The 220,632-nt window shown below is 37.1% G+C and overlaps 5 protein-coding genes and 1 long non-coding RNA gene across 26 annotated transcripts; 3 read left to right on the top strand and 3 right to left on the bottom strand.

The window, feature by feature from the left end:
• Window positions 1-7,228: 7,228 nt before the first annotated feature.
• On the bottom strand, window positions 7,229-15,779 carry LOC113965337. Its single transcript, XR_003533521.1, has 3 exons — window positions 15,067-15,779; window positions 14,012-14,119; window positions 7,229-11,106 (listed from the first exon to the last, which is right to left on the bottom strand). It is a non-coding gene; the product is annotated as an uncharacterized LOC113965337 (long non-coding RNA).
• A 12,372-nt stretch (window positions 15,780-28,151) lies between these two features.
• Window positions 28,152-113,850, bottom strand: METTL8 (methyltransferase like 8). 4 transcript variants are annotated; one of them, XM_027678584.1, is made up of 11 exons: window positions 112,956-113,842; window positions 105,831-105,900; window positions 47,131-47,286; window positions 42,645-42,736; window positions 37,654-38,045; window positions 37,037-37,086; window positions 34,503-34,566; window positions 34,031-34,170; window positions 32,134-32,240; window positions 31,971-32,036; window positions 28,152-30,745 (listed from the first exon to the last, which is right to left on the bottom strand). In XM_027678584.1, the coding sequence occupies exons 3-11, from the start codon at window positions 47,271-47,273 to the stop codon at window positions 30,558-30,560; spliced, it is 1,242 nt and encodes a 413-aa protein (XP_027534385.1). In that variant the 5' UTR covers window positions 47,274-47,286; window positions 105,831-105,900; window positions 112,956-113,842; the 3' UTR covers window positions 28,152-30,557. The 4 variants fall into 4 exon arrangements, with proteins under 4 accessions (XP_027534385.1, XP_027534388.1, XP_027534386.1 ...); XM_027678587.1 differs by lacking the exons at window positions 105,831-105,900; window positions 112,956-113,842 and adding an exon at window positions 52,640-52,759; XM_027678585.1 differs by lacking the exons at window positions 105,831-105,900; window positions 112,956-113,842 and adding an exon at window positions 46,545-46,721 and having other exon boundaries at window positions 42,645-42,738; window positions 47,131-47,213.
• On the top strand, window positions 52,944-91,632 carry DCAF17 (DDB1 and CUL4 associated factor 17). 5 transcript variants are annotated; one of them, XM_027678578.1, is made up of 14 exons: window positions 52,944-53,123; window positions 54,376-54,479; window positions 55,836-55,926; window positions 56,863-57,005; window positions 57,764-57,842; window positions 57,989-58,078; window positions 60,175-60,282; window positions 60,802-60,907; window positions 64,320-64,462; window positions 65,853-65,962; window positions 66,372-66,457; window positions 87,817-88,025; window positions 90,308-90,462; window positions 90,659-91,632. In XM_027678578.1, exons 1-14 carry the CDS (start codon window positions 52,959-52,961, stop codon window positions 90,957-90,959), a joined length of 1,890 nt encoding a protein of 629 aa, XP_027534379.1. In that variant the 5' UTR covers window positions 52,944-52,958; the 3' UTR covers window positions 90,960-91,632. The 5 variants fall into 5 exon arrangements, with proteins under 5 accessions (XP_027534379.1, XP_027534382.1, XP_027534380.1 ...); XM_027678581.1 differs by lacking the exons at window positions 87,817-88,025; window positions 90,308-90,462; window positions 90,659-91,632 and adding exons at window positions 67,999-68,082; window positions 69,493-69,648; window positions 70,724-73,755 and having other exon boundaries at window positions 66,372-66,459; XM_027678579.1 differs by lacking the exons at window positions 87,817-88,025; window positions 90,308-90,462; window positions 90,659-91,632 and adding exons at window positions 67,999-68,094; window positions 69,493-69,648; window positions 70,724-73,755 and having other exon boundaries at window positions 66,372-66,459.
• DYNC1I2 (dynein cytoplasmic 1 intermediate chain 2) lies at window positions 113,602-142,962 on the top strand. 10 transcript variants are annotated; one of them, XM_027678576.1, is made up of 18 exons: window positions 113,602-113,622; window positions 115,851-115,968; window positions 117,409-117,523; window positions 118,343-118,414; window positions 120,727-120,817; window positions 124,830-124,889; window positions 126,127-126,242; window positions 135,018-135,107; window positions 135,329-135,491; window positions 135,584-135,683; window positions 136,185-136,310; window positions 137,251-137,397; window positions 137,701-137,814; window positions 138,166-138,299; window positions 139,288-139,432; window positions 140,256-140,396; window positions 141,364-141,489; window positions 142,170-142,962. In XM_027678576.1, the coding sequence occupies exons 2-18, from the start codon at window positions 115,861-115,863 to the stop codon at window positions 142,281-142,283; spliced, it is 1,962 nt and encodes a 653-aa protein (XP_027534377.1). In that variant the 5' UTR covers window positions 113,602-113,622; window positions 115,851-115,860; the 3' UTR covers window positions 142,284-142,962. The 10 variants fall into 10 exon arrangements, with proteins under 10 accessions (XP_027534377.1, XP_027534378.1, XP_027534368.1 ...); XM_027678567.1 differs by lacking the exon at window positions 113,602-113,622 and adding an exon at window positions 113,975-114,156; XM_027678570.1 differs by lacking the exon at window positions 113,602-113,622 and adding an exon at window positions 114,220-114,300.
• Window positions 142,963-145,696: 2,734 nt separating this feature from the next.
• SLC25A12 (solute carrier family 25 member 12) lies at window positions 145,697-194,472 on the bottom strand. Of its 3 annotated transcripts, none has more exons than XM_027678564.1 (18): window positions 194,397-194,472; window positions 193,823-193,876; window positions 189,480-189,622; window positions 184,435-184,550; window positions 175,586-175,725; window positions 172,706-172,852; window positions 171,463-171,601; window positions 170,079-170,172; window positions 169,416-169,500; window positions 163,655-163,739; window positions 163,042-163,200; window positions 159,807-159,859; window positions 159,533-159,613; window positions 151,001-151,141; window positions 149,523-149,661; window positions 147,116-147,274; window positions 146,832-146,922; window positions 145,697-146,302 (listed from the first exon to the last, which is right to left on the bottom strand). In XM_027678564.1, the coding sequence occupies exons 1-18, from the start codon at window positions 194,406-194,408 to the stop codon at window positions 146,113-146,115; spliced, it is 2,028 nt and encodes a 675-aa protein (XP_027534365.1). In that variant the 5' UTR covers window positions 194,409-194,472; the 3' UTR covers window positions 145,697-146,112. The 3 variants fall into 3 exon arrangements, with proteins under 3 accessions (XP_027534365.1, XP_027534366.1, XP_027534367.1); XM_027678565.1 differs by lacking the exon at window positions 194,397-194,472 and adding an exon at window positions 194,249-194,266; XM_027678566.1 differs by lacking the exons at window positions 184,435-184,550; window positions 193,823-193,876; window positions 194,397-194,472 and having other exon boundaries at window positions 189,480-189,593.
• A 1,896-nt stretch (window positions 194,473-196,368) lies between these two features.
• Window positions 196,369-217,223, top strand: HAT1 (histone acetyltransferase 1). Of its 3 annotated transcripts, none has more exons than XM_027678556.1 (11): window positions 196,369-196,464; window positions 197,380-197,451; window positions 200,085-200,160; window positions 201,943-202,063; window positions 207,480-207,659; window positions 207,895-208,016; window positions 208,517-208,621; window positions 208,956-209,062; window positions 211,660-211,811; window positions 213,037-213,153; window positions 216,829-217,223. In XM_027678556.1, exons 1-11 carry the CDS (start codon window positions 196,458-196,460, stop codon window positions 216,994-216,996), a joined length of 1,227 nt encoding a protein of 408 aa, XP_027534357.1. In that variant the 5' UTR covers window positions 196,369-196,457; the 3' UTR covers window positions 216,997-217,223. The 3 variants fall into 3 exon arrangements, with proteins under 3 accessions (XP_027534357.1, XP_027534359.1, XP_027534358.1); XM_027678558.1 differs by lacking the exon at window positions 196,369-196,464 and adding an exon at window positions 196,486-196,505; XM_027678557.1 differs by lacking the exon at window positions 196,369-196,464 and adding an exon at window positions 196,538-196,736.
• The last annotated feature ends 3,409 nt before the right edge of the window (window positions 217,224-220,632 follow it).

Here is a 220,632-nt window from a genome sequence, read left to right as displayed (position 1 = left end):
GGGGCCGGGGCCGCGCCGCCCGGCACCACCCCGGCGTGCTGCCGTGCGAGGCCAGCCCAGCCCGCGGCCGCGGGGAGTGCGGGCGGCAGCCGAGGCGCTGGGCCGGCGCCTCACGGCGCGGTCCAGGTGAACGGTGTTTCGGCAGCATCTCCTCCGCGCGCTGTCAGGCGCCTGCCGCATCGCAGTGCTTTTCTTTTCCCGGACAGGATGGTGTGGCGGCGGAGAGTCGGGGGGACCTGGGAGAAGCTGATGTCCCGAGGGAGAGGGCTTTGCTCGCCAGCCTTCTAGAGCAGGAGCTCCCATCAGATGAACTGGAAGTCGGGCAGGAGCCATGTGCCAGGCCCACCACCACTCACTCGCCTCACCCACCCAGCTGGGCACCAACCCAGACCTGGGCATCTTTGGAAACGTTCCTCTCTGCCTTGAGTTTAGAGTCTAAAGTGAAAACTTAGCTGACTGTAAACACATTTTTCAGTTTTTCCTTCCTTAAAACTAACATAGTCATCACTGAGAATGTGAGATATATGGAAAGTCAGTTTTGGAACAAAACCTATTAATTTACCAGTGCAACTTAGGTATAACAATAACTTTTGATTATTTAAAAAAAATAACGGGTTGCAGATATATTGCATTTTGCATAGATGAAGAATATATTCATCAGTCAGGCCTTGGCACTCATTTTGTGGTTGCTGTGTGGAGACATCCTGGCCATCTACTAACCTACTTTCCCCTCTATTTGAGAATGACAGGAATAGATTACTAATGCTGGATTGCAGCTCTGTGCACAACACACATATTACTAATTCTGTCTCTTCTTTTTAAAGTGACATCTGTCAAATTATCTAAGATCTTCACCTCCCACAAGTATACAGCATAGCTGCAAGTTTCTTTGCAATTTGGTATTAAGTAAAAATTATTTTGTTTTCTTGCTAAACAAGTCTGTTCCAGGACATATATTTAGTAACAGCTATACATTTTTTTTGGCAGAGAGAAGTGATTTGATATTTCGACCAAGACTTGTTTTTAAAGACTTGATCTGAAAGAAAACTTCTCAGATTTTACCTAAGCAAATTGTACCAGGAAATTGCCAGTACATGGGCATAAAGTAAAACAGTGCTACTTCACTTTGACTGCAATATTAATGTTTAGCAGCTGGCATAGAATATTCTTGCAAGGTTAAAATCAAATTGACATACTCATAATCCCACAATCCATACAATAGCATAAGTGAGCATGCACCTCGTTTCCTCATGAGTATGTCTTGCTGCAGCATGCTGCTTTTAAAATCTGCCAAGTAAGAAGCAATAAGTTAAAGAAATATAGTCTCTTTGTTTATAACCATTTGCATCCACTTAATACAAACCCCTGCTATCCTTACAAAAACATACATAAGCAAGCATTCTTTCTGCCAGTTTTGCTTACAAACTGTTGCCTACAAGTCATTCCACCAATAGGGTTGAGACTTCCTGTTTAAATAAAGCATCAGTTGCTTTGATTAGGGGAACCAGGACATAAAGAAGATCCGATTCATTACTTCTTCTATCAGATGTGCAGTTTAAAAATGCTGAGGGGTCATATATTAACACTATAAATATTAATCAGATCTTTGCAATGTTGTAATGTGTTAGAAGACACCTCACCAAGGGACCAAGAGGAAGTAGCATGTACTGCAGGACTCCCCACAAGAGCACAGTACTTGCTGCAAAATACATGTTGGGACTACTTTTTGTAACATAGCAGAGCTGTATGTCTTGGTTTTGTGAGCTGTTGATGTAGATTGAAAGCAGAGTGTGAATTATACAGATCGTCTCCAGATGACACAACTGATATAACTTCAAAAATACATGGAGCTGGGTATATTTCCTCTCTGTAGTTCATAGAAAACCTACTTTCTTAGTGAGTTAGAACTGACACTGATTTATTTGGAAAGCCACATTGCTTCAGTGTTACCAATTTACTAGTATCACGGCAGAAGAGAACATCTTCAGTAAAAGCTTTCAGAAATTTCAAAAGACTTCCCTTATTAAATAGCATTATAAATGTACGTAATGCTTTTCTTTGAACGCCCTGTCTTTATTTTGCAATAAAACTTTATGGTCCAGTGGCCAAATAGATAGATGACCTTTCTCTCACAGTGGTGGGCAGTCAGTCAGTGTCACCTGCCCAAAGTGTTAAAAACTAAATCAAACTCAAATAGTACTTAGTAAGTATTACTCTTTAAAACATATATAATAAATATTAAATCTTTCTCTTTGCCTTCTAATTTTTAGGAACAGAATAGTCTGCTATCAAGGTTTCCTATGTAAACACTGCATACCATTGACATTAGGCATGACTTGAAGTAGTAGATATATAGATAATAAGGAAGTCCCCTTTCAGTGGGATTGCACTGGATAATAATGATGAAGGTGTCACACACCTACCTACATGGGAAAACTTCATTCCAGCTGAAGCCCCAGAAAGCTCATTTAGTTTTGCTAACTCCTAAGGAAGATGACCTCAAAATTCAGATCAGAATAGAGAGGAGTGAAATGCCTGTGTGCTCTTGTTCTCATAAGAAGGTGTCAACTGAAAGTTAGCAAGGTTTATTGCAGTAGTAACTCTCTAATTGAGGACAGTTGAGGAACAGAAAAGCACAATGAGTTTTCCTTATTCCAAAAATAAAAAAGCTAAGCAACAAAATTCCCCAAAATTAAAATTCCTAGAGCTTTCAACTTCGCCACTGGAATTATTTGTGCAAGAAACTTTTATCACAGTAAGTTCATAATCTCTAGGAAGTTAAGGGAAGTTAACTGGTGGATAGTGAAGGAAAGCATTTAAAGGAAGGAGTTGATGAATAGTGACAATAAGGAAGATTACAGCGGGAGTGAGTTTTTGGAGACATCTCCATGGTGTCTATAAAGATAACTGTGTGCTCAGGTGAGATGTCAGTTAGAAAACTTTTACATATATAATTTACAGAACAAAAACATAATTTCAAACATTACATGTAAAATCCAGAGTTTATCCCAGATGTTCTTGAGGAAGAATATGCTATGATTGTGGGACCAGAGACATTACAGTTTCTTCCCTATTCTGAGATCCTCACCTTCATTGCTTATAGGCACCAAATACATTTTGGTGTCCTTATGAAAGATATGTATCTAATAACATCAAATAATACATGTCCTTAATAACTGGGTATGTCTTACCTCTCTTTTTCCCACTAAAATCAATTTGCTATTAGCCGGCTTAGGTTTCATGTAAGCAGCAGATGCTGCAATACCGGGGCTCAGTGACTGACCGCATAAGGTAACTGATTATATGAATAACATATATTTACATTTGGGTTCTAAATAAGACCATTTTTTAATTATGTCAATAATTAGAAGGAAGGCCTCAAATTCACAAGATGATTGGAGGAATTAGAGGTAGAAGAGGAACTTGATTTAGCAGGCTTGTACTTTTAGGAATGAAAGTCAAGAGTTTCCAGAGTTATGATAAAGGACAATATCCTTGGAAAAGTACTAAACTATATGCTTCCAAACTTAAATCAGTCTCTATCAGCTAGAACCCAGGGAAATGTCAGGAATCAGAGATCGCTAGGGCTTTTGCTTCAGATGCTTTTGGCACCTCTTTTCTTCATTGACTACTTTTGATTAAGAGTTCTAAAATACGCCCAACAAGGGTATTACGTCTCCTCTTTTCACCTTTTCTTGGCCTTGGCACAAGACAGTTGAGCAACCCAGACTTGTTAGTATCCTTTTATTTAGCCTATCAATTATTTTTAATGCCAGTGTAACTGAGGGTTGGTTTGTTAAGAAGGCTTCAAATTCTTTGTTAGTTCCCTGTCATCCTAGCACTGGATAATAGACCTATAGCAGTATTTTCTTAAAGCATAAGCCCTTACAGTATGCCTCATTGTATATTTGCCAGTATATTTGCCAATATTTATGAATTTTATACATAAAAATATGTGTACACATACACTCAACTATCCCATATATAGAAAGACATACACATCCCCTATAACTATGCCAACACCAGCAGCCAATCTGATTTAACTAGCAGAGTAGAAAAATATTCTTATAACTAAATAGGCACACTGGTACAGCAGTTTGTATAGAAAATGCCTACATTATTTCATAATCAAAATGATGTATTGATGACATTTCTAGGTTAGATGGAATGCAGTATGCTGGGAAAACATAACTTGGGAGAAGAAAATACTGTTTTCTGTCTTGATGAATGCTGGAAGTTTGTGGCTCAAATTCCTCTGTCCTTCCTTCTCCTGACACAGGTGAGTACATGTATCAGACCAATGTGCTCCTGGCCACTCTGGGCTAAGATAATGACTAGAATCTTCCAGTCTGTGTTCTGTAGCTCAAGAAGATTCAAAATGCAGTTTTGACAGAACTACAAGGTAAAATGCCCAGTGACTGTGACAGGAAGTTCATTGCTGTGATAGAACACCATCTCAGATTGTAACAGCTTCTGCACCTAATTCTCACAATTATTTGTGAGCAAATAGGAATGTTGCAATTGTACAAACATTAATTTTCAAGTTTAGTTAAAGTTTTCTAAAACTGATTTAGCGCAGTAACATTTTTATAGGAAGAATTTATTTTGATCTTTATTAAATCAATTTTGACGCTCACTGAATTAGAGCTGTTTCCTTGAGCTATATACTGCACTACATGCTTTATAATTTTTTTAATATAGCACTTGCTATCAACTCTGAGTTGCAAGGTAACAAAAACATACATAAAATAATATAGTAGCAAAAATATCTTCCCTAAAATACCAGTATATCAAAATGCAGAGAAGGTAAAATGAAAACAATGGTATCACATTAAGCCTACATTTAAGAAATAGACACAAACACCATGTAAGCACAATCTAGTTTTATCATACATGTAATTGTCATAATCTAGTTTTATCATACATGTAATTGTCATAAACTGCATTTATTATGCCTTTGATACCATCACCATCCGTCAGATCCAGTGATCCACCTCTGCTATAATGATTTTTGCTCCAAATCTCCGAGAGGCCTGCAAACAGCTTCCCTTCAAACCAAACACAAAAATCAAATGGAATTTGTTTTTTGGGGTTTTTGCCATAGAAATATTCCTCTTGACTCCAGCTCTAGCTACTATGATTATTAGCTACATTCCAGTCAGAATCAAGGACAGTTTTACAATCCCTTCTCGTGTATGTCATTTTAATAAAAAATATTTGATTTTAAATATTCCCCGGTGAAAAAATTTTAAAAAAAACATCCTGATGGATGCTACATTCACTTTCTTTTTCCTCACCTGTTTTCATTTTATTATATTTCTTTTCTTCCCATGCTCCTTACAATCTTCTTGTCTTCTCTTCCCTGCAATTTTTTCCTACACACAGACTATTCTTTTTACAATGCTGCTCTCAGGTAAATAGGCCTCTCTTATCTGCCAGGCTTCCTCTCCATGTTTTTTTAAGCTCCTGCTTTTCCACACATCTTTCATACTTCTGTCTCACTCTTTACACCTTATATCTCCTTTCCTGAAGTATCTGTCTTGCCTGGAGCTTATTTTGTTGCCTTTGATTTTAAGCCATTAGAGACAGTCAGTGTTTGCAGAGAGCCATGTCTGTATGTGGTTTCTAATAGCAATGGGGCATGTCTTGATGCTTTTTTTTCAGGCAAAAGTCATACCAATTTAGCATTGTTGGTTTGCTTTTTTGGTAGTTGTTGAATAAGGCCTTCAAATTTTGGCCACAAAACATCAACAATAAGCCTGATAGATGATGAAATATTAGATATTAAAATAACAGTATTCTAATTTACAAATTCTCTGCCTCTGTTCCCTTCCAGCAGCTGGTCTGCTGCCCCATTCTGTGCTGGGAATAGGGGAGCTGCTTTGCTCCATCTGATCTGATAGCCACCCAGTTCAGACACACCTCCAAGAAAAAGGTAACAGCCCTGTAGTCAGCAGATTTGAAACAACCTTTCTTTCAGGGTACAGAGATTTTGGACAGTTGAGGAGATAGGAGATGAAAGGCTGTTTTGCATATTTAGCTCATCAGTTAATACTTCCTGATAAGACAAAGGTGGAAGATATAAATATAAAACTGATCACAAAACAATAAAATTAATGATGCCAAAGAAAGCATGGACTGACAGAAAGAGCATGGGCTTCCAAAAGCGGATTTTTGTTGGCTTAGGGAATGAATGGGTAGGTAGATATTTTGGAAGAAATTCATAAGGAAATGGGAGCATAGGAGAGCTGACAGTTACTGAAAGAAGTGTATTAAAGGCACAGCAGCAGACTACCATGACACAAAGTAAGCACTGCAAGAGAGCAGCAAAGCTTCATCAGGAGCTATTTGGTTAAGTGAAAATCAAGGACTGATGCAAAAAAGTGAACACAAGAACCAATGACTAAAAATGAGTTTAAAAGAATAGTATACTCACAGGGGGGAAAAATCATGAAGGCTAAGAGGCAAAATGAGTTAATCTAGGAAAGGACCTAAAAGCCAATAAAAGGTTACACACACACACACATACACAAAGTAATGCAGACAAAGGAAGGTTCAAAACCAGTATCTGACTGAAAGACAGGAAATAATGTGACACAGAGAAGACTGAAATATTCAATGCTCTTTTTTGCCTAACATAGCTACAAAATATCTTAGCATCTGACATGCAAAGCAATTTACTGAAGTCCAAGACGCACAGACCAGAAAAGGGAAGGAATGGGTTAAGCAATATTAAGAAATGCCAGTTTCCAATCCTGCTGACTTAAACATGTAGTTCAGAAAGCAGTGGATAAAGCTTGCCTCCCTGTAGCCTTATGTCTCCTGTTTGCATTAGCCCAGAGCAAAAAGTCTGACTGAAATTTATGGCTGGAATATTCATAACACTCTTCTGTGAGTTTTCCAGTGCCTGATATCAGGGTTTCATTTACACTGAGTTCCTTGTTGCCATGGAAGACTGTCTATTTACCTGATTATTTTCACAAGATCTATAGAAATGTAGAACCTTTGAGACCACCCCTACCCAGTCCAGTTCAGTTGGAGAGTGAACAGCAAGTTCAAAAGGCATGGTGTGGTGTGACTGGTCATATGTGTGATCATATAAAATGTGTTCCCATAGGAAAATCTGCTAAAAATTACCCCAGAGCACTTAAAATATAAAATAATCTCTGCATGACGATGCGGGGGGAAGGGAGGTTGTGGTGGGTTTTTTTGTTTTGGTTTGGGGTTTTTGAGAATTCATGAAGTGCAAGGGAGGTCCTAGAAGACTAGAAAGGATGAAAATGCTGCCTGTCCTAGGAAATAAAGTTCAATTGACCTAACTTTCATAAATAACTTCATCCATCTCTGAGGGATACTATCCAGGTTATTAGGCAGTTAGTGTATAGGCATGAAGACAACAGTATGATAGAAAACAGTTAAGTAGTAAGATTTTAAAATGTAATCTTAGAATCATTATTGTGTCAAATCTCTCCAATTTCCTTCCTAGAAAGGGCAGCAGGCCTATTGAATAAGAAGGAAGCAGTAAATGTGATATCTGTACTTTAACAAAGCTTTTAGTCGGGTCCTCATTAATTTTGCCTGCAACAAAAAAAATCGTGTAGACAAATTCAAGTAACAGTTGACACACAAGTCGTTAAGTATTTCTCTCAAACAGTATTTATCAACAGTTTCCTGACAGAGTAGGATGGCACTGCAGTAACATCCTTCAGGGATTTCTCATCCATCCTATTCTATTCAATTTTTCATTGAACAGCTTGGATAATAAAACAGGGACTAAACTTGTAAAATTTGCAAAAAAATCTGGAAGAGGGTTGCAAATACACAGGAAAGCAGATCAGAATCCAAAATATTTAGCTAATGTGAGAAACAGTATAACTGCAACAAGCTCATACTAGACAGAGAGAAATTAGGTACTACCCATGACAAAAATAAAACAGAGTATATTAATATAACCTGATGATGATAGAATGATAGGAAGGTTCAAGTGGATTTCAAACTAAATATTAGTCGACAACGTGATGACATTGCAGAAAGGCATTTTGCATTCCAGGATGTACTAGGAGTGTGCAGTATGTGAGATGCAGGACCTAATTATTTTGCAGTCTTCAGTGCTGCTGAGGCCTCAGCTGGAGCATTCTGTGCAATTTTGGGCAATGCACTCTAAGAACAATTTCAACAATTTGGATGGAGTTGAAATGAAATCAACAAGAATGGTAAATTATTTTGAAAATATGACTTACAAAGAAAGATTGAAGGAATGGGGCTTGGCTTCCTCAGAAAAAGAAGACCGGAGGGAAAATGTGTATTTTAAAAGGTAGCATACAGAAAGTCATGGTCAACAGATCTTTGTACCCACCTGAATTATAACAATTATGCAGCAGAGTACATATAAAAAATGAAACAACAACAAAAAAATCCTTTCAACTTAAAGTCTAGATTAGATGGAATAGGTTTAAGAGGTTGTGGAATCCCCTTCATTTGTGGTTTTTAACAGCAGCCTATACAAACATCTGTCAGGGATGACCTAGTTACCCATTTCCTGCCACAACAGGGATGGTGGACTGGACCTCCTTTTTCTTTTTTCCCGTAATGATTTCAGTACTGGAGAACCTGTTTCATTTAACGTGATTGCTATAGATTAGGCAGTACAACTGTTGTGGTGAACCAAGGTCTTAGTAAAATAAAACAAACCTCCACGTAAAATAAAAAATAACTATGAAAATGAAAAAATAAAGAAAACTAACTTCAGCAATTTTTAAACATAAATGTGTCAAAAATATTCTTTATTTATTGCTTTATTTCTTAAAATACAGTTCTATTGTCCAAAACATACATTTTACAACCATTAAGAAGTCAAATTGGGATTTTGAATTCTTTTAAAATAACGAGGTTAGTAAAAGGTATTTTGACATTCATTCTTAATTTTAATCTGGCTTTATTAAAGAGAAGAAATATCAATAATTTTCACCAAGAAAGAGAAGTGATACATGAAATACAGAAAAACAACTCACCGAAAAACTGTGAATGAAGCTCTGTCAGCACCTCAGGGATATGATGGTATCATAAATGTAAACTGCACAAGAGCTTTTCTCCTGTACTTAAGATGCTGTCATCAGAAACCTGTGTTTATCCAGGGCAGCCTTAGGTATCACTGTTACCAGTACTTAGATAATATCAAGCTGTGCACATGCACAGAAGCACAAAGTGTCAAGCTATAGTTACAGTTGATCTGGTGACACTTCCATTCTGAGAGCTAATGCAATCCCTTTTAGAGAAACCAAAATGTCATTTATGATGAAATCTTCATGACTGTTAAACTTTTAGATGATGTCTAAGAGTTATTTTTAAAAAATACATATTTCTTTCTTCATAACTACCAAGAAGGCCTCTTCCAATTTTAAAAAACTGGAAAAAATTCTGTTCCAGAATAATATTTTGAACTATTTATTTAAAATTACTTTCCTAGAACTCTAAAATGGCTGTTTTCAGTCCAAGCTTGTAGTTTACAAAACATACACAGCATAAGAGGGTTTTCATGTGTTCTAACCCACCAATCAAGAAAAGAATCCAACTCCTACTACTGGCTACTGGCCATCAGTAGGATGAAAGGAAACAAGTTGGTGGAAATCTGATTCAAAATATGGGATGTGTGGCCAAAGGCCACAGCATGTTCTATATTACCAAGATCCCCACCAAACTTTACCAAATAGTGTGAATTATTAGAACTACACTAAATGATAATTTATCCAAGATCAACATAATTCTTGTGTTTGACTCTCCCATTTCCATAGACAGGCATGTTTAATTCTGTGTGTGTTTCCCAGACACTGCTAGGTGTAAAGGACCTGAGAAGAAGTTCACTGAAGTAGCAAGACAAGAAAGCAAAACACCATTACTTCAATTGGTGTATGACATGCATAAGGCAACTGAGGAGATTAGCTTTAATTTCCAGTCCTAACCAACAATTGCATGCTGGATTTTTACAATGCAAAAATGTGAGTGGGAGGATATTGCAGGAACACTGACACATACCAATGACTTTTTCAGTTTCTGGATTGGATTTTTGATTGTCCTGCATGCCAAAATGTAGGGTTTTCTTCCCCTTCCCAACCTTGTTTAAAGCACGAAGAAGAGATATGAACTAGATAATGTAGGAATTAGCATAACTGTTTGGGAAATACTGAGAAGAAAGTACAATTGTTGTGCCTGTAAAAGTAAGTTCTTATGCATGCAAAAAACCAGATGTACACAACCAGCTGTGCAGTTTCTACCTACAAAGTGAAAGCCTGTGCCTATAAATATATGCTTTTGTGGCTGCAATGTATGTAGAATTGCTTCTTTTTAAACCAGCTCAAATTGAAATTGAATTTTAGGCCTTCCCATTTTTCCACCCTCTGGTATAATACTGCATATAGAATGAATGGCATCATAAGGGAATTTGTTTGTACCTCATCTCTTTTTTTTCACCGAATTGTATTCCCAGACTGTTTCCAGCAGCTGTTCATCTAATTCCTCAGCAAGAACCATATTCGACAAGATTATACTGCTTTCATTAGTCCCATTTGGAGAAACAGAGGAAGACTAGAAAAGTAGGAGAGCTAAGAATGCAGTAAGTGAGCATATAGGAAAACACAAAATTCCCAGTCCTGCAACTCAGTTAAGCCTTAGTTATAGGCAAAACACCACAAACTGCCCTTTGATGCATTAATTGAAATTTAGCTTTCCACACGGTACTATTTTCTTCTCAACACAAGGGACACTAGCTGCTCTCAAGAAAGAAAAAAATTAAATGCTTGTCGTATAGTTTTTCCTTGCTTACTTCAAGAACAAAGGGTTAAGACAGGCATTGAAAAAGCGTCCAGGAGATTAGATAAAGAAATAAAAATGCTTATGTGTGTGTATACGTGTGCATGATGATAAGACAATTCCTATACATCTTTCCTTCTCCCTTTGCTGCAACACAGACAAAAGACAGCGTCAGGCATGTTAGGCCTCCTCCCTTTCTCTTCTGCTACAGCTTTCAGTAGGCACAATGCTTATTAGTACCACAACAAGCAGAGATTTTGTAGTTCAAATGAATCACATCTTCTGGGGTGTAATCAATGGCTAAATCAAAGAAAAAGAAAAGGTCATAAGTTAAGGACTCAAACTGCAAACCAACCCAGAAAGGAACAGCAGATGTTAAACATGCCACAATATGTAGAGATGACATTGACTCTTATCTGCATCTAATCAAAGAAGCTCAGAGATCAAACCAGACACATTCATCTCTTGCTTGTAATTTGCTCTATGGCAGTCCAGCAGTGTTTCACACAAGTATTAAAAATCACAAAAAATACAGATGGAAAAGAATTCTGCATGTTCTTCAGATAATGTAGGATTTTTCATTTTGTATTTTTCTCTTTTTGGTTCAGTATCAGGCACTGGAAATTTTTAGTGGTGGATCTGCAGCCCAGTAGCTCTCAATATGCTGGAGTATTCTTCATTATGGTCTGACAGTGTTAGCTTTGCTGATTTTTCTAGAAGGCAGAAAAGGGTTTTTCGCTGCACCTCATTAGCCTTCTAATTCTCCAATAAATACTAAGAGGGTTGGATTCATCATTCTTGCCAATTTTAGTAGGAAGCAGTTTCTCTCCACTAATAATAAATATTTATATTCGCAGAGTTGTTTTCTCTGTTATGTTACATCTTGACCCATAGCTGTTCTTTTCAGAAACAATCCATATCTGTTGCATATTTGTAAAAGTCAGTATCAGCATGCAGATACTGTAGCATATTTTGAGGATGTCCTGTTGCTGTCTGCATAGATGTGCAATTTATGTCCTCCATTATGACCTTATTTTGAGATATCTTATATTTCCCATCTATGTTATATTTCAATCCCCCTTTTTTAGATTGTCTCCTATTTGTTGGCCCTATGCTGGTCATGAAGTGTCTCTAACTGAATGCCTTCAGTTTGCTCTGACAGATGTATGCCAGGATGAATCTAGTGTCATAGTTCATATATTAGAGGAAAAAAATCAAAACCGCATTCTCTGCAGCATTGATTAAGGGACAGCTTGAATCCCTAAGGCATTTCAAGGCATCCTGCTAAAGATATTCCCTGTCAAAATAGGAAAATTTAATCTATTGCACATAGTATAAAAAGCCAAGTACTGGAAATATTCAGCACATAGCCTGAAACACACTAGCATGAAATGAGGCAATGAAGTGGTCTCACTGTGCCAAGCTGAATATCTCAGGATGTTGACATCTAATACCACAATGCAGAACTTTGCCCAGTCTTGAGTACTATCAGATTGTAAGAGGACTTTGTCACCTCACCCTACTATTCTATTTCCTTCTGATTTGATATACATAATTTTTTTTCACTTTATTTTTGGAAAGTATTCAATTAAATCCTCTTCTTCCCTTCTCAAGTTCTCTTTACCATGTACTACCCAGTAGGAAACTTCAAGAGTTTTCCTATTTGCAATCAAGAAATTTCAAGTTTCTCAGGGAGGATCATTGCAAAAAAATTCCAGGGCTATCTTTAATATCTTTAGTCTTGTTTTGCCTTTTATAGTGACAGAAAAATTCCCTAACACAGACAACAGCCACTGCTGAGCTTAAAGCTACAAGGCACCACTTGATCTGAGAGTCAGCTGATTTTAAGTGTGCAATCAAATATAGGCAGGGAAAAACTGACTGGTCTCAGAGCCTCCTTAATTTGGAAGAGGGTATTACACAGTGCACTGAAGCACCCATTATGGCTCTATTCCTGCATATATCTATAAGCTCAGCAGAAGGTGATCTCCATTGCTCTGGCAGGAGGCACCCAGACACTATTCAGAGAAAGAACAAGTGCTTCCATGTCATTAATTGAGCTGAGAGAAGCAATCAGAAGTACAAAGTGAAGATCTCAATTCTTAGGGAGAGGCTGAATTAAATTTCCGAATACTCTAATAAGTATCTGGGGAGCTGCAGGAAACTATTATGCAATATAATTTTATCTACAGGATTCATTCTCATGCAAACACATCAAAGAGTTATTTTCTTAGCTGACATCAAAACAGCCCTATCAAAAAGAGTATGTTAGCTCTGCCTGAAAGATATGAAGGAACAGTCTTCAATCCATGACTTGTAGGCAATGTACTGGCCAAAGACTCTCTGCAATGTTGCTGATAGCCAAGCACACTATCTAATACCCACTGAGCAGTGGGTCAGTGAAGACTGGGATCCCAATCAATAGTCATTTTCCTTCTTTCATGATGTGCACAATACCTCCCAGAAACGTGTGCATGAGAATATCTGCTTTACAAAAGGCAAGACCCGATGATAGGAAGCTAATACAGAACTAGATAGAACCAAAAAAAGAGAGCTGAAAAATTAAACAGTGCCTTGGAGGGCCTCAAAACTTAGTTATAAATGGTGTGCTTTATTAATAAAAATCTAAGAAGCTTTACCACATCTGACATTCTTTAAAGAGTTTTAAAAAAAATACTAACTACAGTTCCATAAAGAACTCAAATTCATCTTGAGTCTACTTCATTCAGATTTGAAGAAAATAATCTCATACAAACCCAAAAAGCTGGTGACTAACATTAATACACTGATCATCAGGATGCTCACAGCAGCTATTATTGGCTATGGATGTAATTCAGTGTTATCCTCTTCCCTTCCTATTGCATTGATGGTGTGCTGGCAGAAACTGTATTTTATACTTTAGCTTTCCTAGAAAAGCACAACTGCACCTTAGGAGTAAAACTGTGGTCATCCTGAAGTCAGTAGCAAAGCTCTTATTAGAATCATAGACTTTTTAAGATCATCAATTCCAACTATTAACCTAGCATTAAAAATAGGGCTAGAATTTCACAGTAGGAGTTATTGTATGGAGAGATATCCTAATCCTTTATTTCTTATCTTTCTCTCTAGGGAAAACTTATACAAAAAAATCTTATATAAAACTCAATACCAACACATAAAAAAGGATGTCTATCAGACTTGACCACTAAAAGACAATGCACCTCACCTTCTGCCTTCCAAAGACACATTCACCATTCACATTCAGCTGTCATAGAAACAACAGTGAAAGCAATGCCTGTCTCAGATGAAGGGATTCAGTCAAGGTTCAAGGATCCTAGGGAAGCAAAGAGAACATAGTATGCTATCAAATTACTTGTAATTCATGTATTTAATAAAGCTCACAGACCTCAGGAACAGCCAAAATATTTGTTTCATTGCCAACAAAACTTAACCTTAAACCATTAATATCAGTCATAAGACTCCTACAGATAACTTTGTCCACAATTTGCATTTTTTTCCACAGAAAGACCTACCCAATATTCCTATCAGACAATTCCATTTCAGGTAGTAAGGGTTAGTGCCTAATAACACACAGGGCTCTTTTAGCTGCTTGCATGCTAACAACCAGTATAATTGTGCCTAGCTTTTTATTTTAAATGGAGACTACCTGCTTCCCATAATAATGGTCCTTCGTTAGAGGACCTATTCCATCATGACTTATATATCTATGCAAGTTCCCAATGGGAGTTGTACTTTGAATAATAAATGTAACTTCTTTGTTCCATACAGATTTTGTGCCAGTTCTATCTCCTTTTCACTTATTCTAGTCACTATTTTGATCTTCTTTTTGATGATAGTACCACAGTACACTCATAAATTCATATGCCAAGTTATTAAAAAGTAAAAAAAAAAAATCCAAAGAAGTTGTGAAATACCCTGTCAAACTTGTTCCAAATTAAGTTTTTAGACCCTCATGGGTAAAGGATAATCCATGATCAACTGCACATACTCATTTATTTACACTATATAGAGAGACAAACAGAACAGCAGCAAGACATTTCTGCACGTTAGTTTATTTTTTCCATTCTATTTTTTTATGTATTTCTATATTGTTTCCTGACCATGCTTCAGGTATGCATAAAGCCTGCCTAAAGAACAATTGTTGTCTCTGCAGTTCTACGATTCTGTCTATGTGGAGCTGGGAAGGAGCAAGTCAACTTGCTTTGTTTTGGAATTTTTATTTTGTTTTACACACACATGCACACAAACATGGGTACTTACGTTCCTTATCTGTAGTTTCTGAGACAGAGCTGAACTGTTTCCAAAGAAAATTCTGTTCTCACATGGGCAAGCTTTGCTATTACTTTGGAAAGATCCATTGTTCTAGATGGCCTATGTTTCATTTCTGAGCTTTAGTAGATTCCTTAAATACTCCAAATCTCACTCTTGGAGTGCCTAGAGAAAATAGAGCAGATTACTGATATCAATTTATTATTCTTTGAATAGGTAGAGCAAAGAACAGAAGTCAGATGGGCTGTATCCTCCACCTCTGAGAATACACAGCATCATTTTGTGGTAGCTGCAAGTCTTAGGTACCAAAGTTACTGCTTTGTGTGTTATTATATCACCCTTGCTCTAACCCAACCATGAACTAACAATGAATGAGATGAGATGGTTATTCACCAGGATGGGACAATTTCTTACACAACTTTATAACCAATTACAGTTAAGCAGCTGTACTGAAGTCGAGGATTGTAGCCATGCCTTTTTTGCTGATGTGACAGGTACAAAATATCGAGGTTGTTTGGGAAGGCTTTGTTTATATACGGCTTTAGTGGACCTTTATTATGGTGGTTATCTTATCCATGGCTCTTGTTATTTGGTCCTGATGCTTAGTTATGGCAAACTGTTTACTGGATAGCTTCTTGGCATGGGATTCAACAATATGAAAGCAAAGACTACATAGAGATTTTCTGGGCAAAAGTTATGATTCCTCTTTTACAGAAGCTTTCCATTTCCAGTACTGTCATTCCAAACTCTAGCCCTTCTACCTTCATGTGGGAAAGGATAAGGAAAGCTGTAGAGCAGTGGAAGAAAAAAATCCACCTGGGGACCAGAGGAATAATTGAGGCTAGCACACATTCAGAATAACTCAGGAGATCCCAGACTCTGACTCAAAAGAGCAATTGCACGGTTATTGCAAAGTTCCCCTAAAGAGAGTGCAGAGTTCACAAAGACATTAGCTTTTTCCTGCTTTTCAAGATCAGAACCAAACTATCACCCTCCCTTAATACAAAAAAGTAGTTATTGCTATGAACAAACTCAAAAATGCTACTTACAATCTGATGTGTCTAGTTCTGGGTATATTAATGTAGAATATTAAATCCCCAATCTCTGTTAGTGATTTGGGTATTTTTCCACAAAGCACTTCTCAGTGTAATTCACAAACTAGATTAATGAATGATTTCATTATGATTTTGCTTTTGCATAAAAATCACAAACAAATCCCAAAACATTATAGGTCTCAAGCACCTTTTAAATACTACCTTGCCCATAAAGACTCTGTACAAGATACTTGAGAGATCTCACAAAAAAGCTGAAACAGAAAGGGACTGAAATAGGTGTATTATATAGAGGTCCCATATACACAGCAGGATTTCTCATACGCTTCTAATACAGTTTTTTGTGTAACCCCCAAGGCAAAACTTCTCATGACCACTGTCTGCAGGAAGAATTTACTGTCAACATATACTGTACACTAAAGGAACAAAATGAGCTCAGTCCACATTCATACCAACCCCACAGCTCCTTAAGACACTAATTTTCAAAGTGGTTTTTTTTCAGTAAAATGAGCATTGTTTTGTTTCTTTATGGCAGGTCAGTAGAATCAAAATGAAGGCATGCTTGCTTACCATTCAAAGCACTTGCCTTCTTTTTAACTTCTCTTGGGAATGAAATGTAAGTTCAGCTTTTCTTCCTTCAGCTCCACACTCTGCCCTTGTGGAAACATGCATTTGAGAAGGCTGTTTCAAGCAGAAGCATGTTCCTATGCATTGGAATGATGTTAATTCCTGTCTCTCTGAACATCCAAGTGAGATTGTTGTTAAAGCTGCTTCTAAAGGACCAAGGGAATGTGTGCCATTCAGTTCAATGACTTGCATCACCTCTATTAGACTAAACATAAATGTAATATAGCCAAGCCAGGTTCCAAAGGTGAGTCTTTCATTCAGGCAAAATACTGGAGATGCAAAAGCTGTGTAGCATTTACAGGAATCTAACATGGATTCAATAAACCAATTGAACACAAAAGGAACATCCTTTCTAAATGCAAATTATTCAGGTGCAATTTGAGTTTCTTAAAGGTTACTCTTCAGTTCCCTCTCCCTGTCTAATAAATGAAAATACAGAACAGCTTAGTTTCCTTTTCAAACTTCTTCATATTAAGGCATTCTGCTGATTCTATTACAGGCCTTTTCTGTATGAAGCAGATACAGACTCTGGACTGCTTCTGTCCTGTGACTGCTCAACACCAACATTAATATTTTACTAAAGCACTTCTGAGAAGAACTTAAAAACTAATTTAAAAACCAAGTCTAACAACACAGCAATGTACAGGTATACTCAAGCTGCAACATTTTTTCTTTCCTTTTCATTTTGCCTAAAGATTCTATGTTTTCCTATATAGAAGAGTAAAATCACAAATATCAAGAAGGTCCCAGAAAATGCAGGCCAACAACTCTTGATACTACACTCATCCAAGGGTCAACAGATCTACCCGAACAGCTATGCAGAGTAGCTCTAGATCTGACTGTGAAATTTCTTTATGATGAGATCTTGTCTTTCGTGAAGCCTTGGCCAATTTTTTCTTGGTTCCTATGGGTCAGAACAATATTTGTTATACCAATTTTGAGGCAAGGTCTTAGGAATCACATGAAAGAAAACACGTTATATTATATTATATTAGTCATATTAGAGATATATAGAGACATATATGGACAAGAAAGACTATACTTGTGCACAAATTAAATGCTCCATAATAATAGCCACTGACTAGGAAGCTGCTGTGGGCCCTTTATGGCATTGCACATTCATTAGAGAAATCTGCAAGTATATGTTATACACAACATTTGCCTCTTCGATAGAAATTTAATTTCACCACAACTCATATAGCAGTATTGTCAGAATTAAAAGGGATGAGTGACACTTCAGGGCCTTCATATGAAAAAAAAAAAAGACTGATTGAAAATGGCATTGATTTCCACAAGAAAACAAAACCTGAATGATACTACTGGGAACTACTGCTACCTTACTGGGTTTAGCTCACTGTTGAAGACAGAGGGGAGTCACTTCCACTGGAGAAAGAACTAGCAGTTTTGTGGATACAGAAAATGTTTTGTATTTTCCATGTTTCTTTTCACATAAGATTCAAATGAGACACAGCAACTGGTCACACAATGTTAAGAGTTTAAGCTGAAATTGTGGCTATATTTTACACAGTCAATAATTCAGTTCATATTTCTGTGTCAGCTGTATTCTGTATTTTTTTAACTGTACCAAGGTCTCATCCATTATATATTAATGGTAGCATGCATGACATAACTAGTGGTTTTAATGTTGTAGGTAGAAAATAGACAAATAACAGTAAGAAATTCAATTAAGAAGAAGAGACACATTCTGGTTTTGATTCTGTGCAAAGATAGCACCCAAAATAAAGAGAATTATAATAAAGACAGGTAATAAAGTTCCAAATGAATACCTTCAGCACACCATGCATAACTGAAAGAAGGATTCAGTCCTCTCCAGAGAACATGCTAGAAAGTCCTGATAAAATGGACTTTCATTTACTGATAATAAACATTTACTGATTTTTCTCCTAGTGGAATAAACCGTGACTTTCTTGCCTTTTTTATAGCTATCGCAGGCAGCAGAAATACAATTGGAGGTCACGTATTAAGCTTTTGTCTTCTGGAGCCCAGAGACCTTGACTCCACCTACATGCTGCTGAGAAACTCCATGAGAGCAACAGAGAAGATGTCTGTGGCCAAGGTCAGACTTTTAAGACAAGTGTCAGAACAGTCCTCCACCCTAGTTTAATCAGAAAAAGATTCTTCTCATCATGCTGTTGTATTACTGTCAAGAAACTCCATTTTATTGTAAAATCATCTGTCTTAGTCTTACATCAGTTGGAAGGAAAAGGACAAAATTAATTTTGAGCTAGAAGCAAATAAAAACCAGTCTTTTCAAAATTTAACATCAGTTGCTAACTTGTGGTTTTATAACTCACGCATGGCTGACTAACTTTTAAAACCTCAAACTTTGCATGTTTAAAGTTTTCATAGAAAATGAGGGCAGAGTCTCATTTTGAAGCTCACATCTTACAGTAAGGTAATGACTTTTTTTTTTTGACTGATGAATCAGCTGCACATGAACTGCCACTGTACAAAAGCACTGCAGGTTGGATGCGATGGCTAGAGCTTCATTGCTTAACACAGTTACACGTTTTTTGCACCCTATTAAGACTTCTGTTTCCAGCTATTTCAGCTACAAAACTAGCTCCTAAAACATACTGTACATACTCAGGATGAAAATTTGACACAAAATTTCAAGAAAAAAACCTATTTTTCCTCAAAACAGTCTTTCCTCTGCTGCCATCCACTTACTAGATATTGTTTCCTTAATTCAGTCACCAAGAGTTTTGCCTGCTTGCACTGTAAGCAATCTAAATAATGAAGCACTTTATTCACTCAAAGCAGAGCAAGGCACTGGCGCCTGTGGGCCACACCTGGCCTGCCAGAACAATACCTCTTGGACCTCACAGCTTACTGAAGGACTCACTGTCCTGGAAGACACTGATAGCTGGGTGGGGAGATGGCACCTGTGCTGCACATGCTCTGCAGCAGCAGATCCATACAGAGAGAACCAGGGGTGAGTCATGGCACCTCGGTGGCACCAGCAGGTGCAACGGCTGGGCCTGCCCTGGCAGAGCCATGACACCACTGTTGGCAATGCACGTGTTTAGCCAAACTGACATAACTGTTGACCAGGCAGGATTTCTCCCTCCCTGCCCCACATTTTCAGGTGGCAAAGCACTCAGCAAGCATTTCTTCAGCTAGGATCTATGCAGAAGGCACAGAAACGCTGTCAAAATAAAACACTGAATCACCCATTTAAAACCTTGCTTTTTTAAGAAGGAACTCCTACTATGCAACACTGGATTATAAAAATTCAACTACAGTGAAAGTGCATTTTTAAATTCTGATTCTCTGTCAAAGCACTTTGAATATCAAAGGTCCTATTGTAGCAAAGTTCCCAAACAAACAAACAAAAAAACCAACCAAGTGTGCAGAAGTTCATCAGATATTAAAAAACCGCCCCACCAACCACTGAATGTTGGTATATTATACCAACTGCAAAGGTAATGTTAGTATAAATATCTGATAATATTTATTCAGCAAACTGACAATTTCCAGTCAGACTCCCACAAACTCACATTCCTTACCCACTGAACACAATAGCTAAAATCCAATTGAAGAGTCAAAATTCACCACTTCTAACTTTAACCTCAGCTTCCTTCCTTCATTTAGGTTGCTCTTATGCTCTCTCCCCCTAAGTCTACTTGTTCTACCTCTTCTGCATAGAGCAAAGATACACAAGCTATCCTGACAGAGTTCTGATGTTTAGCAAAAACTGAAACTTATCACTCTTCTATTTTTCTTTTAAAAATGTTTAAATTTTAATTATTGGTTTTTGTCATAGGAGCTACAGTTTGTCAGCAATACATGAAATACAAGCACAACTTTGGTTTTGATACAAGCCTATTACGAATGAAACCATTCACGTCACCAAAGCTGCACACGAATGTCCACTGTTCCCAGATTAGGGCTTTAAATGTTCACCTCTATATTTAGAATCCATAAACCAAATGGCCAGCTTTCCTGATGACTCAGCATCCATCCTGACTGCAGAAGAATGTGGATCCCCAGCAGGCCCCTTGCATAAAAGTGCTTAGAAAGTCTGAACGCAAAAGTCTGGCTTACACAGTTTTCCAGACTAAGAACAGAAAGACCCTTATTAACTTTTCTTTTACTTCTTGTCCCATACAACCATTTGTTTTAGGAAAAAGTTCGAAGCAAACAGCTGTTCTCTTTTACCTTATGTTAAATGCCTATTTAAAGAATTTCTTTTTTCTCATGCCTGGACCTTTCTTTAATTGGATGCCAGCCAATTTCCATTTCTCTACCTCCCAGGCTGTTGATATTCTCTATGCTCTCATTTTATTTTTATACATACACACACATATACACATGTATATATGTATGTATGTATATAATCTAAGCCCTTCAGGCTTAGATTTGGCAATAACTGTTTCATTGTGGTTTAGATTTATTTTGTTTTTAAATCAGAGAATACCGAAACACTTGGCAGCACGGTCAGAGATAAAAAGGTCGCTCTAGGCTACCCCGGGGAAAGTTTGCACGTTCATTGCTGATCTCACCAAGCAAGCTGGGCATGAAAATCAAGAAGCCTGAAGCTGTCACTGTTCACATGGTTACACATGGTCACACGTGCATATTTATGCTAAAATTTGTATTTATTCACTTTACGAATATAACCAGTAATACTCAGATAATGTAAGTAATATGTAAGCAATACTTACTTACTTACGCTCCTTACTTGAGAATCTCCAAAAGCTTTATTAACGTAAATCAGGAAGTAGGGTAGCTGGAAACAAGAATGTGAAAATGATATGAAGTATCCAAACCACACGTATGGTATACCTCTACTAAAAAATTTGCTGGTAACATATCAGATATAACTGCCCTATTCTTGATCTCACATAGGGAAGGAAATCCACTGGAAAAAACAGTTAATATTTGCCTGCATTATCTTCAACAATTTTTTGCTTTCAAAGAGTGCCATTATGTTTGCTTTCCTTTTCAATCTGATGGACTGGTTTAGGAAAAGGAGAATGAACAATTGGAAAAAAGTGGAAGCTCAAAGCATAACATAAGTTTAGATTATATTGCTTTACTGGTATTTCCTTAGAATCACATACCATTATGCAAAGTCTTTTGGTAATGAAATAACACAATTTCTAGGAAAGCTGAAAACATAGGAAAACATAAATATGCATTTTCACTTTCTGACAATGCATTAAAAAAGCCATTTTTTCCCCCTCTTATTTTTTTTTTTCAATCTTCATTTTGTTATTTTGGACTTCAAAGGTCTTTTAAGAATAGGCATGCTTTCTCACAGGAACTTTTGCAAGTACTTGAGAGAGAAACATTACAAATACAAACATCCCTTAAGGACTTTATTGTAAATCACTTACTTTAATCTATCATACTTATCTGGTTGGTTATTAAGATTCATAATACTTATTACCCATTACAGAATGTTGTAGGATAAAAAATTCTGAATATCCTACACAAAAATATAAACACAGGTATGTGAGCATCTTAAACCCAAACCAAATTTCAGCCCTTAAACAAAGTAAGAGTAGTGAACAAAGTATTTTTGTACTTCTATGTTTGCATTTTTATCTTTACAATTAATATTAAGCACTGTCCTGGTTCAACCTCAGTCAGCAACTAAGCACCACAGAGACACTTGCTCACTTCCCCCCGATGGGATGGGAGAGAGGATCATGAGGGTAAAAGTGAGAGAACTCGTGGGTTGAGGTGAAGACAGTTCAATAAGTAAGGCAAAAACTGCGCACACAAGCAAAGCCAAACAAGGCATTCATCCACCACTTCCTAAGGGCAGGCAAGTGTTTAGCCTTCTCCAGGACAACAGGGTGACTTGGGAAGACAAATGCCATCCCTCAAAATGTCCTCTTTTCTCCTTCTTCCCCCAGTTTTATATGCTGAGCATGACACCATATGGTTATGCATCCCTTTAGTTAGTTGGAGTCAGCTGTCCTGGCTGTGTCCTCTCCCAGTTTCTTGTGCACCCCCAGTCTCCTCACTGGTGGGGCAGCACAGAAGCAGAACAGGCCTCAACAGGATGCAAGCACTGCTCACATCATCTCTGTATTATCAAACCGTTTTCAGCACAAATCTAAAACATACCACCATACCAGCCACTGTGAAGAAAATTAACTCTACCCCAGCCCAAACCAGAACAGGTGCCAGTTAATTTGGATTCCACTTGTGAGCAACTAGTCTATGTCTTGAGGACACTCTACAGACTTCAAGAGTCTTCTGGACTTACAGTGACATAAATTATGTTGGAAATTTGGGTCAAAGATTCAAAGATTTTTTTTCTTTCAGAATAACCCCAAGGCCTTTTGCTAACATTGTTTCAAAGTAAAATAAATATTTACTGTTTCTGATACTCTGCCTCAAGCCAATTGATGCAAGAAGAGAAGAGTGTGGTTTAGAAGCTTGTTACATATCTTAAGTGATATAATAATACTTGTATGCTTTGTAGACTGTGTACCATGCGTTTCCTTTTCCATCTGCTTTTATATGTATTAAAATACGTACATGCAAAAGAAAAAGAAACTAAACTCAAGGTTGTTTTTGGTTATAGTGATTCCTCATAAACTTCAGTAAAATAAAATGTAGACTTACTGCTAGGATAATTTTGTTCTTCTTTTTTTGTATAAGCTTGCTTGGACTGTTTCCAATTTAAAAACCAGACCTTATTTCAGAGTTTCGTAACTATCACTGCGGGTTCATTCAATTCACTAATATTCACTCTTGAATAAAAACATGAAATGTTTATCTAAAATAAGATCATGAGTGTGTTTGTCATAATTTGTATCTTAAAGAAAGTCACGGTCAGTGACAACTACAGCTTTGTCACACCATCTTTTCTTAACACAAATATCTCTGGTTGTTAGATCACAAAAATTTCAAAAGGATTAAATGACTGATTTTGAACAGCATTGTGTGCCATCTTTGGGTTTAGCTCAGCCCATGTGTAAACAGGCTTAGCATTGTCATTGAGAATTACACCCATTTATGCCAGGGTCTCTCCCTCTGAAATCACAGCTCCATTCTAAAGATGCAGCTTCTTGCTACTGTTATTTTCAAGTAAATGCACAATTAACTACAGGCTGCACTGGTAGTTTGCGGGGATGAAGATTAAACCTGAAGTGAGCACAGAAGATTGAACTCTGCTTCACTTCAGAGTAACTGTTAAACAGTAAACTGTTTCTCTGAGGGATTGTCACCCACGTGCAAATGCTGGAGTGCAAACCTCCTCCTTGAAATGCCTCACACTGCCTTTTCACTTCTCCACCCACCACTTGTTCTCATACTCTCACTGTTGAGTGTAATCAATGTCATTGGAAGCTAAGCTGCCCAATTCCTCAGAACAACATCTGACTACCGCGCTTAATAGCGAATGTAGCAAACAGAGCCATTACAAATGGCAAAGCTTTTCCTAGTGTAGAATAAAAGACTAGTGGTAAGTTCAGATTCTCTAACCCCATCTGCTAAATCCTACACTACACAACAATCCTTTTATTTAAGTTCAAAGATGCAGCTTCTCCATTTAAAGAGCACTTGTTATCTCAGAGGAAATGGAGGCTAGAGTGTGCCTGACGCTAAAGAAAGAAAAAATTAATGTTGTCTCTGCAATGAAACCATCCAAAACAGCCAGTCTCACCCAAGCATAATTAATCAACTGTGTGCTCTTTCAGCAAACCAATTACTTTTATTCTTTGGCTTTTGGCTTGTCCATGTGCCAGGTTACAGTTGTAAGTGATGGGGAAGTGTGGTAGGACTGACGTCTCCCTTTCTCAGGCACTGAGCTGAATTCGTCATTCTATATAAAATACTAACTGCTGTATGATCGCTACAGGACTACATGTCATACTAATTAGTACATTCTCTTTTTTCCTACCTTTTTCCCCCTCTATCTTTTCTTAATTTGATAACTGTGTCTATTAGACCCATTCTGTATTCAGGCTTGTTCTCCAGCGCTACTGCTGAGCAATGTTAGGACCTCACGAAAAGTAACGAGAAAGGTTTTAGGATTGTTGTTTGGTTTTGATGTGTTTGTTTTGTTTGGTTTTTTTACTGGAGGTATTTTAAAATCTTTAACAGTAAATATGCAAATTTTCCCTTTCACACATATAAAAATAAAAATGGAAAAATCTAATACAACTCATTTTTGGTAACTCACCAATCTTTTAGCCTCATGAACATTGTGATTCCTTGTGTTTTTAAGGGCACGTTGCATACATTTATCAATGTAGGTTTGTTGCCTGCCAACTTGACTAATTTACCTTGCTTTTTGTACAATGTAAAGGTATAAACTAGACCTTCTAAATACTAAAATGTAACATTATATGCCATTCACACATTGTCTATCATTCATTTCCCTAACCTGTCTTCATATGAAAATTCCTAGACACATGGAAAAATTCCACTATCTATTTTTACTGCACTTTTTTTTCCTAGAGGAACGGGACACACTACAGAGAAGACTATACACTGGATTTATGCAGTAGCTATAGAGCTTTCTATTTTTACATCATACTTACAAATTTTAACATTTTGGTTGTTTTTATAACTGGCAGCATACACTAAGTCTGGTTTTTTAATGAACTTAAAATTTCATTTAGTATCAATACACTAGGAAATAATAGTCTAGGAATGCCTAGATTATTCTTAATTTAATTATTTATTAAATTGTATATGTCATCTATGGGTTTTAGCCATTATTAAGCTAATTTACTTGCTTTCTTAATCTTTCATGTTCCCTTCAAAATTGTAGTAACCCGATCAATAAAACATCATCTGAAAATGAGACTATCTCATTGCTAAATTCTTTTCATAATTGACAAGATCTCTTTGGCTAACATTACATATACAAAGCTTTAGAACATGGCTATTAGCTTTAGTATTCTTGACCTACATTATACCTCAAATAAGCTAAATTTTCTGCCCCTTGGGTAAGTGCTCTTCTGCAACTGTATTTTAAAATAATAAAACGTATTCCATCTCTGAATTGTTGTAATCCTAGATAAAGCCTATCCTGCTATTTTCCTTTAAGTTTTATTTCTAGTTTATACAAATTTGTTTTAAGTTCTGTTTAACAGATGCAAGTATAACAGAAACTGATATGGGGAGGCACTTCAATGTGATAATCTGCAGATATGATCTTGATTTAAATGGGACAACATCAGAACATATGGAGTAAATTTAATTGTTCTACCTTGATTGAAAACAATCAGGATGGAGACACTTCTGTTATTCTTTTGTATTTGCTTCCCAGGAGGTTAGGAATGTAGCTTCTGTCACTATGGGGTTCTACTTGAAAGAAGGTAAAAAGATTTTTCCCTAAGGAAAAAGCAAAAGCAGGTGTATCATATACTTGCCTGCACTGTTGCAAACACGTGCATAGCACAAACTACTACAAATGAAACATTCCATCATTTTAATGAATTGAAGTAGATTGTGCACATATGGATGAAAGAGAAAACCTGTAATATTCCACCAAGATGTGAAAATACAGTACCACTTGGAAGAATAAAAACTTTGAAGATACATCTTTCTACCTCCAATCCTTACACCCAGTTTCTTTGTTTACCCAGATTTCACCCTATTTCTGTGACAGATAGGCCCTTTTTCTTCTTGCCTCCACCATTTCATCCCACTCATTTCTAGGCCCAATGTCCTTACCCTTCCACACTGCCTCCTGTTACACATCTTCTCCATATATGATGCCCATGGATTTCTGTTCCTCAGTTCCCTGTTCCATTCTGCATCTTGTTCTTTCTGGTGAGTCTATCCAAGCTTCCTCTTATCCTAGTTCCCAGAGGAAACACTTACTCCTTCTCTTGTCTGCCTTTGAGCTGCATCTTCATTTTTCTCCCTTCCTGCATGTATGGCTCTTGCTTTCAAATCAGACAATTCTCCTTTTTTAGTTGCTTGGTAGTAGCAAAAGGTGAAGGATGGTCACCCCAAAGTCCAATCCTTGCTCCAAACATGGAAAGAAGTCTACACATACTGAAAGGCAAAGTGACCTGTATTCTTAACAATAGCAATGTTTAATATTTTTATAATATGTATAAAGGGTTTATTTCCAAAGTTGTTCAACCACCCATTATGAAGACACTCTATGGAGAAGAAACAGTTTATATATGAACTGTCTGTTATCACAGACAGCATATGCATGTTCAAGGCTGGGTTTCATGGGGCTTTGAGCAACCTGGTTTAGTGGAAGGTGTCCGTGCCTGCAGCAGGATGGTTGGAACTACAGGATTTTCAAGGTTCCTTACAACCCAAACTGTTCTATGATCCTATGATATTTGACCTAAAATAACTAAAAAAATGAACCCAACACTACTGTATATAATTTGGCATCTTTATAATTCATTGCATTCACACAAAAACAAAAAGCAGAAGGAAATAAAACTCTCTTGCTTCAATCCTAGCAATAACTCAGCCAGCAAACTTTACTGCAAATGTTTGTGTATATAGCTCCTGTGAAAACTGCTTAGATGTCCACTATGCACAGGAAAAAGGAAATAAGCCATATGTCAACAGATCAAAGAGTACACTGGAACAGTGAATAAAGTTCACACTACAAATGAAAATGAAGTAGCAAAATTTATGTTAAGTGATTTCCACTGGTGTTTAATACAAATTTTGAGGTTGTTAGTTATAAATTTTTAGTCATTATTAAACAGCAGAATCAGGAGATTAGCTGAGCAGTTTCCAAGACAACAAACTTTTCCCTAGTGTTGCTAGAGTTTCTGCTGTCTCCTCATCAGACCCGCATTTTGGTTGTCCTTCAGAGTCTGTGGATTTGTAGATATGGCACAAGCACTTGCCTTGGTTTTGCTGGGAAAAAAACCCAACCTTCTTTTATATGAGCTAATTGTTATTGACTGGATACTTCAAAACTAGTGTGCAAAAAGGTTGGGAGCTTTCTTTATAGCTGTCTTACACTTGCTCCAAAACTAAGAAAGGTCTAGACCAATAAGTACCCTTCTCAAGTGGCCATGTACATAAATGTAATACAATACCAGTGGAGATGGGCAAAAAGTACACGCTATTGAGAAAGCAAGCCGAAGCCAATGAAGCCAAAGGTCAATTCTAAAAAGATTACCTTTCTCTAATTGCCATTAGGAAGTCATGCTGAACAAAAAAAAAATTAAAGAAAATTTGCAATTATAAATTAAAATGTTTTTATAGAATGTGTACTTCTATAAGTTAATTTTAGGTACATATCTGAGTAAAGAAATAACTTTGGATGTCAAAAGTGAAACTTAAAGCCTTTTCCTAGACTGGGCACATTTTGCTTGCAATAAACTAATTTCTTTTTTCCTCCAGAAATTAATTAACAATAAGACATTTTAAACTGCACTTCCTATATAGTTTTCTGCATCTCTTTTCTTTCTTTAGACAATATTGTAATAGTAGTTTTCCCAACTAATACAGATAATTTGAAAGTATTTTAAAAATACATCCTTGATTAAGCTTTTTGAAATCCGAAATGTCATGAAACCAAAATACTGAAAGTCTTACTCAGATTCAGAAGTTCTTATTGGGAATGATGTCTTTTTCCATTTCCACTCCCCTTTTATGAATCTTACAACTGTTCAGACAGCGGATATTCTACATTTATAAATAGTAGCTGATCTTATTACTTCTAAGGCAGGCACCATTATTCTCAAAGAGACAGCCAATACTTATTTTGCAAATTGTAGAAGAGAAACAATTTCGCTTAAGGCCATTCAAAATTCAGGTTTTGGTTTCTTCTGATGTCATATTTTTGTTAAACTAACAACATAGCATATTAAAGCCTTGCCAGAATCAACATATCCTTGTGAGTGCCAAAGCAAACATTATATTAGCCTTTACACATGGAAAATCTACGTCATATACATGAGTAAGACTGCATGATGCTCAGGAGCTTATCATCATCAGCCACCCCAGAAAATTCTACAAGTGAAAATTATTTGTATTATACTAACAGCTCTGTATATTTAGAAGTCACAATTATTAAACAGGGTAGCAACATAATTAAAATATAAGCAGATATTTATTTGTATTTCCCATGAAGACTAATACAGTCTTTTAAGACTTAGGGCTTAAGCTGTGTTTTAACCTTTGATTTACACCACAAAGTTTTATTGCTGGTTACAACAATGCCATTGCTAACCAAAGCTTCCTGAGTCTCTTAATTCATAAAACAGTGTCTTATGGCAGTATAGAATATACCAAAGATGCAGGATCAGATCCTACCTTCCAACTCCCTTTATTGTACCTTATTATTGAAACAGATCTGGGTTTATGGAAATTAGGCAGGTCTCTCATCTTATTAAAGACGATGAAGCTACTTGATATCCACGTTTAGATAATTGGTTTTTTTTCTACAAGACAATCAGTTCTACTTAGCTTAGCAGCTAACAACTTGCATAAAAAAAACCTAACAGTTGTCAGCTCTGACATGTTTACCCTTCAGACTAAAACAAAAGCAAGAAGAAACTTTGAGAGTGTCACTGTATTAATGGCATTCAAAGCTGCATGTTATAGGTTACATGCACTCCATACCCTTTTTGAAATAAGAGATTTATTTTATTCATTCACCTGTTTCTTGTCCTCTTCTTGTGGCTAAGTGATTTAAAATTACATTTAAGTAGCAGAAGCAGCATCTTTAACTACTAGCTCAACAGCCTCAGTATCATGTTCTGCATTTGAAAACAGTGTTTGCACTTTGGTTTTCTTCTTAAAAGCATTTGAAGTACTACCGTAGTCCTGTCCTTTACTGTATCTCCACTTGGTCAATACAAAACATTGTGTTTTCTTTCTCATATTCAATCCCTAAGAAACTTCTATCTGTAAACAACAAAAATATCTCAACTGCCAGGTAGATTACCATTTTAGTGTGATTACATTACCCCATAACAATAACAATAAAATGTACTCTGGACTACTGTTTTTGCTCCTCACTCAGGCATATCTAACATATCATAAAAATAATGTTTGTATTTATCCAGAAAAATATTAACGATTCTTTTCAGCACTATTTTGGCATTCTGGTAGTTCTTTTCTACATGAAACATGTTCAGTTTACAACCTACGCACTTTGAATATAAGTGTCACTAAGGTGTTACAGAAAGTTGAATTTGGCATGCTCCTCATGAGCATGTAGATGAAAAGTGGACATTTCAATGGCGCAGGTCAGTCATAGTGGAGGACACCAATCACTGACTAGTATGATACGGGTGTGTGTCACATGCAGTTAGTGTGGAATAATTACTTACATGCAAATCAGAAAGAGATTCTGTCTTCATTATCTGTGCACCAAAAAATTTCCCCCGAAAGAGGAAACACAGTTGCAAGACGCACAATGGTTAAAAAAGACATGACTCAGAAATTAACACAGTGCAGCTTGTAGTAACAGTGAGAAGAGATATTCTGTTTCTCTAAATCTCTGAAAAAAATCATGCTTCGGTCTAAAACTTTTTACATATTGTGAATTTCAACAGGAATGAGATATATACTTATTGACTATTCCTATTCCAGGAAGTAGAATAGTGCCTGGTCACAATTATGAAAAGATTAATGCATATCCCTTTATTGTATATAAAGCAGAAGTGAGAAATGCCCTTCCCCACCACCACCCCAGATCTTTCTCACACGTATTTATTTACAAAGAAAAGAAAGTTAGGGAAAAGGTTTTAATTTTCAGTTCAATATATTTATCCTTTTCAGTGACTAACACAACATTTACTGAAAATATACGTACTCCCAATTTGCTTCCGTTTCTGGAGTTCATTGCTGTACTACATTTCTGGAGTACAATTATTTATAAGGGTGCCTTTTGGTTGTTTCTTCAGGATTATGGAGAGACAGCAACGGTTTCTGGAACTTGCTTTGTATCCAAACTCGCTGCATTTTCACTTTTTTCTTCCTGTTTACCTGTAATCGCCGATCAACTAAATTCTGTACTTCAGTCAATCCAGCCAAGTTGAACATGTTCCATACCTCATCTATTTTTTCATAAGAAGAATTATTGTAATTGAAAAAAAAAAAAAGGTCATTTGTGGAATGTAGCAATTAACAACCTTCAGTTCAACCAAATGGAACTAAATCTGTTTTGCAATATGAAAGATCAAGGACACTGCCTCTAAGAAGTCTTTTATTAGAAATTCATTCTCACAGCTCTTGATTTATATTGCAGTAAAAATTCTTATGTTGAGGCCCAAATCACATTGGTTATTACTCATGGCACCCTTAGATACCCTTTCTTCAGAGGGTTCAATATGCCAGAGTTGAGTAAACAAATGCATGCCATTTGGTCACCGTTCACCTATTACACCCAGATAAAGCTACTGCACCTGCCAAATGACAATCCAGACTTTTATGCCTTGTATATATATGTGTGTGTGTGTGTAAATATATATAGACACATGTATATATATATGTGTATATATATATGTGCATACACACACACATATACATTTATATTAAATATATGTAATGAGCTCCTTCTTGTCAGTCATCAATGGAAAACCTTAAGCTTCTCTGTCTTGAGGAAGCATGAAATGTACTTAAAAACTGAGAAGGCTCTTTAAATTCAAGTGATTTCCTATATATGTCTCAGATCCTTCTCACTTCTAAAATTACTAAGGCTGGGATAAATCCTGATCCATCTCTATTGCTTACAGTCGAGGTTGCAGAGGGTAAAAAGAAAAAAAAAGTATTGTGATGCTCACTTTCACAATTTCACAATATACCAGTCTAAGCTGTCTGCCAGCTGAACCAAGTGAGTGGACAGGCAATGAGGAATAGTATACATAAGCAGGAACTGAAGTTTAGCTCCTGTATAAAGAGCAGCCTCACAGTTCGGATTCACCAACACGGCATAACAAAACATCAGAGCACTGCTACAAACTCTCCTTCCAAGCATGTTTACCTCAATTTTAAGAGAGAAATCATGTACATACTTAAATAACAAAATTTGAGCATACCATTAGACACAGGACGCTTAGATAAAGAGAAATTTCCAGTGATGTCTTTAAGCCATCTTGCAAGACCCCAAATGCAACAAGTGTACACATAAAGGAAATTATTTTCTTAGCTTTGGTCTTTTTAAAAGCAGAGAATATAAAAAAGCCAATAAAACCTTCTTTAAATTTTTGTTTAAAGATAAGCTTTTATAATTCAATCTTGAGAGAAATTTAACCCTTTCTATAAAACTATAACTTTCCATACCTTTGGTAAAGAAATATACTCTGGTTCCATCTCCTCGTACATAAAAATTTTCTGACAAGCAATGACCTAGGAAATTGGGACAGTAATGCAAAAGGACATGTCACTTTCTTTTTTTGCAAAAAGTTAAAATGAACAATGAACTACAAAGCCATTCAGGAATTACCTTTTTTAAAACGAAGTTGAGCTGTATCATATCTTCCATAGTCTCGAAATAACAACATTCCTCCAGGTTTCAGTAGCTTAGCCAACCTATTTACAACCCCTTGCATCCTTAGAAAATAGATGGGATACTGGTGATATTTGCAAACATAAGCAACCAAGTGTGCTGCCACAGACAGAAAAGGCAGCACCACCTAAGAATAAGAGACACTTCAAGACGAGTAGTTGTGCCCAGAATTACAGACTTTGCCTATATAAACTTAAGTTTTGTGCACAAAGAAAAAAATGTACATGCATAAAAAGTGAAAGTGCTTTGAGAAATCTCATTCAGCAGAACTAGAAGACATTAATTACATAGCTTGAAGAAAGTTTAATACCTTCCAAATCTGCAACCAAATCTCAGAAGTGCCTTCTAGCAGAACTGAAGTGTGTTAAAAATTTACTACAAGAGTAGCAATTATCAAAAACTAAGCACCACAGCCTGAAGAGAAATCACTAAGTAACAATTTTCTGAATATAAATGTGTCCCTCTCACATATATTTTCTATCTTTCCCAAGTATGTAAGTTCTGCATCACAGTTCCCTTGGTTTTCTTTTTCATTTCTCACTTTCAAAGTTTCCAGAAAAAATGTATACTGAGCAAGATGAATCTGGATCACATATTCCTTTATGCAGTCACTTTAATTCTACAAGATGGTAGTAATGACTAACACAGCTTTGGAAAGTGGGTCTCACAACACAGATAATTACACGGAAATTTTTATGTGTGTATACACGCATATGCACACAAAAGCATCCATGTCAGCCCTGGGAGAAAAAACACAACCAACAAACCACAAAAAACCTCAAACACATTCTTAAAAGACTAAGAGGAAAAGACACACAGAAATACGCAGAATACTGCTTCTATAGGCAAAGTGATTGATTGAATGAATGAAACACTATTTTTCAGTATCTTCCTGCAGCATCATGGCAGCCACAGAGATCTGAAGTCTACTGCTTGAATTGTTTCTGGAATCTGGACCCTGGCTTTGTACAACTTGTGCTCATCTCTGAACAAACAGGAAGGAGCAGTATCATATATGGGAAAGAGTTTCTGTAAAGCTAATCATTAGTAACTTAAGCAGAGAAACAGTTCTCAGACTTAGGCAAATACTGTTCTGTTTGCCAAGCCCATTTTAATGACATTCTTAGCGTAGTAAATGTATTATCACACATATAGCATGTATTTCCCTTCATATAATCCAGTTAAAGGAAGAGTCAAGCGGTTTAACTTATGCCCTCCTATACATTTTTCCCGTCAAAAAAATGGGATTTTCACAATCAGCCAGCCGTAGCAGTCATAACATTTGGTTCATTGGACATAGAGAGGTATTAGCAAAGGCTAACAGTACCCATCATAACACTATATATGAAAATTAGATCAAATTTTCTTAATCCAAACAAGTTAAAAAATTCTGGATGCATTTGGGTTTAAAAGGCCTGCATGTAAGCATTTGTATGTGGCTAAATTAGCAACCTAAGTCTATATCAACATATTGTAAGCTGTTAAGTCATGAATGTTTAGTTTTGATCACTAAAAATAACTTCCTTCTAGAAGACTAGTCTGGTTTTTAATTTGCAGGTTTTTTTGAATCCCTCACTTCTAATAGAGTTGTGTTTAGTTACAATATACTCCTTGTATTTTGATGGAGACTGGAGACTCACTAATGAATTAGCCTGACAAGCTTTTCTCTTGAAGCCTGAAAATGGAAAACAGCATTTAAAATACCTTGTTTTATACATATTGTAGCTTACTAAGTAATAAATTAAAGATTCATCATCTTCTTTTGCAATTCTTGAAAACCCCCAGTGAAAAGAGAGATTTAACCCATTTGCTTTGCCCTTTAGTCTTCATTTACCTGTCAGGATGAATAGTAGAGAGCACAAAGACAAGGAGAATGACATCCAGGATCTCATCTGGAAAAGGATAGGGTAAAGCGTCATCACACACATCATGAACAAAGGCAGAACACCAGGCTGAATTGTAGGACGAATGTGACTGTCAGAAAAAAGATGAAAAGGGGCACAGAGAGAACAGTAGTAGTTAATACGTTTACTGTGACTCAAGAAACTTTTTTTCTTCAATTATTCTGCATTGTAAAACATCTCATATAAAAGCCTATTCTGTCCGGTATCTTACTCAAGCTGAGAAGCAAGCTCAGTGATGGTATTCATTCCTCTCTGCATACAGTAAGACTTTGTTCTTTGGAATATTGAAAACTTCAGTTAAAAGTTGTCAAAGCCATCACATTCTTTTTCATGAAGATGGCTTCCTGGCAGCCTCCTGAATTATAGGCTTATAAGGTACTCTGAAGCGAGCGTATGAATTACCTTTACCAGCTCCACTGCTCCTGAAGCAAAATCACAACAGTACAGAAAGGTTCCAGGTGTATTGCTAGGAAAACAAAACCAACATCAGTTAAAAAATTATTATTGTAAAAGATGAAAGTCTACATCAGTGTTCATGGAACTACAGAGGGCCCTTTGGGGTTCTCCACAGGTTTGATCAAGCATGCCTTATTGATGTCTAGCACATGGAAAGCCACATAGGTTGTAATGAACCAACAGGGCAGACAAATTTGTAAGAATACCAACAGGCAGTTAGCATAAAAAGAATTAGAGCCTTGTCAGGGAGGAAGCAAAAAGGAAAAGAAAGAAGGTCACAGAGGGCTGTCAGGACTGATGACAACGTCCTGGTGTTGTAATGCGTAAATGCACATTAATAGGTCACGTTTTCTTACAGAAGCACTGCGTTACGTCTCTATCATGCAGTTTAATTAGCTGTATGATTTGGGTAGGAGTAGGATGTTGCAAAAATCATCCAGTTCTGAAAATGTTTGGGTTTCCATGTGTCACCTTGCTGTGCTTTTGATTAGATTAAGTAGTATTGGTTGTTTCCCTCCATTATCCCTTTTGTTTTGTAAGCCAGGATGAATAAGAATTTCCTGTAGCACTGTTTTCTCTTCCCTTCCCATCCAAGACTAAGCCAGTTGTAAATTTCCTTGTACCATTCATCAGATAATAGTAATTCTAGGAAGAGGTTTTTTTCACTTCTGAAAACTTCATTTAATATAAACTGAGCAAGCCACTCAAAACCCACTGAGGGATGACCTCATGATCAACTCATGATCAATTAATTTCTTTTAAAAACATATTTGAGATTTTGGACAGATGGTTTCTTTAGAAGGGAATCAATCAACTCTGTCAGTGCCTATAAGACCTCACAGTATATACAGCTGAGTTAGTGACTTCTCTGAGGGCTCAATAGGAGAACAATTCTGGAACAAAATATACTCTGTGCTCACTGCCGAGCAAAACTTTTATCAGCTCTGTGCCCATCATGAGAATTGATGAATTTAGACATTTATTACAGACAATGAGAAGCAGCCAGGCTTTGGACCCAGCTAGTCCCTTGGGAAAGGTTACGCTGATTTCCTAGTTGACTTGTTAGAATGTTATTTCTTTTTTTTTTTAGAGCAGAGTAGGAGCTATGTAGAAAGTCAAGCTAAAACAAAGACACAGCTTGATCTGGATGGTGTTCTCATGATGCATTGTATTAAAAAGCAGCAACTTAAATTTTAAGGGAGGCAGGGGGAAGCAGTTTTAAAAGCTACATTACGAACCTAAGTGAAAAATTTTTTTGTAGCCAGGGTACACTCATGCTTGACACTGGCTTCTTTTTATATGCATACAAAAGGCAATTTCTGTATTATTAAATCCAGAGTAAAAGCAAGTGTTCTATAAAGCCAGGTCTACTAAAAGGTAAGAGATGTTTCCACTCAGTCATATACAAGACAAATGAGGTAGTTTTTCAGTGTATCAACCAATGTGATCGACTGAAGGATTTGCATAAGAATAGAGATCACCAGGAAAAATATCCAAAGAGTAGATTCTTAATTATCAGAAATGCCAATCTATGACTAATGCCTCCTGTGAGGAAAACATAAAAGTTTGTCTCATCTTTTCTAATACAACTACAGGATATCTTTTCCTATACAGTGCTACTTTTCAAAGTTTTCATATGAAACAGGGCTCCCCTTTCATTACATGCTGTCTAAAGTAAAGCATTTCCTGTGGGATGAAGATGCATTGCTATCACAGGTTTCACGGATGACCCTGGTGCATCACTTGATTCCTCCTGCTGTGTTTCCATATCTGCAAAATGGAGTATTTTTGTACAGTGGTGATACTAGCAATAAAAATTCAGTTACAGAACAATGAACTGTTCTGAACTCAAGCTCTTGAAGGCATGACTAAAAAGAAATCTATTTCAACCCCTGATACATACATAGTCTTTCCAATAAAACCTTCCTGCCTACATGGATGGGAGGACAAGCTGTCATAACAGCTTTTTCTAAAACTGGAAGCTAAGTGGATTAAGATGTTTCAATGAATTAAGTAATGCAATACAGGACTTGTGCCTTCCCTGACACTAAAACCTGAGGCAATGTGACAAAGTACACCAGCCAATTCAGAGACAATGCAACTTCCAGTAAATCACATGACATTATCTACTGTCTCTGATTTTGGCCTTTTTAAGACGTACCTGGTAGCTTTACAGTGACATGTAAGACAAGAGAATGTTTTGCCTGCCTGAGATTAACTACAAGAATTGAGCCTGAATGAACCTGAAGACAAAACTCTGTCAGCAAATATGGTCTCCCCAAGACCAAGATTAAGCAATATGAGGAGTATCCTGTATATGGTGCTACCAACATTATCTGTGGTCTGGACACAGTAAGAATTTCAGGGCTGTAAAATGATCCACTCAACACTTTCTGCAGCACTGGTCTAGCACCAAAATTTGGAGAAAATGAAGAAGATGAGAATACAACTCTCATATTTGAAAATCCAACACTACATACCATAGAACTTCCAAAATAGGAAAGACGCTGTTTCCAGCTCCACAACCAACCTTAAACCAGAAGAGAAACAAAGTTAAAATAAATAAGTAAATAAAACCTTTTTTGTTATTTTTGTCTTAAATTAGTTGGCACGTAGGACCTATTAAAGTTGAAGGTATGTTGGACAGAAAAGGTATAAACAGCTCATACCACAATTCTCAAATAATTTATATGATCATGTTTCTCCTCAATGCCTTTCTAAGGCTGAGAGAATCCATCTCTCAAACTGCATAAGAAAATGCAATATTCTTGTCCAATTTCACCATTTGGCAAGAATACGACAACTACTTGCACTTTTAGACAAAGCACTTAAAAATATAAGTTTCCTTAGGAAATCAGAAACCCAACTTCCAATGACAATGGAATCTGATTATCTAGCCCTATTCTGATTTGGGAGAAACTTTAAAGGAAAAACAAAGTCCATATGCTAGGTTTCTGTGAACGTTTCTGCCATAAACGAATATAGTATGTTAAATTCTAAATGCTCACTTTTTTGATATTTACTAAGCATGTTTATCAGATTTTTGGGCAATTAAGTGGAGGTCTATATGATGAGTAGAACTTTTGCAGTGCATTACCTCTAATATTCTATAAGTGGCATCACTTCCAGGGAAAGATTCTAGCCTGTCAAGTTCTTCTCCACAATTTTTACCCTGAGGACTTTCACTAAGTGTTTCTGCTTGGTTTTTATTATACACACATCCTTGTACAGCAGTAGAACCACCTCGATAATTTTTCTTCCAGTATTTTTCTCCTTCACCAAACATTTCATTTTTGTGTGAAAAACTATTGGTACTATTTATTTTTCTGTGTTCTGAAGATCTTTCTTCTCTTTTCAATTCTTGTCTCTTTTCTTCCGGAAGAATTTCTGGAAATTCCAGAAATAGCCAATTACGATCCTTGAAAAAGTTATTTTTATGGGTCTTGTAAAATTCATTCCAATATTTACTGGCTTCTCTCTCATATTTATCTGAAATTAAAAGAGAACAAAACCTTGGTGAATATGAGCTTAGCTACAAAATACTCTAAAGCAACATGGAATTTAGATCTCAAATACACAGTTTAAAACCCCATGGTTCCTCAGATTGCACTTTTAAATTAAAACATATAGATTTTGGATTTACCTTAATCTGTGCTCAAAATTATTCCTATGAAGGTTTAATTAGATTTTATGTCACTCAGGAAGGGGCAGACTTTCTGCATTACTTTTTTTAATATAGTGACATAATAGAACAGCATCACCAAAACATGCAATCTGATGATTCTTAGACAAACTTTCATTTGTCTCACATTATAAAAGCAATGCATCTTTTCAATTATTTAAGAAATACTAAATTGAAATTAATTTTATGTTTTATGAAATTCTGTGATCAATTGCAAATTAGTTGGTAGCTCATCATCTCTTTAAAAATCCCAGCAACTAGAAATCCAGTTCTGTGAACATGAGTGATAGATGCTACTGCATAGCATATAGACAGTAATTCATGCTTAACCATTCAACAGTAGTCAGAAGGAACATACTGGTTTTCTTACTTTTGAAACACTTCAGGGTTTTACAATAGATCTTTTAATTCACAAAAGATTGTAACTGAACATTAGAATGTAAAGGAATAGGACTAGAAGGGATTTCACTCAGTCAGGGAATTCATACCTCTTCTCCACAAAGATCTCTCCAACTTATTCTTAAAATACCACCTTTCATATAGGTTTAACAACTTTCTTCAGTAATATATTACAGCCCTTAACTTTCAGTACAGTTAGAAATCTTTTCCACTACCTAGCTATAAGTTCTGTATTGCAATTAGGTCCAGCAATTCTTGTCCCATTAACCAAGTAGATAAAGCAGAGATTACTCACTTTCCTCTTTGCAACACCTATTTACATATTTGAAGTGCTTTACTATGTCTCCCATTAAATGTCTTTTCTAGAAACCTAACTCTCTTTTTTCAATATAATTCCTGATTTTTAGATTTTTGATAATTTTAATTCTTCTTCTCTAGATTCTTTCCAATTGATTTACTACTTTTCAGAGCTGTATTCTGGTAAAGGCATTATCAATGCAGAGCAAAAGGAGTATTTTACAAGGCTCACAGGCTGTAATCCTGTTTATAACTCCCAGCTTGCCATTTTGCAACAGCACGACTGCTGATTCAGCTAGTGATTCACCACAACCCTCAGATCTTCTTCTGCAAAATGACTACCTAGCCAATTGTTCCAGAGCCTAGTATTTTTTTCAAGGAATTATTCCGAAGCACAGTATTCTGCATTTATTTTTAGCAAACTTACATATTTCAAATTCTTTTTTCCCCCCATTTGTCCAGATCTTTCTGAATCTTAATCCTGTCCTTCACCATACTTGAAACATCTCTTCACTTAATATCATCTTCAAGTCTCCGATTTCCTGAGGTCACTAATGAAAATACCAAGCAGAACTGGACACAGAATAAAACACTCCTCACCCAGCACAGCCTTCTGTTCTGAAAGAATCTCTCTAGGCATTCACTCACCCAAAAGCAGTTTCATTAGCTCTCGCTTGCCTAACTTGCTTATGAAAATGTCAAATAAAGCAAGTCAGAAGCCTGACTAAGGATAAACTTCAGGACGTCTGCTGTTTTTCCCTTATCCCCAGGGCTTGTAACCTTCTCCAAGAAGGAAATTAGCTTGATTTTACATGATTTATTCTTGAAAAAATATTTGTTGGCCAGTATTCATCTCCTTTGTTCTTTCAAACCCAGTGTCTGCAAGCTCTGGATGTACTCTTCCAGTATTTTTCCAGGAACTGAAACTAATTATCTGACTCTTCTTTTTTTCCCCACCTCCCTTTTTTAAAAAAGTAAATATTCTCTTTTCTGCTTTTCCAGTCATCCATGTACGCTATGGATGTACTTTGTAACCTGTTCTTTCTCAGTTCCAGAACAATCTTTCCTCCTTCTCACCAGCACTAATTGTGCTAGCCACTGGACTGCAGCTAACCCTTTCAAAGGCAGGCTGATAAAAAGATAAGAATTACAGTTTTTTCAATGTCTCTTTTGTTGATAGTTTTCCCTTCCTTATTCCACCAAAGTACCAAACTAAATCTTTTTTCCCCCTCATTCCCAAAGCATTTACAAAAGTATCTTGTTAGCCCTGACATCTCTTGCTAAGTGTAGATCATATAATGTGTTGCCTTTTTAATTTTGTCCCCACTCACACTGACCCATTAATTTTTTCAATAAAAAATGCACAGAGTAAATATATGGTGCATTTCTCCTACTACTCTCATTTAAATCTTAACATATTATTTCCTGAGAATTATCATTAGAGGCACAGACAGGCAGTGGGAAGTGGGAAGGAGGTGGCAGTATGCCTTGTCCTAGAAATCTGCATAATGTTTTAAAATTAACATTTAATACATCCAATTGTATTATTAAAGGGCCAGACCTGGCCATGCAGAGTAATTGCACAGACTTGTTTTATAATGTAAGTTCAGAGTTGATTGAGGTCGTATATATCAGATTTCAGGAGCATAAGTTGCACATTCATAGATTGCTCAGCTTCAGTATAAAAACAAAAACCCCTTCTAGTCAAAAGGTTTCTAAATTATTATCACCCCTTGTTACAGTCATTACTTTTCTACAAGTCTGCTCAGAACCTTTTTACTTAAATTCACATCAAGTTTTCCAGATTTCAGAAATGAAGGAAAGAGATACCAAAAGTCAGCCTTTCAAACTATATTGGTATGGAATTACATAGGTTCAAGTGAAAGAACACTTCATTTTGCATTGTTTCACTGGTCACTCCTGCACCACTGTGTAATAGCTACACATGCAGTATTATTATCAAATTTTTGTTTCATTTTGTATATTTAAGTAACCTACCTACCTACTAAATTTTCCAAAGCACGTAAAAATAACAAAACTAAAAAACATATAAACTTCCAAGTAAAAAATCCCTTACTTTGTCAATTGATGTTTCTCCTTAACAGAATCTTCCAACACTAGCAAGCATGCCTGAGAAGAAACTAGACATGCTAATAAGTAAATCAAATTCCTAAAAGTAGTATCATGAGTTCATTCAATTTAACATCTCTTGCCTTAAAAAGGCCCACCAGAACTATTCTATTTTAGTGATATAATAGTACTGTTGAAATCTGTCTTGTCTTTTTCCCCTTACTGTAGTCTTCAAGGCCCCAAAATAACCTGCTCGTTAGCTTCAGTCTAGTTCATTGTTTACACAAATAGGCCAAAATGTACTTCCACTTGCAGAATGAAGCTGAAGCTTTCTGAAGGAACACTATCAGCTGTGCTTACCTATTCAAGTTCTAAACAGAGGGGCATTCATAGGAAACGTCCTTGGATTCTTGTATTTCTTGGCAATAGACAAATGCCTGATTATTCCATTTCTCACCAGCACAAACGAAGTTCTAACTGATTGTAGATGAAGAATTAAAGGTTCCACGAGCTACATGGTCACACAGCTTACTTTTCAATTATAAGCTCTTTTTCAGCTTTTTATACAAACCAAAGGAAAATATTAGATGTAATTTTTGAAAAACAAACATTGTACTTAGATAAAGAATGTGAGGGGTAACAGAAAAAGGCAGGCTGACAATCCCAGAGCATTCAAAGTGATGAAGGACACAAATGCAAGGCACATTCTCAGGTAATTGAAATTAAGGCACATGTTGGAGTTTGTTATATCAGTGAAACTCAGCACAGGATCATAATGACACTATCTAATTTGACAGACTCAAGACATGCTAAGTAAACTGAGGCCCAAGATATCCAAGTTATTTTTTTCAGAATATCTTTCTAACACTATAACAAATTAAGAATCCAGTCTTCTATGACACTATCAAGTTGATACTGCAGCTTTAGCATACATAACTACCCTAGAGTTTAGTCTATGGTTTAGTTTGCCAGTTTGAACCTAGAGCTATCATTCTTCAGAAACTCAGAATACATTAAATTTCCCTTCTGAAGACAGGCAGAAAATTCGTTAATCATTTACACTGCAAACTCTGCATTGTATTGGAACACCTTCCACACAAAGTGAACACACTGCTTCCTGAAGCACTCCCAGCTCAGCCTGGCAAAGACAGCAAGGTGGGACCAGCTGGGACCAGTGCAAATTTCATGGCACTCAACTGAAACACAGTGCAATGCACAAACACAAGCTCTCTAAATAGTCTACTAATCATTAAAAAGCATTTGAATATTGTACATGGGAACTTTCATCCCCAGAACCATAGCTGGATGCAAACTCATTCCTCTCATTCTGTAAAAGTCCCGTGTAGTAGTTTACTCTGAAGAACTGCAAAAGGACAACCGTACCATACTGATGTACTTGTTTTACACAGAGCCTATTGCTCCCCCAATTGCAAAATTGTTCAAATAAGTAACTGAATTGCTAGAAAAACACACTTTGAGATCTTTTGAGGTAATAAATGGAAAAAACCCCCAAACAAACAAAAAAATTCAGACAAGAGAATGTAGAAATAAAAAGGGTGTTCCTGGATTCTAAAGCCATTTTAAATGATTTCATAAACAGCATTAAAATAAGAATTTTTATGCCATTAGGAATTGTTTACCTTGGTCTTCCCATTGAACTTTCACAAGTGAGTTCTCTGCTGCTTTTTTCTTGGCACTCTCCTCTTCTTCTTGTGACCATTGCATGTGGTCCCTGAAAAAGGCAGTTGAAGAACAAGCTTTTTCATAGGATTTTCCAGGATTTTCATATTTTTTTTCCAGAAAAAACAGTATCAAATTAGCTATACTGTCTCAAATCCTTTTTTTTTTTTTTGAGTGCAATCAAACGACCACAAGGAGACTGACAGGTAAAACCCAAGTTTCAGTGTATGATAGATAAAAATTAATCACCAGTTAGGTAAAACTCAAGCGATTCAGAAACATCTCCCAACTGCAAAGAGACTGAAGTAGTATGCAAGTAAGTAAGAGACTGAAGTGGTATGAAATAAGTAGTTTCCTTAATAACAGGATTAATATATATCTTGTAGATTGAGTGTGTTTATAGGAACGTATTTTGAGTGTCCCATTAGAACCGTGTTTAGCTGAATATAACAGACCTACCAACAAACACCTAATGCAACAAACTCACATTACTAGTGTTTATGATGAAGAACTGAGGTCATTTAGCAAAGAAATCAGCTGTTCCTGAAACAGGGAGCATAATCCACCTATGCAACTGGAACCAGTGAATTGATGAACAGGATTTTACTTATTTGGGGAATAGAGACAAGTAACATTTAAAAAAAAGAATGAGACATTCATAAGAAAAGACAAGCAGTGCTACAATGGTTCCAAAGTTTATGTCCTCTCTATTTGCATTAAGTGGTTAACTAAATGTTATGTTAGTCAATTAAACGGTCACAGAACGAAGCCCAGATCTGACACTGATGACTAAACTGCATTCCCTGCAGATTCTGTGTTTGGATCAGGCTGCAATGGGAAGTGCCAAAAATGTGCTGCTGGCCGTTTTTAAAAGCCAATCAGTTGTCCCTCCAAATCATCCAGTCTGAACAGATTAAATTAAATAATATAATTCAAGTAATCTATTAGATCCTAATCCTACTGAAATCAACTAACTGAAAGCCCAAGACTAAAATTCCATTGGTTACTATGGGAAAAGAGACAAGGTGCCAACTTGGGAAGAGCTGATTGTCTCTAAAAGCTAATGAGCATCTTCCTGTTCTGTACCTGGTGATATATAGGTAATTTAATTCTTAGACCTTCGCTGTTCCTCTTTTGTTAATTGTGGGAGACTAATTGGTATGTATTCGTCTGCTTGCCTCAGACTTGATTTCCGCATCTCTACTGAAATATTTCTCATTATTGTCCCCAGCAGGTTGCCTCTCCCCTTCCTGTATTTGTTCATATACCAAATGTTCCTGTGCAGTGTCACGGCTCTAACAGACATGCTGCAGTAGAATAAACTGAATGACCAAAAGCATTACTAGGCAGTCATCCTCTTGGAAAGACTTGCTTCCCAAGTCCTTTACCAAGGACCATTTCGATGGCAAGAATACACAGTCAGCCCTTCTGACAGATGACTTGCTGTGGTATAATCTTCAGCTGATCAATTTTAATTTATCATTGTGTGTCTGTCAGAGCCCTTAAGGATGCCTGAAGCCCTCCATCTTAAACAACCTTTTTTTCCCTTTTTCCTTCCTTGGAAATTCATAAAGCTGAAGAGGGATCTTTTGGCTCTTTCCTAGAAATTTCTGTGTGGTAGATCCCAAACAACATGACTGCAGCAGCATTTCCTGATCAAAATCTACAAAGGAGGAGACATAGCATAGTTCTTATGCAAACTATTTACACAGTTTGGATGCTTCAAATGAGGCAATACAAGCTGGCAGAAATACAGGACACAGGAGAATCCTAAGCACAGAAGTGTTTAAATACAGAAGTGTTTTAAGGTGAACACTGACAGCAGCAAAGCAAGCTATCCATTTTAACCACACCAGGAGCTGTTAACATGAGTAGGCCTGATACAAGATCAAACAATGCTGCTTTCAGTTCAGCTTATTCCACTTAGTCCTTTTCCACTAACTTGTTTGCTAACATAGGGTTTAATTATCTCTGTGATAGCGTGAAAACTATGACAATTACTAACCTGAATAGAAGCAGACATTTTTTTGCTCCAATGTTTAACCTTACTCATTAGTTCTCTCTTGAAATGACAGAAAAGCACCACAGCAAACATCTAAAGCATTAGTTCTCAAATTTAATTTGCTTAGTATGTCTAGCAGCAATGGTAGCAGCTCTTGGCTCTCTGCCAATTCACACACAGACAAAAAGAATGACAAAGCATGAAGTACCAAAGATGATGAGTGGAAAACAAAAGGATATCCTACATCAATGCTAGAGAAGATGAATATCTTATGCTCACCCTGCATAATCTATTCAGCACTACCACCCCTCATCCTAATCCCCCTTATCTCCCTAGAGAGAACTGTGCCAATTCAGTGAGCTTCAGATCCAAGGACCTACACCTCTTCATAGCCAGGTTCTTGATTTATCAAGACCATCACAATTCCATGCACCTCTGCTTCAACTCAGTTTCACCTGCTTTCCCTTCTGAGCTACACGGATTCATCTGCAGATCCATTTTTTGAACAACATTGTTTCTTTCACTCTCATTTTCACAATCCATCCCAACCACCTGCATCATAGTTTGATAACTCTATTAGACTGTCACCAAAGGCTAGCAGGAAAAACTGAAGCTACACACGATCAGTTTTTTGGAGAGAAATTAAAAAAAAAACACAAACAAAACAAACCCAAACAACCAGAAAAACAACCCCAAAACTGAATTTCATTGAGACACAATGTTACAGAAAAAGGATGTCCTTTTACTAAAAGATCTTTTAAAAAAGATTTTAAAATCTTTTCCTACCTTGATTATATAGTCTACATTTAAATCAGCATTTACACAAATAAAGGATTTTAACACCTAGCAGAAAGCACTCAGCCTGGAATATGTTAAAGAACTACACTGCTTATAGATTTATGAAACACAGATTAAGTTTACACTCTTAACACAATAATCAGCCAGCTTTCAGCTTTCTTGACCAAGGAATGTATGGAAGTACAGTTAACTCCAAATTTGGCCTTAAGGTGGTAAGTGTTGGGGACCATGGCTTGGGGACACCTAGTTTAGAAAACACTAACAGGTGGCAGATCTAGTTAACTAATCAGTTAAGTCCAAATTTAGAGACTAAAAAGAGTAACAAAGATCCTAGTTTATTAACCAGAGGATGATTTCCTGTGTCATATTCTTGATTTCCTGTGTCATATTCTTAAGACCTTTTTATTAATCAGAATTTGATTAGAGAATCTTTTGAAATAATTTAGATTAAAAAGCAAAGTGGAGCAATTAACAAATAAAATGGACTACTAAAAAGAATAGTAATTAAAAAAACCAAACAAACAGCAAGTTGAAACTTCATTTCAGAACACAACCTTGTCAAGTAACTTTTCTGACAGCTGCCAGCAGAGGACAACTCTGAGGAAACTATAAGAACTGTAGATTAGTTCTATGAAGTAAGCTTAAGGCCTGAAACTTGTCTTCTGTTACTTCTATGTTATGTTACCCATTGGTTATTATTAGCCACTTCCAGTCTCTTTTTCGAATTTTGCTAAATCCTTGCTATCAAAAATAGTGACACAATTCAAAAATACATTTAAAAATTATGTAGAAAGTAATTTCTTCTATAGCTTCTAAATTCACTACTTTTCATCAAATATTCCTTGGTTTTAAAGTTACAAACTATAGGAAGAAAAATTCCTGGTTTCCCCAATATGTTAGGTAGATATTCTTCTACTTTCTAAACAGATTTAGATATTCTTCTATCCTCCTAACACTTCCTGTATCACTTGCTGTTTTGTATTCATCTCCATTCCACAGTAAAAAATCTTAGCCTTCTCAGTCTAATTTTTCCCACTGTGTTGACCAGCATTCTCCCTCTTTTAGAGATGGGGATGCACTGTTGCAAATCAGGACAATTCTTCTTGTTAACATCTACACATTGATGTCTTCTCTGCTGTTATATCACCTATTTATGTTAAGATTCAATTTACTTTTTTTGATAATTGCACACTGTATGGAAATCTCTGCTGAATGATCTGTAACGTCTTCAGTATACCTTTAGAAGAATACAAGTAATTCACGTGTTCCTTTCAAAGTGGTGTCAGTTTTAGACTAGGTCGCTAATCCAGGATGCAACATCATCGTACCTAACAAGTAACCTTCTGCCATTATAAATAATATGGACTATCTTATTGCTACACTTTCTGTCTCTTAATTAATTACTGATCTACAACAATTTTTTGCATTTCATTCCTTGACTACCTACTTACTCAGCAGCTTTTTACGGAAGTCACTAAGAACTCGTAACGGTCAGATTACTTGTGACAATATCAAGTTTTCTCTAGTGCTCCCTTTACATCTTTACTGGCACTACCTTGTTTTATACACACACACACACATCATTATTCATCATAGTAAACAGTATACAAAATTATAAGAAAATCAGCCTTGAAGAAACATCTCACCACATGTTATGCTCAAAGACCTTAGAAGGATCAGTTAAAATCCGTGATCCAAGTGGAACAGCTGGTCGTCTATTACTTTGGTGCCTGTGTTGCATCTTGCTTTTCCTCAGACATAAAGCAGAAAGCCTTGTAATGAAATTCATTTTGTTCAGAGACCTGAAAACACATTTAACTCAAATTACAATTTTGCTGTAACTTAATTGTTTATGTCGCTTACATGAGAAACGGGTCAAATAATCAAGCACCAGTATCGGCTTTAGTAATAACAATCTACTACAGTTCAATTTAAATGCTTTTCAGAATAGCAACATCCCTTCAGTGTGCTGAAAACCCAAATAATCACAATGTAGGCTGGAATGAAACCAATTGAAGGACAAATTATTTGGTACCATTTCAAAGTCCTATCAGGTAGGGGAAAGAAAAACAATATACGGTAAAACAATAACCCAAGTCTGATATTGCACCTTGACAAAGACAAGCAAGAAATGATCAGTAAAGAAACCATTTGTTCTAGTGGGTACATTCTGTCACCAAGATTGACTTTTTCACCCACTCATCATCTTCAAAAGATTTCATTCTAGATCTGTGAATCTGGTTTATGCTTTTAAATAGGAAACGAAAGATTTTTATTTTTAGAGTGTAAACATTATGCACCAGAAAGCCTTCCAAAATTTCGGATCCCTATGTAATGCCCTCTTTGAAATGAATGGTCCTAAATGTTAAATTTCTACCAATGCAAATTATAAAGTGATTGAGATTTTTGTATTACATGTATAATTCTGTCTTATACATCTATGTCATACAATATGAAGAAATTCCAAGTAATGAAAGATAACAAATGTGTGTGTAGCTCATACCAGCATTTTTTCTTGGGTTTTTATTTTCTTTGTTTGCTTTTTTTTTCATATTCTCATTAACGCAGGCTTTCTATGAGATGAGTAAAATGAAATACACCTCCTAATACTACTTTTACCCTGATGTGTCTCTGTTCTTTTTTCCTTCAAATGCTCTGTATGACTTTAAAAATTATTGTTAGTCCTACTTTTTTCTGCCTCTTTTTTTTTTTTTGGAGTGCTGTTTCTGTAAAAACCACACATACAAATTTAATGCACTGGAAAAAAAAATGTAGTTACAAAAGAACAGGTACAAGACACTACGAAAAAACATTCTGTGCAAATTGGTTACAAAAAGAAGATTTTTATCTTGAGGAAAATAGTACTATTTGATCACAAGTCTTGTACTGTGAATCAAAAATTATTAATTTGTACATGTCACTACAAAAACTGGCAAAGGAATCAGTAATTAAATGAACAATTCCTCATTTAAGGTGTACTTTTGAATGAGTCATGCTTTAGAAAGGGCATTGTTTATTCACTTAAGCCTACAGAAAAAAAAAGGAAAAAAGATTAAAATTTCTTTTTCTTTGTGAAAGATTAAATAAAATGAAGTTTACCTTATGGTTGTCAATGCCAAATAAAATCATTGTTAATTTTGGCCAATAAGACTGCAATGTTACCAGGATATGGGGGCACTGCTATACAGTGAAAATATATCATGTTGTCTTATTAAAAAAATCAGAACTTCTAATGTTAGCAAGTTGATTATGGCTTTTTTTTCTTAAATGTGGCTCAGCAACTAAAACAATTCCAGTTTATACTTCAATTACTACAAATTGTTTATGCTTTGTATTTGAAAATATGTATGCATTTTTCATAACATAATGCATAACTTAACATATATGGGATATAATAATTATTATGAGACATGAAAATTAAGACATTATGACAATTTCTTCAAAATGTGTAATTTACATAAAGGGAATGGTCTTGAAAACAAAAACAAATAGAAAATCCTCCAAAACCCCAAACCACAATCTCATCTAAAATTATTATTATTAAATTACAGAAATGCCTGGATAAAGATTCCATTATTACATCGCAAACTGTTTACAAATCCTCTTCCTCCTTCAATCATTCGAAAAGACCTGAGTTAGTATCTTGCATTTCCTGTGCCAGCATTGATATTCACCATAAAATATGATTCAGCTGCTAGGCTAGTCACATAATTTTTCTTGGCTTTCTAAATATCTCAATAAGAACATGAAAAGATGCACAGATGGCAATTATAGTCAGATGACTAAGATGATCTTGCATCAGTAAAACCCAGATATGAAACTCTTTCTATGAAAATGTAATCCTTTGAGTGGTAAATGAACAATTTTAGCTGATAAATTCTGAAAACGCAAAGAGAGTGAGGTAGGTGTGGAAGTTAAATTTACTGTTGCATCCAGTGTTAAATGTGAATGAGACATGCATGTATATCCCTGAGAATTAAAAGTGATCCACAGATCAGGAGATAAGTGGACAACCTGGCTACTAAAAGTTCAAAAAGCATCTAAATTACTTGGAAACCTAAATAACATTTTCAGAAGCAAGTCCTTGCTCAGTTATTTCTCTAAGTGATTTTTGTTAATGAAACACGCAAACACCCTTTTTCTTTGTCAGGTAACATGATCATACCCTGAAGTCATGACAGCAAGAAATGTCTGAAAGAATTAGGAGTTATTTCCTTGTTCAGAGGCACAGTCAGGAATACTGTAAGTTTGATTATTAATCAAAGCAATTCAACCTTCATCTTTAAAGAAATTAACACTAAACTGAATTACATTAAAAATGGCTAAATTTTGTGGCAGTATAGCTATTTTTCAGAAAAAGAAAAACTTTAAAGAAGCAATGCAATTGATAACCATGCTGAAAAGCAATATGGAAGACTTTTTTTCCCTGTGGAGCACTGCCTTTTATCCTTTATAATTTTGTCATTGTTACAAGTATAGATCAATTTAGTTGAGAAATTTTAAGAAACAGCCTTAAAACTCCTCCTCTCTTCAAACAAGCTAACACAGCACTTTCAGCAATACTTTCTGAAAGTGGACATGCAGAAGAATGAAAACACATCAAATGCAAGCTAGACCTGAAATAACACATTTCTAATTGATGTTGCCATTAAAACCTTGAGCAGTCACACCCACAGAGACAAAAATAAAGATACAGGAGAAAGGAACTGTTTTAATGTTTTTTAATGGTGGATTACACCCCAAAACATATGTAAACCACTTAACCGATGAGTAAAATCCTTTAAAAGTATCAGTTCTGAGGGAGATGTCAGTGGAAAAAAACACATCAAAAAGAACGGAAATAACCTTTTATTTCTGTCCAAGAAGCTAATTTAATGAACTTACTAGATGAAAATATTTTGACATTTAACTGATCTTCAATTACAAATATAACAACTTCTTCCATCTCCAATCACTAAGCCAACTTGTAGAGTCTCCATTATAAAGAAAAAAATAGCCTATATTAGGAACAGTATGTGCAGCTTATGTTACATTCCTGGATAGAAAAGTATTCTGGAAACAATTACCTTCATACAGTCACTTTTGCTTGGCACCTAGAAGCTTATCTAGACATTTGACCATTAATCCCCAACACTCTGCTATGAAGCACAGCTGATCTATTTTATCACCATCAAACACTACCAAAACTCAAAACACCTTACACAAAACAGATACAAGTGACAATCATGGACACAAAGGAAAAAAATTTTCAAGATAATGGTAACACAGAAGGTATAACTATGAATTACCAGTGGTTATTTTTAAAATACATACATATTAATATTTCTTAATATTTCAAATCCAGGGGGATGGGGGCGACTACTGTCAACCAGACTCATTCATCAACTGAATGCTTAATGCTTTTCTATTCTATCAAGTGACTAATCATGCCCTCTTGAGGTTTCATGATTAGTTTTTCAATTATATACTTCCAAAAAATTATGCACATTTGAAACAATAGGATATTTCACAACTTTTCAAACTCAGTAGATCTAAAATTTTCAACTGTTTTTCTTCCTCATGCATAATAACCAAGAATGATGCAGACCTCCCTGTGGGCATACAGCAACTTCAGTAAAACTGCTGCAGAGCACTGACTCCCAAGGGGAAGAGAAAAACAAAAGAAAAAATATTTTGATTTATTCTGAGTTCTATACAGACAACACAGTCAACACTGGTTAAAAAACAAAGCAGATAAAAACAAACAAATCAACCCCACCACATATGATTTTAATCACATGTACACAAATGAGAAGTGCCTGTTCTTACACCAGCTGCCAGGTAGCCCGTCAAATATAGTCGAGGAAAGAGAAAATAGTTTCTACAATGGTAGAGGGAGAGAGAGAACAGGAGATAAACCCTGCTGATGTTCTGAAAACATTTACTTGAATCACAGAAGAGTTACCGTTACCCTGCACACCCTCTGCTGGCTGCTGCTTACACAGAAAGGAGGAAAAAGAAGAGGAAAAAAAAAAGGAGCTGTGGTGACTTTGTGTCACCACATATACGTGCACAGTGAAGAGGCATCTAAACCTCCATATGCAATCACTTAAACTGTTTCTAATCCTATTTTCTATGAAATATCGAACATTTAACTGTATTGTCTAACAAAAGATGATTTGTCTCAGCACAAACGATGTTTTCCTTCTATTAAAGATGATGAGAATTGGGATAGAGCAACATGAATTTTACTACTGTCTACAATTTATATTGAAGAACTTCCTTCACTTAGATTCCTGCAAGACTCTGGGTGTCCATATGGACTTTGCTTAGCTGCAACCTGCCCTGTCAGCTCTGAAGTCACTGGCAGTGTTGCAGATCCACTGAGCATGTTGCACTTACTGTCCTACCTAGGTCTTTGAAGGAGCAACTGCAACCACTGTGTTTGTGTGTTTAACTCACTTCATCAAATAACTGTAAAGCACTAGAAAATTAAAGGCCTCTCTCTTTGCTTACAGTATCAGTGAAGATTAAAGGTTTCACTCAGAGACCCTGAAGAACAGATACGGACAAAACACACAAAATATCAGCAACTTCCGCATTACCCCATGTGGGCGCCTGGCCTCTGACAAGCAAGGGAAAGAAGTTTTTCCGCAGACTTCAGCTGCTCTGCCGGCAAGTAGTGACCGATAATTGTGACAACTTTTGGGATGTAGCTCTAAAAATACACAATTGAAGCGTCATCCATCTTAAGGAGTTGCTGTTGACCTTGGAGTCTTAAACAGGGTTAAACAAATCCCTTACATTTCCGACCTTCCCCCCAAGTCCCGGTACGCTCCATCCCACCCCGCCGTACCCAAAAGGGTTAGTGGCCGGTGCCACCGGCCCGCAGGTACCAGCCCGGCCGGGTCAGAGCTCCCGGGGCAGCTCGGCGGGTACTGGCGGGCGGCCGCCGCCGGCGGCTCTCCCCGACCCTCGCGCAGCGCCTCCCTCCTGCCCGGTCCTCTGAGCGCTGCCTGGCCGACGCCGCAGCGCTGTCGACCCGGGAGCGGCCCCGCTCCGCCACCCACGCGCGGGGACCAGCCACCCCCGGCAGCTGCTGCGGGGCCCGGGGAGCCGCGGCGGGAGGTGAAGTCCGGGCGCGCCGCGCGATTCCCCCCCTGAAAACTACAGTACCCGGCGGGCCACGGGGAGGCGACGGCGGCGCAGGGCTGTTCGTGCCTGCTTTGCGGGAACTCGGCGCTGTGGCGGTGGGGGAAGCGCGGGGAGCGGAGCCCCGTAGGGAGGCTTCGGTGTGCGTCTCTCGGGAGTCAAGGAGCAAGAGGCCGCTCGGGCCCTTCCCCGCTTCGCTTCACCTCTCGCGGGGGTTTGAGAGAAAGCCGGCGCGGGCCCGGGCCCAGCAAGGCTGCGCGACCCTCCAACAGCCAGGCTGGAGCGAGGAAGGAAGGCGAGCCGGGAGCGGGGCAGGAAGGCGGTCCCCCCCCGCCGGCCGGGAATGTGCCCGCAGGCGGCCCCCGGCCGAGTCAGGGCCGCCCCCCGCGCGCCCGGCCCTCACAACGTTTGCCGCGTCCTCGCCCGCAGGGCCCACGGCTTCTATGCCAGGGATGCTGGTGTCGCCCACAGGAAAAACCTGGGACTCCTCAGGAAGATCATGTGTCAGGTAATAGCGGGGCGTTTCGGCGCTGGCTGAATCCCTGCGGGTACTGGCTTTCAGTCGGGGGGGCTGAGTGTCGGTCCTTAGCCCAGGTGTTTGAGAAGTCCCTGGTCACGCTGGCAAACAAGTTTGGGGAAAAAAAATCTGCAGTTTTACTGAAGAGAGTTAGAAATGGTTAAATTTATTTCTCGAATTTTAGACCTAGAAACGTAGAGACGATTATACTGTGCAAAAACTGCAGAAGCACCTGTAACACAATCTAATAATTGTGTTATAAATAAACTTTTGTGAGATTTTATATCACTTATTTCCCTAAAATGGCTTCATATTTAATACCAATATTAAATTCATAGTGCTTAAGAGAGCATCGATATTAAATTTGAAAGGAGTTCTCACAACTAAATAAGCTAATCAGCAGAGTTCTTCAGGTAAACATAACCCTAACCAATCAGTGAATTGATGGTATAGAAAAAATAGGAATTAAACCAATTAGAAACTGAACTCTTTTTTTAATCAGAATGATTACTGCTCCCATGCAGTAGTTGATAGGAATACATTGGAAGTGGAAGGGAATTGGCAGTTACGTTATATTGAAAATACACTTATTGGAAGTCAGCTGAAGTGTGTTCTAATGTAATTAGATCAATGGGCATGCAAAGTTTATTGAAATAAAAATAAGTACATTTGACCTACACTCTTTTTTTGCAAGACTAGAACCTTTGTTAGTGGTATAAAGCTACTGCTACCTATAATGCATGCAAGAAACTTTTATGGAAGCAGTTTATTCCATTAACATTTCAGGTGCTTTTTGCAAATAACCGCAAACACATTTTTCTACCTTTCACACCAAACACAGCCAGCAAAATGGAATTAGATGTTCAATAAATACAATTAATTACATATAAAAGAATTCTGTGCATATTAAAACTCTGGGGAGTTTAGTTCTTGATTTCAAAAGTCACCATGAAAGTTTAGTTGCCAGCTTCAATGCAGGTAAGATAATGACAGAATATTCCTCACCCATGCTGTCCATTATAGGTAATAAAAAATCTTTTAATTTGGTTAAAAAAAAAAAGACAATTTTTCCTTAAGAAAGGTCTTTTAATTTGGTTTAAAAAAAAAAATAAGATTCTCTTTTATATTTTCAACTATAAAGTTTCAATTCATGTAAGTTGTTAAGCTGCAGGAGCCAAATAAAATATTTCCAGAAGCAAAGTTTGTTACAAAAGCCATCATTATTACAACTACTGTGTTTCAGGAAAGTACTAAATTCAAGAACGTTTGGACAACTCATTCTGCATCTCCTATTGCGTATGAAAGAGGAAGAATATACATGGACAATTACCAGTGCTGTATTAGCAGGTAATAAATTTACAACTACAAAGCACCCTGACAGTTTTGAGACTGTGATTCTGTGTTAGACATGTTGCTAACTTTACTCATTCAAATAGCTGGTGTGAATTGAGTGGAATTTACCTAGGAACAAGAAATAACCAGGTGCATAAATCTCTGTTGAATTACATGTAGATGCCCTTGTATTTTAATGTGACACTTGCTTTGATAAAAGAAAGTCTGATCTTACTGGTGCTGTATTAACTTCAGCTTTCAGAGTACTTTAATAGGAGTGGAAGATTATCACCGTTTTATAATCTGGCACTGAAAAGCCAAATGAGCAGTAGTTCTCTGTAATCTGGTAACTAGCAGTGTACTAAAGAGTGTGTCACAAACTCAGGCAATGTACCAAGCCTCATGTCTATGAATTCTGTATAAAATAGGTAAATTATTTTTCATGTGAAAGTACAGCATGCAGAGTATGTGCTGGTTTTTGCTAATGTATTTTGCAGATCAATTCTCTGATCTAATGTACTCTCTTATTCCATCATCAGTTGCAGAGGCACAGGTTAGGAGGCAGCATATGGCAGGGTAGAGGATGGAAAATCTGTGTACACCAGCCCTTGCCCTTGCCCATCCCTCCTGTGAGGGAAGTAGCATGGTCTTGGAGAACTGCATTGCTGAGTAAGTTGTGGTCAGAGCAGTTTTGAGACAGTGTCATATGATACATAAAAGACAAATTACTCTGTCAGTGTAAACCACTGAGAGTTAATTAAATTAATCTATCACTTACAGCTGAGATCTAAATCTACTTCTATTCCTACATTGTCTGAATGCTTTCAGTACTGGGTTAACCTGTCTAACATCTTTCAGGTTTATCTTTGTCTCATCCTCTTCCAGAGGGGAAAACTATGCACAGTACAAAGCTTTCATTTTAGTTAGTAGGGTTTGTTTAAAAATATCTGAACCTTTATGTTATGAAAGGCAACATTGGAAGAACTCAAGGGGAAGGTTCCAGGATGATCGTTAGTTTCTGAAATGTGCTTTCTTTTTAATGTATATCACTAAAGTAAGAATGTTACTATTAAGTTTGTTGCTAAAAGAAAACAAAACCAAACCCAAAACAAACAAAACCCCTACCCAAACCATAACACCAAATCACAAGATATAGAGAAGGTTAGCTTTTAAATATTACATTATATTAACTATTGTTTATTAGGCCTTATTTTGAGAGAAATGTCAGTTATATTTAAAGAGTAAAAATAAGATGTTTAGATTTCTGATCTGCCTAAGGAGAAGGCAGGATTTATAAGACTGTAGGAAATGACTTGTTGATAGAATGTGGTCTACAAAATAGACTAATGATTATCCATCATTTTCCTCTAGCATTGCACAAGCCCCAAGAATACTTTATCAAAAGTCAAAGTGTGCTAAGTCAGAAAAAATAGAAGATGCTTTATTATTGGAATGCCCACTGGTAAGATTATTTTTTACTAGAGCATTGTTGTGCAAAATAGTAAACAAATATATTTCAGTGAAATATGTTTAGAATAGAGCACTCTTTCCCTGCAAACTACTTTCTCAATGTTTTATGGAGTTAGGTCATTAAAGGTTTGCAACATGTGCTGATTTATATTAACTGAACATTTAGGGGTATACTTCTCTGCATTTCTCAATAGTGCATTCAAATGCTTTTTTGGTAAGTGTTCATGGAAGATTTTATGCCTTTATGTTTATGCAACAAACTCTTAATTCCTTACAAAATAGACTCTATTTATATTTTTCTTTATTTTTTAAATAGCAAGGACAGTAGCTGGGAGTTTTAGTTTTCACCGGATCTGTTCACATTTAAAAACCGAAAAAGCAGATACACTGAAGGCCCATTGAAGCAACTCTGCCCAAAATCTGTTCTGCTGTTTCTAACTAATATATTATATAATTTCTCTCCCTCACAAGGAGTTTTTCTCCCATCCAGCATCCAGAGATCTTAGAAATATTAGGCCGATCCTTGAGGTGCATAAAAATAAAGCAGTGTAAATACTTTTCTTAGCAGTTACTGTTGAGTTACCATTGAATGTCTTATTTTGCAATACTTCAACAATTTTCTCTTCACGACTGGTATCAAATAGATCAATAAGCAGTTACACTTAATTTTTTGCAAGGCAAGGAAGTTTTAAAAGATGTCTTTTCTAGAAAAGGTAACTGTCTTGCAAAAAGTGCGACAACAGATTATTTATGTGATAGATGATCATTTGGCATGGACATGATCTTAGAGATACTGATGCCATTAGCAGACTGCTTTCCTCGTTTAGCTTTTGAGTAATGTGTATTACATTTTGTGTTCTTCTGACTGTGTCCAAATGTTATGTATCCTCCTGGTACAAATATTCTTCTAATAACTTTTTTTATGTAGGGGGAAATGTTACCAAGTCCCTCAGATTATAAAGCTTCCCTGATAGTCTTGACAGTGCAGAACTGGCTTCTACGTCTCTCTGCTGATAGTGGAGAAGTACTGGAAAAAATATACCTTGCTGGTTCCTGTTGCAAGTCCTTCAGGTATTAAACAACTAGGCTTTATATAATTAACAGTCATTAGTATTATAGTGGAGAAGGAAGTCATGTTTATTTTAGTACCATCCTGTGGCTGACTACAGGTTTGTTAGTCTAGAACATTACCTGGAGTATTGCTCCTGCATGCTCTTACCTGTAGAAGAATTTTATCAGCTTAAGTATTACAGTCTTAAATTTGGTATCAAGTTCCACAAAACTTATGCTACTATTTGCTTTTCTCTGACAGCTTTACAGCCTTTAATATTGCAATGGCAACATACCAGGAAAGGACCTTTAAGAGCCATAGAACAAACCTCAACAAACATATAAAAAATACGTTTAAAGTTTGAGCTGTTTTGAACTTGCTAACATTCTTCTCCATTTTGCTCTTTTAAAGCAGAGCGGTTACTGCTTCTGGTAAACTGCTGCTTTTTTTTTCAGTTCTCAGAAGAAATTATTTCCTTTAGGCTGAAGGATAAGAAGGCAGTGATTATGAAAGGAAGGAGAAAAACTAAGATGGGAAGTGTTCATGCTTTCCAGATTTTTGTCACAATCCTGTATGAATAAAGCCATCCCTACTTCCGTGGGTTCTGCACTATTGCAAACAGCAAACATCTTGAGCACCTCTTCTGAATCAAATACTGAAGTTTGCCTGGGCATAGGCATCTGCATAGTTATAGTAGATTACATTTTATGCGAAATAATATATTTACTAATGAATGGGTTTTTAAGTGATTAAGATAGGCCTTTCTTGTCACAAATAGGTATCTGAGCTGGGATACTCCTCAAGAGGTAATGGTTGTAAAGACAATTCAGAATAAGCTCCCTGCAGCAGCACGGCAGGTATGTTTGTTGAAAAACTGTCACTTTTACAATATTGATCAAAAAAATGTACAAGTACAAAGATGGAGACATTATAATTTGTTATTATGGCAGAAGATCAAGGTGTCCTACCATTAATAACTATATTCAATATTGTTCCTTTCCAGGCAGGAATACAACAGTCTGTATTGTTTTATCTTGCTGTATTCCAAGTTTTACCTCTTTCTTTCATTGGAATGCTAGAAATAAACAAAAAGGTAAGTTAATTTCTCTATTAAAGTTGATCCATACTGTAGTTCTATGACAGTTCTAGTTTAGGCACTTGTTTCAGAATTTCAGAAGTCATACTTACAGCTTGTAAAAGCAGCTGAAACATTAATTAGCAACAGTGTTCTTGTGTCTGATAGGGGTGCTGGGGGCAAGATTCTTAATTCTAATGACCAGAAGAGAAAATGCAAATGCATTCTGTTATTGGGTTACTCTTTGACACGTAGAAGGACTTTAGCCTTTACTTAGGCAATCGTAAGAATTAGGAAATCCTAAAGTAGACTTCTTTTCACCTCCTTAATGAAAGACAGATGTGCCTCTGACCCAGTCCTAGTAATAGTCTATGAATTCTATACACAGTTAGAAATTTTTCAAACTTCTATTATCACTGTTAATGGATGACAAATGTAAATATGTCTTGATTTATCAGTCAAGAGCAAACAACCTTTCTGAGTTCAGTTTGCGACCTGTAAGTAAGAGGGAAGCCTCGAGGTAGATTGCAAGTTTTACTCTTCTATTTTAAGCCAAGAAAACCCTGGATACAACTTACAAATGGAACAGTAAAAACATGCAAATTCTCTCTTCAAGGTTCTGTGAGGTACAGTCTCGTTTAGGGTCCAGAGCTATGAGTGAGTTTTAGTTGGTGCTAGGTTGGGTTGAGGCTGTAATTGGGATTGCGCTAGCAAGAGAAGGTGTGGGGTTAAACTTTTTCATTTGGGCCCATGAAAGTTTGGGGGCACTATGTATTGTTCTGTTAGTATTTAGGACTGGAAAAAATATTACCAGTATCAAAGGTATACTCAATCTGGTTAGGAATGGCATGCCAGATTCATCACGGTCATAGTGATAGGCAAAACGTCTGAAAGAGTAATGCTTTGGCTGTGTCTGTACCAAGTACTCACGAGAGAAATTGTTACAACTGGGAATAATGGCAAGGCAGAATTTGGGATGTGAGAATACACCCAGCAGTAGAAGCAACCAGTGAATGCAATGCCAAGCGTGATATAACGATTAGATTAGATTAGATTAGGGTTACTGTTTAACACTGCAGAATGCACTACTGCAGAATGCACCTCATGCATCAGCTTTACTGAAATGTTACACAATAAATTCTGAGTTCAGAGTGGCTAAGGTCTCAAAGATACAAAGAAGACTTCAGAGTTGGAAGACCGTTAAGGTTTGTGTCTGGAAGACACTGGGACCTAAGCTAACAAATGTATTGAAAGAGCCGTAAGTCTAAATAAAAGGCAAAGTCTCAGGATTGAATATATCTTTCAGAACCAAACAGACCACAAGATCTCTGATAGTGTTAAGATGTAGGAGTCTTGCAGCTTTTGGGTTTCTTTATATTTTTTAATTGTTTTTAAGCCTGTTTTAACTGGTTTAATTGCTTTTTTCACATAGTGAGTCAGATTAAAGAAATGAAAACTACATTTCCAAGCATACCTATTGGAAAAATTACAAACATCACATGTTGTTATTCATTAAAATGAAGAATTAGTTTGTGGGGGTTTCTGACAACACACAGTGATGTGTTAAACAGTGGCAGAAATGAATACTGCATAATTATTAAAAGCTTCTCATGTTGTGTCTAATTTGGATTCAGAGAGGATCCTGTACTCTGTGACAGCTGGTTAATGTAGTTTTGGTACAGCTGTACACAGAGCTGTGATTAGACTAGTATTTTACCCTGGTGATAAGGAAAGAAGATCTGAAATCAGGACTTTTCGATTTAGTTGCTAGTTCTGCTAACATTCTTGTGACATGCTGGATAATATAATCTATTCATGTATGATAATATCAGGGTAACAGGGTGTGAAGATATACTGAGAATTCATTAGGGAATGAATCTGCTTGCAGATTATGACTAATCTAACCTTAGGTGTTACAGCAGTGCAAAGTATTACAGAAACTCAGCAGGACAGATAAATTACAGAAAACTTCATGAACTTAAAACACTGATCATACAGTTTGATCAGAATAAAAAATGAAAGTGATTGCAAAATTAAGGACATAATGTCACTATTTTGCATTGTCTCAATTATTTCTTCTCTAATAGAATGTATTTTGCTTCCTTTAATTCCAGATATTTGGTAATAGTGTGACAGATGTTGCTGTTTCTAATGGAATCCTGATTGTAATGTATAGCGTGGGTCTGGTCAGACTCTATAACTTCAAGGCCATTTTGGAACAGGTAATGAAATACAAAAGTTTTCATACAGTCCGTGCTATTTTGGGGCAACAAGTCATAAATATTCACATAATGCTGCATAGGTACATGGGGATTGTGTCAAAGGATAGAGTTCCTGCCTAAATTTATTTATAGTCAGAAGATGTAAATGGATACACTATCAGAAAATTCTGCCTGCACTAGTTACAGGTGGCAAAACATGAGACACAGGGTCAGACAGGCACTTCAGAGGAGTTATGTAAACGTTAGACCAGATGTGCTCCTCTTTACACACCTAACCTGTAGCTTTAGATGATTGTTAAGGCCAAAAACTGGTGGGTTTGGAAGATTGATCTCAAACAGAACTGCAGGGAGCCTTTTGAGTTTATATCCTTCCAATCAAAAATCAAATGTTGATTCAAAAATAAGAGTATCTTATGAGCAGTATCTAACAGGATAAAGAATGCAGTAGCAATGGAGCAGTAAAACTAAACAATAAGTAAATATGCATCAATAAAGCTAAATTGTTCTGTGTTATTTTAGTTTATGGAACAGCCATTTGATTTGGGACAAGAATTCAACTGGAATGGTCAGGTGGGAGTTGTAGGAAAGTATCCATTTGGTCTTCCATGTAACATTAAAATAACAGGTAATTATGATCTTTGTATTATCTTGGCTGGTGGCTTTTATGATTTAATTATTACTTATTTCACACCAAGAAAATTAAAATTACTGTGCTTATATTGTGCCATAGCTATATTTCTGGATTTACATTATAGTAAAAACGTGTTTTGCTTTAGTTCTAATTACAATTATAATTATATAAGACTACCTAGAAAACTATTACAGCAACTAAGCTATCTGAAAGACCTTGTAAGCAATGCATGAAATGGAAACCTCTTCCTCATTTCTGAGACGCAACTGCTCTTGGGAAAGAGGAAGGGCTAGGATAGCTGCTACTAGCACCCAAAAACAGTACATGGCATGTAAGCAAACATGTGAGAACATTTAATCTGATTTGCAGAGGAAATTTAAGAAAACTGAATACAATTTGTCTGATTTGCATTTGGGTAATTCTAGGTTGTCAGAAATGTGCCAGTTTCAGTAAAATTAACTCCTGAGAAGAGAACAAATTATTAAAAACAATTCTTATGCCTTAAATCATTAACTTAAAAATGTTCTGCTTTATGTAATGACTATAATTTCTTTGAAATCAGACAGTGATTTCTGTTGGTGCATTTAAGATTAGAATTTGGTGCTAAGATTCTTAATGAGTGACCAAAGACTCAGACTTTCTTTGAAACAAAAATACATTCTCACAAGTTCACACTCAAGACACTTGCAAAAAAAAAAAAAAAAAAGTAAAGAAAGAAAAAAAAAGTTGGTTTCACAAATATCAAAGAATGCATTCTTTTAGTTCTTTAATTTTGAATGTTTTTCTATTAAATGTTTTTACAGGTGATTGTCCACATAAAAAATGCTTTTGATCTTTATATTCTCCAACTGTCAGATAATAAGAAACAAACATAAATACATAAAATACAGACTTACATAGTAAAGGCTTTCAGTTATAATGCAATGTTTTATCAACACAAAGTAATAGGTTGCTGTAATTGATGTCTCAGTTTCTGCAAAGGGAAATTTTTCCTCATTTTTCTCTCTCTCAGTCTGCGAAACCACCATTTAATATTATGGGCCCTGTGGAAAACATGCTTATAGATCACTGTAGTTTTTAGTTTTGAGATTTAAAACCAGTGTACTGGAAAAAACATTTTTGATCTTGAATCCTATGCAAGAGTTTGTGGAAGTTTTGAACTCATGACACACATTTGCCATGGCTGCTCTTTGCAGATACTTGTATTTCTGTGGGTTTTGAGTTGTTTTCTTCTAAGAACAAGATGGCCAAATGCTTCAGTGAGCAAGATCTTAAGATCTTATTTCAGAGTTTAGGCTTGTATTTACTATAACTTAATTGTGTGTCATTTTCCTTCTTATTTAGTCCTAGCCTCCCTACAGAAATTGCCTGAAGGGATGGCCATTATTACAGTACTGGTTTTATGGTGTGAGATACCCAAAAGGAAGTGTATAGAGATCAAAACTATGTACTTACCACTTCATTTACAACTGTTAACTGGTGAGGAATTTGATTTTGGTCACAGTGGAAGGAATGGAAAAGTACCTATAAATCTTCATTATGTAACTTCTAAAGGTCCAGAACTTAAAACTAGTTTGATTTATTGTTAGTGGATACAGTAATTTCGTAAGAAAACAAGGAGGAAGATAATTTGTAGATTTTTTTTTTTTAGAGCAAATACTTATTAGTGCTGCCATGAACTACTTTATGACTTTATTTTAGATGAGTCTGGAAAGTTTTAAGGAACTGAACAAAGAAGCTTAACTGGAGATTGAAAACTGGCAAGACTTGGGAAAGTACTTGCAAACAATAAAATAGGTGTTAAGCAACGAGAGCGAGTGACACACAGCAGGAAAGAGAGAGTTGAGGCAGCAGAGTGACTATCACAGTGGTTTAAATGGCTATGATCTTGCAAATCTTTGCCAAATGAACATAAAAAGGAGGGCATATTTTATCCACGGTCTATACTGCTCAGGATTGATATACTACTTAATTGTACCATACATATACATATTTAATTGTATCATTTAGTCCATCTACCAGAATTTTTGAGGAACCTTGCTATATGTTTTATTTAAAAAGTTGATAGGACTGAATGTTAACAAATTTTCTTAACTCATTTTTCATTTTCTGACTGATTTTAATATCAGTAGGTCCTCTGCTTATGCTTCCATCTTCAATATTCTCTACATTTTCAGCAGATGCCTGAGTTTTTTATAACTTTGTTATATCTTGCACAGAATCTCCCATTTCCTATGTGTTAGTCCAAAAGACAGCTTGACAACTAGCCACTTTCCAGCTCAGGAAAGACTTCATTTCCATTGGTAGTGAACTAATTCCATTCAATCTATATGCTGGAAACGTGAACAAAGGAAGAAGAGAGAAGCGAGAAGCACGCTGTAAACATAGTATCTCATATCATGTGACATCTCAGCACCATTGGCTAGGACCTGGATAATTATCTAGACTAAGCAGGATAAGAACAAGTCTAAATTTGGATAAAACCTTTGACACACAGGAGTCCAGATAAGAACGTTGCTCTCCTCACAGTAATTCAGTTTGTGTTTTTATACTCTGCCAGTTTAAATGCCTCTTGTAACTGCAGATTTTCTCCACATTTTGTCAGGTTTTTTCCCCAGCTTTTCTTTGTATTGTTAGAAAGAGCTGATCTTCAATCTAAAATTGATTCAGTTATGGCAGCTGTAGAAAAGGCTTTAATTTAGCTCGTTGTCAGAAGTTGTAAAGTTCTCTGCGGTCCATTTCGTTCAAAGATGCTTCTCTCATTTACTAAACAGAAGACTTGTAAGAATGGCATATTACATCTCTATAATTTATCCCAACTGAACTGAAAAGGAAAACTAAAAAAACATTAATTACAAAAATTTCCATATTTTTATTGATTATAGATTGCATTCATTGTGGTCCACACTACTTTGTTGTAGTACACAAAAGGCGAAAGAATATTCAGATTCTGCATCTAATGCTGTTATTTGAGACTGCTGCTTGCTGTTTCCAGCTATTTATGGCTATTTTTCCCAAGAGAATATTGACCCTTTTGATATGGTCTTTTGATCTGTTCATGTGTACATCCTTTCTCAATCAGATGAACTGGATTAATTTTAATTATTTGCTATGTCTTTGCTCATCCAGCTCATTTGGAGTGAAATAAGTCAAAGGTATTAGAAGAGCAGTTCAGCATCAACGTCTGAGAAGGCAGTAACCCTCCACAGGGAGCTGCAGATTTGTGCTTGGATGTTAGCTGAGGTAGCATAGTTGGTGCTGGAAAAAAGTTCACAGCCAATGCACTTCCACCAGTCTTCAAAAGTTCTGAGCAATTAGTAGCTTTATTGGAATTTAGATTTGTAAGGATCAATGGAATTATGATTGTTCTGCTACTAATGGTGTTAACATTACCGAATATTTGCAGATACCCCACCTTTGCTATTTGAAGCATCTTCTCTGGAGAATGCATTTCAAATTGGAGGTTACCCTTGGCATTATATCATCACACCTAACAAGAAAAAACATAAAGGAGTCTTCCATATTTGTTCTCTGAAAGACAATGCTTTGGTAATATATTCAGATAGCAGCTTCTCTGAAATAAATGTGTATCATGTTTGTCTTCATCTCTTATTCTGAGTAGCATCTGAGGTAATAATACCCTTGTTTTCCAATGTGGTGCTTTTGCAGGGATCACCCCAGAGTATCAAATCAGCTATCCCATGGAGTCATGTGTAAAATGTTTCCTTCTGAATTAGTACTGCTTCTCATATTTCCTTCATTCCAATATAATAGTGGCACTGTCAGGTCTACACAGCAAACTGTATTCGTGACTTAAAAGTTAAGTCTCATTACCTGATTCCTTGCATGGTAACATCTTAATGCACTTCTGTGTAGTCAGCCTACCAAATGCTGACTAAAGAATTATTTTAAATTTTAAGAAATTGCAGAATAAATTTCCTTAATGTTTGTAGTTTTTTTGATTTTTGCCTTCTCAATCTCCCTAGAAAGACTTCATTGCACAGTTTAATCCCTCTCTGTCCCTAGAAAGGTTTTATTACTCAGTCTAATCTATTCCTAATTATTTTTATGTACTGTTCATCAGATATTCTTTTGTGTGAGCTCTCTATCTTGGCTTTTATTTTTAACCTGGAGTTGACCTGAAGATCATTCTGTAATACAAGCAGCTTCTAGGCCTGTTCAGAGTTCTTGACTAAATAAGTCTTATCTGTAGATGTCCTTATCTCTTTTGCTAGCCTGATCAAATCAATGATTTCCCCTCCCATGTCTTATTTTCAAAACTGTTGTTTCACAACTGTAGCTGAAGATCAATTTTGATTAAAATGGACATGTACAATCCTTTGTTATCTGTTTTTTTCTATGTGGGTTCATATATTTGAAAATTTGAATGATCAATGTCAGCTAAATTTAACAACAAAAAGCTACTGCCAGAGTCCCAAGGTTTTAACCAGGTTGCATCTGATTGCTGAAATCATGAGCTATCCCAGGCTTACATGCTCCACAAATAATTTGCACAAAAGAGGCTAAGCCTGAGGTTTGAAGCTCAAGTCAAACTTTGTGCTAATATTTGTCTCATGTCTTGACACATCCCATGTCTTGGATATTCAGATTGCTGAAATTGTTGATGTGTTTGCAGAGTGTAGGCTAAATCTTCGTTTTGCTTAGTTTCAGGAGAGAAAGGACTATATATAGCTAAGATACAAGGTCATTGCTTATTGCATATTAAAAATGTTGAAACTGTTCCATGGAACGTCTTGAGAATTGGAACTGAGTCTTTTTATTATTGTTGTTATTATTATTGTTCCACTGCCATCCTTTCTGGTCATGATTAGGAGCAATACTTAAAAACCTTCAGAGGTATGTAGTGAGGAGCTCAGTATTTTCTCTTTAATTAGATCTGTGAGACTTTCAAAATACTAATATTCCTTTTCTTCTTCAGGCAAAAAATGGCATACAGGATATGAAATGCTGTTCACTTGAACCTGACTGGATATATTTCCATCCAGATATGTCAGGTAGAATAATCCACGTGGGACCAAATTTGATAAAGTATGAGCCTCTTTTTTTTTTTTTCAAATCCTATTTTCATCAGAGCAGAGGTTGCATAACTGCACAAATTCAGTAGTTTGGCAGTTTGCAGGCCCAAGCACTCATTAAACTATAGAAACTGTAAAATGTCTTAAATTTGTCAGAATCAGAAGTTCTGGTAGAAACATCTGCAGATTTCTCTGTGATGAATGTGGGCACTGGAGGCCAGAGTCTAGATTTTTATATGAAAAATGTTCAAGGACCACTGTGTTAAAATGTCATTGATAAACATAAATTACAAAAATAATTGATTTCCATTACACTTATTTCTGATGTTTTTATGTACACGATTTAAAAAGATTATATAGAAGTGTTGCAGTAGGCAGATTAGAATACGTGACTGACTTTGTAATTTCTGTTTCTTTTGTAGAGTCTTGAAGCTTAAGGAGGTTAAAAATCGTACAGATCAAATGGAGATTGCAGAAGATTTTACGATTGTAGCCAACAGAGAAAACTGTGTGAGTTTAGTGTCTGAGATCACAATGTATGATTTTGAGCAATACACGAGGGTTTTGCATATATGAGTAATCACTGTGTTTTATAGGCTCTGTTCAAGGTTTATTGAAAGACATTCTGTGTCTTCATCAGTTTAAAAAAATTTTTGAAAACAGTAACATTTTCAGGATAGATTTCTGAAACCTCCAGTCTTTTCTTTAGTTTTCAGCATTCTTTATGGTGTGCAGTATCACATGTATCACGGATATAAAACATACTTAATAGATGATAACAGATTTCCTTCAAATGAAGGTGCCACTAAGTGATAATTGTGTGCCTCTCTGGTGCTCAGGTAAGTTGATCATACAAATGCTAGAAACGTTTCAAGTCCTTCATAACTTAGGGGTAAGTCTTCATAAGACAAAGACAATACGTTGCTTCCAAAAGTCTGTTTCTTTTCCTGGCCGTGCACACCTGTCACTCTCTTGTGACAGGTTTGGTATTCATCTAACTCTTGGTGAGCCAAATCAGTGCACTAAAATAATAGAAAAGGTGAGTGCTTGTCTGCTTGCTTGGTGAGCTGAACTGGAGCAGAACAGAACTGAATCATCAGTGGATCAGAAGAGTGCAGAAAGGCAGAATCAAGTGGTGAGGAGATGATCTAAACCTACTGGTAGGATTGAGCTTTTAAATCACCTCAGTTGTTTTGTGAAGTCTTTTGTGATGTAAAATCACAAAGACAATCTAACATCAAAAAGCTTAAAGAGCACACTCATGAAGAAAATTTTTTTATAATGGCTGGAACTGTCATTTTGCTTCAGCAGACAAGGTTATGTCTTACCTACTAGCAGGTTTTTAGTTTGAGTACTGTAAGATGCCTGGAAATCGGTCATACTAAAATTTTGAAGCTTTTGCAGAAGAAAGGTTTGTGTATTAAAAATCTACACAAACTCAGGAGTAAATCTTCCATTGAATTCAGAAACTGAAAACTAGGTCATCTAATGACTTGCCATACTGGTTTTTTAGGGTTTGTTTGGGTAACTTCTGTTACAGTAAGAACAAAGAAATATGAGTTTTAATCCTGTCTGTACTGTGCCTATTCCTTTTGACTTCCATTGATAACCCAGTTTTGAATGTTTCTTGTGGTAAAGAAGCCCAGTGGAAGCAGCTGTGGTGGTTTAAGATGCTACTTTTCCCATCTTCTGCAACTAAGAGTTTAAGAAACAAGCTGATGGTGACTTTGCTGTGTCAATTCTCATTCCAGCATCTTAGTTTCAGACACTTCTGTTCTAAAAATTATGGTAGCTGAGAACCTTTGCCACCTTTACAGGACTGAGAACCTCTGAATATGAGTAAATATCAATAATACCTCAATTAAAGTCACTGAGTTCATGAACCCTCATAAAGAAGCCATAGCAGCACTAGGGCAATGCACAGCTAACGAGTGAAACAAGGTCTGAGAGATTAAAACAAGCTCAGAAAGCAAAATATAGGAAATTGTCAAAAAGGTGGAAACTAAAATGCTCTGAAGTCTAGAGACACTTCTCTATGTTTCTCCAAAGGTGAACAACACTGTTACTGTAACAGCTTCTGGTCGAGTGGTGAAAAAGCGTTTTAACTTGCTGGATGATGACCCAGAACAAGAGGTAACTGATGCAGTGAGTAAGACCACTTCATGGATTATTTCAGATGCTTAGCTATCCAGAAGTCATTCTTGTTTCAGATGCAGTGGGTATAACCATTAGCTATGTATGACTTTGAGTTCTTTATTCCTCTTCTGTGTCTGTCTTCTCAACTTCTAATTGCTTCAAATGCTCTGTCATCTTTTCCCCTTAGTTGACATTTGAGCTGTGGATTTTCTCTTTCTTGCAAGAACTGCTCTTATGCCCCATGATACCATCATAACTGCCTGTGACTTCAGTGGCAAACAAAGGAGATATTAATGTGACAAACCATTACTCTTTTCTCCATTCAAATATCTCCTTTATATGTTTTTTACAAAGCATTTTATGAAATGAAAGAAACTTCTTTTTTTTTCTCTGCTTTAGGTTCCTTTTGTCTTTGATGTAGTATCTCTTAACTGCATTTTCCTCTCCCAGTTACTTTGATTAGATTGCCGGAAAAGGTATTTAACACTTTTCCTTTAAGTAACTGCTTCTTGAGAATGAAAACACCACATGCCTTGGTGTTGAGTCTTCGAGAGGTTGTGAAAAATATTTTTTAGCTCTCTATCTAGAGCTGGAGCTGTAATTGTCGTAAGCACAACAGTTAAAATGCATCAGTTCCTGGCAGTCACTTCTTTTTTTCTGAGAAAATAGATTTTACTATGGTAAAACTACAGCACAGTCCAATATAACCCTTAAGGGTCTGCAGTTCATTTCTATCCAATTTTTCTTTTAACCATAATAAAAATAGTCTACACACTCTTTTTTCCCCTGCTGTTACACTTTACTTGGGACTCCAGTAGATGTTTTTACATTATGGAAGAAAAAGACTGGCGTGAATTTAAAGAGTATGTCACAGTGAAATAAAGGCAATTAAGTTAGCTCGCAGTCTTTACATTTTGGTCTCAGTTCTTCACTGACACACTCTGTGGAGCAAGAGAGAGCTCTGAACAGAACATAGAAATATTCATGTGAATGGAATTACCCTAATATCCTCTCAAAACCAGTAAGGGTTTTAAGCTACACTGTCTCTACCATGTCTGCATCAAGAGTTTAAATATATTTCTTCTGCCACTTTAGAAGTACCTCTTTTCTATATCCTGTATGTTATATATAAAAATACATCTACTTGCACATTAGGATTTTTCAGAATATCACTTCATTTGCTCCTGCTTAAGGAATTTCACTGAAATACACTGGACAACTCATGTTGGGAAAGATGCCTGTTGGGTATCAGTGTCCCAAAGTTTTCTTTGTCAGACCAGAAGACTTAAGAACTAGAATTTTTCCAATTCTGCTTTCACCAGAAAGAAAAAAGAGCTATTCAATTTAGGTGGAGGGGAATGTGAATTTACGTTTGATTTCTAAACTTGAGGTTTTGTTTTTCCTAAGACATTCAAAATTGTGGATTATGAAGATGAATTGGATTTATTATCCACTGTGGCAGTTACTCAGATAGGAGCTGATGGAAGAGCTCATCTTGATTTTCATTGTAATGAACATGGAATTCTACTTAAGAGTATTCCATTCCGGGAGTCCTGGGATGTGGTGAGGAAAATTCCTGTCTTTTGTTCACACTGTCTCTTCCCTATGCTTGTTTACCTGCCATTTTTGTTCAGATTTGAAGCAAATATATAAATAGTGTTGCCAAGGGATGAGATTCGTATAAAATAATAATTACAAACTCTAAAATTGTAACTATTCCATCAGACAGTAGCTCATTTATCTGAAAATCTCCATTATTTGAAATTATTATTCTTTTTGTTTGTTGATTTGTTTGGGTTTTTTGATTGGGGAAAGGGCTGTCCTTATGTATTTCTGAAGTATTTATCAACTTAAATACTCACCCTATGGCTAGTTTCATCAGATTAACTTTACAACTTGTAAATAATTTCACTAGCTTAGCTTGAACTACTCATGCATAGAATTAAGCATGGACCTCCCTGTGTGTGTATTTGGAGAGATGGAATGGGCTGTTCATACAGTCCAAGTTTAGGTGGACATCCAACTTAGATGGTCTGAAATTTTCAGCACCTTTGCACCTCTTTTATCATTGACTGCGTAGGCAACGTGGTATCTTAAATCAGATGCATCTAATTGCAGTTAGATGCCTAAAATAATAAAATATAATAATAATAATAATGGCCAGTCTTCGCGAACGAAGATTTTTGGGAAAGGTCTTTTACCTTTCAAGCCTGCGCAATGGATTTTTTAGGTGAGACACAGCATGCGCTGAACTGAGCCCACCCTTTAATCCTAAGGTTCATCTGCCGGGGCCAAGCAAGCTTGGACAATGGCAGTGAGGTCCTCAGGACGTAGGTTTGTTTAGAGTGACCTTCTCATAGATGGATGGCCACACAGGGCTAACGGGCTCCATCTGCCCGGGGGACCAGGAATCGAACCTGGGTCGCAGCGGTGAGAGTGCCGCTTGCTAACCACTAGGCCACCACCTCTCAAAGTTTTAAAATGCTGTCCTTTATCTGGAAGGGCAATCTCTGTGTATCCCCACAAAAATCCTGCCTGATCATGGAGGTCACCAATGTTAAATATTTTTTGTTCCTCATGGATATTAATGAGTTGTGGAAATAGAGACTACAATCCAAATTTTTTTTTCTCATTTCAGACTTATAGTCATGAAGTTTACTTCGACAAAGACCTTGTATTACATATAGAACAGAAGCCTAACAGGAGATTCAGTTGTTACGTTTACCAAATGGTCTGTGATACTGCAAAAGATGATTAATGTTCAAGCCATGAAAAAACAGAAAGTGTTTTGTAAAAAAGGAGGGAGAACTTTTGAATATATTTAAACCATAACAACTACAGAGACTTCAGTTTGGATGTTATTTAAGGACTCCATACATAGGAAGTAGTCAGCTACTGTTTTTCTGGCAGGATTTAATCTTAACATTTTGTACTGCTACAAGAGGTTTGGGGTTTTTTTTCTTTGTAACACTGTACACTTGCCTGTAGTCCATAATGGCTTTTCATGTATCCACCAGTTCATTAATGCTAGGTGCAGCATTTATTGCTTCTCTTCAGCAATAGGATTGAAATACTGGACACCAAGGAGAAAGATGTGGACTTACTGATTATCTGCCATCTGCTGTGATCTGTCTTACATAGTTTTACCTATGCAACTCTAATATAGACTGTCAGTTAAACAAAGTATGTAAAACTGTCTAGGATAAATTTTATATGTAGCATGAAAATTGCAGTGTTACCATTAAACCACTTAGACAAAAACCTTCTCTTGCTTTTGTGTGAGAAATAAAATCACGCAAGTTTTCTGGTTGTGTATGTGTTGGTTTAAAGAGAAATATTAATCAATTATGTATTTTACTGTCTTTTTAATATATATTTTTACAGATACATATAGCAGTTCTCTGGTTCTCCCTGTGCCAAGGGTCAGGAGTTGTCAGGAGTCTGAGCCAAAGCTCCCAGCTGCTCACCCTGATCACTGTGTGCATCCTGCCTGATGCATGGGAGTGCTATGTGGTATATTCAGAATCTGCAGAATGCAGGCTTTCATTTTAAATTAAAAAGCACCCACAACAAAACCCAGGCTGTAGACTTCATGGTGATAAAGAGTGTTTCCAAATGCAAGTCAAAGATGGGCTCAGGAGAATAGCTCTTGGAGGGCATAACCAACATCTAATTTCTCACTACCACCACCACCATCATCATGACCGTGGTAATTCTAAATGCAAATATTCTTTTTACTCCAAGCTTTACTAATTAAGCATGGAGCATTCTAGAAGATGCAATAGGGAAGAGCTCTAGAAGAATGATAAAAATTTTCTATTTTGAGTTTTTAGAAAAAGTGTAATGCAAGAGAAAAAGTGAACTACAATTGTGGAAATTAAAAAACAACACAAAATGGACATTTATGAAGATAATGAAACAGCAGTAGTAATAAAGGGCAGCAGCAACACCTAATTTCCACCCTGGCTTCCATAAATTTTCACTTAGTGTCCAGGAAAGAACACCTGTCCATTACCTGCTATTTTATAAGTAACTACATAACTAATATATGAAGGTAATGAGTCTATAAGGCAGAAGACCCAAATCTCAAGCAGTTACTTAAGATACATTTTATGCTCATTTCTGTTTGGGTTATTGAAGCAGTTCCTCCTAGAAAAAGACATTTAAACTTCATTTATTAAATACTGCAAGTGCTGTTCATGTAGATCAGCTCTAGCTTTCAAGAGTTTGCTATACTTCCCAGTGGCTTATTCTTAAATTATTACAGACTTCTGAATTGATATTCTGGTAAATCTATAAATGTACATCAGTATCCAAAAATGCAGCAATTTGTAATGACCAAAAGGCAGCCCAGACTTTGATGAAAATTATGGGATCTCAGGTAAGAAATTCTATCACTCTAAACACGCACCGTGTTGCTGCACTGCAGATAATGGCAGATGTTCCATCCTGGAACATCACACATAGACATTTTCATTCAGAAACAGGAGTATTTTGCTGTAAAACACCTTGAAAGCTATCTAAGAGTAAAGAATCCCCAGTAATTAGGCCTGAGCACTTCTGTCTTCACACCCTACTTACTAATGGGCTGGAACACACCAAAGAAACAGAATCAAGCTGTGAGTTGCCTTCTGTACCTAAATTCTAAAAATAAACTTCTATTTAAATGGGAGGAAAATCCTGACCACAAACCAGTAGTTTTTTACACTGTTAAAAAAATAACTGTATCTGAACCAAATAAAAATACCCGCATGCTTGGCGGCAGCTCACTTGAATCAACTGCTTTTACTTCAAGTTACATTTTTAAACTCATCCACCAGAAAAAACCTACTTTGCCAGGAGACTTCATATGTAGGTATTTTTTGGTCACTGTTGCTGGCAGGGGTGTACTATTGCGCAGTGTCAAATTGATAATTTGAATTAATGCATTAGATCTGACTTGTAGACCTATATTTTGATGTCCATTTATGATGATTTTAGAGCACTTAGGTTTCTCTTTTTCATAATGTAAATTATGTGCTTGGAAATCTCTTACACAACCTGAATAATTCAGTATGCTAAAGAGTAACAGTGTTTGTAAAGTGGAAAAGTTCTGAGGAAACCCATGTGGTTTCCATTACAGAGGAAAAAATATTCTTGTGCACATGCCCAGCATAATTATCTGCAAGCACCAAATGTGACATTAGTACAAGAAAAGAGGAAAAAAAAAAGCTTTGAAAAAACAGAAGTAACTTTTTCAAATGTAGTTTTATTTCTCATTTCTAAATTCAGAAATTAAGACTAATAAAATAGAGAAGACAAAAATTTTCTTCTCATAGGCAGTAGCTTAATGATCAAGAAACCCATTTACTGATAGTTTTTTGTTTTACAAAAATCAGACTAAGGAACTATTGGCATGAAATTGTGAGTTCCCTTACTTCCTGTGTATTTCAGGGGGTGCTTACCACTCGTGCCATGGCTTCCAGAGTCTGCAGATAAAGCCTCAATTAATTATTTCAAATGCAATCTCAAGTGTATATTTAATAAAAGATCAAAGCTGAAAAATTCATGCTTCTATTATTTTCACTAGCAGTAGATGCGCAAGGAGAAGATTATATATACGTAGAGAGAGAGAGGTAAATATATATGTGAAATGTTAATGTGTATGAAGACTCAAATGTGTATTTCAAACATAGAGTTGAAGGGATCTTACTCACTTTTGCCAGTTAGGTGATTTCACCCAAACTTTCTGCATTTTCAGTGTGGAGAAATGTTTCTCTATTTTTTTCTGTTTGTTTCTGGATATGTCCAGTTATTTTAGCAGCACAGATTCTTGCTCATTTTATTCCCATTTTGTATTTTATTTTCCTTTTGTTATTGAGAAAAATACCATTTATATTACTTAACGTTAACTGAAGACTGCCAAAAACTCACCAGGAAGAGATTTGTTTTCCTTATGGAACTGTAACAGCTATCCCACATGATGGAACAACTAATAAATTAATTTGCTTCCCAGTTATGATAAAGATTGTTAATAGGAATACCTGCTAGAAAGGACATCTGCACAGGGTGGCACATAGGCTGTTTCCTGAAAGAACAGTTGGGAGGAACTGCTGTCAGCTGTTCAAAGCAAGATCTCTGGGCACTCTGCCTGCAAATGGCAAAATATTGGTCTAGGAAGTAAAAAGATCACAAACTAGTGAATTCACGTTGGATTTCACCTAGCGTTGTATATACAAGCTTTTTGCTGTTGCCAGAATGAACAAAACCTAAATGATAAGAGCAAAAAAGGGAAAAAGGTAGTAAAAATGTGTTTTTCTAAGGCTGAACCACAAAAGAACATGGAACAGCAACTGAGTTCTTTCCTGACTGCCAAGTATTGCTACAACCACAATACAAAACTTTTTAAAGAGCTTTTTTTTTTTCCTGGAAGATGTGTGAATTGATCTGATATGTATGTAGCAATGGCTCACCAATAATAATTGCATTGAATCGACATGATTTCAGGTATCTCTGATACACAGACTGATATGAGTACTAAAAGAAGGAAACAAGAATTCCAGTATTTAAATCAACGTTAGAGATATTTAAGGGAATGTATTTTTTTGCAGCTATTTCACAATCTTAGATTTTCAGAGAGGATCACTTGAAGCTCTCTGGTTGGTAGACTTGGCATTTATGCAATTATGACTTTAGTATTTATTTCTGCTTTACTGAAGTTACAAACTGATGACCCAAATAACCTTCAGGAGCTCCAAAACAATTTTCTGTCAATGCATTCTAATGTTTATAGATTGAACAAATTTAAAGTAGTTAAAGTGTTTTCCTCGGCTAACAAAACATTACATTAACTGCAAAAATAGGCTGGGTTTCTTTTTTTTTAATTAAAAGAACTAGGTATCCTAGCTGAGTGAAGAATTAAGATGCAATTGTTAAGAACTGCTTGGTATAGCTTAATAACTCATTTAGTAAACTGGGAGTACAAATGCCTTGTTCCTGCCTGTGTGGAGAAGGAAATTGAGTTCTTGGGAATGTATTTTTAGGGAAGAGTAAGTGCACATTCTTCTCGGGAAGAGAAAAAGGAAGCATGGAATGCGAATCTAAAATTCACTGGTATTACTCCACCGAGTGGTTAAAGAGCTCTGGCTTACTTGAGATGCTGCAGGAGAAGCAATGCATTCCACGTCATAGGACTGCAGGCTCTCCAGACAGCCCCCAGTGAGAGTTGTTTGCCAGCAGACAGACAGGAAAATTATTTTGTGAACATGTTTACTTGGATGCTCCACATTTAGACTCATACACGGGCAGTTTTCCTGATTATATCTGAAGTTAGTTTCAACCTTGGGTATGTAATGTGTGTGTTGGCTGCCTCTAACATGCACCTTGTAGCATGGTCACAGCACATTTCCATGCTCTGGGGCATTGGAGATCTAGTAAACTTCTGAATGTTGACACCACGCTCTTCCTAGTTTAGCCCTTTATAATGCCACTGCCCTTCTTTGTACTACCTGGAAGCTGGCTTGATTTTATGACTGTCTTAAAACATTTTGTTTTGTGGACTAAAGCAGCCTACTTCCAACATTTCTACTTCAACAAAATCAGTTGAAGTCAGTAACAATAAGGTTGAGAGCCTGTGGATCAGAATCAGGGGAAAGGCCAACAAGGCTGACATCCTGGTGGGAGTCTGTTACAGACCACTCAACCAGGATGATGAGGGTGATGAATTATTCTACAAGCAGCTGGCAGATGTCTCAAAATCGCCAGCCCTTGTTCTCGTGGGTGACTTTAACCTGCCGGATGTCTGCTGGGAACTCCACACAGCGGAGAAGAGGCAGTCTAGGAGATTCCTAGAGCGTATAGAGGATAATTTCCTGCTCCAGCTGGTAAATGAGCCTACCAGGGATGGGGCCCCACTAGACCTTCTGTTCTCAAACAGAGACGGACTGGTGGGAGATGTGGTGGTCAGAGGCCGTCTGGGGCACAGTGGCCATGAAATAATAGAGTTTTCAATACTCAGGGATGCAAGGAGGGCCATCAATAAAACCTCTACGCTGGACTTCCGGAGGGCAGATTTCGGCCTATTCAGAAGACTAGTTCAGAGTGTACCCTGGGAAACAACCCTTGAAAACAAAGGGGTCCAGGAGGGATGGACATGCTGCAAGAAGGAAGTCTTGAAAGAACAGGAGCAGGGTGTCCCAGTTCTGTTTAATATCTTTATCAATGATTTAGATGAGGGGACTGAGTCCACCATCAGCAAATTTGCAGATGACACTAAGATGGGGGGGAGTGTCGATCAGCTGGAAGGCAGGAGGGCTCTGCAGAGGGACCTGGACAGGCTGGAGAACTGGGCTGATTCCAACAGGATGAGGTTCAACAAGGCCAAGTGCCGGGTCCTGCACTTTGGCCACAACAACCCCCTGCAGCGCTACAGGCTGGGGACAGAGTGGCTGGAGAGCAGCCAGGCAGAAAGGAATCTGGGAGTTTGGATTGACAGGAAGCTGAACATGAGCCAGCAGTGTGCCCAGGTGGCCAGGAAGGCCAATGGCATCCTGGCCTGGATCAGGGACAGTGTGGCCAGCAGGTCCAGGGAAGTGATTCTTCCCCTGTACCCAGCGCTGGTGAGGCCACACCTGGAGTGCTGTGTCCAGCTCTGGGCCCCTCAGTTCAGGAAGGACAGTGAGGTGCTGGAGCAGGTCCAGAGAAGAGCAACAAGGCTGATGAAGGGACTCGAGCACAAGTCCTATGAGGAGAGGCTGAGGGAGCTGGGGTTGTTTATCCTGGAGAGGTGGAGGCTCAGGGGAGACCTCATCACTCTCTACAACTCCCTGAAAGGAGGTTGTAGCCAGGTGGGGGTTGGTCTCTTCTCCCAGGCAACTATCAGCAAGACAAGAGGGCATGGTCTTAAGCTCTGCCAGGGGAGGTTTAGGTTAGATATTAGGAAGAAATTCTTTACAGAACGGGTAATCAGGCATTGGAATGGGCTGCCCAGGGAAGTAATGGATTCTTCGTCCCTGGAGGTTTTTAAGATGAGACTGGATGTGGCACTTAGTGCCATGGTCTAGTAACCATGGCAGTAGTGGATCAAGGGTTGGACTTGATGATCTCAGAGGTCCCATCCAACCCAGCTAATTCTATGATTCTATTTGTATTTGATAAGCACAGGTGTGCAGAGGCCAAGGTGGAATTTCCCAGTCAGTGCCTAGGAAATTAAAAGATAGGAAGGATTGGCTTTTCTTGATAAGATCTGCTTTGAGCATTAAAAGAGTGCCCATCCTGCCTTTCTCTCCAAAGAGATTATCAAATGCATCATTCAGCCCTCAGCAGTAGCTGTATCATGTTGAGTTCCCACTCCCATGTAAACATGCAATCCACACGGACATTGTAGCTGTGCTAAGGATTGCTTCTGATTCAAGACCAATCTGACATTTGCATCAGGTGGGCAAGAAGAAGTGGAAGAACAGGAAACAAGGAGAAATACAAGCCGGAGTTACTAATCCTCTTTGCATTACAGATGTTCCATTAAGAACATTTCACTTTTTCTAAGAATTTATTTTGCACTTTGTTCTGGTTTGGTTTATGTAGCAATCTGTAAGCTTTCACATTTCTTCAATTCTGTTTTTAAAAAAATTCATCCATGGTTAGATGGCAAAACTGAGCCTCATTTTTCAGTTCAATAAAATTTTGTGTTTGCTCTTGTTATTTGCTGCTTAACACGGTAAACTGGTTTGAACTTTAGGAACTCGTGAAAGTCTTCTGAGAAATATAGTTTTAGGCATAAGTAAAATCCACTTGGGTAGAAGGTTTCTGTATGGGATTGTTGGGGTACTGAATGTAATGAAAGCTTGTTGAAATCAGTGGAAAGTTGAAGTATTTTGCAGTTGGGAGATTTAGGTTCATAGAAGGTAAATCAAAATAAATACTTGCATCAGTTTTTAGGCTTTACAGAGACAAGAGTAATTTTATTAGACCATCCCATATAACTGGAAAAGAATGGACACATTTTGGAGCCTGTGAATCCTTTTTTTGGAATTTTATGTAATATTTTTGCTATTCCTTGCATGGGACTGACAAGCATCATAAAAACAATGCTTTGCTATCTGTAACATTCCAACATCAATCTGAAGGTTTTACAATACTCTTTAAGTAAATGCTATTTTTAAAAAAATATAGCAAAGATTGATTGTTCAAAAGATGGTGAGTAAAGAATTCCAAATAATTATAGAAAAATACCCCAAAACTGATAGCGTATAAGTACCATTTTGTTTAACCCACATGATATTTTTTGTGCACAAGTAGGCAGATCTATGGTTTTACTATATGCTGGTTTGCACATAAAGAATAAAAAGATTCACTTCATTTAACAATCCATAAAAAACTTCGTAAAATTTTTATGACCATAATATTGAGACGACCTTTGTGCCTCATAAACTAATCACAATCTGGCGTCCTTGGAAGTGCATTAATCAGAAGATTCAGGGCTTAGATCTTTGCTTCTCAGAGGTGCTGTGACTTGTGAAACTTAATGGTATCAGTGTTATCAGTTCTAGTTCCCATTGTGACTAGAATGAGCAACCACTTAAATCCTGAGGGCATGTCACACCAAATCCATGCAAATTAAAGCTAAACATCTCTAAACAATTGATGTCCAAGTGAAGCTTTTCTTTAAAATGTCAGAGCCCAGCATCTATTTTAAGAGATTAGAGAAAATAATGAAGAAATATATTTGCATCCCCTTCCAATCTGGCCCAGTCTTCATGTCTCTGTGTAGATGTTTCCAGCACTTTCATAAGTATGGTGTTTGAATTGGCAGTATTCAACTGAAACTATTTTAAGTTCCATAAAACTGTTTCCTTTCATTTTTTTAGGCCTCAGTTTGAGTGTGAGATACCAGACAGCTCAAAGACTAGCCAGAGTAAAAAAAAAAATATAATCAGTTAATGAATTTCTAAGTCATATCATATGTATTTCGATACTATATGTATATTTTAAAAGTAAGCTAATCAAATACCAGAAAAGTAGTGCTGAATATATGTTTGGGCATAGCCTCCTACTGATAGGAGAAACAGAAGCATTGTTCACAGCACTCTGGAATGCCCAAATAAGGAACAATATAATCTTAGAGAAATCCTAGAGAATTAGATGAGGGATGTACTCAAACAAATAGGATGTAAACTAAGCTCTGCATACTCAAATAAGAGTTACAGTTACAGTTTTTGGTGGTGAAATACAATGACGCTGTGCCTGCTCAAGAACTGAGGTCAAGTCAATGAAGAAGACTCAGCAGGACCAAACAAGGACTTCCAATGATGGCAGTGACTATGCAAAGCAAACTAATGACAATGTATTAAGTGAGAATATCTAGTGAATATGTAATATGCAATAAAAAGTCCTGTCTGTCTGTCATTTGGCACATTCGATTCGAGGAGCTGTCCTCCGAACATCCAGCATGCTGCTTTTTAATACCTACAAATAGGAGTTAACAAGTTTGTTTGTCACTTTTCAGTAGCACTACTGCATTTGACAGGCTTCAGAGCCAGCTGAATGTTCTTAAGCAAAGCAAAAAGTGACTGAATACATGATTTGAAAAAACTGGTCCAATCTATCATGTTATATTTTTGGCAGGTGCTGCCTGTTGTCTCTTTTGCAATTCTGTTTTATCTCCTTCTCTTTTCCTCTCTAACTTCCCTGCAAGGGGTCCTTCCATACCTCTTGGAATTGTCTTAAGTTTCATGCACTCCCTTTCTTAGCTGGTGGACATTTGACATATTTATGCTATTCAACAGAACAATGTCCACATCCTCCTGCATACTTAGGCCAGACTCCATATATGAAACCGGTTAGTATCTGTTCTACATTTGCAGCACTCGAATCCAGTTGGAAGGGGACGATCATGATGGCAAGCCGTGCTCCAAGTACAGGCAAATCCATCAGTATCTTTAAGTGCGCTCCTCCAACTCTATATTTTCTGCATGCTCTGTCTGCCTCTTCGTCACAGCAGTGCTCCTGCTTTATCTGTAAGTCCTTATGGCTGCAGTGGCTTATCTTTATGGCAGGTCTCTAAATTCCTCAACATCCACTACAGGCTCCCCCACAAAACCCCCGACTATCAGCTCCCTTACTCCGCTGCCAGGGGGAGCGCAGTGGGGCCGCCACCCTGGAAAGTGACAGGCTGACACTGAAAATTCTTTTCTAAGGCGTGGTTCTGAATCAGAGGGGATACTCGGATCTTGTGAAAACTTTAAAAAAAAACAAATGGCAAGACGTTCCTCGTGAAAAAGCAGCGCTGAGACGGCCGCGGGACGGCGGGCGGCCGGCGCGCAGGGCGGAGGGGCGCAGCGGGGCGCGGCGTGTCGCCTGCTCTCCTGCTCCCGACCCTGCGGCTCCGCGTCCCGTCTCGTCCCGCTCCATCCGCGCCGGGCCCGACCTCGACCCCGCCCGGCCGCCGGCCCGCCCCTACTTCGCGGCGCTCGCTGCCGCACTCGGGGCGCGGAAGATGGAGGACTACGGGCCATTCTTGGTGCTGCTGGCCTCCGCGCTGCTGGTCGGCTTCGTGTCCGTCATCCTCTCCCTCGTCTGGGTCTTCCAGTACCGCGAGGGGCTGAGCTGGGACGGCGGCGCGGGGGAGTTCAACTGGCACCCCGTCCTCATCATCACGGGCTTCGTCTTCATCCAGGGCATTGGTGCGTCGGGGGCCCGGGTCCGGGTCTGACGTGGAGAGGGCCGGGGCGGGTGGGCGCGGGGCTGCGGAGGGGCCGGCGCTGGCCGGGAGCGGGGCGGGGGGCGGCGGGCGGAGCCCCGGGGCGGCCCGCGGGCGATCGCGGGTGACAGCGGGAGCGCTGCGGCCGGTCCTTGGTGCACGGACGGAGCGGTTCAGGGAAGCTAGCACTCCCCGAGAAGGGACAAAGAGTCCCTTGTAGTAAGCCAAAACTGCTACGTATCGGTTTGGGCTTTTTTTTTTCTGCAGGACCTTGTTTACCCTGGCATAGGATTGCTGTGCACTTTGAGTAATATCTGAGAGGTGTGTTTTCCTAGGCAGCCTGAATTTATTCAGGTTGAGAATCTAAATGCCAGAAATACTGCCATAGGAAAGTTTCTGTTTTGGCTCTCTCCCATGTCCCGAGAGGAGAAAGGAAAGTTCAATACCACAGAAGCTTGATCCAGGAATGGGGTTTGTGCCAGAGAAAATGTAGCACCATTAGCACCATTAAAATGCAGTTCTTCAGCCCAGACTTAGCATAAGTTATTTTGTAAAATATATATTTTAAATTAATTCTTAATTTTGTTGCCTGAATAACATGCAATTATTATGATGCGGTGTTGCTTTTTTGTTTTCTTTTGTTGTTTATAGAGTGTATGAACATTTGACTTCATAGAGTTCAGCCTTGTACTGACATTTAACTGTTTCCCATTACACTTAGAAAATTAACAGTATCATTTTTTCCATTCCGCACAATTAGTGTGTTGGGTCTTCTGTGCAAGGGTTGTTCCTTGAGGCCAGCAGGAATACTGGAGTTGGAACTGTGTTTTGCTGTTGGCATAGTTGGGTAATTCCAACTAAATTAGACACACTAGTTAATACACTGTCAATTTAGGAAAGAAATATACAACGCTTTCTGTAAAGTTTGAAAAGCAGATAATGAGAGAGCACCACAGAAGTGCTTATCTACCCTGTGAATATATTCTAACCAGAGCTAAATATTGCAAAAAATAACATTACTACACTGTACCTTTAAAATCCTGAAATTTGGGAGTGTAAATTTATGCTAATGGCATTAAAAAGTAATGGGAAAATCTGTCAGAGAGAACAGCATCCAACAGTAATTTTTTTATAAACTCAGTGACACAAATCTTGCTAGTTTCAGTATGAGGAGAACTAAGTGAAACATTAGTAATGGCTCTACGAAGGGCAAATAAATACTGCATAGAACAGTGGAAATGCTCCCACAATGTTACCACTGAGTTTTGGGGGGAGAGGATAGGGAAGAGTTCATTGTTTTTAAGGAAGGAAGAACCTCTGGCGACTTACAGTATAATTGTAAGCAGGAATATTTCTTCTTTGTAATAGAATATAAACTCAAATTTTATCTAGACAAACTTGGAATTTAATTTGTAATAACCTTATTTACATTTGCTTCATTACTGAATGATATATTGCATTCATCCAGCCAGAAAACTTGTTCAGCATTCATTTCAGTGGAACGTGTTGTTTGCATCACGTGTGTGCTTGCTTGCTCTCCAGCAGGAGTCCAACCAGTCAAGAGGTTGGAAGATGCCAAAGGCTGTCTAGTTCCGGAGATGAAGGGAATGTTGTAATTTGAACATACACCGTAAATTTTTTTTTTCACTGGGAGTAGTGGTGTTCTCAGTTTTGTGGCTTCAAGTTACAAAGTAGTATTGAGCAATAAACAGTACTTTGAGCTTGTTCTACATAATATTGCTCAATAAGAAGTGTAATTTCAGGCTATAAATAAGCAATGAAATTCATCTGTTGACTTCGCTAAAATCTATACTGTGCTTCAGCTACTGGTTTTTTTATATAAGCATAGCATTTTTTAAGAAAATAGGGGGAGGTTTTCTGCAGCTTTTTCCTATGTATTTTCTATTTTTTTTTCCTCTGAAACTCAGTTTTTTCCCTGTGTCACAGAGAAAGGGTGTTTTCTCAAACCTTCTTTAGGTAAGGATATATGTAAAGGAAATGGAAGTTTACCATAGTTAAAAACCCCCACATATACAAGGAATTCACTTAGATCATTATTTGGGGAAGAAATCCTGTTATATAACATGAAAAGCAAAGTTAGAGACTGAAGGAGTATTGTAGTAAATACTAACAGATAAGATATCACTGTGAATCTGATTCAAATTTGATTGACAAAAGTCTGCCACTGAATTCAAAGTAATTTGAATGAGACTGGGAAATCAGATACCTCTTTGGAAACACACAAGAAACACAAGTCTTTACGTAGTTAAAAGTAGGAGTATCTAAAAAAATCTTGCTTAAATTTTTGTGGAGGATTTTACATAATAACAAAACCAATGGTTTCTTGAGTTTATTAGTCTATACAAAGGATAGAAATGTTGTATTGTCTGTAGGAGGTAGAAGAGATGACTATAATATAATGTGCATTCTGGGAAGTAGATTAGTCCTCTTGTAAGAATAATTAAGAAACCTATAATGTGGTATAAATGGTTTTTGAGCATTTCCCATTACTCACCTTATAAAAGAATATCTTTTTTTTCTACAAAGATGTGACAATCTCTGTTGCAGACTGAGGAGCAGCGTGATGGCTTTTGGGGTTGTGGAAGCTTGAATAAAGAGTGAGTCAGAACAAGGAAGGTGGGGTAGTCTTGTCTCCCATCCTTAGATCAGTCTTCTACTGCTTATAAGTCACTTGTATGCTCTATACAATAAAGTTGTAGGTTGACACTGTAAATCTAGGAAGGTGCTTGGAAAATTAATATTCCTCATCATATATGATTTATAAATATCATATAACTTGTATTTTAAATGGTCTTAATACATGAGGGTGTAGCTTAACATTATCAGTAGCTTAACATCAGCAGTATATTAATAAAGGAATACAACAAGAATGTTACTTAAGAGTGCTTACACAGAAAAGAGAAGGAAAAATCCAAGTCTGCCATATCACCATGTGGTTTTATAGAGTCAAACTTCACGTGTGTGGATGAAATTACTTATGTGGGTGAGACAGTCCAACAGCTCACTATGGCTGAAATATTTCTACTTTTTTCCTCTACTTCTCCCTTTCAGCTTTCTCCTTGGCTCAGACTTCATCTTCATACGCATTTGTTTGTGCCAGCTCTGGCCATTGTCAGACAGCTGGCCCTTGCCACATGCATAAACTGAATTAACTCAACTAGCAGAAAACTAATACACACACCCCCACACCTCAAGTACATTTTTTGCTCAAATAAAAAGCTGAATTGCCTGCATGAAGGGTCTCTGAACTGTTGCAGATGGGAGAAGAGAGATGGTGGACAATGTGCAAGAGCAAGAAGGAGTGTAAATCTATTTTAAAGCAAGCATAGTCTTTCATCTTGAAATCACAGCTAAGGATAATGCTTGCTCTGAGCTATCTGACACACATGATTACTTTTGCTTCAAACATAACATTTGTTCAAAGGAAAGATAGTTAAATGTGGAGCTCCTAACATCCAATGGGCTGCAGAATTCTCAAGAACTGGAAGGGCAACTGACTGGTGACCTGTGAGGGTCTCATCAGAGGCAACTTGTGAAGAGGCTGCTCTCTTGATGAGCATAGTTTAAGTCTCTTTGAAATCATAAATGGGTACTTCTTGGTTCTAGTGTTAAAGTGGTTTCCAAAGAATCTAGTGGGCATTCAGAACTTTCCAAAGGTAAGCAACAGGATCAGCCAAGAAGGAGCAGAAGAGGAAACAGGCAGAGTGAAGAGGACCATTCCTTTCTGACAGCTTTGAGGTGCTGTGCAATGCAGCCCCAGTGCACTCAGAGCCATTCTGTGTGCCTGCTAAGGTGGAAGGCATCTCATGAGTAATCTGTGACACTTCCTACAGCACGTGAAGCACATGCCAGAAATACTAGAAAGCCAACTCTAGAATTCTGCTGTGTATGTTTATCAAAGAAAGGTGTCCCATGCCACATAAAGATGTTGCAAGATCACTCTGGCCCGTGTGATGTGTTTTAAAATCATAGCTCAAAACAGGAGTGAGATCTGAGTGAAAAAGTTCAGTCTAGGATGCCTAGACTATCAAATCACTTAACAGTACTAGAGATGCTGTACCTAGAGAAAGTTATTCACAGGGCTGCTTTACTATGTACCCACTAAAAATTCTGTAACTGTGTATGTGCTTTTAACCAAAGCTTTAATTTTGAGATGAAATTACACATCACATCTGAGTAAGTTTTAAGAGCTTGTACTACTGAAAGACAAATCTTCCTTTTCTCCCCTTTGTTCCCCAGATTGTCTTGTTTCCTCTGGCAAGTCAAAAAAGCACTAGTTATGAGAAAGGCAGGGAAAAGCACACAGAAGAGGTAATGGGGAAATAGGACTGTGTCTTTTCACACTGATAAACAGTCAGATCTGCTGAAGTTGCAATGTGTAGCTTCACATATAGCTCTCACAGAAAGAGGATTAAACCAAATCGTACTACCTTGCTTATGTCCTGGGCTGTGGCATGTAACATACTAATGCATGCTGTTGTTAACAAGTGTCCAGACCATTAGTCTGTATTCCGTGGTTTTCTATCATATCATTTATGGGAAACAGCCCAGAAAATTCAAGGCTCGGATGGAGATCTGAGACTATGTGGACAAGGGACTGGTGAATTTGATAGTGATTTTTGAAGTTGAATCAACTAGATGAAACCAGAAAAATATTATACAAAAATTTTAGCCCAGACTTGACTGCCTGAGATCAAAGACTGAAAACTAAGACTGAAAACCTATGCTCATGAAGTTTTCTATAAGACATACAGAGTCCAGTACTCTGCTGCACTTTTTATAAATGATTGACAATACTGTGGGCCATATGGTAAGGAGGATTTACTGGGAATATCCTCATGGGATGTTGAGGCTTGTTTGGGGCCCTTTGACATACCTGCTTTACAAAATTAGAAATCATTATCATCAGCACTAAGTTGATTTAATAATAGTCTAATGCAGGATATTATTGGCAGCTGGCTGAACTGAGCCAGCAGTGTGCCCAGGTGGCCAAGGTGGTCAACAGAATCCTGGCCTATATCAGAAATAGTGCGACCAGCAGGACCAGGGCAGTGATTTTCCCCCTTTGCTGGGCACTGGTGAGACTGCACCTTGAGTGCTGTGTTCAGTTCTGGGCCCCTCAATTCAAGACAGACATCAAAGTGCTGGAACTAGTCCAGAGACGGGCAGCAGAGCTTGGTAAAGGGTCTGGAGTACAAATCTGATGAGCAGCTGAATGAGCTGGGGTCATTTAGCCTGGAGAAAAGGAGGCTCAGGGAGGACCTTATCATTCTCTACAGCTACCTGAAAGGAGATTGTAGCTAGTGGGGATTGATCTTATCTCCCACTAACAAGAGAAAATGGCCAGTTGCACCAGTGCCATTCAGACTGGATACTTGGAAGAATTTCTTCACTGGAGGGTGGTCAGGTATTGGAAGAGTGCCCAGCGAAGTGGTGGAATCACTGTCCCTGGAAGTGTTCAAAAAACGTCTACATGTGGTGCTCAGGAATATGGTTTAGTGTGAATATGGCAGTGATAGGTTAATGGTTGAACTCAATGGTCTGAGAGGTCTTTTCCAACTTTTATGATTCTATGATTCTAACATTACCATTTAACTTTTGGGAAACTGTTGGAAGTGATTGTAAGCTTGGTGTGCTGAGTCATACTTACATAAGACAGTAAAACCTTCCTTAAAACAAGGGATAAGGTCTCTCTCTTCCTGATTTTGTAGGATTTACTACTGTTGCTTTTTAAAGTAGAAAGCTGAGAACTGCCTAAGTGCTGAATATATTTAAATATTTTAAGGGACACTTTCATTCCACTATTATGTTATCATAAAAAAGCATACATTGATTTAAAATCTGATCATAGTCTGCAAATTTGACTCATTAATAGTGTTTTCTTTGAGAATTATTTAGTGCAGTACTGTATTTACTGGCATGCATCCAAGTAAAAAAAAAAGTGTAAACAGAACTTTGAAATGAATTAATCATTTATTATTATTATTACATTATGGATGTGGACATTAGCTTTTATTGGTCAGGTTATCACATGTCCTCATACATATTTGACTCCTCTTATCTAAATATTCTTATGTGGTGTCACACATCCAGAATTACTACCTAGTTTGTAATCAGATGTACCTGGGGCTTCACTGATCTAATCTGGCCTGTTTGCCATCCGCTGTAGAAAGCACCTGGGTCATATTACAGGCAGGGGACATTTGTGGCAGGGAAGGGGCAGGGGGGATCTTGAAGAAAACTTGTCAAGAAGCAGCTCTAGGCTAAGTTATTCTTATGGACCATCTGGTGTTGGATCACTGGATCCCACACTGGATTGTTGTGTTGTTCAGACTGGACTAAACACTGTCTGCTACAGTTATTAATGCAAGTATAGGCAACCCCCCCCTACATTCATCTACCAGTAGTGGAAGAGTTGTATTTGCCAAATGCTTTTGTCTCTTACAAGTAAGGTTATGATTCCCTTATGCTGAGGAGCACTTTTCCATTTAAAGCAGATCTGTTATATCAATGCAATAGACAGTCATATAAATATTTACATAATTAGAGAATAGCATTATCCAAAGTTGGCAAAGAGAATAAATATTAGAAAATAATCTGACACACATTCTCAACAAGTGAGATATTCTAAATAGAAGAATCAGGCTCTATTCCTCCAATCTGACTAGTAGGAGAAAAATCAAAATCCTATGCAGAATCACTGTTAGATCAATTTAACGACTAAGGAAAAGATGACACCAAGTTGTTTACTGGTTTGTTTTTTTTTGTTTGTTTGTTTGTTTGTTTTAAACATGCTTAAATTTGGGTTTTTTTAATTAGGAAAAAGCCTCCCTAAAAGCTATATTTAAGCCTCAGTTGTATATTCGGAATATGCTATGCTATGTGTATGAGAAAAAGCCTTTTAATAGACTTCTATAGAGGACTAAAGGTTGGATTTTGCTGTAATTTACAATGGAACTATGTGAATTATGCATAATTTTTAACATCTGAGAGAAGTTATAAGGCATAAAATCTTGTTTCTGTTCTTTCTTCAGCTATTATTGTGTACAGATTGCCCTGGACCTGGAAGTGCAGCAAACTTCTAATGAAGTTCATACACGCTGGATTAAATACCATAGCTATGATTCTTGCAATTGTTGCTATGGTAGCCGCGTTTGAATACCACAATGCCCAGAACATTGCTAACATGTACAGTCTGCACAGCTGGATCGGGCTGACTGCTGTTATATTTTATTCTCTCCAGGTCAGAATCTAACTGTATTTATAAATGGGTTGTAACTTTGAGGAATGTTTCAAGTAATTTAGGCACAATAGGCCCTCACTAGTACACCGTAACTACTGGGATAGCCATTTTACACTGTGATTTGGCAAATTAGCATGTAAATGTGCAAATACTGGATCCTTGATTTTGAAGAAAAATGCATCTTAAAGCATATTTTGTTTATTTGCTGGGATAGTGGCCATTTATTTACTAAACAGTTACACAGTAGCGTGTTTCTAAGCTCTGTTAACTCCTGAAGTTAAAACAAGTTATTTGGTTTGTTGGAAGCACATTTAAATACAGTGAGAGCTTTTATTAAGGAAGTCTCAAATGAAGTAACTGCTTTTCTTTTTTTTCAGCTGTCATAATTTTAAGTAGTCACTTTCTGGCCTCATGACTTCTGTTTATCAGCAGAACAAGTGCTGCAGGGAGCAGTAGAGATCTAAAGGATCTAACATCTGAATGAGCTACTACTGGCTAAGCAGTTTTCCTGAATCAGCAAAACTTTGATAGATGTTTGTGATAGATGCTTTTAACTGCTCCTACTGGCAGAGAATTAGTGTCATCATAATGTAAAATGAGCTAACTTAATATGTTTTGCATTTGGCATAGAAGAGGACCAGGCATGCCCTGACATTTACAGTACACATACAGATGTGATGTTTCTGCATATACATTCTGAACTCCCTATATTGTGTTATTACACTATGGAAATTTATTTTGTTCTTTCAAATATTTTTTTTTGCCAAAACACCAAGAAGAAAAAAGACTTCATTATCTGTGATCAAGCACAGAAAATCCTCAGCTGAGGGGTTTGGGTTCTGGACTTTTATCCTTCACTGCTCAGGCTAGGAGCTACAGGAAATAGTGTTGAAATAGTGTTTTTAACACTTAGAAAGCATATTGCAGCATTGTTGAGTATATTCTCTATAGGTGAAAAAGTTAATGGAATGAGTATGAATAAGAAGGAACAATGTTATAAAAATCTTTGTCCTAATAATGCAGCTATTTCAGGGAAATGGCATGTCAGTCTTATGCTCACATACTCTGCCTCCAGGAACAATAGTGTAAATGTATTTATGTCAAATGTATGTTAATACAGTATAGCACACAGACATAAATTTAAGAATAGGGCAGAAATTTAAAATGGAGACTGTGTCTTGGAAAACAATGTCTCTGGAACAAAGTACTCAAAAATTACATGAATCTCAAAATGACTTCTCACAAAGCTGTGACAATAAGAAAAATATGGCATTAGCAAAACTAATATGAAATACTATGGAATAATTTTTTTTTAAATATAAAAAGAATGACCAGGAAAAAAAAGGTAATTTGAGAGTTGGAAAAACTTTATCTTCCAGTGCAAGATTTAAAAAGCTCTAACTGTTTAGCAAATCTAAGGAAGGTTAAGAGATGACTTGATTACAGTGTATTAAAAAGATTCCCAGGGAGAAAGTATCGGGCTCCTTAATCTGTCATGAAAAGACAAAACAAGGATTAAGACAGGAAGTTAAAGCAAGATGAAATACAAATTCATGCACTATTTCTAATTTAGCAGCAGGGCTGAGTAATGGTAGAACAAACTAAAGAAGGGATGCAACCTCAGTATGTCTGGGCAAGCCTGTGACTGCAACCATGTGACGCGATGGATTATTTTCCATCACGAAAATAGTGCTAATGGGAGAACTAATCTCCTCTCAATAACTTGACACCACCCATACACATCTTCTCTGTAAATGCCATCTGATTGATACATTGAGAGACCATTCCCCTTCTGAAGATATGTAGTTTAATTTAACTAAAACTCTAAAAAAGTAAAATTATTTAATCCACTCAAGTCAGAAGGTTAGACTGCCTTCTGAACTTCATTTATGTGTAAATCTGTAACAGGAGCAGAGAACAGGACTTGAAGAGACTGTAAACAAGTAGCTACTCACACCTTTAAGATATTACTGTATTAGTGACACTGAAAACTTGTGTTTTCAGTACTTAGTTTGGTTGCAGTTTTAGCATTACCTGTTAGTTTGGACACTGGTATTAAGTAGGATTATTTTTAAAATATTTGATGTCTGCTTCCTAAGTGCTAATCCAGAATTTTGCTTTGGTTTTGAAGGGAAACACATTCAAAAATAGAAATGCCAATTCTTTTCAAATTTTTACCTGAAGACATCTGAGAATGGAATTTTTACGATTATTTTTATTTTGCTTGAGAAGTGCATCTTGTTTTCTATATAACTTTAACTATAAATCTGTTTTGTGTTTAGCTCTTCTTGGGTTTTGCTGTCTTTCTGCTCCCTTTTGCTCCAGTTTATCTCCGAGCAGTTCTCATGCCAATACACGTTTATGCGGGTCTTACCATCTTTGCAACAGTGATTGCAACCGCTCTCATGGGAATCACAGAAAAGCTTATATTTTCATTGTAAGTATTTTTTCCACTTGTTTTTGAAGTTATTAATTGGAAACTATACTTCTGTTTGCACAGAATAATAATCATCTAGTATTGTGACATTGTTTTGTTTTAAAAAGACTACCCTGCAGGAGACTACTGGTTTTAGACCAGGATTGTCTTTAAAACAATCTTTTCTGACTTTTTCTTTCTCTTTCCCCTTTCAAAGGAGAGATCCTGGATACAGTGGATCCCCACCAGAAGCAACTTTTGTCAACTGTCTTGGTCTTTTGCTTGTCGTATTTGGTTTACTTATTTTGTGGATGGCAACCAGGCCCCATTGGAAGCGCCCCGTAGAAGAGAACACTAAAGTCCTGCGGCCCATTGGAGGGACTCCTGAAGGCACAGAGGTGGAATCCACAATGACAAGTAGTAGTAATGCAGATAAATCTGATCTGAGGATCAATAGTGAAGCAGCCAGAAAACAAAACCTCAAATTTGATGAAGCAGGCCAAAGATCAACCATGTAAAGAAAATACACAGAATAAAAGTACTATTATACTGCCAAATTCTGCCCCTCCCCCTGGTGGGGTTCCTTCTAATAGTTATTTTGATATAAAAATATGTTGGGGGGTTATTTTCATTATAGCTTGCTCAAAGAGACTCAAGTTTTCTGCATATGAGTTTAAATTCCAGTAAGTCCCAAACATATTATACTGGTTCCTGCTCAGTTCTCATTTAAAAAACGAGAGCATGAATGACATCACAATGGGAAAAGCACATAATTGAAAAATGTTTTCCACATAATTTCTTAATTTTATGCTTATATCACTTATAGCCATGAAAAATTAACAAGATTGAGACTAAATTTTGCTCTGAGTGATTTTGCAGGTTATGACTCAGTCATGCAGTATACTAGACAGAAGAATTTAGTTGTTCACACATAAACTTTCTGGTAACGTTCAGTTTTTTAGAGCTGTGATTTCTCTGGCTGATTAACCCCTTCACCAGCTGCTGAGATCTATAGGATTTGAGGTCATTCAGCACCTTGAAGAGTTGCTCCATAAAAATGACTCCAATTTTAGTCTAAAATTTTTAATTCAAAACAAGAAATTAAAAGTTTGCTTGATAACTTCATAAAATGTTATGTTTCCTTTACAAACTTGTAGGTTATTTTTTTTCTAAATCAGAATGTATCTGTTGGATTATGTGCAATCATTACTGAAATCTAAGGAAACGCAAAATCCGAATGCAGAATTTGTCTTATTTGAAAAGCTATAGAAACACACTTATAAAAAGATATATCACTTAAACCAAGTCCTGCTTTTATCCCAGAAGGCAGCATTTTACTATCAAGTTCTGTTGATTTATGGCACTAGACTAGGAATTAGGTTAGAAACCAGAAAAGACTACTATCAGTCTGTCAGAAAAAAAGGAGCCTGAAGTAAGAAATGCTTTCTCAAAGAAACAGCTGAGCTTTGTTGATTTGATTGAAGTGTTACCTATTAACCGAAAGCCAATTTGGGTATCTCCACACTGATACAATCGTTATTGTCACAGGCATGAAGACATACTTTATAAGCAAACTATCTAAACTCTATGACTTTTTAATTTGGAGTGTTAAATAATGCAGTTTGAGTCTCTACTGGCACTTTACTCTTATAGCTCTTTCTAATAATTGAAATATTAATGTATTATGCTCATTCATTAATTTCACAGATATAAACAATATTTATATTTTTACTACTATAGAAGAATAAGTATAGTAGATTATTTTGATTGCACGTCAAAAATGATGAGCCTTTCTATTATAATCTCTTGTAAAAGCTGCAGAGCCCACTACAAGTCCAAATTTGTTCATGTTGGAATAAAGACAGTTTCAGACAGCATATAATTTCCTAATTTTTTAAATACTACATAAATTTTTATCTACTTCAGCTTTTAAAAATGTTTAAACACAATAAACCTCAACAAATATGCCATTTTTGTAGTTCAGTGTTGTATTAGGAGAACCTCCCCGTTGGGGAATCGAACCCCGGTCTCCCACGTGACAGGCAGGATTATTCACCACTATACTAACAAGGACAAACGCCACCATATGCTGGCCTCCAGCCTGCGCCGCACCCGCGCGGCTGCCGGGGTGGATTGTGCCCTTGTGGGAAAGGAGAGGAAGAACTACAGAGCGCACAGAGGTTTGCCTGTCCAATTTAGGGGAGGGGAAGGGTGTCGGGCGGGCCCTGGGGATCCTCAGACCGGCGGGAGGGCGGGTGGGGCAGCCCTGTATGGAGTGTCGCAGGAGAGCAGTGTGAGGGAAGATCTGTGGTAACATGGTGGGGGAGGATAAGGCCAGGGTGGATAGTGGGTTCTTCTGGAGGTTGGGGGGTTTTGGCCAGGCTGGGGCCATGGGAGATACTCAAGCCCCGGGTGGGTGCGGGAGCCAGAACGATTTGTTTTTGGTTCACCTGCAGCTACTGCCCAGGTTCAGTTTGTTTTGAATTTATTTATTGTGTCCCGAAAGGGTGGTCAGGACAAAAGGATGTTCCTGGGTATTTCCCTGCGTTTGAGTATAGATGGGTGGCAGAAAAGTAGGGAGTGAAAGGCTTGCCCTAACCGTTTTGAGTGGGAAAGAAGCCTGTGTACTCCTATGCAGTGGCGAGCTATGCTGGCGATGGTACATGCCTTCAGCAGGGTCTCCCATGCCAGATAGGTCCAAAACGAAGGGTCAGATAAAATATGTCCATGGGCAGGATGAGCTCATTAGCCTTCTGCCAGTCATCCTAGGAGAAGGACAACTCTAATTCCAAACCCAGGCAGATGGAGCTTGCTTAGCCCTGTAAGGCCATCCAGCTAAGAGAAGGACACTCTAATCAAACCTAGGTCCTGAGGACCTTGCTGCCACCGTCCAAGCTCACTCGGCCCTGGCAGATGAACCTTAGGATTAAAGGGTGGGTCCAGTTCTGCGCATACTGCATCTCACCTAAAAAATCCATTGCGCAGGCTAGAGGGTGATATCCACATTTGTAAAGCCCTGTAGCGATGGGCGAGGGTCGAAACGGCAGGTGATAAGGGGCACTGGAAGCTGCAGACCCAACCCTGCATGCAGGCGGTTCAGGACATTGGTCGCTAGAGACTGACCCCGGAGATGACAGTCTCTTTCGGCAGCATCCTGAATGACCAAGCAGCCTTTTTCAAGGAGAGCGCTGCTTGCTTCACTCGGAGAGGGGCTTAGAAAAGGTGGCCTAACCAAAGCTCATCTCCCCCTTCACCTGGTTGGTTAACCGCGGCCAACGGGCATCTTCTTCTAATGCGGTCACACAAAGATCAAGAGACAAAGGCATATACCTGCCTCCAAAGGTGTACCCAAACTGACTCTGGCATGCTGGAACATCACAACCATGCTTGATTCTGCGAATAGTGGAGGCCCTGAGCGTTGGTCTGCCCTAATTGCCCACGAACCATCATGTCTCAACATCGACATCGCTGCTCTCAGTGAAGTTCGTCTCCACGAGGAAGGTGGCCTTAGAGAACATGGTGCTGGTTACACACTCTTTTGGTCAGGTAAACCCAGAACCAAAAGGCATCTTTCAGGAGTTGGCTTCATGATTAAAAACTCTATTGTTCCTAAACTCGAAAATCTGCTGACAGGTCACTCTGACCGCATTATCTCCCTACGCCTTCCACTACACAACAAGCAACGTCGTCCTCTTTAGTATATATACTCCAACTCTCCAAGCTGACCCTACCGAAAAAGATAAATTTTACACTGACCTGCGCTGCCTTACCCAAAAGGTTCCTGCAGATGATAAGATCATTATCCTTGGTGATTTCAACGCCAGAGTAGGAAAGAACTTTGAACCCTGGAAAGGAGTATTAGGCAAGCATGGTGTTGGAAACTGCAACGATAATGGTTGCCTTCTGCTAGAATTCTGTGCGGAGCAACAGCTTACCATCACTAATACTATCTTTCAGCAGAAAAATAGTCTGAAGACAACCTGGATGCATCCTAGATCTAAGCATTGGCACCTCATCGATTATATCTTGGTGCGACGGAGAGATGTCCACGATGTCCACCATACCCGCGTGATGCCCAGTGCAGAATGCCAAACAGACCATCGGCTTGTGCGCTGTAAACTTGACTTCAATCTTAAGTTCAAACCTAAAAGGGGCAGTATCCCAAGGAGGAGACTCCAAGTTAACAATCTCCAATCAGCCACAGTGAGAGACAGATTCCAGGCAAATCTTCAAACTAGGCTCGAAAATCATATGCCTTTGCTAACCTGTTGTCTATCTCTCCGTCAATCTTACCATCCGAGGAGATGAGGCTGCCTAGGTAATTAAACCGCTGGACTGATTTGAGCTCTGATTCACCAGTGGTGATATGGGGATGATGGAAGACTTCCTGAGGTGCTTCTTCTTCTTTAAGCTGACTTCCAGCCCAAAGAGCTCAGCAGCGTCTGCAAAGCAGGATGTTAAACGCTGCAGAGCTGCTTCTGTGTGGGCGACAAGGGCAGTGTCATCAGCGTAAAGCAGCTCCCAGACTGCAGCTATGTGCAGTCAGTCAAACAGTGAAGTATGACAGGGGAAGTGAATAAATGAACTCGCCTGTTGTAGTAATTTACTATGCAGCATTGTATACTGCACTCACCCAGGCAACAGCATTGTAACTTGTGTATCAGCCTGTTACTGTGTCTCATCCACCTGTGAAAATGAGCTCATTCAATCCTTGCACAGTACTAGGTCATCTAATACAAGCGTATGTTTGTATGGAAGGTAGTCAGTTCCCTAAGGATTGCTCTGGAAGAAATTACCTGTACAGTATACTGGGAAAAGCCCCACAAAATCTGTGACTTCTTTTGTTACAGCACTGACTTGGATGTATTGAAACAAACAGCTTTTAGGTGATTGGTTCTATCTGTTAAATTTAAGCTATAGTAACCAGTATGCCTTCTGTTTTACCTTTTATTCTAAAGGGAAGGATACCTGAAAAAAGAATGGTGGCATTTCTTTACTTCTCTATTCTGATGGTATAAAACTAATTGAAAATCGAGGATTAGGAACTGTTTGAGGGTAGCTTGCCAGAACATATTTTTGTTTTTTCAACGTAGAGGTTAAACACAATAGCAGAAACTCAGTGGAAGCTGAAAGATTCCATTTGGGGAAATTATGATAATCAGTCATATCTCATGTGCATGAACTGTGGGCTTCTGGCTACTGTCTGTGGGACGTCCCCATGAGATGCAGTAGCTGTGAGCTCCTAAACCTTGATCAACCTTGGTGCATGCAGTTTAAGACTGACCAAATATACTTTTGGCTTCATTCTAAACTGATTAAAAAGGTCTTTAAGTATCCTTGCAGAATATGAGATTAGTTCAACTACTAAATTAAAATACATAGACCTTTGGAGAGTAATCGTCCTAAATCTGCTTCTCAAAGTGGCCTTCCATTAACTTTCTTTCCTGCAACTTTTCTTGCCTGTATTTACAAGTAACAGTAGCAACATAGGAAATAAAGTGTATTTTCAAATACATAAATGGAAGGTAGAACTGTAGCTTTTTTATCAGGATTTTTCTACATGTTTATAAATCTGCTACATTGTTGTTTTTACAGTGAGATGATTGTGGAGTTTATATTCCAAGCTTGGATTCCTACAAAAACATAGGAAGTTACAAAACCTAACATTCAAAGTGCTATCTTTTTAAGATACCTGGAAAAAAAAATTAATGTATTTACATGCTGTCATGCAGTACTGCGCACAGAAGCAGAACAGTGTTTTTTATAACATTAATGAAACTGAGAAATGATGATGCAAATCAGATTTTAGAACTGAATGTACAGTAATTACATGTATGCTGTTACTACATGTAACCAAGAATATTGCATGTAATATTGTATATATGAATTATTTGTTTACATGGATATTTTATTGAGTGATTAAGAGATATTGCCAAATATTTTCTATTTCAGATGTCTTTCTTTTGCTTTTATTTCAGAAAATTCCTTCCTCTGTTTCTAACTGTTCACAAGAACTTAAAAAAATATTTTATTGTTCTGTTACCCAAGGTACTTATTTATAGATGAAAGCATGTGTTTAATTACAATGTCTATTTTCCTTATTCTTTTTTATATGTTAATAAAAATGACTTTTCAAGCTTATGATATTGAGTACAGATTTTTATTAAGGTACTAAAATACAACTTTCTAAATTTGGATAAAGACCAAATTATTCCTAAACTACTTTTTGAAAACAGGACGATAATTGTACAAAGTTTCTTAAATACTTCTTAATTTCAAGTATTTATGATGATCTTTCTGATGAAATTTATGTCCTGTTATGTAGTGCTAGTAGAAAGATAATCAGTATTTAATGGAAAGTGAAGGAATTCACTGTATAAACAATCTGTATTTCACCTTATGATCAGAATAGAAATTCCTCATAGCAGTTGTTAGAGGGGGGGAAAACCCAAACCAAAACTATCCTGTCATGACATTGCCATAGCAAGTAGGGGTATATATCATGAATTCTGATATATGATGGTCACATGATGCACTGTAAGATCCAAATACCCTCAGATAAGTAACAGCCAGACTAAACACAGACCCCATGGAATCTTCTGACCCAATTTTACATCTGCATATCAAGTTACTTATAAGTAGGTTATTGATCATAAAATGCTATAAATGGTAAAAACATCTGTATGAACATATCTATGACAAGTAAGAATTAAGGTATGTTCTGAAGCTCAGTAAGATTAAGGAAACTCTTCTAAAAGTGAAAAGCATAAACTGAATATTCTGGAATACCATACAGCTGTTGGCAAATACTTTCCAACATTGTCATCATCATGGAATAGTAGAAAATACTATTACAAACATCAGTAGAAAACCTACTGCATTCAAACCTGACAATTCCCTATTGCTGACAACTTCCCTTAACTGTCACCTGTAGGCTGGATGTGTTGGGAAAAATTCTGGTAAAATAGTCCATGTTCTTTAAATACATTGATTACTACAAAATTCAATAAAAGCTCAATTGTATTCAAAATTGAAAGAGGGGACTCAAATTTTGGCAGGAGGGCTGCATTTGTATGGAGAAGTGGGTTTTGTAAGTAGTTGATAAAACTTCGCAATTTACGTACAGATTTTTGCATTGTGCTATGGTGTGAGTAACACTTTTGCTCTGTAAGACTAGTGGGCAGTAGTGAAAGGTAAATTATTACAGAGGTAGAAACTCAAGTCCGGATGAACAAAATGGATGACAACAATTCCAAGCAATTTGGCTAACATAAGAGGTAAAGTTGAGAAAATCCAGTTACTACTGGACACATACCAGAAGTCTAAAAAATGACAAGGCCACATTCTTCTGTTAATTCTTACAGAAGAAGTAGAAAAAACTGGTATAAATTTCAGTGAGCTCACTTATGTTCACCAACTGTAGTCATAAGAGAGTGTTAGTTTGGGGCTTGAGTTTACAGTTGAGTCCATGGCCACATATACTGACTACTCACTGGGTCTCAAATTCCAATTTCTTGTCATCAAGTCACACCATAGCTATAAATACAGCTATCAGAAAATGGATAAAAGTTATGAAAATGTTTGCAATTTCTATTTCAATTTTCACTAGCATTTCATTCCAACAACAACAAAAAAAAACCACCTAGTAGTACTCAAATTCTCCAGGATACTATTAAATAGTGCGATTAATAGCATGATTTTCAAATATTTTTGTGGCAGATGATCCTCATATACACAAGCAGTAATCCACTAGGTGGCAAGCACTACCAAAATGGCCCTTGGGAGTCAGATGCAATTCTAGCACTGCTTTAGATGATATAATATGATAAGTCATCTGTCTCAAAATAGAATTACAAAGTTAGTAGACATAGAACACACAGAATTTATATATTTACTTTTCTATTCTTAAAACTTAAAATACAGTATTTCTTCATCCTTGATGTTGGAAATTGTTCTTTATTGCGCTCCACCTCAGAGCTCTTAAATTCCTGTTTGTAACTTCTGTGTAAATACAAGTTTGGTTAAAAGACTCAAAAAAAGAATATAACAGATTAGAAATAAGCTCACATATAAGATATGAAGGTAGCAAGAATTAGAAAACAAACAGGAACTTCCAGTACTTTTGCCATTTGATCTTGCAGTCTCACATAAAATTTGATCCTGAAAAAGAGAACACTAGTGCCAATTTCAAATAATGGAAAACTACAGTTCTGCCCTCTGATACGCGCTGACAGCTTCCGTTCCTCATTTACTCCCGTTGTGGATATTGACTTGTTTTCTGATATATTCCACTGAATATACTAGTTTCAGTACTACTGAGAGCTATTTTGCACATGGTATGGTAGTGCTATCACTTGATCTTACTTGGTTATCTGTTCTCTCAGGCTACACTGGAAGATATTTTGTCTCCTATAGCTAACTATGGCAGCAGTTTCATAGTGTTAGTAACAGTGGAGTACTACTGTACAGGGCACTGTGGTTTTTCACAAAGCTTGCTATTTGTGTTTAGGTCAACAAAGTGGCAAAATTCAGTGTAATTCTGATTCTCCAGAACATTATTCTCATTATTACTATGACTATTGGATCTGCTAGAAATACTAGGTTAAAATATCCTAGCAATCCTAGTGCTTGATCCTTTTGTTGAAAACAGCAATTGCTGTTGCAGTTAAGGGATAGCTCATAGATCACTGTGGCAATGGGAGTACTAATACTGTCTGGCTCCAGTTTCTGAACAGATATAGAGAACAGGATTAAAAATAGAAGAAAATTTACAAATTTACATGGTTGTTCATTACTTTGATTACTGCATCTGTAATGAGGAATTTGAACATTTTCGTCTGTTCCAAATGCAAGACTGCATTTTGTGTAATGTTAAAATTGTCAGGGCCCTGAACACACTAATAGGCCTTAGTGGCCCTGACCAGCCTCACCTGGTACCCTCACCCCCACATGCCTGCCCACAAATCCAAGGGCTCTAATTAAGCTCAGTCTGGGTGCTTTGGGGCTTGCCTGTGCCCCCTTGGACCTGACTTCCTGGCCTGATTTCTGCCTGACCCCATCACCAACGTCCTGCTCAGTGAGCACAGGACTCTGACCCCCAATAGGTTGGGTTATGACCTGTGGATTGACTTTCCAGCATGACTGTCGACCTGCCTCAGCAGTTGAACCTGGTTGCCATTTCCATGCCTGCCCCGCTCCCAGCCAGCCCTCATTGCTCCCTGACATATTCAGCCTGTACTCAGAAATTGAGTATTTGCTATAGACATGCCGTGGCTTCTCCATTTATAACTATTTCTTCTCTTCCTATTGTTTTATGGAAATACTGTGCTTAAAAAGCTTCAAAATTACATTTTAGTTATAATCTACAAATCACAGATGAGGTGCATGGAGTGAACTGTTTGCTGGACAGTTAGTCCATAAAGCAATTTTTTTCCTGCATTTACAATGATACAAAACAATACCATCACTTCACAGGTCTCCATATCTAATAAGAGTAGCATCTGCAAATATACATTTCCATGTTGAAAAGTATGCTTAAAATCTGTAGCAACGTAAAATGAGAGATAAATCTTGTCCTCACTTTATTGCACACTGTAAGAAGTTGCAAGGGCCTTGCAAAACAGAACCTCAGCAGCTTTCAAAATGTATTGATAACTATACAGCTGGTGACTGGAAATAACAACTGCAGCCCTGCAAAGAAGGCACTGTTATGCATGGATTTGGATGAACTCTTCTCGGCTACCAAGCAGTGGGACCCTGGCAATGGCACTGCAAAAGCCTGGGAAGAATTTGCCTATCCATGAGATTGTAAGTGTACAACCATAAGCACTATCTGAGTTTGCATACAGACCTAAGCACTGCTATCCGATCCTCAAATAAATGACATAAAATTCACGGGCAGTACAGGCAGTCAGCCACTGACACATCAACAGCTGTTCAAATCCCCCCCAGTAGTGTTACTCCACTTCGAAGAAAAGTATCTTTAAGTAAGAATTGCTCCCAGTGATTTTAGTTGACTTCAGAGACAGTAGACTTTACTGTTATTCCAGTCTCTGACTGTACCTGTACTGCATTTGTACCTGCTTTTAGTAAGAAGTCAAATATTCTGGCACAGAATCACATAGAGTGTTGCTTTTGATTTCTTCCTTTGCAAGCCTACTCCAGTCATCGGGGAGTCTTGTGTACTCTGTTTGAACCTCTTTCTTATTTTCAATTGCTACTCAGGTACCAACTATAGGAAGCTCTATCAAGGAATCTACACACGGTTTGAGATCTCCACAGCGACCCCCAGGTCTTCTTACTAAGTGAAGAGGTGACTACAATCCTGTGAGAGTTGACATTTTTTTCACATTTCTTTCACATTATTTTGTACTTACTAACATTATGCTTTCCAAGCTACTGAGTTACATGTGCTCCATTCACTAATTAACATTTCCTTCTTATTCCATATTCCTTTCTCCATTTCTTCTAAGGACATTTTATTCCTATATTTGTATACCCTGAATCTCTGCTCTAACAAATGAAATCTTTATATCTCTGGATATGTTTTCTCTGGTTTATAACCCTAGTAACTAATCTCTCATTTTTGGGAGGGTAACTCAGTTTAGTATGAGCAAGACAATTCCTCCTAATGCCTTAAAGGACTAATTCACTCTGAAGTGAAATCAGCTCTTGTGGAATGTAATAACTGGATAAAAGACATTTTGTACATCAGTCCAATATGTACAAACTCAAATTATATTACAAACCACACGTTTAGTTTTATTATGTTATCGATATGTTTATATGATAGTTATTTGTATTACACTTAGTCTTCCTTTGCCTATCTCTAAACATTTAAAACATCCCTAATCAAATTACAAATAATATTTTTTAACATTTAGGACTGTAATAATAAAAAATATCTTGAGGTTTTGCTCTAACATTTTGAATTTTCAATTAAAAATATTTTTGTTGCTTTAGAGTCAGTCTGTATGTAAAAGATATAAAATCCATCCCACCAGCTACATCTAACAATTTTTAGTTACTTTATAATTTAAGGTCTGACTCATTTTGAGAGAAGACAGCTTGTGTAGCCTCTATGTAAAACAGTAGGAGAAGCAGAAACTTCAGTCTGTTCTCATTATAAATTTGTTTATTCAGAAAGAAGCTTTGAAAGGCTGGCAGGCTTGCTGAACAATGAGTTGTTATTCTTTGAAGGCATATTATCTTTAAAAATACAAGAAAACCTGAAGTGTTTCTAATGAGAGAACTCGTATTTTTGAAAGGAAATAAATGGAAGAGTTTGAGAGGATATTTTTGTTGTGTTTTTTTTTTTCTTCCTCCTGGGGCTGCCTGTTGCTCTTATGGGGAAATTTCCTGCTGATTTGACTTTCTATTCTGCTGTGAGACTGATGCCAAGATTTACATGATTGCTGTGGATAGAAACTGGATTTAGCATAAGGAAGATAACTGCTTTTCCCCTAGGGAGAGACAGAAAAGGGAAAGACAGAGTGGGGCACATAGACAATATTATTTGAAGCTATATTCTTGGTCAATTACTTTATTCAGCCTCTATTTTAGGTTATGCTGCAACTAATAAAAAGCAAGAAAGCTACTGGTCTCAAGCCAGGAACAAGATAAGGAAGGAAACTCTTTGTAGTTTAATGCAAATGTCCAACTATAATGGAAGCAATGTACTGGTTTTATATAGAATTGTCATAGTACATCTTGTAACATAAATGTAATTAACAAAAACTCTCATCAGAATTTGCTGGGTGTTGATTTGCCTGATATGCGGAGTCCTTCAGCAGAGAGAAAAGAGTGAGTGTAGAACTGTGCATCGTTACAGTTATTTTAGCAATTCATCGTCTGTACAGTCTTTTGCACATCCTTTAATTTTGAACTACATGCTCTGAACATTTAAACAGGGGTTAAGATTTTTGCTTATAAAGCAGGTTTGCGCAACTTGAAATCATTTCCAGCCAGTGGGCAGACTGTTGTCTTCTGTTAACCTACAGTACCTATGGAAAATGCAATCTTTTGAGGTACTGAGAAAAGTTTGCATCACAATGCAGGAAACTTCACAAGCAAAGCAAGACTCCACAGTAAGCACACAAGAAATACTGTGGGCAGAAGGCAGTTTGAGGGAGTTTGGCTCTGAGAGGGTATGGGTTTTCAAATGTAATTATTAACAGATCACTTAACCAAATTTAAGTAATTTTTCTAATTAAATAATATACACCAAATAAATTAAAAACCATAATGAGTCAGTAATTAAACAAACCAGAAATAAATATTATCTACTTGATCTAAAAGTTTAAATTCAGTAACTGGAAGATAGTATCATATTACTGAGGTAAATATTCTGGAGTTCTGGAACATCTGGAAGATGTTGAAGAGCACAGGGCCCAAGATGGAGCCCTGTGGAACCCCAGTAGTGACAGGTCTGATGTTACCTCATTCACTATTACCCTTTGTGCTTGACCCGTGAGCCAATTTATATCAGTAATACAAATATAATAAGAAGAAAGCTTTTCACTGAGGACAGCAGAAAATGCCCAGTGCATTGAATTCAACTAAGTTGTATGACTGAAGGTCTAAGGGGCTTAAGCCTAGATTTCTACAGTGAAAGTATCTGTATATCCACCCAAAGATGAAATTATGAATACATCTGCTTTGCTTGAAATAATGAAAAATCTCATTGAGAAAGTGTGCTTTACATTCCACAAGTCAATGCTGTTTATTACACTGTTATCACACACATGCAGCCATTTGTTATAGAATAAACAAAATTACTTTTTTTGTGTTTCACCGGGTCAAAAAGCACAGGCAAAGATGTGCTGCAATTCATTACCATGTCACTGGAAAAGCTTTCATAAACATGAAGCTTCCTTTCTGGATTTATAATCAAATCACATTGAATTTGATGTCAGAGAGCTCATCTAATTAGTTTTCATCGACTTAAATATATGTTTATGTTTCTTAGCTGTTGTTGTCAGCTTTACAACAGTGTTTTTCATTAAAGGTTGGCAAAAAGTATTTAACCATATCTTAAGTGGACTCATCTGCACAGTTCTGGTTGCTGGGATATTCTGCTAAAATCTCTTGATTATTCAGAACAGTTTTGTGTATGATAGACCCTAATCCACCATCTTTATGCAGCTGTACACAAGATTGAATCAAAATCAAGATGGGAAGGCTTGCAGAATGAATAAGCAAACAAGTGTTTCTAAAATAAAAAAAATATCTGTCACAGGTTTCCTGATGATATGAAAAGTATAACACATTGTAGTGAGCCTACCATCTGAACATGTGGAAGGAGAAATACAGAACACAAAGCTACAAAAATCCAATAAAATTGTAAAGTCTTTTCGTAGTATCGATTCTACAGATCACGTTATTTCTCGAGGCCAGAGACAGACTCTCATAACGTGATCCTTTTCCAAACAAAACAGGTGTCCAAGTAAAAGACAGTTGTGCTTTTCACCACAGTTTTTAAGGAGACTATTGATTTTGTATGTGTCCATTTAAGTGTGTCTATTTGAGATGTGTTAGGATGGTTTTTTTAGAACTATTGAACACCCATAATTGACTGTTGAGGTCATTATCATTCTTGGTGTTCATTTTAGTTCATACAGTTAATAATCTTAAGAATATCCAGTTTGTCATTTTCTTGTTCAGCAGTTCTATTTTCTATACCATATTAACAAAGATATATAAAAATCTTTTCTCTCTTCAACTCACTATCCATGTATAATTTCTTTGCTCTGGAGTGGTCTAGCATGATGTTCTGGAAGTTGTTTGAGATATATGCAACACAGATAGGATGTTCCTGCACCAATATATTCTAGCATTGTCATTTTGGATGCTCCTCCAGTACAAAATCAGTTCTAATTTATTCCTAACATCTTTATACTGCAGTGTCAGAAGTTTCATCCTCCACACTTCCCCCGTCTCCTGACACATAGTTTTGCACATCTGGTTGCCTTTCTGTTATTTGCTTTGGACAGTCTCTTTCCAATTCAAGCTAAATATGGAATAAAATATTTTGCTTTAAAGGCTTATTCTTTCTCTTTCTCTTTGGTTAGCCTGCACATTCGGTAACATTTTAGAACCTTCTATTTACCTTTCAAGCCATTTCAGAACATCTCAATATTTTTGCTCTTATTTTAGAACCTTCAGAAAATCAGAACTTCTTTCCTGCATTCACATACAAAGCAACAGCAAAGAGAACCTAGCTGTAGTTTTAAAAACTCAGAACATTGAGGTTTGACTACTATTCCGAAAGAAGTCCTTTAAAAAGGGAAATCTTGGGAACATTTACCTTTGTGTACCACAGTACAGTGCAGAGATCTTTGGCATACTGATGACAGAATCTGCAGATTCCCTTTTAGCTCTCTAGGGAGTCTTACGAATTTCAGATGCAGTAGTCCATGGTTCAATTTCTTGCTGGAATGGATTCTCCACAAGTAGGGATAACCCTTCATTTGATGCTTACTCACTTGGATATATTTCTGTATTCCATACTGGCCATATCAGGGTTTGCAATGCTTATTTATTTTTGCCAGAACACGCTCCTGCATTAGCTGGTATTATTACACTTACATGGTTGAAATGGCACTTTTCTTCTATGACCTTCTTTTCATTAGCTTAAAATAACTTTTTAAAGCAATTATCTCTAGGCCAATACTTCTCAGGCTTGTTTTCAGGCTAACAGTTACATTTTTACCATTTTTAGTTGGAAGAGAATGCACTCAGTAGTTTTTGAGGATCAGGCTTTCAAATATATACAGATACAGCTGGCAAATGCAATAGTTCCTTATTTCCATTCATTTAATTTTTATCCTCCTAACTATAAGTAAGTATGATATAGTAACACCTCAAATACCACTTTCAATCTTTTTTGTTTTGAAGTTCCTCCTGAAGTTTGTTTTTGTTAAGTTGTACGGTATTTAGAGCATCTTTTGACTTATTACCTGAATTTATTACATAAAACTAGTAATAACCTCAATATCTTTATTATATGAACTGTGCATAAGTTAACATACACACTATATGCATGTATTGATACATTACCTCAATTATATAACTTTAATTTATATTAAAATAATAAATACATTGTCTAATATCTCAATTAAAATATAGCTTAATTCCATAACAGAGATGTTAATGTTGTAATTTTAAATCTGTAAAAGCTACATAACTAGGTAAGATTTCAAAAGAATATTATGTTCTCTAGGTAAATACATCACAGTGTGGCATAATGTATAACATGACATTTTATGACATCATGGTCATATATATATATATACACACAAATATATATAAAAAACAGTAACACAGTTTAAAGAAATAGGTTATTGCACTTGAAAGACAGCAGATGAAGATGGGAGACATGGAAAAATTACCTTTATGCAAACCTTACGCTGTACCACCTGGCAGCTTGTGTCACGTACCCTTCAGCCACCACTGAATCTCCTGTGAACAATGGAAGATTCAATAAAATGATCTCAGAGATCTAATTGATCGATTTCCATCAGTAATTTAGAGATAGATTTTCAAAGGCATGAAAACCTAATAAGAATGCATCTAATTGATTTTCAGAAAGAGCTGAGGACTTGATTCTGCATTTACTGCAGTTGGCACTGAAATTTTCATTGATTTAAATAAGAACAGGTTCATACCTGCAGAGACTAGCTGCTATTTATGCCTTTCACACTATCCCTTCTATAGCTAGAGATTTCTTCCCATTTTTTGTACAAATAACCTACACACTTGATGTGAAATGAAAACCCTAAGAGCATATATTCATGTCAAAACAAAAGAAGAAAGGAAATAATGATTTTGTACATACACTCAGTGCAATTCACCTTATATTACAAAAAAAACCCCAAAAAACAACAAACCAAAAAACAAGTCACATTTCCAAAGGTAATGGAAGTTTTAACACTTAAGAGTGAACACATTGCAACTGCCCCTCAGTTTTATGTTGCCTCTCTTCACTGAAGTCAATGGCATTATTTATGAGTAAAACAACCAAAACGTTGAATACCTAGTTTAGTCTCTAGCTGTTTAGAAGTCTACAAGTTTGAGTAACTATACATAGAACTATTGCTTTACTGCTGCAAGTGAGGAAAATGTTATGAAACATTCTATCAATAAATGAAACACTGTGATCTTATTCTGTTTTATGTAGTAAAGAAATGCAACTGAATATTTTAAAAGTATTCCTACCCAGGGAACATCTGGCTTTTCAGAGAATTGTCTCACTGATATATGCAAAGATCAAAAAGGGGTGATAGTGTTAGCATTCCAAATTCATCTATATGAAACAACAAGATAATTAGGTGTAAAAAATGCATAGTCATGTTCCAGGCAGTAAAGGATCAATTTCATCTAAAGGCAAGTGGAGTGTGCACTGTATCATCTGATCCAAAGTAGTGACCTCTTTGATTCAAATGCAAAACGCCTATTCCTATTGCAGATGGAGTTTTCCAGGACAAAGTGTTCAATAGAAAGATTACATTTCCAGTGGGGCAGAAAGGTATTTGCCAGTGTCTCATTACAGCTTCGATACAAACATCTTGGATTTCAATTAGCTTTGAGATAGAACAGCAATAATCCAGCATGGAAACTATAGACAAATCTTTGTTTCTTACACTATTATATGTGAATTTTTGTTTCATTTGCAATAAGATATTGCAAGATTTCCAAAAGAAATAAATAGAAGGAAATAACATTCCATTCATTTTAATGGCAGAGATATCACTTAGTGATGTCTGTCTGATAACTTTGCACTAGGAGGCGAGGGTGACATAATTTACATTTTTTCCAGCATAAATGAAAAGTGCTCAATTCCTTGAACCGTAAGTGTCCCATCAGTTCTACCCTCACTGTCCCACCTCCTATTATTAACATACCATATCCACTCTGATGCTTTTGATCCCTTTCTATGAAAAGTAATTTGCCTTCTCAATGGAAATAAGTATGAAATTTGCTCTAGTACATTTCAGGAGTTCAAACAATGGCCCACAGAAATTTCCACCCTGTGGAGATAATCTTTTAACTTCACACATTTAGACTTTGCAGTCATTTAAAATGCTTACTCCTAAATATTATTTGATATTTAAGAAAACTAGTATATTGTTCTGAATCGATCATGGAACTAGGAGATGGAAGGGCAATTCTTAACCGTCACTTGAGTATCTGTGACTGATTTTGAATTAACTCCTGTAAAACTCTGGATAGTATTTGCCATCCTTACTTTATACCTGCATCACAAGGGTAACTGTCAGCTTCTGATATGTGGCAGGAAGAAACGCTCAGAAACCACACAAGTATGATTCAGTTATTGATTTCTTTGTTAATAATGAAGTTATGATCTATGCCACGCAGATATGATTTTAATAACACCCTAAATTATATATGGTGCCTTCCGTTCAAAAGGCTTCCTTTCAAATATCAAATCACATAGCTTTAGCAGTAAGAAATATTGCTATTGAAATAAATATGGTTAATTTGACACACTAAACAACTGAGACTAAGAAAAAATAAAGATAGGTCTGTAACCTAGTAACCAGTGGCAAAAACTACTGGTGGCAAAACACCACTTTTCCTCCTGAGACACCAAGGTGAAATTCAAGACATGACTGCAGTCACTTGCCCCCACAATTCCAGAGCAGGGATAAGAGCTGAGAAAATGGTCCTTTTAAGATGAATTGTTCTATGAACTAGCCACAAGCTTTTTTCTCTCAGAGAAAGAAATGCTACAAAATGCTAGATTTATCAGCAAATGTAAAAATGAAAACCAGGAAATTATAAAATCTCATGGATCTGTATTTTTTACTTTCTTTTGGACTCTAAATGGCCATCATAAATAAATCACAACAGCTGGTCAGTAACTGTCTGTGGATATATACAATGAATTTAAGCCAGCCTCTATAATGGGTTTTTTGCCTCACTTCTGAATTGCAGCCATCTTTAGGGGAATGAATGCAAGAAAGATATAATTCTCTATAACTATAGTGAAATTAAAAATCATTTTCCTGATTAACGACAATATTGTTTAAATAGCACATACTTCCACTGCCTTTAATACCAGCTGTAAATACATTTTGCTCCTAAAAATAGATCTGTAAATGTCTTAGAGCTTGGTAGCATTACTGGCATACACAATACTAACAAAACCAGTGCTGTTTACTTTTTGTCATAGCACTATAAAAAAATTTAACAGGTTAGATGGTGCTTTGTGTATGTTATGCAGAACAAAAAATGCCAAATTATACCTGTAGATTTTTTCCAGAAGAATATCTTAACATGTTCTATTTACTGTAAAATAAGTGCAAGTCCCCAACTATAAACAAATATTTAATATTATAAAAAAAAGTTTTAATTTTATAAGTTTTTTTTCTGCAAGTATAATGTAATTGAAGAATTTAATTTTTTCAAATTATTTATTTTTGCAGAGTAGCAGATTTTGATTGTAAACTTCTAAAGCCACAGAAAAGTCCAGATGGCTGTTTCACAAGAAGATGTTCCATGAGAAAAATTATATGAATTGGTTGTTTTTGATTTCTGTACTCACAGCACTATCAGAATACAGACTTGAAAAGGACATCAGAGATCTAGTCCAATCTGGTTTAGCAGAATAAGTGTTCTTTAACATGTAATAGCTGTCTAATCTCCTGTTAAAAATTCCAGATAGAAGAGATTCTAGTAGCAAATTTAACAAAACAACACCACAAACTGCTTTCTCTAAGACGAACAGGCTCATTTCTTATAAAACTTTTTCTGACAGGAACAACAGATTTGACTCAACAGAAATCTGAGTACTAACAGCCATCAAGACCCATGGTGATGATGCCTATGTTTAAAAGCAGTTATTGAATAAAAATTTGCCAGCAGTAGAGTATCCACTTATACACACACATACCAGCAAAATATACTTTATCTGTTGAAAATTGTATACTTCTCTCAGCCTTTAAAGAACTGAAAGAAACAGCTGTTTAATTTTCTACCATTAGAAAACGTGTGCATTTCATTGTTTTATGGTTTTCTGGAGTCTCAAAATCACATGTCATGGGAAAGATGTACACTTACTTAGGTCTCTACACATTCACACATATATATTCCATTTATAAGCCTTACAAAAGGCCTTTTGCAGGTTTATTCTCTTTTTCTGTCTGAAAACACATGCACTAATGTAGTCAAAGGCATTGAAAGATGTACCATTCAAACTTAAGCGGATTCCTTTTGTTCAAAACGTTATTTTTTAAACTAAACTACTTGCATAGATCAGATTATCTCACAAGAAAATATAAACCAAAACACTTGTCAAATAGATTAAATAACAGGATATTAATGTAACCAAATTTAGGTCAAGCAAAGTAGAAAGAAAAAATTAATCCTGATTAAAAAATATAATCAACAGTTTAATATGATATGACATGCTTGTCTAGAAAACATATCTATAAATTAAAAAAAGGAAATCCTGTTTCAGAATAAAACATTAAACTAAAATTAGTCCTACGCTAGCAAGTAGAGGGGTTTAGCTATCCAAATCATGTTTAGGAATTTTGTGGTTTGAATTTAAATTTTTTTCTGTTAATTTTTTCATAGGAACACGCAGAGCAAGTTTCTTAACAAAGATACAGAAAAGGAACAAATTCTATCTTTACTTACAATTCTGTCAGCAGTAAAATGACTCCATTGCACCAGTCTTTATCAAATAGAACTGACTGATGCTGTGAATCAGTGACTCAACTAATTCTCATAACAATGTGAAAAGATTAAAATTTAACTGTTCCAGTTAACAGTTACAGCAGAATAAATATTACTTCATGGCAAGAATAGAATATCAGAAGCTAGGAATCCTAAATGCTAATCTCCGTGGTCTTGTCCCTTCGTCTTTTCAAGGCTCTTATTTCATTTTTAAATAATAACTAAGTACTTGATCTGGCAATTATTTAACATTTCCAGAATGAGATAATTTGGTGTTACCAGATGAAAAGTTCATTCACTTTAAGTAAAATGTAGTATTTTAGTGTCCCTTAGTTCATAATAATTCTAGTTTAAAACATACTTTATGATTATATAAGATACCCCTTCTGCTTACATACAGAAAAATAATTAAATCCTAACACAAAGTTAAATAAAGTCCCTGAAAAAAGTTAACACTTTCTCTCTCCTATTTATCCTATTATCTTTTTGGCTAGTAACACTAACTAATTTATACAAAATGAACTCTGATATCATCTTAACGAATGTTCAAACATATTCTCCCCTCTCAACAAAACTTCCACAAAGATTAACAGGAAACAGGTGCTCAAGCTGAGGGTAGACTATAGGCTGGCATACAACACACTTTAAAACCTTTCCTTTGGGCTGATCTCTTGGCACTTCTCATATTCTCTCATAAAACCAGAGCTAGTGCAGGTTTTGGTGCGTTACAGGATCCCTTAGGAAGCTGTCATTATCTCCTCTCTTAACCACATAATAGAAAAAAAAGAAGGGAGTACCGTACACAGACCACACTGAGGAAGGAGAACTTGGAATTTTTCAACTGGTAACCTTATTTTCTGTAATCCTCAAAAAGGACCCATTCACCACCACCTTATTGTGATACAACAGAAAAAAAATATGTCCATCTAGCAGGAATAGGGAAGGGGAAAGAAACTTATATTAGCAATGCAGCAAATTTTCTAAGCAAAAGCACAGACTAACAAATGATATTAGAAAAGTTATATATTTATATCATGACATAAAATCTTCCTGATTATTTCAATTCCAGTAAGTCTGTAGGAGGGACTTTTAATTGTCCTGAAATATGAGGGGAAAAAAGGGAGCCTCAATGGAGAAAGGTAGGCCAGCTGCCTTTTCCTAGGCTCATGAACTTTCACAGAGGACAGCACAGCACTGGCAGTTACTTGAGGAAGGAATTACCCTCTCCAGCACAGATCTTGGGCTCATGCTCCAGAGCAAATCACTGTTCCTCAGCAGCACAAGGAGGTGACAGAGCAAGATGATGGCACAGTTGCCTTTGCTCTCTACCCTTCTGATTCAGGCAGCAGAGGAGTCTAATGTTCTCCAAAAAAACAAAAGTAGAGACTCTTCTGAATCAAATGGTATCTTCCTCTGCTTAGTCTGGATTCCTGCTCACCTGCAGCAGAGACCTGATGCACCTTTATCATTCTTGTACATGTCTCAAAATAACTTCTCAGTAATACACCAGTTCTGCTTACATGGGTACACAATCACTGTTAACTCTGGTGTTCATGTCTTAAACCAAGCTGTGACCATCCAAGAACCAATGCACAGGATGGGTGTATAAAATCCCCTAGAAGCTGTTTTCCCAGTGCTGGGTACTGAAAGAGTTCACCTCACAGTGTAACTGATCCACATTCTTACAGGCCATTATAAAATTGGGGTTTGCTAGACCGAAAGATGCCACCACCAGGAAGCTGAGGCTGGAAGAAAATGGTCACTTGTAAACAGCTACAACCTGTGTGCTTTCTCCAACCTGTCCTCCCACCATAGACCTCATGCCTTCCAGCTGATGAAAAATGTACCAGCTTACTTAAACTGAAACTGCTGTTACTTGTGAGATCCATGACTGCTAAGCCCCCACAAATTTATTTGTATAGAGTTAGTACTCTGTCAGTGTTTGTATCACTGCTAAACTGACTCAGGTAGAGTTATTTGAAAACTACAGCTATCATTTACAAAGAAAAAGGGGGATGTCAGTGCTGCAAAAATTAGCTCTTCTATTTTCTGTGTTCTAAAATGAAGGACTAATGTAAAAAATAATAACATGACCTTTAGCATGTATATGTAGGTTCAGGACCTAGAAATACACTTCAGTATTGAAGATCAATTACCAAAAAGCAATTGGCTAAATTAATTAGAAATGTGACATATCTGGTTCCTACATTCATAATTTTAAATGTAAACTTGAAAAATATTACTGGAAAACATCAAATACAAAATTAATGTTTTATAGCCAGACAAGAAATAAAGTAAAATACAGAAATAAAACATAGATTCCTGTTCTGAGGTGCACACATCACTTTAAGTGGTATTAGAAAATTCTGGCAAACAAATTCAAGGACGACAGCTGTTAGTGGAAGTTCATTACTATCATCTTCATATTTCCATCTCTGGAGAAAGATGCAACCCCTTGTCTTGCACATCATACAATTTTCTTTGACACTTTCACTTAACAGTTTCTCTGAATGGTAACACCCATACTCTCACAAAATGTATGGAGGTTATTCAATGATCAGAAGCCATTTAGACAACAGACAGTTTCTCTAAATTTTCTTAAGGTACAGTGTGAACCCTGACTCACATGGAAGACAGTAAATAATCAACACTGGTTCCTGCAGCAATTGAAGTTCTTCTGGCAGCTCTCCCAGCAAAGTACCAACCAACCTGTTCAGTTTATGATACCTAGCAGAATTGCAGCCTGACAAAGGCTGACTACAACATGGCCTTTTTCCAGTGCTTGTCAGGATGAGTTCAAAAGATATACTCACCAGACACAACTATTTGTAGATCCAGTGATTGCAAATAAATTATTCCAATTTGCAATAGCAGAAAATTTAACCTGCTATGGAGTTAATAGTTACTGCTTCCAAAAGCTTCGTTTTGTAGGGTGTTGCAAACACACACTCCACTTGAACTATAAGAATCATCCATATTAATTCTGTCTTGGAAAGCACAGCTCAGGAAGATCAGCAGGCTGAGGTGTCACACACTTCAGTGAGATACGTTCAGCAGCACCAGCCCAGCAGTTAGAAAAACAGGCGAAAGATTTTGATACAAGTTTCCACAGGATGCAAGTGACAATATACTTATTAATTTAGGAGAAGTGGGGAAGAGCAACAGCACTTGCTACCAGTTTGTAGCTGTACCCGAACGAGGTGTAACTTCACTCCTGCACGACGCCCGTGAGGGACAGCGCCGTGTCCCCGGGACAGCCCAACGCCACGGCGGGACACCCCGTACGGCACCCTCTGCGCGGGCCATTTGTCCCTCGCCTGACGCTCAGGGCACAGCAGGCGTTTACAGCTGTCATCCCCAGATCAATGGAGCGACTACGGTACCGGCCCTATGCCTGGCTCCCAGAGTTCAACTAGTGCCCGCATCGACACGATTCGTTTCACTGATTGGCAAGGCGGAGTCTGAGGCGGCTGGGCTAAGGTACATCCTCAGTGACGCGGGTGGGCTGAGGCGGCTGGGCTAAGGTGCATCCCCACTGACAGGGGTGGGCTGAGGTGGCTGGGCTAAGTTGGATCCTCACTGACAGAGGTGGGCTGAGGTGGCTGGTCCCTCCTTGCCCCGGGCCCCAACCCCGGCGGACAGGTCGCAGCCCGGCCCGGTGGGTCCCGCCCGGGCCCCATGAGGCGCGAGCACCTCGGCCGCCAAGCGTCCGCGCCCCAGAAAGACTGCAGCTCCCGTCATGCAACGCGCGACAGCGCCACGCTCGCTCGCGGCGGGGCGCCGGCGCCGAGTCACGCCCGGTGGTGCGCGCTGCATGCCGGGCGTCGTTGTTCTCCGAGCGTCTTCTCCAGCCCCGCCTCCCGGGAGGGGCGCGGTGCCGGCCCCGGCCCCGGGAAGCGCCCCGTCCCCGCCTCTCTTCGCCCTCGTTCCCCGTGTGAATTGCTTTCGGATCGCTCGCTGAGTAGTGCCTTGGGTGTCTTCCTGAACAGGTCTCCGTATCCTTCCACAGTTCCCGTAAGTTCCTTTGCATCCCGCAACGCTGTCAGAGCTGGTTTGTCCTTCGGCGCCCGCCGTAGGCCGCCGCCCTCCCGCTGCCGGCGCCTTTGTGCGGCGGCGGAAGGGGCGCAGGGGCGGCGGAGCGGGGCCGGAGCGGGGCAGGAGGCGCCGGCAGGTGCGGGGGCCAAGTCGCGCCCGGGCCGCTGCTGCCCGGGGGGAGCGAACGCTCCTTCCCTCGGGCTCGCCCTGCGGAGCGAGGGCCGGGCGGCAGGGTGGGGCCGGGGGCGGCCTGGCCGGGGCTCCCTGAGGGGGAGAGACCGGGGAGTGCCGCCGCCTCCTGGGCCGCGGGTGTGAGGGAGGATCCTGCCGGGGCTGCCGGGCGCGCTCCCCGGTGCGGCCCCCATGGGGTTTGGGATGGCGGCTTTCGTTCTGGCGGCAGCAGGTTCGTGCCGCTGTCAGCCCCGAGCGAGGCGGGGCGGGCGCCCCTCTCGCTCCTCGGGGATCCCTTCCCTAGACGGGCGGGGCGGGGACCCGCGGTGTGACAACGCGCCTTCCTGGTGCTGTGCCAAAGTGACACGGGAATGCCATTCAAGAAAACCGACCGTAGAGTATTTATTTATTGGTACTTAAATGTTTACAGAGGACATATTCATGTCCTGGTAGACGTATGAGGCTTGCAGCATTTTGCATTCTTGTCTGTGCTTAGGTGTGCAATGCAAACGCAGGTATTCTTCATTTTGAATTAGTGCGTAGTTATATTACTAATGCATAATCCTGTGTCCTCGGTGTCAAGCTTAGTTTAAAAAGCATTTATTGTAGAATCACTCAGTTGTTGTAGAACCACTTCTACATTTTCTTTGCAGACTTAGATTTGCTTAAAAACAGTAAAATTGAGCTGGTCTCCATTTAGTCCATTCACACAGTTTTTCATACCTGTGTTCTAAATCTTTGTTAAGTTCTAAGTTTTGGAGTTTCCCACCTTTTGTTGTTGACCTTCTCGTCTGTATTTGAGTTAGTTATATAGCAGAATTTTTTGTAGTATTTTTGTCTTTAAAAGATCCACCAATTTCTTAAGAGTGTACAAAAAGTTTGGGGACAAAAATTGATAATACACATATTTTATAGTTTTCTTTGACCATCACACTTGTACTTACATTGTCTTGTAGTTTATAGTAATGCTACTAAATCTTTTAATAAATATTTTGAATCATACAGTGGTATGTAGAAGTATATATAGTTTACATACTAAGCTATAGTGTGCCAATATTTAGCTGTTGAAGTGAAAAGTGAAAGATAAATACTGTCTTGGTGCTCTCTTTGCTGTTTTCAGTCTCGGTTGGCTCTGTAGCTGTACAGAATCCTATGGCAAAATCAAATGCTCCCATCTTCAGTACCTAATGTTTCTTTCAAAGTAGTTCCTTCAAACAGCATCAGAACTACCTTAAGAATGGATGCTGTCACCATGTCATAGTACTGTCTGTTTTAAATCAATCCCTTGAGAATGTGTTAAGTGAAAGAAAAAGGGAAATAGGAATGTGATTTTTTTTCAATTATTACTGACTTTTCAGGTTTCTGGTTGTGGTAAGCTAGTGTAATTTCTTTAAGGATAGCTTCTTTAAAGGAAAGCTGCTCTCTTAAAAAAAAAACAACAAATGAAAAACCCCAACCAACCAAAACAAAACCCAAACAGTGATGTGATTTCTGTTGATCAGCATTTCAGCCATGTCTGACAAAAGTGAGCTGAAGGCGGAGTTGGAGCGCAAGAAGCAGCGATTGGCTCAAATCAGAGAGGAGAAGAAGAGAAAGGAGGAGGAGAGAAAGAAAAAAGAAGTAAGAAATAATTTTCGCTTTGAAGTTTGGCTTTGCATATGTAACTTGCCCAAAATTTAAGGTTAGGTTCACATAATCATTTGCTACGTGTAGTTCAGGGAGTGTCTATTTAATGGCTGGTGCCAATACAAATGTAGTACTTCCATTGTCTGAGGAGAGCAAACACCTGCTCTTTTCTTTAGAATTGTCCATAAGATGTTATGTATTAATTCTGGGGTTTTTTAATCCTACACTGGCATAAAGTTCTGATTTCTAAAACTACTTTTGTACATGTAACATCATTAATCAAATCACTGTAAACTATTGCCTGAAAGCTCTGCTTAATAAGTTGGAGTGGTGTTAAGTAATTTCTGAAGTACAGTCCACAGGATGTCTATATGAATTGTCTGACTGTCAGTATTATCATTGTACAAATACTGTGCTATGGTCTTGTGCTCTTTGACCCATCTATAGGCTGAATTTTAAAGTCAGATCAGCACTCAGGATGTATATGGTACTTGTGTGTTAGACTTGGTTTGTTAACATTGTCTTCTGGATTTCTGTCTACTAAAGGATGTGACAATCAGATTTATTGCTGTTTCTCCTGAATGCAGATTATGCCTTATAAAAGAAACTTTTGCTGGAATGTTTTGGTGGTTGGGGATACTTTTTCAAGACTTTTCTGTGTTTTGGTTATAATCTGGTTGGTGTTCTAAATTAGGATATGACTGAAGCCTGGACAGCTGCCAACTACATGATTCAGACAAAAAGGAGAGGAGAATATCTCAAATTATGTTCTAATGATTTTGTAACAATGTATTGCCTGTATCTGAGATTCCACATGTAATGCAATAGCTTAGCAGCTGAGAACTTGCTCTAAAATTTGGGAATTGCTTTTTAAAAAAGCAGTTAAATGATTGTGGAAAGATATGGAGTGTTCAGCATCTTTTACAGTAGAGCTTGCATTATGCCTAAATTAAAGAGGATGGAGGTGTAGGTTTTTGAGTGGGTTTTTTTGAAATCTAGCAAATAACACAACTTAAAGAAAACTACTTTTCCTTGATACAGTCATTGTAATTTCAAAATTGTAACACTATGACGATGTCTCTAAAACACTTTCATACACAGATACATAATATTATTTCTTCAGTGTTTGCATTTTACAGTGCTTAGCATTAGTGTAAAAAAAAGGTATTCTTAATCTTATTAAGTGTTATTCATTGTGGCAAACTTTTTGGATGTTTATATATGTCTTTTAAAGACAATACCAAAGCTACAAAACTTTGTTATTCCTGTCTGTTTACTTTATCTACAAAAAGGACCATCAGAATAACTAGAGTCAAATACTTAACCTATATGATGATAGATTTCAGAAGAACAAAAAAGCCCTATGAGGTCTCAAAATAAATGAAAGGTTAAATGCTGTTAAATGCTATAACTTAATTATTGAATCTCTTTTAGACTGACCAGAAGAAAGAAGTTCTTCCTGTACAAGAAGAATCTGATCTTGAAAAGAAGAGAAGAGAAGCTGAAGCATTACTTCAGAGCATGGGGTTAACACCTGAGTCTCCCGTTGGTAGGAATGTTAATATTTGTTTGAGATAAATGTTTGAGATTTTTTTTGTTTGTTTTTTTGGGGGGTTTTGTGTTGATAGGGTTTTTTTGTGGTGGTGGTTTGTTTATTTGTTTTGGTTAGGGTTGAGGTATTTACATATCTAAAATAAAAATTCTCTGGCCACTTTTTTGGGGGGTGTACATGTCTGGTTTTAATACTAATTTGTCCTGCATGGTCTTTGTTATAAATGCCAAGTGATGTCCTTTAGTACACTTTACATAACACTCTTTTGTAAAATACATGTTTTACACTTAGTGTGTTATTTGAAGTATATTAGTTAAAATATATAAATATCATGTATGTGTTTTATTCCCCTCCCATTTTTCCTGCACATTATTCTACTGTGCTTTTTCTCATTACTCTTTTTCATAATGCCAGATTTTAATGCCAGTATTTTTGTTTGGAGTTGGCGTGTTTCCTTTCTGTATCTTTTACACCCTCGTTTTTCTTATGTCATTTACCTGACTGACTTTGATGGAGCATTAGCAAGGCTAAGTATAAAAATTAACTACCAAGGGTGATGATTGATACCTGTGCAGCATATTGGTTGTTGATTTTTGCCTTTACATAGACACATTGCTCTGGCAGATGAAAGCAATGTGATAATTCAACTCCACTTTTTATCTCTAACTCTGAAATTGAAGAGGTTTAAAGCTTATCAGTTTGGCTCATTGGTGAGGTTCTATTTCAACTGGGTTTGTAAATAAGTAATAATAATTTCTTATGGTTATAGTATATCTGTGATTATATTTTCATAATTGCTTTTGCATAATCCTCAAGCATTCAAAAGCAAGCATGGAATAAACACTGTTACTGCTGGTTCCATTCCAACAGCCACAGCAGTCATTTCTGGTAATTTGAACTCTTTGCATAGTTGAGAGAGTGCATTTGGGCTATGTTAGCACTGGCATACAGCTTTTTAAGTAATCAGTTCTGACCTACTACTGATTTTGCTTGCTAGACTAATGGTTGAACACTTCCCTTGCATGAAGGTTTGCCAAGGCCATTGATAAGACTTTTGTAGAAACTTGTATGGTTATTGTTTTTTTTCAAATCTGCGAGAGATCCAAAACCCATAGAATAGTCAGTCCTCAAAGCAAGTAATTGCATAGGCTCAGAGTAGCTGTTCATGAAGAGTTTGGGAGTGTTGACATCCAAGACTGGGGCACAGCCCTGCATGTTGTGGTTAATTCCACTGAGATTCTACTTAACCACACCCTTCAGTGGAAGGTTTGCAGGGGATTCATTCTGTTCCCTTTCAAGATAACCAGATCTGATGTGGATCCTAAATCAAGCTAATATACCCTCCTTGGTACCTGGCAATTAGCATGCCTAAGGCACAGGCTCCTTTTCTACTGGCTGGATACTGGCAGGAAGCTTGTGCTGGCACTGTCAGTGGAGGTGGATATCTTGACATTAGATTCCTTCATAGAAAATTATATTAAAAATTCCTGAGACAATTCCTGTCCTGTTAACTGCCAGAGAGAGCTCTCTTATGGGAGGAGGGACCACAGCAATGTCAGTATGATTTTGATATCTACTGTACTTCTTATATAAGAAGCCATAAGTTAGTGAACCAAAATTACTTTCAAGAAAGTATTGTAGTTGAATCGTCTGTTGGGGTAGGTGAAATTTCATTTGTTCTTTTCGTAAGAGGTTGATCTCTCAATGGGATTCCCCTCAATTATGGGAAGGCTCTCCCGAAAATGGCTTTTCCCCACAAGAGGGCGGTGCAGCACCAGCGCTGGGCGCGGGTTCCTCGGGCTGCGCGTCCTGCGACTTCAGAATTTCTCTCAGCGCGCCTGGTAATGCACAAAAACAGCGATAGAAGGGCCTGTGGGCGTTTCCTTTGGGGTAAATTAATCGTGCATGGCGATAAGGAGTTAAAGAATATACATCCCTATTTATATAAATATGAAGTCTGAGTATGTTTACGTGTGAATTCACTAAATATAACTCTAAACCTATAAAAAATTTCTCTCCTGTTGGAAGAATGAATTTTTTTAAAAAATTGAGGAATTCACTGTGGGTTTTATAAAATTAGGGGAGAATTTTTGTCAGCCAGAGTCGTGTCTCTGTTTTGGGATGGGATGGAAAAATTCTCTCGAATTCGCAGTATACATGTGATTTCAGGAAATTATGTAGAAATCTTGCAGATCTAAATTCAGAGTTCTCCTATGCCTGACCCTTGACAGAGTAGATACCAATTTATGTACGTAATTTGTGTTCTGTTGATTAAAGGTACTTTTTAAGGGTTGCTAAACAGTGAATGTTTGACATATTACTGAAAAACGAAGCATATGAGTAGCTTCAACACACCCCCTGATTCTTAAGTATCAACCCTAAGTTTCATTAAATAACAGATTTGGCTATTTCTAAAAAAAGTTGAAAGAAATGTCAAAATAACTTTGTGTTTGTATCAGATTGCATGATATCATTCACTATTATGTATCAGTTGCAAAAAACATGTTCCTTTTTAAAGTGTGAATGCAGTCTTCACCTGTATGCTGAAAATGAACTGACTCTTAAGAAAAAGTTTCAGTAAAACAGTACTAGACTGTTTACTGTCAAGTAAAAAAGAAAATCATCCTCAAAACCCAACACTAGAAACTTTATTGTAAGACACAAGATTTATGTGGATTTGATTCAAACTAGAACAAAAATAACCGCATGCTGCATGACAAAGCCACTTTTTGGTCCATGTTTTAGCGATTGTATATTTTGAAACAACATTGCCAATTTAACACTTTCATTGTCTAATTTTTAACAAAGACTGATGTCAAAGCTATATTAACAACTATCCTTTTTTATGTTTAAGCAACGTGATCTAGTGGAAATTACCCTTTGAAAATCGATGTCATCATTTGTCAAAAGTTCAGTTTAAAGATATTTTTTCAGTTCATTTTCTCTTAAATGTCTTTCGCTCCATGTTTTTTTTTGTATGCCCCAGATGCATAAATGCCAAACAATTGCATGAAAGTCCAGCATGAATTGTTAACATTGTCTTTTCCCCTCTCTTTCTGCTGTTCATTTTCATCCATGTATTTTTTTGTTTGCCATCACTTTTTTTTTTAATACTTCATTTTAAATTAATTTGAAAACATCCTAAGCTGTGCAACCTCTGCGAGTAGTAACAGCGGATACCTGTCTGTTTCACTATTTAGTCCCTCCTCCTACCTCTCCGTCTTCCAAATCTGTGAGTACGCCAAGTGAGGCTGGGAGCCAGGACTCCGGAGATGGTGCTGTTGGATCTAGGTACGTCACTTTCCTTGTCATTTTGCTTTGCTCAGTATTTGTATTTTGAATAATTAAGCTTCAGAAGGAGTCAAGATTAATTACTTGACTATAATAGTATGAGGTTACAGTGTACAGGATTGTTTTGCAGAAGTGCTTTACTTTAAAATTTGAAATGCAACTACAATAACGTGGAGTTGTTTAAACTTGTGAGTTTAAAGTAGAATGCATGTCTTGGGACAACAAGAAACTGGGAAAATCCAACTTCTGGGCTCTTCCAGCTTTTTCTAAAGGAGGGTGTGTATGAATGGTAGTGTATTTCCCTTTTTCCTCAGTCCTAGTTGGTCTAATAAAAGATAATGCCTACAGACTTTGCATTACTTCTGATTTTAATTTTTCCTTACTCAGAACCATATTTCCCAATATTTCACTTTGCAGCCATCTGTGTAACACAACTACAGCACTTGCAATCTCTCTTATTTTGCAAAAACGTAACACCATCTTGGTGCAGCCACAGTCATTTTGGTTTTTTTTCTTTGCCAGTACTTGCCCCATCTATTTGACCATTTCTTTGTACATGATGATTTGAGACAGGCTGCTGTAAAGTAGAGTCAGATAAATATTTCTGTTATATATTCAAAGTGGTGATATGGGGATGATAAGCTGGGAAACACTACTTCCAAAGGGTATTTCTACTGTTTCCTATGCACAAGCTGCGAATAAGAGCAGTAGCTGCCTGTTAATATTGGTAAGTTATTTTCTCAGCAAATTAAGTTCCTGTACTTAAAATTTACTGAATATGCATCGTGGATGAAATTTAGTTAAAGTACAGTAACTGCAGCAGTTATCATCAGTTACTTTTGATCTTATATGGGTACTTGTTTTGGAGAAGGAATGAGTACTTAGACCACTTTGAAATATCTTTTAAAAAGACTGCAGTGACATCTTGTATACATGTGGATCATGCATTCTTAATTATATACAGTCTTAATCTGCAAATATTCAAAATGTTAATGACCTGAACAGCGGTTTCATGGTGCCTATTTCTAAGTAGAAATCATTATGTTAAAGCAGAGAATACATCAGGCAGCAAATATGAACCCAAACTTTTTTTTAACAGTGCCCAGGTGTGATCTTGTTTGTCCGTCATGGTAATTAAGAACCAATGTAATTGTTCCTTAACTGAGTAGCAAGCAGATTTTAATTATTTTAAATCTGTGATTATGGCTTATTAAATAGTAATTTTATATTTAAATTCACTGTCTAGAACAATAAACAAGAAGTATTTGATGATGATTTTTTTAAAAGAAAATAACTTTTTTCCATTCACACCTAATTTAAATTCAGTATGAAACAGTATGTGTAGGCCACATACCTGTAACTGAACACTATGTTGTGTAGTAAATTTATTTCTACCTCATCAGTGCACTGTGCTCTCTGTTTGTATGTTCTCAAACATAGTAACACAGTGTTGTATGCACACATTTTCTTATGAAACCCTGAGAAAACTCATATCCTAAGCCTCAGTAGCTTCATGCATTTTCAAACTTTTAAATCTGTGTCAAGATTGTGGTATTTAAGGCATGGAGGTATGAATGTACAGCTAAATTGAAGGCATTATGGAGTCCCTCTAAGAGTCCCCTTGCTTATTCTCTGACCACTGGATAATATTCTTCCGCTCCCCCGGGAAACAGGTGTCTGTATCCCAGACTATTAGTACAAGTTCATACATTTCTAACGTACCCATACATTTGAACCTGAAAGTTGGACTCTTTGATATCACTTGATCTTTTATCTGGTATTTCACAGGTGACTCATATCAATATGAGATGTGTTAGAAGGCCTCTTCTGTGATGCTGAATCTTGTCAGTAACTCTTTTACTAATTAGTAGAACAGTGTTCAGACTGTTCCTGCTGTTACGTCCATCTGTCTTGCTTTGTTTTCATCAGTAAAGAGTTGTTTCCTAGTTTGAGCCTGGTTTTTTCCCTTTTCCTCAGTTAAGAGTATAAGTTCAAGACTAGAAATTAATACAGTTGGTTTACTTTTTGGCTAGGTGGATGCTTCATAGAACTAGTTCAGAAGCAAAAAAGACTTTTTAGAGATATAGGAGGCATTAGGAATGTGCCTGGATACAGGGAAGTTCAGGCATATGTGGAAGAATGGGCACTTCTGTTAACTGAAGCTTGTAGATAAATTCACTTAACTCAAGGCATAACAAACAACTGGAAAACTAAAGAAACAGTGGTTTCCATCATTTTGGTACGTATGTAATAGTTGAATTTTATCTCAGAATGTTATCTTTGTTTTAAAAGAATATCTCTGAGAAACATTTAATTGTTTATCCTGCACTGCTTGTTGACTTCAACTATTTTAAAAGACAGACTGTCCCTGGCACCACTGAAACAACTGTTGAAAGTGAAAAGAGTGCTTTGAAAGCAGGAAAGCTACCTCAACAAGGGCTAGATCTTAAGCAGGTGCAAATGTTGGAGCCTTTTATATTTGTAGCCCTTTCCCCAGGTTCCTCTCAAATGGGATTGAAAAAGTTGAGAAAATATTTGACAAGTATTGTGATGATGCAACATTTGTATCTGTAGCTAAGTTACCCTTTGCAACATGAAGTTTGGGGTGGTGGTTTGGTTTTGCTTATAATTGAACATGAAATGCAATATACAGCTTGAAGTCTCAGGCACCAGATTAAACTCCAAGCTTAATTCTCTTTGGTCAAGAATGATAGCAGAGATGTAGCAAATAAGTGTACTCAAAGTAATTGACTTCAGGCTAAAATCATGTGTTTTCTGATGCACAAAAGATATGAAAAGGTTTTGGAGATTTAGGTGTGAAGTTATTGCTGTGGATGCAATTGATTTGCTAGATATGAAGACAGTGGATTTGTAATTCTAAAATAAACTATGATTAATACTTCTAATACATACTTTCTACAAGAACAAGGTAGTGCATGACACTCATATTTATGAGCTTTTATGGCATTGTGTGTACATTTTTCAGATCAACTTTGCTTTTAAGAATTCTGCACCTGGTTTATAGGAAAGTTACCATGTATGGATTGAAAATTTAAAATTACTTATTTTCTTTATTCAAAATTATGGTATTTTTATATATATATAATAACATCTGAGAATGTCAGAAAAAAAAATGCATGTTAATCTGTTAATCTCTTACAAATGCATTTTTAAAATTCTGCCCAAGCCTGATAGCAGCCAATAGACTACATGAAAATTTGTGAAGAAAGGATGAAGGCTAAAAATGAAGGGGGAGGGAATATTGATTTCCCCCTTCATATTTCTTCTGATACAAAAGCGACTTGAAATAGATCCATTCTGTTCATTATTCCACATGACTTTGAAACGTATTATTAATCCAAACCCCACTATTTCTAAGAGATTTTAAGTATCTTAAATGGAGTTGGCTCTAACTCAGATGACACTTACAAGCCCAAGGCAGTGCTTAACCCATAATTACTGCAATGTCACATCTTGGAAACTCTAGCAGTTTTCTATCCCAGTGGAAATGCTTTTTTACCCCACTACCAAAAGGTTTATGTGTTGACTCATTTCCTTTACCAATATGACAGTTTCCTCCACATATTTACTGCTCTGGGCAAGTTTGCGTTATGTTAACAAATCTGTCTTCATATGACATGAACAAATTTGAACAGATTTTAAAAGGAATGTGAAGGTTTGAGTGGTTCTTGTCAGTATTTAAAATATTTTTATTTACCTTTCATAAGGGCTGCATTTTTTGCAGGTCTTTAACTTTCAATCTTTAAAATAGTTTAATTCTTTGCTGATAGCTCTGAATTCTGTGTTTGCTTCTTAACTTTTATAATTACTGCATGTGTTATTGCACTGAGTGCTGAATTTCCCATAACTGATGTTGCATTGCCTTGTTTCTTGTGAATAATGAAATAACTATAAGCTTGCTGTAACTCTAGAATTTTATAGTGTGTATTTGCTTCACTAATCTCTGGCCTTTTTTGCTAATGCTGCATGATTGTTCAACCTGGGGTATCAGGACGCTGCATTGGGATACTGATCCATCAGTTCTTCAGCTCCACTCTGATTCCGATCTGGGGTATTGCATAGATTTTCTTATATTCCCTCTTTCATATGCTTATGGATAATAAGTATAAGAGCTTATTTGTTCTTTAAGACTTCAAGTTGTTGTTGTTAAGAAACTGTTCTGTAAGTAATAGAAATTCACTGTCCCTAGACTTAGCAGAATTTGCTTGTAATGGGAAATTTTTATATTATTTAATATACATTAGATGCTTATTTCTAATAACAAAACTTATTTGTGTTTTCCTTTGAATCTTTCTTTGACAAAATGTAAACTTTAGGAAGTAATTTATTTAATATAAAAAAGTTAGAATGACTGTATTTAAAAACAGAGCAACTCCTGTCTTTTCTTATAAATATGTTTATAAAAGCTGTATCTCATTATAAGCACTTACTAGAACTCGTATTGTGCTCTAAGAATTATGATTCTGCTCACCAAAACCTTTCAAAAGGTGTTATTCTTCCTCTTTTATCTTAGGAAAGGAGTAGATAATAAAAAACTCAATTTGATATAGGTAAATTGTTGGATCATTGCAGTATTATTACAGGACATACTGCAATTAGCTTTTATAGGAAGCTACAATGACTGAATTAATTTTGTGCCAGTTTTGGAAGTACATTATATATAGTAGTTTGATGTTAGCTATATCTGCCTTTATAGGATCTTCCATAAACTAAAGCCAGAAAGCTCAGAGGTTTTCAGTATTGTGCTCTGGAATAACGTATTCTGGATAAATCACTTGTCAGTGTGAATTTCAGGTTAACTTGCAGTTCTGCATTCTAAATACTGTGCTAGAGCTGAACAAAAAAGGGCAGCAAAGTTAAAAGACTAGGAAATGCTTTTTCCTGCAGAATAACTAAGTTGGTTTGCAAACTTTAAAATCCTAGAACTGTAGCTGTACAAACATGACTTGTCAGCAGATCTGTTCCACTGAAAATAGGGATGTGTCATATATGTAGCAGTACTCTGGTCAAATGCAAAGAGCAAAAATTTAAAATTACATCCTACAGTCCAGAGATTTATATATGCACGTATTTCTTTTTGTCACAGATGTATATATAGCTGATTTTAAATAATAATGATAAAATATTAGTCATAATTGTGTGACTTCTTCAGAATTAAGCTTTCACTGGATTTAAGTTTGACTAAGCAGTGCTGTGACAGGATGACTTGGGTATTGTTCTAGGCAAAATATGAAATAATTAATAAAGTTAAGGGGTTTTTTTCTGATTTCTGTATTAATTTTATTTAGACGTGGACCTGTTAAACTTGGAATGGCCAAAATTACACAAGTTGACTTTCCTCCTCGAGAAATTGTTACTTATACAAAGGAGACGCAAACACCTGTTATGACTCAGCCAAAGGAAGGTGAATGATTAACTTATTACTACCTAAGTTATTTTTTGGTTTCTTTGATTATAATAACGATGACTGGCTGAATTAAAACCAGCATTTGTGATCGTGAAACTTAATAAGGTAAATGAAGGTTGATATGTGAGATAATTGATATAAATTCTGTTATTAAATTCATACAGGTCTTGCTAACTGTCATTCCACATCTTGTTTAACATCACTCTTACTACTAATATATGGTATTTTCACACTTCTAGTAACTGTTCAGATTAGACACTGAGTTGCTTAATTAGCTGACAGCTGATAAATAAATGGGATATATTTTGCATTTATGGCGTTTAAGAATGCACACACAACTTGGCACGTGTAGGACAGGGACATGATTTGAGACAACTGGCATGGCTTCACCAAGGGCAAACCTGCTGGCTTTCTACGGTGGAGTGACTACATCAGTGGACAAGGGAAGGGCTACACATGTCATCTCTTTGGACTTCTGTAAGGCCTTTGACACAGTCCCCCACAACACCCTTCTCTCTAAATTGGAGAGAGATGGATTTGGTGGGTGAACTGTCATTTGGATAAAGAATAGGATGAACAGCTGTATCCAGAGGGTAGTAGTCAATGGTTCAGAGTCCCAGTGGACATTAGTGACAAGTGGTGTCCCTCAGGGGTCCATATTGGGACTAGTGTCATATGTCATACCTTTGTTAATGACATAGACAAAGGGATCAAGTGCACCCTTGGCAAATTTGCAGGTGACACAAGGCTGAGTGGAGTGGTTGACGTACCTGAAGGATGGGGTGCCATCCAGAGGGTCCTGGACAAGCTCTAGAAGTGGGGCCATGGGAATCTCATGAGGTTCAACAACACCAAGTACACTTGGGTTGGGGCAACCCGCAGTATCAACACAGGCTGGGTGGATGAACAGATTGAGAGCAGCCCTGCTGAGAAGGACTTGGGGTGCTGGTGGATGAGAGACTGGACACAAGCCACCATTGTGCACTTGCAGCCCAGAAAGCCAAACGTGTCCTGGGCTGCATCAAAAGCAGATCAGCAGATTGAGGTGGGTGATTCTGGCCCTCTACTCCACTCTCCTGAGACTCTACCCGGAGTACTGCATCCAGCTCTTGGGTCTCCAGCAAAAGAGGGACACACACCTGTTGGAGCAAGTCCAGAGAAGTGTCACCAAGATGATTAGAGGGATGGTACACCTCTTCTATTAGAAAAGGCTGAAAGAATTGGGATTGTTCAACCTGGAGAAGAGAAGGCTTCAGGAAGACCTTATAGCAGCCTTCTGTTACCTATAGGGGTACATGGCCAGGGGGAACGGCTTTACACTGAAGGAGGGTAGGTTTAGATTAGATATTAGGAAGAAATTCTTTACTCTGAGGGTGGTGAGGCACTGGCACAAGTTGCCCAGAGAAGCTGTGACTGCTCCATCCCTGGAAGTGCTCAAGACCAGCCTGGATGGAGCTCTGAGCAACCTGGTCTAGTAGAAGGTATCCCTGCCCACAGCAGGGAAGTTGGAAGTAGGTGATCTTTAAGGTCACTTGCAACACAAGCCGTCTGTGAACTTACTTGAAGGCTGTGTATCCTTACACCAGACTTAGCAATTAAACCCCCTACTTCTTAAGAATTTGAATTTTTATACCTGGCACTTGTACTTTGAGTTTTAAAAGAAGGAACTAATTTATTTATTACCTTATGCAGCCATTAAACATGGGCTTTCTTTCTGACTTGTTTGCTTTTCAGAAAATAAATTTTTCCGAAGAAAATGTGGTTAGTTAATAAATTTGCTTTACAATGTTGAAATACTTGAATTTAGCTGCAAACAAAAATACTAGTCTTGACCTAACTAGTGTGTAGTTCTACAACACAATCTCTTGGTAGTTTAATGTGACTGACTTTGAGTATGTGTCTTTGCTAGCAATTTTAGTGCCTAATTCTACATTCATAATTTTGCATTTTCCTGCTCTTTGGTATTGAACTTTTGGGTATTTATGCAAGGATATATCTTCCAAACTTCATTATTCAGAGAGCCAGAGGATATGCTTTTTTGCTAACTGTGCTTCTTTTCCATTCTTCATTTTATCTGTATCCCTGCACAGATAAGTGTTTAGGGTTTTCCTGCTTTCATTTCTCCCATGCCCTTAACGTTTCCTTTCTCTAATCCCTCAGGTCTCTTTTTCTTTCCTCTCTCAGGTTCATTGAATCTGAAGACTCAGTTCATAGTTTATGTGCTTGAAGAGTTTTATTTCTGCTGCCTGCTGACAGTGGAAATTGCTTGGGATTGTATGATCTGAGTTTCACAGTGGATAGGCTGTAGTTGAGGTTTACTGTAATGCAGTTGGAAAGGTGGTCATCTTTATTTCTGCATTTACCAGAAAGCTCTCTAATACATGTGTTGTCTCCTGATCCATTCCACCTTAGAAATACTGATTTCTTTAGGGCCATCATAAATTTTTTAATGTATGTGTGCTTACAGGTGCCTTTTCATCATATTAGTGTCAAAGATCTTTTTAAGGTCTATCTTAAGACTACATGAATACATTCATAATTAAGCTCTATGTTCACATTTTACAGTGACAACACAAATAGGACATAGGCTTAAAAAAAGAGTAAATCATGCTGCCTCCAAAAAAGGAGTCACTAGGTAAGAGATTTTTATTGTGGGAAGAAAACTTTGAACACTTTAAAAACAATTGACAAAAGCAATATGCTGAATTTTTAGCGTGCAATTAGATAAATTTAAATTCTATAAAATGAGTGTTATAGATTCTTATTCTCACGATCCGAGTTGTTGTGGTTTTTATTTATCTAAGAGCAAGTACTGTAAACAAAGTTACCTTGCAAAGTACACTTGAAAGTGGAGCTTGCAACTGAATTTACACCTGCAGTAGCTCCTTTGTACAGGAACAAGTTGCATCTGAGCTTGGTTAGATCCAGTGTTCACACCTCCGTATAAAATGAAGTGAACTGAACCCTTAATTAATATATCTTAAAATTTTAAAATTCTGCTGGAGCTGTGCTTTTGAATAAAGGAAAATAGAAGCAGTTTTATTAGATATGATCTGCAGTTGTTCTGCAGGTTTAGGTCCGCTTGTGCTGTAGGTTTCATTGTGCTAACACCGATTTGGAAGCAGGGGGGAGGAAATAAAAACAACCAACCCACAACAAAACACCAAATTAAATAGTTCTCTCTGATCCAATTATGTGTGGCACAGTGGTGCACAACAATACATAGTTGTATTGTAATATGAATTAGGAAACATTCAAACTACAACCAGTCTGTCCCACCAGGGACAGATAAATAGGAAATAGAAGTAAACTAGTTTTAAAACAATGTCCAGTTGTTATGGAAATGGCAACACATACCAAGTAAGTTAAATAGGAGAGACTTCATGTCCTCAACGAAAATTTGGCATTCGGAAATGCCTGTTTTGGATTCAGTGTAACAGTTAAATTAATTTTGAAATGTGACAGCTTCCTTGGGTGATGAAGGCATTTAGCGTGCTAACAGTTCTTGCAACTTCCATTATTTTAGTGCAGTACTAATATGTTGATTTATTATGACCTCGAAGTATTTGAGAAACTGCCTGTCTTAGGAAGATTGAGTCTTTTTTATTGTAAAACAATAAAATTGGGGTCTCCTAAAAGTCAGTTTCACTGAGATTATGGGTTGAATCTTATTTAGAGTGGGAAGTATTTTGTCACAGGAAGTCATTCACTGTATACTGAACTCTATGGAATCTTAAACTTCCCCATTAACTGAAGTTAATAAACATGTTTCGTATAGGAAGATGAACATGTTTCGCTATAGGAAGATGCCCACATCCAAAGTACACTTAGAAGGCAAATTTGCAATACTTGTTGGGGTGTTTTCCTCACACTATTGGTTTGGTTTTTTCTCTTAAATTTTTAATAGCCTTAGTCTTCTAACCCTCCTTTCCTGTAGCAGCTGTATTTGTTATGTAAAAGAAATGAAATGATGAAATGGTTCATTGTTATGAGGAATATAGCAGAGAAAATAGGTCCTTTTTTTTCCATGTTCTCTTGGTATGTTCTGTTTCTGTTTTGGTGAGTTTTGTCATTCTGTACATACAGTAATGATGACCATCTTTTTTATGTAGAGACCATTTAAATTATTTTGGGCTTGATAAAAGTGTTGTGCCATACTTGATGCTGTTCTCCCTTACTTGATAAACTAAGCCTGAGTATCTCTGTATGCCATTACTGCACTTCAGTAACTTGTCGTGATCATAACATGAACATATGGTGTTTAGGTTGCTTCATTCCACAGCATCCTTTTTCTGACATCCCCTTTTCTGCTATTTCTCACTGATGCTGTGTGTAACACTTCTCCTGCTTCTCTCATTGTTCAATTTCGGTGTGGTCAGCTGGTTATTAGGGCTGTTATTTAACCTCTATTTGGCAACAGATTTTTCAGATCTACTATCTGAAAATACATTTGAAATTATGTTCCATTCCTTGACTCATTTTTTTCTAGCAGGCAGCAGAAATTGTTTCAACAACAGAGGTGTAATTCAGATGTGAACTCTGGTATGTCTTAATGTTCTGCAAGCTCTATGTTGGCCACTACACACAGTATTGTAATCATTGGTGTTAATTCTTTTTTTCTTATGTATACATCTTGCTACTCTGGTCTCTACTATACTATTTAATCTCTTCCTTTGTGATTTAATAACATTGTTCAAAATCACATGGAAAGAAATTAGTCACCAATATGCCCAGTAAAGATGTGTTCTGAGTCCTTGAAGTCATTAATTCAAAGAAAGATGCGGATATAGGGGAATGTGATTTTGCTCAGCTGTCACAATTAAGGCAGACAGTATTAATGTATTAGCTCCACTCTTTGAGGAATAATTGTCTGCTAATGTCTCCAAGACATAGAATTAAAATATTAAGCAGAGTAATAACAGTATGGTGTATAGGATTTGCTTCTTGGATGCTGTTATGATGAATGTAGCATTTATGCATTTTAATATTTTAATATTTTAATAATAATAACAGACCCTTGTATGTTTGTGTATGATCCTTGTGGGTCCCTTTCAACTCAGAATATTCTGTGATTCTGTATTATCTAGTACATGCCTTTAAATGTACAGTGAAATATAGATGGGAAAACTTGATATGAAGACATTCAGCTTAACAAAAGCCACCCATTTCACAGATGATTTAACTTTGATTAACCTACTCTGCAGCAACAGATTACTCAGACAACTGGAACTGCACTCTACAGTGTTTATTGCTAGGTGCAGCCTAATTTATAGCACTGCTTTTCTTTCTGTCTTGCCAAAATACATCACAATTTCGATGTTAACTCAAAGTAAAAATTCAGTGGTTCATTAAATCTGTTTTTAGCATTCATTGACAAGAAATTTGTTGCCATTAAAGATTGCATAAAAATAGCAGCTACTTTGCTGCTCAGTTTGTAACCTTAGATCCTCTGTTCGCCTGTCAGAAACAATATGGTGTTAATCCCTTAGCATATTATAATGAATATTCATTAATATGTTGATGTGACAGTCCCATTTCCTGTCTTCATGCCCTTATGACTTTTCCTAGTCTTAGCAGCCTTTTTTAAATCTGAAATTGTATTTGGTATACTGACAATTGAAGTGGCATAAAATGCCAGTAGGGACAGTCAATATTGAATAAGGGGGATGAAGTTAGGAAGTTCCCTTAAGGTTTCCAAATTGAGCTGGCTGACTTGAAATAAATGCAGTACACAACTGTATCATGGTTCTTGACTTACTAAATGTGGAACTTTTTCAGAAATAGTGTGTCCAACCATTCAGTCTTTGGGTGATACATTATTATTAGGCCAATTCCTTGCAAATTCCAGCATCTTGATTGTTACCAAATAAATTCAAGATAAAGGAGACACAAGAAAAGTAATTAAAACAAACATTTCTTACCTCTTTTGTAGTCCAACAGTTTAATGCTGCCATTTTTGATCGTAAACTTCTCTGAGAAAGCATCCCAGGTTTGGATAAGAAGCATTCTAGTTTTGGATAATAAAGTCAAGAACTTGTATGTGTGGGGTTTTTTTGTTTTGGGTTTTTTTCCCCTACAGATCCCTGAATGAGAAAGTTTGCATATGACTCTTTTTTAGACAGAAGGTTTTAGATTTATATAGTTACAGATAAATCAGTGAGATGACATGTTCAATTTCAAGTCTGATACTTCGAGAATATTAAAATAAGTGCTGTATCCTGCATTTAAATGCAGTAATATCAGCTGGCTGTATGTGGTGAAAGTACTATGAAGGAATTTAGAACTCTGTATAATATATGCCATTTATGTTTCAAACATTAAAAGGCAGGAGCAATCAACTATATGATCTTCTGAATAAAATATGTAGATTAGAAGGTCACTTAGCACTAAGGGGTTGACCATCTACTTTGACAAGAAGTTGACTCCTGTCACTGAAAATGGTACTTAGAATCAGTGTAGTATGACTAATGGGGGGTTGGGCTGAAATTTCTAATTTGGGACTTTCAAAGCTAGAATAATGTATCCAGGGTGACCCAAAACCAAATCTATAAATTTGAAGGCATCATTTAATTCTGCAAGATTGATTGGCAGAGTGAACAAGAGGGGGATTTTTATCCAAGTGACTGTAACATTAATATGTGATCCTGTATTTGTTGTTCTTAAAATCCATGTATGTTAACTCGTATTACATATTTTAATTAATCATTGTTCACACCTATAGTGATTTGACATTAAGAATTCCATTCTTTAGAATGGCTATAAGTTATACAGTTTTCAGGTTACAAGTCTGCTGTACATGCGAATCCATCTAAAAAGGAGCAGTGTCTTTCTGTTTCTCTGCGTGATTATTTTGCCCAAAAAAGCTTTCATTTTTTTTAAGTAGCACAAAAGCTGTAATTGGCATGCTTTGTAAGGAAGTGTCAATGTGCAAGAGAGTGGAGATCACTAAGAATTCTTTTACGGGTTCTTTCCCCTTTGCACCACCGCCTCCTCAGCAGGGTCACTGAGATCACTAGCTTTTCTTGAAATGGCCATTTTCACTGGCAGGTGCATTATACCCTGTATTTTCAGATTGTTTTTCCATTCTGAATGTTTGGCAGGTTGATTGCTCTGGCTGCATTGACGGAGAAAGGGCTGACAAATGCGGTTGGGCTGGCTGAAAAGACAGTGATTACTGTTTTCCTTTGTGGCTGATTGAGGCCCTTGAAAGGAAAGATTTTAACCTTCACCATTTGGTTCAAAAGTATGAGCATATATTGAAATCATTCATGCCATTTATCCTAGTTCTGTAAACTTGTCAGAACATAAAAATCGCTCAATTTCAAGTAATGTAGGATTGGCATACGTCATTATCATTTTGATTAAGTTGGAGTTTGTATTATTGTGTGCATTATACAGTGTCATTTAAAGCCTTCTTTCCTGCAGGTACAGTTATATTTTTATTGCCTATACTATGGAGTTAGAAAGATTTTCAGACCTCTTTAAACCTATCACTATGTGTGTGGTTTGGCAGCTGGTATGGCCTACAAGCTGTATTTTGTTTGCAGGGTAAAGGCTTGTCTGTAGACCTCCTGGAGTGCTGGTAATTGCACAGGCTTGCCATTGGGGAAAGACATGATTGGAAGCAGTCAGGCAGAAAAATGTTGTGCCATCCCATTGCCACCTCATAGTAGAGAGACAATCCTAGCAGTACCATCTGGTTGTTGCTATCTAGTCAGCTGGCCTGGCTGCTGGGACCATGGCTTGACAGCTGGTTCCCATCCCTTAACCACCCCCTTTTTTTTTTACCCTTTTTGTGTGCACGCATGTGGATTTTTTTTTCCTTTACTTTTTGTGTTAGATAACTTTGAACATGGGTCAGGGAGAGGCTGCAACAAACAAGCCTAGTCCCTGTTGAATACTGTCTCATTACTTGTGATGAGGCATACAGCAGTCTCCTGCTGCCATTCCTTTATAAGCAGATGACATAGCTGTTTAACCAGTAAAAAGAGTCTTTTCAGAAGCTTATTCTAGAAAGTGGATGAAGAAAAGCCAGGAAATACATATTCCACAACACTAAGTAATTTAAAGGTATTTTCTGGTTTACAGTATTCAAAGAATAAAATGTAGAAATACAGAAAGTGCTGTAAGCCTTGTCAGTATTCCCGAACATTAACAGTTTGTTATTCATTGCAATTAGGGAAAACACATTTTCCTGTAAAGTTCTCATTGCCAAACATGATACAGATAATGAGACTTGCATCTAGAATGACAGAAAAAATGTAATCTCTCTGCTATTATCCTTAGCAAAATTTGCCTCTCAGAATAGCAACCTGAAAGCTAATGTAAGCCATCTTCATGCCATGTGCAGACCCATTAGACTCTGATGGTTTCAGATCACAGATAAGCAGCTGCTCTGTAGACTTAGACACTTGATTTTTCTTTATTCTGCAGCATTAATGTGTCAATATGTTACACAGAACATGCATCTACCACATGGTTTTGTGTGGAATCATAAATGCCTGTAAGAGATTTCTGCTTTGGATTCTTTACAATTTCTTGTGTGTCTTAGTTCAGTTTATGCAACTACGTAATTTAGTGCAACTAAAACCCAGGTGTAGACAGTATTCCAATGATATTTTGGTTGCGACGATGTTATCCTGGGGACTGCATTTTACAAATATAACCATTTTAAGCTGCATGATACCATTTTACATCAGCTTATTTGAGATTCATGTGGAATGTTACTGTTACTCTGTAGAAACACAATCTCACCATAATGTTTCTCCTTAGATGAGGAAGAGGAAGATGATGTTGTTGCACCAAAACCATTAGTTGAACCTGAGGAAGAAAAAACATTAAAAAAAGAGGAGGAGGAAGAAGGTACAGTTTACCTCAAGACATTCTCAGTGTGCTGTAAAGAAAGGCATCAATACATTTTTAACTTTTTGTTCCGTTAATTTAAAATTAATTTGTTAAATATCAATCAGCTAGCAAAATATAAAATGTAAAAATTTAAATCATGATAAATACTCATTTTTCTTTCTTGAAAAGAATTGGTGAAAGCATGCAGTTTAGAAAACGTATGTATAAATTTTTTTCAGCTGCCCCTCATGAACTTACAGAAGAGGAAAAACAACAAATTTTGCATTCTGAAGAATTTTTAAGTTTCTTTGATCACTCCACAAGGATTGTTGAAAGAGCCCTTTCTGAGCAAATCAACATTTTCTTTGACTACAGTGGAAGAGACTTAGAGGACAAAGAAGGGTAATGTGAATATTGAATACTTCCCTGTGAATGTCCAATACTTTTAATTGAAAAAGTGATCTAAGATTAATATCTCCTAATTGTCTTTATAGAGAGATTCAAGCAGGAGCAAAACTGTCATTAAACAGGCAGTTTTTCGATGAACGTTGGTCAAAGCATCGTGTTGTCAGTTGTTTGGACTGGTCATCTCAGGTAAAAAATAATGCTTAGATTAAACGGTTACCTTTGTAAATAGTTCTGTGTATTTGACTCAAATAAGAAGTACAGTTGATACAGGCTGCATTTCTAAATACGTTCTTGCCATGATTTGCAAAAACTAGACAGAGCTGTTAATCTTTTGTGAAAAGTAGCAAAAGGTTTGTATTGTGAAAAAAGTCTTTGACATATTTGCTTTTGGTTTATGGACTACTTAAAGGTAACTCCGAGCTTCACTGAAAAGAAAGCTCTCTTAAAAGTACTGGGTTTTACAGTTAAAAGCACGTTATGATGAAAGAACTGATGTGTACATTAATGCTGTTTTATGAACTAAATTAGTAACGATTACAGTTTTAACTGACAATTTTTCATTCATTTGTAATGTAAGGTGGTTTTCTTAACCCTATTTTGGTGAAAGAAAGCAGAGATTCTAGATTATCTGAACCATTAGCTAGTCATCTTCCTTACTTTGAGGGTTTTTTTCCACTTACTGTGCAGTACCCAGAATTACTTGTAGCCTCTTACAACAACAATGAGGATGCGCCTCACGAGCCTGATGGGGTCGCCCTTGTATGGAATATGAAGTACAAGAAAACTACCCCGGAGTATGTCTTTCACTGCCAGGTATGATTCTCTCTTGGGAGGCTCAAGATTTTATGATGATGAAATTGGACAAGTACCTTCCTGATGTTTGTCAATATAATAATTTCTTTGGGCTGGCATTCACTTTAACCACATTTATTTGCCAACAGATGTTGGTAGCTAGAGATTGAGGCTGAGAAACATTATCCTGTTTCAGAATTTTTGACATCATTCAGAATTCAGTCATGTTTGAGATCTGATTTTCTTACTTTATTTAAAAAACAAAAAAATCTTCTTGTGTAATGGTTGAACCACAGAGGTTTGTATGGAAGGGGATTGAGTGGGGTTGTATATACTACTACAGCTTATTTTACTGAATAAAATGAAGACAACCTGAGGAGATGGAGCAAGGATGAAAACTAGAAATAAGCATCAAGAAAAAGGCAGATGAAAGTTTTCTAGTAGTTTTCTGAAAGATAAAAACATGCAAATCTCTTCCATTATGCCAAGCCTGAGGTAGCCGCTTTTTTTCTGTTGTTTTAGAAAATTACATAGTTGAATTGAAATTTAACCTCAAGTTGTCACGTTACTGTCAAAGCCCACATTGCAGAAGTAACTTTGTTGTATCAAAATGTATTTCTACATTCTCTAAGAAAATAAGCACAGAATTTGGCAAAACATTATTAAAATTTTGTGGGTTATTGGGCCTTCCTTTGCTAACAAACTGTCCTCAGAGGAATACAGACGTATGCATGTGAAAGAAAAGAGGAGGAAAACTTCATTTTATAATGAAGTTTATATAAAAAGACTGTTGAGGGGTCAGAAAGGGTATGTGAATCCTTAAGTTCATTGGACATTGAAATAGTGTATTGAATAAATCTAGGCAAAGAACTTGTTCTGATATTTGTCCTCATTTACTTTAGACATAGTGTCATTGAATGACAGTTTATGTATATTTTGTTGTTTGTTTTTCTTCTGTCAGTCAGCAGTGATGTCAGCTACATTTGCAAAATTCCATCCCAATCTGGTGGTTGGTGGCACATACTCAGGCCAGATAGTGCTGTGGGATAATCGCAGCAATAAGAGAACCCCAGTGCAGAGAACTCCACTTTCAGCTGCTGCTCACACGGTAGGAGGTGAAATATCTTTAAGGACTGTGCCATGTTGAGATGTGTTTAATGTCTAGGAAACTGTCCAGTGCACTTGATTGATTTTTCTGAATGTCCAAAATATGGACATGAACATTTAAGCATTATCGAAGTGTCAGAAAAATAAGTATCAGTTTTATAGGGGAGTATTTGTACTTTTGACAATCTGTTCAATCTTTTATGCTTTGTTAAAAGGTGAAATTGTATATTTTACTGTATGTTAATTATATCAGAACCAGTTATTACCTGTAAATTCCTTTCTGATAGTATTTTACATTTCTTAGCACCCAGTGTACTGTGTGAATGTTGTTGGGACCCAGAATGCTCATAATTTGATTAGTATCTCAACTGATGGGAAAATATGCTCTTGGAGTCTGGACATGCTTTCCCAACCACAGGTAAGATAACTTTGGATATATATAGTATTTATTCCAGGTTAATATTTTGTAAAAAAATTTAAATAACTTAAGAAACAGTAATCAACAGTTTCCCAACACCCAGAATTAAAGTAGCTTGATATGTGATAAAATATTTGCCCCCCTGTGGAATCAAATATTTTCTGTTGATCCTTTTATATATTTTTGTTGCACTTTTATTAGTGGTGGAAACAATTTTAATAAGAAAACTTCCTTATTCCTGCCCAATCTATACAAGTGAAATAAAAACCCCTTCCTATTGCAAAATCTAAATGATTTTGTAGGTGTTAATATTTCTTTTCATAAATTAAGTTGCTGATATTTTCACTACAGGATAGCATGGAGCTGGTTCACAAACAGTCCAAGGCTGTGGCTGTTACCTGCATGTCTTTCCCTATTGGAGATGTCAACAACTTTGTTGTTGGCAGTGAAGAAGGCTCAGTGTACACTGCATGCCGTCATGGCAGGTGAATACAAACTTTAATTATTCAAAGGAAATAAAAATAGTGAAAAGATGAGTCCCTGAATGCTTTGCACTCCTAAAATTATTTAAAGTGCATATTTCCTCCTTTGTGTTGAAGGAGTCCAAAGTAGCTGTTTGTGAATTGCAGTGCACACTTTTTCCTGAGTAAGAGCTTCATTAAAAACAGGAGAAGTTGGAATATTGAATTGGTATTATGAGTTGTGTTGATGAGGACAGCATAGGTCACTGTGGTTTTATTCATTTGAATTGTAGCAGAACATTCCAAACTTCGTATCAGTTTTGTAGATAATTGTACAGTAACATCACGCACAAATCTTAAATTGGCTAGCTGTTCTCCTGCTGTTCAATCTATTTTGAAATTGTCTTGACTGTATCTTATCAATTGCTTTCTTAAATACAATTGAGTGTCCAGGTTTCATCTCAAATACATATCACCCTCGCTGCACAGCTTTTTGGTTCCAAAATACCCAAAATTGTATCACTTTTGTGTAACATCTTTCCCATCTGTTCCCCCCCTTCTTTGTCATTGCTCCTGATAGGAGGCTATTAGGGATATATTGTTACTGGTTTATGTCTGAACCCCGTGTCCATAAACTTCTCTTAAATCGGTGGGAGTTTTATGCTCATTCCTGAAGACTGGATTTTGTTCCTTGTGTGAATGGAAGTTTTAGCTATTGCTTGGAGGACAATGTAGTTAAATGTGTGGACTGGTACCTGCTGAATGAGTCTCTTCTCCCTGGGATATACTCTGGCACTGAGGGTTAGTAGAAAATAGATGTTGAACTTAAGGTCTGTTTTCAAGCCTGGTCTTCTGCGATCCTGCTGTGGTGAAGCCTTTTGCAGTGAGGTAACATCCATATAAAGCAGCAAAATCTTCCTGTGGCTATGTTTAAATTGCATTTCAGTGCTATCTCTGTCTGCAGATGTACAGTTTCCAAATAAATTAACCTTGGTTGTATATTCTGAAACAGCAAAGCTGGAATCAGTGAGATGTTTGAAGGACACCAGGGACCAATCACAGGTATCAACTGCCATGCAGCAGTTGGACCTGTAGACTTCTCACATCTTTTTGTCACCTCTTCTTTTGACTGGACAGTAAAGCTTTGGACAACTAAGGTAACTTAGATAGTTCAGTGGTTTTCTTGGTAGCCCTTGACACAAGGTGGTGCTATAATGTAAGCTACTTAAGGCAGTTCACTAACCTGAAGTCAAATCCTGTGAAGCCCTGAGGTTCTTAGCTGCAGTCCTGCAAAGAGGAGGCAGCTGATGAGCAAAACTACAGTTAACAACATAAAGCTTTGCTTTCAGCTTGTGCATCATTTGTATACTTCTGATCCATTCTTTTCACCCTTTTGCCCTTTGTTATCAACAGTGATTACAATGTAATCAAATGTAAATCATGTTGTAAAGTCAGTTGCTTCATATATTCATAAGGCAAATGTTTTGCTACAATTTTTGTGGAGGACTAAGGGACAGCATCAAAACTGATGTCAGTTAAACTTCATGAGGCTCACAATTGAAATATGTCATTCCCATTGCCAGAATTACTTCTTTGTCAGTTTGATGCCCTGAAGAATACAAAGCAGAGGAAGCAGAGTTAGAATCTCCCTGTAATAGTCTGAAGTGCTGTCAGTGAATTATCATTGGCTTGATTTACAAGATTCTTAATGTGTTAAATTTACAGTCTTTTAAAATGTTGTCTTGCTATTGATTGTTTTACAGTAGCAGCCAGCAAAAGGGCTGCGTGCTTTGGAAAGCATACCTTTAATAATAGCATTAATTTTGGGCTGGTTTCTGCAGAGGCATTTTTTTAAAGCAAGTCAAAATGTGAATTACTTTTTAGTTATATTGAAGTTCTCTATTTTGGTTTGCCCTTTAGCTTTATAATTTTGAATTGCAGGGTTTGGGTATTGCATTTTCATCTTTGCTTTTTTTTCAGAATAACAAACCTCTCTACTCCTTTGAAGACAACTCAGATTATGTTTATGATGTGATGTGGTCTCCAACTCACCCTGCCTTGTTTGCCTGTGTGGATGGGATGGGCAGACTTGACCTGTGGAATCTCAACAATGACACTGAGGTGAGGAAGTCAGGTTAACAGTCAAATGTAGCTGGAAAACTGTTTGTACACTTAAAAAAAAGTCAAGAGTTTACCATAATGTTTTGGTTTGTTTTTTTGTTGTTCTTAAATATTCTGTAGTTCAAGTAGCTTCTGTGTAATAGACTGCATTCTTTGATTACAGGGTTGCAACTCAGATGACTCCTTATAATGAATAACAGCAATAATTGTTTTACCTGTGACAAGAGTGCAAAATGTCTACTGGTGTAACACTGATCCATGTAGTGAAAGTGATTATAGATCTCCCACCCTGTGACCTTGTCAGCCTATAGCTTAACAGTGTGAACAAACCTGTTACCACACCCCACTGTTGTTCCTATTGCCATGGTAATACTGCAGTGAAGGTGTCATTTGTTTCTCAACTTAGAGAACTGAATGTTTGGTTTTCCAGTGTGAGTTATGAACTTCAGTATAGTATAAATCTTTTCCAAGACTTGTTGGAGGTAGGTCAGAGTAAAAACCTGACAGATACTTAGTACTTAAATTTCACCTTCTTAAGACTACATATAGAAGAAAGTTGTAGACCGTATGCCAGCCCCTGGCTACAAATTGGAATTACCTGGTTCTAGCCTTTTGGACAGGACTTGATGTGCTAAAACACCTGATTTCATCTCTGCCCTCTGTCATTACCTTTCTTGAGATCCCAGGGCTCCTTGTCATTGACTTCGATGCATGTCTGTGCCTCCTGTCTCGCAGGAAGAGTGCAGATGTGCTTTTTGGTAGAGGACATTTGAACTTTGGCCAAGGGATAGAAACTGTGTTGGTTTAGTCATGTCACTGAGAGTCTTTGTATGGTGTGCAGTCTCTGATCTGCCTACTGCGCATCAGTTGAAGTGCTGATACAGCACAGAGGGAGTAGGTGTGTTCTGCAGTCTATAGCTTATGGAAACCTGATGCAATTTTAGAAATGTGTTTCAAATCCACATAGGTACCAACTGCAAGCATCACTGTGGAGGGCAATCCTGCTCTGAACCGTGTGAGATGGACACATTCTGGGAGAGAGATTGCTGTAGGTGATTCAGAGGGACAAATAGTTATATATGATGTGGGAGAGGTATGTATACCATGTATTGTGCAAAGTATATTGAGTTTCTTTGCCCTTTACTTAGCAACTTGCTTTTCACTTTTTTTTCTCCTGTCATTACAGGAATCACTTTTAGGTTTAATTTTTATTTTCAAATTAATGATTCCTTTTAGGGTTTTATTTAGGGTGTTCTAGCATAACTTTTTAGTGTGCTGTCTCTCTGTTAAAAAGGAAAAACATTTCTGTAAGGCTGGCAAAATAAGATGAAAGAACCAATGGTTTTGTTTGTAGAGACTTTGTCTTCTTTGTAACTGTGGCACAAGTGAATTCTGACTGCAGTGAAGCAGTGTTGATTTTGTTCCTACAGGGAAGCTGTTGCTATTGCAAGTATGTGTACTGCAGTAGTACAAAACTGATTGATGGGCTGAGGATATAGCATTAGCATTCCATTTTGGAGGCAGTCTCTCAGATGGAGGTGTATAGCCCAAGTTTGTAGTAATATCATTATATACTTGAATGTAGGATTCTCAAATTCTGCTTGTTCTATTAGTTAGAGCTATTGTCGGTCAGACTGTTTTAAAAAGTGACACTAAATAAAGGTAAGCTTTTCTATGAGACCCTCTTCTGAATATTACTCAAGTGGTCTGCTGTTCAAATTGAGCACAGATTTGTTTATCATTAGGTCTAAATAACACTCTCTTTGTCCACAGCAAATTGCTGTTCCTCGTGGTGATGAGTGGACTCGCTTTGGTCGGACGCTGGCAGAAATAAACGCCAACAGAGCTGACGCAGAAGAGGAAGCTGCGACCCGAATCCCGGCCTAGAGATTGAAAATAGGCAGCACTGGTAGATTTGTGAATGATTTGATGCAAATCCTAAAAGTGCAAGCATGTGTCGGTTCAAATCATAGCTTAAGGGAGGAATATATGGATTCAACTATGGACTTTGAAAACATATTAAGATCACTGAAAATCAGATCTTGCATTGTCACTTTTTACATATATATAAATTACAAGCACATTCTTGGATTTGTGTAACTTTTAATACAGTTAACTTTGACTTTGCAAGGAACTTACTTTGCTGAAACACTAACCTGGTATGAATTTGCTACTTGGCTTCTGAAAATTCCAGTCTGAAACAGTATCTTTCTGAAAAGTAGAAGTTCTGTTCCTAAAACTTTCTGTATTACACAGACTAACCTTCATTAGGTAGTAAATGTCTGAAGCATTCTTTAATGAACTCCTCAAATTACCCATGGATATGCATGCATATGTTCCAAGTAAATGTCATTGTTCATATATAGATAAGCCTCAGACTCTGGTAGTGGGTAATATATGTGAATAAAACTTGTCTGTAGTTACAAACTTACTTGATAATCCACCCTGAATTAATGAAATACATATTTAATACCAAGTTCTTTTTGTCTGAATTGGTGCATTAAAAGGTGATATTGATTCATAAATAAATACTATACGAGAACTTGGCAGCTGCCCTGACCTCTAATCTGTGTCCCTGCAGTAGCTTAAAGTTTCTAGGAGCTGCTCCTTTTGTTTTACTACACCCATCACAGAATTCTTTTCTACCCTCAACCTCCACTTCCTACCAAAGCCATTGGCCAATAGGAAAAAGGCTATTGTCAAATTTTTCTTTCCCAAAGGATAAGGAACTAGATTTTTACTTAATTTCTATGGCATGACGATTCGCACAGGCTTGCTACTAATTTTCTGTATTAAGTTAAAGGAAGATTTTTTCATTGGTTTTTAACATTTTTGTTGAAAACAAACCTTGTAATGGCTTCAAACAGAATGGTTGCAATTTCTGTTAAAGGTTAATTTTTTTCTTTCTTAGCACATTATAAAGTTTTCCACCAAGACTGGTTGCAGTGGGGGTGGGGGCCTATTGTTTGCTTTTGGGTTGGTTTTGGTGGTTTTGGGGTTTTTAATGAATATTCTGAGTTGTAATAATTAGATTCTAAACCAGTATTGATGCCTTTAACTTAGGATTCTACATTTGTTTCTGCCGTTCTTAAATCTGCTACAAGTTTATTGTTTTCTCAGAAGAACTGGTTTTATATGCTTAAAAATAGGAAATAGGCTTATATTTATTGATCAGCTTTATGTCCAGAAGTATTCTCCTCGTTTCTTCATTGTTTGTATTTTAACTTTTCTGGTTTGTTTGGATTTTTTTCTGTTTCTCCTCCTCTCAGTTCTGTTATGAGTAGTTTATAGAGATATAGGCAGCAGGAACAGCAGTTCTGTCTTCAGGAGGGTTTTTTTTTTTAGTGGGTCTGGAAGTGAAATGTGTTCAGGCTTCCATTGGTGTTGGTGTGTTAAAAATGTCTGCGTCCCCCCCCCTTCCCATGCAGTCAGGCTGCTTGGTTTGCAGATATTTCCCCTACATGTTTTCCTCAACCTTACAACAGCAGCTCTGTTCAGTTGAGAAGCGTGTGAACTACATAAAGAACAGGCACATCATGTGATGGTTTGTACCCTTTGGGCACAACAATTCTTAGTGAGCAGTGCGTCTGTTTTCATTATGTTTTTGGGGGGAGGGGGTGCTTGGGATTTTGGTCGGTTGTTCTTGTGGGTTTTTGTCCTGAGAATGTTACTTCTCATTTAGTGATACATTTCTGTCAGACTTCTTCTTTTCAGAAATCCAGTAGATCAGACTTTCTTCCAGTGACTGTTGCACATATGCAGTTCATATGGCACTAGTTTTGTGTAGTTTCAACCTTTTAGTAATTTTCATTTATTAAATTTAGTACTACTCTATATTCATTCCTGCTTGTTTTCCTCCCTCCCAGAATAGCTGAGTCCAGATTAAAAATGTTGTCAAACCCATACCTGCAACATGGAGACCAACATTGATGGTAGGTACTGTAAATGACCGTTCTGGGAGGCAAACTGTCCAGTTTTAGAGCTGCAAGAAATACAAATGCTGTTGTGCATTGTAAAGTCTCCTAAGGCCTTGATCAAGTCAGTCAACAAGCTGTGACTAAGATTAAATGCCAGCGGGTACCCACCACTTTTGTATCTGTTTAGAAAAGCACAGGACAAAATATACAGATACAAGAGAGGGTTCCTGGGAAGCTGTCTCTGTCCAGAGAACTGTACAGAACAAGAAATTCCTCAAACAGAATAAAACTAATAAAGACAGGAAGCCTTGTCATTGGGTTATATATATGCATGATGCAGAATAGTGATCAAACTCCCAAGGTCTATTGTAACCTCTGGCTCACTTAATATTATTCAGCACCAGAATATTTTGTATCTTGCTTGGAGGCTAGAGCTGAAGGAGGGCTTGTCTGTGTAGTGTTCAGTTTTTAAGAAGCCATTTCTTTATAAACTGACTAAATCTCTGATTGGTCTGCTATCACCTGAATAAGTAAATAACAGAACCTTGAATCAGTTCATACCACTGGGATACGCTGCACTCTGGGGTGCTAAACCCGAGAAGAAACACGTAAACCTCAAGATAGGAGGCTGCTGTGCTTCAGTGAGCAAGGCTGGAAACCCACCCATCTCTTCTCTGGCTGCAAGGGCAGTATAAGTACTTTTCCTCTAGGACTGTAGAAATCTAGACTCCTCTATTTCCTCTGACATTTTTGCATTTAAATAGTATACCAGGGAAACTTTCAGCAGACACTAAGCCAGAAACAGTTCAAGCTTTTGCTTTTTCCACCCCTTTCACTTCTACTCAGCTTCCACTTCAATCAATTCTGCATATAAAAATAATATTAAAAGTAACTTTTTTTTTTTACCTCCACAGAATAATGTAATCTTTCAATGGTACAACAATCTAAAAATAAAGAGAATGCCTTCAATTTTTTTATAACAAGTTTTCTATTCTGGAAAAAAAGCACTCTGAGTAATAAGCCCTGTAAAAATTCTTGGGTCTGCTAATAACTGGCAAATCTCTCATTGTGTTTTAAATATGCTACCATACAGGTAAGATCTATTACACATTTACTATGACCATGTATTTCCAGATAATTCCTTGTCACAAAGTAGTGCTGCAAAATAAAATATTGCCTGTGCTCATCTAGTTACTGTATCCTCTTACACTTACAATCCAGCACATCGCATTTTAATTCCTTTGCTGTAACTAGCACTGAAGTGCATTCCTGCAAAGGCTGTGTCCTGTCCTGTACGTTCAGTAAGTGGACGCATCTGATCTTTAATCTGTGGAAGTTGTCCTACTGGACAACTTTCTCTAAACTCAAAGAAGTGAACTGACGTGTTTTTAAACATTTTATTGTCACGATTGTTAACAAAACGCCTTCAAAACATCTGTACATTTCAAACTATTTTGAACTGCAATACCCATTATATAAATGTACGTGTATAGATGCCCTGATGTCTCTGTACAAAGATGTACAATATGTACAGTAACATTAAATGCAAGCTGTGCAAGGCAAAGTCTAGGCTACAGCTTCATGCCACCGGTTAAAACAAGGCATAGAACCACAGCTTCAATCAGTTCCTTGTGTGTAAATAAATAAATGCAGGTATGTATGAATATTAGAAAGGAGCAATTAGATTTGCAAGCTCAGTTCAGCTAGAACACATGCAGCTGACTGGGAAAAATACAGTAGTACTCTTGTGAACTCTTTCCACCGCATCACTTCGTTAGGTTGAAACATCTTTTCAGGATTCAGCTGCTACTTTTTGCTTGAACTGAGGTGATGCCAGGAGCTCGAAACTTTGGAAGATATAAACCAAATTTATTTTCTATACCAGCAAATGTAGCTGTAGCAAGTCTATATCCGCCTATATGTGCAGGGTTTGCAGGAGGAAGATCTGAAATTCGAGTTTTTGGGGCAGCTTCTGATCCAGCAGGTTTGCTGTTTGAACAAAGAAAAAGAAAAAAAGCCTTTTTGTTATGAAATCTAGACTAAGAAATAACTGTAAATAAAGTTACTTAGGCTTAAATACTTAAGTCTTTTGTCTGAGTATGAAAGACTGTTAAAGCTGACCTTAATTAACTCTGAGGGTGAAGTGGAAGTCAGACCACTACTTAATTTTAAATCAACCCCAAAACTGAAGTTACAGTTTTACTGATAGTTTTGTAAATTCTTTTAACTTCAGTGCCACAAGGAAAATGGACAAAACTATCTTGCTACAATGGAAATACAAATTAGTGTATTGAAAGAAATATGAAATGGCTCTTTATTTCCTCATCTGTTTAGAAGGAGCATGCAAGTTTCCCTCAATTATATAAAAGGAGGGGGAGATTTTTTAAATGCTGCAATTTTAAGTACAGGTGCTCAAAGTCAACAAGTTTTAATGGGTCCCATGCATGAAAAAAGTAGTTTTGTTTTTTTAAATTTGGTGGTTGTTTTGTGCAAGCTAAATAGCAAATACTTGACTTACAGGCCTCCAAAATCAACATATAACCATCTCTGCAGAAGTTCATAAGTGACCAAAGTAACACCAAACTGGGGTGAAGATCTGAACACGCGAGCTGTTAAATATTACAAATCATAGTGTTAAACAAATGAAAGAATTTCTCAGGAGAGAAGTTAAACATTTTTAACAAGGTGTTAAGTTTTTCAAAATCAGACCTTGTAAATACTGCTCTAATTTGAGTCCTTCACAAAGCAAGTGCTAATTTGTAGGTTTGGGGTCAGCCTTAATATTGAGAGTCCGTTTCTCACCTCCAGCTCCCTTCCACAAAGCTGAAGGGCCTTCTTCCCTCAGAATCTTCCTAAAGCAGTCGATAACTCCACTGTATGTTGTCTGACCAGCGCGAGCTGCCACTTGCAGTCTTGTCTTGATGACATCAGCAGGGGTTACCAAAGAAGCAGCAGGCACACCTTTTAGAAGAAAACCACATTTAATTTGCACAAAGGATCTTGTAAAAGATGAAACACTTCTAACTGAAAAATACAGCTGCAAACTTTCAGATTTTTACAAGGGTTAGACATTACCAAAAATGCAGGTTCTTACTCTTGATGCTCATATACACTGTTGTGCTTGGTATAGTTTTGTGTTTCTTTTAAAGGCTATAACTGATAGTAAAGAGAATAAACTGTCAACAACGAATCTCTCAACATCTTCTAGTGGTCTGGCATTAACAGTAGTTTAAAACAAGATAAAAGAGGCTATATATGTAATATATAAAAATTAGTTATGCAGCCTTGCTGTATTTATTAATACTCTACAACATATTTTGCAAGTTACATAGATGATTGATTTGGGAATTGAATGCTATGCATCCGTTTGTTAAGGGTGCTAATGAGAAAACTACTGCTTTAAACACCTATTCTACAGAAACACGTCTGTACTGCTGTTTGGACTATTCTGCAGGAGAATAGATGCTGCTTACTTCAGTAGGCAAGCCATAAAAAGACTGAGGACAATGAAGGTGTTTTACAAGTCTGCTTAGTACCAACAGCATGATATTAGCCAACAGTGATGGAAGAACCAATCTCCACTTCCAAGGCACCACTCTTGGCTTTCTCGCCAAAGGAAAGGAGAAGGTTTTCATAAATGTACTCCACAGTATATAACTCTGTTATCTGAGAGATTTCTGAATACTTGTGAATACTGTAAAAATTTCATCCCCTTAAAAAAGATAAACCATCTTCTGACTTAGAATTCTAAAATTAATTTAGACTTCCGTTGAACTTTTACAGTTTGTTAATATTGAATTTAAAATTTGAACAAGCCATTGCATAGGTGATGATAAACTCTGAAGTGTCACTGACCAAGTCAGGAGGTTTTAAAGGAAAACAGAAGCACTGTGGTTAACCCTACAAGCACACACTAATAGCAACCATAAGCAGATTTCCCTTTGCAGGCAGATCCATTCAGACTGTATTCTTCCGGCTGCGCACGTGTAACAGGAATAGAGCAAGCAATTGGGAATTTGAAATCTGCAATTCAGAAAGGTAGATTCCTGTACATACTCTAAAACTAGGCCTGCAAGATTTACACACGTTTTTAATAGGGTTCATCACTTAGTATGAGCAACATAGAAACACCAATCAAATGGAGAAAACCTGTAAAGGTTGCAGTCCAAAAATTAAGTCTTGTATGAGACACAAGTTAGTGATATACTAAAAGATATTATATGAATATTGTACGAGTACAATAAGCCAAATAATTTTCCACTTCTGGCAGCTCTGCACTACTAAAGGATAAACGGGGCTAACACTCATTTCCTAGCTGGTCTCCTTTCCCTCTGGCATGAGGAACACACCAACTGGCACAGAGCAGGTGCAGCCAAGCTCTGTATCAAGTCCAGTGTGGGAAATGCTCTTCGCACACAGGCACTTGTGACTGATGTGTATATAGCGATTCCTGACGATTGTAACAAGTAACAAAGGGTCTTGCTCAGCCCAAGGGTGTTTCTAAACTGCAGATTCCAACACGGAATCATTCACAATGGAGAGGCTGTGTGCAGATACCTGGTTTTCATCCAGTGAGCTCATTCTCGGCAGTGCAGAACCTGGTGATCTCTGGCTGCATGTTTAAATATCCACCACTGCAGTTTCTACAGCTTCTATTTTTATACCCTTTGCCATTCAGTAAAAACTTTATTAGAGCTGCATATTGTCTTTATACTAAACTTGTTTGAGAAGCCTTAAAATATTTTAAATTTGAGAGTATGATACTTTAACTTCAGCTTCTTTACAAACTAATGCCATGTTTTTAGCAAATAGATTTGAACAAAGTTTCTTTTAGTTACTCTAGAATCCAAAACTAGGTAAGCAATTTTCTTCCGAGCTCTTATGATGTCTCATTTTATGTTCATCAAAGATTCAAATTAGCCTTCAACTCTGAGAGCTCAGTAACAAGTAAAACCCCATTGAGACAGACAGATCAAATTTGACTACAAGTTGCTGAGCTGCATTACGCTGTTTATCCACATTATGCAAATGTAATTAGCTCTCATCAAAATTACATCGCCTCCCACTAAGGATAACAGTGATCAAATTTAGATTAAATCACATACAATGGTACAGTGCCCTTCCTTTATATGGGGCTACTGAATGAATATTAAATGTTACTCGCTAAAGAATAAAAAAATTACTTTTGGAAAACATTCTGCAATATTACCTGCAATGGCTCCAGCTGCAAGGAGATTAAGCCCTCCCACATGGCCACTTTCATCAGCAAACATCAGTTTACTATGAGCATAAACCGGAAAGTAGATTGCAGAAAAGGGAATGTCTCTGAGGAAACATGCTTTGGCACCCTGACACAGAGAAAAGAAACATAATGCAAATAAATTCTGTAGATAGGGCTAAAATTCATATCCAGAAAGCAGCCTGAACCCAGAAAGTACAAACTCTTTTTATCTGCCACATAAATAACACAGAAAATAAAATGTCTCAGGAAACAGAAGATACAGGGAATTTGAAAATAAGAATAAAGTACATCTCAAGTAAGTGTCTGGAATCAAGAAGATTGTAAGCCATACATGACATCAATCCTGACATCAGTACCTAGGATAAATACTTTTTACACATTATGTGTCCAAAGGCAATGAAGTGACAAAGGTCAGTCCCTTACATCTTGCTGACAACAACCCACAGCCAGGGAAACAGCAAGACAAATCCCTGCAGGCCATTCTTTCCACCAAACACAAAAGCACTACTAAAATACCAGCGAGGACAGTAAGACCTCACACTGGTCATCATCTGGTTGACCAAAGAAGCTGCACTGGAAAGGTAAGAAAAAGAGAAAAAAAAGCTGTGAAATGGGCACAGTTTAGTGAGGAAATGCAATGGTCATGAATCTCATCTACTGAATTCAAAACAAAACCCTTCAACTCTGAAAGTAAACGTGCACATTTTCATAGTGTTATTGCAGGTCTATGGACAAATCACATAAAGCAATGTTTTGTAAGTGCACAGCTAATATAACTGCTGAATTTACGTATTACCCCTTGCACTGGCAGAACATACAGGAAGAAACACTCTTCTTTGTTTAAGAAAACTAATAGCTTCTGCTCCATTACATCTGATCTGTAATGATGGCAGTAAGTACACCTGCAGGGAAGGAATCTGTTGACTGGCATTCTGCTGAAGTACCATATAGCATGGGCTTTTTTCAGTGGAATTTATTGACAAATCCCACCACTTAACTTCTTAAAAATCTGAATCCTACTAAACTCCACTACTGTTTCACTGCCATCAAATTATTAAGACAAAGAGAATATCCTGCTGGAGAGATAACAATAGAGATAACAGAGATTCAAAATAAATGTAAGAAAAACGCACAGGGAAAGCTAGGGAAACTTTTCAAAAAACCCCACCAAAGGAAATGATCAGTGCCAGGAGCCAGCAAGTCTGCAATACAGGACTCCCTGTAGCTTGGCATAAAAGCCCAAAGGATAGAATGGGGGAGTATTTTTTTGTATCCCACTGCCATTAATATAGAAGTGAGTTTCTTCAGTTTTCCACTGTGGGGCTGCCCTGCAGGAAGAGATTGGTTTTAAATTCAAAAGATGTCTTTGTTTTTAACAGTTTTTGTTTCAACAATACAAAAGTTTAGCATAAAACGATGGAGTCACTCCAAGCAGAAGCACGTACCTTATAAAGACCAAGAAAGCCCAGATCTTTTATAACAGAGAGGGCACTGACTCTGGGTCCTGTAGTAATTTCTCCTGCTACCTGCAACCGAATCTTTACAATTTCCAGAGGATTAGTGAAGATGACCTGGGAAGCTCCTGCCTGCAAACCCAAAGAAAAAGAAAGTAAATTGCATTACAAATGCATGTGGTGACGTACTGACTTTTGCGAGGTGCTGAGGGCCTTCACTTCTCACTGCTTTGGTTGATATTCTCCTGTAAAAATATATGAGAGATATTTAATAAAGCATCTATGTGGAAGTTAAAAGCCCCAGGTCAGAAATCATGCGTTTGTACAAAATAAATTTTTACATTTACATGTTTATAGTTCACAGAGGTGGATTAATTCAGTTTCTCTCTTCTCCTTGACATCATTTTCTAGAAGTCGTGGCTCTGTTTGACTGTCTATTAGATTTTACAGGAAATACTGAACTAAAATAATCATTAGACTTGTGCTACTAGAGCATCAAACACACATAAAGAAGACCTTATGTTTATTCAATAATAATCCATCACCAATGTGTAGACATGCTATTTGCATTTAGAAGTGATACTGTTTAAACGGTAAATTTGCATGTAATGGTGTAATTTTAAATTATTAGAAAAGGTGTTTGGAGTTTTGTTTAGCAGCATTTAATTGTCCTAAGTGGAAACAAAATATGAAATTTAAATAGGAAGAATAACATTTCAAAATAGATAGAAAGATAAGCCATATCTTTGAGCTGAGCATGACAGATTTTACTTGGAGGAAATACTCTGTTAGCAGCACTGAAGGACTACCTTGCAAACTTCCTGGCAATTGTGTTGAGAAGCTGCTTCTGATTCTGCACTTTAACCAAAGACTTTCAAAGAACTGTGTTTCAGGTTTGAGAGGGATTCAGTCTGACAGTTCAGTTTCAGAGACATGTAAACCTATTGAACATGACATGTTTAGATTTCTCCCTGGTTTACTGTAGGTACTACCATTCACTTCTGAAGAAGTATGTGGTTCATCACAAAACAGCTAGATTTTACTAAGCTTCTCTCCCTTTCTCCCTAAGCCACCCTTTTTCATTTAAAAATTAAACCCCCTTCCTTAAAATTTATGGCATATAACCACTTGAATATAGCCAACTTTAAAAAGCATTTCTTCCACTATATAAAAGCTAATCTTAATTCTGATCTGTTCCTCCAATCCATCAAATTTCAGTGAAATAACCAAATGCACACCATCTGCAATTAAAACTTTTTACCACTTCCAAGTTGCCCAGGAAATAAACCATTCTTGTAGTGTTGGGGGGATGTGTGTGCATGCAGGGGTGTGGTGAAGTAAAATCAATAGTTTGATACTCCAGGACAGCATGCACGGTGCTCTCTGCTAATTGATTCAGAACTAATGAACACTAATCCTTTCTGCCTTAGAACAATCTTCCTCTCTCCAGCAGCAGGCAGAATAAACTGGAGATTAGCCCTGAAGCACAGTTTAGAAGCTGGTAACCTGAATTATTCTAGACTAGAGACAAAAGAGCATTGCAAACCTCATCAGCTCTTGCTGGGAATGACCAAACCCTTCACTACTATCCATGGGACGGGGTCAGGAAGCATCAACATCTCCACTGGCCACGTGTCTGGTACCTCACTGAGCTGTTCCTGAGCCCACTGCCCGCCTGTTCCTGCAAGCCCCATTTATTCCTCCACTCATTATTGGCACCGTTACAGCTTTACTGAGGCACATTGACCTAAACAGTGAGAGATCAACCCTCGCTTTTATTAATCATTTCCACTGTAGCAGTAACTGTCTTTAACATTTTCACTCAAATTATCAGTCTATATTATTGATCTTTATTTTATTCCCTCACTTCACTTCTCAGAAATAAAATCAAAGCCTACATTTTTGTGGACATTTATTGCAACCATCAGGAAGATCACTAGAACTCCCAGACCAGCCAAAATGATTCCCATTTTCTCTGTTCCTTGGACTTACTGCATGGTGTTAACTCAGTTATGTGACACCACTCATGTCCAAAGGCATTCTTCACCCTCTCTTTACTTCTCATCTCACCTTTTCCTTCCCAGGTCACACACACCCACACATGCAAGATGAGAGGGCTGTCTTGCTAGACAAAGTTACAATCTAAATACAATTTATAAAATTTGCATCTGGCAAGTTCTGTTAAACAACCTATTTTTTTTTGTTTGTATTACATTAAGCAGAAAACCAATTTCAAATGTTTAGCATTTCCCTACATAATTTTAAAAAATAAGTTTGGTAGATAAAATGTTAAGCAGCATGTTCTAACTATATAATACAATGGTCCACACAAAAAAATTCAAATAACTTTAAATTGCAACACTAGGCTAGAAATTCACTCTTTCTAGACAATTACCAGCTATCTGCCTCTTAAATATGCATTATTTGTTTACATGTATATGTGAAATTCCATTTTTCATTTTTAATGTTAAAAATTAGAACATCCTGCAGAGCAGCCAAAATAACTTTTCCTATTTTCCTAACAGCGACCATAGAAACGCAAATAGGCCAATTTGTAAACGTTTCTATTTTCTACTCGGAATTCAATCTTCCAGCAATTAACATTTTCCTCTCCTAGGTGCACAACTGCCTACCTTTCTGTCAAAATCAGCAACAGCCCTCTTCTGATACAGAAAGGAAAAGAGAAGACTTTTAACACATTTTAATAGTTTAGCAGCAACACTAATTATATATACAATGTTACAAATTCTATATAATTAATGCAGAATTATGTATTCCAACAATATTAAAATATGGTTTGATTATTGGGTTATTGAGCAAAATAAAATATAAGGAAACCGCTATGCTTATATTATCAGTAGAAAACCAATTGAAAAGCTCTTTAATTACATCAACACTTTGAACATTGAGTATTTACAGTGTTGACAAACTTCTCAACAGGCAGATTTCTCAAAAAGAGCTGTAACTATCTAGATACCCAGTTAAATACTCCCTATGAGCAACATGTACTTCTAACCAAGTCTTGACTTATCATACTGTTGTACTTGGAGCTCAGCACACTTTTGTGCACAGCAATCAGTGATTTGATTCACATGAAGAGGAGCGCTGTGTTCAGGGGAGTTGCACGAATGAGTTGGGTCCTTCAACATCACAAGTACAGGTAAGACAAGCATTGATTTTAATACAGAACATGTAACACAAGAAAACTCACTTTTTCACCGTGTATTTTTTAAAGAATGTATGCAAGGGTTGCTTTTTGTTAGTTTGTGATTTCTTTTTAAGTAAAAGGTGGACTATCTATCTGACAAACAACATGCGAGGCGGAGGAGAGTGCTGCCTTGGGGAGCAGAAGAGGATGCAGAGGAGAGTGACACAAAGGATCTCCAAATAAAAATGAACTGGAAGCATGCAGGGTTGCAACACAAATCTCCATGCTCCTGTACAAATCACTGGCAATCAGTGTCATTCTTTTTCAAACTATCTTACTTCAGCTGTCAGCTGTGTATGTTAAATACATGTGCACGTGTACATTCACACAGATGTATACATCGCACTCCTTGAATTTCTTTTGGAGATGGTGCACTAAATCTAGATTCCCCCCCTCATAAAAACCTCTCTTCACACATAAATTGCAACAGACACTTTAAAAAAGGTTGACAAATTTGTTTCAGAATGGAGGTTATTCATACACATCAAAAATACCAGTAATAAAAGCTTCTACTTAACCTTAATGTCATGTAAAATAACTCTACAAGGAGCAAATGAAGGAACTAAATCTGACAGCAAAGGTTATGAAAGAAAAGATGTAGTTTGAGATCCCACAGCAAACGCCCCATGACATGCCAAAGGCTGAAGGAAATACACAAATGACCCCGCAACATGAGACCTCTTGCCCTTTCCAATTCCACCCCAGAGGCATATGCTACAAAGGGGGAGAGGCCTATTTCAAGCCCTTCCTTCCTTCCTTCCTTTTTGAAACCACCACATCCTGGACTACAGCTATGTCCCATACAAGCAGCTGAAATAAGATGTTACTTAAACCAGACTTGTTTAAAAACAACAAAAAAAACTTGCACTTCTTTCTCAAGGCAAAGCTGTCATTTTTCATGAACCTACAGTAAGATTACTGTCTCTTTTATTAAAAACAACCATTTTCTCAAAGATTTTACATGTCCACAACAGAGATCAAGACAAAGTAGTAAAGTTTAATTCTGCTTCTAACTTTATCTGTTTGAAGTATGATAAAAGAAGCAGAGTATCTTCAGGATTTTGAAGGAAAAGTAGCCTGACAGCTATAATTCTATATTTTTGTGTATGTTAAACAAAACCATTAACATTTTAAATTATTTTTTCAAAAATAAATATTTGACACATTCCTATTTGCTTGATAAAGCCATATACACGTTTGTTTGTATGTATGTATATATTAATAAATGTATGAAAATTATTTTTACAAGTATACCAAAATATTTAGACTAAATCTTAGATTTAATGTTTATAAAACTTTTAAAATCAGTGGTAAATTTGGAACTCTCTGTGTACGTATGTGCGAACACACACACACACCCCCCAACCCCTAATTATCAACAGATGCATTGCCTACACCTCAATGAAGGTTCCTAGACCCTTTCTGCCTGGCACTCCACATCCTCTTCCTCCCTGCAGCATAAAGTAAAAACATCTTTCTGATGCAACACGATTCATCCATTCGAAATGCTAAGAACCATGCACATTGAAATGATGGGAGGAATCAATCCATTTCTTCCTGTGTAACTCATAGGAATTACAGCCTAAAATCACAGCATCTCTGTCTCCTGTAACAGTAATTATGAATCATTTACTCAGCACTGGATGTCTACTTCAACATCACTTCCCAGGTGGGGATGAGCAGTTGCCCTACAGCACCTTCCCCTCTCCATGTACTCACATGTGTCATGCATGTGAGCTCCTTTGAGAAGCACTGTCCATATCAGGTATGCACTCCCTGCTTCCCAGGCCTCTGTCGGGATAGAGGAAAGCATTGCCAAAGCCTCACTCAGTCTCCCTGCAACTCAAAGCTACTGGTAACTGAAAACTCCAAAGGCAGGAATGCAGGTTAATCACTGAATTGTAATGAAATGCAATTCAATTAATTGCAGTAACAGTAGGGAAAGAAATTGTTTGCTCTGAAAATGCACAAATGTGGATAGTCCTGTTGATGATTAACAAACCAGCATACTCTCAGGAAGGTAGGAAGATGGGATATCAGTTTCATCCATCAGGGACCAGAGCCCTTTCATTGACAAGTATGACCTGACTGCTGTAACCGAGCTGCCCCACGTAGCTGCTCTGCAGTTTTCAAATACAGCAACAGCTTGAGAGCAGCTGGGAATATTTGGGCTCTGACAGAGCAGACCCTACACTTCCCAGTGACATTTACACTGCCCAGCAGCCAGCAGGTAGGTTTAAAGGAGCACAGGGCACGGGCTGCCTGTGGGAGGTCCCTGCCCTGCAGTAAGGAAGGAAAGACAACTGACAGGCAGCTGACCATATAAACAGGCCACTGCCTGGGAAGGTGTCTTTGCTAACTGCTGTGAGAATGAAGACATTTCCTCTAAATGGGAGTTCATTCCACAAGCTTACAGAAGCTGAGAATAATTGAAGCCTGAGAAGTATGATTTTGGCCAAAGAGATACAGCCTCTGGGCATCAGCATCTCTGGATGAGGCCCACGCCTGTGAGCAGCTCCTTTGCTGGACGGTCCAACACTGCTTGCACACACTCCAGAGCTGAGATACTGAACAGCCTAGGCAAGGCCTCTTGAATCACTACTGTCTTAATGTAAAGGTTTCACCTGTCCTCATGTGTGGGTCTTAGAAGACTGCAACACCATTCAAAAGCTTTGATACAGCACTGCCATCCAGGGAGGACAAAGTGGCTATTTCTGCTGGAATCTTTCCCAAGCTGCCTCCACTTCCTCACAAGAATTTTTTTGGTTGCTGTTTGAGGACTGATGTGGTATGTGGTATGCACAGTGTGTTTTTGGACACCTTGCAAGAGGGAAGGCTTCAAAAGCATGGAAAGCCTCTGCTGTAAACTCTAAAATGGCCGCAAATACAACTTGCTCATCTGGCTCATCCACTAGCAGTTCCACAGTAGAAATGATGAAAAACTGCATTATTGCTGTTAATGAGGAGATGGTTCAACACTAAACAGAGGCAACTGACAGTCAGAGACAGTAATAAGAACATCTCTGAGAACTACATACAGATATAATGCTATTTCTTCTGATGTTATGACAAGGTAAAAAGTATATTTTAAATTTAGTCTATATTTATAGTGCACTATTAGCAAGACATTTAAGTGTTGAACAGTAAAGAAAAGCCACAAAAAAACCAAGTTACCCAAATCCGGATGCTGAAAATAATTTTGTCATGTATAAACCCCAAACAATCCCATAGTAACCCATCATTTTGAACTGACAAAGAGAAAAGGAAGAGAATAAAGGAAAAATGAAAATGAAAGGTAGCATCACCCAAACACAAAGCACAGAGCCTTGTGTGCCCCTGCACAAGGAAATGGAGTAAGCTTACTTGTGGCACTTCCTTGGATGTAACTATGGGATGTTGGTTACATCCCATAGTATTTTGTAGAAAAACAGTACAAAATGAACACCAAAAGTGCAAAGATAACACTATTTCAGAGCAAGTCAAAATAGAAAAGGGCTGTCACAATGAGGATGGAAAGATTTGAGGATAAAAAAGACTAACATCAACGTGGTCCTGCTTCAATGAACTTACACTTTCAGACTCCTAACTGCATAAGCTTGCCAATAAAAATTCTGGTATTTAGGAAGAAGTGGAATTGCTAAAATGTAACTAAGCAGCAGTACAGACAGAGAAATCATCAAGTGGTAAGATTATCAGATGATCCAGAGGAAGCTACAAAGAAACACCCCCCAGGTTGCTAAACTGTGGCCAACAGCTCTTCTATAATTTTGTTTAAAATTTTCCCAGATTGAGTGAGATGAATATTATCTTGAAAAAGGAGACGAGAATATCAGCTAAGACAGTCAGCTAGAACAAAGTGTTGTGTTTGGACAGATTACAAATCTGCTCAGCTTCACAGAAACATCCAAATTTCTGAAAGCTTATCTGAAATTCAGTTTCTCCCCAATTTTTGCACGTTCACTACAGTCAGACAATGAAGTTACTTTGAAAAAGAAGTACCTACCATGAAGTGGAAAAGCCTCTAATGTAGAATGAATTTAATATTATATATTTCAGTACAAAATAATGTAAAATAATAAAATTATCTGATGTTTGTTTTTAATTATGAATTTAAACACAACACAGAGAAAAACACTAACGAATGATATTTGCTTCTGTTATAAATGACCTGTATGTGCTTTCTCTGTTTCTGAGCTTTCTAGAAAAAGGTTAGTCTTCTGCTAGCTACACATTATAGCTGCTTTCTCACATTTCTCAGAAAATAAACTTTGTACACTGACAGGTGAAGACTCAACCATGTACCAGGCTGTCAAATTCAATCAGGCAGAACTATAAGCAGCCTCCCTTCAGGGCTGTTTCTTTGAATTAAAAGTTTGCAGAGGTCAACAACCTTTCTGCCCCAGGTTTTGTTGTAAGCTGAGGAGGTTTTATACCAGCCTGTCAGCCTACTCAACTGGAAGTTATTAGTGTTCTCTGCTACAAAAGAAACCTGTCTCAAGCCTTAAACATTTTATAGGGTTAAGAACTGTAGGAGAATCCCACAAATGAAATTAGCCAATGTGCAAAAACAAAAGAAATCTATCATCAATATCAATTCAAACCACTTACAGATTGCTAAAACATCCACTGAATTTCAACCCTCAATCTAAACAAAAACATAGCATGTTTTTTAACTGTATTTAGATGAGGGATGTAATTAGCATCTGGAGTAACACAGCTACATTTTATACAAAGTCATTTAAATGGACAATTCACTCGTACCTGTTACCTGAAAGGTAAGGCTACATCATTCATTTTTTCCACATTTTCGCAAACAGAAAAAAAAATTCATATATAACAAGTTAGAGAGGGTATTTCTTTTTCCTTCTTAAAATATTCAGCAAGAAAAAGATTTTTTTTAAACCATTTTAGCCACCTCCACCCCTGCCCCCAAAGGAAACTCAATCATGTCTATAATCCATTTTCAAGGAATATCTGTATCTTCCCAAACACATGATGAACAGCAACCAAGTAGAACATATGGAAAGGGAGAATAGGCACCCTCTCTTTAGCCTTTGTGAATAAAACCACTGCTGAAACTGAAAGTTACATACTGGGCCAAAAGAAGAAGTTTAAGCATGTAATTCCAAGGAAACTTAACTCAGAAGTATGCAAAACTTTCCAAACAGAAAAAGTACTTGTTTTAGTTCTTGTGACTGGGAGAAAAAAGAACACTCCTGTTCAAATTGACAAAGCACACTCATTAACTGTCATTCCAACTATTCTGCACATGACTGAGAATCAATTTTTCCTAGGAATACAGGACAGATACTTACACAGCCTCCAGCAAGGACCTCTGCAGGGAATGGAATGGAACCATCTTTCGTAGTAAATTTGTCTCTGACAAAGTCATTAACCTAATAAAGATACAATATATTACACACTATTTTAAGTTATTTTTCCTCCTTATTAATATATATCGAGTACATCTGTATACATATACATTAGAGTGCTTGTAAGTGGTCATCTTTCACACATTTTAGGAAATAAATCCTGTGCATGTTAAAAAACAAAAGGATGCCAAGGAGAAAAAAAAAAAAAGATACGTACAGTTAGCTTAATAGCCTTTTCTGGAGCAACACCTATCAGCTGTGGTAACAAGCCTATAGAAACAAAGACATCATAAGGCAACATTATCTTCCTAATAGAGAAATTAGTATTTTATAAGTGCTGTACAGAAATGCCTTTCTGCACAGGGGATATCCTTTGAGGTGGACGGCATTTAAGCATGGGATGCTGCTAGAGCACTGCATATTCATACCAGTACAATTTTATAGTACAATTTCTGTTGAAAATAATAAAGAAAAGGGTGACCAGATCTGCCTTCCTCAACTAAGTCAAGCCTGCTACTGCTGCTGTACAGAAGGAAAAAAAAAGTGTAAAGACCAAACATACACCTTGGATATGCCTACTACATAAAAGTTTGTTTGACTTTTTTAGCCCCTTAACATCATTTTCCCATGCAAAGGCTTGCAATGACTTTTTAAAATAGGAGAGCAATTGTGAGATATACACATAACTATGATAAATTATCAAATCACTTTTACTTGACTCACTAATCTGAGTTTTCTGAAGGCTCCAGTCCACTAAGGATATGAAGGATTTTCCCCTTTCAGTTCAACATGGTAGCATGAACTTCTTTAAATCCTATTCATATTAAGCATTTTTTATCTCACTAAGAGGAAGTATTAGTGGATAGAAACTGATTTTGACAAGGCCCTTGCTCCTGGAAAACAGCTATTATCAAAATGAAATGTCATTTGACAAAAGCACACACACTTTTCTAAGAACTAATAGATTTAAGAAAAAAATCAGTAGATGGCAGTCTTAACTTCCTAACATACCACATTATAACTACATCTGCTATTTTTAAATCCATTTTCTCCACGGTCATTTTGGCATATGCACAGACTATAAACTGAAAAGGCTTATTTTTATTAGATGTGGTCACTTCCTAAAGTTATTCCATAATTATGGAACATCATTTTGTCAAAAGTGTTTGCCAGTTAACTAATAAAAAATCCCACAGCAACAAAACTGTCTCGATGCAGCTTTCCACTATTTGTTAAGTAAAAAGAATCACAGCTAAAATTTAATTTTAAATGTTCAAAATTCCCAAAGTACTCAGCCTGCAGAATTTTTATACTACTTTCTTAAAAGGAAACTCAGAACAAATGCACCTAAATAGAAAGTGCAGTAGTTAATGTATGCAGTGTAGTGTTTTCTTCCAAAGTAGCACTTTCTGTGCGATTTCCAGACTTACTATGCTGAGGAAAGGTAGTTATTAAATACAAAGAAAGGCTGATAATAATGAAAAGAAATGGTGCCCTCCCAGTCTGAATCTCTGATCTACCATTAAAGGCAACCCAGTTCAGCAATGCCTACACTTAAAAAACCCAAAACTACCACACCAAAAACCACAAGACAATCCCCCCACTCCCTTTCATGCTGAATTCATTGGGCACACACATTTGGTGTGCCAGAGAACCTGGGACCTGCATGGTCTAGTGAGGGACTTTAGAAGATACTTCATTAGTTCCGAAGTTGGATGCCAGGACTCAAAAGCATATTAATTTTCTTGACCAAAAATTGTAAGTTTTTTTAAATTATGGTATTTCCAGTATGCATTGAGTTCTATCTTTTAAACTGCAGTAAACAACTACTGTAGACTACCATTACATTAGAGTATATATGTATCGTTATATTACAGTACAATTAGGATAATCCAGCTCAGGAATGTAAGAACCATAAATGTTTCTGCTGTTTAATATACTTTCACAGACCATCTAATTCTATGCATCCAAAATCTTAGCAACATGCTGACCATTAACTGTAACATTTTCAAAACAACTACATGAACTTCTTACACTAAACAATCTTAAAGACAATTACTAAACAGACTACTAAAAAGTTTAGCAAACTGACATTCTTTCAAACAAGTACATTTCTTCTTTAGTGTAAAGCAATGCTTTTAACTCATCAATGGAATCATCATTAGTTTCAAAGTGTTTGAGAAAGGTTAGAAAACCAAATTAAAAAAATTTAATTATCAGTTCTAGATGCTCCTGTGCAAAAATGAGGCATGGGGGCAAGAGAAAGAAAACAGTACTGTAGAACAGCACTATAGAAATAGTCTCATAGATGTAACTCAAAGACTATTTGCTTTTGTGAAAGATTTAGCAACAAAAAAGGAAAACAATTTACAAGTAAGATGTAATTTTCAGAGACTACAGATATTTCATTAACCTTTCACCACCTTATTCCTCCCTTTACTCACTTTCATAGCAAAATCCTGCAAGACTACAAAACACTCTTTAGCCAGAACCCACAGACTTTCACATGTATTTAGATACTGTCCTTTACAAAGCAAAATGCTGTGACCATCGCAGAAGTGAGTGACTTTGCTCCAACCAAAAAAAAAAGGTGTGCCAATTAATAAATACCTTACTGACCCTTAAGAAAACTGTGAACTTCATTAAGTTATGTGAAATTACAATTAAAAATAGAGATTCAACCAAACATCTATTTCAGAGAACTGGCAAGCACGTACCCTTTATGTATGTAAGTCACTTTACCAATGTGATAAAAACTCTTTCAGAATCTTCTAAGCTAAAACAAGATATTAGATAACTTCCAGTCTAACTGATAAGGAACTGAATTCTTAACCTGTATTTTAGAGTTTTACTCTTTTTTTAAATTACAATTTTCTGAGTTCCACTGTTGATATTTTAAAGTAAAATAGAGCAAAATAATTCAACAGCAGGATGCAATTTTTGTTCATGGGATAAAATCACAAAACAAATCCCACTACCTGCAAAAGAATGAGGCATAAGATCTGGTATCCAGTTTACAGGTACATTTCAAAATTACTGTCTTTTGTCTCTTAAGAAAGAAATATTTGCAGTAAAATGGATGTTTATTCCTCAGACGGTAATCCACTCCCAATGTTTGATTCGAGCCAAAAGTTGCAATTCTCAATTTGTGAGGTAACAATCATGTCCACAACACTTATACCCCAAAAATTAGGACTTTAAACAACTTAAGCAGCAATGAGTAAGTCAGTAACAACAACAAAAAAATGCCCAGTTTTTCCCAGCAATTGTTTATGATGAAGGGTGCTCAATGGAAGATGAATATTGAGCTCTGAAATGAAAGCAAAATTGTACATAAAATCAAGTATCCTGATTTTCCCATAGGAAACTAGCTGTTGAGGTATTAGAAAAAAGGGAGGGGGGTCAGAAAATTACCAACTTGATATATATACACCTTTTTTTAATTCACTTACCTCTGTAAAGACCAAAAAAGCCTTCAAAACGCAAAACCTTTTTAAAGCAGTCAAAGCTGTTTTTATACATCAACTCTCCTACAACTGAACCTGTGGAACGCTGATTCTGCATACGAGTTTTCACCAGGTCTATGGGGTACACTGCAGTAGCACCAACAGCTGTAAGAAAGCATTTGGAGTATTATTTCTGCAATGTCATTGCTGGTGTAGTATGTAATTACTGTGATGATTTTCTTCAGCATTCATTTAAACACAAAGAATACGTAAGCTGGTAAGATATGTTGGAAGCAAGAAAGAGCAATACCAAAGGTCTAGAAAAAAAGTCTCAAGGAGAATGGATCACACTATTAAATAAAAAGGTGTGTAGAATGAAGAAAACCAATCTGAATTACAAATAAGGAAATTTGTTACTGGAGTAGAGTTTCAAAGGACTGTGGAGGGATTCTAGAACACAAGTGATAAGGAAAGAAAGGGAATAGCACAATCAAAACGGTTCCATTATCCAATTCTTCACATGTATAACCAAGAAATGCACCTCAGATGAGATCAAATAGTCTGGTGAAAGTGTTAAACTAACCCAAGCTTGAAAACAGAAAGCAGAAATATTACTCACCTCCAGCAATTGAGCCCAAAGTGAACCTGTAAGCTGACTCAGCTGCCTGGAGCCAAATAGGTCTGCCTACTTGTCCAAAAGATTGCTGTGTGAGGAGAAAAAAAAAAACCAACTTGAAAATCTGCATGGGAAAACATGGCTTTTATAATGTTACAAAAAGAACCTGATAAAAATTGGTAGCTTTATGTTAAGGAGGAAGAAAAAATAATTACTATATTACACCTAATGAATGAACCATATTTTTCAAATAATCCTTTTAGAAAATATTCTTCCTTTCATATTCCTGGTTGTGCTAAAACCAGCACACTAGTAACAACTATGGTCAAGAAAAAGAGATAGAAACTCAAAACAACTTTGCTATTTTCCATTCTGTTGCCTTTGAATTTGTAAGGCATGGAACCCCGTTTTGACTCAAAATATCTCAAAAGGAATTCAGTATCTCACAGACAGGGTCCATCAGCACAGGACATACTTTAAGATTACATATACATTAATGCATAGCATAGATATGACATTTCATGTTTTCAAAAGAAGCAGAAAGTCAATTATTACCCAAAGAATTCTCCACAAGACTTTTTCAGGTAGTTGTTAATTTACAGATACAATGCTGACCTCACTCATTTCAATGACATACACTACTATAAATGTGTTAGTGTTCTAAATAGATACAAGTCTGCACAGAAAGTATCTGCAGAGACTCGTAATCATACTATTAGATGGCTGTTAGAAACAAGGTAACTGATAAACAAGATGTAAGTGTTCACAAACTTGTACTATAAAGTATGCAAGACGGGCCAAATTTTCTTCCAACCATAAACAAGATGATTACTTATATTATGCAGTATAATTTGTCGGGGCCACATAAGGGGCCAAGATATTAACTGTTAAATTCCATATTAAAGCAGATACAAAAGTCTGATTCCCAAACACAAGCCTGTTTTTCTTAAAAGTACCCTGTATTGTTAGCAGATGTGCTCCTGACAGCACAGCTGGAATGTCTACAGACCCCAGACTGCCACAGGAGGCTTTGCTCTGAGGCATATTAGGAACTCTTCACAAGGATTATCGCTGGCACACTTCCCAGCTAACTCACCAAGGCTACTGATCTAAGGTACGTTCAGCTCTCTGAAGCTCCGAAAAGTGAAATACCCACTGTAGACAACACAGACCTCAGTGCAACCTACTCTGTTGGGACTGGTGTTACACTGGGTGTGCAAAAACCTGCCTTTACTGCATAAAGTTACACTGTACATACACAGTGTAGGACAAAAGCCTATGAGATCAAGATGAGATAATTATCTGTAAAGAAACATGAATTATATTGTATACAATTTTTCCACAGAATAAAGATACAGCTAAAACCACTTCCCTCCACAAGGCATTTTCCTCCCCCACAATATAGGTAAACAGAGAAGAATAGTGAAATTCTAGGTAGCCCCGAAACTGCACATGTGGACCAGCAAAAAAAAACATAAATCAAATGTACTGCTTTTACAAGCAATTAGAAGCAAAAAATTTGAAGAATATCCTCAATATTTCAAAACCACTATAATTTCCTATTAAAAAAATAATAAAAACAAAACCATAAAAATAAATTTAAAAATATAGATACAAACCTTTTGATTCATGTAAATGAAAGACACATGGAATAATATACCTCAAAAAGCCCTAGATGCAGAACTAGTTCTTCCACAAAAATTTTCTCCTAGTTTAGCACACCTGCTGCCTTTCAGCTGTTTTAAGATTATTCTTTTTTTCTAAGCTTCACATGGCTCTCATCAAAATCTAATCATTGCATTTAGACATTAATCTTAATGAATACATCACTGAATGTTAAAAATCAAATTCTTTCTGAAGGAAATGTCATTTTTATATTATTAAATAAGTGTTCACAAAGTTTTCAGTTTACTTGTGTGTTCAGATGGATATGTAAATGAGTGTAATTAATGCTATAGCTTTCAAATCATGAATATTTATAAACAGAAAATTACTGTAGCTGTCATCCCCATAGGATATTCAGCTGCTAGGCTTTAAAAAAATCTTACACAATGAAAAAAAACTGACAATAAAGTAAACATGGTTGAAAGCAGGCTAATTTTCATTTCTACTAAATCTATATAGAGTGATTTTATGTAAAAATTTAGATTTTTCTTTACAAAGGAATTTTTAAATCACATAAAAGTGATTATAGAATTGGTTTCGTTTTCCAGGGACAGCTGGACCTAAGTGGGATGATATTTGCTCTTCATGAAGGAATATCTTTCATTTTGTCAATACAGTTAAATAAGTTAATATAGGGTTCACTTAGGATAAGGTCTAATAAAAGACTGTTCCTTATAAATCAAAGAAAATGGAATTACTTTGCTTTCTGCTGTCTGGTCTTAACACAGAATGTAGAGTAAGATGAAAATATAATGTATTACTTTAAGATCGTGAAAAGAGTATATTTTTTTCTAGTGATGAGTGAAATTTTTATCAGTGAGTTCATTTTATAACAGTGCCAAGCTATGAAGGTAATTCTGAAATGTAAAATAAATCAAGTCAGTATTTTTTCTACTCAGAAAGATGAGTAAAAGGCACTGATTAAAACTAAAGTTGTCAGTTAGGAATGTTGTTACAAAACTTCATCAAAAATATTTCTTATTAGCCTGGATAAATGTTGAATACACATTTCTGGGTCAATCCATTCCATCATTCTTGTCTCCAGGAATCCACGGGAAGACAGTTACCACTAAGTAGGTTTTGGACACTTATTGGCTCAGATATGTCTTATCACTGAAGGACAACAAAGGACAACAGAGCAGTAACATTAAGAACAGACCAGACACTGTGTTTCAGACCAATTGTTTGAAAGAAAACTAAATGATCAAATTCAGCTCTAATAACATAACTAAAATATAATCAAAGTCCTATATATGAAAGACTTGCTATGTTCTGTATAGGACTGTTTTTCAACCATATCAGTTGAACTAAGTCAAGATTTTCCTGTCACTGCTACATATCCTAGATCTCATAGTGGATATAACTGCTTAAAGGAACCTCTTTGCAATAGCTGAGAAAGAAAAGACTTTATAAATGCAAGCTTTCGTTTTCTGGGACCCCTCATTGGCTGGCAAATACATGACATCGATGTGGCAAAAAAGGCCACAGTGGTGGTCACTGTGCTGCGACTTTATCTCAGACCACGTGCAGCAGTACTGTCAATGGCATCTCCAGGGTAGGGAATCTGAATTTCACTTTATGAGAGACAGCATGGCTTGGAATGGCTGACAAAGGCATTGCTGCCAGCTGCATGTCCTCCTGCCCCAACAGCCCAGGCAGGTGAGCTACTTGGGAATCAGTTCCTGAATCACTGCAATTCAGGAGCAGCATTTTAACACAACCCATCACCAGTGTCACAAACGGTGAGCTGCAAGATGTGATTGCTCAGCAGTTCATTTCTAAGAAGCTCAGCTATCTTTGTGCAAGTGAGGTATGGCCCGGGAGCAGAATCCAGCCCAAGCCAGGCTATGCCCACCTGGGAATCAGAGCCTTGGATATCTCGACAGGCATTCCATAAACTCTTAACACAGACTCAAAGAGAGTGAGCTGGACACTGGAAGAAATTGGACACATTTGTTTAGATACTGGAAGAAATTTGGAACCTTCAGGGTGAAAAATTATATTTATCTACTGAGATGTACGCAAAGAGGTACTTAGTCAGCACTGTGCCATATGTTCATACGAGATGTGAAGACCTAGATAGCCTCCTTCCCTTTGTATATTACTGGGGGAAAGGGGATGTGGAGACATCCCTGCAAAATGCACCAGTTCAGATGAACACTACTGTCTTTTCTTGTCTTGATCGAGAATGTACAGTTCAGTGTGGAATTGCAATTTCTCATGAAGTTCTAACAGTAAAAAACAAATCAAAGATTGCACATCAGAAACTTTTAAGATCAGATCCTACTTTTTGTTATGCATAATAACCACTAATGTGCAACTGGCCTATGTATATTATGATTATGCATCCATGTAATTCAGCATGTATGCATGTCTTCCGTTCTGAATCTGATGTGTAACCGTGTCAAGGATTTTCTTGAGTGCATTACTATCTCTACGTTATTAACAGTTAACTTCCCCTGAATCCTGTGAGAGCAGTCTCCCATTAAATGCTTCAGGAAAAGGATTTCCCTAAAATATATTTTGCATGGAATGGAATAGAATAGAATATTTCTATTAGCAGGACAGCAGATACCCCATTATGTTGAGAGCTTCAATAGCATCAGCACTTCTGATCCAAGGTTAAGGCAAAATTTAATCCACAACTTAACTACCATTAGACAGATCTGCTTGCAAGAGAAAACCTCTCAGACTGCTGAAAAAAAAAATACAGTGAAGATAAGCCCCAAAATCTAGATTTATTTTTAACACAACTTGAAAGCTATACCCTTGAAAGTGAGCAATATGGTATCTAGTAACTGTGGTGGAAAGTCTAAACTTAAGCTAAATGCCTGCATAATGTTTGGCCCTATATCTTTAGTTCTTACCATTGTTTAAAGAGCCACTGAAGTAAGAAACTATTTATAGTCAACATCCTACTGCACAGCCTGGAACTCTTATGCTGTACTATACACGTATATGTTTATTAAGGAAACTATGATAAAAGCAAAGCTAGCTAACATGAATCTAAAGGTCTGGTGAAATAAAGGGTTAACATTCTACTATGATATTTTTCATCTTCTAATTCTACCCTTTTCATCAGTCCCAATACATTTGAGCTTCTCTTCTACTGTCTTGATCAGATTGCCAACAAGTAAACTCCAATTATTATTTCAGATGAATGGTTAAGCCAATAATTTCATCCCAGTTTTCAAAAAAGACCACATTTATAAGCTTTCATTTAATACTCATATTTTTTACTACCTATATTGAGTTTGTGTGGCAAGGCTGGGGTGGGGGGTACAAGAGTGGCTTCTGTAAGAAGCTGATAGAAGTTTCCCCCACGTCCGACAGAGCCAATGGCAGCCGGCTCCAGGATGGATCCACTGCTGGCCAAGGCCAAGTCCATCAGTGCAAGCAGTAGCACCTCTGGGAAAAGGTATTTAAGAAGGGGGAAAAAAAAACAATGGCAGCTGGAGAGAAGAGTGAGAACATGGCAGAGAAACAACTCTGCAGGCACCAAGGTCAGTGAAGGAGGAGGGGAAGGATGTCCTCCAGGCACCAGAGATTCCCCTGCAGCCTGTGATGAAGACCACAGTGAGGCAGGCTGTCCTTCTGCAGCACATGGAGGTCCACAGTGGAGCAGAGATCCCTCTGCAGTCCCTGGTGGACCCCACACAGGAACAGGTGGATGTGCCCAAAGGAGGCTGTGACACCACAAGGGACCCATGCTGGAGCTATTCCTGAAGGACTGCATCCCGTGGAAGGGACCCACAGTGGACCAGTCCATGAAGAGCTGCAGCCTAAGGACTCGTGTTGGAGAAAATCATGGAGGGATGTGTCCTGTGAAAAGCCTTTTCAGGACCAAAAAAATGTATTTTTGGTAAGGAATCCAATCTATACATGCTTATACCTAAACTGGCCATTCTTCAATATGACATCTAATACCTCGTTTAGACACATACAGTGTCTGATAGTCTGCCCTGTTTCTATCCTTACAGCAATACACACAGCATGTTTCACTTGTTAGGAATCTGTTAAAAGTGTATTAATCTTATTTTTCATTTGCAAGTACATGCAAACATTCCCATAATTTCAACAATTGTATTCTTCTACCCACCTGCCTCTGGAGTTCTGCCAGGTTGTAAGGTAATGCACCTTCAGCCAGTGGTGCTATTCTCTCAATATCTGCCAAAGTTAAGCGCCTTTACACACGGCAGAGAAAAGCAAATTACGGTTAGATATAACATCAAACATATTCAATACAGTATTCCTGGCCACCCCCCCACAGAGTATATCTGAGTTTAAAAAAAGACTGTCATATTTGAATGCACACCTAAGAACTCTGCTACACTGCAATAAAGAATGCTTGGAGATTAAGGGAGCTTGGGTTATTCAGAAGCGAGTTCTTGATTACTAGTAATAAGGAATTTAATACGTGAGTTAAACTATTTCTAGCTATTTCTACCTAAGATCTTGTATGCATTAAAGATCCACGCAAAACATCAACCAGTGCATTGCAGCCTTTTGGAAGTACTGTGTTTTATACTGTTTTGCTATTTCATATGTATACCTATAATAGAACAATTAATAACTGTGCTTGATATACACAATCCACTTACAAAAGCCCTGCACACACCAAAATCAGTTTACACTGAACAAATTACTGTAACGAAATACAATGAAACATAAAACTTTTTAAGATTAAGACAAAAATATGTAGTTTTCACACAGAAAACAGAAAAATAATGATTGCAAAATGATAAAATAATCATTATGTTACCCAGTAACACTGTATAAATCTGTAAGTTGGTAGAGAATATCTATTTCCATTGGTGTAACTTGTCCAAAGTGGATTGCAGAGTGGGTAAATTCCTCTGGATTTAAAAGGGAAATAGAAATATAACAACTAGGTTATTTGTCAAATTTCCTCTTTAAATGGTCACAAATAACTTTAATATCATAAAAATGAAGTCTATCACCAAGAAGCAAAATCCATAATGCAAAGGGGAAAGATATCTTTAGGAGAACATCTATCCTGAAACAGGCCTTTGCAACACAGAGCAAATCTGACTCTGCAACTCTGATTTATAGTAAGAATTCATCAAAAACACCAAAACTCCTTAAATGAGAAAGCTTAATAAAATGACCCCCACAATTTGTGATTCTTGCTTCTGAAGTTCTGCAAAACAGAACAGGATAGAATAATGGTCCATTATTCACAGCATTAAGGGCAACTGACTCATCTACTGCCATCCTGTCCAGACTTCTTCCTCTTCTAGTTCTGAATGACCCCAAGCTTGGGTATTCATCCAGCCAAATTAACGAGTCTGAGCAGTGAAAACACAGCAGCCTTTTCTCTCGGCACAAACCTAAACAAGATGTATTTTTGCATCTGTACCAAAAAACATTGTTAGGCAATTTGTTAGCACAATTTGGAGGATGAAAACAGGAATTTTATGCTTTCCTATGCAGAGCACAGGAATATAAGCCAAACAAAGAAGAAAAAGAAAAAAAATAATTTGGCGTGTTTTTACCACACAATGATTTGGCTGGTGTCATTCATACAGGTAATAAAATTGGTGATAAAATCTGCCATAACATGACTACAGAAGCAATCCACTCGTGCCTGTGGCAAGACTTAGATATGGCAACCTTTCACATGCACAGGGATTTGCCATGTACTAACAGACATAAACGGTATATAAAACCACTCAGGCAAGTAAGCACTTATGAGGTTATAAATTCATAAAATTTTTCTAAAAAAAGATTTAATAATGAATAAAGTAACTAGACCAAAAACAACGCAGAGATTACTCATGATGGATCTTAAAACTTAACCCATTTTACCACATTCTCCAGGATCTCTCTATCTCTAAGCAACAATGCATCTCTTTCAATTAGATATATATAATAATATACTGACTTGCAGTTACCCATTCAAACTAATAAGGGCAACACAACTTCTGCCAGAATCTTCTCTTTAATGAGCTAACTGAAAATACTTACTAACCTATGAGGATGAAAATCACTCACAGCTACAAAAAACACTTCTACAGCAGCCCTAACCTTGCATACCATTGTAGCTTCTGACTTGCATTAACCATCACCAGATTACAAAATTGACAGAATTAAAAAATTAATAAAATGTAGGAAATATACTTTACCTTTTGTGACTTCAATATCTCTTCTTGTACCTGCTATATTACTGTATATCTTCCTAACAAGATCCATGTTATTCAAAAGGGCATTAAATGCATTGAAAAAGGAGAAGCTGACCTGATGAGAAACAGTTCCACCAGCTACCTTTAAAAATGAAATGAATGCAGTTAAGTGCTTTAAGCCCTTCTACAACATCTAATTACAAATTATAGAAACATCCATTTGAGCAAATTATGAAAGAATTAAAGTTATCCTTCTATTCCTGTAATTTCAAGATATTTTTAATGGAAATATGAGGGGAGAATTATTAGACAGGATACTATTTTTGTAGTAAAAATTGAACATCAGGAAACAATTAGGAAATAATCATGTAAGTAGATTATTGTTCAATATATCTGATAGACACACTAAATGTGTCACTGAGTAATTTTCTACAAGAAAAATGCATGCAAATGCTACTTTAGATAAAGGTACTAACTGACTGCTGCATCATGTACATCAATGACCATCTACTTCACTACAAAGCCTAAAATTAGTAGATATTCTATATTCTATGGAAGACAATATGCCTTATTAGTAAGGCAAGGCAAGATTTATAGGTAAAATAGTAAGATAAAAGTAATTACTTTATCTTTTATCTAAATTTCATTCTTACATAATTTTCATACTATTTAAGTTTGTAACTTGTATGTCATTACTTTACCTACAGATCTTGCCAAACTATCACAGTCGTAACCATTCTACCTCTAGAATCTACATACTGATTTTCCAAATTCTGATCTGAAAAAGAAAAGAATGCAAGAGTATATAAAAGGACAAAACTGTAAGTAGTCTCCAATTCCTGAGATTTGTCATATATTCAAATATAAAAACTGAATCCTTTTGTCCTAAATTATTTCCATGGGACTTGATGATTTTAAGGGTTTCTTCCAAACTAAATGGTTCTACAATTCTGCAATTCTTTCTTTGCCAAGCAAAGTCTGCCCTGCTCTAGTGGAAAGTACAGTAGACTAACTCAAACTGCTTCCAATGGCACTTCAAACATGTAAACCAGACTGCCAACCTTTTCACTACTGCAGCCAAGGAATGCTGCCATGTTTCACCCTGACCACTCTATTATGAAGTTTATAATCTCTAGCACCAAGGCAGTGACAAGCAGGTAGACAACAAAGTGGGAGAGAAGCAGAACCATCTTAAAGCATTACAGCTAAAAACTGCTGAACTCAAGGCCCTTTTTTTTACACTTACAGAAACTAAATTTTCTTCCACAAATGGAGTTAGCATATGTGAGCGAATGGTAACCATGATCTCATTGAAGTCCAGCCCGGTTATCAGACCAGTTTTGCTTTTGTCCTTCAGAGCAAAGGCTTGTCTTGCATGTTCTGACTGCAGCTCCTAGAATGAATATTCAGAGACAGCACATTAGAAACAAATTCTGTAACTCGCTGTTCACAAAACTTTCACTAATTTCATCGTCTTATGCTGCAATAGGTCTGTGCACATAGACCACAGCACAACTACAGTTTAAACTTCAAGACTAGCTCAACTAAAACAAGAAGTCTGCATAATGATTCTATCCACAGATCATTCCTCTCTCAAAGAAAAGCCTCAATTCAACTGTAAGGAAACATGCACTTTCATTAAATGATTTGAGAAATAAACTTCATATACCCTTCTCCTGTCTGCTATCTATTTCTTTATTAAGTACTGCTAGAGAAACTTCTGGTATTGATCTTGAAGACTCAAAGTGAGCTGATCTCTTACACACCCAAGATGAGATATGACTGGGCTATTATAAACTAACTCATTGAAAAGTACTTGAAAACAAACAGGAGGACAGTGAAAATTATATAATATAGATTTAGATTGCCCCAAACAGCTATCTTCCATAATGTCAGAAATGGTCATTCATTTCAGGCAATTTAAAACTCCTATACGAACTGTAAAAACCTTCATATAAAGCACAGTGGTAACCTAACCTCAAGATAATAATGATGGTTGTAAATTCTATGTCCAGAAAAAGTTGTTTCCTTCTATTCAAGCAAACAATAAAAGCACATTCAGCTGTCATTCAGACCTCTAGAAGCTGCTAAAATAATAACCATGTTCTAACAGACAGTAAGAAGAGGGCAAACCATCTGGCTTATATCACCTTTGCAGTAATTTCTCAACTCTCATAAACTCATGATCAAGGTTTTCTAGATCAGGGTGCAACAAATGTGCTCTGATCCAAGTCCCAAACCCCAAAAGATGCCATTAAACCAAATGAGAAAAAACACCTGATCTAAAAGAAGGGATAACAATATCCAATTTGTGTACGTATTGAAATTACTGCAACTCATACTAGCCTTCCCTACTAAGGGTTTTTATTATATGATGACAGTAAGAGGTTACTTTATCTTACATGGCAGTATCTTGGAATAATAAACATAAAACCAGAATAGTTATTTATCACTTTGCTCTGAGTTCCCAACAAAAGGGTTCTTCTCATTAATAATCTGGGGGCTCGTTTCTGCACTCATGTCCTGGGATCACTTAAAATATGTAGTATCAAACATAGGACACAGTTTGTTACTTCAAAGTATCAAGTTATACTGCAGTCTTGAAAGAACTGTGCCAAACTCCAGTATCTCAATATAGACTTCAGTTCCTACAGTTAGGTATGTTTTTCTAGAGTCTGCTCTAGATCAAGACACATCTCAGAATAGGAAAGACATGGACGTGTTGGAGCAGGTCCAGTGGAGGGCCACAAAAATGATATAGGGCTGGAGCACCTACCCTATGAGAAAGGGCTGAGAGAGCTGGGACTGTTCAGCCTGGACAGCTGAAAACAGAAGGATCCTGGAAGATCTTACTATGGCCTTTCAATACTTAAAACAGGGCTTATAAGATGGGGACACACTTTTTAGGGCTCATTGTGGTAGGGCAAGGGGTAATGGTTTTAAACTAAAAAAAGGGTAGATTCAGATCAGATGTAAGGATGACATTCTCTATGGTAAGGGTAAAACACTGGAACACGTTGCCCAGAGAGGTGGTAGGTGCCCCATTCCTAGAAACACTCAAGGTCAGGTTGAACAGAGCTATGTGCAACCTGATCTAGTTGAAGATGTCCCTGCACATTGCAGGGGGGGGTGGACTAGATGACCTTTAGAGGCCCCTTCCAACCCAAACTATTCTGTGATACCTATTTTTATCCTGGACAATAATTGCAGATGTCAAAGCACATTATCACTCCTTACTTTTAAGACAGCGCATACAAAACTTTTTTTGTACCCAAGACCAGCTCTGGAAGTGCATGATCTATTTTTCTTCATGTCTACTAGACAGAAAATTATATCATGAGGTGATCATTGTATGTTAATTTATGGAATTTAGTGCAATTACCTACAATTCCGTCAACTCCTTTTCCATGAATTACAATGTAAATTCCTCCTATTTTCCTCTTTCTCTATCCTTTATAACTGACATCTTCCTTTACTTCTTTCTAGTATAATGTTCAATTCATAATGTTTTAACTGTTAACTTTTTGGCTTAGTACAAACTGCAGTTCAACAAGTGAAATCCTTTAAAGCCCAATTCCTAGAGGATGTTTCAGCAACATCTCAGGAAATCAGATTTACCTCCTGCAAAGTTGGCTGCATTTAAGACTTAACTCCCAATATATGTGCGGTAGCATGCACGCCAGTGCTGAAGAAAAGTATTAGGATAACGTTTATAAAACTAAAAGAAATGTTACAGAACCTAAAACCTCTATATGGGAGGTTATATGGTCAATAACAACTAGCTATATTAAGGATGCTAAGTTTCTCTGGTAGAGCTTAATTTTGCTATTAAACTCCTAAGACAGAAAAAGTAGACCCTCAATCCAGTGTAACAACAATCAGTAAAATTGTTAATTCCGTAAACAGTATGTTTAGTCCTATTCTTCGAAAGGATGGTATGCAAGTTAAAGCACAAAGTGTACACACTGCTTACAATGGAGAAGTAACAGTTCATCATAACTGTCAGGATTAGTATCAGATAAGGATTACCGCTACCAGAATAAGCTCAAAATTTATAATGGTATTAGTGTATTAATAGAAGTGAAATGAGTTTCAGTTCTACTTTGGAAGAAGGTTAATAACTGACCTGAAGAAACTGAGTGAACTCTGAATAGTTAAGATGCTTCTTCCTGTTATGTCCAAAATGCAGTCGAATGAACTCACAGTCCCAGTTGAAGGGGATATGAAGATGAGTAAGAGTTTGTTCAAATATTTCTTTGACATTTGCTTTGGGGGAGGGAAAAACAACAAGTGAGCCTCGGGGTACAATAAATCTACAAACATTCCAGGAAGGATACAAACAAATGATGATTTCAGCAGCTGTTTAAGAAGTGTTTTAGCTTGTTAAGAATAATTGCTAAATGAACCTTTACAGACCTATAAGAACATATTTGAGACACAATGTGATACTTTTTGTATTACTGCATAAAACCTTGGAGTGAGTGTTTTATTTCGTTTTAATTAAGAAGCAATTTCTCTCATACATGACAAATAAGAGCTATTTTGCATTCTGATATAAAAATCAATAGTGGTTCTCTGTCTCTGCCAGGAGTCAAATTAGGCCCTTTATCAAGAGCACGAATACCTGCATTACAGTCTCAGGCAATATTTGTCATACTAAGTATGGTTTGATTGAAACTTCATTATTACAATCACACTGTCTGAATATGGCTATTGAAGATAGGTATAAGAAATGACATCTAAAACGTATCATTAACTCAGCAGAAAGCACGTTATTAGATGCTTTTGATAAGGCCTTAGCACAAAAATCAAATCCTATAAAACATAATTGATAGTCTCAGTTATTAAAATGTTTTAAGATAAGTGAAGATAGAGATGTCCTCTTTTAAATGAAGTAAAGAAAAAAACTGCCCTTTCAGATTATGGAATTGTCCACATGTATACTGTACAACTGAAATCCCAATGCTAAACATATTATCTGAATTTAGTCAAAAACCTCATCTGAAAAACGGCGTGCATTATTCATACACAGCATTGTCATGCTGCAAACAAGCCTGCTTTTTGTGCAGATTATTCAACCACATAAACTGTATAACTGGACATCTACCCATATCATGTGAACACTTTTCAAAATTTACCTCATAGTACCTGAAATGGTTTATCAACCTAGAACCTGATGACAACCAAAATAAAATGTGGTATACAGTTTACATTTAAAGCAAAGTACAAAATATTTTAGCTGAAACCACACCTTTTATATGTTTAAACAGTTCTGCTAAAAGACCAAATGCAACAAGATCCTTAATTATCATCTGATAACTCTATCAAGAGCTATTTGTTTGGAGTAAATCTACTGCTTTCTCTATGCTAAAAGACTACTTGATTCACTCATTGTTTCAATTCAATAGCCTTTCTACTAGTTCTAGATCAAATCGAGGCAAACCACTATATGGTTTTATGTTTTCAGTGAAAAAAGGAAGGTAAATGTCCAGAATATATGTCTTGGAAGAGGCACATACAAAGTAGGATTCCTTGGCTAGATTATCTGCTTTGCAGTTAGACTGAGATTACATATTCAAAGGGCAGATTGTGGCTAGTGGTCTAACTGTAATATAACCCTTACTTAAAGGTTAAACACAGAGTATAGTCAAAAACTTACAATTAAAACCAGTTTCCACTGCAAGGTAGGCAAAAGGAGTTGTTAGGGTAAACAAGAAGCCTAAAAAACTGTTCTGACTACTTGTAACTGTCCACTCATACCTAGTCACCAGTATCAATGTGCAAAGTGAGGGTTAAGAAAAAGAAAGTGATAAACTATTTTATTTATCAACGAACCAAGATCTGTAAATTCAAATTCCCCACCTGCCACTAATTCACCGCAGCTTCTGACCAAGCTACCTGGAGTCTTCATGCACTACAAACACAATCAGGTCAGTGCAGCTCACTGTGGAGTCTGCAAAACAGCACTGAACTGTGGGCAGTGAAGAAGACAGGCCTCCTTCACTGGGTCTGTTGGCTTGGCTACTAATGTACAAATAGGGTGCCAAGCAGCAACTACCTACATGTCTGTATAACTGATTTCTAATAAACACCAAATTCCCCTAATGAAAACTTAGGAAAGAATGTGCTGAAGCAGCCAGAGAATTTAAATCGTATTTTCACTTGTTTCCGATAATTGCTTCTTTTAACCTTAGACAAAGGTTAAAAAAAAAAAGGTCTTTTTTCTTAAAACATTTCTTCTCTTATCCATGCATGTTCATAGAGATAGATCTTTCACTTACTTTTAATGAGACTCAAGCCTCTAGTGTTTTCATAACTCTCACTCCAGCATTTAATTGTGTACTACTTAAACCAAGAATCTTAACCTATTATCTTCATAAAAACATTTATAACTAGTCATCAACATATCATAAGTCAAGATTCTTCAGCACATAAAAATAAGTTAAATTAATAAATTTATATTCAATAGTTGAGCGTATTAGTACTTGAAGAATTCCAGAAGTGGCTAACTAGCTTTAATAAATGGTCTCCAGATTAGCCTGTTGCTTCTCTGAACATTTGGGTGCCTTATCCATTTCTCTTCCACAGGCATTCACACCCAGTAATGTATACTGTATGTACTACAGTAGTCTGGGTTTAAAGATATGCTCTTGTATCTAATGCTTAATTAATTCCATGTTGGCTTTGTTCATGAAACACTTGGAGTACAGAGGCAAAACTGTGTACTTGTTCTGGACAATCATAGAATGGTTTAGGTTGGAAGGGACCTTAAAGATTACCTAGTTCCACCCCCTCTGCCAGGACACCTTTCACTAGATCACATTGCTCAAAGCCCCGCCCAGCCTGGCCTTGAGCACCTCCAGGCATGGGGTAGCCACAGCTTCTCTGGGCAACCTGTGCCAGTGCCACACCACACTCACAGTTAAAACCACAGAAACACTTAATACAATCCTCCAAAGCCATCTGAGATTCTCAAACACCTCTCAACAGGTGCTAAAATTTACTATGTCTAGCCAAGAGCATGGGTGCTTTCTTCACAATATATCAAGAATACCTTTTTAATCCAATTTTGCTGGCTATTCTCTTATACTAGAGGAAATAGCCATCACCATAGCTAACAACTTGTGTGATGAGAAGCAGCAAACAGACAATCACATTTCAGAAATTATACATAATGTGATCACCACCTGCATTTTCACCACTCTGAATTATGAAGAAATGTTTAATTTTTAATTATTTTTTCCCCACAGTAGAAGCAAAGCATTGACAACAAAAACAGGTAGCGTTAAGGTACAGAAGCTGGGTTTGCCCGTTTTTTTTTATCTCCCTCAGAAACCTGTTCACATTTCTAAATTAAGATAAACTACAAATGTTTCAAATTTCCAACAGAGCTATTCTGCAGGGGGCAAACAGCAAATCACTTTTAAAGCCTTTCATTTTAGTATGACATTTTACAGAATGCATTCATCATCTCTGTCAATACATGCTGCTCATTTACGAATGTCTTCTACTCTTTGCTCACCTTTCCACAGTGGAATTCTTTCCTACCGAGCTGATAACTTTCTTTCCAGGCTTATAGGAGCACATTTTCTTCTCAGATGGCCATACAAGTCAGCAGCCTGATGACACACTCAACTTACCATCAGTGCCAGGAACAATAAACCTACTACTCTAGTGCACTAGTACATTACCTCCAAGGCGACACACATTCTCACAAGATTGCTGCAGAATTTCCCCACCCAATCATTTCAAACAAATTATAGATGCCTGGAGCAGCTATCTGCAGGCAGCATACACATGGTTGGCTCAACCTCCATCAAACATTCTTACCTATCAGGCTCAGAAAAATGATATGAGAAAACCAAAGTTTCTAGGCAATACTCCATATCATATAAGGAGAAAAAAATACTTTAAATTATAAACACTATGATGTCTTATTGGTGGCCCACTGTAAGGATGAGCTCAGTACTCCAAGTAAACCTTGAGGTAGTACCTATTATTTATTTTGACTTAGCAGCTCCCCAAGAAGCAGAGTGGAAACCTGACACAATTCCAGTGCCAACAATGTGTTAACAGAGCTTGCCATTGCTTCTCACCAGCGATGAAACATCAATCATGCTCGTTAGGGACACAAAAATATAAAGTGGCAAGTCTTAAGTAGCAGCAAAAGCATACTAAAGGTTTGTTGTTTATCAGGGTTGTTTTGCAGTTTCTTCTCTCTACTCAGTAATCTACTGTCCAATTTGTAGACATTTCAGGCCTAATGCACATAATGTATTTTAACATTTATGTTGCTGGTTTTCATTATTTCCGCAAATAGCATATTTTCACTTTGAAGCCTAAAATAAAGAACCACAGTCAAAGGCAGAAAGACTTTTTTGTCTTTCTGTGGCACCTGATGCCACAGAAGTATATTAAGAGTGATCCAAATGTAAGTAATACAATAATTACTTTGACATGAGAAAGCCAAACTAGAAATAGCTACATAGTATTTCTATTTTTATTTTAAAAGGATTAGTGATTCTATTTAAAGTTAAGATTAATGACAGCCTTAACAAAAAATTCCTTTTCTGTTCCCTGTTGTTGAATTATGGTTTTGAACATAGTATTATTAAGGGGTTGCCACCCTGCATTGTTCACATGTATTTAAAACTGTGGTTGAAGCCTGAAAAGATCATACCAAAAAAAAAACCAACCAAAAGAAAGTGGTGTTTCCTACATCATCTGCATGTGTTAAGTAAAAGACACCTTGAAAACAGGCAACTAACAGCTACCAGGAGGCCAAAAAAATAGCAGTTTTGGTTTATAGCATACTTAATAAACACAGTGTTTTTCTTATATCCTCAGCTCTGTAGACATGTGATTGTATTTTTCTGTTTACATTATAAAAGGTTTCCAGCCTTTATGGTTGCAAATAATATTTTAAAACGCAGAACTTTTATGATTAAATCCAAATCCTAGGATTTTCAATCCAACTGCCCTTTCAGAAACAGTGGAGAAGTGAGCACTAGGAGTGATCCATGTTTCCTGATGCTCAAAAACAAAGCACTAATAACAACACATATTCAACTCCTTTCTCTTGTTCTTCTCGCTCACCTTCTTCCGGTGTTCTCAAACTCTATGTCCTGATTAGGGGAATCCCGAACTTTCTCTCCCAGATTAAAACTGGTTTAAGAAAATAGATGGGCAAGACTTCAGATTCACTGTACACCCAACTTCTGAAACTACTAAATTGATGTTTATTATTTCAGTTCACCAATATCATATAATTTTCAAATAGTTGCATTACTAGGCATCTGATTGCCTTCCTCCCCCCCAATACTTTTGAAGAAGATGGCTATTATACTCTGCAAGATATTTGTAATTAGATTTTGAGCTGCAGGATGTTTTTAAAAGCCTTATCTTCAGTTCCATAAATATTTTCCAATCATCTCCAAAATAATTCTGAGTGCACAAGAATCACAAACATATTTCAGCTCTATTTTTCTATCTGTATCTGTATGTGCATTTAACTAAAAAAGCATCTCTGAAATTCTCCAGTTTATTAGAGAATGGCTTTCTTTGTGGTGAGTCTACAAGGAAGAACAGCTGGGAAAAGGCTTGAAAAAGTGATGCAGTCCAGATCATTGTATCGTGTGCCAAAGAGATAAATTACAAAGCATCCTTTTACTTCCAGTTAGACAACCTGTTTTTCAGAGAAGTTTCAGTCATAGTCACAGACTTCATCTTTTAGCCACAGTAAGGATTATCTGCTTCAACATTGGAAAAACACAAATAGCTTGAGCAAATTCAGGTGTGCTTTAACCTGAATTCAGGTCAAAAGACCTGCACAGAAGAGAGATAATATTCCTTAGTACAACAGTATAAATTTTATGGAGTGTTTTCAAATATTTCACTCATGTGAAGCAGCTTAGTCAGTTACATCCCATGATCAAAAGAGCAAAGCACTTGTCATTTTTCTCTGGTCAGACAGAAACCCATAACAAGAAAACAATGCATGAGAAAAAAATCACTTTTCTTCATCAGCTTTAGCTGTTACCTTTTAAATATTTAATGGTTAATGCAGTATTGTAAGGGCTCATCAGCAACACATTTTGCATAAAATATTCACCTAGGAAGCATTTATGAAGATGTAGAATCACTTGATCAGGAAAATACATGCTATTTCTCTATTTCTACATGAATTAAAAAGTAACAAACTACACTATCAATTGTATCACTGGGTTATTAAAATAGTCATTTTACTGCTTTTTATTCACCAGGCTAGACAGCAAGCCCAGTGTACTAAGCACGCTGTGCAGTTTGCTCATACTAAGTAGGTACAATTTCTTGTTGCAATGAACCTACTCTACAAATGTTGCAGAATACTAACTGCATATTTATGGAAGTCATTCATACAAGTTTTCTGGATGTCCAAAACTCCTGGAAAACTGTCCCAAAGCATTAAGAAAGCAGATGATATTAAAGTGACAGAAGGCTTCATGTTTCAACAATTTCAACTAACATATGATATCGCACAGACAAGTACTTTGATTAGCATAGCATAGCTGACAAGTATTTCTATAAAACAGTTTCTAAAGAATCATAAACTCTTGCTCCTCTTCTAAGATAGTTCTTCTGCAATACAATTTAATTAATAGTTTCATCATTGGAGAGTTGGAAGCTCAACATTTTAAGAGACAAGTGGCAGACTGAGGCTCAAGAGGACTGTAAAATGTTAACGTGCTTTAGTATGGTCAAAAATCATGTCAGTAAATAAATCCTAAATAGCAGATGTGAACCCAACTAGACCAAATTGCTTTCAAATACAGAGCCAGTTCTAAAATTCAACAAGTGTACTTAACTTTCTCCAGATAACTGAAAATTTGAGTAGACGAGAATATTTTTTGAAAATGCATTATCTCACACAAGGCCACTGTTGGGTTCGAGTCTAATAGACAGACCCAAGTTAATTCTGTCCCTTGCTCCAGATGCCCAGTGCAGGAAGACCTCAGTAAATCCATGTTGCTTCTGGCAAGACTTACTGGTTTGAGTTAGCTTTGGCATCAATGTAATCACATCCACAGAGCATTTCATCTGAGCTAGAAAATCTTGACTGGTGTTTGCTCCCATAACCAACACGGTTTACCTGCAGACTTGGATACATTACACAGTCTGTAACAGACTTGACTTGTCTGATAGCAATTGTCACACCAACTGTCTAAACTTACTCCATTTCAGTATATTTCTAATAATTTACTAAAACTTTTAACTTTAAGACTTATTTTTCTATATTGTCCTGTTTCCACATGAAACTAAACTCTGTGCCTTTCTGTTTCTGTGGTATGAAAACGAAAGAGTGCAGGACTCATTCATAAAACAGTCTCTAAAGGCCAGAAGACTGACTTGGAAATTGACTGAAGGGTTACCAAATTCTGAACATGTCACATATCATCATTGTCATTTTTCACACATGTATTAATTTGTATGTTATGCATATGAAGTAAACAGCCCATGTTACAAACAAGAATTAAAAAAAAGGCAAAAAAGCAACAGTAAACGTGGGAACTGTAGCACAAAAATTATGTACTATGTTATGTTGCAACATATAGTAATAACTGCAATATAATTAATTTCGTAAAAAAATAAGAAACAAACAGTAAATTTTAAGTTCCCTAAGGAATTTCCTATCCAAGATTTATCAGCCCTATAAAAAAATTCAGCAAGATATAGAAAAAACATGCAATTTTCTGTTTTACAATTTTTCTTGTTTGTGTTGTTCTTTTAGACTTTAATTACATGCTCATAAAAATAACAATCCTCAGTCTGACTGAGCAATCTGTATAAAATCTGAAATGTATACAATTTTGTTCATTTATGGAACCAGCAATTTCAAGTGTGCTCATGAGAGCTACGAAGTTCAAATCCCCCTTTTGTGAGACTATTAAATACACCATCATTAACGTGGTCACACTGATTGTAGTAGTTTCTCCAATTCGTAATGACTGCATTTACTGACTTCACCTTTCCGTAAATTCTAAAAGATTTTCTTTTCAAGATGTTGTGTATCCCAATTGCTTAGTATTTGACTCTTCAGTTAACGATGTAATTTAACAGACATCGTAAGTCAAGCAGTTTGTTTCCATAAAACGACCCTCGCATTTTTTTCAACAAGTTGAAACACTTTTCATACGAATGAAATAGTACAAACAGCAAGTGGTTACAAATCCAAGCATAGTTTGTATTTTCTTTATTAAGAGCTTTATTCTTTTGGATAGAAATAACATTTAATTCTCAATTCATTTTATTAAAATTCTTACCATTGATTTATCTAATTTTCATAAACATGAAGTTTTAAAAACAAAGCCTACTCCTCCTTAAACTGCAATGTTAATAACAGTTATTTAGCAATATCATAAAGCAGTACACTTAGTCTAAAGAATTTTGTCTGATTACTAATTTATGTGATTAGGGGGAAAAAAGGTAACAAAACTGAAGGCCATTATTTTCTTCCTAGTTTTTCAAATATATGATCTAGTTGTAAGTTACACTCATAACATTAAATATTTGCTCCTCAAGAAAAGGAACACTAACCTAGGAAATCAAAAGATTAGAGCTCTTATTGTATCTAATGACAATTCTTCAAAGATATGTGGAGATCCAGAATCTATTTTAAAACTCCCCCATTGCTGAAGCAGTTTAAAGTCCAGGACATAAAATTTCACTTAGGATGACACTGAGCAAAACATCATTGCATAAACTACCTCAGGAAAATGAAAAATCTTGATTCAAGATGACAGAGCAGAACATATTTTGTCTCTGTGTACTTCTTAAGCTTGTATCACTTGAAAAAAAAGTTCTACTCATGCAAACTCTTAGGAAAACAATACAGTACTGCACAATAAACATTTCTATGCACCTGTGGTCAGGAACCATTATTATGACTGATACTATTATAATCACTTTCTTAAACTGTTTTTCTTTAGGTATTCTTACCAAATGTTACTTCTCCAGTGCCATTCCTGTCAAATAACTGAAAAGCAACAATGAATATTGCATCTGGAGTACACAAAACAGATTCAAATGCCAAAAATTCTTGAAACGAAATTAACCTACAAAGGAAAACACAGAAGTTACAAGGATTTAAAAAAAATATTCATAATAACAACGATCATTTGCACTTGATACTCTAGAAAACTGTACGATCCAAATATTAAAATAAAATTCTAACATAAAATAATTAAGACTCTAGAAACTGAAAAGTATTTGTTACATTTAAGTAGTTACTTAACCTTCATGCAACTTTCTTCCTCTATAAAGCAACTGAATTCTTCATATCCATCAAAACCAAAACATAATCAATTCCCACTGAACACCTATAATTCATTACTTGGTAATTCTAAATGTAAGCACACAGCACTGAAAAATTAAGAGATAAAACCACAGAAATTCTATTACCATGAAACCTACAGGTCTGACATTGTATTACTACCTATATTTCTACTGAGAAAGAAAAGATACTTTAATTCAAGTACAGGAATATACTACAAAACATATATTTTCTTAAAACAATGTATAACGTTCATTACTAAAACAGGGTCAGAAAAAGTTAAACTTTACTACGCATATGGAAAAAATACTACACTTCAAATATAATGTGAACCGCCAAGTCATGTACTTGGGGACAATAAAGAATGTAGGAACATTTGGACACAAGAACAGTTAGACATGACAAGGCAAGGAAGGACTTCAGTGTAACAGCAGATCACAAGATTCCAAGTTGTTTATACAAGACAATTGCTACACAGAAAAAAGCCAACTCAAGATGCATTAGGAAAGTTGTTTCTGTGCAAGATAAGGAAGCAGCGATAGCCCCAGAGAAGGTTCCCACATCATCTCTGCAACACTGCAGAGAAATCCAAGTCCCTGTGGTCACTACATATAAACTCAGACTTGAACACACAGATAATTTGTTAGGATAATAATAAGTACTTTTTCTAAAGAGGCAGTCAGCTTATTCTGACTAACAGAAAAATAAAATATTTAGAAGGGATCCTAATGCTGCATGCATAAAGAGTTGCAGAAAGATAAGCCTTAAGCTAAGATAAAGGATAATGCTGGCACAAAAAATGATGGGATATATATTTTAGCATCAAATAAATTATCAGTGGGAATAAGAATTTCAGTTACATTTCTTTAATTAAACAAAAAATTACTATTTCAGTAAACGCTGTTAAAATATAAAATATCACTGTAGATGGTGCATTTTTCTAGAAAATGTACGCAATTGATCTGAATTTAGTACTTTTCATAGGATATCATTAGTTTATAGTGATTACTTCACACAACACTGCTTAGTGCTAATGAGCCAATTCTGTTCCCTACAAAGAAAAAAAACATAAGAAAATCAAGCTACACTATTCATTACTTTATCTAGTCTTTCTCTATCGAAGTACACAAGAAGCAGAATTGAGATACTTTTAAAAAAAGTTACATATGTTAACATCCTTGCATGTACATATTACACAGGAAATACAGAAAAAATAGTGATTTTGAAAATAATTAAGATCTGGCAAATACGGAATTATGGTATTAATGTGTCGCATTTCAGCCACAAAAATCAGAGATATGAGAATGGTTCTTCGGATGTAAAGTCAATTTGTCCGAAGGTTGACCTTGATAAACAAGGGGTTCGTATGAAAGAAACAGATGATCCTTTAAAACAATTGTAAATACTATCATTTCAAAATATACCTCACATACAAGCATAAAGCTGACATACAAATTAATTCCTAATCAGGAAGCTTTACAACTGACAAAATCAAGTGGCAATCTCTGTAGAACAGCTTCGTAGAAGCCTGAACCTGAAAGAAGACGTCTTCAGAGGTCTCACTTTAACAGTGCCTACAGCAAAAGGAGATAGACACATTCAATTGCCTTTCCATATATTCAACTTGCAATGTCTAAGAGCAGGGATATCCTCCATGATCCTCCATTAGCCATTAGCGGGGAGATAACAGGAACTGGATTAAATGGAATGATGGAGCTTCCCACCCAATCACTACTCAAGTATCATCCAGTGAACCCACTACACTACAGAGTCCATAATGATATCAAATCACTCACCTTTCATTTTATTTGTAACATTTTAAAAAAATTTCTTTTCCTCTTATTTCCTCTCCACTTTTACCCTCCAAAAGCACACCAAGTAACCCATGTGTTTACAGTTCTTCTCTATCTTTCCTTTTTTCCTACTACAACTCCTTGTTCATTTTTCCCCACACAACATAGCTTTTTAGATGTTATGTATAGCTCTGCTGTGACTCTCCATTATGTGAAATACCAACTCTTTCTTCAGAACTTTGCTCAGGAATGTATTTCCAGATTTAAGGATGATATGCTGACAAAAAGAGTATGCAGAAACAAGCAATTAAAATGAAGAATTTTTAATTACTACTGTGAAATTTTGAAGGTCTGAAGGGAGAAAAAATCTTTTATTTTAAAATTGCAATACCTACTAATGTTAATTGACTTATATAATTGGGAAACTGGTTTAGGCACATATGTATCTAAGTACATTATTCAGAGAGGGTATTTATCCTAATTTCAAAACCAGTGCCAGCAGTCTGAAGACATAGGAATGTTTACAGTGTTGGTGAAATCCTGCTGTATTAAACAGACAACAGACAAGGAAGTTTAGGTGAAATTCTAATTTAGAGGTCATTACATTAATTTCTAAGAACATGCATTTGTAACAATGAGGAATAAACACTCTGAAAGTGAACAGTCTTTTGTTTTATGAACTGCCTTACTGAGTTCCACTAAAGCAAACCAGTCGTGTACTGCAGTAATGGGAGAAGGCAACAGTACTCTGGAACAGTTAAATAAGGATCAGGTTACTATCAGAAAAAAAGTAAAAAACCATTTTTTTTAAACACACGCCTACAGAGAGCCAGTTCCAAAATGTCCTTTTTTTTTTTTGTAAAGTGCCAAACTTAAACCTAAAAGACATAAAAAAATATTAACAATGAAAGCAACCAAGAACACTGTGAGTATTTATTTGAAGAGCAAGCAAGGCTAAGAGACTACCACAGTAGACACAGAAATGAAATCTTGTAAGAGAACCCAAAGCTTCTCAATGACTTGCTGCGTGGCGTTGGGCTGTCATTTAATTTACAAATGTATGGATGGATTAGGGCTTCCTTGGACTTCTTTATAACTTTAAGTCCTTGGACAGATGCAATGCATTCTGGAATTCAGTTGAAGATTACAATAATTATTCATGCTACAGATTAAACTCTCTGTGCAAATTATATAGTTATTAGTGTCTGGATTTTGATATATTAAAACTCACCCCAAATGAAAGAATGTGAATGTAGAAGTAAATAAATAAACTGATGATGATGGGGGTATAACAAATTCCTCACATGAAATACAGATTATGGAGAAATATTTAAAACATTTAGAAAAATAAGTTTCAGACAGGTATTCAAACAGATAAACATTTTGCACTGCAGACTATATGGTAGTGCAAAATAAAAATCCCACTCTTCCCATAGAGAAGCCAATAAAGCACACTTACCCATATTTGATTAACTCACTTCAAATATTACCCAGATTAAAAATAAAAAAAAAACACCAAACAAACAAACAAATCCCTTTATATTCAATTCACAGGGAAAGTAACAAAAAGTGATGCCTCGAAGTTCTGTTTTAGCAATAAAACAAATTATTGATTTCTTACTGCAAGAAAGATCCTTTTATAAGACACTTTCTGAAGAAATGTACGCCATAAAAGATAAGCAACAGCTTTCAGAGGAACAAGATACTAAGCTTGTTGGTTTACTAGTCATCAAATAGACTATTATTTCAACAGATACATACAAAATATCCTTTCCAATCCGAAACAGAGCAACAAACTGCAGCCATGTACTGGAAACAGAGACAGGTTATTTAGATTTGCAAAATATATGCACATTCAAATGTATTAGCAAAGTAGTGCAGCTTTATAAAAAGAAAAATAATGTAATATTACATCAAACAGAACATCCTACTTTTGTCATTTAGTGTGAAAAGTATATAGCATATATAATTTCACTTGTATAGCACAGATACTGTGCAGCAAGCTGCTCAAGACAATAAGCAAATTAATAAAATATTCTAAAGCAGAACACAGGAAAACAAAAACATTTAAGTTCAATTTAAAATAAGTTACATCTATATATTTACATGTATTTACTATTTTAACAGCATTTTCCTCCATACCAAATACCCACTCACTTCTGCATTCTTGACCTCTTCTCTGATCCAACTTAACTTTGTCAATTTACTTCAACAATGTCCACACATCCTACTACAATCCAAGGCCAAAACTAGAAGCCTACACACAGCAAAAGAAAAGGTTCCTTGGAAGACAAATGAGTTAGTACTACCTCAGCAGAGCAGACATTTTGCAAATTGGTTTGAGGGAACTGTCTAGAAGCAAGCAGGACCATCCGTAAGTAGTGCTGGAAAAGCTCTATGCGCTGAGACCTTATCTTCATTAGGCAAACACCTTCTTCCTGAGTAGAGTCATTCGTGTCTCTCTTTTCTAACAGTCAGCACTTTAAAAAAGACCTCAACGGTTTGATTTGAATTGGACACTACAGAAATAAGAATGCTCTTCCATATTTCCATGTTTAATTACAGGTACTGAAGATGCTTTACAGTATCTAATCATGGACATGGACACACAGAAAAGAACTTCTCCGAGGCAATCATACTACGCTGAACTTCCCTGCAGTTCGACTTCCTCGGCATTTGTAGTATTTATTAAAATGTCACTAAAACAAATCTGAACTTAAAAAACCCCCATGTTAAACACTACCTTTTTTTCCCAGTTTTCCCAAATCTATAGTCTACCGTACTTGTAAAAAAACTTATCTAAATAAGCTTAAAGTGTAATAAAATCATAACGTCTTTTAGAAGATGAAGTTATCCAACTCATGACTCACGCATGTACTAATGCATTTCAAGTTTCAAATGGAAAGCAAAATTCTCACCCATCCTTAGTTTGATCTGCCACTCCAGCCAACAGCTGCACTGTTTTAGGATTGTGTTGTGGATCTGTATGAAGTCCTAGATATTTCTGCACAAAATCTTCTGGGGTCATGTAATGCTCACCATCTTTCTCAACACTTGCATACTACAATAAAAATAAAAAAACATAACCACACAAACAAAGATTAATCCATTTAAATGGTAATTATTGGTGATTAACAAACTAGTAACTTTACTGAATGTAACTTAAAACGTTGCACAACTGTCTGCACATAACTGCTCTGAAATTAAAGTCCTCGATTAAACTAACAGTGTTACTGTACTAGTTTTATACTACCAACAATCAGATTTCTGTGTAGAATATATATGTTCACATAATGAACAATATCTTCTAATTAAAAGACAATTATATATTTTCAGAAACTGTCAGGTATTAAAACCATGCTGTAGCTTTCCATTTCCTGAAAACACAGCACATAAGTTTTCCTACCATTTCTAGTAGCAGATATTTTCTGAATAATTGTTCTTGATAGCTACTGTAATTATTTTGGAAAACATATATTATTTCTTTTCTCTTTTTGTGAGAAATAAACTTCCAGATTAATTTTTATCCTGAAACAAACGATTTTAAGTAAAAATTCACACACACAAAAATAGGATTTGAGTAAATTGAAATGTTATTTCTTTCAATTTTACTAGCACTGAATTTTAGAAAAAAAATCACAGGCAGATTTAAAATTTTATTATTGATTTGCATTAGAAGTAGTGATTTTTAATTTATTTGTAAAAATGTGTTATGCTTTTCTAAGTCCTGGCAAATAAGCGTTCTCTGCAGAAAAAGAAATGGCAATGCCTCCAAATATCTAAAGTGCAACATCTATGCTAATGAATTCAAACTTCAACTAATGGCCTTTTCCACTATATGCTGCAGTACCTTGATTCAGCTGACACAGCTTTACATGAAAGAGTGTCAGCTCTCAAAACAGACATTTACTCTGCCAGGGACCCACAGGAATTAGAGTATTAACAATAAGATGTACACACAATACCTGTTAAGGTGTAACACTCCATTAAGGTAAAGGGAATCATTCCCATGTCTCATACTTGTTTCACCACTAGTTCAGTCTGGACACGCTTTCAGCAGAAAGGAGCTTGCACCAGCATCAGTGCCTGCTTCAGCACCTCCTGTATCCCTTCCACAATACCAGTCCTTCACATCCCCTCATCACCTCTCCCTCTTCCACCCTATAGCTGTGATGACAGCTATTTGCAAGACTGCACTGTAAACCAGATTACTGAATTTATGCAGAATTAAAACAGATTATTTCCACAAAAATAGGAACAAAAACCAGTGGACAGGAATCCTTTAATTCAGCACTGCTGCCAACATGACAGTATAACGAAATTGTGGCTTCCTTGAATCAACTCTGAAAGGTTCTCTTCCCAGTCGTACACACAAGTGACTGAAAATGCATTACGAAGCACAATTCTGCTGCAAGACATGAAATCCAAAGAAAATGTTATGTATGAAAGACCATCAAACATGCAGAGTATCGAGCATATCTTCAAGAATAATGGAATTCAACTGTATGACAGCAGAGGTGCATATCGAAGACAGTCAAAATCTAAACACCACTATCTTTTTTTCTCTAGATAACAATTTATCTGACTTTATTATAAACAAAGATTTGTTTTACAATAAAAAAATGTGTCCAGAAAGTTTTATTACAAAAATTTTGAGACAAAAATAATTAACTGACAGATACATTGAGCTCCATATGAGAAGGTCACGGCATTTTGGAAGAGCTTGGCAGCAAGCCAATAAATTAAGGCCTAACAAAGTAGCCAGGCATGTAAATACATTTGTCCTCAGGTTACCTCTTCACCATACAACTTAAGTCAAGACTCTTTTAGCACAAAATAGGCAAATGTAAACTATGACTTAATATGAATATAAAACATAACACATCAATTAAATCTGTATTTTCCTCAGTCCTGAATGCTATAACACAAAATTCTTACTATACGTTTATAGACTGTCTTGGGTAAGCACTTGATGAATTTGCATGAGACTTTTAAAATTCATCACATAAAATGAACACACAGACCCTCTACTCTAGTTGTACAATCTAGTGCTAGGTACCCACCACATTTTCAGAAACAATGCTTTGTTTTTAAAATTGGTTCGTTTTCAATTTAAAGGGGTTTTCCATCCCAATGATTTTATCTGGGCAGAAGAGAGAGAAATTCCAAAGCAGAAGAGACCTACAGGCACTATCAACACTACATTTTTAAAATCAAGCTAAGCTATGAGCAAGAGATTCAGGTAATTTTTAAGCAGTGGTGGGGAAAGTTTCCTGTACTAAAACTGGGAATTTGTTTTTGTTTCTTTCTTCACCTTGCTGGAACAGGTTACACTTGAACTCAGCAGGCAGGGAATAATTCAACTTTATTTCCCAAAGACTGACTGCGTCTTCCTAAGAAAAAAGAATGAAGGTTCACTAAGAAATCTAGCAACTGTGTTTCTACCTAACTCTTTTATCCTTCAGGGATAATTTGTTATCCAATATGTTCTTTTATGGTTGTTACTGAAGCCTGTTTAGCAAACACCTAAGTTACCTGATGGTGCACAAAGAATTTCAATGCCTGCATTTCACAGTTACAGGATTACAGAGAAATAATAGCACATCTTTTTAATGCAAGTAAAATGTTAAGTTTTTTAACAGTTCAAAATAGTAAAAATAAACATATAGCAAGCTTTTGGAAATCCACTAATACAACGTAAACTACATGGACAGAGGGCATATAGCACTTTAGAAGACATGCATGAAGAGAAGGAAATTTAAGTACACTCTCTATGATTAAGGTGGATGGTGATGAGGCCTACAGTTCACATCTTCCCTTCTAACCATTTCCAAGGGATGCCAAATTTAGGAAGGAATGCACGACCTTTAGCTGAAGCTCACAGACAGGCCAGCACTCTCAGCAAAGAGCACAACATATCTGACCCCTGATGTGTGCAACACTAGCAGTATTTCTCTACAACTTAAGTCTTGGAAAGAATGATTCTCTTTTGATTTTTCTGAAGCTTGCAACTAAGTTCAATTGCTACCCATCAAACAGAAACACAATTTCAACTCAATTTTAATCAAATATAATGCAAAATAAACTTTCTTTCTATGCTCTTTTTCCTGCAAATCTCAAATACTTAAGGGGAGAGAGAAGAGAGTTCATTTTTTTCATCCCTTAGAGCATGAAACAATCCACAACTTAATTTGCATGTTTCTTAGAAGATAACAAGACATGGAGAAGACCAAAAAGCTGTTTTAAAACCAGACTGTCCCCTAGACTGCTGGAAGATTTTTTGCTAGAAATTAAATGCTGGGATGTCACAGTTTGATGCCAGCATTCTAAGCTTTTGCACTCCAGCAATATTACCAGTGTAATCCAGTATACAAAAGCAAAAATCCACCAAAATCAGGGCTGGAATATAACATCTCTCTCTCAGGCAAAAAGGTCTCTCTGACTACTTGTAATATGTGGAAAGTGTTAGATAATACAGTAGAACCAGAAGCTACATGTCAAAAATAATAGATTTTATTATTTACAGTATTAGCTTTAATATTAATTTTATTATTAACTTTTTCACAGAGAAAACCTTCTTGAATATACTGTGTTAACATACAATATAGAAGGAAAATAAGCTATTTTAGTGATTTTGAAATATCAGTGCCCCAACTATGGACCTAAAACACAGTTGTTGTTCTTATTCCATATGCCTGATTCATAGCTTATTATCAAAGTTACAGGTTTGACTCGATTTTCCTTTCTGACTGTGCTTTACTGTAACTAAGGGAGTGGAAAAAGCTTCATGTTCTTATTTATATAAATCTTAATTATAAGGCCCCGCAAGGAATAATGTTATGAAATACATAAATCTTGAGTAATCAATTTTAAATTCCAAAAACATTGCCAGTGGTCCATCCATTTGTGAGAGGAACACATATAAACCCCAAAGATAAAATATACAGGCAGAATAATTTTTTTGAATTTTGGAAAGGTATATTTTAAAAATAACAGTACTCAGTTATAGCTATTTGTTTTATAGAAAACTTGAAAATACTTCAGAAAAATATTTAGTATTATAATTTGGAAATGGTTAATCAGGATTTGTGTCACCAGCAGTTTCTGCTTGATGCCTGACAGCCCCTTCAATACACTGTGCCTGCAAAGTGAAGTTTTAAGTATCCCAGCAGCATAATATGTGTTTGATTCCATGGCAAACTGCTGGGAGGGTAAAAAGCAGAAGTCTGCCACTTAAACAACACTAGACAGATCTTTTTACCTGCAAAAAAATATTTCGGAGTTCAGCGGGGTCCGCTCTTTTGGTTGAGTGCACCTGTAAACACAAGCAAGATACTGCTTCGAGAGCCGTGCCACTGACAGAGCCCCGACACCACCCGCTGTAAGGGCGGCCATGGGGCGTCCCTTGAGACCCACAGGCCCAACCCCAGCCAAGACCGCGCTGTGCTGCCGTGGGACCGCACCAGGCTCGGTGCCGGTGACAGCTGTCAGCCCTGGGCTGCCTGCGAGAGCCGCGGCGCCCCGGCCCAGCAACGGCCCCTCGGAACGGCCCCGCCACGGCCCGCGGGCCATGCCGCCTCCGCCACAAGCCCTGCCACCACCCGGGGCCCCGGCCCGCACCCCCCGCGGCACCGCGGCGGCGGAAGCACCGCGGGCTGCGCTACCGCTCCCCCCGGGGCCGCCCCACCATCACCGCGGGCCGCTCCCCCCGGCCCCCGCGGGGCTCCCTCAGCGCCGGCGGCGGCCACCGCCTCCTCCCGCCGCCTGCCCGCCCCCGGCCCCGCGCGGGGTCCGCCCGCTTCCTCCTGCCACAAGCGGCGGAGCCGGAGAGTCACCTTGACCGCCATGCTGCGCCCGCCGAGGAGGAGGAGGACGGGGAGGAGGAGGAGCCGCCCGCCCGCCGCGCCGCCGCAGCAGCCGCTCCCTCAGCGCAGCGCTGTGGTGGCGAGCGCCGCGCCCGGCCCGGCCCTGCCCGCTGCCCTGGGCGGCCGGTGCCGGACACCGCCGTTGGAGCCGTCCGGGTGCCGTGTCTGCCCACACCGAGGCACCAGCGGCGCGGGTGCGGGTCCTGCCGGGGGCTGCTGGCAGCACCTCCACAGTGCAAAACCGAGCTCCTGTAAACGCTGCTGAATCTCATTTCTGGCGTGACAGATGCAGCTGCTCTCTCAAGGATCAGCTGACCTGTTGGTTCCAAGTGCTGAAATTGTTCATAGACTGATGTTCTGGCAGCTTGGCTGCAAATTGGTAGCAGCCCTGTATTTCAAACAAAGGAACCAGAGGCAAAGTTATCAGTCCTGGCTGGAATTCAGTAACTTCTGACAGGGTCTTTAGCAGTAGAGCACACTCATGTTATATCTCAAAATGAAAAGCATGCAGGCCACAGCCTCAAGAAAGGACAAGTTCATATTTTGTTTGGACAGTTCGATCACAGTAAGTGCTTGTAAAACCTGGCTTAACTAATACTACATGTTTTGTCTTGCTGTACTATTTCGAGGCCCCAACAAGGTGTCTTTTACCACACGCCGCTGGAAAATATAAAAAGGGCAGATTCTGGTACACGTTAAATAGCACAGTGAGATATAAAATTACAATACAGTAGGCAGTTTATAATAGTGGTCACAAAACAATGAGTCACTTTTCTTAAGTTTAAAACAACTAATTTTCTCTAGAAAGCAGAACTTTTCTTGGCTATAGGTCAACAAAAATTCTCTGAATATAACTCAGAGTTCACATGCTTTGTCGCAACTGACAGCAAGAACAGTTTTGATAGAAATCTGCCAATTTAATAGGCATCTGATAGGCATTTGATAAGCATCTGACCACTAGAGTGTCTTGCTCAGCAAGTCCATATATACATACTAATTTCATAGTGTCGTGTTTTAAGCCAGCCAGCAGCCAAGCTCCACACAGCCACTCGCTTCCCCACCAGCAGGACTGGGGAGAGAACAGGAAGGGTAAAAGCCGGAAAACCCGTGGGTTGAGATAAAGGCAGTTTAATAGGGAAAGCAAAAGCCACGCACACAAGCAAAGTCAAACATGAAATTAATTCACTGCTTCCCATGGCAGTCAGGTGTTCAGCCGTCTCCAGGAGAGCGGGGCCCCACTATGTATAACTACTTGGTAAGCCAAACACCATCACTCCAAACATCCCCCCTTCCTCCTTCTTTCCCCCACTTTCTATACTGAGCATGCCATATGGTCTGGAATATCTCTGTGGTCAGTTGGGGTCACCTGTCCCAGCTGCGTCTCCTCCCAGCCTCCCATGCAGTGTGGCAGCACAAGAGAGCAGAAAAGGCCTTGACTCTGTGTAAGCCCTGCTCAGCAATAACAGAAATAACACTGTATTATTAACCCTGTGTTCAGCACAAATCCAAAACACAGCCCCACACCTGAAGAAAAGTAATCGTTCTATCCCTGTTCAAAGCAGCACACAGAGTAATAATCTGTGTTACAAGCGCATGAAAAACCAATCCCTTGAAAGAAAATGGCAGAAGTATCCTTTACGTGGTGGCTGTAACAAGCGGTTCAGCAGACGGATTTTTATTTATTTATTCCCTAACGCTAAAGCTCTGGTTGTTTGCTCGGCTGCAGCGAGGCCGTGGCGCTGGGCCGTGCGGTCGGTGCGTGCGGGGGGCGCTGAGGCGAAGGGCGCTCGGCCGAGCGAGCAGACGTTCCCGTCACACCGCGGCCGGGACACGTGCGACCCGCGCCGCCAGCATTGCGCATGCCCGCCCCCTCGGGGCAGAGCTCGAGGCAGCGCTGGGCATGCGCGCCGCACGGCGCAGCCATTGGCTCCTGGCCCGCTTTCGGCGGGCGGAAGCGGAAGCGCGTTCGCTCGCGCTTACTTCCGGCGGGCGGGCGCGCGGGTTGGTTCGCGCTGCGCGGGCCGCTCGGACATGGCGGGTGAGGCCGGGACGGGACGGGGACACCGGGGGGCAGGGACGGCCCGCGGTACGGGGTGTGAGGGAGGGGAGCACAGCTGCCTCTGCCGCCGGCCGTGTCTCTGCCCCCCCGGCTGCCCTGGTCGTGCTCTTGCTGCGGGGCGTCCTCGGGCTCACGGCCCCCGAGCTTCGTAGTGCTGAGCCAGAGTATATCTCCTTGTCCGCGAGTTTCTTGGGGGTGGGCAGGGAATTAAAAGCCCGAAATTGTTTTTACTCCCAAGTTCACTGACTGAAGTAAGCTATATCAGAACTTTCTGGTGATACTTCTGGAGTGAAGGGGGCTGTGTTCGTGAAGCACTTGGAAAATGCCATCAGTGAAACGTCTTCTGTGCTGGATTGCGCTTTGGAAAACAGACTAAATGCAGATCGCTTGCTTTTTTTCTCCCACATCCGCTCTGGAAGAGCAATGGTAGCCAAATAATTGCCGGTGGTTTACATGCCACTGCAGTTCACGAACACTTGTTTGTGAAAATGACTTAATGCAAACACTTAATGTCCTGACGGGTTACTTAACCAGTTTCTTTTAAATAACATATTAGACTGAATTCTTAATTTCATACTTACGTTTTAAAATATACGTTTAATTGGTAATAACTTATAACACTTGCTGATTTTATGGTAACGTCTTTAATTCTCAGAAACTAAATGGAGAGATGCTTGTTTTCTAGTTCCAGGGAAGTGTTTCAGATAAATCTTTATGTTCTCCATGTTACCACATTGTAGCATATTGTAGCTTTTCCTAATCTTACTTGTTCAGTGGTTTTGTGTTGTGTGTTTTCTGTGGTTTTACAATCCTTTTTCTAATATGATATTTGAGTAATAGTGACACATAGACTGAACACCTCTTAAACCTTAAAAAAACCAACTTTTTCTTCAGGACTTACTGCTATGGAGAAGAAGCTGGCTGAATACAAGTGTAATACAAATGAAGCAATTCAGCTGAAGCTAGGTAATGTCCTTTTTTAAATGCTGTACAATTGATAATGGAGTATTAGTACCTTCCTAAGAAATGTTCTTATACTTAATTTCACCCAGGTATTAATATGTCCTTGTTAATGTGAGCATGCAACTCAAGAAAGAAATACATGGTCTAGTTTGCTGAGATTACCGGAATTCAAGTACAGCTGTAGAAATTCAGTCCTATCTCTGCATGATAATCAGCACTTTATTACCATGTTACCAGAGTGCATTGGAATTACATCATCTTATTTTCTTGAAGCATTTGTTATATTCTTTGCTTCTGTAATCCTTGTGACATGGTGTAGTCCTAAGTATGTGTTGACTTCATGGTGACCATAGCATCAGAACTAATTTCTTTAGGGTTACAAATATCTAATTATATGTTTTTAACATCTTTCCCTTTCCTCTTTCTTTGATGGGAGGGGGAAATAAAAGGCTAAAAAGTGTTGTTGGGTTGGGGTTTTTGCTGCTCTTCCCCACCGACATCTGGATTACACAAGATATTTTTAGTGAAATTTGTTTAAAATCTGAAGAGAAAAGATACTAATCTTTCAAGAACTGTTTATTGCTCTCTTTAGCCAATTTGCTTACTAGGATACTTAAAATACAGAACTCTTGGTGGACTTGCTTATATCTTAAACTTACGTGGAGCTGTAATAACTTGAAGAATAAGGTATATCTCTAGTTTTTAATCTTTACAGCCCCTCAACTATTTGTTCCCTGGAGCAGTACATGTACCTTAATTTTTTAAGGAAGTTGAACTAATGAACTTGTTAAGCACTTTTCAGAACAATTAGCAATCTGTTCTGTACAGCTTAGTAGCATTTTCAATACACAATGGCTTGTGAGCCAAAATGTTGTTATAAGCAAAATACTTAAGTTTTTCAGCCACTGTATTTGTGAATATTTCTCTTATTCTGAAACATTATTTCAAAGAATAGACCGAATGTTCTATTTTTCTTTTCCACCTTTCAAAAGACAAAGAATTAGAGATAATGACGTCTGAGTGAAATTTGTCTAGAAATCCAAGGAGCTACTATATCAGGTTTTTAATTAAGGTACCCATTGTCCATTTCAGCTAAAATTTTTTGCTTTTTTTCTTCCAGGGAGTTTAGATGTTCCACATACAATTTATGTTAAGAGGAAGATATGAGATGCTACAAAGTTGTACCATTTAAAAAAGTACCAGACATTACGTGTTTTTCATGGGATATAAAAGCAGTCATACACTATCATCTTCAGGGTCTTAATTTCTTCTGAGAATTGCTCTTTGGTTTTTGTTTTGTTTCTCCTTTGTTTGCTTTCTTTTAACACTTGTTACTTTGCCTCAAATCTGTTGCTCTCTGAATTAAACCTGAGAAGGCAAGAGCAACCATCTCCTTTGCTTTTGAGAGGGTCAGACTTTTATCTTGTCACTTGGACGCTCCTCATTTGCATTTTTCTCTTTGAATAATTCCTTTCTAATATTATCAGAAAAAAACTTTTCTTTGTCTCTGGTTTTACTGGAGTAAAGCAGCAATGAAGCTGTAGTTCAATATTCCACATGCTTTAAAAAAAGAGCTGTAATAGCAATATTAACTCTTGCAGCATTGTGTGCTCATGCTAATGCAATATCAACTCATTCAGCATTACAAATGTGTAACAGTTGTTTTGAGCTACCTGTACTTTGTTAGTGCGACCGAACTATATCTTTAATGCCTAAGTTAAGAGTTACAGCCCTTCCAATTCTAGGCATTTTTTTAAACTGCAAATACACAGAATGTTTAGGAATCAAGTTTCCCAGTATTTTAAATTTTTTTTCCTACAAAATCCTACTTTAATCTCTAATTTCATCCACTAATAAATCATATACTTAATGATGGAAGAACTTCAGTCATAATTGCTGTGGAGCAACTGCCGTAATTCCATAAGCATGAATAAAATGCTTGTTCAGTAAGTTACTAAGTTTGAATAGTTGCCATTATAGTGAATGTTTTTACATTACCAGAGAAAGCCATGTTTATTACCAGGCTTTGAAGAAAAGTAGAGAGTCGGGAAGAAAAAAAATCACTAAGTGTTTTGGTAATATTGGTACGAGTACTAGTATAATATTGTTGCAGCTGTTTTGTATGTATCCATGCTGATTCTCCAAAATTTTGACATGAATATAAATGCACATAAACATTTCTTTCCAGTCATCTCTCCATGAAAATCATCTACAGTGAAGTGTTCTCACCTGCATCTAGGAGAAGAATGACAGAAGGAGAAGGCAACATTGATTACATGATTGATGTGCTTATTGCAGGAATAGCCAGCTGGGCAGTATCCTCAGTGTTCAAGATGAAGTTAAAGGCAGAAATATTCAGGAGATACATGTATGAAACATATATGTGTATGCATCTGGGTCAATTTCGTAGTTTTATTCTGATTAGTGATTTGACATCCTGAGATCAAACAACATGCACCTAAATTGTACAGGATGTCATTTCATTTGTGTGTCAGCCTGATGTAGATAGTTTCTTAACTGAAGTTGTCTGTTGCAGAAGAATGCATGAACAGCTACCAGGGCAACTGTGGATAAACAAACCAAAACCGATGACTTGGTCATGCACTTTTTTTCTTTTTTCTTTTCCCCTGCCTCAGTTCGCTTTCCTGAGGATTTGGAGGATGACAACACAACATTTAATCCAGAGTACAGCCATCAAGTGTTTGGAGATGAGTAAGTTAAAGTTTCCATAGTCAAATTAATTGGTCCAGAAGGGAAGAGTTGCTTCCAAATTGTTAGAAAACAAGAAATCCTGCTGTACAGAGTACAGGAGGAAAATCACTGCCCTACTGCTGCTGACCACACTATTGCTGATACAGGCAAGGACACTGTTGGCCTTCTTGCCTGCCTGGGCACACACTGGCTCATGTTCAGCTGCTGTTGACCAGCACCCCCAGGTCCTTTTCTGCTGGGCAGCTTTCCAGCTGCTCTTCCCTAGGTCTGTTGTGCTGTAGTGGTGTTGTTGTGACCCAAGTCCAGCAGCTCAACATTCCACCCAACTTGGTGTTGTCTGCAAACCGACTGAGGTGGCACTTGATGCCCTCATTAAGGTCATTGGTAAAGATATTAAACAGGACTGGCCCCAGCACTGAACCCAGGGGAGCACCACTCGTGACCAACTGCAGCTGGATTTAACTCTGTTCCCCACCACTTTTTGGGCTTGGCCATCCATCCATTTTTTTACCCAGTGAACAGTGCACATGTCCAAACCATAAGCAGCCAGTTTCTCCAAAAAAATACTTTAGAAATGGTGTCAAAGTCCTTACTAAAGTCAAAGTAGAAAAGTATCGTTTCTTCTATTTCGAGTATGCTGACTTAATTAGTACTGTAGGGAAGTCAGCCACTCTGTCCCTAGTGCTGAAGTGTCATTTCATATTTTCAGTAGAGTGATATTCAACAATCTGGCCATAGTTAAAAACATCAACAACAACAACAGAACCAACCTACTAAGGAAAATCCAGATGTATGTTTCTATGGACTTCTTGAAATAGTTATGTTTCTTCATTTCCATTTCCTTTTGAAAGCATTCTGACTACTCCAATTAGGATTAACTATGTATATTAATTGTAATAAATTAGTTACGCTATTACACATCTATTGCAGCTATTATTGACAATAATTATAATTCTAGTAATGGGAGAACTCTCCAATCTGTTAGTATAACTAACAAGCAAATCCTTGTTCTGGAACTTCTATTTCAAGTTTTAAATTATGAATGTGCTATCATAAAAGAAAAATCCCAGTAAAAAAAAAATCAGTTATGCTTTAAAATAACAAAAATTGACCTGTTGCTTTGTGAACACTACTGTTTTATCGAGATTTTTGCTAGAAAAAGAAATCTCTGTACTTTATAAGAATATAGGGTTTGTGTTCAGGCAACTCATATTTTCAAAGTGTAGAAAAGGCTTTTGTATTTTTTTTTTTTTTTTGCATTTGCTCAGTTCTGGTGACATTGGATAACTAAATAGAAACTCAACCAAAATTTGTCTACATATTGCTGTGTCTCATTACCTGTGTTTTGTACAGTATAAATTGCAGTAGTTTATTCCAGAGTGTTATACTACACTGCAAAGTAATTTCTAATAAATGTGATTGATCGACTCATATAGATACCTGTTAAGGAGTTTAAGCTATTGAAAAAACATAAACACGGTGTTAGCTATTTCAGGTATTAGCTACATCTCTCCTGAGCTGTTACAGTAAGGGCAGAGACATTGCCTTGCTGAGTTCAGAAACATCTTGTATTTCTCCACTAGAGGAGCAACACAGTAGCAATAGTTTAAGTCATTGTCTCTGTCTGGATAGTGCACATCCAGTTTGATTCCCTTTTCCTATTAGGAAGCTTACTCTACCTTACTGGGAAAGATGATGTGAACTTCCAATGAAATGAAAGCACTGTGATGTGAATATTTTGCTTTGTGTAGAGTTCCTGATTGTTCTTTTCTTCTTTCTCAGTGAAATTGCTTTTGGCTACAAGGGGCTGAAGATCCTTTTGTATTACATCGCTGGTAACCTGTCGACGTTCTTCCGCATTGAATACACATCGAAAGTAAATGAGAAGTTTGATTGTGTGGAGGTAAGTGCAGGTGTGCTTCTACCTTTGACATGACATTTAGAAGGTTTACTTGGGCATGGACAGGAATTCTAGGTTTAGTAATATCCCACCAAAACATGGTTTAACTTAACAGTAAACAAAAAAAGCTTCCTTTGTTGCTAAGCTGTAAAAGAGCTTTGGACCTCATCTGTACGTTTTCCCCTTCTTTGACTCCAGTGCCATCAAAATTGTGTCAAGCAGTACAGTGAGACATGAAGTGCTAATACCAAAGCCAGTTCCACAGAAAACCTCTCTACTCAGCAAATCCGTATTTTCACGTTAACTGAGTCCATGAGGAGGACTAGCATTGGTGGGTTTTATGCTGAAGAGAATTCAGTAAGAAGGAAAAGGAGGTTTCTGTAAGCACTTCATGATATGGTATGTGTGTCTCTTTAAATGTGGAGGACAAGTGAGGCAGAAGAGAGATTATAAACTTGTGGACAGGTATCATGTGTGCTTTACATCTTAAAGGAATATGATATACAGTTATCTGCTGGGTTTTTTGTTTGTTTTTTCTATTTTTGCCTACAGGTTTTCTGAGCTTATAGAATACTTGTAGAAAAGATTTATTTTCTCTCCTACTGTCTATATGCTCTCAGAATATTCTGAGAATATTCAAGCTGTATTTAAGTTACTAATTTCAAGTTCATTGGAGTTTATTTAAATAATTGCAAGGAAAGGCCTATTGTAAAGGGAGAAATACATTGGAATTACTTTGGTAAGTGAATTTTAAAGGTTTGTCCTTCCTTATTCTGAAGGTGTTTTAGAATATACTTAGTTCAACAGGCTAAGTGCCTGGACATGTCTGAAATACTTTCAAGGCTAGAGCAACATATCTTAGGAGTGAAAGGTCATGTTTTTCAATCTTAAGAAGGTTTTTGGAAATAAGGGAAAAAGGAAAGCTGTTGGCGATGTAGTAAACATTAAAATCAAATGGTCCAACCTTTCACCAGTATAATTTCATAATTATCACAACAGGAATCCACACCATAGCACCTTTTTACTGACAGTCTATTTTCTGTACAAATGGCAAACCCACTTTACTTTTCTGGAGGTACAGGCAAGGTAAACAAGGTCTGTCTTGTCCTAAGCATACTGAAACTTTTGATTGCTCAGAGTCGTTGCTTTTTTCAAGCCCTGTTTCCTATACTGAATTATTCCTCCAATTGATTAAGGGATTGAGGTGAAGACAAAAAAGAGGATCATTTTGAGCGAGGCTTCTGTATGCTTTCCAGAGCATTTACAGGCTTTGACTGGATGGGAAGAATGTGGTTGCTTACTCTGTGCTTTCCTTGGTGTTACTAACACTGTACATTCAGATAGGCTGCTCATATTGCTGTATCTAAACCTATGTAGAAAAAAAGACATGGCTGTAATCAATCTTGCTCTCATTTGTATTTGCCATCAGTTTAACCACCTTAAGGTATGAATGCATTTGCAGAGATTAAAACATAAGCTGTCATTACAGCAGGATGTTAATTTGAATGCACATTAACATTTATTTTTTTAAGTTAACTGTTTGTTTGCTGATCTCTGCTCCTTGAGGATAATTATACTAAGAGGCAGATTTATCCACCATGCATGACAGATAATCTTTGTGCTGTGAATAGATGGTGTTTAGGAAAGGACAACAGTTTCTGCCTTCAACATAACTGGTTACAAGTAAGATATTGGTTTTAATGCTCCACAAAGTTATTCACAGCTTAGGATTTTGTATATAAATACCCATACAAGCCCATTCAATGGCAGGTGGTTTTATTCTGTGATATTAAATTTGGTTTGATTATTGCTAAAGCAGCTGCTACAATCCCTGCTAGGGACTGACAGAAATACTTATCCCAATACCTCTTCTTTTTTTTTTCTCTCCGAGATGTTTTTGAATAGGAGGAAAAGATACGATCCTGAAATGTCAAGAGACAGAACTCCAGTCATATTTATACATCTGAACATGGTTTAGCTCCATCTTTATTGAGGAAGGCTCAGCAAAGTATAATTATGTTTTGAACAGAAGTTGGCACTTCATTTAATCAAAATAGACAGAATTTTCCCTTGGGTGAAGTTGATTCTTTCAAATATCTGAAGAGAAGCTGCTTTCTTCTAGTGTAAATATTAATAGCATTGACCTCTGAATTGCTGCTTTGAGATTTGCAGCTGTTCCAATATTTTCCTTTTCATCTGCATTTTATGATAGAGTGGAGGAAAAGTATTTCACTAAACTCTATATATCTTGCTTTGCAGCTAGTCTATAAATGTATAGACTTTTATACAAAAGTTAATGAAAAAGCGTTATTTTAATAGTGGCTTATTTTTCTTTCTTTCATGTAATACTGCTGATCACTCCATTGCTCCCCACTGAAATACATGCATGTAATTGTTAGAGAAATTCAGCTTTTAAATATGCTTCTATAATTATTTTAAATTCAGTCACTTTGAAACAGCATCTACATGGTATACAAATGTCATAGCTGCCTGTTAGTACAAGAATAATCTCTATATTAAAATTATCCAGACTCAAATGCAATGTACAAAGACATTACCCATTTAGACAGTCGTACTAGAAATCAAGTGTAATTACAAGCCTATACCAAATTCCCTGTCATCACCACACATGATTCTGATTATGAAGGTAATACATTACAGGCAGCACTTCCATGAACCAAAAGCTCAACAGTTCTTGGCTGGCTTAATTCAGGGGTTTGCATGCTTCATTGTATGTGGCTTTGCCTATGTTAAACATTGTTGGAGTAGTCAACAGGATTGTTTTTCTGAAGAGAAACTTATGTGCCATTGTGTGAATCCATTCCTGTTGGTAAGATATGAGTGAAATTAAGCTCTCAACAATAGCAAGGAAATACACAAGGGAAGGCAGTAAACAAATTCTGGTAGGTCCTTGGATTATGAGCACCTCAGAAGGGTTTGGAAAGGGCCTACAAAGTAATTAATGTTTCTGTTAAAAAGTACAGGTGTTAATGAAACATTATTTTTTATGTTGTTGATATGTCAAGATTCCAGTATTCCAGGACTTGCTAATTGAAAATTGGATCACTTAAACTTCTGCCACCACTCCAACTGAGGATTCTGGGATTTGCTCTGTAAGAGAGAGAGAAATCCTGTTAACCCTAAAAGTAACTGAAGACTATATTTTCATTTCTTAAATTATGTCAGATCCCATTTCAAGGGGAGAGAATTTTTAGGAGGCAATAAGTGAAAATATGTTTTAGTCATATAGAACCAAGAAGTATTATCTGGTGCTTTATGTGCTAAGTCTCTGTCATCTTTTAATCCTTTCTATTTTTTTGAAAGTAAGATTTTTCCTTGGTGGCAGCCAGTGATGGATGTGTTATCTTACAGGCTTTCAGCAGGTGAAAGTTTGGCTTCCTTCTCACCGCTAATGAAGAAAGTTACAAACATGAGGGGAAGCAAAGTTACTTAATCATTATTTATATGGTACCTCATACTGTGTATTCACCTTTTTTAGATAGTTTCCACATAGCCTGAGATACTGAACTGATGCTTGGAAGTACTGTTTTAATTCTAGATTATTTTTACGTGCCTATTTCAGCTATATAAAATGAGTCACTATGGATTCTTAGTTGTGGTTCCCTACAGCTCTGTAAGCAGTGCAGACTAAGATCTGCTTAAACAGTGCATTTGCATGGTTTAAAAAAAAGTAATTTCTAAAATGTATTCCATATAAATATATAAAAATTCTATGTTTTTTAATGTATTTCATTGATTCTGAAAAAATGGCTCATTTTACGTAATGCACTTAAATCAGTAAGTGTAAAGAAAATGTTTTAGTTAATATTGGTCTGTGAAGAATAGCAAAGGCTCCAATAAATTATCTTTGTTTTGAGAATGAAATGGATGTAAAGACTACATGTTTTAACTTGGTTCTTACACCAAGTATTGTAGAGCTGTATTTTAACTGCTTAATAGCTCTCTCTCCAAATATAAATATAAATGTTGGTAGTACCAAACCATTAAGAATAAAACTTGTTTGTGCTGAGCCAAATCCATCTTTCTCTACAATAAAACTGTAACTGAATGATAAAGTGCTATTCATTTGCAGGTGCATTGCTTCTACTTAAGGGCCTATGGTTGAAAGGACAGGAATTAGTAGCATGTTGTATTAGCCTTTTGTAGTGTATTTTGTTCTAAGCATCTTAATTTCCCTGTTTTGAATGCTAAGTAGCAAGGGTCTTGGTTTTGAACTAATACCCATCATGCATGTAAACGGTGTGAAAGAGCTGCTTAGTAAGTTAACACAAAGTGTTCTTGTGTCCGTCCTTGTGGAAATAGATACAATACAAACATTACAGCTGAACTCACGGCAAACTCCATTAAGTAAAAACCTGGATTCATTGTCTAGAGGAAAGTTTGAATTGAATGTAAGCTCATTTTGTTGAATGTAATGTCAGGCTTTTAGGGGTTGTATTGAGGAGAACGGTTTTGTTAAGTTGAGACCAATTCATTAAGTTTTATTGCCTGGTGAGAAGCAGTAATACGTTATTGTGAAACTTCATCAAATATTCATGGTTAAAAAGAAGTAGTAAATGTATTCAATCAAGTGGTCTTCTGGGGGTCTGAAAAGGATTATGAAGTCTGCTCAGCTGATAGTCTCTAACTTTCACTTTGGTTATCTGAAAAGAGTAATCTCTGAATTAAATTTTGGTGTCAGAATATTTTGTCTTCCACAGTATGTTAGACTACAGGTCAGATTTGCTGACAGTATTCTTAAATTGTACTATTTTATGTCAAACTTTGTTTTCCAAACTGTCTTTTATTAGAATGGGGGATGTGGTTGTCTGAGTTTGTAATGTGTTTTGCAGCTGATCCTGTAGACAGGCATTTCAAGCAGGGGGACACAAGAATGCAAGAGTGTGCTGGCTGTCACTTTTCTGTTTGGGAGCTAACATTTTTGATCTTTGTGCCTGTTTCTCTGCTTAGTTCTGCATTACTTAGTAGTTATTGCAAGCTGCTTGTTTGGGAACCTGAGTTCTACAAGGCTGTGTTGCATAGCATAGTCTTGGAGAATTGCTGTCTGGAATGTGCTGCACTTACAGAATAGCTATCAGCACACTTAGGCAAACTTGGACAAGTGTAGCAATCTCTAAACATAATAGTGTTCATTAACTTATGCTGTAACCAAGAGGTTTTTGATGCTTACAGTGGCTGGATTGTGACCTTTCTGATTTCACCAGTGCAGCTTCTTTACTTGCTGGAAGGTCACCACTGAACAACAGGAATGCTTCCCTTCTTTTTTTTTTTTTCTTTTTTTTTAATTACTAGTAGGCCATATCATCTCTCATAGATTCATTTCTTATAGCACAATAATGACATCAGTGCTTTTTTTTTCTCATCTTCCACTGATCCTGCCCCTTTGTGTAATCTGCAGGCAGATGATGTTGAAAGTAAAATTAGAGAAATCATTCCGCCTGGTTTTTGCACAAACACAGATGACTTTGTCTCTCTGCTGGAGAAGGAGGTCAACTTCAAGCCCTTTGGAATGCTGCTACACACGTATTCTATCCATAATGAGGAAGCTGGTGAAGATATAACATACCAGATATACAAGGTATGAAAAATTAAGTTTAACTTCTGCTTTTGAGCAACCAAATGCAATTTTATTTTGCAAGGATGCACTTTCTGAAATGATTCAACTATAGTATATAAATACTATCATTTTATCCATTTATTAATCATTGTAAACATGCATTTTTATATCCGAGAATTTAATTAGGTTTTGCATATTTTTTTTCCTCTTACATCTGTGATAGGTTTCACCTGACTTCTCCTGGCTTTTTCCCTAGGCTGACATGACATGTCCAGGCTTTCGAGAATATCATGAAAGGCTTCAGACGTTCTTGATGTGGTTTATTGAAACTGCTAGCTTTATTGATGTAGATGATGAAAGATGGAACTACTTTCTAGTGTAAGTACAGTTCTAAAGCAACAGTGGACCTTATTACCTCCACAAAGCCTGCATTTTAATTGTGACTGGCCAATTATTGGAGCAGTATAATAATATTTTTCCCAGGAAAGAAAAACCATTGTTTATGAGGCTTGAGTTTTCCCCCATTATGCTTTGGGAAAGCTTGAGAATAGAGCTGAATTAAATGCTGTTGTCCGTTAGAGCCCTGAATGTAGGCTTAAACAGTAAAATGAGCTTTGCCTGTGTTTTCTTTTACTTGCCACCTATTCATCTTTATAATAGGCAAGTGCACTGAAGTGCTGTAAAGAGGCCTGATTTATCCAAGTTGCTGCACACCAATTAAGTGAATTGTACATTCAGAACATAGCAGGTGTACCCATTGGGCCCTCACAGAGTAGCTTGCTGACACTGAAAATTCAGTTGGAGAATGGAAAAGAAAATGGACACTGCATGGGAGCGCGACTGTAATTGACCTGCTTGGCTTTCTGTTTTATCTGCAGATTTGAGAAGTATAATAAGGATGGAGCTACGCTCTTTGCGACCGTAGGCTACATGACAGTCTATAATTACTATGTGTACCCAGACAAAACCCGGCCACGTGTAAGGTAATTGGCGGTGTAACTCGTGCCTTGCCTTTTATTTCAGAAGAGGGAACTGCTGAAGTTCCCAATACTTGTTTATAATGGTGTTGATTTGTTTAAAAAAATCCCCATTATTAGCTGTCTATGCACTGATTTATTTCATTGTTTCCTTCTTGAAGCAGAGGGAATCTCAAACAAGTTTGGAATATTTAACAATTTTAAGACTCTGTTGAAAATTACATTTTAACGTTAAGTTTGCTACACATACTTTAATCCAAAATGAAATACCATTTTGTTTTTAAGACTTCATATTTGTAAATGCATAATTTGAACTGAAAATGCATTCCTTTGTCTGTAGTCAGATGCTGATCTTGCCACCATTCCAAGGAGAAGGCCATGGTGCTCAGCTGCTTGAAACAGTTCATAGATACTATATGTCTTCTCCTACAGTACTTGATATAACAGGTTTGTGTTAAATTTTTAACAAGCAACTTGTAGCATTCACAGGTTGTTAGCCCACAAGGTAACTCTGTGTTCATTTGTCAGAATTACACAGCCTTTTGAAGATTCAGCTTCTGCTCAGTCCAGCATCAATAGTACCCTGGTTTACAGAAGAAATGTATATAATGTAGCTCCTTAAATACTTTACTTAGAGAACAGTACACAAGGAAAATTCCATCCCTAGCGTGAACAGATTACCAGCTAATTAGCCATTTTATTGTGAGATACACAGCTGAGTTTGCCAAGAGATCAAGCTTTGTCAAATTCCTTGTTCAACTTCCTTCTGTTAGCCAAAACTCAGACTTCAGGGGGCACACACTCATCTAACTAAAATAGCATATTAATATTAGTGTGCAAGATGAAATTTTACAGACAGTAAAAGTCCATAGAGAACTTGTGCTCCAGGAGCACACATTGCTGGCTGAAGGCATCTGTGATATTACAGCTGTGTGCACAAATACCTAAAAATAAAAGATTGAGGAAATGGCAAAGGGGATGAAGGGTGGATGTGCATAACAAAAATAACACTAGAAATTGCCACAAGTGTTACATCTGTCCTATGGTTTCAAGTCTAGCATAGGAAGAAATATAGTTGAGGCACAACTTGACCATTCAATTCTATGTGCAGTCTCATCTTGGTTAGAAATAACTCCCAATTCTAATTAAAACACAATTGACTGCTTACTTCATAATGCATTGTTGCAGCATAATCATAACAAAAGGTAATCCACCTCATAATTTTAATCCAGTTCATGGGAATCCAAGGAAGTATAACTTTGTTTATGCAACAGAAAATCATCTGCATCATGCATTTACTTTTTCCTTTTAATAGTACAAAGCTTTAACTGAGGATTAATAAAGTCTTAACATGGTACTGCATAAATCATTTGACATATGCATGGCTCAGTGCCTTAAGTACAGGGTTGTAGCAACCAGTAAATGTGCACTAAAACAGGGTTTAATTTTTTTATGGAATGAAGCAGGAGAAAGTTTACAATATTCTACATATCATTCAAGGCTCTTACAGAATTATTTATTGTCCTTTTGGGCGGGAAATTCAGCTGGGCAATCCTGACATTGTCAGGATATTTAGTTACGTGTCATCTAAAATTATGAAGTAAAGCCTTTAACCTTTCTGAAAAGAGTTAACCTCTTGGAAAGAGCTAACGATGTATTAAAAAACTTCGGAGTTTCACATTTACAACAAATATTTTGTTCTGCTTATACCTTGTCATGCTGACACAAGCAAAATGTATGCTGATAGTGCTTACTGTACAGAAACTGCCTCATGTTTCTCTTAACTAATCTGAGCTCAAACGAATGGAGTTAACTTTAGTGCACCTTCTCCAATCTCTTTTGTAGAGTAAGTGCTATAAGGTTTGCCATACGAGATTAGGCCACTCATGCATAAAACATGTGAACTGAAACAATCATCATAAGCATCCTCCAACCAGCAAAATAGTTGTGCAGTGCTGCACAAAGGTAGCAAAAACTCCTATCCCAGTCCTTGGTAACTTTTCTTTTTTCTTTTTGATCATCCTAAAACTGCAAATTTCAACTATTTACAGTGTTCCTCAAAACTAAAGAAAAACACAGGTGGGGTATAAGCTGGTTAGCAATAAACTCAACAAGGCTAGTTCAGGCGAAAATGAGGGCTGGGGGGAAACATGGCCCTGCTACTTATTTGTGGTGAGCCTGTCTAAACAAACAAGGAAGAAAGAAATATATTCACAATGTTGTTCATAAATAGGAACAATGTGGATGGGACCACTTTGATGTTAACTGAGGCTAGGTCTCAACTTCGGTGTTTTTTTCTTAAAATAACAATTTTGATAGCTATGCTGTCATTTTAAGCAAAATGGAAGTAACTTGAAATTGTGGTCAGCTTTTGCTTAGGTGCTTCCAGCCTTTTAATTTTGGATAATCGTGTCCTTTGGGTCTTTCTACCTTTTCCCATCTTCCTTGTTAACATAGACTATAACTTGTGGTCAATACCTGTCTTCAGCTAGCTTACTTGTGTACAGTAGGATATTTTCACCACTCTTTGTCCACATAATTTATTTGTGTTTTATTAGTTCTACCACTCTGTCAAATATAGAATAGACGGAGGATATAAGAAAAAAGGTGTTATACACAGAGCAGTCTTCTTTTCCCAAGAAGTTAAATGGGATTGAACATGTGTGTTGTCAGTTTCTTACAAATGCACATAATATAAAACTGTACAGTACTGCATACACAAAATATTGCAAGTTTCTCTTTCCGTGACCTGCTTGATGTCTGCTGTCAAACACCTAAACCTTTGATAGCAGTACTTAAAATTAACTAATTAAACAACACAGTTGTTTATATCACAGAATCACAGAATAGTCTGAGTCGGAAGGGACCCACAAGGATCATCGAGTCCAAGTCTTAAATGAATGGCCCATAAGGGGATCAAATCCACAACCTTGGTATTGCACTGATGAATGCTGTGTCCGCTTTTGTTGTCCATAGTTCCTTGTAATTACATGACAGAGATGAGAAAACAAATAATGCTGATAGGCTTTTTTTATTCTTCCTAGCTGAAGATCCATCAGAGAACTATGTGAAGCTAAGAGACTTTGTTCTTGTAAAGCTCTGTCAAGATTTGCTGTGCTTTTCCCCAGTAAAGTTAATGCAGGGTTTCAGTCAAGAAATGGTGACGGAAGCTCAACAAAAATTGAAAATAAATAAGGTACTAAATCAGAACCATTGTAGTTGGACATATTCTTATCAAAGTAATAGAATAACAATATAAACTTAGAGATGGAGACTTGGAATTTACACACTCTGGCTTATTTTGACAGTTTTTTAGGATGTATCTGGAGAGACCTAGCTATTGGTTTTAGATAAATGCCTTTTTTACTTACAAAAGTCTGTTGTTGTAATAGAATTTGACATGGTTTTGATGTCTTTCAAGTATATTTATGTAAATAATAAATGTTGCTTTGGGAATAAACACCTAAGTGGTAAACAACTGCTACTAAGGCAACTCTAAACACTTGGAGAACTGAACAGGTAAATTGAAAATTAAATTTGCTGGTAATCTCAGTAAGTTATTAAACTCGTTTGTGAGTATGGTAGTGAAATGGCAGAGTTGCTTACTAAAAAAATGTATTCGAATGTGGTTTAATGAAAACTTTGAGGCTTGAGAGATGGGGAATGTGAAGCCATATTCAGATGTGTTCATGAAAATGGTATAGTTTGTATAAGCCTTCTGTATTTTAAACCTGAAAGGATAAATGTTCAGTTTGTTTTTTTTAATGGTATAAAAACATGCTAGTATAGCAAACAAACCACCTTATTTATACTTGGTCCTAAATTCTGCTTTCATACAGATACAACTTGTGGGGTTTTTTTCTCCCCAGATGTCATACTATCAGATAGTGATACCAAAAGCACTTCTGTTTTTCCATTTACTAATTAATTTTCTTCACTAGTAAACAGAAAACTTTAAATATTTTTGTTTCATTTTCATATTTAGAACTTCGGGGGCCTTCTGAAGGGCAGTAGGTATATGGGGATTATTAAAATTAGCAAAGTAGGTACTGTTTGATATTGTTTAATGTCACTCTAGTTCCAGTCCTTCAGTTCTTTGAAGTATTTTTGGATTCTGGTTTCTGGGCTTTCTGCTGTTTATTAACAGTAGGTCCTTGAAGCACCTCTACAGCTGGCGCAACACTTTGAGAGACTGGACACTGGCTGCATGGAAGAAAATGGTTTTGAAGTTAAAAGAAGAATGTTTATTTATTTAACCCAGCTGATAGGAAGATAGATTTGACAGAGGCTCTGTCCATGCCTCTGGTTGTCTTCTGATAGGTTGAGAAATTATTCTAATATTTCAATATTTCTCCACTTTGAGTTCTGTTGAGTGACCTCTTCATTCAGACATGGTTTTTATTCTCCTTTCTGTTCATTAGCAACACACAAGACGAGTCTATGAAATTCTCCGATTGCGTGCAACAAATATGGGGGATGCGGAACAGTCCAGGAGCTACCGGTTGGATGTTAAAAGAAGACTGATTGGCCCCTATAAGGTGTATATAACTTAAGTATCATTTAATACTTTTTTCAAGGCTAATTATACTTGATTTTACTTTCATTTCCATAAATGTAGTTGATGCCAATTATGTTGCCAATCAACTACTATTAGTTATGCAGTGTTCAACTGGCACGTGTACAGATGAAGAGATCTACTACATTGCAGTGCTGAAGATCTGACTGTTTCCTGCCCAATTCCAGCAGGAGGTTGCTATTAAGCTTATGCTATCTAGCTACAAGTGGCATTGTGCCCATGTAGGTTTAAGGGGAAAAAAATTGTCAATTTCTTGAAAAGGCTAAAAATATATCTTAAATAGGCAAACCAAAATTTTGAAGATGTAAATGCTGTAATAAGTTTATACTGCAGACTAGGTAATAGTTTAGGTTCCCGTTCTACTTGTTAGCTAGGTCTTAACAAAACAACTTGCTAGAAGTAATCAACATAGAACTCTGTGCAGATGGAATATACAGTAATTTCAGCAGTAAAATCCAAGCAAATACTAAACTAGGTACAAAGTAATTTTCTTAGTTCCTATTAATTATGGGTTCCAGGATCTTCAGTATAGTTGGTCTGTGTTGCATAAAACTGACCCTTTGACATACAGGTTGAAAAAATGATATCCTAGTTGCTAATGGCATCAGTCTTTGACTCTTGATGAAAAAAGACCACAAATAAATCCAGATTTATTGCTATAACTGGCACATTAGCTACTCTCATCAATTAGGTACTTGCTAAGCAAACCAAAATCCTGTTGAAAAAAGAGTATGAGGAATAACTCGATTAGCTTGCAAACCTTCCTAAAGCAGCACTTACCCTGTTATACCACAATACCAAAACTTTGATTGTAGTCATGTTGGGATTATGGGGGCTGTTAGCAGAAATGAGAGCCCAGCACTGTATTAAATACTTGTCTGATCTGGAGATAATGCCATGTCATGCTGAGTGGCAGAACCTTAATCAATACATTTTCTTTTTCATGAGTGTCTTGTCTCATTTGTTAAATTTCACTCAGTGTCCACTACAAATAAGGTGATTTTTCAGCAAACAGGACTATTACGTGGTTTCAGTTCATTCACTCAGCACTGAAGTCCTGTGGGGGAAATGCAAAATTCCCAATAAGCAGCTTCAATTCTACTGCTTCCAGCAGGTGTTTCCACTTCAGTCTTTGCATGCAATAAATGCACAGATAACGAATGGATTTTGTATTGCTAGATATGCAATATTACTACTTTAGAATATTGCATTTCTAATTTTTCTGTTATTTCAATGAGGTTTCAAAGGAATCCTTAAAGCAGCCAACACCTTTTTCTCTGATTTTAAGTTTCATGTTCTGAAATAGTCATCTTGTTTGTGATAGTTCTACCTAGTAAACAGCTTACTCATACACTCATTTTAAACAATTTCCAATAAATTTTAGTCACAGTGCTGTTTTCAAAAAATTTTCAGAAATAAAATTAACTTTTAATATATAGATGGTAATTTGGAGGGAGGAGGAGCAAACTTTAATAAACAATCAGGAATATTACTGCATACTCTAATACTGGTATCATTTTATTATGTGAAGCATATGATAGCTTCATTTTAATAGTGCTGTATAATAGAATAATTCTAAATTGTCGCTACCTTAGTAGAAATGGTATTGCATCTTACAGCTATTTCCTGGCTAACAGTAGCAGTAATAAAACTATATGTGGAAACTTCAGGGAAAAAACATGTAATACATCTATTCTCATTGAAGTCTTCACATTAGCAAGGTTGCTAAACATACTGAGACTTTTATGTATATGGCACCACTAGATTGGAATGACTGATACAGCAGGTATGTTGCTCTCTGTATAAGCAATACTAATACAGGAAATAGAAGATTTGTTATATTAGTGAACAGGGCATCACTTTAAGGTAGTTGGAGGGTGAGCAGCTTGTGAAATTTCTTCGTTTTTGAAGAACTCTGCTTTTGATTAATTGATGATGATTTGATTTTGATATTAGTGGACTGTGCTCGTAGACATGTCTCCCTGATCATGTCTTTGTTCTTCATGTCATCCCTGTTGGAAGTAAATACCACTGCTGTGCTGATACTTTGTTTGGGTTCACTACTTCAACAGAATATACTTTTCTGCCTAGCCCAGTAACTTGCTCCCTAAGAATCCTCTTGAAACTGCCCAGGTAAAATGTTACTGATGGCAGTTTTCAGAATCTTGTGTACCTGGATATGCTGGTAGTATATTTGGAGGGAAATGGATATTGGAACAACTGGTTATCTGAAACACACAAAGGGAGCTTGCTTTTTACCAGGAATCTGGAACTTAGAGATGGCCTAATGCTACAGCATCAGATGTAATGGGCATTTAAAAGCTGACACCCTTTTTTCAGAGCTAATACTTATAATCTAAACAGACATTCCTGTTAATTAAGCAGACCTAGACTTAGAATAAGAAGGTTTTAGTTTTTCTACTGATGGAAGCTTGGTCAGAAGGTACTCATCTCTGTTTTGATTTGGGCAACTCATCACATGTTTTGAGTATCTTATACATTTTGACTAGATAGAGCTAAAAAGAATCTAAAACTTGAACATCTGTGCTGCTTTTGACATCATTTCTACAAGGAAAGGTTTCTTGATTGTTGGCAGAAATGTACCTGGAGGCCTTATCAGGACTTAAATACAGAACCTCCTTTTCTGAACTGAACTTTGCCTATCTGTGGAATCTGTGGGAGATTATAAAAGCTTTTCTGATCTTACTCATTTACAGTTTACTGTGGTCTCCACTCCTCCTTCCTGACCCTCAGCATCAACCACAGAAAGAAAACAAATATTCCTGTCAGAGATAATTGTAAAATTAGAGAACAGAAGGAGATTAATTTTGAGACTGATGGGTAGAAATAGTTGGGTGAAATTTTCTTGATTCCATAGGCTTTGCAAAGATTTATTGATAAGATGCAAGGCATACATAATGTCTTTTTTTAATGAAATGTTGAATGACATTCTGCTTTTACAAAGCAAGAGAAGACTGAAGAATGAGAAGTACCTGAAGAACTATATATTCAGAAATAGATATCAGCTGTATAAAAGTATATCTGGGAAAAAGAAATACAAAAGCATTTTGAAGTGTTTTTAAGAAACAGGTAAAAATATCGCATGTGACACAGCAAGGAGAACTCATCTCCTTGCTGTACAAATACACTTATGCTTGTAAATAATCTTATTTCATTTCAATGTTGTTACTGGTAGTCCCTAACAATTATTACTTGAATAATTTGTAAGAATTTGTGAAACTTTTTCTGTATACAGGAGGCTTAAAATTAATTTTTGATAGTTACGGGGAAATTAGTTGGCAGTGTGATTAATGTCAGTGTAGAACTAAATATCCTGGTCATTTTTCTGCAGTCAAGTTTTTCATGCCATACATCTTCAGTAGTAGGTGTACTGTTAGACTTAATCTGTTTGGTTAAGGAAAAAAATCAAAACCACTTTTCACTCACTAATTCATTGGTAATACAGAAACTATAAGGCTTTAACAGAACAGTTGTACTAATCAGACACTGTTACTGCATTTCTTGGGATTAGGGACATCTTAAAGAACTAGATACTGAAATTGAATACATTTTAATGAAATACCATATTCTTGATAACTATTGTTGTGTTCAAACTGCTATTTGTTTGATTGCTTAGAAAAAACAGAGAGAACTTGCCAAGATGAGAAGGTGTCTAAGACCAGAGGAGATGACTAATCAGTTGAACCAGATAGACCTAAACATGCAACGTGAGCAGTTAGAAGAGAGCTTCCAACAGCTTGTTTCAGATTACCGAAGAGTCCTAGAACGACTTGCACAAGCGTGAGCATCCTGCCTGTACAGGAACTTGCAGATTTCTATACAGTGTTGTAAAGCACATCCTTAATTGCCACTTAACTGCAAAAAATCTCATGTGACGTTTTAATCACATTAAAGGTGACTTGTGTTTCTGTGCATTTTGAATATTTTCTATTTTTGTGTTGTAGATTTTTAAATGTTGTACTTTAGGTTTGGGGGCACTTCTTGCTGAAATAAACAAAGTAGATTCTCAGATACAGTGTCACTTCAGTTGTATGAATTTTCTTTTACCCTTCTGTTTTGCATCAAGACTTATTAGATACCTGAATAGGAAGTTCATATATAAATTTAAGCAATCTCTTAAATTTCTCCTAACTTGATTCTCCTCAGGCTGTTCTGCTTGGATGCTCTCGTACAGCGTAGGGCCTGTGCTCTCTTGGGTGTAATGTCACACAAGCAGGTTACGAGAGTGGTTCTGTGCTCTCGCTGGTGTGCTTCCTGAGTACAGGCTCTTTACCTTTTCCTAAAAGTGTATCCTGCTGCCATAAGCTAACAGACCCTTTCTATTTAAGCCTCTAAAGTGCCTTGAGCACATTCTTTTTCAAACCCCCAAATTCTCAGGTTCATAGTTTTCAGGAAAATACCTCACAGTTGGGGAACCAGCGAAGACTTTGTAAGAACTCCGATAGCTCTTTTACTAGTGGAAGAAACATAAATCTGTAGGAAGCAAGTGCCTTTATATAGTTCCTTGAATCTACTCTGCTATCTATTACTTTTCAGGCTTCAGGTTAATTCTTAAATATCCTGTCTGTCCTCCCTCAAAGGAATAAATTATGGTATCTTTTCTGGTAGTTCAGACTTTAGAGGACTTAATCAGAATAAGAATCATTGAAATTTATTAACCATGTTTCATGGTCCTAATAGGATTCAAGTCCAGCGTCCGAAACTGGAGTTTATAGATCGACTGATGTGATGTGGAGAAAATGTAGTTTTCTTTCAAATATTTAGAATCTACGCAGGGGGGGTGGTGTATTTTCTGTTCTTTTTAGAAATTTAAATTTTTTTGGGTTAGGATATCTTGTCTATATGATACGTTTTTGTAGTATTCAAATCTGTCATACTAATCAATAGTAACAATTGTTAGAAGACCTTCCCTGATTGTAGTAGTAAGTCTGTTTTTGTTAGATTGGTTTTGGTTTCTTATTAAACATGTTCAGATGTTGGTGATAAGCCAGAAGTGGGAAAGCTGAACTGAAGAATTGTGCTTAAATTTGGTTCCTGCATAGAGGTCCAGGATGCCTCTGGGGAAGCCTGCACTAACACTCCCTGAGCTGCTGGATTATTAAGGCTGAAGCCACTCACGAAGAAGCTTAAGCCATTTAAGAAACTGTAGGACTGACAAGAAGAAACACTGCCTAATGGACTGTTAGCCCTTTTAGAAATTACTGAGGTGCAGTCTTAAGCCAAGCATGGTTTCTCATGCCAGTATGGTCTTGGGAGCATTCTAAGCTGTTGGGATGGGCCTGTGGACAGCAAAACTTATGACCTGGTTTACAAGAACTATTTTGTTACTAGTTCTCAGCACAAAAGATAGGAATAAACAGCCTCTCAGACATCTAGAAACTCCAAGGATGGAATTCTTCCATCCTGCAGCTCTGCTGCCAGGAAAGGCCATGTGAGTACTCCCTAATCCATTACAGTTAATTAAGCCAATTATCTGAAGCAATCTTCACAAGCAAATTGAACTAGCCCTGCTGACTTTGCCTGAAGTGGTCTTAACTGTCTGGACTATCCTTTCCCTTGGCAAAGAGAAAGAGGTGATAATCTCGTTTGACAGCTAGAAAACAGTGATGGCTCTTCTGGCACTGCTTGGGGAGCATGTGCCAGTTTAGTTCAGTAGGCTTCTGGAGTGCATCTGTTCAAACTAACATTTTAGAGACTGTGCATTAATGGTAAAATTGACTAAATTTTACCAGATTTCAGAATGCTACTACACAAAATCCTAGTTTGCCAGTCTGGATATTTTGTTCCATGGTTTTCAAGAGGATAACAAGTTTCACCTACAAGTGAACTGCAGGATTCTTGTCTCTGAAGTACACACAGCAGCAACACCAGCTGTTCAGTGAGTTGTGTTTATGAAATAAAAAAGTTTAATACTGTTTATAAAAGTTTAGTAAGCTTTGTGTGCTTATATTTCTGTATTAACATAATTAAGAACAGGGACCTCCTACTGTATTTAAACAAATACTTTGTAGTGTGGTATGGAAGATAGCATAGATAGCACTAGTGTTGTCTGACTTTTACATGCTGAGATAGGACCTGTGAACTAATAATAGCTGTCTGTAAGGAATTGCAAGCAGATACTGGAAGTGTTCAATTTTGTGGATTTGTGAGCTTACAAATTAACACTGAGGCTTAGTAGCAACTTTTTCACTCTAGATGTTAGGAGTGTAAGAACTGGATAGCTGAAGCTGAATGCTATTAGAACCCTCTCTGGGCACAATATGACACTAGTAATCCTGGATTAAAAATATTTTTGTTCAAATATTTAATCTGTTATCCTAGGTTTCTTAAGCTGTTATTGTTCTTCTTTTGAGTTATTACATGGTAATAGGAACTTAGAGGAAACAGTCATAATAGGTTTATTAATAATAGGTTTATGTGATTTAATTTACTCAGACTTTTTTCCTACATTTTGGTTAAATCTGGGTTCTTCAGTTACTTCACTCAAACGTCAAGTGCAACTTTGCACAACATACTTATAAAGCACTTAAGAGAGTTGTTTTGCATTCAGTTATTCTTTTTAGAATGTACATAAAGATCTGTAAGTATATATAAAGCTTTGTAGATGCTGTTGGCATCAGGATGCTGGTTTGCCCTTCCATCACTTACAAATCCAGTCACAGCATCAATGAATCTACTTCAAGAAAATTCAGTAGAGATCTAAAATGGTGAGTTTAGTTCAATTGGAATACGCAAGTTTTCTTTCTATGTAAAGCTATTGTCAACAGTGCTAATCCAAGATTTTGTCCTATGAGGTAAATAAAACTCTGAAAAAATGTTTATGGTTTAGAAACCTGCATCAAACTGTTCCCTTTTATGTATTTTGAAACATAAAAGTTACCTACTGCAAGGAAACAACTTCTGCCTCAACAACTAATAATCTCAAGAAATACAACAGAATACCTATGGCTACAGAACTGAGAAGGCAAGCTACCAGAAGCTGCAGGATTTTAAGGACACTAACTGCTGCAGTTGTGGGAATAAAGGTCTGTGTGTTGCTGAAGGAGTGTCTTGGGCAGTAAATGTCTGTGCCCTCCTATGAACCAACACACAAAGCTGCTGTGTGGCAGTTTGGGCAATTCAAGTCTGACCTATTGTCTCTCTCTGCAATATCAGCAGGAGGGTAAGCAGCCCATAATGTCTGTATGAAGGATTTGTGTCTGCTTATATAGATTTTTTTCAATTCCTGTTTTGTCTCTCACTGAGACTTTGTTGCTCCTTATGCTTCTCCTTTATCATATTTTGTGACTGTCAGACACTAGAAAGCTTGAAAATCTTATGCATATTTTGCCATTTTACCTTTCCTCGCAGTTCTGACCTGATTTCTTCAGTATCAAACTGTTAGGGCTAGAATACCTGTTACATTTGTAAGCCTATCACC

This window comes from Neopelma chrysocephalum, unplaced genomic scaffold (genome assembly GCF_003984885.1).
Source record: "Neopelma chrysocephalum unplaced genomic scaffold, ASM398488v2 Primary Assembly neopelma1_44, whole genome shotgun sequence".
Lineage (NCBI taxonomy): Eukaryota > Metazoa > Chordata > Aves > Passeriformes > Pipridae > Neopelma > Neopelma chrysocephalum.
Note: the sequence above shows the minus strand (reverse complement) of the source record. Positions and strands in the feature narration are given on the sequence as shown.

Bases quoted from the DNA above. Each gene is read 5' to 3' on its own strand.
- METTL8 (XM_027678584.1), bottom strand. From the start codon at position 47,273: ATGAATTTCATTACAAGGCTTTCTGCTTTATGTCTGAGGAAAAGCAAG. The intron at 32,241-34,030 runs GTAAATGAAGAC...CTATTTTCTAAG, and splicing joins TCTACTATTCATCCTGACAG to GATGCAAGGGGTTGTAAATA. The intron at 30,746-31,970 runs GTATGGAAAGTT...ATGAAAAAATAG, and splicing joins AGTATATTTCTTTACCAAAG to ATGAGGTATGGAACATGTTC.
- DCAF17 (XM_027678578.1), top strand. From the start codon at position 52,959: ATGTGCCCGCAGGCGGCCCCCGGCCGAGTCAGGGCCGCCCCCCGCGCG. The intron at 65,963-66,371 runs GTATGAGCCTCT...TTTCTTTTGTAG, and splicing joins GTGGGACCAAATTTGATAAA to AGTCTTGAAGCTTAAGGAGG. The intron at 66,458-87,816 runs GTGTGAGTTTAG...TTCTTTCTTCAG, and splicing joins TGTAGCCAACAGAGAAAACT to CTATTATTGTGTACAGATTG.
- DYNC1I2 (XM_027678576.1), top strand. From the start codon at position 115,861: ATGTCTGACAAAAGTGAGCTGAAGGCGGAGTTGGAGCGCAAGAAGCAG. The intron at 139,433-140,255 runs GTAACTTAGATA...CTTTTTTTTCAG, and splicing joins TAAAGCTTTGGACAACTAAG to AATAACAAACCTCTCTACTC. The intron at 140,397-141,363 runs GTGAGGAAGTCA...AAATCCACATAG, and splicing joins ATCTCAACAATGACACTGAG to GTACCAACTGCAAGCATCAC.
- SLC25A12 (XM_027678564.1), bottom strand. The intron at 172,853-175,585 runs GTCAGTTATTAA...TATTCATTCTAG, and splicing joins AGTTCACTCAGTTTCTTCAG to GAGCTGCAGTCAGAACATGC. The intron at 171,602-172,705 runs GTAAGTGTAAAA...TCATTTTTAAAG, and splicing joins TGGAAGAAAATTTAGTTTCT to GTAGCTGGTGGAACTGTTTC.
- HAT1 (XM_027678556.1), top strand. The intron at 207,660-207,894 runs GTATGAAAAATT...CTTTTTCCCTAG, and splicing joins TAACATACCAGATATACAAG to GCTGACATGACATGTCCAGG. The intron at 211,812-213,036 runs GTACTAAATCAG...TCTGTTCATTAG, and splicing joins AAAAATTGAAAATAAATAAG to CAACACACAAGACGAGTCTA.